The sequence below is a fragment of the Notamacropus eugenii genome, chromosome 1 (genome assembly GCF_028372415.1).
Source record: "Notamacropus eugenii isolate mMacEug1 chromosome 1, mMacEug1.pri_v2, whole genome shotgun sequence".
Taxonomy (NCBI): Eukaryota; Metazoa; Chordata; class Mammalia; order Diprotodontia; family Macropodidae; genus Notamacropus; species Notamacropus eugenii.
This window is the reverse complement of record NC_092872.1, coordinates 217,426,098-217,679,209: the sequence shown is the minus strand read 5'-3', so window position 1 is coordinate 217,679,209 and position 253,112 is coordinate 217,426,098. Positions and strand designations below refer to the sequence as shown.

General features: G+C 38.3%; 5 protein-coding genes and 1 non-coding gene across 9 annotated transcripts; 2 read left to right on the top strand and 4 right to left on the bottom strand.

Annotated features, from left to right (window-relative positions):
• Positions 1 to 27,392: 27,392 nt before the first annotated feature.
• Positions 27,393 to 146,150, bottom strand: PARG (poly(ADP-ribose) glycohydrolase). Of its 2 annotated transcripts, XM_072627356.1 has the most exons (18): positions 145,593 to 146,150; positions 143,833 to 143,896; positions 140,503 to 141,483; positions 138,006 to 138,189; positions 136,480 to 136,602; positions 136,238 to 136,321; positions 126,101 to 126,175; positions 98,460 to 98,552; positions 91,914 to 92,071; positions 77,837 to 77,916; positions 71,659 to 71,719; positions 64,770 to 64,845; positions 58,492 to 58,639; positions 51,803 to 51,881; positions 50,037 to 50,145; positions 41,865 to 41,970; positions 32,323 to 32,451; positions 27,393 to 31,558 (listed from the first exon to the last, which is right to left on the bottom strand). In XM_072627356.1, exons 1-18 carry the CDS (start codon positions 145,831 to 145,833, stop codon positions 31,392 to 31,394), a joined length of 2,958 nt encoding a protein of 985 aa, XP_072483457.1. In that variant the 5' UTR covers positions 145,834 to 146,150; the 3' UTR covers positions 27,393 to 31,391. The 2 variants fall into 2 exon arrangements, with proteins under 2 accessions (XP_072483457.1, XP_072483465.1); XM_072627364.1 differs by lacking the exon at positions 126,101 to 126,175.
• Positions 146,151 to 146,179: 29 nt separating this feature from the next.
• TIMM23B (translocase of inner mitochondrial membrane 23 homolog B) lies at positions 146,180 to 169,479 on the top strand. The gene is made up of 7 exons (XM_072627389.1): positions 146,180 to 146,516; positions 149,620 to 149,678; positions 152,629 to 152,722; positions 153,001 to 153,085; positions 154,817 to 154,875; positions 156,154 to 156,264; positions 168,902 to 169,479. Exons 1-7 carry the CDS (start codon positions 146,405 to 146,407, stop codon positions 169,015 to 169,017), a joined length of 636 nt encoding a protein of 211 aa, XP_072483490.1. The 5' UTR covers positions 146,180 to 146,404; the 3' UTR covers positions 169,018 to 169,479.
• LOC140521832 (small nucleolar RNA SNORA74) lies at positions 154,159 to 154,369 on the top strand. The gene has a single exon (XR_011973114.1). It is a non-coding gene; the product is annotated as a small nucleolar RNA SNORA74 (small nucleolar RNA).
• Positions 169,480 to 169,713: 234 nt separating the features above from the next.
• On the bottom strand, positions 169,714 to 191,377 carry NCOA4 (nuclear receptor coactivator 4). Of its 2 annotated transcripts, none has more exons than XM_072627374.1 (11): positions 191,263 to 191,377; positions 184,320 to 184,373; positions 179,007 to 179,161; positions 177,727 to 177,867; positions 177,236 to 177,324; positions 176,811 to 176,919; positions 175,434 to 175,523; positions 174,240 to 174,383; positions 172,957 to 173,955; positions 172,271 to 172,411; positions 169,714 to 171,262 (listed from the first exon to the last, which is right to left on the bottom strand). In XM_072627374.1, the coding sequence occupies exons 3-11, from the start codon at positions 179,145 to 179,147 to the stop codon at positions 171,257 to 171,259; spliced, it is 1,860 nt and encodes a 619-aa protein (XP_072483475.1). In that variant the 5' UTR covers positions 179,148 to 179,161; positions 184,320 to 184,373; positions 191,263 to 191,377; the 3' UTR covers positions 169,714 to 171,256. The 2 variants fall into 2 exon arrangements, with proteins under 2 accessions (XP_072483475.1, XP_072483485.1); XM_072627384.1 differs by lacking the exon at positions 191,263 to 191,377 and adding an exon at positions 184,945 to 185,077.
• A 4,839-nt stretch (positions 191,378 to 196,216) lies between these two features.
• LOC140516401 (chymotrypsin-like elastase family member 2A) lies at positions 196,217 to 214,434 on the bottom strand. The gene is made up of 6 exons (XM_072627344.1): positions 207,500 to 214,434; positions 206,850 to 206,959; positions 205,779 to 205,954; positions 204,787 to 205,070; positions 203,324 to 203,487; positions 196,217 to 202,417 (listed from the first exon to the last, which is right to left on the bottom strand). The coding sequence occupies exons 1-6, from the start codon at positions 207,579 to 207,581 to the stop codon at positions 202,238 to 202,240; spliced, it is 996 nt and encodes a 331-aa protein (XP_072483445.1). The 5' UTR covers positions 207,582 to 214,434; the 3' UTR covers positions 196,217 to 202,237.
• Positions 214,435 to 214,546: 112 nt separating this feature from the next.
• GPRIN2 (G protein regulated inducer of neurite outgrowth 2) lies at positions 214,547 to 243,449 on the bottom strand. 2 transcript variants are annotated; one of them, XM_072627333.1, is made up of 4 exons: positions 243,154 to 243,377; positions 235,149 to 235,219; positions 223,937 to 224,044; positions 214,547 to 222,684 (listed from the first exon to the last, which is right to left on the bottom strand). In XM_072627333.1, the coding sequence occupies exon 4, from the start codon at positions 222,665 to 222,667 to the stop codon at positions 221,015 to 221,017; it is 1,653 nt and encodes a 550-aa protein (XP_072483434.1). In that variant the 5' UTR covers positions 222,668 to 222,684; positions 223,937 to 224,044; positions 235,149 to 235,219; positions 243,154 to 243,377; the 3' UTR covers positions 214,547 to 221,014. The 2 variants fall into 2 exon arrangements, with proteins under 2 accessions (XP_072483434.1, XP_072483430.1); XM_072627329.1 differs by lacking the exon at positions 235,149 to 235,219 and having other exon boundaries at positions 243,154 to 243,449.
• Positions 243,450 to 253,112: the final 9,663 nt, after the last annotated feature.

The window sequence follows — 253,112 nt, the reverse complement described above, 5'->3', positions numbered from 1 at the left end:
GAATGACATGAATGAATGACTGAATAACAAATAATGAAAAGCCTGAATGGATAGAGAGACAGATCAATTGATTGATCAATAGACAGATAGACAGATCTATAGATCAATCAATAGATAGACAAATTAATTGCTTGATCAATAGATAGAATATTAGGTCAACAGCCTATTAAACTGTAAACTCAAGGCTTTCAGGAAAGAATGAAATGTACAATACAATACATTCTTGACATAGATGTGTAAAAGGTCTTTTTTTTTAAAGCATGTCATTTAGTAGGTTTATCTTCCCTAGCACCCAATAAGGAGGCACAAAGTAGGTCAGAAACAAGCTTTGTTGTTGTTCAGTTGTGTTTCATTCACGTCTGACTCTTTGTAACTCCCTTTAGGGTTTTCTTGGCAAACATACTAGAGTGGTTTGCCATTTCCTTCTCCAGCTCATTCTACAGATGAGGTAACTAAGGCAAACAGGGATAAGTGACTTGCTAGTTACACAGCTAGTAAGTGTCTGAGGCCAGATTTGAACTTAAGAAAATCAATCAGCATGACTCCAGGCCCTACCTTCTATCCACTGTGCCACCCAGCTGCCCAGGAACAGCCTGAACAGCTCTAAAAAGTCAACCCAGGTTTAAAATTTTGACATGGGAACTTCAGAAAAGTAGAAAAACACATGGGAAGCGGAGAGTTGGCTGGTTCTATTCAGATGAAAGTGTTCAATGGTGGGGATTGGAGAGATAGGAGAGAAAAGTGAAATCAATGATTCTCTGAGATAGAGAAAAATCCTTTGTTATACTTGCTAGTGGCAAATGAAATTCATTCATAAATTCGCCATCGACTCTTCCTCTTTCTTTCACATGCTTGTTCCAGAATCAGTTTGCTCTGATTCATTTTTATTTATTTTCAGAAATTACATTGCAGCACCCACTCAGAGAACAGCACAGGGATTCTCCAGACATTTGGGAGAGTAGGAAATGTGGCAAGCTAAAGCTTCCATGTCATTCCTGGCGGTCTTCAGTGTCCCTAAAGAGCTTTGAATCCCATCTAGGACATTTCTTGGCTGTGTGACTCCAGGGCAAATCACTTAAGCTGTCTGAATCTGTTTCCTCACCTATATAAATGGATAGGGCCTGGAGCTAGAATTCCACTGATATAGGGAACTCCTGGATGGGGAGTCCCCATGAAGCTCCAGTGAAAGCATCTTTTCTGCAGCTTATCCTAGAAAGTTGTGGAGCACTGAGAAGTAGCTTGTCCAGGGTCACACAGCCAGTATGTCTCACAGCTGAGATTTAACTCAACTAGCTCCTAGGTCAGTACTCCATCCATTATGCCACACTGCATCTCTCATGAGTCCCTCATCTGTAGAATGGGAAGTATTCATGTATACTCTACCTATCAGTAATTTAAATATAAGCTGTTATCCATTCTTTTCATCCAAGAAACCTGAACATTAGGACTGTTCATTGCACACTGATAACTTGACTCCCACATTATTTATGAGGGTAAGCAACAGGAATCAGACACTGGTAAATTCCAGGGCTGAGACTAAGATTGCCCTCTCTCAGCCTGCAGGCTCCAGTAAGCAGATGGGTCTTGAAGGGATTTTCATCAAAGCCATCCCCCTCGAGAGAGCGTAGGAATCATTTAGATGACTCATAAGAGAGGATAAAGCAAGAATGAATCGGTAACAACTACAAACATTTTCAAGAATGGTTCCTGTCAGGGAGTTTGGGGAAATTATTGAATAAAGCCGAAGATTTAAGACAGATTCCCAGAAGTAGCTAACAAATCACAATTCCTCCAGCTCTTGTCCTTTTTACATTTGTTCAAGATCATCATTATGGGGAACGGTTGGTATGGAAACTCTCCACAGATACAGATCAGTAATTCATCTGTAACATACACACTTAGAAAATTAACTGGGGCACTCAGATATCATGACTTGCCCATGTTCACACACCTATTAGTGCCAGAATTGACCTTAGGTCTTCCTGACTGCTGAGTGTGTCCACTGTACCACACTGCCTCTCATTTCCAAACTTGATAGTGTTAAAGCAAAGATGGCTTCAAGTGTCAGTCCTGTGAAGGCTATGATAGTGTTGCAATTCAGATTTTTCAACACTTATTTAACAAAGAAAGGAAATCTAACCTTGTGGATAGAGGATCAACGTTGAAATAATAGAAGTCTTGGCTCAAGTCCTCCCTTGACAGTGTGGTTACTGCTAGCTGTGAGACCCTGGACAAGTCACTTAACCTCTCAGTGCCCCAGACAACTCTCTAAGACTATGTTATTATTGATTTGCTGTGTCCATCAGCAGAGGGATTTTGGACAGTCAGAGTTTCCTATGCAGATGAAAATCACAGATCCCAATTTTTTTCAAGAAGTTAACTAAAGCCTAATTTCATTTAGATCCTGCTTCATTTTTTCAGACAAAGCCATAACTAGGAAATGGTGACCACAGCTTTGTCCTCAGGGCATTCCATTTAGAAGGGATGATACCACTTCACAAGTAGAAACTACAGGGCTTAACTCTAGAAGCTTGTATGACCTAAATTAAGACATTTAACTAGCTCTGGACTCTAAGTGTAAATGAGGACCTGAAGAAATCTGATAGTGTTATCTCTGCATTGGACTACTATCTACCCATTGTCTTGGTAGTAAGGAGAAGGGTAGAGGACAAGAAGAGCAGAAGTCATCATTTGGACCATATGATTTAAAAAATTTAATAAAAATAAATTCTTATGTAAATAGGCCAGAAATTCTCCAGGAAACTGCCTGGCTAGGTTTCAATGTTTAAAAAAATAAAAGATTCCATTTTCCTGCAAATGTTATTACTAATAGAGGAGAGAGAAAAGCCCAGGAAACAGAATAAATGGATCAACTGCTGTTGGCTCCTGCAGGGAATGAGATGGTGCTTTCTAAATTTAATTGATGCATCAGGTTAATTTTGCTGATTAAAACAGAACATTTGGGACAATTAAAAGTTTAGATTATTTCATTTCTCTCATACAAATGTCATTATAGCTTTTAACCAACAGCTAAAGTGTGGCACAGTGAGAAGAACCCTACTCTTGAAATCAGAAAGCTTCACCAGGAGCCACAGCATCAGTTTGGGCATATCACTTGACCTTTGCAGGTCCTCAGTTTTCTCACTCATAAAATAGGCATAATAATATTTGAGCCATCTACCTCACAGGATTCTTGTGAGGAAAGTGCCTCATAACGTTTATTATATTTGTCCTGAGGAAGAAAAGGCTGCTTGGATCTAGGTGGTGCAGTAGATAGAATACTGGGTCTGGAGTCAGGAATCCAGCCTTAGACATTTCTTAGTTGTGTGACCCTGGCTAGTCATTTAACCTATCTCTTCCTCAGTTTCCTCAATTTTAAGGTGAGGATAATAATAGCACCTACCTCCCAGAGTTGTTGTGAGCTTCAAATGAGATATTTATAAAGAGTTTAGCACACTACCTGGCACGCAGTACACCTTCCTTGTGGAAGGTGTGATGTCTGTTTTCAAATATTCAAAGAGTTGTTATGTAGAAGAGAAATTGTATATGTTCTGATTAGTCCAAGATGGGGAGAAATGGGACAGATGACTGAAAATTCCTGGGAGAATGATTTTGACTTAATATAAGGAAATTTCCTAATGAGAGCTGTCCAGAAGCATAAAAGCCTACCTTGTTAGGTGGTAAATTCCCTCTAACTAGATGTATTTAAGCAAAAGCTGCATAAAAACTCATTTGTTGGGAATGGATTCATGCTTTGGGTCTAGAAATCAGACCTCTGAGGTCCTTTCCAATATGAAGATACTATGAACCTAATTTCTATCAATGACTTGAATGAAGGCAAAGAAGAAGAGACATATTTACAGAGCTTACTGATAACACAATGATGGGAGGGGGTGGTAAAACATTGGATGAAAGAGTCAGAACCCAAAAGATTTTGGATATGATAGAATGATGAGGTGAATCTAGTAGGATAAAATTGAATAGAGATAAACATAAAGTCCCACACGTGGGCTCAAAAATAGACCTCATCAATTCAAGAAATGAGTGTATATGGGACTGGGGGTGGGTTGGACAACAATCTGTGTGAAAAAGATATGAGTATTTTAGTAAACTAACAGATCAATTTAAGGCAATATTGTAACACATCAAACACAAAAACCTAATATGATCTTAGACTCTATTGAGAGGAAAAAGCTTCCTAATTGAGTTTTGCCACAGTAGAAAGTTGTTTCTTGTCCTTTGTTTTATGAAGAGCACCAATGACATCATGAGTGATATCTTGACTTGCATTTAAGTGAGGCAAGGTTGCACAAAGTTGTTGGTCTCACTCTCTCTTCCATAGTCATCAAAGTCCAGTGGGAGGTGATGGCCTAGAATGCAGTGAATGACCTTGGCATCTTCTATGTCTGACCAAGCTCTAAGGGTCCCACAGTACGTACTTCATCCACCTTCAAGGTCATGGGAACAAATTGTTCTCATCTACCCATTCCACCAGGGAAGTCTCCACATGCTTGGGGTAGATACAGCCCTAACCCACTGACAGGTTTGAGGCCTGTCAGTTATCCTTAACCTGGTTTAGTCCATCAGTTTTACTGGGCTGTGGCCATGCTTCTTGGAACCACAGGTGAGAGATGGGTGAAAGATGGACACCAAAGGTAGGTGAGTAGCCCTGAAAAGGGCTCAAAGCCCTCCCATCAGAGTGCTAGTCCTCCCTGAACACCTGATAGATCCCAAGAATAGGATGGACTCCCTAAGGAAATAGTAGATTATCCTTTAATAGAAAACTTCAAATGAAAGCTGGATGCCTACTTGTTGAGGAATCCTGGACAGATGTGAATTAGAATAGATGGCCTCAGGGTTCTTTCAACTCTGAAAATCTGTGAGTCTGCTACAGTTACTTGCTGTGGCCTCAGGGATGAATCCAACTCTCTCCAAATCCCAAAGCACTTCTTATATAAAGGCTTTCTTCTCTACTCCTTACCCTGAAAGCAAACCTTTTCTGTACTTTCTCTAGGCACCATGTCCTATTAACATTTGTCATAGTCTCTCTCAGACCCTTAGATGGTCCCAGTCTTTTCGATGTCAGTTTCAATGAAAGAAACCATCCATCTTTGAGGCATGCATCCACCCTAGAGCTAACACAATTACCGCCTACAAAATAGAATTAGGTCAGACAGTGGATGACAGCCACTTAGCTAGCTGTGTTCCTCAGTAGCTGACCCCTAGCTATGCCCCCTCCTGATTTCCCCTGGTGTGCCTGCCTTTTGCTTTCAACTCTATTAGGCCTCCCAGTGGCTGAAAGATACACATCATTCTTCTGCTACAAAAATAATGATAATATACAAGGTGGTGGGATTGTGTGGGTACTGACCAAAGCAACAGTCCCTTCTAAGCTGATACAATGGACCTAAGAAAAGAATGGACAAAGCTTGGGATCTAAAGCTAATTGGCCTTCTTGCTATTTTTGCTGGACTTCCAACTACAGAATTCTACTGTCTTCTTCCCTAGCTAAGCAGCAGGGTGGTCCAGTAGACAGAGCACTGGGCCTGAAGTCAGAAAAACCTAAGTTCAAATGCAGCCTCAGATGCCTACTGGTTCTGTGATCCTGCACAAGTCCCTTAACCTCTGTTTGCATCAGGTTTCACAACTGTAAAATGGGAATGATCATAGCACCAATCTTCCAGGGCTGTGAGGATCAAATGAAATAATATTTATAGTATTTAGCCTAGGGTCTGGCCCATAATAGGTACTTAATAAATGCTTGTTTCCTTCCCTGATGTTCCCACCAATCCTTGTGACCTCGTTTTGGGTCACCTTAAGGAGGCATAGTGGAAAAGTGGCCTTCACTGAAGAATCTGAAGATGACATTGGCTACTTACTAACTATGTGACTTTGGCCAAGTCACTCATCCTCTTAGAGCTTTGTAAAATGGGGATAATAATAACTGTGCTCTTGTTATCATGGAGCCAGGAACATCAAACAAGTCACTAAATGGGAGATGTTCTATAAATTATCAAGGGAGAAAGATTGGACCTGTGATTTCTTCAGTAATAGGGAGTTCCTGTGAGGAACATGCTCTACTTCTGCAGGTTAGTGCCTTCTCTGCAACTTCTGGTCTTGGAGGACTTCCTAAGGCACTGAAAACCCAAGTGACTTGCCAGGGGTCTCATAGCCAGCATATCCCAGAGGTGGGACTTGAATCCAGGTATTTCTGACTTCAAGGTGGGGTCTCTATCCACTATTCCAAGCTGATTTTGTCAAGAGCTATGGAAATTTGAGCTGTTGTCATGCATGATTCCATCCTTACCCTTTCTCCTCTAGGGATCCATCACCACATTTTCAAGATTTCTGTGCAGAAGGAACTAAAAACTTGCTTCTGGTTATTAGGATATCCTTCTCAGGAAGCTATACCTATGCTAGGAGATTTAGGATGGATACATTTTCAGCCCCTTATTATTTGAAAGCAAATAACTGCTTTCAAATAACTCCAAAGGAAAGAAGTGTTCTCAATCTGTCCAACTTCTTCCATGTCTATGTTTCCCGGCTCCCTTTGGAGGGTCCCTTTAATGAAGCTTTTGAAGCCCCAGAGGCAGTGTCTGATTATAATTACTGAAAGGGGACTGGCTTTGCACTAATCAACATCATGTTGTGTCTCAAAGCTAAAGAGCTTTCAGATGCCAGGCCCCCACTGGGTCCTCCGGCAATTACTAGACAGCTTCCACTGTCAACTTTTGTTCTGATGCTGGAGGAGGTTGGGTCTTTTGGTCATTTATTTATTTATTTGCTTGTTTGTTTTTTATGTAGGTATGTATTATGTATGTGTGTGTGTGTATACATAGGCATTCATTGTCTTGTTGGATGCCTTTGAAGTAGACTTTCTAGACCTCTTCTACCTACAAGGGATCATGATTTGGTTTTGGTTTTTTGTTTGTTAACACTTTCATATTGCATCAGGATTTCCCTTCACTTCCTTGATAACTTTTGCTTAGCCTTTTCACAAAGCAGATTAGGAATTGAGAGGCAGAATCTATAGATGCAACCAGGCAAGTTATGGGAGTCAGATGTAGTCAGATGTATCATCATGACTCATTGGTTTTATTGCCCAGTGCTGATGCTAAATAAAAACGACCCCTGACAATCTTAAAACTTGTTTGCTCTTTTTCTGAGTTGGAATCAGATTGGTGGTGGTGGAAAGGAAGCATCAATTCACTTCAATCCAATGGACGCCAGGCACTTTGCAAGGCATCAAGAAATAGAGACAAAAACAACACATTCCATGACCTCAAGAGCTTATAGTCTCCTGGAAAGAAATAACATGAACATATGTATTAAAAAATAAACATAAATACAAAGTAATTGGGGAAAGGGAAGCACTAACAATTGGAAGGTTGAGTAAATGTTTCTTCTTGGAGATGGTGCTTCAGCTAAGCTTCAAAGGGAGGGAGGCTGAGGAGAGACAGACAATGCAGACTTGGGGTATGACCTGTGAAAAAGTAAAGAGAGTTAAGAGATAGAATGTCACAAAGGCCACTTTGGCTGGAACATAGAGTGAAGAAAAGTAATCTGGAGGAGTCCTATTTCTGATTGTTTAGACTTCCTGAAAATTTTTTCTTTTCCACATTTCAGGAATATTCCCTTGTTAGTCACCCACTTCTTATACTAGTAGCAGTTCTAGTCACCCCCCACTTCCTACCCCAAAAATCACAATTTCTATCCTAGAAGTGGGATATGATTATCAAAGGAGCTTTTTAAAATGAGAGATCCTAGGATTTAGAGTTGGAAAGGATCCTATAGATTACTGAGTCCAGTGCTCCATTGTACATAAGAAGTGACCAGAGAGAGCGAGTTACTTGCCCCATTTCACACAGGTAGTAAGTAACTTGGGCAGAAATTGAACCCGGGTTCTTGGGTTCCCACCTAGTATTCTTTTCACTACATTAAGCTGCCTTTACCTATTAGTTTGAATAGTTGAAGTTGGGTCTTGACAACACTATATTTCTTGAGGCTGAGTGGTAACATGGAGAGTGATGGATATCTGAAAAATGAGGACATTGGGTTCAATGATTTCTAAAGTCCTCTCCAGCTCTAAATTCACAATTCTATGAATCTTTTCTGAACAAGAATTCCATGATTACAGAGCACAAAAATAGGAGAAGAATCAGGGAGCATAAGAAAAGAATGTTCTTTCACCTCTGCAGAGGGACAAGAATCCTAGTTCCCTCCTGTGTCCTTAGGAGTCAAGTTGGCATAGCCAACTTCATTTAACAAGGATTTCTCGGCCAGGATGGAATTTTCTATTCCCTTGAGGCTAAGATAGAAGCCCACAGCAAAGACAGTGTATAGCTTTCCTAGCAGACAGAACATCACTTCAAGGACAGAGATGAGATCATCAGCTAGACAGATCCCAGAGGACTCTGCTGCCATGAGGGTGAAGTTGCAGGGTTAAGAGAAACATAAAGAAATCTCAAGTGGAAACATACAGCTCTAGATTTGGAGGAGAGCAAAACAGAAGGTTATTGTTGGACAGTTTTCCAGACCTTCACTTCCTGGGAGGAAAACAGTTATTAAACATCCTGGCTCCCATTAGACCAGAGGGCATCCATCAGATCAGCCACAAGTCCAAACGCTCATTAACTTGCTTCAAACTTCTAATGTTAGGTCATCCCAGTTTCTTTTCCCTAACTCACCACTTTGGTGAGTTTAGCAATTATGAATGAAAGTGCTATTTGGTCTGCTTGCCTCCTCCATGATGACAGAGATGAAGCTATGAAACCTGGCTTCCTGGCATCTTATTAATCCTCATTCTTTCTTTAAAATATCTTCAGGCAACTGAAAGCACAGTAGCTTAGAAACTCCAACAATATAATTACCTCCCAGTACATAGAAGAGATAGGTGATTTCATGATAGGAACTGGGGAAGATGTTTGCCTCGTACAGAAGTATGTGGGCTGGAGAGAACTGTCTTACCGCAATAATCAATACCACTTTGGTTTGATATTGACCAATTTCATAAGGAAAGACTGGAGCATTAAAACATTGCTCAATGCAGGTTTTCAACAGAATTTCTAATTGTTCAATTTGGGGGAAGAAAAGTCTCCAACATATCCCCAGCTATTGAATCAGGAGAGGAAGAAATATATCTAGAATGTGCCATAACTCAAAATGCTTCTCTGAAAAGACATCTAACTCCAAGTTGGCATGTGGTGCTGTGCTGATCTTTCAGGTAAAGCCTACAGTGCACAGCATTTTTCTGATAAGCCCAGAGTCCCAGCAATTTCTGCTCTCCAATGTGGGCTTACAAAGGAATGATAAACTGCTTTTATCAACCCAATATCATTATTCTTCTGGTGACATAAAAACTCTTGTTGCACTCTGGAGGAGATTTCTATCCAAGCTAATACTGCCAACAAAAGGCATATTTAAAAGGAGCAGATTCAAGCTGTCTTCCACCATGATTAACTATGCAAAATGTCAGTCCACAAATAGCACAAATAATTTCATCTTGAATTTCTATGCTTTGAAGAATGACAAGAATTTTCACGTTTGTTATCTATATGTGAGTTAGACAAAGGGCTTGATTTGGAGTCAGAAGTATATGGGTTTGTGTTCCAGCTTTTACTCTTTCTAGCTTTGGAGATAGATAAGGGAGTGTGCTGAAGTAGAAAGTACACTAGATTTGGAATTAGAGGACTTAGTTAAAATCCCAGCTCTGCCACTTATTACCTCTGTGGCCTTGGAGAAGTCACTTCCTCTCTCTAGGCTTTAGTTTCTTCATTTGTAAACTGAGGAGGAGATTTGACTAGATGACCTCCATACTCACTTCTAACTCTAGAACTACACAATGCTTGGCATATAGGAAATACTTAATAAATGCTTATTGATTGATGTATCATCCTATGACCTCTCAGCTTCAGTTTTCTCATTTGAAAGGTAGGGATGACAATATTTTCATTCTCTACATTATAGGGCTAATGTGGGGAAAGCAGTTTGTCAGCCTTAAAGTCCTATATATGAATGAGTTATGATCTTACTTATCCACTGAAGAATGTATTTTTTCAAACTCATTCAAAGATGGAGCAAGATTAGCAGTTTCCATAAGAGGCATGAACTGGGGGTGACACAAGTGTATGTTTGTAATCGTTTGAGTGGATGATGCCATTGAATCCCAATCAGTTTTCAAGGTAAAATCTCACTTTTATTATTGATTCAAAAGTTTATCTCTATTCTTTCTCCTCCTCCTCCTTTTCTCCAAAGAATATATCGTTGGAATACACCTTATTCCAAAATATATTGCAGTGAGGTCGACAAGAAAGCAAGGTGCACATACAGCAATGGACCCAGAAATCTTTGCTACACCACATTTGGGGGCTTCTAGCAAGAATAAACGTTGGAATCAAAGTGGGATGGAAGCTGCTGTTGTTCTGGATGCACATCTCCCTTACCTATATGTGCAGCAAAGTACAATTTAACTGTCAGGACCATGGACAGTTCACCTGGTGCTTCAACCACTTGCTGCTGGTATTTAGAAAGCTCTATAAGGTTATAAAGCACTATTACATATATTATTTCATTTGATAATCAAAACAACTCTGTGAATTAAGTAGTGCATCATCATCATCATCATCATCATCATCATCACCAGTGTTGTTGTTATTTGTTGTTGTTGTTGCTACAAAGAAGCTAAAGCTCAAAGAAGTTGTGATGTGTCCAAGAACATACAACTAGTAAGTAGTAAAGCTTGATTTAGAACCCAGGTCTCTTGACTCCAATTCTGGAGCCATTTTTATGGCACATAATCTTTAGTTCTGCATAATTCCAACAGTGACATTTCATTTCTGGATTTGCAACAATTAATGACTCTGTCTCTCTGTCTCTCTCTGTGTATACACACACATACATATGTATACCTATGTGTGTGTCTCAAATGGTATCATTGAATTCTCAAAAAAAAAGAACTTTAATTCTCTTCAATTTAAATAATAAAATTCCATAAAGCATTGTTATAATGAGGTTGATATGTGCTACAAAAATCAATCAAATCACAGACTAAATACCCAGAAGATTGGGAATCACTAGGTTCCATGTGTGTGCATGTGCACATATGCACGTAGCAAGTTCTCTTGGAAAGCTCAACAGGTCTGGAAACAAATTATCTGAGTTTGAAGACTGGATCTGCTATTTATTACTTTTATGATCATAGGAAGACCATTTGACCTCTTTGAGCCTCAGTTTCCTTATCTATAAAGTGAAGATGTTAGAGTATATGGTCACCATGGTCCTTTCAGTTCTAAATTCCATCACTCTGCTGGATGTTTTATTTGTGTGAATCTGATGGATATTGGGAACATAGGATATACATACCAAAGGTGATGACTAAGTGGCATAGTCAGGACTGTCCCTGGGCAAAATTGTAAAATTGAGAACATTTATCTTTTGTTCCCTTCAATCTCCTATCTATGCACCCTTTTTCCTACCTAAACTATTGATTAATATTAAGGTATTGACTGATAACACACACACATACACATACCTTTAGAGTGTGGATAAATAAAGATTTGTCACTGTCTTTTGAAGTGTGTTACTTGCTACAGTGAGAGATATACTGAAGAATTCACAGGTCCTAGAGCTAGAAGGGATCTTAAGAAATAATTGAGTCCAGTCCCTTCATTTTAAATGACTTGTTCAAGGTCTCACTGGAAAAAAGTAGCACTAAATTTGCTACACAACCTAAGGATAGAAGTCAGTTTTCTTCATTGAAAATATTGTTTGTTTCCTATTGCTTTATCTATGGAGGTATATTTGAATAAAAAATTGAAATTACAGGATAGGGGAATGAAAACCTAAAATGAGTCTCACTTGTGCTACTGATTCTCTTTGAATACTTTCTTAAGAGCTCGTTTTCCCCAAATGTAAAATAGGGCATAAACACTTTTCATGTTTTGAGTAAGAAAAGGGTGCAATCTTCACATGTCAATATTTTCTATCACTGAGGAGTAATCACTTCTGATATGGATAGGTGGCTCTTTGCACTGATGAATTTTTGCCCTTTTTGCTGTGTTTTGAGAACACAAGGCTTGTGTGTGTGTGCATTCTAATTTACAAGATGTATGAGTCATCATGAAAGCAACCCAAGGAAGGAAAATAGCACCTTAAAAAATAATGAAGAATCATAGCCACCAGGGTAGAATCTGGTAGCATTACCTTTCTTTTGGAAATGATAAGCTGATATCAATAGTCAGATGAAAAGAAGTGCTCTAAATCACTACTGATTAGAGAAATACAAATTAAAACAACTCTAAAGTACCACCTCATACCTTTCATATTAGCTAATATGACAGAAAAGGAAAATGAGAAATGTTGGTGGGGATGTGGAAAAATTGGAACACTAATGCACTGTTGCTGGAGTTGTGAACTGGTTCAACTATTCTAGAGAACAATTTGGAACTATGCCCACAGAGCAATCAAACTGTGTGTATGTTTGATCCATAAACACCACCAGTAGGTCTGTATCTGAAAGAGATCAGAGAAAAGGGAAAAGAACCTATTTGTACAAAAATATTTGTATCAATTCTTTTTGTGTTGGCAAAGAACTGGAAATTGAAGAGATGCCCACCACATAGGAATGGCTGAACAAGTTGTGGTATATGATTATGATGGAATACTATTGTGCTATAAGAAATTATGAGCAGTATGGTTTCAGAAAAACCTGGGAAGATGTATATAAACTAATACAAATCAAGTAAGGAGAAGCAGGAGAACATTGTGCACAGTAATAGCAGAACTGTAATGATGATCAGTTGTGAAAGACTTAGCTACCCCGATCAAGGTAATGATCCAAGATAATTCCAAAATGACATAGGATGAAAAATGCTATCCACCTCCAGAGAGGGAACTGATAAACTCATACCTTTTTCACTTTATTTTTCTTGTTTTTTTCCCCAAACATGGCTAATATGGAAATGTTTTGCATAACTTCACATGTATAATTAATATAATACTGCTTGCTCTTTCGATGGGTGAGGAAGGGGCTGAAGAGAATTTGGAATTCAAAACTTCAAAAACTGAATGTGAAAAATAATAAAAGAAAATAAAAAGAAAGAGTAAATTTAATTATAGACTCCCATGAAGGGAAATATCATTTAATATCCACCATACAAAGACAGCTAAGTAGTGGAGTAGATAGAGTGTCTGAAGTCATCTTCCTGAGTTCAAATCTGGTCTCAGATATTTACTAGTTGTATGACCCTAGGCAAGTCACTTATCCCTGTTTGCCGTGGTTTCTGGAGAAGGAAATGGCAAACCATTTCAGTATATTTGCCAACTCCAAATGGGGCATGAAGAGTTAAATACAACTGAAACAATAGACAAGAATACAAAAAGTGTGGCTGGCATGTGCAGGTGGCAAAATTCTCCTTTCCCTAGGCTGAGAGACATAGGTACCTATGTTAAAGATGTCTTAAATGTTTTAAGTGTAAAGGTATATTGTGAATACTTTTCTGAGGATAGTTAATGACCAGGCTGGGGAGGAGAGGATATGTGGATGATACCTGGAGGCAGAATTGGAAGGGTGGGGGGATTGATTTTTTGGAGGAAATTGAGGTGGTGTGGGGCATGACAGGGGATAGGGAGAATTGGATATACTTTACCCAAGAGGTACTAATGAAAAGTGCAGGGGCTGAGGATATACCCATTTATTGAGAGAAGTTAAGATTCCTAGGATGGTATCGGACTAAGGAGACCAATAGTAGCTGGAGCCAGAAACGAAACTGGTGTGTTTAAACAGAAAAGGATCTAATTATTTAAAGATCAAAAAGACTGGTGTTGCTATGACTCTGTGTGTGTGTGTGTGTGTGTGTGTGTGTGTGTGTGTGTGTGTGTGTGTGTGTGTGTGTGTGTGTGTGTGTGTTAGGAGTAGGGCTGCTGAGGAGGCTTTAGATGGAAGCCCAACCCTGGAGCTAGGAGTAGAATAGAAGCAGTAGTGTCCTAGTCAGAGGATCTAGAATCTAGATTCTGAAGTCCCTAAACTTGGTTTTTTTATCTATGATTTTATCTAAATCTATGATATCATAATAGGATAGGTTTCTCATGAAGGCATTTTTGCCTTTTATTTTGCTAACTGTATTGCAGCATAATTGGTCTCCCTGGTAATCCTATGCATTTTATTTTATGCATTAAAAAACATTATTCTGAGGCAAGGTCTCTAGGCTTCACCAGACTGCCAGAGAAATCCAGGATACAAAAAAGATTAAGAACCATTGGCCTAGAAAAAGAACCTGTGGACTCAAGTGGAGTGTGATGATAGATACCACCTAGAACTGTTGATTCAAATAGTTTTGCTGTTCAGCTGTTTTCAGTCATCTCCAATTCTTTGTGATCCCATTTTGGGTTTTCTTGGCAGGGATACTGGAGTGGTTTGCCATTTCCTTTTCTAGTTCATTTTACAGAGGAGGAAACTGAGGCAAACAAGATTAAATGATTTGTCCAGGGTCATACAGTTGGTAAATGTCCGAGTCTGAATTTTAGTTCAGGTCTTCCTGATTCTAAGCCTAGCATCCTATCCACTGAGCCACCTAGCTGCCTCCAAAGCTGCTTTGTCCCTATAGTTTTACATAGGTTTAAAGCACTAAAGTGAAATTGTGCTTCTGAGATGCCTTGTTGACACCTAATTTTGCCCCCACATTCCCTCACACCATAATGAAATATGACTGAACCTGAACCAATTGCTTTTGTGCTTGGCTCCATGGGCCAGTATGAAAGAAACCAGAGAGAATACAGGGAAAACTGTAAAATAACTGAGGCATAGCCCTGCAAAGAAAAGTCCCACTCTTCCCTTTACCTGTGGTCAATAGCAGTACAATATAAATCCCAAGTTGTCCCCCCAATAAAGAGGGGTGCCCTTAGACTCCCTTCTACTTGCAATGCATCTTCTTTTAGCTGCATATCCCTGCAGAACCCCATCATATTATAAAACCATAAGACAGTTCAGCTAACCAGGAACTGATGGGGCTTCAGTAACAGAAATACCTCTTATATCACTCCCAAGTCACACTCACTTAGGCCATGACAATCCAACACAAGCTACTTGGAGCACAAAACAGAGTATAAAAATATAGGTTTGCTCCTCAAAGGCACCTGCTAGACATATAGGCAGCAGCTTCTAATGTCTTAATTAATGACATACATAGAATTGAGACAGAGTGGGGAGGGGAGAGGACTTTAAAATGGGCATACAAACAACATTTGTATTGTTTATTGAGATGCTTTCTTCCACAAAGCTGAAAGGCACAAGCATTTATTTAATGTTTGCTATGTGCCAGGCATTGTACTAAGTGCTGGAACACAAAGAAAGGCAAAACAAAAAAAGCATGGAAATTTAATGAAGTAAAAACCCTTTTCTAGAATGGGAATATATAGATATCCAGTGCTTTGGGGAAGAGAAACTGATGAATGGAAGAGAGGATCCAAGGATGACAACAATCAGTTCAACAAAGAACATTGATTAAGCATGTGCTAAAGTGGCGGTGTGGTGCAGGAGATGGAAAGTCAATGTTAGAGTCAGAAGATTCAAGCCCTTCCTGTGATGTATACTGCCTGTGTGACCCAGGGCAAGTCACAGCCTCCCAGAGCTCCCAGAAACTCTCTAAGACTCTTGCATTGGTAGAAGAAGTTCCTCGGGGAGAACACGTCACTCCTACATGGATGAAATCAGAGGTCTCATTTTTTAAAAATCTCTGTGCTAAGCACTGGGGTTACAAAGGCAAAAACAAAACAAAAACAGTCCCTTTTCTCATACATTCTAGTAGGATATATATAATATGTACACGATTCATTCGGTCAAGAAATGTGCCAAGAACATCATAGAGTCAGTGAGAACTGAAGAGATGGTTGACCTTGGGACCCTTCTTAAATGGAAGTATTAGGACCAAAACCTAGCCCATCTTGGGGAATGAGGAGGTTCCTGGGGGCACAATGGAGAAATCCAAAGGAGTGCCGCCAGGTGGGAAAAATTAAGACCGGCAAATAGAAAGTATACATAAAAGATACAAAATAATTTTAAAAGGGAACTAGTGCTCATATCTGGCAGGGGCACTCAGAGGAAATTGACATCAGCTTTCATGCAAAAAGTGACTCAGCAGTCAGAAATGAGAAGGGAATGTATTTCAGACATTGTCAACTACTTGTACAAAGGTGTGGTGGTGGAAAATGGAGTTTTATGTGTCATGTACTAGGAACAACTAGAAGGTTGGCTTGATTGCAATGGAGAAAGTAGATATGAAATAACACTGAAAATGGTGCAAGGAACCAAAGAACAGAGAATTCTAAATGCCAGACTAAAGAGTATATATTTTCTCCTAGAAGAAATAAAACCTATATAAGACAGAATTCTATCTAGATTTGGGAGACATAATTCTCGAGGGATAATGCAGATCTCCCTTCACTTACAGAGGTCACCATTTTAACATATTAGATAATGAGGCTTCTTGGACTATGTAGAAGCATTAACTATGCCCCTAGGAATAAAGACACACAGGCTAAAAGACTAGCCTCTGAGTTTGCTGGCAGCCCAGAGGGAGAGTCTAAGGCTTTGGTAGAAATTGTGGAGTTTGCCTTAGATGACAGCATCCTTCCTGAAGGTGAAAGATGCCAGTAAAAGAATCACTTCATTTTGTTTGAAGGCCCACAAGAGACTTCAAATTAATTACTCTCTGGTCAAATACATTAAGCAATTGGAAGTGACTGCTCTTTCCCTCTGCTTAATATTTAATTTTTTTTTGAAACATTATTTGGATACCTAAAGGATACTTCTGGGTATTGGGTTGTTTTTTCTTTAAGTCGGAGAATATGCAACCCACTGAAGTATTTTCCTTCCTTTGATTACTAACTACTTTAAAAATCAATCATGGAGGGGGATAAAAAGCAACCAGAAGCCTCATTGTTCTGTTAAAGCTTTTTAATTAATGATTGTCAAGATTGCTTGAATTTGCAGCAGCCAATAGCTCCTGACTCTGATCCCAGACCAGGGTTTGATTTACTCATCGCTATGGCTGACACACTCCCAAATGAATATTGAACCCACCCCTCATCTTTCATCTAGCAGGCAGGCACTAATGCTGGAGAGTCATATAAACAGAAAGTTGGAAAAATCCCCAGTGCTTTAAAGAAGGATGAGTGCAGACATCTCCTAGTCCTTTATGGCTATTATTGATTTTTTAAAAAGTGGGCTTATGTATATGGAATACAAGGGTCTAGATGGCTATCACATAAGACTCAACTTGCTGACATAAGTGGTTCCCACTTTTAGAAGCAACATGTTCCAGGAAATCACATCTTACAATGATATTCCAGTTATGTGTATAAGCTGCTGCTCATGGCAACTAGGTAACCATTCAGTGAGAAGGAGGCAGGGGGGAAGAAGTAAAATACAATGTTTATTATCCAGTATTCAATGAGTAGGACTTCCAAATGTGGAGTGAGGACCATCCATATACTTTTTATTTAGAAACTCCCTCCAATATAGGTCTACATATAGACTTGCCTTAACTTCAGAAAACTTCTGTGGACCTAGGATCTCATCCATGTGAGTGCTCTTTTCAACAATACTCCATCTACACCCTCTCATCCCGATCCCATAAATTTTCCCTCGGAGAACAAGTGTAGATGTGCATTTTGAATACCTGTATGAGGATAAATCAAGAGGTAGTTGAGAACCAAGCTGGGGAAGAGAAGGCAGTCTCATCTAACATGTTGGATTTCTCATCATTGTGTGGACAGCAAGGAAGTACATTCTTTATTCTTCACTCTCAACCGGTCATCTTCAGGATAAACATGCCCAGTGGACTCAAGGCCTTTCCCATCCTAGTTGCCATCCTCTGGACCTTCACCAGCTTCATAGCGTCCTTCTTGAAGCATGGCACCCAGAGCTGAACACAATATTCCAAATGAGGTCTGATGAGGGCAGAGTCCAAGGGGATGGATCACTTTCTTGTTCCTGGAAGGCAGGCTCCTCCTGGGCAACCCAAGATCTCATTAGCTTTTTCAGCCACCATATTATACTATGAATTCTACTAGAACTTTCAGCTCCTTTTCAGAAGAATCACTATCTCACCATGCCTCTTTCATCTTATACATGTGAAGTGGATTTTCTGGACTCAAGTGTAAAACAACATTTATCACTATTAAAATTCATCTTATCAGATTCAGCCTGATGCTCTAGCTTGTTAAGATTGTCCACTATGTCAGCCATCCTTCCCAGGTTGGTGTCACCTGTAAATTTGATGAGATTGCCTTCATTAAAGTCATTGATAAAAGTGTTAAACTTATCTGTAGTCATATGAAAAAATACTCTAAATAACTATTGATTAGAAAAATGCAAATTAAAACAACTCTGAAGTACCACTTCACACTACCAGCATGGTTAATATGGCAGAAAAGGAAAATAACAAATGTTGAAGGGGATATGGAAAAATTGGGACACTAATGCACTGTTAGTGAAGTTGTGAACTGATCCAATCATTCTGGAGAACAATTTGGAACAATGACCCAAAGGCCTACCTACCCTTTGACCCAACTGGAGGTAGCTAGGTGGTGCAGTGGATAGAGCACCAGTGCAGGAGTCAGGAGGACCTGAGTTCAAATCTTACCTCAGACATTTGACACCCACTAGCTATGTGACCTTGGGCAAGTCACTTAACTCCAATTGCCTCATCCTGGGTCATCTCCAGTCATCCTGATGAATATCTGGTCACTGGATTCAGATGACTCTGGAGGAGAAGTGAGGCTGGTGACCTGCACAGCCCTCCCTCACTCCAAAAAAGTCAAACGCAAGTCATGTCATCATTTCTCTGATGGCATGGTTTTCTTCGGCAATAAAGGATGAACACACACACACACACACACACACACACACACACACACACACACCCTTTGACCCAACAATACTACCAGAAGGTTTCTATCCCAAATAGACAAAAGGAAAAGGACCTATAAGTGCAAAAATATTTGTAAGCAACTCTTTTGGAGGTAGAAAAGAACTGGAAATTGAGGAGATGCCCATCAATTGGGGAATGACTGAGCAAGTTATGGTATATGATTATGATGGAATGCTATTGTATTATAAAAAATGACAGGCAAGATATTTCAGAAAAATCTGGGAAGACTAATAGGTACTAAGGCAAAGTGAAGTGAGCAGAACCAGGAGAACATTGTACACAGTAACAGCAATATTGTACAGTGATCAACTGCAAATGACTTAGCTATTCTGATTACGGCAATGATCCAAGATAATTCCAAAGGATTTATGATGAAAAATGATAACCATATCCAGAGAAAGAACTGATAGAGTCTGAATGAAGATTAAATCACAATTTTTTTACTTTATTTTTCTTGGGTGGTTTTTTTTAATCTGTGTTTTCTTTTGCAACAAGACTAATATGGAAATCTTTTGCACATCTTCACATGTATAATTCATATCAATTAGCTTGCCTTCTCAAGGAGGGGGAGGAGCAGGAGGGAGAGAAAATTTTGAACTCAAAATTTTTTTAAATTAATATTAAAAAAATTTACAGATAATTGAGAAAAAATAAATTAAGATAAGAAAGAAGAAAGTGTTAAACAGCCCAACACGAAGCACAGCTCCCTGGAGTTTTCAGAAGGAAGCAGTTTGCTAGAGCTGGCTAGTACTAGCTTGTGAGAGTCTTTTGTGAGATTTTCTGTGTTAACATTTACACTTCAAAAAATCAGCAAATGTTACAGATCTAGGTTTGATTTAGGGTTTTGTTGATTGTCTAGACTTAAGAAGCTGACAAAAAACAGAAAACAATCTTTTAAAAAGTATTATGCATCCTTTTGTTTCTCAGAGAGCTGATTGTTAGATACCTACCAGCATGCTCCTAACTGGAATCCTCCCGACATGTTGACATTGAATTATTAACAAACACTCTTTGAATCTGATCATCAAATCAGTTCTAAATCCACCTATTTACTTTATCAAGTAGTTTACATCTCTCTTCCACTAGGACAATATGAAACACTTTGTCAAAAATTTTCCTAAATTTTGGTAGCCCTTATTCACAGCATTCCATCCTCATTAAACTAGTTTAGTAATCCTGTCAAGAAAGGAAATGACGTGGTCTGGTATGAACTGTTGTTGATGAAACCATGCTGAGGTCATCTCTATCCTTCATAAATATTCATTATCTAGATCTTTAATAATCCATTCTAGAATTTTTCCAGGAATCAAAAAGACAAACTTCTTGCTTGACAGTTTACAGACTGTACTTTCCTTTCTTGAAAATTGGGACATTTGCCCCTCTCTGGTTATACAGCATCTCTCCTGTTTTTCACGATCTTTGAGACATCACTGACAGTGACTCAGCCATAGCACCTAAGGATGTGATTTATCTGCGTCAGGTAGTCATTAAAGACAGCCAGGTGCTCTCTTACTTACCTTGGGAATCAACTCAATGTTAGAAATTTCTGCAAAAGTCTTCTCTTTGGCAAAGAGAAGAGAAGCAAAATAAAAACTGAGCAGCACTATTTGCTTTTATTGTCTATCTTAGTCCCTAACTATCCCAATCAAAAATACCATCCTTTCTTCAATCTTCCTTTTTCTTCTGATAGAGCTTTAAACTCCTTCCTTTTTTTATCCTTAATTCCCTCCAACATGGTCAGATCATTCTAAGCTTTAGCACTGCTGAAACTATTTTTACAGGAACATTCTATGCTTTTATATTCATTCTATTACCTGTATAGGCTTCCATCTTCTTTATATTTCTTCTTAAAATAAGTTTGCTGGTGAATTAACAATAATAGCAGCAATGGCGATAATAAAAGCTAATGTTTATATAGTGCTTATAGTGTGAAAAGTGATTTTTGAATGTTAGCTCATTTGATTCTTATTTATCCTTACAGATGTAAGATAGATCCTATTATCTCACTTTTACAAATGAGGAAACTGAGGGTGAGTAAGGTTAAGTGGCTTTCCTAGGGTCACAAAATTAGTATGTGGATGAAGCCAGATCTCAACTTGGGTCTTCCTGTGACTCCAAATCCAGCACTCAATTCCCAATTTCCCCCTCATAAGAATTGTATCCTTTTGTGTCTTCAGAATTCATTCTTGAGCATTTTCTATGCTTCCTAGGTATTTTTCTTTTCCGGGACTTTAGTCCATTGTATCCAAACCAATCTTTCCTGTGAACCCTTTGAAATCTGCTTTCTCAAAATTTAGATGGTTGCTAAGGTTCCATGGGGTCCTAAGCAAGGCATATATTAAATAGGTGCTTTAAAATTCTTGTTAATTAATTGATCAATCCTATACTTCATAGAACTACAAATGGTACTATTTTGTAGAAATCAAATAATATAGAATATTTAAGTTTTTATAACATCAGTATTATCAAATCAAATATTTACTGAGTTATGTGCAAAGAGACAATGGTGAGGTCTTGTAAAGGGATAAGAAGAAATATAGGACTTGGTGCTCTTCCTCAAGGACCTTAGGGTCTAGTTGTGGTTACAAGGCAAACTTGAAAGGTTAAAATAGAATATTTTAATTTACAGCCACAGACAAGATGTCCAAATAGCATACTGACTAAATTGTCACTTGAATTTACTAAAGAAAAAAAAAACTAGTGAACTGCACATTCTCATTTCTTCTCTGGGGACCAATTGATCATCAGGAGTACAAAGTGTTTGGTTTTGGTTTTATTTCAGGGACCTTTTCATATATGTTATAGACGTTGTTTATATTGACTTTCCAGATCTGTTTACTTCGTTGCATTAATTCCATTAATTTTTCCTTGTTTCTCTGATTTCTGCATGTTTGTAGTTTCTTAATGATGCAATGCTATCCCCTTGTATTTGTATACCACAATTTATTCATCCACTCCGTAATCAATATCCACTTTGTTCCAGTTCTCTGTTGCTGCAATGAGTACGCTTATTGAATAAATATTTTGGAAATATGGGATGTTTTGGTCATCTTTGCATATGTGTCCAGTAGTGGCATCAGTGGGTTATGGTTCTTATGAGCCTGAACAAGAGGCTCAGAAACGAGAGTATCACCTTGGAGAAACTTAACTCTCGAAAGAGATGACCTCATCTCACTGCTTCTGTGTAGTTTTCCACCCATAATCAAACCCTGATCTAATTTGCTACTTATTTCCCTACACAAGATCAAAGATTTAGAGCTGAAAGAGACCTCAGAGGTCATCTAGATCAAAACTCTCATTTGGAAACTGAGATACAGTCAGCTTAGCCCAAGGTCACATAGAGATGAAATTAGAGGAGTTAGGTCCTAATATGTGTATTCATGCTGCTTTTGGTCAGACTGATCTTCTGACCACTCCCAAATAAGCCACATTTATTTTGCCTCCTGGTATTATTTTTGTGTTCCTACTCGTCCCAAAGGTCTGTCCCTCAGTCTATTCAACCATTCCCCTCCATTTTCTTTTTTTTTTGATGGGGGAGGTTGGTGGTGGTGGAGGCAATTGAGATTGTGACTTGCCCAGAGTCACACAGCTAGTGTCTAAGTCCAGATTTTCCAGGTTTTCCTAACTCCAGAGCTGGTTCTCTATCCACTGCACCACTGAACTACTCCTTCTCCATTTTCAAGACTCATTTTGAGTTGCATCTTCTCCGTACAGTTTTTCCTGACCACTCTGGCATTTGTTGACCCCTCTCCCCTCTGAATGCTTCCAGAATATCATCTATATCACATTATTCAGCACAGTTTCATGTGTCAGTGCAAGTTTATGATACAAGTTTCTTAAGGGCAGGAGCCATGTCTTATATTGCCATGTTTTCGACAACACCTAATAATAATGCTAGGCACACAGTTGCTTTGGGTTTTTGTTTTTTTGGACAGGACTATGATTTCATTGTTTTGTGGAACTGAGATAGGGGGAGGAAAGTGCTTTTGCAATTCAGACTGACAATGGCTCAGCGATTTATGATGAGTTGCCTGGGGACTCTGAGACTTATTGAGGTCACACAGTCAGTTGGTGGCAGAGGTTGGGGCTTGAAACCAAATCTATGCCTCCAAGTTGGGCTAAAAGGCTCACTCTCATCTGTGTACTATGAGGCTAGTATGCAGCAGGTATTCCAGAAATTCTTACTGATTTTCCACCGTCTTATCTTCAGACAAGTACCAACTGAAAGCTTGTGTCCCCAAATTTATAAAGAATCTCAAAATTACCTGTTTCTCCAAAAGGCCCTTACCTATGATAAATCATTATGCGTTCTGCCCTCCCCAGAGACTTTTCCTTCTTTACCAGTCTCTACTGACTCAGGATAGCAGCTGGAGCAAGCATGTGTCATTTGCCAATTTTAGCTTTCAGTGGAAGAACTGGTCCCAGGCAGTACTCTTAATGAAAAATGAATGAAAGGGTGAGCTCTTATTATTTTGGCTACTGTTATCTGAGCCACAACATTTCATTCTTCAACAAAGGTCACTCAGATGCAAGGAGGCCACCAGTCTGCCTTCCACTGATCTCATCCAGCTGCCCCCAGGTAGCAGCTGTTCAAGACCCTTTTGATGTGAGTTGAGCTGGGGAATAAGAGGAGGGCTTCTTAGGAGTTACACAAACATTGAATATGAAAAGCAGGAAGCTAAGTCAGTAAAGTTCACTAAGATAAATTCTGCACAATTATTCTATCAATCAAAAATTGGGGAGGGAAAGTGAAAGGTTTTTGGGGGTTTTTTTTTGCATTACAAATCCATAACCAAGGATTTGCTGAATTAATAATGAAAGGGAGCCAGAGAACCTGGGCAAGTGGAAAGATGAAAAGGTCAAGAGCTCCATCAAATTCAATAAATGTTTATTAAGCACCTGCTACTTGCTAGTCACTGTGCTAGCTCTATGAAGCATATAAGGACAAAAAATGAAAGTGCCTACCTTCATGGAGCTTCCATTCTGCTGGAGAGTAACCACTTACATATAAACATATACATATGTATGTATGTATGTATAATATACTCAAAATAAATGCAAAGTGATAAAAGGTAGTAGCAAATGGGGGAACCATGAAAAGTCTCTTATAAAAGGTGATACTTTAAGAAAGGGATTCCAAAAGATGATGAGAGGAGAAGGAAAGCATCCTAGACACTGGTCACTGCCCGTGCAAAAGCATATGGGTAGGATATGGAATACTGCGTACAGGAAACAAAATCAAGTGGATAACTTGGCTACAGGTACAATGCATGTGAAATCATTTTGAAAATACTGGTTAGAATCTCATTATAAAAGGTTTTAGATAACAGAGGAGTTTTTTTTTTTTTCCTGAGGCAAAAGTCAGACATTGAATGTCTGGAGAATAGAAGTGACGAGGTGCTTTAGAAAATCCTCCTGTTAGTTGTATGAAGGATGGGTTCAAGTAGGGACAGATCAGATACAGAAAGACCACTGATGGAGCTATTGTACTAGTCCAGATAAGAAATGATGAGGGCTAAGATGGTAGACAGAAACAGAGGGAAGGGATGCAAGAGATGTGTAAATATAAAATCAACCAATGGGAAGCAACATGGTAGAAAGAGCACTTTGGTTCAAATCCCACCCCCTAACACTTATTACCTCTATGACCTTGGACAAGTCATTTAATTTTCCTAGGTCTCAGTTTCCTCATTGGTAAAATATGGGAGTCAGAGTAAATGGTTTCTAAGGGCCCTTCCAATTCTACTTCTAGGATCCTATGAATCCCTGACAAATGATTGGACATGGAAAATGAGAGAGAAGGGGAAGAGTTGAAAATGACTTCTACTTGTGAACCTGGATGACTTAGAAGGATGATGGCGCTATGGATGGAGACAGGAGAGACGGGAGGAGGGGTGTTTTAGTGTGAGAAGACAGAATTCAATTTTGGGCGTGTGAGTTTGATGCCTACAGGACAACCAAGTGACACTGATGTGGAACTTGAGTCACCAAGTGAGTCAGCTGGATGTGTCCATTTGGATGTAACCTTCATAGAGATAACTGAACCTTTTGGAGATGAGAAATGAAAAAGTGTCCAGGCAAGAGTGGAAGAGTCATATAGGTAGAAAGATGACCAGAAGAGAACATTGTCACAAAAGCCTGAAGAGATTAACCAGGAGAAAGTCGTTGTCAATATTGTCAGATGCTCCAGATTGGACAAGAATGATGACTCAGAAAAGGCCATTGGATTTAACAATTGGGAAATCACTGGCAAACTGGGAAGAGAGCAATTTTAATTGAATGGTTTGATGAGAAGCTCAATTGCAGGGGTTGAGGGATGAGTGAGGTGAGGAAGTAGAGCCCAGCTTTTTCTAGGAGTTTGGCTGTGAAGGAAATGTGTGTTCATCCTTCATTGCCAAAGAAGACCATGCCATCAGAGAAATAATGACATGACTTGCACTTGACTTTGTTTTGAGTGAGGGAGGGCTGTGCAGGTCACCAACCTCGCTTCTCCTCCAGAGTCATATGAATTCAGTGACCAGATATTCATCAGGATGACTGGAGATGACCCAGGATGAGGCAATTGGGGTTAAGTGACTTGCCCAAGGTCACACAGCTAAGTGAGTGTCAAGTGTCTGACGTGAAATTTCAACTCAGGTCCTCCTGACTCCTGCACTGGTGCTCTATCCACTGCACCACTTAGCTACTCGGCTGTGAAGGAAATAAAGTAAAACAAAAATGGCAGTTTAAAAGGAACATCCAAATGTGTTTGTAGGTGGCAGGGAAGTAGCCAGTAGAGAATGAAGATTAGAGGAGGGGCGGGGAGTGAGGGGAGAGGTGAATGTGGCAAACCTTGAGAAATGGAATTAAGCGCGCAAGCAGGAGACAAGACCCTATGTTGAGAGGAAGGAGTGCTTTATGGGTATGGGGAGTAGTCAGTGGAAAGCCATGGAGATGGGAAATGGAGTACTATGCACAAGGAACATTAAGGTCCATTTAAGAAGTCAGAAGAAGTGGTAAGAGGACTAATGTACTGTAGTAAGGCCAGAATGGTTGGCTGGGCCCCAGATTGCAGGGATAAATTCAAAAGAGGATTATTTTAGTCTTTTAGTTAGTGTTTAGTCCTGGAGGCAAAAAGTGCCAGTGGAGTTTATTGAGTGACATGTTCAGCCCTGCACTTGAAGGAAATTATTTTGTTTGGAGGATGGATTAGAGGAAATGAGGTAGGGGGGCCAAAAAAGAGATTATTTCAGTACAGTAGTTGTTCAGGTGAGTTGAGATGAAGGCTTGAACTAGAATGGCAGCCATGGGCAGAAAAGGTAGAGATTCAAGAACGGTTGTGGAGGTGGTGGAACAACTGATTATATAAGGAGGGTTTGAAGTTAAACCATAGGATAATAAATTATGACACTCTTCTCAGGATTAGTAGCTGTATTCTGTGCTTCAGTTTGATTATCATCTCCAAAGCAGAAAAAGTGGAAGGAGGTTGGGAAATTGTCTTTGGTCCTGTGCTTGGCCTGGCTCTCTGGCAAAGGGGCAGGAATAAGGGAAAGCAAAAGGCATAGTTCTTAAGGTGGAAAATTGGACAGACTGAGCATATACAATGACTCATTACCAAAATGCTGGGAAATGGCTCCCACAGAATATTTCAGCACATCAGCTGACTGCTCTGAAGATAAGGCAAAAATCACCATAAATATATCTTCTCACAAATTCAAGGACAGAACAAAAATAATTTTCTGAATATCAGAAGCAAACCTACAATTCATTTTACACAAATTTCTCAATACATGCCGGAACATGAGACATCTGAATCTTATAAGCTCTTGCCTAAGGAGCCCAGGAAGAGACAATGAGAATTCCTGCCCTATGTGTCTCTTCCAGTTGCAAACTGAGAGTTGTATCTCAACTATTAGTATTAGTTTCAACTATATCTCAACTATAGAATTAGTTGTTACCAGATTGAAGCCTTCTATGATCTATTTCTTATGCTGGCGGTTGTTTAGTATCCAAAATCAGCAAGTGATGCTTTCAGATGTAAGACCAAACACAAACACACACAGCCTTCAAGAAGCCTACACTGAAAGTCAAGGTTATTCCTAAGCTATTTTATCCATAAGATATTTCTGCTCAGGTCCTTGACAGACATCTATAGGCAGCTTGACTGAATCTTTTTTTAATGCCTCTTCTCTCAAGTCCTCTCCTAGGACTACTGAATGAAGCTCAGGAAGGTCAGTTAGTGAAGGAATCCCTCAGATAAATGATGGGAAGCAGACCCAGCACAGGGGGGTTTCAATTCAAACTCCCTTCTTAGTTCTTCTATTTGACAGGTAATTCTTTTTCCTTTTAACATTTCTTCAGTGATGAAGCAGAGCATTCTTACACAACACCTGAGGTGACAAGCCCATATAAACCTATATACCAAGGTTCTGCCTCCCCGCCCCCTCCTTATATTTTAATCAAGAAATAAAGCAGCAGTAACAATGTGATCAGAATGTCTTTATTGTCTTCCTATAAAAATCATGTAAACATTAGCATACAGACACCTCCTCCCATTCTCAAAATAAAAATGATGATGATGCATTAAGCAGGAATTTAGAAGAAATTATTAGGAAAAAAACTGTCAGATGGACACAAATTGTTACTACTTGGCAAACTGTTAGTCTTTATGGCTTGACAGATGCAGAAGTGTAGTGTGGGAGAGCCAAGAAAACTCTTGCACTAGAGAAGATGACATCAAAAATTTTTTTGTAACTTTTTGCCTGTGACAAGAGTATAACACAAAATAATTCATCTTGTTAGCACAGTGCCTGGCACATAGTAGACGCTTAACATTTGTTAGTGTTTACATTTCCACCTTTCATCCTCAACCTTTTTCCTTCCCTTAGCTGAAAGACAGAAAGTATAATCAGTTCTGACATGAGATTCTGATCCCCTAAATTGCAGGACTGCCTTAGGACATCACTGATTTACCACCAAGACTAGAGATGACTGGTGGTATGCATGCTGGTAAATGTTAACAACCAGCTCTGGGAAGGGGGGTGAAGGCAATGTACACACAACATACTTTGAAATTTAATCTGCGTTATTTTCTCTACTGGCTTTCTTAAGTCTAAACAATCAACAAAGCTCTGATCTGTAACATTTGCCAATTTCCAAAGTGTAAAATGATCACACTGAGAATCTTGACTGCTGGCTCTCTGGATCAGTTAGAGCAGCTCCAGCATATCCCTACATGAGGCTACAGAGACTGCTAGAGAGGAGAGGAAAAAAGTAGATGGGAATTAAGTAATATTGGTGAGAAGTGTATAGGTCCTAGAGAGAATTCCTGTTAAAGTTCTTTTCCAAACCACTAATTTGGAACAGCTGTACTGCTCACATCATCTCAATGAAGAAGGGTTAGACTCACCCACTTTAAGATGTCTGAACCAATCCTACACATGCTCATTCATGAGTAATGAGCAATGCCAGGCACTTAGGAAAAAATGTGAATATCATTTACTTTTCTGCTTTTTACTTTCAAGGAAGGTTAGGGTAGGAATTATATGATAGTCAAGTTTTGATTCAAATTTAACTTTCCTTCTCCCTCTGCCAACCCCCGAGAACTTCCTCAGAACTATGCTGGAAAAAATTCTAAATGATTATAAAGTAAGACACCTCTTTATTCTCATTTATACAGAAAAAAACTGTAGATACCATTAAATGACAATTAAAACCATTAGCTTTAGTTCAAGTAGATAAAAGGATAATAAATATCCTTTAGATATTTATTAGACATAGCAATTTTTCCTCCTCTGATTATTGAATACTCCAGTGAAAAGATAAAAACATTATTAGCTCAGGTACTTTCTGGATGAAGAATAACAAAGGTCTCAGTAGTCTCAATCTGGTCTGAATAGGCCATAGGCCATTAAGAAAGAAACTGATCATCTAATGATTGCTCCTTCTACCTCTTTCCCATACAAAAATTATTATTTTAAATTTCATGCCATCTGAATGTACTATTCTTACTACATCTGAAAAAAAGGAACTAGCTTGGAAAGAAGAGATGAAACTACTTATTTCCCTAGTTCAGCACCAAGAAATGAGTATGAGGGCTACAGGTTTGGAAGACGATTACCTCTGGGTTTGTTAATATCTACAGTACATTATGTACTGAAGCCTGTTTTATTTGAAGAACAACAGTCTACTCAACATTGGAGTGGAAGTTAAGAAAATAAAACTTAACTATGATTACTTGGCCAAAGTTGTCAGTGGGACAGAAGGTGAAAGATGCTAACAGTAGAAAAAAAAGTGAATTTCAAGCCCTTGGCTAAATCAGGGTGAAAATGAATAGTATCTTTGGCTGTCGTGGTAAAAGCTATTGTCAATCATATGTGTATCAACAAATGTAAAATGTCATCATACTGACAGTTAATATTAATTGGCTCCATGAAAATACTCCTCCAGGTGAAAAGATCCAAGGAGCAGAGTTCAGGAAAATAGCCACAGAACTGCCTGGCCAGCAAACAGGATGCAGAGCTGTGTCAGCAAGGACTCTGATGACATTACAGCAAGGATCTGAAACCCTGTGAAGAGAACCGGTTAAACTGTGGTAACTATGTTACTGCTCAAAAAAACAATGAGTTGAGCTATTATGTGGGGTATTTCTATGTCAACGAAAATAAATCAGATTTCAGCTAATGGTTCAACTATTTGTAATATTTTTGGTCCACATTTGTGATTTCATCAGAATGTGAAACTCCTGGTATGAGAATACCCTGCACTGATGCAGATTAAGAATGCATCTGTAAATCTTACAGTCTTAGAGAACTGCCTGTGGGGGCCTAACAGAGGAAAGTTTGTACAAAATTCCAGTAGGGCAGGGTCCAGGCAGCCTAAAGAAGCAGTCAAAGAAGGGAGAGCCCCAGACTGTGGTTAGTACATCCAGGATCTGATCTGAGCTCTGCCACTAATTCGCTAAGTGATTTTTCAGCAAAGCATATAACCTCAATGGGCCTTGTTTCTCCATCTCTGAAGTGAGCGTTTAACTAAACCACAGCTGAGGTCCTCACCAGTTCTAACATTTGGGGTCCATAAATGCTTCCAAATAGAACTCAACCTGGACAACACTTCTACTAACTAACCACAAACCAGAGTTGACAGTCCGGTTATGTTCCAGCACTGTCTTGAAAACCTGGTCACATATTTTTTTGCTTAAATTGTGCATGTTAGTACAAGTTACTAATATAATCCTTTTCTCCAATTTCCTGAAGAATATGTAGCCTTTCACACTTTCACAGGTGGTTCCAGTTGTCTGTCCTTATGAGCTAAGACAACAGAAGACAGAGCCCCTGATCAAGCCCAAATCTAATAATTTTCTGTCACTCCAGTTTCATTTACCTTTTTTGGGCTGGTCTAACAAAGAGAATAAAGCAATGAGAGGACAGCTTTTAAATGATATGCCATTGAAAATCTGTTAAGTATACATCCCTAAAATACCAGAGTGATTTCAATAAAGACAAATTAGCTTCAAGTACCAGATCTCAACTTCTTGCTATATTCACTTCCTCATCCACCACTGACTGCATATATTGATCCTAGTTTAAAATAAAACTTCAACACTTTCAAACCTCTTCCCTCCTTTTGAATTTTCCTCTATCTTTGTAGGATTTCAAAAATAATATAAAGTGAAATGTGTTTTAAGAAAAAAGGACAAGTTGATCTAGGTGGTGCTTCAACAGCAAAATCTGTGAAGACCATAGCAATCGTTATATTGAAGACATTTAAACCCAGGACATTTTTTACTGCGCTATATGTGTGGGAATGTATGTGTATGTGTGCATCTATATCTGTATATATAAATGTGTGTGTATGTGTGCATCTATATCTGTGTATATAAATGTGTGTGTATGTGTGCATCTATATCTGTGTATATAAATGTGTATGTATGTGTGCATCTATATCTGTATATATAAATGTGTGTGTGTGTACATACCCTTCATTTTCAAAAACTCAAAATAATGCAGTCACATTAATCCTTGAGTTTGAGGAGAAAGTATTATTTTTGAGCACTGTCAATAAAAAACAACTACAAGGTTTTTAAATAGAACACCCAGGAATCACTGGTACTCAGCTACAGAGGCAATCTGTGTGATGTATAGACATCAAAAAAGAAAACTGAAGGATTAAGAATAACCTTTTGCAGGTTTTCATAAGAAATCTGATGGACTATGGAACCTATAGAATATGGACTGAAATATGCTGATGAATAAAAAAACAAAAATAAAATTATACCTAACAATACCAACTAAATAAGGATGGACAACCTGAAAAATCCCATCTCTCCAAAATGAGACAGCATACTGGATTATAAATGCAAGATTATGTACACAATTATGTTAAGTTAAGCCAGTTCATATATTACACCCAGCAATTCAAAGAGCATATTGGAGGGACGGCACGTGGCGGAAGAAATGATCCACACTGACTGAGGAGTCTCATTCATTCCAATCCACGGAATCCTGTCCTTTTCCCACTGTGGTCAGTGGTGTCTGCATAGGAGTCAAGGATACTGTAAATGAAAGGGTAAAGCTTAACATCTGGTCCTGAGCTTGAACAGCTTTTGCATTCTTCATTGTAATACCGGAGCAGCAGCTTATAAACTTGCCCTAGAAAATAAAGTCACATTATTTAACATAAAATAAAGGTAATAATGTATAGATAAAAACCTACAAAAGTACCCCCCCCAGTCTTATGAAAATCTAAAGATCATATCCTACTTAGTTCTGAGAAATATATCTATTTCCCATGCCAGAAGAACAATTTTACATAAAACACAATGTTTTAAAAACTCATTTGCCTTTATCTCACACCTTCAAGTGTACAGGCACACAAGCATGCATACATAGCCTTTCCCGTGTGTGATACAGTTAGATGCTAAGAGCATCTAACACAGGCTGCCTGACTGACTGACTGTTCCCTAGTCATTCAACTTCTAAAGAATGTTAGAAAGCTTTTGGAGTTAACCTGGAAAAAAAAAACCCAACCAACCCAGCCATAAACAATGAGCCTTCTTCTACACTTAATAAGCCTGACTCAGTTGATACCTACCTATCTCCATCTGCCCAATCTGCTCCTTTTTTCTATTAGTTTTGACAAATGTGAAAGGGGGAATGAATAGTCCCATCACGTTCAGGGCCTTTTACCAAGAATTAGTCATACTATGCTCATTCAATATATCATGGATACAGAAACAAATAATCATACTGGTAAACCAAAACACTGCAAATAAAACCTCCTAAGCAGAAATTTCACACCTCCTCTTGATTTGTCTCCATTCCCAAATAAATTCTTTCCCTTAGTGCCTGTGATGTCCATCCAAGTTTAGTAAACAACTCTTCTAAACAGAGAGACAAGATTCCCATGTACTTACCAACTGTCTGTCCTCTTTCAGTAAGGAAGGTGTGCATGCTATAAATGTCTCTCATCAATTCTGAATCCCCAAATGTAAAATAAGCCACATCTCGTTCTGCTGCCGCCGCTGCCAGGATCTGTATTAAGGCTGAAGCAGAGAAGAAATAATGCTGATCACAAATCCACAGAGTAACAACAAAAAGTACTTCTAACTTTTTAAACCAGCTATGTTACAGTTAGTAAGTAACAACACTGGCTTAGATCAAAGACATACTATGCAAATCACTTGAGACAATGAATTGTGCTGAATGGAAAAAAAAATCTCTCAGTGTTGTGACTCTTCACATATATTCTTTAAGAACACAAAAGCAGTGTAGTATAGTAATCGCTGGACTCAGAATCAGGCAAGACCTGAGTCTGAAGCCTGTTTCCTATACTTTTTAGCTGTGTGATCATGGGCAAGTGATTTAAACTGAGTCTCAGTTTTCTTATCTGTAAAATGGGAGTAGTTACTTCACTACAAAAATGTACTTACCTCGTAGAGTTGTTCGGAAGATCAATTAAGATAACATGTAAATTGTCTTGCAAATATTCAATGCTATGAAAATGCCTGTTATTCATTATTAAGAGTATTTCATGGTACAAGGCAACAAATAAAAGGGTGCATTTCAGTTATACAGTCAAGAGAATAAAACAACTGTCCTATTTTCTAAACTAAGTTATTCTCAAACATTTACTTTAAACTTAGCCACTCTCCTTTACTAACAAGAAAACTGGGTTTTCAATGGATTTAGTGAAGAGGTACTGGCATACTTATTAGAGAAATAAATCACTAGACTTATAATGTATTCCCTTTAAAAAAAACAACAAACTTTTACTAATGACTTGATTTCATATTGCAAGCATTTTCCACTCTCTCAAGATTAAACTCTCTCTTGTGCCAAAGAAACCAATTAATCAAAAAATATTCAACAAAGGATAATGTCTGAGAACATCTTTCTGCTGTGAAGGAGATTAACCTGTAAGCACCGCAGACATTGTTTTCTTGGTCCTTCTTAATTTATTCTGCATCATGTTAAGTTTTTCTAGACCCAAGATCTTTTACAAAGTTAAACTCAAAGAAGCCTAATTAAAAACTCTTCACTAAAGTTCTCCTCTGACACCTTATTGTGGCATGGAGGTCCACTACTTGAGGTTCCTGAAGACTGTGCCAGAAGAACACAAGTCCTGGCTGCTGAAAAACTGTGAGTCTCAGCCAGCCAAGTGTTTGCTTAGATAATTGCAAATAAGTTTCATTATCAACAAACTGACAAGAAAGGGAAAAGCTTTTTCAGTTATAGCAGTTCACTAAGAGAAGATCAGCTAACATCAACTATGTCAAAAGAGGAAGCATCTACTCCAATAAAACCACTGATTACTGATGTAATGAAGGAATTTAAAACATTCAATATGTTTACATGTTGTCATGCCAGACATATGCCTTTCTCCTCAGGAAAAGAAATTTATACTTCAACTATGATAAATGGGTAATAGTTAAAAAGATCTTTTAAAACACAAACTTAGAAACAGAATATACTTCAATACACACCAGGTCAAGAAAGGAACTTTTGACATTTCATTTATGACTGCAATTCTAAATTCTATCAAAGGATATGGTAAATTTCATCAATTAACATTTCTCAAGTATCTGCAATGTGCTGGGTACTATAACTGGAATTCATTAATCTCATAAGTGTTGGAGTAATTTATCTCAAGAAAGATGATGTTTTAATTAAAACTACTTAACCAACTTATCTATTAAAGCTTCAGTAAACCCATTTTTAAAGCTGCCAAATTAAGCTAATCTGCATACCAGAACTGAAGCTAACGAATCTCCATTGCCTGAAAACATGGCATATTATTTATTACCTTTTAGTTGGAGTGTGAAAATCTGACTAAATATATGTCATTAATAAACAAAAGACCTTTTTAGATCCAGCTCCCCAAGTCAGGGACAATTTTGAATTTTCAATTTTATAGGATCATAGATTTAGAGCTGGGAGGGAATTTGGCAATCATCATCCCTTCCTCCCCAATTTTTTAAATATATGAGTAAATTAAGTCATAGAGAGAAGTGACTTGCCCAAGGTCACTCAGATGGGTCTGAACCCAGATACTCTCCCTTCAAAATTATGATCTTTTCCATTGTGTATATCATGTGGATTTTCAATGTGCCACTCAGGAAAATAAGGAACTATCAAGAATGATCTAAATAAGTAAAACTAACTGCAGTTCATTTCTATCCTGGTATAGCTCTAACAGTGGTAAGAACTTACATTTATACAGCACCCACACCTATAACAGCATCTCATTTGACCCTTACAACCCTGAGGCAGTTTAATGAACTAAAATTCATTTGGAGGCAGAAACACTCGAGTTCAAATCTTAACTTAGCCACTTACTATTTGACGCTGGAAAGTTAACATCTTTCTGCCTCAGGTCCCTCATCTGTAAAATGGGGATAATATTAGTATATACTTCATGGAGTCGTGAGGATCAAATGAGATGTGTAGAACACTCTGTCAGTCTTAAAACTGTTATATAAATGTCAGCTAAAGTTAATCCAAGTATCATTCTTATTTTACAGAGGAATAAAATAAGGTTTATACTAGCAACTTATATTTCTACGTTACTTCAACGTTTACAAAGAGTTTGCCTCATAGTGTCTGAGATATCAGATGCAGGTATTGTTATCTGTATTTTACTTTACAGATGAGGAAAGTGAGGCTCAAAGACATTATGTGATTTGCTCACACAGCAATGAGGTGCCAGAGCCAAAGCACAGAGAGGGAGAGAGAGAAAGAGTTAATCTACTGACATAGGTATACTCCAAACATATTTAAACTCTCCCATCAGCCATTTTCCAGCTTTAAACAATAATTTTACTCCCCTGAATATATAAAAAATGTAAATATATAAAAATGATATGAGATTTTCAGAGAGAAAAAGGACTATTCCAAAAATTTAATAAGAATAATGGCTAAATGAGTGTTTTAAAATACAATAATGTCCCTCAGATTTTCAATACCTAAAAACCCCAAAATCCACATAGCTCTAGAGAACTGTGCCTGGACATTTAAATGAACTCTTCTGCCACTCTAGTTGGGAATGAGAATAGATCTGCAATATAACAAGGTGCTTGTGCTGCGTGGACTGGGTCCAAGAAATGATACAAAAGCATCAAATTCTGACTTCAAACATGTCTAAATGCCAAAGGAATTATTAATTTAAATTGTAGGGAGCTGAATTTTAATTTTCTTCTTGGCAGAAATTTCGAGCTATAAAAACAAAACAAAAACAAGCATATATGATTAATTAAAAACAACTTGATCTCTTTTTGCAATGAATGCAAAGAAGAATGAAACAATACAGGGAGGAAGATCAAAGCAAGACTGTGCTTTAGAAATATCAGCATGGAGTAACTAATACAAATAGTAAACTCTACCATACACTACAGTAGTTTTATAATGTATGACTACTTAAATGATGCATACGTGTGCTGCCAGGGTTGGAGTGTAAGTAAAAAAAAAAAAAAAGCTGACTCTTGAAAGCTCTCGAAGACTGACTTCTAGTTTAGTCTCTTCTCAGCTCTCGCCTTCAGTGACCTCTCTAACCCCTCCAGGACTGATGTGGATGCATTACTTAAAGATGAGATCTGTAGATAGATGTATACATAGAAATATACATAAACACATGCACATATATATACACATATATGGATATGTACATATGTGTATTTGTATACGTGTATATATGTGTGTATGTATATGTGTGTATACATATATATATGTAAAAACATAAAATCTTTCTTTGTTCCATGATCCTACACTATCTTTGATCTACCTTTTTGACTATTCCTTCTTTTTAACTCCACTTCTATTTCTCCCAATCAATTATTTTCAGGTGTCTCTCAAGGCTCGGGTAATTCTTAATTTTCCACACTTCTTTTCTTTGTACATTCATTTTCCTGGACAAATTATTCTCTCTTATAACTTCAACTCCAAGTCCTATCTCTATGATGGTGACTCCCAAACCTAAACCCTCAGATCCCATCTAAGAACTAGCTTACATACTGCCAACCATCTAGGATATTGCAACATGGATGTCTCATCATTACTATAAACTTAAAATGTTTAAAATTAAACTCAATTTCTCTGATCAGACAAATGTCACTGTCCCATGAACTTGTGATGCTTATTTCCCTCAACTGTGCTTTGGCTCACAATGGTACTCTGCCCCATCTAGAACATTCCTGCTCCTTTCAGTCTATCCTCAGTGCCCAGCTCGAATATTACCTTCTCCACAAAGCCTTCCTTGATGTCAATAACCTATGATATTATGTCAGTTCTAGTCTATTCTACAGTTAGAATTTTGTCACAGAAGATCTCCAATTGTTATTACCATACATAAAACATACATACACACCCATATACCATAGAGTATCTATTAGAGTCTACCACTACTAGAGTATCTATTAGAGTATTTTTCATGTATATATCTGTCTTCACCAGTTCGAGTAAGCTCCTTGTAAATAGGGCTCATGTCTTTCCACTACTTTTGTCTCCCACTTGCACCCCCTGCCCCCATCCTCAGATGTTTTGTATGATAGACCAAAAATACCTAATGTGTGCTTGCTGTTTGAATAAAATAGACAAAAGATGTGACAATACTTGGAAGGGCTATACAAATATGGGTTTTCTACCAAGGAAGAGTGGAAAGAGGCTGCACTTACAATCAGGGCCCCACATTCTAATCTGGTCTCTGCTATTTTTGACTGGTAGGAAGCTGACAAAGTCATTTTCTCACTCAGGTTCTCAGTTTACTCATCTATGATTTGAGAGAGTTGGACTAGATGATCTCCAACGTCCTTTCCAGCTCTAAAGCCTATAATAAGGAATTTGTCAGTTATTTCAGAATCCCCCAAATCCTTTTTTAATCAGTCCTCTTCAACAACTTCTAGCCATGTGCTTCTCCTTCCAATTCTAAAGGTCTATAATAAAATATATGAAGACATGACTTCCCAAATACACCAAAATCTTTTGATGAGATAACTATGTTGTGGCAGTGCTACTCGTAAGGGGAATCAGCACTGCCTTGGGTCATTCTCATGAGACAGTACCTCTTCTTGTTAAGGCACCATAACTCTCAAGGAAAATCCAGGATACAGGAGCACCCTATAGAAAACATCCTCCTCTACTTTCTCAAAGTCCTTCTGGTTTCACTTGCCATGTAATGGTTATAAGACAGTAATCTGTATTTAGATTTGGGGAATGGGATATAAGGCAGGGGGATAAAACAAACATTTAAAGTATTCATTTCTGTAAGCCATTCATGGTTTTCCAACAAACAGGTGAAAGATATTTTTGAACTCAAATAATTTGTATTCTCTCTCTTTCCCTGCCTACTTATATTGAATTTGCTTACTACAAAGGAATTCTGTAACTCTTGACTCTACTATTTCCTATGTTGAAAGAACACTCAATGTGACTGAATCAAACCCAGGTTATGCATTCACTTCTTCAGTATGTAATTCACAATTAGGTTGCGTGTGATCAAGTCTGCAAGAACAGCATACCACCTTTCTCAATAATCAAACTCTCCTACATCTTGACACATTATTTGAGAAGAATGACTGAAATTGGAGGAGCTACTTTTGGTCACATTATGTTTCTTCTTAAAAAAAAATTTTGTGGCCTTCCATAAAAAATTATTTTTTAATAAACTTCCAACTTTCTTCCTGCTCCTCTAATTTAGAACTAAATTTTTAAAAAAGACTCAAAAACCTAGTTTTTAATTAATTTTCACCAGTACCACAGGTAAAATCAATATCTGCTTCTCTAAATGAATGCTTTGCACAAAAAGATACATACATGTTTTGAGCTATATTAACATGCGAAACACCAAACTGCCACCAAGCGGCACTAAATAAAATAGCTCAGTTCTGGGAAATCCCTTGATGCTGAAGAATCTGATATCTTTAATTGAAACACTTAAAGGCCAGTAGGTTCCTTTGGTCAGAAAAATACTGAACATAAAGAATATGGTTTAAAGGTAGTATATGAATAATTTTTACAAATATCAAGGGACTCAGAATCCCTAGGGAATAAAAGTAATCCATTAGCTAAATAGTCAGCCTGCTGACTACTAAAAGTTTTACATAACAAATTAACAGTAAGCAATACACATTTATAAGAATATTCAAACTTATCAAACTGTGATTCTAAATAAATTGTCAAGCAAATGGATAATTGTCCTAATCAGCATTCTTCTTAGGGCTTAAAAAAAAATTTAAGAAAGTAATTCTTCAGTAGATTTCAAAATACACTCTCCTAAAATGAGTATAACTGCCCAGAATAATAAACTGCAGCCACTTACATGTCCTGAGTTAAAGTCACCTGAATGCTTTTGAATAGACTATGGGTACCTAATCTTTTCAGTGTGAATGTGTCAAAATCTGCTTAAAGGAAGGTTCAGGCACATATATTCTAACTGTGAAATGGGTGAGAGGGCCATTCCATCTATCAGTGAACTTCTTTTACATATCTAAATCTACTGATTTCATGAGTATGAGCACTCTTCTTCACCACCACGAATTGCAGCTGCTTGATGCCTTAATTTCCAGAAAGTTTCGTGAGTTGCTATGTACTAAAAATATTATCCACTGGTGGCTAGCTTTCTGGTGAAGAGTTTCTCAAAACACATATAGGCCTATCCTCAGATGCCAGGCATACAGGTATCAGTTCATGAGCCTATGTTCAAAGCCTATCCTGAACCTGCCACTGCTTGTGTTCCATGAGTTTACCTTTCAAGAGTCCACCAGGGCAACACCCACAGTAGGACAAGTAGGAATTCAGTGAAGGCTTTTGTGGGATAATATGACTAATGATAGGAATGAGAGAAATTGCAAAAGCAAAATATGCCAATTAATGAATAAATATAATATTCACTGTGGCAAATAAAAAAAGAAATACAAAACATAATTCCTACTGATGGGGAGAGAAGATTAACAGCCACAACAATAAACAACACAAAAGTCTCAATATTTTTAATCATGCAGTACAGACTATAAATTCATCAAGAATTCATTGATAGGGAAATCCAACAAGGACTGAAAATTAGGCTGCTTCATGAAGGAGGCTGAACCTCAGGTGTACCTTGGAGGATAGATAGAATTCAGGTAGGTGCAACAAAGAGATCAAGAGCATACCAGGCAAAGGGAACACAAAGGAGACACAGAGTCAGGAATAAGCATGGAGCATTCATGGGACCGTGAGGAGCACATACTAGAGCAGAAGGCATGTGCTAGAGTTGCAGGGGGAGAGAGAGATGAATAACATAAGGGTAAGGGCTGGGAAGTAAAACAGAAGAGGTTAAATTTAAGAGTTGTAAATAACAGATAAACTAGATAGACAGACAGACAGTGAATAGCATTTTGTTTGCAAAGAAGCTTCCATAAAAAGTTTTTTTAGTAGTAACATGATGAAAGCAACGTCTAAGGGAAATCAGTCTGACTACATTACAAAGGATAGCTTAGAGGGGCAAAAGACAGCTAAGAGCTCATTTACCAAGTGATGAAAGCCTTGACTAGAGCATCTGTAGAGAGAGATGAGGAAAGGATGTATATAAGAGACGCTGAGAAGGTAATTAGCCATTGACAAGTGACTATCTATAAAAGACTAAGGAGATGACGTCCAAAGTTCCAATATGACTTAAAAAGTGGCTATGATAACAAAATTTAGTCCTGAATTGAGATATTAACTTACTCTTTTGAGGATTATGTACAGTAGAGAGCAGCAATTAAGAATGAGATCTGACACGGATATATAAAACTTCTTGAGCTGACAATCAAATATGGGCAGGACCACGGCAGATCTAGATTTGGGGATTGATGACATAAACCTAGTCATCCATTTTACTTTGTGCAAAACAGAAAAAGGTGGCTGTCATAAAATCAATAAGCTTAGTGTAGAAAATAGGCTCCCTAAAACAAACTCAGAAGATAAAGAATGAATCAGACTGAAAATGAGGGCTTACATTTTTTACTTTCAAAAGGTAAGCAAAATTACTGTATGTTTTTAAAATATTGCTAAACTTTTAAAGTGATCAGTTAATACAAAATACAATTGTACTTGCAAAGATCACAGGATTTGGAGATGATAGATCAAGTTAAGGACCAAAATGATTACAAGGATACATCATTCAACCAGTGTGTAGCCAAAATAGATACAGGTAAATCTCATTACAATTAATATAACAAATGACTAAATAATGACGCCAATTCCCCACTTCCTGGCAGACAGTCCACATTGCAATGATTTTTTTCTAACAGATAGCCCAGTTCAAAACATACTTTCACTGGTGCATATCCTATGAAAGATAACTTAAAAAGAAATCTGAGTTATTAAGAATCCTCTCTCCCTATGGTCTCCATCTATGGAATCAAACGCTTTGTCACAGAATCTCAGAACCTAACACAGAATAGGGGCCTGGCCTCAAAAGCTATCTGGCCAATCCTAGGCCTGAACAAAAAAAACCTTTCTACATTATACCTAGTAAAATGTCACCCAGCTTTGGACAAAAATCCTCTAGTCATAGGAAAACCCTTTCCTTTCGAGGCAGCCCAATCTACTCAGACTGTCAGGAAGCTGCTCCTCACATCAGGTCTAAATGCGCAACTCCCACGTGTGCTCCTAGTTCTGTAGTCTGAGGGACTCAGAACAAAGGTAATGCTGCCTCCATAAGATGTTATTCAGAAGCTCAGAGGTACTTTTCACATCCTCAGAAGAGCGAGCAGAAGGGAATGGAAATGTTTAGCCTGGAGAAGAGAAACTTCAGTGTGCCAAGGAAATGGAGGAATCTTCTAAGCAACAGCAGCCTTGAACACCATTGTGAGGAGACCACTGAGAGAAGGTTGGCTTGTTTTTAATATGGTCATGAGAGTCAGATGTACTAAAGGAGTAGACAAGATAGTTTTTCTGTATCTGGGGGTCAGAACTACCTTGGGTATCTCAGATGATGAAGTGGGAAAGCAATGAGGACCAGAATGACTGGAGGGAAAGATGACAGAAGCGAGGTACAGAATGAAATACACTTTTATGCACGGTCAGTGTATAGACTTGCTTTGCTTGACTATACTCATTTGTCATAAGAGAAGGCTTCTAGATTTGTTTTGGTTTTTTTTTTTTTGAGGGATGAATTAATGGGTAATGATGGACATAAAAAAAGGGGAGGAAGAGCATCATTAAAGCACTTAAAATAGAAGAAAAACAAAAAGAAATTCACAACAGGACATAAAAGGGAAATTTTATTATTAACGTATTAAAGTTAATACAGACTATCAAAAAACAAGCAACAGAACACAAGTTCACAGTTAGACATAAAATTTTTTTTCCTGTTTTTTAGTATTCACTGATAATGTCTAAATTCATAATAAAAAGAAAAAAAGGAAATATTGTAAGGATGAATTAATTTCTGGCTCAATCAACATGTACACAAACCTATCATTCTTTTCTCTTCACTCACCTTTTAATCTAGAATCACCCCCAAAGGCACCACATCCCCAGTTTCCTGTGGCCACTGCTGAAAGATTCGCAGAAGAAACTCCAGGTCGGAAGAAGCCACAGTAAGCCTATAGGAAAACAAGAAATATGTTAACATGTGAGTGAATACATTTCTGATATGATGCTTTTGTAGTACTAAATGCCATGCTTGTAGGTGTTTTTTTTTTAAACTATTCATTTTCTGAGGAAAGCTGAAAATGTAGTTTAGAATAGAAATTCACTGAAATATACCAAGAATAAAAACACAATCTTAAAAGTGAGAAGTTATTAGCTGTACTTCAGTTTCTGCCATTGACTTGCCTTCAGGAAAAGCAAAGCAAATCCTTGAACCATTACGTGCCTAAATTTCTTATGGTGAAACAAAAAAGAGTGGAAATGATCTGTAAATTCTACCAGTTATAACTCTGAAGTATCACCTCACACCCATCAGACTGGCTAATAAGGCAAAAATGGAAAATGATAAATGTTGAAGAGGATGTGTGCAAACTGGGACACTAATGCACTTAGTTGAGTTGTGAACTGATTCAACCATTCTGGAGGGCAATTTGAAACTCTGACCAAAGGGTTGTAAGATTGTGCATATATCCTTTGATCCTGAAATACCATACTGGGTCTACATCCCAAAGAGATCGTAAAAAAGGGGAAATGACTTACAGGTGCAAAAATATTTGTAGACACCCCTTTCATTGCGGTAAAATATTGAAAACTTAGGGGACACCCATCAACTGGGGAATGGCTAAACAAGCTGTGGAATATGAATGCAATAGAATACTATTGTGCAATAAGAAATGATAAACAGGCAGATTTCAAAAAACCTGGGAAGACTTGTATGAACTGATGCAAAGTGAAATGAACAAAACCAGGAAAGCATTCTTCTTAGCAACACAATAATCCAAGACAAGTACAAAGGACTCACGAAAGAAAAGGTTACCCACATTCAGAAAAAGAACTGATGGACTCTGAATGCAGATCGAAGCAGACTTGTTTCACTTTATTCTTTTTCATGGTTTTTTTCCTCTCGATACATTTCTTCTTTCACAACCATGACTAATATGGAAATATGTCTTACATGACAGTACATGTATAATCTATATCAAATTGCCTACCATTTTAGGAAGAGGGGAGAAGAAGGAGGGAGAAAAATTTGGAACTTAAAATCCTGTAGAAATGAATACTAAAAATTGTCCTGACGTAATTGGGAAAAAATACTATTAAAATGCAAATCTGAGTGGTTTATTAAGAATTCTGATTAACAACAACAACAGCTTCCACTTACATAGTACTTTTAGTTTTACAGAGAGCTTTCCTCACAAGACTCTTGTGAGTCAGATAGCATAATTATGATTATCACTTCCATTTTACAGGTGAAAAACTGAGATTCAGTGAGGTTAAATGCCTATTTCATCCTGGATTCAACTCCCAGTCCCTGGGGCTCCCTGAATCTGACAGTGTTCCCAGAGAAAGGGCTGATAATCAACTGTGCGGGATATTAATGTGGACAGTACTCCTTAACTGGAATTACCTGTAAGGTACCTTCTGATATTATATGTCAATGTAATAACAGTAGGAAAATATAATATACCTTATAAATACTTATTAAACGTTGACTGTGTTTTTACATATTAGCAGAGTACAGCAGAATTAAATGCTGGGCCTCAGAATTTTCAATTTCCACATCTTTATTCTCAGGATAGCTGGACTTTCTGCCTCCTGGCATAAGTACTAAGACCATCAGACAATATTAAAAGACTTAATGTTACAGTCAAGCAAATCTGCTCTGGGTTCTCTCCAGTGCCAAATAAAGCCTAAAATATAGGTTTCTGTACAACCGTAAATGAAGGAAGGAAAATGATCTGTGACAAATGTTCCCAGGGAAAAATCAAGGATAAAGAAAGATGCTTCTACAAAATCCACATATAGAAAAGTAGTAAATCACCCAGTGAAGTTTTTGCAAAGGTATAAAAATTTATTTAATACATTGTCTGGGGTGGATTAATAAACCTGTTCCTTCTACCCTCTTCTGGGCTGTAAATTCTGACAGATATTAATTATAATTTGGTACAATACCATTACTCAATACTTACAGTACAGAGTTTACACAAGAGTCCACAAATTACCTGCTCCATCAGATGTATGGGGCTTCAGAAAATCTCTTTCAGGTCACAAATACTGAAAAGCTCAATGCTGTAAATAGGTTGCTGAGAAATAACAGCCCTTGCCATTACACCATGAGGATGAATACCAAACTTTTCCCAGACTGGTAAGTGGTATTCTGTCAGGTCACAGCAATATATGACACTAAGTTTTCTGTAACTGTTTAGATAACTAAAGGAGGAGGAAGGGTTCATTCTTTTCAATTTCCTTTTAATACATATTTGAAAGAGTATTTTCAAGAATGTTTAGGCTGGCTTTCCCTGCCTTTAATGGATCTCTAAAGAGTCTGGATATATTACTTGACCTGTGTTCAAAAACAATTGTGTGAAATCAAGCATGAAAATGGAGAATGTAGAAAACTTTGATCATTTAGGCACAATTAAATATATGTTAAAGTTACAATACCAAGTATTCCTGAAAATATTTAAGCTGCAACAGGAAAGGCATGCCATGTACACAACAATCTACAAAGACTGAGTGTACATGAACAGAATTTAGAGTTATAACCAAGTAAAAGTTACAAAAATGAATCAGACATGATTCATACATACACACACACACACACACACACACACACACACACACACACATGGAATCCTTATTGCACATCACAGTAATTGTAAGTGGCAAGCAGTTCATGCAAACTGACTAGTTACACCAGTACTTTTATATAGCCCGCCAAACCTATCGCAAGGAAGGGAAGACCTCTAGACTCATAGCTCAGGGGGACCCATGCTTATTTTTTCCAGCACAGATGGCCCAAATGGTCTTTGGTATCACTGGCTGAAGGCTCTATCTACTTCCAGCTCAGATAACCCAAACCAGGACAAGACAGACATGGAGATCCCCAATCACACTAGCTTAGGAAAAGTCAGTATCTTTGTAACAATTATCATCTCTCTTCAGTGAAAAATGAATAGTCAAGGCATAGCCAAGGGTTTGGGCTCCACAAAAGAAACTGAAAACAGAGTAGTGCCTAACTTCTTCCTATAACAAAGGAGGAAGCTAGATGGGAAAGTTCTCCTAGGGCCAGGACCATATACTTTCCCTTCTCCCTTATCCACACAGGGGGATAAACTGAGTAGTAGACTTAAGGCAAGTTCCATTAAGATACCAATATTTATTTGGGCTAACAAGTCAATGCCTGAAGATGATTAAAAAGTCCCAGGTAAGATATAATTTTGGAACATAGGGTCCAAGTGGGAGGTCTGGATTAGAGAGGAGACTCAGGAATTTAGGTATCAACAGTCACAGCACTTCAAACCGGGGGCTGACCAAAAAGGCAGCCAGAAGCCCTAAGAGAAGCAAAAAATAAAGGTAGAAGGAAGGGGCAAAGGGAGGCAGGAAGGGAAAAAGAAAGCAAGATGTAAAGCCAATGAAGATTAAAAGACAGAAAAGATAAAAAGAGGTAGAAAGAAGAAATAAGGAGTTAGAAAAGCAAAGAAGAAAAGGAAGTGGGCATACGGTACAGAAAGTAAGATGTAAAAAAGTGAAAGAAATCGAGGCATCAAACTGTACAGGCTCCAGGATTATGCTCCATAAAAGACACATGTGGAAGAATGTATTTTATGTCAAATGTAGCCCCCAAAGTCCATAGTTCACCAAAATTTTCGATTTCTTCATCCAATTCAGCAGGCTTATGCAGGTATCTTTAGCTGAAGAAGTCTCAATGAAAATCCACTAAACTTCTAGTAACAATTACATCAATGCCACATTAAAATTAGCAATAGTACCATTTTAATTTTCAAAATTTAAGGCTTCCTTTCTAGTCTCACCTAATACAATTTCCTTGTTGAATTTAAATTAACAAATAATACTGACTATCCAATTACTACATACATTAGTACTGATTAACACCAGCTTCTTCAGGTTTTAATATCTTTTGATTTGTTGGCACAGGACTCTGAGATGAGGAAACTCCCTTTCCCAAGGCCAGTTAAGCATCTTTTCAATTTAGTGTCACAGAATTTCCTTGAGCAGTGGTGCCAAACACAAATAGAAAGAGGGACCACTGCAATGTACAGAAGGATCCCTGCAGCAGCACGACTCAGAAAACCACATATTATTATCACCTATGCTTCACTGTATTTTTATTCATTTTGTTAAATATTTCAGAATTTCATTTTCTTCTGGTATTACTCGAGAGCGTGATAGGTTGAAGGTAGCTTGTGGGCCATATATTTGATACCTCTGGCCTAGTCTCTTGAGAGGTTAAGTGATCGAACAAAAGTCATGTGGTCAAAATGTGTCAGGGGCAGGACTCTAACCCAGTCTCAGCTCTGAGACCAGCTCTCTGTATACTACGCCACCCTGCAAAGAAAAATGTCAAAGTTTTTTTTTTCAATTAAATATCTGGGAATAAAAAAAATTCCTATAAATATCTTGGACTAATACTCCTGAAAACCTAAGAGATAAAAATCAAGGAAAGATCACCAGGGATTAAACCCTAGGCTCTTTAGAAGAACCAGCAGCCAGTATTGAACTGTTTGTGTTAATACATTGGCTCTATATCTAATCCCTTCCAAGATGCATACTGGCTAAATCCACCAACACTACAAACATTACCTACAAGTTCACTCTTCATGGGGATAGTTTTGTTTACAGTTCTGCACGGTGTATTCATATATCTTCCCAATCACGATATTGCTTTAGATTTCTATACAGCTAATCAATGATAGTGCTAACTACTGTTTAATTGATTTTAGTTTGACAAAAAGAGATATTATTTCCCTTTTTAGAAAACAAGTTCTACTAGCAAATCAAAATGTGGCTCAACAGGACAAGTGAAGCTTGGAGAGAGATATGACTCTTTTAGGGAATAACAAAGCACTTCACTGAATTTACCTTTCAATTGACAGAGAATAGCAAAAAGGTACCCAGAGTTCCAAAATTAATATTAAATTGTGACTTCGTAAAAACTGACTTTAAACTGGTCTATCATAAATACAGTTCTCCCATTCATACTAAGTTAATTTTCTTCTGGTTTAAATAACTAAAATTGCACAAAAGCCCTCTCTGAAATGATCAAGTACAGATTTCTCCCTTACATGAACATAATTTAATGACATGTGAAATCTATTTAATTCAGAACTGTCTTCAAATGTGCTCAGTTACATCACATAAACCTCCTGGATGCCTATAATATCCATGAGCAAAAGAAAATTCATCCACCTATCTTAATTTTAAAGAAATGCAGCTTTTATAGATGACAGAATACTTTAGGCTAATCTAAGAGGCCCCAAAGTACATGGATCAGTTTTCTAGTTAACCTGTTTCACTGAAATTTAATAAATAAGTTCACTGCCTCTTTCTTTACCATCAGTGATAAAATGAGAAGAGCATTCCTGTGCTAAAAAATTTAAAGCTAATGTAGATAGATCTATAGCATTTGTACAAAAAAATTACCTTTAAAAATGGTACTTCTTTTCTCATGAGAACACAATTCCTCATATTAGAAAAATTGTGTAATTCCTTTTAAAGATTCCAAACTGCTCCCTGACACACACAAAAATGTCTTTTTAACATCAACACTCTCTTGGTGATGCTGTCTGGTTGCTAATCAAAGACTGTGATTCCAAATGGCAACTTACTAACAATGATGATTTGGGTCAAAGACATCAACAAGGAAACACATGATTAGAAAAGGAAGAAGGCTACAAGAGTAACAAGGGTGAAGAAGAGGGATAGCTTGCAGGCTTCACAGGTACCAACAAAATGTTAAAAGCTCAACAGGAGCATTCCAGTATGTTAACTAGATCCTTGATGGAGATTTTTGGGAAGGCCCGGAGAAGAACATAAGAGGATGAGAAGCTTGGAATCTGCGGCAGTGGAAGGAGACCACAGATTTACTGAAGTATATGAAAAAGGCCAAGAATATACTTGAATTTTCTTCAGCAAATGTATCACTTAAGTCTAGAATTCATAAGCCAGCATAGATAAATATATCTTACACCCATAGTCCAAGAAGTTTCTGGACTGTGTTAAAGATGTAGCTATAATGACACCAATTTTATATTTCTTTGCCCTTCTAAATACTTTCCCCTCCAAGACCCCCTACTCCACAAAACACTACAGTCTTAATGGTCATATGCCTTTCACACATGGCGCTTAATAAACAGTGCTTGGTTACAGTTTAAAACATGTCCCTTATCTCTACTTCTGAACTGCCTTCAAATTGTTACTCAGAAGCTGCTCGAGACAAAAACAAAGACAAAAAGAATTCTTCCCACCTTATAATTAAAATTACATTTATGGTCCATGGTTATTATGCTGATGTAAAGTGAATCCATGATTCCACTGATATTTCTGGCTGATCACTGCATTCTCATTGGTAACCAAATTCTAGACACATAAAAATCAAAGAATAGGATTCTCTTCATTTTTGTCTTATTTTAAAATAAATAAAATACAAAAAAAAATAAGATAAAACAGACCCATTGATAACTTTTTTGGTAATAAAAGGTCATACTGGTTTGCAGATATTTTATACTGTGCAAGGACAGAACTATTTGGACAATAAAAGCATGGAGAAGATTCACACATCCACCTCTCAAGGCTCTGTTACATGTTACGACCGACAGCCTCTCTTCCAGGTTCAAGTTCAAAGGGGAGAGAACCTAGAAATAGATGATACTATACGAAACTGTAGAATTTAATCTGTGTTGTACTATTTTTAATGTGGAATTTTTGAAAGGAATGAAGGTCATCTGTGACATATCATACACATTAGCCTTTTAACTTTGAAAACAAGTAAGCATATTCATTTTAAATATTTTTTGGATAGAAGGATGTTTTGGGAGGAAGTCATTTTGAAAATCTAAACATTAAAAAGAAAGCAATATACTTTTAAACAGGCATGAAGCTTTGTAGCAACAACAACAAAAAAAGAATCTCATGTATAGCATGTTCTCAGGACTAAGATATGGACCAATGTGCATAATTTAGCTAAATCCCAAGATCCCTTCAATACTGTAAATGGATTAAGAGCCTTGCCGAATTTTTTAAAAATCAATTTGGCAGTTAATGTTACTGGAGACAATGTCTACTGAGTATAACCTCAGATTAAATGTTCTTGTGGTAAAAGCCAGAGATGAGAAGATGAGGATATATCTTCTCTTAAACACATCCACCAAGATGAAATTGTGACATATTTGCAGTGAAATAGACCAGTCTGGTCATATTCACAAAAGTCAGTCTGGAGAGGCTAAACACGTCAGTAGTCAAGTTAAATAAAGCTTCATGCCTTGGTATTTTAATCAGGTTATCTAACTATATTCACCTACTAAGGAGAGAAAAAATAGATTGAAAAATCAGGTCAATTTTTGGAGACTGAACACACTTTTCTTCTGAGGAGCTGGGACAATACAGAGAAAAAGGGAACAGATGCTTAGTAATATCTACAACCAGGGGGTTGTACTTAGTATCTTACTTTACAATGAAAAGTATGAAAGTTTCTAACACATTTTAAGCTTCTGCCAACCAACAAAATGTGGTAAATGATTTCAGGGAGCAGAATAAGTTGTACCAAAATATCATATGTTTACTAAAATGCCAAGTTATAGAAACATTAAGTAACCTATCCAATCTGTCAAACAATAATGTTGCCTTTATTTTTCCTTCCAAAAATACTGAGTGCACACATTTTAGAGAAAATGTCAACATGGAAGGTTTGGAATAATTGTTCAGGGGCAGATTAGTTTATTTCTATGTGAATTAAAAACTGCCTAATTTTCTACAACTATACACACAGACATGGACATAATATCAAGCAATACCCTATCTGGCAAGCTCCAATTTTAATCACACAATTACAAAATGGAAAGTACATTCTGTACAAGCTGACACCACCATTAAATCAGGAGGCCTGTTGGCAGACTTGTTGACATTGCAAGAATTCCCGGAAAGCATTAACTCTAGCATTAATAAAATAGCAGTAAGTAGACGGCGCCTCCTGGGTGATTTAAGAAATAAGGTTACTGGCCTTGTTAAGCTCCCGCTTGATTTTCTCAGGCACAAACTGATCGAGGTAGCGTCTGAAGTGAAGTGCATCAATGGCAACAATCTCTGTGCAGCGCCTCTGCCAGTCATCCCTGGAGTCAGGAGGAAAAGAAAGAGACAACACCTCTGTGAGTGAGGCCGCACAGGATTGAGGCAATACTTTTCTTCCAATTTATAAGCAATGATTTTCTCTCCCTCTTAACTACTCCCCACTTCAAAAAAATTAAAACAATGGCAATAGATACACATAATTATTGGCCAGCAAGGACTTAGCTGGTATTAACAAGTACTCCTTTCTCCTATACCAAGTTAATTCTTACAGCATTGGGTTTGTAATATTACTACCTACTGCAAAGAATATCATTCTAAGAATACAAGTATTATGCAAAACCATATAAACGATTCAGTATAATACCTTACCTCATGTACTTATTTGTCATACTGACAACAAAAAATAATTCTCCAAACAGATAATGATAGCAACACAGAGAGCAATATTGTGCATGTCAAGATGACACGGAACTAGTTAGGAAATCATTTTGAGAATCTTCTAAAATACACATATTTATATAATTTAGTATATAGAATGTATAGTATATTAAACATATTTTATACGTTACATACACTTAAAATATATTTAGCCGTAACAAAAGGAATAAATTTGGAATCTGAAGACAAGGGTTTAAATCCCAGTTCAAGTCTGTTGCAAATGAATGACCATAGGCAAATCACTTAACTTCTTTGGATCTCAGTTACTTGCCGCGCAAAATGAAGGAGTTGGATTAGACAGCCTCTAAGGTCCCTTCTAGGTCTAAATCCTGATTGTACTTGTCATACTGGGTGCAAAGTTGCGTGGTTTGTTATTACAGCACAAATAACATTTAACATTTAAAAGAGGGAAAATGTAAATAATAACAATTTTATAAAAGTGCATCTAATAAAACAATTGGTGTAATTGCATATAGAGTAGACCCAACTGAAGACAGTATATCATGAAGGAGTCCCTGGCCCAGATGGGCAATATTGGATTTAATTATCAATGCTACGACAGTGATTACTACACACACACACACACACGCACGCACACACACACACACACACACACACACACACACACACACACACACACGCGCGCGCGAGAGCGCGCGCGCGCACTGGCAGTTCTGTCAATGCTACATAAAAACTTAACTCCAGTAAAATGGTATACAGCATCCAAGATTTTGACACTGATTTTGAAAGAGAAGGGGACAAAAACAAATCCACTGGGACTTGGTCATCAAATAGTATATGATTTGGGGGCAAATACCTCTCAGTATTCTCCACATGGAAATATGAAATAACTGAGAAATAGCCAGTTTCATAGGAGAGTTATGTTGATTAACAAGCTGGTAAAGCACTTTGATTTTTAAGAACATGTCTTCACCATTTTTTAGGAATCTGAGACTGACAGGTAGTTAACTATACTTAGATATTTATATTTCTTCTGTGCTAATAAGGATAGGTTCTTTCTTGCTAAAGGTCTTTGTTTAATTTATTATCTTCCCTGCTTTTCCTCCCTTTCACTGGGAGATGAGGCATTCTGTTTTTACATCTAAGTTGAAATATGAAAGATTAAAACACAAAGATAAGCAAATAAAGTAGCCTACAAGGCTGGGAATGCCATGGGAAAAGTTTCATATTTATTTCCTTCATTCTCTGTCAACTATGCGACCACCACACATGAAGTAAGAAATATATAACAAGACTTACATTTCACTCTTATCATCATGGCTTCGGGCCCAACGGTATGTTTCTGCATAGCCTATGTATTCACTGTACTGTTCAGTACCTGAAATAATTAATTTGTTGTTATACTTTCACATGATTTTCTAATACCAGCCCTTCCTATTTCTTAAGGGAGTTTGGTTAATAAATTTATTCTTTTTCCTGGATATTTTTCACTGGCAAAAGCAAATTTTAAAAGAAAACCAGATCCTTACAGATGATCCTCTTTATCCCTAAAGATAAATAGATATAAAGAAACGAAACAAACAAACCAAAACGCTTCTGTTTATACTACCTGTATAAAAGACACAAATGAAATACACTGCTTATTCAACAAAGATGAAAATTCACTGCCTTGTAACTCCTTCGTTTTGATAAGAAACAGTTAGCAAGACATTCTTTTGTAAGTATATTTCTCCGACTTTAATTGTAGAACCTTTAGATTTGAAAAATAAATTTTATACAAATACATTCTTTGGTAAGGAAAGCTAAATTATTACTAACTCTGCAAGTTGTCTATCAATAGGCAAAGTACTTCAAGAGGTTTTTGAAAAGCATTCATCACATGAGAGAAGACAGGGAAGGACTAACACAAACTAGCACAAATTAACATTTATTTAATTAGAACTAGCATCAGCCTGTCTACAATAACATATTGATAAATAATTAACTTGGATTGGGGTTAGAGGCACAGTTGTATTGCTATTTAACTAAAAAAAATTATATTGTTTGTTCTAGCTCCTATGGATAACTCAAAAATCACCAGACTTTTCAAGATAAAATTAGAATGTACCAGTGAAAAGCTGAAAACTCTAAACAAGAGAGTCATTTTGACAAAGTATTTTCCTATGCTATATATTTCTTTTTTAAAATAGAAGAAAATAAATAAAGGCAACAGTAAAAGTTACAGAGGAAATCTGAAGATATTTGGGCCAACTGGCTTGATCTTATACCCACACCCCATGTGGAAAAAGAGTGAATCTCCTAGGTGCCAAGAGCACCCTGAAAGCCTGAAAGAGGTCCTTTCTCCTCAAGAGAATCAAAGTGCAATAAGAAGAAACATTTATGGCAAAGATATTTTTGAAAGATACAGGAAACACTGTATCCAACAACAACAACAGGAAAATAAAAGAGAGGATTAAAAAGATAATTCCGACATATTAACCAATGGATCCAAGATAAAGATCAAACATTTTGTTTTTCTGAGATCCAGGTTAACTTAAGACTTGTTTCATTAGAATTCCTTGACATTCCTTTTAATACATGGGTTAACTGAGGTTAAGTAATAGAATGATTGCTGTGATAATCAAGGTCATCTTGGGAGTCTAGCAGAATGGAATCTGGACTTGATATTTCTATGAGTTTTCAGTCTGCAAAGTACCTCATAGAGGTGAATTTGTATTTTGTTTAGGTCACATAAAGAGTTTAAGAATTTCTAACAAGACCTCATACTCCTGATTAAGAAAAGAGTTATATTAGACAGACTTAACAGCCTAAAAGGGTTAGGAGGGAACTGTTCTATCCACTGAGCTAAAGAAAACAAGCTGCAAGATTTTATGATTTTTTTTTTAACTGAATTGACAGCATTTTTTAATTAACACAGAAAATTCACTTTGAACTCCTTAATACTTCCAATTTCTCTAAATTTATTAGCAAAAAGTTAAAGTTACAGAGGCTATTTGTCTCCCTTTATGTGTTTCTGAGATATAATTCCGCTGTCCAGATTGAGAATCAGGAACCAAAGGTAATAAAATTCTAGGGTACTGTTCCACATTTTTGTCTGGTGTTCAACAAGTCACTTAGCTGTTCTATAGTCCTTAGATTTTACCTTCAAGTGGAAAATGTTTTCTAGTCAGATTCAAACAGTGAAAATTAATACTTGTCAAATTCCTAAAAATTAAAAACATGGTCCAAAACACTACAAATGATCATTTCTGTGTCTCACGTTAGGATCCAATTTTGTTTTTTCATTACTGAGGGAAAATTAGTTTTATTTCTTAGTGATGTGAGAAATTAAACACACAAATGTTTCTGAGCTAAATAAATAAATTCTTTGACTCCCTATTTAAGTAACTTTCAAATTATGCAGATTGTCCATTGTATACTGGCTTCTCTCAAATTTCTTAAAATCCAAATTTACTGATGAAGTAAAGTAGGGTAAAAATGTCCAGGTAAGAGCTAAGAAAGGGCCTGAATGACCTTACTAGAAGCTTTTTTTTTAGGGCTTACATAATTAAGGAAGAAGTTTCACTGCTAACAAGACAAGCTTTTTCCTATAAAGAAGCACCTTAAAGACTCTCAGAAACCTAGAAATAAGGAATTATACTATGGATGATCTTTTTCCACGGAGTTCACAGGAATTGTTAAGTTTTTTGGAAGTAGTATTCTCACTTCCTATTATGACAGAAGATGGGGCTCATAGTAACCAGAATTTAAAAAAAAAATGTACTGAGAAATACAGAAAAAAATCCACACACACAGTTTTGTGTTTGATAACATGACTTAGATGGAAATTATTAATTTTTACTAGCAAAATTTATGTTGATAATGTTGATGAAAGCTTTCATGTCTTTGAGCCAAAATAAGGTTAGAAAACACTGCCCAAAAAAGGTGAGAAAAGTGAAGAATTTGGGGAAAGGAACCTGAAAGGCTGATCTCCTACCTTGTTTTGACTTAGATCATTTTTATGCTATTTGACATTGCCAAGATTTTGGAAGTAAGCTGACATGAAAGAAACATAATTCCAACGTTCATGGAACAATGAAGTGGGGTATTTTCAAAGAACAAAGTGCCACATGGATTATTCTTAAAATCATCATTTTTAGGTAAGTATGTGTATGGATCAGAGACAGACAAAGGGGAAGGGAAGGAGGGAAGACAGTAGAGAAAGAGAGAAAATCAGAAGGGGGGGGTGAAAGGAGAAAGGGGAAGAAAGAGTGAGGGAAGAGGAAGAAAGAGAAGAACGTTTCAGCTATTAATTATTATAATAAAAAAGAGTTAATGCCAAAGTAATAATATTGGTGACATTCAGGAGCAATAAGTGTTTGTATTCAAGCAGCTTCTCTGGCAGTTTTGCTGAAATACTGTGGAATTTTATGCTTTCTGGGACTATCTGTTGTATCAGCAGGCAGCTGGTCCATTAAGTGATCAATATTTTACTTGACTTAAAAAAGTCTTATGGTATTCAAGTACCTGATTTCTATGCTAACAAGGTAGAAACAAAAGACTACCCATTAGGGTACAACTCCAGACCTGGTGGCGCTGGAGCAGCTGGGCAGATACTGCAGAAGGGAACATGAGAGGAAGGAGAAGTTTTGTGGGTATAGTCACCTGAAAGAACTTACACATATATTCACTATGGTTCCCCTACTGTTCATCACACAAAAACGATGTGAAGCTTGAGCGCTTTCCACTAAATCAGTATTTTCTTAACTATTAATGCTCACAGTTATCCTGCAGAGAAACTAAGAGCAAATAAGATAATAGCAAATAAAAGAAAATCACACACAGAGACCATAAAAAAAAAATCCTTGGTATCTCTGAATATCCACCTCACCTCTTTGTAAAAGGATAACATTGTCTGGATGAAAGCACTTGCCTGTTTGCATGACCTGTTTCATATTCATTAAAAAGCCTGATGCCAACCAGATGCTCCACAATGATGTCAAATTTAATTTATTTCCAATTTCTCAGACTCTTCTACAAATTCAAGCAGCACAGTCACAGCCATTAGCTCACTGAGTCAAGATACATCATTGAAGGAATGTAATTGATCAGGCAGATAGATTGTGGCACACACGGTAAAGACTCTCCTAAGCAGTGAGATGGCTGAAAGCCAGGGATCAAATACAGATGATGAAATGGCCATTTCCATTAAGGGAACATCACATCACAGATATTAATTAGGCGGCTCTATAATAAAGTAAAGTGGATTTGAAAAAAATGTGCTGAGTAAAAAGTCACCCTGGCATGTCCTTAGCTAGCAGTACCAAGATCTCAGAAGGTTAAGCACCTTAGCAGTTCTGCAAACTTACTATTTGTTTAATAAAACTATAGGTAAAATAGAAACCTAATATAACTCCCCAGAGACCCCTTTCAGCATGTGTAACGGTGGTCAAGTTCAACTCATCTTCAAAATGTGGAAAAATTTTAAGCTATTTCTTATAACATTAATAGAAGAAATCACATCTGGCAAAATTTTACCAGAAGACACTCTCTGTTATTCTAGGACTTTTTGTTACATACCTATACCAAATGAAATGAGACAGAAAAAGTTATGTCTGCACCCAGTTACATTTTACCAACAAACTCATTAATACACAAACATACATTTATGTTCCCTTTATGGAAATCTTTCCTTCTAATGCCTCATTATAATACTATGTTGTTGGAGCATATTTTAACAGTTTGCAGGCTCTGCTAAGTCCTATTAAGCTAGAAAGAATTCACATATAGGCCTCAAGTTCTACTGTAAGCCTAAGCATTCAAGGCCAAGCATTGCTACTTTTGGAGAGACTCATCACCAAAAGGTTGGCTGCAAGGTAAGGAACTTTTCTGTCACAGCAATTCATGAAAACCACCTAAGGAGGGAAGGGCTTATATATGAGTGACACAAACAAAATCACAAATTCGTAAAGTATAAATTCACCTTCAACAGTAACTAAAACCTGAAAAACGCTGGTCTATAGATGAAATCCCTGGACAATGAAATGCTATAATAATGAAAATATCTAAGTAAACAAAAAGATTGACATGTCCCAGACATTAATTTTAAAAAGTATTTGGCACAACAAAGTTTGTACTCAGTTAAAGTTTTCGGATTGGCAGTTCTCTACATTCCTTGTAATAGGATTTGCTAGAAATTCAAAGTATTTAGTCATTCATTGAATAAACATCAACTTCTTGACTTTCTTACTCTCTTCCTTCACACTTTTCTGCCTTCTTACCTACATTATTCCAGTTTATAGACAAGCAGATCCCCATGTTACCATACAAAATGGGTCATGAAGCCTAGCAGAATGAGAGGCTGAAAAGGTCTGATTTAAGCCTAGGTAAACTTCCATTCTCCTCACCTAGACTATCTTTAATCCCAAACAAAGAACTTCAAGACTTTATCTGCTAAGAGGCAAGACCTTACCAAAACAGGAATACCACTGCAGAAGAAAGAGGTCCAATAAATACAATGCAAGTTCTAAGAGTAGACCACTGGCCACACTCTGACATTTCTTTCTAACCTCAGGCAAGTCACTTCATTTTTCTTGTTTCCCATGCTATATGACAGGGTGCAATAGAGTCCTGCAAAAGATTTCACAGGAGTGGAAGTAATAATTGAGAAACAATTTCATAGTGGTTACCAAAATGATAGGGGCACCTAAGGACAAAATCTTTGGGCAGCAGGTATAAATAATTTCTCTGAGGGCTAACTGCAGATGGATCTGTGGCATAATGTGATCTTGAGAGTGTGACCTGTCAATACAAAACATTCCAAAGCCAATCCGCTAAGAGTGTAGGACTGGTTTTGCTTCAGTCCTTCAGCTTTCTTCTTTGGAAACAGCTCCATTTATGCTCAGTGAAAATCTCCAGGGCATGGGCTGTCTCTTACTGTGCTTGGTGGAAGTAACAACAAACTAATTTTTTTCTAGGGCAACTGTTAAACCTCCTAAATCTAATCTGATAAAAGCGAATAGATTCCAGAAGAAATTGGAAAACTACTTTTGTAGAAAATAGAAATATCAACTAATGGTGACTGATCATGGCTTTTACTTGAAGACTGTTTTTTATGGTGTTCTTCAGTAAGAGGCTTAAAAAGCCAAGGTGGATAGCTAGGAGTCTCTTAGGAACTCTTGAGTAATAAATGATTTCTACTTGTCTTGTCAGCTACCAGTTACTCACTTTTTAGTAGACAATTCAGAACCACACACTCCCAAATTCTATGATACAGTGACCATCTCATTTGAAAAGAAGTTTAAATGGATAATAAAATATTACTTAAAATCACAGTGTTAGAACATTTTTAACCTTTGACCTAAAACATAAACTTGGCTAAATGTTTTTGGCTCCATAATTAAATACAAATGTATTATTATTCTTATAAATACATGCTTTGGTCTTTAACCAAGAAAAAATAAATATCTGAGGCTGGGGATGAGAAATGAAAAAAAAAAAACCCCTAACTGGCTTATTACCTGTGCCTCGTGAATCTGCCATATAAAATTGTTTGAATTTTTTCAAACACTGTAATTTTTATACATCTTTCAGTATCACCTTGGATTAGTTACAAAATTAACTACGCAATTAACATATTTCACAGACTGATGATCGAACCTTTAAATATGTTAGCCATTTCCTGTAAGTACAATTACAAGGCAATTTATAAACATCCTATTTACTAATTTTCAAACCCCCAAATATAGCTAAACTATGTTACACTCATTCTATGAATGGAAAAGTTCAGAAAATGGTTAATTGAAATGATTTATTCAAGGTGTGAAATAAAGATTATAACAATTTTCAAAGCTCAAAAGTCTAAGGCTATGAATAAAGGGTGAATAAACGTTATGCTAATGCCAGGGAGCAGTTACAAACTAGATTTTTATCTCTCTTCTTTGTAGCAGGTCTTCAGGAAAAAAGGGAAAAACATCACCTAAAGACTGCAGTCTGTGTCTAGCACTAACCTGTGATGATAAGACATTCATTGTGATCCAGCACCTCTGTGATGAGTCGTGATACAATCAATTCAGGGTTGATTAAAAATCTGATTTCTTCCTGTACCAGCCCTGCACTGGTTACACCCCCTCCAACAAAGCGATTAGCAAAATCCACCTATTGGAATAATGCAGTTAGCTTTATATGCATATAAATGGCCCAAAATTCACATTAACAAAATAAGCTGCCTCTAAGGACCAATTTCCTTTTCATCCCCTCCTAAAAAAAAAAAGAATTTCCAAATCATAAACTTGACCTGGGAGGAAATATCACAAAAAGCAACAAATGAGAGGAAGGTTTTTCCCCCCAGAATATTTAAATAAGCATATTCTCCTTCATTTTGATTAGTTAACTTACCTGTTCAGTTCTCAGATTTCAAACCATTATGGAGATGAAAGCTAAGTTAAAATTCCAATCTATAATACAGGCTCTATTATAAGCCTGAATTTGGGCACCAGGAACAATATATAGAGGGAGTACTTTAATTGGAAAGCCTTATTTCTGTAGGGGTTAAGTATAGGTATTTGTACTTTTCTATCTACCTTTTTTCTCAGTTACGCTATACATATTTTACACGACTTTCATAAATTATAGCTGTCTGTATCAAACACAGCAATCAAATGCCTCGTTGTCTTACTGCACTTTTAACTTAGTGACTGACCTTTCTTCATACTTCTTCTGTAAGAAAATCTTTTAAGAGGAATTTCTGCCTTTCTGAATATAGAAACCATGGTTTGAAGGGATGTTACAAACCCTTAACTACCTCCCCCTCCAAAGAACCAAGAAACCATTTACTGTCAAAACAAAAATCAAATGCATTATCTTTTAAGGCAGTTCATGACTCTTTTATGGGAATGATATTCAAAAAAACCATGAATAAACGTGAGTTATGTCCTTCTTCAAACTAAATCAGACCATTCTGGTGGTTGGTAGTATTCACAGATGATAATAATATCTGGCATTTACATAGTGCTTTACAAATATTATCTCATTTTATCCTCCCCACAACATTAAGAGGAAGGTATTGTTAGCATTATTGTCATCGTCACTGTCATCATCATCTCCATTTCAATGTATCTTCAGATAGAAGGGTTTTTTTTTTTGCTTTTTCTATTCTATTAAGCAATTTAAAATAAAATTAGAATTTTAAGTTGTTTTTTTAAAATAGTGGAACAAAATCTTGAATTTTTATTTTATTTTATTGTGAAGGAACAAACCAACTTAGTAACTGAGGGATAGCAAAAACATAGCCTTCTACTCTAAAGGGGGCATTAGAAGAGTACTGAAATATTACCATGTCCTAAATTCTTGAAATTATTCTAATTTTACACACACACACCATGTATATATATTAAAATTTTTCCTCTAGTGTTTTAAGTCATTGCTAAAAGGAAGATAAGTCGGTGGATTTATTGAACCTTCACTTAAACATAAATTTGTACCAATCAACAAGTATTTATAGCTCATTTACAAGATACCAGTTTTTCTTCTATATCACTAATATTCTATGACTATGACTACCTGGTGGGGACTAAATTTTGCTTTTATTAGAATACAGCTCAGGAACTTTCAGAAACAGAGATTTATAACCAAGTTGAGTGTACTTTGGTATAAAATGACAAAAAAAAATTTACGATATACACCATTCATTCCTTGAGTAAAACAAGAGCACGTCTAACTTTGCACGGAAACCACCACACTCAACACAATAGGTCCAATAGCTGTGATTTTTCTTGAAATGACCTTTTAGACACTTTCTGATACTTACAAAAACTATATTAACAGGAAGTTCTTCTAATTCAGGAATATGTACAGCACAAGAAAATTAAGCACTTCCATATGTTTAGTGAGCTATTTTCCAAGTCACTCTAAAGGAACATGTTCAGTTGTTAGCTTGTCAAATATTCCTTAAGAAAAAGACAGGAATGACAATACTGCTGAGAAGTTTTGTAGTTAATGTCATTCAGCTTAATGCAATTTATACAAAATACAAGGAGGTTTCTACCACTGATGTATAAAATTATCCTGCTCTCCTGGGGCATGGTGGGAGGGAGAGCAATTAGCCACAGTAGAAGCATTTGGGCCTTTCTTTTAATCTACCTTCATTTCAGCTTAGGGTCTCACATGAGCTCCAAAGACTCATTCATCTTTAATAAATTCCAAGGAAAAGAGAAAAATTCCAACCTTAAATGTTAAATAATTCCTCTTTGAATTGAATTACAATAAAAGGTCAGCATTCCTGGGGTGCTCATTTGCAGCTGCTTCACTTATCCCAAGTGGCACGTCTACCAAAGGAGCCTCGTACCCCTGAATCTAACCCAGCTCTCTTCTTTAATCTTTTTATTACCTCTCAGATCAAGACCTCTCCAGGCCATGCACCACATATTTATCTAACAAAATCTTGGCCCTTCAATTAACTAAACTTTTTACCATCTTTAACTTTTAAATCCTTTGCCCCACTGTCCTATGGCCACTAATTCCTTTCCAAACTCCAACCCTGGACTATCCATCAACCTTCTTTATTTGCATATGGTAGTCACTTCTCTCATGGAGTGTTAAACACAGAGGAAGTCACTGCAATTTGCTGCCCAAGTCCACTACAAATTAATGTTATCCAACCTCGCCTGGGCCTTTGCTGCTACCTATTAATCCTTCTACTGTTCCCTAACTACTCTCTCGTGCCCTTCGCAGCATCTACCCATCAGCCACCTCCCTTTTCAGCAGAAGACCTCATCTCAGCTTAACTGAAAGAAAACTGAAACTCCTCCTCCTTCCTGAAGTCACACTTCTAAGCACCCTGGCATTCTCTTCGTCTTCTTTGTTCCAGTTTCAGATGATGAGGGAGCCCTTCCCCTTGCCAATGATAATTCCTCTACTTACAACTTTGATCTCACCCCCTCCTGCCTCCCTGGGAGCGTATCCTTTTAATCATGCCCTCTTTAATTTTCATCCTCTCTATATCCATATCCCTGCTGCCTTTAAACATGTTCAGATCTCTATCGTTAAAATATCTCCCCTAGACCTTCAAAAGCTATTAGCCTGTATCTTTTCTCCCTTTTAGAGAAACAGCTATCTATGCTTATTGCCTTCACTTTCACCTCCCACTCACGCCCCAATTTCATGAAATCTAGTTTCCATCCCCAACACTTGACAGAAACTGCTCTAAAGTCAGCACTAATCTCTTTACTACTAAATTCTACAATCTGTCCTTTTCCTCATCCTTCTGGACTTCTCTGCAGCATTTAACACTACTGACTATTCCCTCCTTCTCTAAATTCTCCTCCATGGTATTTCAGGACTCTGTTCTGTTGTGGTTCTCTTCCTAGATGTCAGGACAATCCTTCTTAGTCTCTTTTACAGGCTCATCATCGATGACCCACACCCTGTGTACAATAGTTCTCCAGGGCTCCATTCTGGGTTCTCTTCTTTCTCTCTCTAGATGATTCTGGAAATCTTATCAGCTCCTGTGGATCCAATTATCATCTCTTTGCAGCACACTACAGTCCTCTTCCCTCTTCTAAATCCTACACTGCCAATTACCTATTGCACATTCTACCGGCATGTCCCCAAAGTAACTCAAACAAAAAAAAACAAAACAAAAACAAAAAAAAAGAAATTCACTATCTTCACCCTTAACCCAAGTTTTTTCTTCCTAATTTCTCTGTTTAGGGCACTACCATTCTCCTAATTACTTAAGGTTTGCAAATTCTAGGTTAATTGACAGGCAGCATTATGCAGATGATAGACATAGAGAACACTAGACCTGAAGTCAGCCAAGACTTGTGTTCAAATCCTACCTCAGACACTTATCACCTGCTCCCTATTCTGTAAAATGATGGTTCCTTCTAGCTCTATGTTCATCCTGTGACCCTCTACTCTTTTCTTGCTTACCCTGCTCCCGTTATCCAGCCCCGCTTTGGCATCTCTCGCATCATTCCCCTTCCTCTTTACTCCTGTCACCCCAGCTCAATTCCTCATCACTTCTCTCCTCAGGTTCCCTGAATCCAACTTTTCCCTTCTCTAATCCAATCTCCATATGGTTACCAAATGAATATTCCTAAAATACAGGTCTGACCTCTACTCTCCAACTAAAGAAGATTCAATGGCTCCCCACTGCCTTAGCATTAACTTTAAGTTCCTCTGCTTGACAATGGAAGTCCTTCATAATCTGGCTTCAGTTTATCTCTCCAAAGGTAATTACAGATTAATCACCCCCTCCCAATCTATACTCCAGTCACACTGGCCTCCTTGCTGTTCCCCAACAGAAGGTTCCATTTTCTAGCTCTACACCTTTGCATATGCTTTGCTCCCAAGCTTGGAACACTCTCTTCCTCAATTCCACTGTTTAGAATCCTTTGCTCCTATCAATTTGGCTTTCTTGACTGCCCCAGTTACTGGTGTCGTCCTTTCCCAATCACTTTGGATTTGATTTGTACATATCTTTTAGGTCTTATCTGGGAACATGCTGTAGCCTCTAATATCAGGCAAGCTCCTTTAAGGGACAGACTACCTCACATTTGTTTTTGTATCTCCCACACCCAGAACAGTGCCTTGCACATGGCAGTCACTTAATAAACACTTGTTGGTTGACTACAGCCTAAGAAAAGGGTGGTGTGCAGGGCAAGTAATAATGAGCATCAACCTAGAATCAATACTTAAAATGCTCTGTCAAGAAACGAGGATAAGATATGCGGGCAAATAAACATTTAGAAAAGGAATTCCTAAAAGATTCAATTATATCCCAAATATTAGCTCAGGCAACTAAATGGTACAGTGCATAGAGCACCAGGCATGGAATCAGGAAGATCTGAGTTCAAATCCAGACCAAATCACTTCCTAGTTTTGTGACAATGTATGACTGTTTGCTTCATTTTCTTCATCTATAAAATGGGATAATATAAGTACCTAACTCTGAGGGTTGATGTGAGAAGCAAATGAGATAATAATTGTAAAGTGTTTAACACAATGCCTGCCACACAGTAAAGCACTACATAGATGTTACCTATGATTATTATTACCTATTATTATTTTATGATTATTATAAATGCTAGTAGGGCAAAAGAAGAAAAAGTGACTAAAAACTAAACATGATTTCCCTCCTAGGAGCATATTAATTTAATTAATTCTAAAAGGTCATTCTAAAATAACCACAGTTTCATCATACCTTTTGAGAAAAAAATACATAATAACTAGAAAAAGAGCACAAAACAGTTAGGACCCTTAATAAAACCATTAAATAATCCTCAAATATCAACCTGTGCTAGTCAGTTAACTTAAGCCAATAGAAGACCATGTCCACTTTCCCACCCCTCAAAAAGTATGTCATAAAATGTCAGCCCTTTTCCTGTAAAACTTCACTATTTCACCAGTTTCTTTCATAACACTGAACACTTGCCAAGTATCTAAGAGAGTGGATTCTTGTTCTGGTAGAATTTGGAGTAGATAGCCTCTGAAGGCCCTTCTAACTCTGAGAATTTATGTTCGACTGGATGTGTGGAATAGAAGCCAAAACACATGCTCGTCTCTCAACTGTGAGACTGCAAAAAAGGTTACTACAAATGAAAAGTTCATTGATGATATCATAAAAAATGATAAAGTACATGGAGAGCTTTGATTTGCAATTTTTCTTTCCCAAAGAAAAGACAATAACGTAGTAGAAAGGAATAGGAATAATAACTACGAAATGAACTAAATTAATGTCTCTAAAAACAGAAAAAAGACATTGTGAAAAATACGTTCACTGCCTCAAAATAAAACTGCTAGATACGGGAGAGAGGTCCCCCTTATCAATCTGTTTTAGTTCACTGGCTCTCAGACCAAAACACAGCAGTCATCAGCAGAGGAGCTGCTCAATCTGGGCAACAGCTGGGGCAGAACAACTATGAAGAAAAAGGCAAAAGAAACTGCTTGCTGACAACTTGTCAAGATTATACCCTAGAAACTCCACTGCTGTCAGTCTACAATCAGCATCCGTCTGCATTGAGAGGCAGAGGCTACCCAGATCTGAGGGTTTTCTGTCAAAGGTTTTTTCTGAATAGGCACAGATGAGAAGCACAGAGCATGATCTGGCCAGTATCAACATTACAAAGGCTGTCAAAATGACTCATTTTGTTGTTTCTATTCAGTGATTATCCTTCACAAACTGAAAATCGACTCTGGGCATACAGAAAAGAGGGCAAAATTCCTTCTCTCTCTGAAGTCTGCCAAAGAGAAGGACTCAGACCCATTTCTGCTGTTATTCACGTACCTGTAGCATGCCTTGTCCATTTCCTTCTATGGTACCTTCATAAGTTACGTGTAACCGAGTTAATTTTTTTTCACACCTACAATTAAAAAGATTTTCCTTTAAGTCTGTGGAATAATTTTTCACTAAATGCAAAGGGCCTACTACCATGTTTTTGTCTCTTTTTAAAAAAAAACAAGCCAAAGGTATGGGTGGAGAGATTCAACAAATCCCACGTGATTTTCTCAATGGTTTTCTGTTCATTAGCTTGTTAATTATATTTTTGTTTTTGGTAAAAATGAAGGCCACAGAAATTCTGATCTACTGTATTCTTTTATTCATAAGGTTGTTAAATTGACTTACTGCCTTTAAGTCATCCAGAAAACACAATCATTCTCCCCTTTCATAAAGAACAGTCACTGACATGTTTACCTAGGCTGAATTTAAATTAAAACCAAAGATGTTTGAATTCAACCACATGTAAATATAATTTTTTCTGTTTTCCATTTCTTCAGGAAACTATAGGAGTTATGATAAAGAGAAATAGACTACCTTAGCACAGGATACTAAAAAAGCCAAACTACTCTGATGATTAAGGGAGGCATGGTATAGTAAAAAGTACTAGAATCACAGATCTAAAATGGCAAGGACCTTAGAGAGCATCTAGTCCACCCCACTTATTTTACAGATGAGGAAACCGAGGATAATGATTTGCCCAAGTAGTGAGCACCAGAGATGGGACTTGAGCTCATTTCTCCTTGTTCTCCAGCTGTGCCCTCCCCAGTATACCTTGTTGCCTCCCATGTTAGGAATCAGAAAGTCTGGAGTCATATCTCTGCTATGCTACTTACTACACATATAATCTTTACCTCTGAGATTCTATTTTCTCATCTGTAAAATGAGAAGAGATTAAATTATCACTGAGTTCCTTTCCAGATCTAAATCCTATCATTTTATCCGAAAGAACCAACTCCTACCTATCATTCAAAGTTCAATTGTAATGCAAACACCTCCACAAAGGTTTCCCGGATTGTCTCCTTCTGTGATCCAAGTCAGTAATGACTCTTACTCCCAACTTGGACCTCACCTTGGGGTATGATAGTTAATATTTAACTATCAGCTTTCCCCAACTTTTAAAAAAAATATGTACAAGACACATCTTTAAGTTTAATATGCATTATTAATATTTTTCCATTAACTTCCTTAATTTAGACAATCAACAAAACAATAAACCAAGTTGATTTGCAACATTTGTCAATTTCTATGTTGTAAATGTTCACACTGAAAATTTAACAATCAGCTCTTGGTATGAGCCGATTCTAGCACACCCCTGATTATCTAACACTTTTTTCTGGCCTCACTTAAGTACTTACAACATACTACTTTATAGTACAGCCATCTATGTATGTCATAGTCCCAGCTAGACTACAGGCTCCATGATGTCAGGGTCTATCTTAACTAAGTTTCAAATCTCTCTCAAAATCAAACATAATGTCTTGCATAGTGGGCACAAAAGTAATGCCTGATGACTTGATCCGCTGAATGAAAAAAGACATTTTCAAAGTCATGTAGAAGGCTACAGGATGGGGACATGATCAGAGCAGACAATCATTATTGAATATCATTGCTCAGTTTCTTTCCTCTTTGGTTTCAATGAGCATCAAATACATATACAAAATTACCTTCATCTAGTCAACTAAGCCCTTATAATATAAAACAGACACATAAGACCAACAGATATCATGAGGTCACTGGAATATTAATTCCAGTTGTGTCTCCAATTTTCAGTGGCTGGGGTTGGTAATCCCCAAAACTGTGATGTTGACAAATATAACACAGTATAGTAAGCAGAGAGATGGAACTGCAATTTGAGAGTCTGGGTTCAAATTCTCTCTCTTACATTTACTACCAATTCCCTTAAAATCTCAAGGCTTCAGTTTTCTCAACTGCAAAATAAGGGGGCTGGATCTCTAGGTTTCCTTATAGCTCCAAATCCATGATCCTATGTTTGTTTGAGTTGCCCCAACTATGTATCAGCACCTGTCTCCTCATTCCGCTCCCACCTACCACATATTTGATCATCTACTTCTTACGTTTAAAAGAGAAAAAATCTTACACTTGGTAAACAGCTACAAGCCCGTTCACCCCTCTGTTCTACTTCATTAACAGTCAACACTTGCTCCATGATACTTGCAAAGGAATACCAAGCTTGATTTCAGCATATTGAGAAGTCTTTTAATTTCTCTATGCCTTCTTATAAATTGGATACAGTGCCGAATAGGCCAGTTAACAAAAAAAAGTTTCCAAATTAAATTTTCTATTATGAAGTAAAGAGAGGTCTATTAGTTCAGAAGGAAATCTTACAAAATTTGCCCAGTGGCAAACTGAATAAACATGCTGTCAGAGGAAAGTTTTCTAGTACTGTTGCCACACTGATGCCAGCTATCCTGACCCATTTCTGGACTGTCTTTCCTCTCCTCCTCTGCCACCAGGTGCTAAGGGAGGAGACAGTGGACCATTCTCCCCTCTTTATGTGTCAGTATCATCTGGGTGACGGGGACAGCCAAGTTACTTAACAGCAGCAGGAGCTCCCCTGTGTCCCTGATTGGTCTGTGCTAGTTTGTTATTTCTTAGTAAGTCTCTATCTTAACTTTATGCTAAGACAGCAGAATTAAAGTAAAAATATTGGCTATTTAACAAACATTCTATTTTAAAAATGCCGTATTTTTCTTAAGCCACCCTCAGCTAAGTTCCTCTCTAGAAATAAGTACAATTTAGACAAATAAAAATTACATCTATATATGTATATATACACCCATGGAAATAAATATGAATGATGTACAGTATTCACAGAAAAACTGCTCTATGTAATCTTTACAATGGGCAGGGTTTAAAAATCACCACTACGAAGTGATTTCTTGGAATTAATATACAAACCAAAATGTCAAACATTTACTGAGAATATGGGACTTGGGAAGTCCTATATGATATATCCTAGATTTGAAAATAAAACACTTAGGCATGTTTCAAAATGCAGGCTGATTCTCACCTTATAGAACTTCTCCAATCATTTCAATGATAATAATTCTATATGTATGTGAAATACTTCACTACATCCATAGATTGTTATAACTTAGCACAATGCTTGGGACATAGTAGGCACTTAATAAATGTTTGCTGACAGGCTTATTGACTATTTTTCCCATCTTAGAGATGAAAAACCAGGTTCATATGATCAGACGAGAACAAGCAGACCGGAAGGAACCTCAGAATCACTTAGTTCAACCCCTTCATTTTTCAAATGAAAAAAGTAAAGTTCAGAGAAAGTTAGCTGGTATGTTCAACATCACAGTGACCTAGCACAAAGATTCAAATTCCGATCCTCAGAGTCAAGCCTTAGTGCTCTCTCTCCACCATACCACAACAACTCTCTAAGAAAATACTCCCACTATAACTTGCAAAAGTAAGACACACTTTGGAGTATTGGGCTCGTTTCTGGGAAAGATATTCTAGAAATGACACAGAGCAGTCACCAAACCTTTGAAAGACCGTTACACAGGTGAACAATTCATATTTGTACAGGACCCGGTGAGAAAGTTAGTACAAGTCTTATTATGCCCATTTTGTAGATGAAGAAACAATATCTTGGACAGGTTGAATTTATCTTGCCCAGAGATACAAAGCCATTATGCTGGACCTTGAACTGGAACCCAGGTCTCTCCTAATTCTAAGTGCCTCTGTCCATTATACCAGTAGCATCAGATTCAAACAGAAATGGGTCTGGCCTGCATAGTGACTTAGGAAACCATAAATTAACATCTATGTTGCATTATATTCTTTTTATTTTGCTAAACATTTCCCAGTTATGGGGGATGTTCTCTAGGGGTGTCTGACACCTCTGCACTACATTGGGCTGCCTACCAGTGGATTTGATTTATTTAGAGTTATTGCAGAGAACAAAATGAGGATGAGGCTTAAATATAGATGGACTTCAGGCAAAAACAGCCATTAGAGTTTTAATAGAGATCAGCTACACTAAGCCTTTTAGAACATTGCGTACAAAGAAGTTTCTAACAATTATATAGAGCTATCACAAAATGTCATGGCCTGTCTTATCAGGTGTGTATGCATGTGTGCATGCATGTGTGAGTGTACGTAATTGAAAGAAGGAGCAGTAACAAAGCATAATGGAGACACAATTGACCTTGAAGTCAGGAAGACCTGATTCCGAAACAGTGGTTTTGTGATTTTGAACACATCACTTAACTTCAGTGCCTAAGCAACTCTCTAAAATGATCCATGTTACACAGAAAGCACTGATCAGAGTAGCAGAGGTTTCCTCACTCAAGGGTCACTCTCTATTCCTACATATAAAGCGAGCTGCCTGCCTTACAAAGTGTGTACATAAACACCATCAGTTAATCAATAAGCATTTCTTAAGTGCATAATCAAACATTTATTAAGTGTCTACTATGTGCTAGGCTTATTAACTGCTAAGTGCTTACTAAGTACTAGGGATACAAAAGAACATTCCCTGACCTCAAGGACCACAATAACTAATAAGGCAGCTTCTGTGTCTGTCTGTCTCTCCCCATATATGTATGTATGTATGTACACACATACATAATGTATGTATATTTACGCATGTATACAAGCATGTGTCTGTACAACATACCTAGGTGGTACAGTAGATAGGGAGCTAGGCCTGGAATCAGGGAAGAGCTGAATTCAAATCCAACTCCTGATATTTAGTAACTATAACAAGTAGTAAGTCATTTAATCTGCCTCAATTTGCTTAATTGTAAAATGTACATAATAAAAAGGGTTGTTGTAAGGATCCAATGAGATATTTGTAAAGAACTTAGAATAGTGTCTGGCACATAGTAGGTATTTAATAAATGCCTGTTCCTTCCAATATACGTATATGTGTATATATGCATGCACATGCATAATGAGCTCTTTATCAGTGTAAGTATTCAAGAAGAGACTGGAAGCCATTTGTGAGATATGTAAGAGGGGATTTGGGATTCAGCAGAAGACTCCATTAGATGTTCTCTAACATCTTTTCAAACCCTATCATTCTAAAATGCCATACTTATTTTACCTAGCCTGCCTTTTCTTGTAAAAGAAATTGTTGTTCAATATTTCCTCCACTTTATTAATCACTTCAACTACTCAACCACAGCTAAGTTAGTGTTCTCTTTCAAACCAACCTCAGTGTCATTACCTGCTGGTAAGAAGATTCCTAGTCCTTCAGGTACCCCATCCTAATACAGCCACCCTTCTCAAGTGGGTGCAACTAGAAGCAAATCCTTTCATCATACAATTTCAAGCAGTATAAATGAAGGCAATTCCAGTGATGTAATGAAGAACTAATTTTTACAACGTAAACTTCAATTAATATCAACAGGTAATAGTGCACTACGTAAACCAACAGCATTGGCACAGGCATAATGGTGACAGCTATAGGACTAGGTAGAATAGTAAGCTTTTGGCCCAATAATACTTATAAATTTAATGCCTCTAGAGGTTTACACATTAAGATAGTAGTACCAGAGATACTCTTTATCATTAATGAAAGCTTTAAAATTTTGGTTATTCACATCTCCATATGTGTGTATGTATCACTATATTTTGCAATATTTTAAGTGATTCTACTCTCCAAATAAAATTGGATCTTAGAACTCATGTAGCACAGCCTCCTCATTACCCTTACCTCCATTTCATATTGGTAGCCTCAGAATTTTAAATAAAAATTTGTTCCAGAGATAGAACTAAAACCAATAGATGGGAGAAGTTACAGGGTGTTACTTGGAGGCTCAAAAGAAGAAAAAAGAATAATTAGAATTATCCAACAATGGAATGTGCTGCATAATGAGAAAATGAGCTCAGTGCTGTTTGGAGTATTCAAGGAAAAGGGAATCCTCTCTCTTCACCTCCATCCTCCCATCCCAAGAGTGTAAGCTCCTTGAGAAGAAGGATGGTTTTTAACTCTCTTTATGGTATGAATATCTGAAAGTGCTTAATAAATGTGTCTTAAATTGAAAAAAAAATAGCGGGTAAAAGAATAAAGTGAGAACCTTCCAAATTTAGGCAATGTGGAACAATCAAACATGAGTTAGACAGGTCCTTGTTTTTAAGGCTCTTACAGTCTAGTACAGGAGACATTTATATATTTGTAAATATATAAATCAAGTCAAATGACCTAAATGCAAGATAGCACCGAAGAGCTACATTAGAGGAGGGAGATAACACTTCTGATTAGAGAATTATGGAAAGTTTCATGGAGGAGAAGGCACCTAAGTCAGGCCTTAAAGAAGAAAGAGGTAGGAATTTGAAGAGTAGAAGAGAGAATTTATATTCCAATTGAAGATAATCACGTAAACAAAGGTAGAGAAATTAAATTATGAGACATTTTCAGAAATAGTGAGCAATCTAGCTTAGCTGTACGTGAAGAGGAATTTTGCTGGAAAGAAAGGTTAAGACCAGATAATGGAAGATTCTGAACACAAGACTGAACAATCAAACTTAAGGAAACAGGAAGTCAAGATATTTTAGCAAGGAAGTGGCATGGTCAAAGTTCTGCTTCAGAAAGAATGACTTGAGAACAATATGGGGGATACAGTAGTAGGTAGAAATAGTAATGGAAGCAATACTAATCAGGTCATTATTGCAATAGTCCAGGAAAGAGGCAATGAGGTCTAAATTTGGGCTGTGGCACTAGAAATTATTAGGAGGTGAAAGATACTATCACTGTCAGAAATTGAAACCCAAATGGATTAAGGGTTGAGTGTAGGTGGGTAGGAGGAGGCGTAAAGGGGCCCTTTCACTATAAAATTCTATGATTCTATGACAAGAATCTTTTAGTGCATGTGCTAAATGGTGATGCTATTATAGGCAATATTTTCTTTACCTTTCCCATTCTGGAAAATCTTGAAGACTCTGTCTTGTAAATGTCACCAAGCCAGTAGGTTCTATAAAAGCAACAGAAGAAAATGCACATATATAAACATACCACAAGTTTCAACTTTGAAGAAGTTTGTTCTTCAGATCATGAGTAGGCTTAACAGTGATTATGGATCTGACCAAGGAACCCAATAATAACAGAAATAACACATGTTCTTCCCTTTAAAACACTATCATTTTGAAACTCTTGCTTTCTAAAATACTCTTCCATAGTATAAATTATCTACAAAAACACTATACAAAATAAATAATCTATAAATAAAATCATGCAAAAAGAAGTCCTAAGAATGTGATTTGGTTACTAATAGTATTCAGATTTTTAAATTAAATTTTATACTGTTACAGTTTTTAAAGGATGCTTTGGGGTCAAGACAGATAAATCAAAGGTTAAAACATATGCAGTCCTAATAGCTGAATAGGAATGCTGATGCATATCAAGAGATTTGTGAGAAGAAAAAAAAAAAGGATCTACCCTAAAGGATCCAATAACTTCACAGGGAAGGAATAAAAGAAACCTTACTAATCCAGTAAATGCTACATTACAAGAGATGTCCCTTTTGGTTTTAAGAAGTCATTTCTGAAAAATCAAATGATAATCACAAATATATCATCTAGACTAAAGGTAATTAACTTGATTCAAAGAGTGGAATGAATAAGTCCAACCATTTTTAGTTATCTTCTGCTCAACTTTTTTAAAAAAGCTTTTATACAATGAGACATGTCAGAAGCTATTAACTATAATGGAGGTTATTATAGTTATATGCCCCAGTAAGGGCCTGCTAATTACTGCATTCCTAGTAAGCTCTCTCATTTTAAAAATTTTCAACCATAAGCAACAATAACTCAATAATCACACACTGAAGTTGCATTGGAAAATTCAATTTATGAACAGAGCTAAAAAATGTTTCTACAGAAACAAACACTGTCATTCCTTTTTTAAATGAATGGATAAGCTTTAAATATTTATATTTACAAAGAGAAAAGCAGCCAATCAAACTCTTCAATCCCTGGATATACAGTCTTTTTAGATACTAATAGTGTTCTATCATCTACCTTCCTTGTCACTTAATGGACAGATAAGAAATAATAAGTTGTATCTCCCTATATTAATACTAGAAGACAAAGAGAAATTCATAGCTGTATATAAACTGGCAGAGGGACAAGTAAGTCCAAAGAACGTCAGGAAGAATGGGCCTTTGGACAGGCACTGATTAAAATACCAATACAGACCACATAGATTAAGCTCAAACAAAACACACAATTTCCTCTCAGAAATATAGTATTTTATTTAATCAATTATTCCAGTTTTAAAAATTACTACATATATGATTAGATTATAAATTTTAAATAATTTGAACATAGTATACAACATTAAAATAACAATGAAAAAATAATCTTTGATATTTAGAAGGTATTTCTGGATCTTTTCATATCTCAGGTTCATCACTGAGACGTAACAAGCATTTAGTGTATAGGGTAGTGCATTTTAATTCTGGCATTAACAATTGCTCATTGTGAGACCTTGGAAAGTTAAGTCTTTCTGAACTCAGCTTTTTTATTTGTAAAATAGACAGTTCTGCCTACCTCATAAGCTAGCTTGTGTTGTTGCTATGTTTGTCCTTTGTTCTCGAAGAGGACCATGACATCAAGATGATGACATGACTTGCAGTTGACTTTGTTTTGAGTGAGGGAGGGCTGTGCAGGTCACCAGTCTCACTTCTCCTCCAGAGCCATTTGAATCCAGTGATCAGGACAACTGGAGACGGCCCAGGACACAACGTGGGACCTTGGCCATTTTAGACTAAGTAAGGTCTTATCAGACTCTCACTCGCAATGAATAGGCCTCTAAGTGTGGGTTCAACCTTCATTGCCGAAGAAGACCATGTCATCAGAGAAATAATGACATGAGCTGCAGTTGACTTTGTTTTGAGTAAGGGAGGGCTGTGCAGGTCACCAGCCTCACTTCTCCTCCAGAGCCATCGGAATCCAGGGACCAGATGTTCATCAGGATGACCAGAGATGACCCAGGATGAGGCAACTGGGGTTAAGTGACTTGCCCAAGGTCACACAGCGAGTGAGTATCAAGTGTCTGGGGTAAGATTTGAACTCAGATCCTCCTGGCTCCTGCACTGGTGCTCTATCCACTGCACCACCTAGCTGCCCAGGCCTCTAAGTAATTACTCAAGGGATGGCCCCTTTTAAGAAAACAAGAAACAAAAATCAAACTGGGAAGGGAAAACCCTCAGGTTTGCAGGGTAAAAGAGAAACCGTTACTATTTAGCAATTACATTACAATTATGTAATTACTAACTGCTAGCTTATGTGAGGATCAAATAAAATAATTTATGAAAAAATCCTTTAATTACAGTTTTTGTTGTACAGTCATTTTAGCTGTGTCCAATTCTTTGTGACTCTAGAATTTTCCAGACAAATATAATGGAGTGGTTTGCCATTTCCTTCTCCAGCTCTTTTTACAGATGAAGAAACTGGGGCAAATAGGATTAAGTGACTTGCTCAGGGTCACACAGCTAGAAAGTGTCTGAGGTCAGATTTGAACACAGAAAACTAAGTCTTCCTGACTCCAGGAATACAAAATTTTGATCTAATTGTTCATCCTGTTTTCTCCTTATATTTCCATGACATGAAGAACAAATGTTTTAGACTACAGTTTCTATACTAAGAGATAATGAACAGCCCTAAGAATTAAACATCTAATTCCAAAATCCACAAATTTCTATGGATGAGTTCTATCTAATTAAATTCTGAATAGTGAAAACAAGCTAGTTAGTAGGGTTCACTTTTGAACAATTTCACATTCTATGGTCCTAGAAAAAGAAATTTTAGCATTTTTCCAAATTACTTGAAATGTTAAAAACTTAACAGTTCCTTTAGGAAGGACCATAATTTGCTCCATTTCTCTAAATTTAGAACTGTTTAGTTAGAGGAATAGGACTTATTTTACTCAGATTTAGAAAAGCAGAAAAAGACCCATTTTTCTCTAAGAGATGATGGACAGGGATGGACCTGTGATTTCAGTGATATGGAGGATTCCCAGATGAAGAATGTCTCTCTATCAAGACAGGTCAGCACCTTCACTGCAATTTACAGTCTCAGATCCTAGAGCAATTAATTAGTTAACGAATTTGTCTGGGGTCAGGGATGTGATTTTTTTTTAATTCAATATGATTTTATTTTCAGGTGTGAATTCTCTCATCTTACCTGCCCCCCCAACGGAGAAGACAAGAAATACAAAACCTATTACAAATATATCTAGTCAAGCCAAACAAATGCCCACATTAGCCACGTACAAAAAACACAAATGAAACACAAGCCTCAATCTGAACTTAGTCTAGCACCTCTGTTTGGAGGTGGGCAGCATGTTTCATCACGAGTCCTCTGGAAATGTAGTTGGTCACTGTGATGATCAGAACTCCTGAGTCTTTCAGAGCTGATCATCCTAACAATGTTATTTGTTGTTATATAAATTGTTCTCCTGGTTTTGCTCACTTCCCTTCATATCAATTCACATGAGTCTTCCCAGGTTTTTCTAAAGCCATCCACTTCATCATTTATTACTGCACAAAAGTATTCCACCACATTCATAATACTATAACTTAGTTTCTAATTCTTTACCACTACAAAAAAAGCTGCTACAAGTATTTTTGTACGTAGAGATCCTTAATCTCATTCAATGAAAGGAAAAAGATTTTTGTAACAAAATGATAATTATTTTACTTAGTTGTGCCATCTCTGAATGTGCATATGGTTATGTGTCTCTTGCTACTTATTTCATTAGTAGAGGATACCACTGACAATGACAAATACAAAAACCTGTCAAAGTTGTGTAATCATATAGATTTCAGTGTAATCATATAGATCTTACCATTAGTTCTTTCAGAAACAAGTGAATAATTAGCCGTGGCAATATATGCAAGTTATTAAATATAAAGCACTCACAACAACAGGGGAAAAAACACTAAAAGGATAATTTAACACTAGAGATCCAAAATGACCCGATGAAAAGGTAAGTCTATGACACGTCCACAACCTAGCTTTCTCTACTCTTCTCTATAAGCCCAGCTTACCCTGGCACATCCTTAAGATAAACCTGACCACCAGCAGCTAAGCTTCCACCTCAAAATTTCTCATAATAGAAAGCACTACAACAGAAGCAACTAGGTGGCACAGTGAATAGAGCACCAGTCCTGGAGTCAGGAGGACCTGAGTTCAAATCTGGCCTCAGACAACTTGAACTTACTAGCTGTGTGACTCTGGGCAAATCACTTAACCCCAAATGCCTTGCCTTCCCCCCTCAAAAAAAAAATACCACAACAATTGACTTTTATTAACAACTGCTAATCACCATTATGAAAATCAACATTTACTACCACTTTAAGTGGTCTGAATATAGGTCATACTCCTTAAAAAGTGATCTTTTTTTGAAAGGAAAAGATATATCAGGCAAGTGTACACTGAAAAATTACACCAAATTACCATATTAAACACAAACCCAACAACAAAACTAATTGACCAATTTGGGGGAAATCTATTTTTTTCCTAAAAGTAAATAAATAATATCCTGCCATCCTAAAATGGCAATGTAGAATGTTCAGCAGAGAAGTCAGACTTGGAAACATAGAGTAAAGAGGGGAAATCTTTTAAAAATCTAAAACGTTTAAATTTATACACAGTATCTTTACATCAAGATTCTAAAAAGTCAATTAACTGTATGCATAAACATGAATTTCTCCAAATTCAGCAATTTTCCAGAGCACTCTCTCCACATCCGTCACTGCATTTTTGTGAGATAATCATACTTGTTAGTTATTACCCCACAGAAAATAGGACTCTATTTACTGGGCTTGCCCTCACATCCTCAGACACTTCCATCCCAGGAAGTCGCATCCGTATCAAGTATAAATTTTATGTTAAGATGCTACTAACATGCTTTAGGAAAAATCTTGCAACCTCTCCTCTCCCCTTGTCTGCCCCTAGAAGTGTCTGTGGTGAAATTGAAGATGTTTCCTCGCTTTCCACTGGACCCCTTGAAGTCCTAGATTGTTCTCACACTCACCCTCACCCTCTTCATCCAGCTTCCATCTATACCACGGAATTTGCAAACACCTTAGCCCCAGAAATAGGTACAAATGTTTACCTACCTACTATTCCCCTATTTGCTTTCCCTGCCTCCTCCAAGTCTGGGTTAAATCCAGGTTGTTTGAGGACCCTAAGCTAAGAGGGCTGACTTGTTCCCACACCCAGACCAATGAAAAGTTCCCCACCTTTTATCCCATTTGGGTGATAGACAATACCTGGACCCTGGAATTTTAGGACTTTTGCAGCCAAGGAGGAGATTTAACAAAGATACCTTTTTCACATCCATTAGCCTTCTCTTGCTCCAAGGACTACCTCATTACCAAGTCTGGAAAGCCCACTATAAAAGTAAGACCCCAAAGCCATGTGAACATCTCAATCTATGACAATGAGTTCTCAAGACCTACCCAGGCAGCTTCCAGTAGCATTCCCTGAAGCATCTCTCTACAAGTGAGAGACCCAAAGAGCAAGAGAAAGGCCACTGTCTGCGAGTAGGAGAATCCCAAGGACAACCTCCTAATATTCTCCAAAAAACTACTTTATTCTTCAGATTTGGGGATATGGGAGGGAGAATTTTTGAAATTTGCAGTGAAATCCTACTTCTAAGAATCTAGGTCTGGGACGTAGGCAGTTATTGGAAATTTGAAAGGAGAAAAGTTCTGTTCCTTCATCTTGCAGCATTAGGAAAAAGGATGCATGTACACGCAGGTTTCTCCAACTTGTGTGGGGGCCAATGAGGAAAACAAATGACAATCTATTTTGGGTCTATGACAATAAAAGTACCATTACAAACCACAGTATGGTCTCAGATAAATGAGAGATGGGGGAAAGTGTGGCCTAAATTCAGACAATAAGGTCTATGTACAAATTAAGACTCAAAGATAAAAATCAAATTACTATTTCAATTATTTTTGGCATTTTTGACTTTGTTTTTTTTCTTTTTACATTAAAGCATCCTCAAACATCATTCTCCATCATAATTCACTAGCCCCTTTCACTGAAAAGGCCATGCAAGAATAAAATGGATTTACTTTTCTCTGTGACTTTTCTAAAGTAGCAGAAAAGGGTTTTAAGCTTCTCAGGCTTCCTTGTTGATCTTCCTTCAAACAATCTGAAAGAGACAACAAAAAGAACCCTACATTAAAGACACTTGACTGGTGGAGGCAACATTAAATATCACCTAAAAAACTGGTTAAGAGGAAAACTTTCACATAGATCTCTTATAACACAAAACTGGAAAACTAGTTTATCCTAAGAAGCAACTGGTCACAAAGTAGTTTTTCCCAATCATATATCTCAAAGGCAAAAACTTCATATGTGAATTTCCCCAAAGTCAATTAAGGGCACTAAGTATCATCATGAATGACAATATTCCCCAACTAGTGACCTATAAAGAGCAAGCTGTGTTTACATTTCTTAATACCATGAGCCCTTCAAACTGACCAGAATAAATGTCCTCTCTACACTTTGCAATTAAATTGTCTTGGACCAAAATGTTCACATCTGGTTTTACGTGGCAAGTAACAGTGTCTTGAACTATATTGCTTTGGGTAATTAAGCAAATGTATTTTTTACATGGTAACCAAAACATATCGTGGCATCTAGCTTCCAGCAACCTGGACTTGTACTATTTAATTTGGTTTCCTTCAAAATGACATGGCATTGTTATTGCTAATACATAATGCAATTTGTCCAGAGGAAGTAGCAGTGGGAGCTTTGGAAGCAATATGCCCTGAATATATAGTTCACTAAGTGATGCTTAATACAAGAATAGCCTTTTGGGCTTAAGATCATGTTTTTGAAAAATATTTTTAAAATATACTGAGGATCACTGGGAATAAAACTGATGTGATAGCATCCATTTGCTTCCAAGTTGTGCATTCTGAATTTAAAATCAGAAATGCTCCAGGTAAAGTCTACTTTTTAGGGCTGAAATAAGTTATTTTTCAGTTAGAAAAGCAGGCTTACATAATTTCTAAAGAAATGAGATAATTCCATAAGGAAATCCTGCTTAGCCAATGAAATGAATTAGGGAAAGGGAGAGGAATAAGGAGGAGGGGAAGAAAGTAATAAAGCCTCTCCATATAATCGTTAAGGTTATGTCTGAGAAAATAGCTGATGTGAATATCTAAGCAGCAGTCAAGAAAATATACAAAATTAGTGAATAAAGCCTGATATTAAAAATTAATAGATTAAGCCATCCTGGATATCCTTTTTATTTAAATAATTTAACTTTTTCAAAAGGGATTTCTATAGTAATTTTACCAACCTAAAATAATTCTTCTAAAATTCTCTAATTCTTTATCTACTCTAAGAACTTGGTTGATAGCTAAAGAAGTTACTTCACTGCATAAGTTTGTATTTGACTTCTCAATCTGTAATATCAGAGTAGCTGACAAATATAAATTTTTAATAAATCCCATTAATGTTTTAAAAGTAAAGTAGCAGCACAGCAGTTTAATTAAACACCTACAAAATAAATAACAGTGTACTGAATGGATATAGCAGGGTCTAGTCTACAATCTTTTTTTCCATTTTTCCTACATAGTAGAATAAATCAGGTCAGATTTAAAAGTTGGCTACCCAATTTTTCCCACCAAAGAAATTGTGGTATATGATTAGAGAGAGAAAAGCAGTTGTTGCATTAAGCAGCATAAACTACTACTCTCTGAAAACTTTTAAAATCCTCTTTAAAACATTAAATTCATAATTATCAAAACTTTAAAGACTCATGTATTCTCCACACAGGGCTTGGTATTTTCTATGACCACACACATAAATTAATAATTTCAGGAGGCTCTGAGACAATAAATGTATTACTATGGTGATAAAGACTGTCCTGGCAGTTATTGCCATCCTTTACAAATTATAACCACTATTTACTTTGCAGGTCTACTCCTGACTGATATAAATTAGAGAGCTTTTCAATTTACTCTGCTTATTGCTTTTCATAAGCCTAATTTCAATCCTAGACATAACAATCTTCATTATCTTCTCTTCCTGATTAGCCAATAACATTCCATCCACCCTTTCCCCAATCCCCCAGAGAATTGCAGAATAATAATTTTAAAGGTAGAAGCAACCTGAAATACCATCAATTCCAGCTCTTTCATTTAAAAGATAAAGAAACTGAGGCAGGAAGGGGTTAAGGAACCTGTAGCTGGTAAGTACCCGAGGCAAAATTTAAATTCAAGTCTTCTTAACTCCAAGTCCAGTACTCATTGAAAATTTCAGTTTATTTATAGTCCATCCTCTTAAACAGCAAAATTAAGACTTTATTGCTGCAGGGTTTTTTAAAAGTATAGCCTGTTTATCTATTTAAATTTGCCTAATGAGCTTAACCATAAATCAAGATAAAAACAGTAAGTGAAAAAAAAAGAGTTTACTTCTCTTACAACAATGCAATATTGTTTTCAGTAGTTTCCTACTTAGAACCTCCACGTTTCGGTTCTTTCTTTGCCCTAGGTATAATATGTACTACTTGAAGTAACATTTTGCGGAGCAGACAGGCTCAGCACAGAGGCGCATATCCTCAACAAGCATAGTGCTTTGGCATCACGAGGTCAACTAGAAAGATGTGACTAACAGTTAAGGGTCACTATTCATTCCATAAAGAGTTATTAAGCACCACGTCAGTGCCAAACATTGTACTCAGCACTAAGGATACAAATACAATGAAATAATCTCTAAAATAGCTTAGTTTAGCATGTGAATAGGAAAGGTTAAACAACTTTTTCCTAACAGAAGCTTATTCTCAGCAAACCTACAGAGGAACAGGTGGAACAAGGGTCATGTCCCTATTAATTGGCACTATCCTTCTGACTCAGGAACACACTCACACCGAACAAAGCAATTCCCTCAGAGGAATATATAAAGTTAATGAAAAATGATTCTTGGCCTCAAATCATGCATTAAAAGTTAAGGATTCATTCCATTAAAGTGTATTGTAAATCAAGTACAAGCACAACCACCTCCCTTTTAAGTGGAAGTAATTGATAAAATTCAACTTTAAATTTTCAGCCAGGAAGTCACTCTTTCTCTTATAAGATGTTCTGTCAAATGGCCTGGCCAGGATTTCAATCTAAAACATAGGCTGCGAGATGTAAAAGCTGCCCAGGGCAGACCACTGCAGCAACCGACAATTTATCTTTGCCCTTCTGGGTTCCAAGCAATCTCAGCAGCATCAATGCTAATCAAATTGGAAGCCTTTCTATGGATGTTTAAGCATTCTGGGACACAGAAAGGCAGGCAGAGGAGAAGGTCAGAGGTATTTAACATAACTAAGCAGGACTGTAAGAGCACTATAATAAATAAAAGGAGGATTTATTCAATTTATTGACGTCAGTCCCTAACCACATACTCTTACTGTTTTATTTGATTCAGACAACTCACATCCCAGGTTACTCATCTCCCACATGGATAATGGAAGGAAAAATCTTTTACATGCCACAAACACATTACTACAAGTAGTAACCATGCCAAAAAATTGATGCTAAATATGTTATATCCAACAGGTACTGGGAAGGGGGTGTACTTCAATGGTATGCTACTAAAATTACTCAAGGTCACCAATCTGTTCTCACACTAAATGATCCAAAATAAAATAGGAGAAAAATTGATATTGAATGTCATGATATTAAATCTGTAATTTAAGTTTCATTAGTTAACTGAAAATGGGAAAGATCTACTGTTTTCAGAAGATGACAGAAGGAAGGAAACTTAGAGGCCACTGAGTCCAACCCTGTCATTTTACCATTGATGAAACTGAGGCCCAGAGCTTAAATGACTTGCCTAGTATTACACATCCAGTAAATGTCAAAGGCAGGATTTCAACACAGGTATTTCTTACTCCAAATGCAGCACTCTACCCACAACACACTGTCTCTGCTTTTCTTGGACTATGCTGGCACATTTTTGCTCCTGAGCAATCAGGCTTACCAAGAAAAAACAGAAAATAGAGATACTATTCTCTTTGAAGGATTATCTGTTTCCTTCTGAAATAATATCTCTTGGAAGCATGCAGTTTGAAAATAAGCCTACAGCATAATTCAGAACATAATTCATTTAAGATAATTTACTTTCTTCTTAAAAAAAAAAAAAGATCAAAGGAAGGGTCATACTCTTTTAAAACCCTATGTACACTTCAGTAAAAAACCTAGTTTTCATTTTAGTAAGTTTTAGCCAGTTTAGCTTAGCTACCTTCTCTTTCAGTATTTTTTAAACTCAGGTATTCATTTGACCTTTTATCATCTAATTACGCTCAAAATAAAATAAACCATACATCAAAGCCTTCCACATTTCTAAATCTTTAGCATGAAAATTTGAGGAAAATTGAGAACACCACCACTATGATTTCAGTGAACATCACAGAGGAAGAATGTCTTTTTAATAGTTAGTTACAAACTGGTCATACAATCAAAAGGATGGTAAACAGTGTTATCCTGGTTCCTTCTCCCAAAACATGCCATAAATGTCCTCAGTTAATATGGTGAGCAGATTGTTTATGCAAAAATCAGGCAACAGGCATGTCCCAGCAAACACACTCTTTTAAAGAAAGTACTTTCATTCTTCTAATTCATATTCCCATCATTAAGAAAATGTTACAATTCTTCCCCTTGAACCTACCCACTGAGTTTTCATTTAGATTTACCAAGCTTATGTCTTAGAACAAATTTCAAAGGCACAATTAGAATGCCCAATTAAAAAAATAAAGAGTACCTTACAAAAGGCAGATCCCACCTATCTTAAAAATCTAAAACACTTTAAAACAGAATTAGAAAAGTGGTGTCATTAATATAAGCACTGGTATACTGCAGCAGAGTTTTCTCCACAAGGGGCTGCCAAATGCTACAGTTCATTGGGAAGAAAAGGACCTTCTCCTTTTCTCTGCAGCAGTGATGCCAAGCAGAAAATTGCACTCATTGATGGGACCTCCATTCACCACAGGTCACTGCATGCTTTTTAGTTATCATGCATGCTTAATGCAAAATTCGTAGAAAGCAAAAGATAAGGGAAAAGAATGCACAATAATTGTGAGATGTGAAGACTTGGAACAAACTTGAAAAAAAATTGTAAGAGGAAAATATGAACCCAATTCTCAGAACTTTAAATGTGAATGAATCAAGTGATCAAACAAAACAAAAAAAGTGACACACTGGGTAAGAAACAAAATCCTACAATCTGCTGCTTACAAGAAACACATTTAAATAACAAAGACATACACAAAATAAAACTAAGGAGACAAAAAAATTTATTATGCATCAAATGAATCCCCAAAAAGCAGGAATTGCAATCATGCTATCTGACAAAGTAAAAGCAAACATTCAAATAATACAAAGGGATAAAAGAAGGAAATTATATTATGCTGAAAGGAAGCACAGACAACAAAATATATTAGCAATAATAGTAGTAATAAACTTAAATGTACCAAATGCCTTAACGTACAAATTCATAAAGGTAATATCAGAGCCACAAGATGACTTAAGACAGTTATACCACAGTGATAGGAGACTTCAATATCCCTCTTTCAATTTTGGATCAGTCTAACAGAAAGATAAACTAAATGGAACAAATTGCTGGGGAAAGTAGAGTTCAGATTTAAATCATTGTCTAGCTAGTATCAGATATATACATACATATATGTGTGTACGCATATACATATATGAATACACACACATGTGTGTATATGTATGTGTGTACCAGCACCTCAGAGAACTTTTATAAAAACTGACCATGTACAAGGGCACATAAATATTGCAAGTAAATATAAAAAGGCAGAAATAGTTACATCCTTATAGACCATAATGTAATAAAAAGAGTAATCAGTTCAGGGAGCACAAAAAATAAAAATGATGCAAAGCCAAGTGGAGATTTAACAATGAAACCCCAAAATAATGAGTGGGTCAAAGAACAAATCATAGAAATAATAACTATGTAAAAGAAAATTATAATGATGAAGCAAAACCTCAAAATTTCTGGGATGCAGTTAAAGCAGTCCTCAAGGGGCAAAATCACATCCTTACAAATACACATCAACAAGATTAAAAAAGGGAAAGTTAATGAACTGAATATATATTTTTAAAAGTTAAAAAGTCAACAAATAAACCCATAATAAGCACAAAAGAGGAAATATTTGAAATCAGGAAGGAAATCCTAGGGAGATTATAAAACCAAAAGCCAATCTTCTGAAAAGACGATTACAACTGATAAACTCTCAGGGCAGCTAGATGGTGTGCAGCTGATAGAGTGCCAACCCTGAAGTGAGGAAGACTCTCCTTCATAAGTTCAAATCTAGTCTCAGACATTTATTAGCTGTGTGATCCTAGACAAGTCACTTAACCCTATTCTCCTCAGGTCTTAATCTGTAAAATGAAAAAGGAAATGGAGAAGGAAATGGCAAACCACTCCAATATCTTTGCCAAGAAAACTCCAAATGGTTTTTCTGTATTTCTTTCACAAAATGACTTATATAGAAATGTGTTTTATGTCACTACACAAATATAACATACATCAAATTGCTTTCCTTCTCAATTGGGGGGGAAAGAGAATTTGGAACTCAAAATCTAAAGAGAAAAGAGTGTTAAAATTGTTTTTACATGTAACTGAGAAAAATATAAAATATTAAGTGAGTTAATGCCCATTCAGTGAATAGGCCTCTTTAAGAAGCAGTCAGGGGATGACCCCTTCAAATAGAAAAGAAAAAATAAATAAATAAAGATGGGAGGGGCCTCAGGACCCTCCTGGTTGTTGTTTCAAAAATAAACAATTACTACTGACATTCACTGTAAGCCAGGAGAGTCCCAAAAATAGCCATTGAGTGGAGCTTGGGCAGCAACCCATTGTTGTTCAATTTATGGTCTTCAGTTTGCCCTGGGTATGAGGGCAGGGCAGGGGAGGGGGAGGAAGGGCAGGGGAGGGGAGGGAGAATGGAGTGTGTGTGAGAGAAAGAGAGAGAAAGAAAGAAAGAAAGAAAAATATAAGGAAAGCAAGAAAGACAGGAAAGAAATCTAGCCAGTAAACCCCAAGTTAACTGGCAGCTTCTGGCCATCAAAATTTACTTTCTTTAGGGGAGAGAGAGAGGTTGAGAGGAGCTGAGTTACCCAGTTAGTTGGGTCTCCATTTAGGCAGCTCGGTTTACTCACAGGTTGTGTTTGTCCTTCGTTTTTGAAAAGGACCATGACATCAGAGAAATGATGACAAGACTTGCACATGACTTTGTTTTGAGTGAGGGAGGGGTGAAAAAGCCGAATAGAGTCACAAAGAGTTGGACACAGCTGAAAAAGCAACTCAAAAAAAACAACAAATTCTGATTAAAAAGAAGAGAGCAGAAAATGAAATTAATAAAATAGCAAGTAAGCAAGGTGAAATCACTGTAAAACAAGAAATAAAAAGAATAATCAGAATGCATTCTGCACCATTATAAATTTAAAAAAAGTAAAGGCACAAAGAAAATAGAGGATTATCTTCAAAAATATGAAATACTCAAACTATCAGAAGACTAGATAGATATCTTAAATAATCTGATATCAGAAAAGGAAACAGATCTAGTTATAAAGAAAGTACCAAAGGAAAAAAAAAAACTCCTGGTTCTGATAGTCCCAGGAAAACACCATCAAATTTTTAAAGAATAGTACAAATTATCCTCAAAAACTAAGAAAGTACCCTATCAGAATCCTTTTACAAGAGAAATATAATCCTAATATCTAAACCAGGGAAAGATAAAGCACAGAAAGAAAACTATGTGCCAACATAATTAGTGAACACTGACTAAAAAATATTAAACAAAACCCCACCATACTACAGCAATTTATCCAAGAAATCATTTATTTTAACCAAGTAGGATTTAAACCAGGGATGCCTCATAGTTCAACATTAGGAATATTGCCAATATAATCAACTAGATTAAAAACATTCAAAATCACATGATCATATCAATAGATATATATAAAAGGCCTCTGATAAAACAAAACTTCTATGCTTAAAAAAAGAAAAACCTTACAAAGTATAAAGGAACTATTTTTTAATGTCACAAAAATCATCTATCTAAAACCAAAAGCAAGTTATCAAATGCAGTGGACATACACAAAAACCTTTTCTAATAAATACAGGAGTAAAGCAAGGATGTCCACTTTTATTTGATATAGTTCTAGAAATGTTAGCAACAGCAGTAAGATAAGAAAAAGAAATTAAAGGCAAAAAGATAGACAAAGAGGAGATAAAACTATTCCTATTTGCTGATAATATGATGGTCTACTTGGGAAATCCTACAGAATCAACAGAGACTCATTGAGACAATAGCTTCAACAAAGTTGCAGACTACAAAGTAAATCCCCAAAAATCAACAATATTTTTACACAATAATAACAAAACACAAAAAGCAATAATATAAGAGTAAATTCCATTCCAAATTACTACAAAATGCAAAAAATATATGAGAATTAGCCTACCAAAACATATAAAAGACTTGTATGTATTAAATGACAAAGTATAAAGAACTTAAATGGTTGGGGATATATTTAGCACTCCTGGCTAGGTCAATATAATAAAAATGACAGTATTATGAAAATTTATTTTCACTTTTAATGCTAAATCAAGCAAACTACCAAGGTGATACATGGCAGAATTTGATGAAATAATAAAATTCATGTGGAAAAACAAAACTTCTAAAATATCATAAAAAGAAACAGGAATAAATGCGGAACAGAACTCCATACTTCAAACCATATTATAAAGCAGCAGTCATATTAAACCATCTGATATTTAAAATGGAAAGATATATCAATGGTACAAACTAGATATGAGAGAATCAGAAACATCAGAACTCAATAATCCAGTATTTCATAAAGTAGAAAATATAAATTACCTAGGCGGGGAAAAAAAACTTATTTGATAAAAACTGCTGGGTAAACTGGAAAGCAATCTGGCAGAAATGAAGTTCAGACCAAAACCTTATACCATATTGCACAATGCAGTCTAAATGGATACAAAATCTTAATATTATACTATAAAAAATGAGAAGTGAAAAATTTAATTCTAACAGTTACGGATAGGAGATGTATTCTTAACCAAACAAGAGACAGCAGCAACTACAACAAAAGATAAAACAGAAAACTTTGACTACTTGAAACTGAAAAGTTTCTGCACAAACAAAATTAATACACTAGGATAAGAAAAGTGGTAGAATGTGGGGGGAAAAAATCTCTGTATCAAATTTCTCTAAGAGTTTATAAAAAAATAAAAATGCATGTACATATGTCCATCTATAGATACATATAAAACACCATTCCCCAAAAGATAAGTGATCAAAGGATATGAAGAAAGACCTCAAAAGTATTGTAAAGAATTTATAACCACATAAAAGAATGCTCTAAGTCACTAAAAATAAGAGAAATGAAAATCAAAACAACCCCGAGGTTCTACCCTATATCCTAACAACTGGCAAAAATTTTAATAATAGTGACAATCAATGTCTGGACCCTGTTTGCCTCAGTTCCTCATCTGTAAAATGAGCTGGAGAAGGAAATGGCAAACCACTCCAGTATCTTTGCCAAGAAAACCACAAAAGGGGTCATAAAGACCTGGACATGACTAAAACAACCCAACAACAAAATACAAGAGATATGATTAAACAGGGGCAGCTGGGTGGTGTAGTGGATAGAGCTCCAGGTCTGCAGTCAGGAAGACCAGAGTTCAAATCTGGCCTTAGACACTCGCTAGCTGTGTGATACTGGACAAGCCACTTAGCCTTGCTTGCCTCAGTTTCTCATCTGAAAAATGAGTGGAGAAGGAAATGGCAAAGCACTCCAGTATCTTTGCCAAAAGAACCCCAAATGGGGTCACAAGGAGTCAGACAAAACTGAAATGATTCAACAACAAATGTGGGATGGGTTATGGAATGCCAAGAACAGTAATTATATTTTTAGTGGAGCTGTGAGATGATATAATTAGTTTGAAAAGCAATTTCGAATTCTGCTTTAGGGAAATATGTCGATATCCTTTAAATTAAGAGGGCATGGAGGCTCTATGACATAATAATTATCTTCAAGTACTCAAAGAGGACCTGACAAAAACAACTTTAATTGTATCTACTTGGACCAAAGCAGAATGAATCTTATCCATTGTTCATATGACTGCCCTTTGAGTACTCAAAGACAAGTATTATGTCACAGACTCAGAATTTTGGAGTTGGAATGGTCTTTCATTGTTAAATTTAATGGCCTTTTCTTAGGTCTCATCCTTTATTTTTCTGCAGCGGTTGATATCAATGACAAACTACTCCAGAGTATCCACTCCTCTGGACTTTGTTTATGTTGGACACTACTCTGTCGTGGTTTTCTTCTTATCTGTCAGAACAGTCATTCCCAATTTTTTCCCTCCAAAATCATCATTCATATCCCACCCCATGTACACTGGTCTATCCTAGGGCTATCACTTGGGCCCTCTTCTCCTTTCTTTGCACAAACTCTTGGAAAGCTCATAAGCTCAAATATCATCTACACTGATAAATCCCGAATCTACATATCAGCCCTCATCTCTCTCCATATTTCCAGTCCTACAACTCTGTTTGACAAATCAAATTCAACATGTGGATAATGGAATTCATTATTTTTCTTTTAAAACTACCTTTTCCAAAATTCCCTATTTCTATGGAGGATACCATCATCCTTTAAAGTCAAAGATGCTTTTAGCCTACACAATTCACTCCAGAATCATTCACCACCAGTCCCTTACACAAGGAGTTGCCCAAGTCTTGTCAAGTCTACCCCCTCAAAATTTCTCCAGAATCCCCTTCTCTCCACTCGCATCAAGAACATCTTAATCTATGCCATCCTTCATTACCTCTCATCTTGACTTTTAATTGTCTTCCTGCAACCAGTATCTTCTCTTTCCAAGTCAATCGCCACACAGTTGCCAAACTGTTCTTCTTAAAATGCCGGTCTGACTATGTCTCTTACCTACGCAACAAACTTTAGTGGCTTCCTATGGTCTTTACAAGAAAATACATACCCCTCTGATTGGCATTTAAAAGTGCTTTAAGATCCAATTAAAGCCCTTCCCCCCTCAGGCTGAATACATATTATTCCTACTCTATATTCTTGCCTAACTGGTCTATTTGCTATTCCCAATACACAATATTCCATCTCCCACCTTTGTGCCTTGTTCAGACTGTTCCCCCATGCCTAAAATGTTCTTCCTTCTCATCTCTACTTCTTGGAACCCCTAGTTCCTTTTAAAACTTTAAATGCCATCTCCTTTAAAAGGTCTTCTTTGACTCTCCCAGTTACTAGTGCCCTACCTCACACAAATCACTGTGTATTTATTTTGTATATAACCCATGTTTTGTGAACATGGTACATATCCCTTTGTGTAAGTCCCTTGAGGTAAGGGGCTATTTTGTTTTTAGTCTCTGAATTCCTAGTACCTAGTAGAGCACCTGTCACTTAATACTTAATGATTGACTAACTGGAAAGGATCTCAGAGAACACCTAGTCCAAGCTATATCTGAATAAGAATCCCCACTTACAGTCAATAAAGGATAATCACTGAACTTTTGCCTGAAACTTCCATTGATGGGAGGCCATTACCTCCCACAATAATTCATTCCACCTTGGGTCGCTCTACCTGCTACTCAAATAATAAATAGTGTAATTCTAGTTCTGCCACCTACAGCTAAAGTGAGTAAGTTTAATCCACTTTCCATACAACAGTATTTCAAATAGCTGAAGGCACCTAGCTGCCTCTAATTTATTTTTGTATTTTACAAACTGTCTTTACAAATATTGTCTCCTTTTAGTTGAATAGTCTCTTCATATACATTGTTGTTGATCAATTATTTGTTGGGTTTAGCTATTAAACCAGCTCTGAATCCAGGTCCTTCCACTTCAAATCCAGAACTCCTTCAACTGTGTCCTACTGCCTCTTAATAATAACTGATATTTATTTAGCACTTCAAAATTTACAAAGTGCTTTAAATGTTATTTCACTGATCCTTACAACCATGTGAAATTGAGTACTATGATAAAGATATCTTTATATCCATCTTCACTTTATAGATAATAAATCTGAGGGAAGAGAGGGAAAGTGATTTTTAAGATTATAACCAAGTTCTTCTTGACTCCAAGGGACTCCAGAAGGACAGGCTGCCATGACATGTATAAATTACTATTATCAATCAGTCAATAGGGATATATTAAGTGCTTACTTAATATCCAGTCCAGTGTAAGTACAAGGGGATACAAAGAAAACAAAAACATAGCCCCAGTTCTCAAAGAGCCCACATTCTAATCTTGTACATACAAACAACTACGTTCATACAAATACTGACACCACTGATAAAACCCTACACAAGAATTCAAGCAGTTCAATTCTAGAAAGGATGGTTACAAATACATTATTTTGTAACAACAGGTTTTCCTAATTATAGTAATGAAAACTCAGCAGGTCACCTGAAAGATTTCTGAATCTAAAAGCATTTATAAATCAAAATAGAGCTATTCTGAATTTATAGGTAAGCAAGGGATAGCAGCATTTAGGGTTACTACCAGACAGCCACTAACTGCTAATGCATTTAAAGTATCTGCGGTCATAAGGACACTAACTATGCCAAGCAATACATTTGGGAGACTAAAAAAAAAACATAAATCATATGTTCTTGACCTTTTGGATAAATTATCTTTGGTTAGATAAAGTAGATTGATGGCCTTGTCAAATCTTGGTAGGAAAACACAGGAAGACAATCTTTTATTAAGAATCTCATATGCAAAATATGTCATTATATTTCAGCACTTCAAGTTGTCCCTTTTCCCACTTGTTCTAACCCTTTCTGACAGCATATCTAAATACTCTGATTTTAGAGGTGTTTAAGTCTAAGCTTACAATTCATGTATTATAAAATTAAAGTAAATCACAGCATAATAGAAGAAAAAAATTTTGTTTTGCGTTGTTACAGAAGTCACTTTTATAATATTACTTAAATGACATCCACACCAGGCTAAGAACAAAATTTCTGATTTACTATTTTCTCTATGACCTTGAACAGATTTGTACATCAATTTCTCCTTAAGTGAGATCATAGAGAAAATATTGCCCATTAAATGGCTAAGAAAATTAATAAGTTACAATATCTAAGTTTAGAACTATGAATTCTGAAACACATTTATTTGATGAGAGAGTGGGGAGGATTGAGAAAGGGGTAATAATTGAAGAAGCACAGATGTAGTCTGGGAATTAATGTGTGTTCATCCTTCGCCAAAGGCCAAAGAAGACCATGCCATCAGAGAAATGATGACACAACTTGCACTTGACTTTTTTTTTTTTTTGAGTGAGGGAGGGCTGTGCAAGGTCACCAGCCTCACTTCTCCTCCAGAACCATCTGAATCCAGTGACCAGACAGATATTCATCAGGAATACTGGAGATGACCCAGGATGAGGCAATTGGGGTTAAGTGACTTGTCCAAGGTCACACAGCTAGTGAGTATCAAGTGTCTGAGGTAAGATTTGAACTCAGGTCCTCCTGACTCCTGCACTGATGCTCTATCCACTGCACCACCAAGCTGCCCAGCTGGGAATTAATAGTGATTTTCTTAATGAAGTTCCAATCTCTTTTTAAAGATACTCTACTGATTTAGGGCATTTCAGAGACACTATCTAAAACTCTGAAGATGCCTCCCTCTAAGGCACCATTTTCTGAGGAAGTTTTTTCTTAAACTATTTAAAATATTCCCATTTCTTCCAAAAACTAAACTTTTGAAGTGTCCAAAAGGAATAATTAACTACACAGTCAAATCTCCTTTCAGTATTTTGTTCTTAAAAATGACATACAAGGTATAAAGCCATCATGCACTCTCAAGGCCACTCAAAGAACTATCTTATTGTTTCATACTCAAGCTCTAAAAGCAATAACCAATCTTGTTCTCTTTTTCATATGTTTTCAGAACTTAATTTCTAATCCATTCTAATATACTCTAGGTTTACTCTATAATTTTAAAATCAAAAGAATTTGTGTTCAGTCACTAGGAGCACAAAGCTATAGACTTTGGGTTTTGAACAGCATGTACCTTCCACCCCGTTCCCATGTTTTCATTAAACAGACTTACTTAGGAAACATACCTGTTGAAGTTAATGTCTGGGTAACTAGAATATTCAGATTTCATCTTAGCATTTCGGCGTGGAAACGTGCAAAAGAAAGCATTAGCTAAAAGACTAGCAATCTGCTCTTGTGACATTGTGATGGAGTGATTCATCTTCTGTTTCAGTAGAGGTATTGGCTGGCACAGCAAATAAAAACACAAAAGAGAAGAGCAATAATTAGTTTAGCAATTTCAGAAACAGGAGTACAAAATTACATTTGCTAAATTAGGGTAGGACTAATTTTGGACCACTCCTGGGTTCTTAAATCAGCAGTATCGTTAAAATTTAGGACTATTTATCCTGGAAGACTGGAAAAATGTTCTCATTTAATGGATTGCAGATTTCTAATCAATAATAATAACAGTGAAGAGAACACAAAGCAGTGCTTATCAGTGAAAAACAAGACTGGGAAAGCAATAAAGATGAAACACAACATTACACGTCATTTAAAAAACAAAACTGAAGACTAAACAGAAAAAGGTAATACTGAGGTTAACAATTATAATTTTGATCTTGTTCTCACTTTGGTTAAAAAAATTGAGATACAGAAATTCCAATATTGAGATCTATAAAATAAAATTGCTATAATTTTGGAGAAAATATCTTAGCCATAACATCTTAATAGCTTTCTTCTTCCAATCTAAACTAGTATTTACTAAATACCTACTCTTTACTTCATGAAGGTAGTTTGTTACATTGCTAAAAATTAAGCAAATAATTGAAAAGAACAGAATAAATATCATTAAACAGAATCATTTGCAATTTATGATCAGATGGGATATCCCTAAAGAGCAGAGCGTCCCCAAAGGGAGGCTGACAGCACGGCGGCCTCAACGCTGAGGTGGAGTAGAGGCAAATTATTTAAGTTCCATGATTCAGTTCCCTTATCTGGAAAGTGTCCCTGCCCCACCTATCTTACAGGGTCAGTGTAAGAGTTAAGTGAGATAATGGTATTGTAATTATATCAATGAGAGATAAATGTCAGGAAATCAGCACTGAGCATTTTTCACAGAGAACTCTCAGATTTAAAATATTTTTCTGAGTCAAAATCTAATTATGTTGAACACGTTTTTTCAGTATGCTCTGGAAGAACCAAACACTCTACTCGGTACATTTTTACAGCATTTAAAATATTTTTAAAATAGTAAATGTTTTTTACAATGAAAATTTTTAAGTATCACAGAATATCTGAAAGCAAAATCTGAATTATCCAACACACACACACACACACACACACACACACACACACAAATTATCACGTGTACAGCAGAGGTGTCAAACACACAGCCCATAATACTAGTGTGTACAGGTCCCAGCAGATTAAAATGTAACTGGGAAATATTTAACAAAATAAACAAAAAAGAGCAATATTAATATGTGGTTTTAAGTCAATATGAGGCCTGCAGGGATGCTTACGTATGGCTCAGTGGCTGTAGCTTGCATTTGAATTTGATAACACTAGTGTAAAGGAGAGACAGCCAGCTTTGAAGTCAAGAAAGTCTAGGTTCTTCTCACCTCTGATAGTTACTGGGTGTGCGATGCTGGGCAAAGCATTTAACCTCTCAGGGTTTTAGGCAACTCTTTAGGACTAGAAGTTGCTGAGAAGGTGGCAATCTACACTGGTAGAGAGAGTTTCCTCACTTGGGAGTTCCTTATATGAAAGAAATCACAAGTCCTGTCCCCTATCTCTATCCCTACTAAAATTATATTCAATAAAAGTGTTTTCCCCTCTTCTTTCCACTAACTCCCAGCACTAAAAATACAGAATGTTGCTACACATCACACATAAAGGAAACACTGCAAATAACACGGAATAACTCTCCTGGAATATGGGTCCAAATCAATAACCAAAACTATATCTGAGGAAAGAGAAGAAATGTTATAATATACAGTTTTCTTTTTAAACCACAAGAAAAACATATTTGCATAATTAAAGCCTGCTAGAAGGAAAACTATTAAAACTAGCTGTTTAAATATTTCAAAAGAAAAATTAAAAGAAGTAACCCAAAACATTTTTATCACATTATCAATAACCTTCCCTCTTGGAAATCACCATTTCTAACAAGAGGGAAACAGATGCTTCTATTGATCTCGAATATTTTAACGCCATTTTATGGCTACTCAATCTGTTATAAAAGTCAAATCTTATTTTTGAAAATATGACCAATATTCTCTTCACTAGCTCAGAACACATCTAAATATTCATTAAAAAAAATTTTCTTAGCACCAAACCTGAGAGAAAAGGTGAAATTAGTACTCATATGTCAAGGGTTAAATTAGCTTAAAGACAGTTATTCCCTTCTCCTTCAAAAATTACCTTTACTTTATAGGAAATACTAATCTTTTCTAGATTCAAAGTAAAATACCTCCATTAACCTTAGCATGGATTTCACAGCTTATGTATTTAGTGAGATTTTTTAAAATGCCTATCCTATAAATAAAAATGAATTACAAAAATGTGATGACTATTGACCTGGATCATATAAGTCTCTCAAAAAATCTCTCTGCCTATCCCTTCACCTTCTTCCATTGCTTCCCTTCTGAATTTAGTTTAAAGCCACCATAATATAATAAATCTTTAACATTTAATGAAACTACATTATTTTTCTTGACAGGAGACATATTTTGGGAAAAGATACTTAGCTTTATAAAAAATACATTCTTCATTTTACACAGTAGGAATTAACTTGAGATATTTTTCCAATTAATAATACCTATGGAATAACAAAATAAATCTCAATTAGATTTAGATGCCAGGAAATCACTCATTTCACCTTAGTCTTTAACCAGGTCCCTTCCCTTAGGTTAGGATCTAAAATTAATTTGTTTTAGAGTCTATTTTAGAATTCTTACGTAAAACAAGGAAAATTTTCTACCTCGAGAGATTTGGAAGGATTAACAATTGATACTATAAGGCATAATGTGATGATACAATGTATACATTCAGCTTTGTGGTGTTTAACCCTGAATGACAATAATAGTCCCCTAAAACATAAAGTACCTGTTTTGCAAAATTTTTGCATGAAAAAAAAAAGTCTTCCATATTGGAAAATTTTAAATAGCTTAATAAATTCCTGGTTTGGCAAATTATATTCTAAATAAGCTATTACCTGGCATAAAAATGTGCACATTTCTCATTGTATTTTTCTTGTGACTTGATAGCAAATATGCTTACTGGGCTGGTAAGAGAACTAGAAGCAAACTCAATTCAAAATCCTCTTAACTGACATTCCATAAAGCTCAGACAGGAAGAGGAAACAGAGGGAAAAACAAAAGAAGAAAAAAATTAAACACATTGATCTGTAAGACAGGAAGAAGAACTCACATCAATCATCTTTCAATGTAGTAAAGCATTAGAACGAAGCCAGAAAATCTGTTAAGAGGCATTAGGAGTCAGGATGTTATCCAGTACACTGGTTTATGTTGTTTGTTTACGCTATTTTAAAAGTCAAATGGCTGGGGGGGCGGAGCCAAGATGGCGGAGTAGAAAGACGCACATACACATAGCTCTGAACCCACAACCCACAGAATGGCTAGAGGGGACCAACTCACGGTGAATTCTGCACCCAGAGGCCACGGAATATTGGAGCGAGGGAGATTTCTGTTCCGGAGAGACCTGCAAACCTCTCGTGGGGGGTCCTTCGTGCTGCGGACTGGGAGCTGAGGGCAGCCCTGCCGTAGTCGCGACACCGTGAGGAAAAGATCCGAGCGGGCTTCAGGGACGGGATCTCCAGCGGTGGCACAAGCCCCTCCACCCACAGGTGACGGGGGTCGGTGAGAGAGTCTCTTTGGCGGGTCGAGAGGGGAGTGGGGTGCCCCCATGGCTCGGGCCCCCCTGGGAGATAGAAGCTGACAGGCGGCTGCAGACAGGGGCTCCCCAAGGGCTGCAGACAGGGGCTCCCCAAGCGGGCGGGAGCCTGAATCCATTGTGGAAGGTCTGTACATAAACCCCCTGAGGGAACTGAGCCTGAGAGGCGGCCCTGCCCCACCTGACCACCTGAACTTAATTCTCACACTGAATAGCAGCCCCGCCCCTGCCAAAAGCCCTAAGGCAGGAAGCAGCATTTGAATCCCAGTCCCCAAACGCTGGCTGGGAGGACCAGGAGGCGAGGTGGGTGTGAGGAAAATATTCAGAGGTCAAATCACTGGCTGGGGAGAATGCCCAGAAAAGGGAAAAGAAATAAAACTATTGATGGCTACTTTCTGGGAGAACAGACATTTCCTCCCTTCCTTTCTGATGAGGAAGAACAATGCTTACCATCAGACAAAGACACAGAAATCAAGGATTCTGTGTCCCAGCCCACCCAATGGGCTCAGGCCATGGAAGAGCTCAAAAAGAATTTTGAAAATCAAGTTAGAGAGGTGGAGGAAAAACTGGGAAGAGAAATGAGAGGGATGAAAGAGAAGCATGAAAAGCAGATCAGCTCCCTGCTAAAGGAGAACCAAAAAAATGGTGAAGAAATTAACACCTTGAAAACTAGCCTAACTCAATTGGCAAAAGAGGTTCAAAAAGCCAATGAGGAGAAGAATGCTTTCAAAAGCAGAATTAGCCAAATGGAAAAGGAGATTCAAAAGCTCACTGAAGAAAATAGTTCTTTCAAAACTAGAATGGCACAGATGGACGCTAAGGACTTTATGAGAAAGACAGATATCACAGAACATAGTGAGAAGATTGGAAAAATGGAAGATAATGTGAAATATCTTATTGGAAAAACAATTGACCTGGAAAATAGATTTAGGAGAGACAATGTAAAAATTCTGGGACTACCTGAAAACCATGATCAAAAGAAGAGCCTAGACATCATCTTCCATGAAATTATCAAGGAAAACTGCCCTGAGATTCTAGAACCAGAGGGCAAAATAAATATTCAAGGAATCCACAGAACACAGCCTGAAAGAGATCCAAAAAGAGAAACTCCTAGGAACATTGTGGCCAAATTCCAGAGTTCCCAGGTCAAGGAGAAAATATTGCAAGCAGCTAGAAAGAAACAATTCAAGTATTGTGGAAATACAATCAGGATAACACAAGATCTAGCAGCTTCTACATTAAGGGATCAAAGGGCATGGAATAGGATATTCCAGAAGTCAAAGGAACTAAAACCAAGAATCACCTACCCAGCAAAACTGAGTATAACACTTCAGGGGAAAAATTGGTGTTTCAATGAAATAGAGGTCTTTCAAGCATTCTTGATGAAAAGACCAGAGCTGAAAAGAAAATTTGACTTTCAAACACAAGAATGAAGAGAACCATGAAAAGGTGAACAGCAAAGAGAAGTCATAAGGGACTTACTAAAGTTGAACTGTTTACATTCCTACATGGAAAGACAATATTTATAACTCTTGAAACATTTCAGTATCTGGGTACTGGGTGGGAGTACACACACACACATGCACACATGCACACATACACAGAGACAGAGTGCACAGAGTGAATTGTAGAGGATGGGATCATATCTTAAAAAAAAAAAATGAAATCAAGCAGTGAGAGAAATATTGGGAGGAGAAAGGGAGAAACTGAATGGGGCAAATTATCTCTCATAAAAGAGGCAAGCAAAAGACTTATTAGTGGAGGGATAAAGAGGGGAGGCAAGAGAAAAACATGAGGTCTACTCTCATCACATTCCACTAAAGGAAAGAATATAATGCACACTCATTTTGATAGGAAAACCTATCTCACAATACAGGAGAGTGGGGGACAAGGGCACAAGCAGGGTGGGGGGGAGGATAGAGGGGAGGGCATGGGGAGGAGATTGCAATCCGAGGTCCACACTCATGGGGAGGGAAAGGATCATAAGAGAATAGAAGTAATGGGGGACAGGATAGGATGGAGGGAAATATAGTTAGTCCTATACAACACAACTAGTATGGAAATCATTTGCAAAACTACACAGATTTGGCCTATATTGAAATGCTTGTCCTCCAAAGGGAAGGGGTGGAGAGGGAGGGAGCTAAAGAAGTTGGAACTCAAAGTGTTAGGATCAACTGTATTGTTCTTACCACTAGGAAATAAGAAATACAGGTAAAGGGGTATAGAAAGCTATCTGCCCCTACAGGACAAAAGAGAAGATGGAGACAAGGGCAGAGAGGGAGGATAGAAGAGAGAGCAGATTGGTCACAGGAGCAATTAGAATGCTTGGGTTTGGGGGGGGAGGGGAGAAAAGGGGAGAAAATTTGTAACCCAAAATTTTGTGAAAATAAATGTTAAAAGTTAAATTAAAAAAAAAAAGTCAAATGCTTTAAATCCTTTAATATGTTTTGGAAAAAAGTCAAGTCATTTGGAAACTGTGTTAAAAAAAAAAATTAGAGATTGATCCTCTGAATAAACAGGCTTCTGATAGCTTTAAATTGAAGTTCAAAAATTGAACATTGCATGTGTACCATTACAGATGCATTTTCTCATCTATCACCAATTATGAAAGAACAATTTTTCAAGAAACATTTCCTCTACTAACCTTTTGACCGTAGTTATAGGAAATGAATTTGTTTGTAAGGAATTCCAAGCCACTCAAGCCTAGATTAACTTACCTGAGTGCAAATATCTGGCAGACAAAGGGCTAATTTCACCATATCGGGCAGGATGGACTGACATAAATGCTGTGCCTCTGCTTCTTCCAGGACCTACAAACCAACAAGAAACTTTACTAGGTCAGGATCAACCAATGTGTTTTTATTACACAATGTGTAATTATTACACAAAACCATAAAGATGACCTTTTCCTTTTCACAGACGTTATCAAGTATTCTAATACTGTTTTAGCTTTGTCTTTGCATGCCCAGCACCTGGGAGGAGAGGGAAAGGAATATATATTTATGTAGTAACTACAGCTATATACATGCCAAGCACTGTGCTAAGTACTTTACAAGTATTTCATTTGATCCTCACAACAACCCTGCAAAATAGGGGCTATTAGGATCCCCAACTTACCGTTGAGAAAAATAAGGCAAACAGAAGTTAAGTGACATGGCCAGGGTCACAAAGTGTCTTGAGGCTAGACATGAACTCAGGTCATCCTGATTCCAGGCCCAGCGTACTAGGCCCATCCAGTACAGTGCCCCAGAAGCAATATGTAAAACATATGCTCAACATCTCCATCACTGACACTGAAAACCTTTCTTTGGCTCTCTTTCAGAGTCACTTGGGTACCAAGTTTTGACTGTTCTAGATCTACACATCTTTTCCATGTATCCTTTCTGTCTCCTCAATACCCTTAGTCCAGTCCGAGTCCATTTTCTTTGACTATTGCAATAAACTCCTGGAAAAAATATACCTAATGACAATCATAGCATATACTCCCAGAGGTTATCCAGCCTCTGCCTCTTCTGAAAAGCTCAAGGAAGGGGAGCCCCACAACCTCCCAAGAGAACCCACACCCACTTTGGGAAGCTCTGCTTTACTCATTTTTCTTTGTTTAGATCTGTCAATTCCCAGCTGTTTACAAATATAGTCCAAGGTAAGGGACAAAATGTCAGTTATCTAAAGATCAGTAATGAAATAGAGGATAGCACAGATGAGTTGTTCATACACAGGCCCTCTGCAAAGGCCTCGTTTCCTTTGCTCTTAGTAACAGGGTCAAGAGAAAATTCAGCAACATCAACTTAGTGAATTATCTCCACTTACTCAAGTTGGCTGAATTAGGTGGAGGTGGAGAGAGACAGAGAGAGAGAGAGAGAGAGAGAGAGAGCATCTGTGTGTGTGTCTGTGTGGAGTAGAAAAGGAGGTAAAATGAGTGTAAATAAAATAATCATAAAAAACCAAACAGAATTTCAGCAGAACTTTGGTTCAGGATTTGATTTTAAGTCATAAGCTGCTCCAACAACAAAATGATAGGAACATTTAAGATGCCTGAAAGGAGGGATGGGTTTGATTTTTTTCATTATGCCATTAGTGCCTATTACAGTGCCTTTCACAGAGTAGGCTCTTAATAAATGTAGGTGAATTACTGGTTTAATGTGAAGAATTAAAAATGGTCCTTGCTATAAAGAAAGAGTATGTAAGACACACACTTTTAAAAGTTTTGTCTTTATGCACTTAAATATATGGGAAAGAAGTCTCTTCATCAAATTTTTCTGATAAGCATTTGGTAACCAAGACATAAAAACAATTAACAGATATATATATATGGGTATATTATGTATATATATGCATTTGTTTCTATACACACAGACACACACACACACACACACACACACACACACACACACACACACACACACACACACACACACACCCCAAAAGCCATTCCCCAAAAGATAAGTGATCTAAGGATATAAAAACACAATTCTCAAAAGAACGACAAACTATTAACAACCACATGAAAAAACAGATCCAAGAGAGTAATGATAAAAGAAATACAAATCAAAACAAGCCTAGGTTTCACACCTTGCACCCTCTATATTGGCAAACATGACAAAGTAACAGAACAATGAATGAAAGAAGAGTCATGGAAAGACAGGCCCACTGGTCCACTGTTGGTAGAACTGTGAATGAGAAGAACCATTCTGGGAAGCAATTTGGATTTATACAAATAAACTGACTGACCAGGGATTCTACTACAAGGCTTATTCCCTAAAGAGGTCATTGATAGGAAGAAATTTCCCATATACACCAAAATATTTACAGCAGCACTTTTTATGACAGCAAAACAAATACTCACTGATTAGAAAATAGCTAAACAAATTGTGGTACATGAATGTAATGGAATTTTAACGTAATAAGAAATGATGAATATAATGGAATACAGAGAAGCATGGAAAGATTTACATGAATTGAAGCAAAGTGAAGAGAAACAGTAAGACAACATACATAATGACAATACTACTATAATAATATTATTATAATACTGTAAACACAAAGAACCACAAAGAAAAATCAAAAGTTAATGTGAAATTATGAAGAACAAGAATGGTTCAAAACAAGAGATATGAGAAAGTACTCCCCATCCCACTTCTTTGCAGAGGTGGGAGGTCCACAAGGGTAGTATACTGCACACACTTACAGGCTTTTTCAATGTAGTCATCAGTTACACTGATATTTTTCCTTTTTGTCTTAAAAAAATATCTGTTATAAGAGATAACTTAGGAAGAAGAGGGATCTGGAGGGAAATTATGATAAGGTAAAGACAACAAAACATCAACTAAAAACTTATGTCTTAAATATGGGAAATACATTGATACTTTTATTAAATATATTCAAACATTTTCAACCTCAAGACATTTCACCTTAGGTGTCAAACAAGCTGTCAGTTTCTTTCACTCTTCTCATTTGGGTATCTTTCCTTGGTTTTTCCAGGTGACACATGAGTAGCCGTGGCCTTGCTTTGCAGGCTGTCACAGGCTACACAATATCACTTATCTAGTGACACATTACAGCACTGGACTTTTTCAGAACCGTCAGTATTTCAACTATTTGTTAAATGCAATATTTAAAAACTAAATGATAACCACAAAGCAGCCCTCTCTGGAAACAGAATGACAGACGGTAAATAAATACTCAACTCATATTTAAGGTGGAATGAATTACTTTTAAAATGCCAATCAAACCTTCTGTTTTCTGACCTAACAGGAGCATCTACCTTCAACTCCTAAATATTCAAAAAATTATCTTTAAATCAGTGTGTGGCTATATAAGATACTAAAAGCAAAGTATTTCAAAACTGCATTATGTAAGCTGCTTTGGGAGCAAAGATCCAGTTAGTGTTATAAGACAATGAGAATTTATTTACAAAGAGAGGCTTCAGTAAGTACTTCCAAAAGTGATGATCTAAAATACTGTCATTACAAACTAGCATTCTTCATGTAGTAAGGAGAGGATAATTTGAATATCAAGTTAAATGACATATGTACAGGATGATAATATTAGGAAGCTAAGATGAAACATGATAAAAATTCAAGTAAAGGAACCAAAAAAAGAAAAAACATACTAAAACATTAGAGAGTATATTATAAGCAGGTATTTACAGTATAACTCCTTGTTTTCTATTTTCAACTTACCCTACACCAGTTCTAGGCCACCAAATGATTGCCTGCCTCACATTTGAAGGTTAAAGGAGAGGAGACATAAAAGGAATGTTTCTTTTGGACCTGGTACAGTGTAATTTACATTTCCTAATGATATTATATTGGGGCCATTTGGGCTATTTTTCTTCCTAAACCTAGTTTACTTAGAAGGAATGTAACATTAAAAAAAAAACACAAAACTATTCATTCTTTCTATTTCTCTCAACACAGTTATGACTAACCTCACATGAAGATGAGCTAGCAGTTCTAGCCACTTGACATACAGAGGTAGAGATTCAACCTTCCTACAGCAAATGGAAGACATGACCAATTTAATGAAAAACCCCTTTTTTTGTATTTGTCTAAAACATTAATAATGGTTTGTACATCAAACGAGAAAAGCTAAATATTCATTTCCTAGAATATTTAATGAACTTAGTTAACTGAAATAATTCTGTAAATTATGTCTCAAGTATTGAAATCATAATTGTAAGTCAAATTCATTGCTGGCAAACCCAGGAAACCAATATCATCTCAGCTTTAACCAGAAAAATCCAGAATTTTCTCCAAACTGAAGGAGGCTCATATTTAAGTTAATTCAGATATTTATAAAATAACTATCCTTCAAATTTAAATAACTTTAACCTAAAAAAATCTAATCTAAAAAATTCCTATCAGGTATTTCTGTTCAAAAGTAAAATGAAAAGAAAAATTAAATTTTAAAGAGAGGAAAAAATGGTAGCATTGTATTTTGCAGGGAAAAATACTTGGAAAATATTTCTGACATTTATCAAACGAGGGCTGACACTTTGAAGAACAGAAGACAGCAGCTTACAAGAAAACAAATTCATTCTGTTTAGTTTTTTGAAAGCTCATGCAGGTTTTTGACAATCCAACTCCAGAATGATCTCTCAGGTATATCACCCATAAGGATTACGACTTCATTTGAAAATGTTGTTTTTATTGTCTAGTGAGTTTTCAACAAATAGCTGGGGGAAAAATGTTGGTTTTCATATTTTTTAAGGGGAAATGTCAGAAATGAAGAACTAGCAATTATTCATAGATCTAAAAGAAGGTTCTCTGGTTTTCATATTACATCTCCCTTAAAGAAAGAAGGTAAGGAATGAAGATGTAATGGGAAGATGAAGGAAAAAGACTCAGTATCTAGAAAGGACAACAGTGGTGATACACTGGGTAAATATTGTACTAATAAATTATGCCAGTTCTCTTTCTTTTCTTCTTCAAATAACTCTTGAGAACTTTCCCATGAATTTTCAGAGCATCACAAGGATGAGAAAAACTGATCAAAATGGTAATGGATTATTATAAACAGAGGTAAAAAAGACACACATAAGCTTTTGAATACATGCCCTTGCTATTAAGTAAAGAAGACTTTGATTTTAAACATTGTTAATCTAAATAGTGGCATGCAAATATAGTGGAACAAAATAACATAGGTAAATTTATTGACTTAAACACATAGCTTTTTTTATATCTTTAAAAAACTTTTCATATACAATGTCCTCCTTTGGCTGCAACCACTGCTTTTATACATTTCAGTACTGCTTCTGTTAAGATTCCTTACCCCCACACTGTGAAAGGTAGAGGCAAGAAGCATCGCACAAGAGACACCTCTCTTATAGCAAAAGGTTAAATGACTTGCCCAGGGTCACACAACCAATATGTGTCAGAGGCAGGGCTTGAACCCATCTTTCTAACACTGAAACTAGTTTTCTATCCACTATACCATTCTGCCTGTCATCATTTCTTAGACAGGCTTTTTTGTTTATAGTTTTATTTATTTATTTTTAGATTTCCAAATTCATTTCCACAAAATTCTGAGTTCCAATTTTTCTCCCTATCTCTCCCCTCCTCCCCACTCCATAACACCTTGCATTCTGATTATCCCTTTCCCTCAATGTGCCCTCTCTTCTCTCACACCCCACCCTTCCCTTATCTCCATCTTCTCTCTTTTCCTGTAGGGCAAGACAAATTTCTGTACCCCGGAGGGCAAGACAAATTTCTGTACCCCATTACCTGTATTTCTTATTTCCCAGTTATATGCAATAACAATTCTCAACATTTGTTTCTAATACTTTGAATTTCAACTTCTCTCCTTCCCTCTCCACCCATCCCCACTGAGAAAGCAAGCAATTCAATACAGGCTATACATGTATTGTTTTGCAAAAGACTTCCATAATAGTCATGTTGTGTAAGACTAACTATGTTGCCCTCCACCCTACCCTGTCCTCCCCTTTTTTTCCTATTCTCTCATTTGACCATGTCCCTTCCCAAAAGTGTTTACTTCTAGTTACTCCCTTCTCCCATTTGCCCTCCCTTCTATCATCCCCCCTCACCCCACTTGTCCCGTCCTCTACCCTACTTTCCTGTTGTGTAAGGTAGATTTTCATACCAAATTTAGCAAGCATGTTATTCCCTCCTTAAGCCATATGTGAAGAGAGTAAGCTTCACTTGTCCCCTCTCACCTCCTCCCTTTTCTCCTCCACTGAAAAAGATTTTTCTTTTCTCTTTTATGAGTGATAATCTGCCCCATTCCATTTCTCCCTTTCTCATCCCAATATTTTCCTCTCTCACCCCTTAATTTTATTTTTTTATGGATATCATCTCTTCTGATTCAACTCAACCTGTCTGTGTGTGTTGTGTGTGTGTGTGTGTGTGTGTGTGTGTGTGTGTATAATCCCTCCACCTACCCAAATACTGAGAAAAGTCTCAAGAGTTGCAAATATGATCTTTCCATGTAGGAATGTAAACAGTTCAAATTTAGAAAGTCCCTTATGATTTCTCTTTGCTGTTTACCTTTTCATGCTTCTCTTCATTCTTGTGTTTGAAAGTCAGATTTTCTATTCAGTTCTGGTCTTTTCATCATGAATGCTTGAAAGTCCTCTATTTCATTCAATGACCATTGAAGTAGTATACTCAGTTTCACTGGCTAGGGGATTCTTGGTTTTAATCCCAGTTCCTTTGACTTCTGGAATATCATATTCCAAGCCCTTGAATCCCTTAATGTAGAAGCTGCTAGATCTTGTGTTATCCTGACTGTATTTCCACAATACTTGAATTGTTTCTTTCTAGCTGCTTGCAATATTTTCTCCATCACCAGGGAACTCTGGAATTTGGCCACAATGTTCCTAGGAGTTTCTCTTTTTGGACCTCTTTCAGGAGGTGATCGATGGATTCTTTCAATATTTATTTTGCCCTCTGGTTCTAGAATACCAGGGCAGATTTCCTTGATAATTTCATGAAAGATAATGTCTAGGTTCTTTTTTTGATCAGGGCTTTCAGGTAGGCCCATAATTTTTAAATTGTCTTTCCTGGATCTATTCTCCAGGTTAGCTGTTTTTCCAATGAGATGTTTCACATTATGTTCTATTTTTTCAATCTTTTTGTTTTGTTTTGTAACTTCTTGATTTATCATATAGTCATTAGCTTCCCTGAACTCCACTCTCATTTTTAAAGAACTATTTTGTTCAGTGAGCTTTTGAACCTCCTTTTCCATTTGTCTAATTCTGCTTTTTAAAGCCTTCTTCTCCTCATTGCCTTTTTGGACCTCTTTTTCTAATTGAGTTAGCCTATTTTTAAAGGTGTTATTTTCCTCAGCATTTTTTTGGTTCTCCTTTAGCAAGCTGCTGGCTTCCTCTTCAAGCTTTTCTGTGGACTGAGCCCATTTCATATTCATTTTGGAGGTACTAGAGGCAGAAGCCTTGACTTCCTCTGACAGTATGCATTGTTCTTCCTGATCCAAAAAGATCGAAGGAAATACTTGTTCACCGAGAAAGTAACCTTCTATGGTCTTATTTTTTTCCCCTTTTTTGGGCATTTTCCCAGCCAGTTACTTGACTTCTGAATTCTTTGTCAAGAGGAGGGTCCTAGTGCTCCTCCTCCCCCAGGACTGTGCTCAGGGCTGAGATTCAGATCAGCTGTTCAACTCCCCCAGAGGCTTTAAGCTGAGCCACTTGGACAATGGATCCAGGCTGCTGCTGCCTGGGGCCAGTGCTGAGAGGATCCTACTCCCCTCTCACCCAGCTGGGAAAGCCCTCCCACACTGACCTTTGAAGCTTTCTTTGTGGCTAGTGGGTTGGGGGATCTGGGGCCCTCCCTGCCAAGGATTCTGCCCCAGAGGCCTGTTTGGGTCCTGCTCCTCCCCTTGCGGAGTAGCTGGGGCTGGGCTCTGCTCTGCTCAGCGTCCCATGGGAAAGACCTTTCCTGTCAGCCTTCCAGGTTACCTTTGGCTGGAAATCTCTTTCACTTTGTCATTCTGTGACTTCTGCTGCTCTAGAATTTGTTGAGAGTCATTTTTTATAGGTATTTTGTGGGCTGTGGGGAAAGTGCTAGAGTATATGCGTCTTTCAGGTCCACCATCTTGGCTCTGCCCCGAGACATGTTTAACAATGCAAAATGGTCATCATAAAAAAGAGATCTGAAGATTCCAGAAACTGCCTTAGACAAATGACAGCACCAGTTTAAAGTACAAAGTAATTAACAAAACATGGTAAAGGATGAATTGAAAACTAAGAAAATATTATTTCACAGAGCAAGAACAATTGAGAAGAAAACAAGCCTTTAGAAAACCTGTCACAAGAGCCAGAATCACAGACCTAGAGGTGAAAGAAACTTTAGAAGTCACAGAGTACACTCCCTGCATTTTATAAATGAGACAGCTGAAGTCCAGGACAGTTATCTGCTGAAAGTCACAAGTAATAAGTATCGAAAATTGAATTTGAACCTAAGTCCTTTGACCACAGAGGGAGTGCTTTTGAAATGAAACAATATACTGATATTTTTATAGCGATTTATTTTAGGCTATGTTGATTCTGGAGCTACCACATTTAAATTCTATCATCTGATGTACTATCTGAGAAAATATCAATATCACTTATGAAGATTAAGTCAGGACAAATAATTAGACCTCACCAAACACATATCAAAGGATACACAATTTTAAGTGGTCAGGTTCTATTTTCAAGATGTCTCAAAAGAAAAGGATCACTGATCATGCTTCAAAGATAAATAAATGGTATCATAACTACCAACACACATTAATATACATATGGCTGCTTTCATACATCTCTGCGAATATTTGAGAATTGTCAATTCACCTACCTAGATGGAAACATACAGAAATAGGACACGAAATCCCATTTTTACAGCACCATAACTGACAGAGGGCAATAAAAAAATTTTACATATACTGATCTGATTGTTTAAAGTGTTTAATCTTAGAAGAAAAAAAAAGAATCTCAAAGGCTCTATACTGACAAAGTTCCTTCAACTATGCTTTAAAATTATAAGACATGATGAATAGAACTATAGAGATAATTTTGATATCAAGCTAAGTATAAAACAAGAAACTGTTTGCATTTATTTGTTAAGTACCTATCATGTGTAAAGGAGGATACAATAAGCACATTTAAAAATACACACATCATATAGTTAATAAATTCAAATACATGCAAAGTAGTTAAAAGGTAGTATGGGAGAGAGGACTACTAAGGTTTCTCAGCTAAGGTATTCTCTAATGTCATAGAAGATGCCTCTCATAAAGCAATAGAATTGCTTATTCACGCTAAGGTCCTCCAAATGCTCCCATTCATACATGACAGAATATTAATTACACTGAGCCCTGGATATAGCAAAGCCTCCACATTGTGAAATACACAAAAAAGGTTAAAAAGACAATCCTTACTAACTATCCACAATGAAAAAATAAACTAAGTCAGATTATCTACAAGCATTTATTATGAAAAATGTTCACTGTCCCACCTTTGTACGGCAAAATATCCAACAACTTAATCCATTAGTAAGTATTTTGGAAGAAATATCACAGGAGGGCAGAAATGTTTCCCTGAAACTGAATGGAATCTACAAACTACTATCCAGTGGGCTTGATTTAAATTCTTAGCAAGATCTCAGAACATATAAAATGATGGCTAGTAAACATCTAGAAGTGATCACAAAGATCTTCAAGAATAGATCATGCCAGGCTAAATTTGTGTTGTTTTGTGGTAGCATGATAGCACTACAAAGTCAGAGGATGGGGACAGGGGCAGGGACTGGATCTGTGGATTCCCTGATAGAGGGTAATTCCTGGGAGAAGAAACTGCTTCAATCAATACATGTTGATATCTTCTCTACAACTGACAGTTCCAGGCAGCAGCAGAAAGCACTACAGAGTTGTAACTTGCCCAGAGGCACGCAGTCAAGTATCACTACGTGTCAAAGGTGATACTTTTCCTATATGTATCCTTTATAGGCAAATGGCTAATTTAGCCAGACTAAAGGAACTCTTCTTCCTTTGGATTTTCCTTCCTCTACCAATGGCTAATAGCAAAAGCAAGGAAAATGGTAGGAAAGTAAGCTTCCACCTTACCCAGCTCCCACTGTCAAGGACAGTGAAGGAAAATGAAAAGAAGGGAAGTATTAAAAAACAGCCACCATACATCCAGAAGTAGGAGGAATGAGGAATTAACAGTGCTCTTCCACACCTCCCCATTCCATCTTTGCACATCCCCTTGTCTCAGTCTTTTGTAACTCCTTATTCTACAACTAGATTCATGTGTTTAAAATTTACAGCCGTAAATCCCCCATTCCTGCTGCCAAGGTTATATTGAGAGACAGGTTACAAACTGTCATATGTCTTTGTGCATGTGTCACATACTTTCAGATTTTGATACAGTATAGCATAGTACAGCATACATTATATACTGTGTGATACGGCAGCCAAAAAAAAAAAAAGCTATTGCAATCTTGGGCTACATAAAGAGACAACTTCTGGAATAAGGATATCAAAGATCCTTTGTATTCTGTCCTGGACAAATGATATCTGAAGAAATGTGTCCAGTCCTGGAAAACATAACTTAAGAAGGACATGGATAAGCTGTAAAGCATCTAGAGGAGCGTAACCAGATGATCAAACACTTCAAACTGAAGAATCTAGAGTACTTATCCTAGAGAAGACTTAGGAGAGACATGAAACTATCATCAAGTATCTGAAGAGTTATCATGTGGAAAGAGCATTAAATTTGTTCTATTTTTAACCCTAGAAGGTAGAGTGAGGAACAATAAGCAGAAGTTTCAAAGATAAAACTTCAGGCTTGATATCAGAAAAAAAAAACACCTTCCTAACAATCATGGTACTGTGATGGTATGGAATGAATTAAATGGCCGTTGAGGTCTCTTCCAACTCTGAAACGTAATTTTTCTTTTAATTTAAATAGTTTTTTTCTTTGTTTCTGTAAGATGGTCTGGTAATGACCACCATTTGTAACATTTTATGTATATATTTATATGAAAATTGTTCAAAATTCCAAAAAGGGAGCTTAAAAGTGAACTCTGAGATCTTAGTTTGTGAATCAGAAACTAATGGCTTATGTTCTGTGTAAAGCTACATGTATTAAAAGAGGTATTTCCAAAGCTTTCTACCAAGTCAATCTGAAACTAATAACATGGTTTTCCATCAAACAGTCTGCTTTATTTACTTGTCTACATTTACCTCCCACTATATCCAAATACAAACTCTATTCCTGTTAAGACAGTTCTCTTTCTAGTTCCCTAAGTATCCCATATATGATTGACACTTATGCACCTTGGCCTGCTTTGCTCCTCCCACTTGGGATAATTTTTTCACTCCTCTTTACCAAAGCATATCTTATATATCTCTTTAGTTTTTCTCCTTGAAGACTTCCCTAGTCATCCCCAAGCCAAAAATACCTTTCCCTTCTTTCAGCTGCCAATGATACTTATACTCTGTTCCACATAACTCACCAGCATTTGGTTACATATGGTTCTGATTATTCTCTGATGTTTTATGTGTTCCAGTTGTCCAATTACAATGTAAGCTATCTGAATGCTATAGGCTCTCATATCTATATCCCTTTTGTCACAGTATCAAGCACAAAGTAAATTGCATACAGATACCTACTGCTTTGACATGACTAGCTTTATATTTAATACTCTGAGATAAGCATTGATTTCTTCAGGCCACCAGGATATTATTTATTAAATATGCCAAAATTTTTGATACACATAGAACTGTGCTAAGTTCCAGACCAAGTTGTCCTGATATATTTGCCCCAATTGTTTACATTCCAACAAAGGACAACATGGTCTAGATACACATGTAAGAGGCACATCAGGATAGACATAGATATTTAGGCATCATGCTGCTGCTTAAAAAAGAGAAACTTCCCCGAAAACAATCATGATCTCTAAATTGCTCCTTTCTGAGATGGAGGAAAAGATCAAGTTCCCAGTCTACATCCAATGGGTGGGAGCTCACAAATTTAGTAGTACCTAGGTGATAACAACTGAAGATATCACAAAATGTTAGGTGAGAATCAAAACACCTAAAAGAGAGTAGGATAAAATCAAAATAATTCTGAAACAAATGAAATATAACAAATTGTAAGGCAAATAACCTGGCCTACCAAACATAATTCTGTAAGTTTGATTAAGGCATAGTACTTAACCTGCCAACAGCCAACTAATCAACATGAATGATGATTCATGCTATATGGCCTTAACTACTTATTCTGATACCTATGTGACTTTTTGAGAGATAGGCAAGTTTGTAAAATAATTTGCAAGCTGAGTAGTTATTTTCAAAGCTAATTTCCCATGGACTATCTATTTAAGTTTTAATTTTATGATTACAAAGGTTTTTTGTTTTTAAAGAATCATCCAATCAATTAGTCAGCTTAAAAAATTACTGATATTTTTATTAAAATTCATCAAATTTCATCCCATCTTGATTTAACAGAACTTTTGTATACATGCCAAAAGTTTCACTCTTAAATAATAAAATAAATACAATATTCTTATTCCAAAATAGGAAATGCTACAGCCATACCATTTCACCCCACCTCCACATCCACTCTCAAAAGAGATTTTTCAATATTATTCATCTGAATTAGTACTGACTAGTGATCTGAATAGTAATCTGAATTAGAATTTTAAATAATAATGCTACACTGGCACTGGTTATTGAAATGATCTAAGACATGTTCTTATATCTTGATCCTCATTGGTAATCTTTTGAAGCCTATGGGAACCTTACTCAAAATGTTTTAACTGCATAAAATAAAATACAGAGGATTACAAAGGAAACAAAAGGTAAATAAAAATAAAGGCATATGTTTTTCCCATCCAAGTTCCTGGATCCTTTGAAATCTACCATGAACCCTAGGTCAAGAGCTGATCATTTAATGGGTCTTTTCCATTTGTGAATTATGTGTTATTTTATAAACCTATAATCCTATACATCAATCACTCTTGTAAATCAACATCAAAGCAAAACGTCATTATACACAAATCAAAAGATATTTTCCAGTCCTTAAAGACATACTATCATCCATCCTGACTTCTGCAGACAGGCAAAACACAACATGAGATTACAGAGTAAATGATAACCATAATACAACTTTTCCTGTCTTAGAAGCAACATGGATTTAACCTGTTTTGACAGGAATCACCCTAATCTTTTACTAGCTTACATTTTTTTAATGATATTTGACATTCTTCTTTCTCTATGTGAATACAACTTATAAATCCATTCAAAGAGTGTTTTTCAGGTAAAATAATGTAGAGGCTTACCTTAGAGATATTGCAGGTTCAGTTTCAGACTATTATAATCAAGCAAACATAAAAATAATATGGACCACATTAATCTTTTTGTTTCCAAGTACATGTAAAAGTTATGTTTACACTATACTGTAGCCTATTAAGTGTGCAATAGTATTATCTAAAAAGATAATGTACATGTCTTACTTTAAAAAATACTCTATTGCTAAAAAATGCTAACTATCATCTGAGCCATCATCAGGTCATAACCTTTATGCTGGTGGAGGGTCTTGCCTCATTGTGGATGGCTGTTGACCATTCAGAGTGGTGGTTGCTAAAGACTGAGATGGCTGTAGCAATTTCTTAAAATAAGACAATGAAACTCCTAGGAACATTGTGGCCAAATTCCAGAGTTCCCAGGTCAAGGAGAAAATATTGCAAGCAGCTAGAAAGAAACAATTCAAGTATTGTGGAAATACAATCAGGATAACACAAGATCTAGCAGCCTCTACATTAAGGAATCGAAGGGCATGGAATAGGATATTCCAGAAGTCAAAGGAACTAGGACTAAAACCAAGAATCACCTACCCAGCAAAACTGAGTATAATACTTCAGGGGAACAAATGGTCTTTCAATGAAATAGAGGACTTTCAAGCATTCTTCATGAAAAGACCAGAGCTGAAAAGAAAATCTGACTTTCAAACACAAGAATGAAGAGAAGCATGAAAAGGTAAACAGCAAAGAGAAGTCATAAGGGACTTACTAAAGTTGAACTGTTTACATTCCTACATGGAAAGACAATATTTGTAACTCTTGAAACTTTTCAGTATCTGGGTAGTTGGTGGGATTACACACACACACACACACATGCACACACACACACAGCACAGAGTGAATTGAATAGGATGGGATCATATCTTAAAAAAATTAAATTAAGGGGTGAGAAATACATTGGGAGAAGAAAGGGAGAAATGGAATGGGGCAAATCATCTCTCATAAAATAGGCAAGTAAAAAGACTTTTCAGTGGAGGGAAAAAGCAGGGAGGTGAGCGAAAAAACATGAAGCTTACTCTCATCACATTCAACTAAAGGAAGGAATAAAATGCACACTCATTTTGGTATGAAAACCTATCTTACAATATGGTAAAGTGGGGGAGAAGGGGATAAGCAGGATGGGGAGGATGATGGAAGGGAGGGCAATGGAAGGGAGTAATTAGAAGTACACACTCTTGGGAGGAACAGGGTCAAAAGAGAGAGCAGAAGAAATGGGGGGCAGGATAGGATGGAGGGAAATATAGTTAGTCTTACACAACATGACTATTACGGAAGTCATTTGTAAAACTACACAGATATGGCCTATATTGAATTGCTTGCCTTCTCAAAGGGGATGGGTGGGGAGGGAGGGAGGAAGAGAAGTTGGAACTCAAAGTTTTAGGAACAACTGTTGAGTACTGTTCTTGCATACAACTAGGAAATGAGAAATACAGGTAATGGGGTATAGAAAGTTATCTTGCCCTACAGGACAAAAGAGAAGATGGGGATAAGGGAAGGGAGGAATGTTAGAAGGGAGGGCAGATTGGTGATAGGGGTAATTAGAACGCTCAGCGTGTGTTTTGAGGTGTGGAGAGGGGAGAAATGGGGAGAAAATTTGGAACGCAAAATTTTGTGGAAATGATGTTGAAAACTTAAATAAATTAAAAAAAAAATAAGAGAATGAAATTTGCCACAATAATTGACTTCTCATTTCAACTGAACACTTAGAGGACACTGTTGGATTATTAACTGGCCTAATTTCAATATTGTTGTCTCAGGGAAAAGGGATGCCCAAAGAGAGGGAGAAAGGCAGGGGAATGGCCTATCTGTGGAGCAGTCAGAACACACACAATATTTATTAAGTTCATGGTCTTATATGGGCATTGTTTGTGGCACCTCAAAACAATTGCAAAAGTAACATCAAAGATCACTGATCACAGATCCTCATAACAAATATAATAATAATGAAAAAGCTTAAAATACTAGAAGAATTGCCAAAATGTGACAAAGGTATGATGTGAGCACATGCTGTCAAAAAAAATTGGCACCAATAGACTTGCTCAATTCAGGGTTGCCACAAACCTTCAATTTGTAAAAAACAAAACAAAACAAAAAAAACAACATATCTACAAAATGCAATAAAGCAAAGTACAATAAAACAAGCTATGCTTATATTTTAGACAATATCATACAGATTTCAGTATGTACAAAAATGTTTGTCAACTAATATGTATACACCACTATGTGCTAATATATTGATTATCCCATAAATTACACATTAAGTAAATTTCTACTTCAGTCTGAAAAATCACTCTTTTAATGAGAAAGAAAGATGTCATGAGCCTTGGATGTAATTGTAGTGCTAATGTGAATGCATGTGTAAGCACAGGAAAGTCACTAGACATCTCTGGACCCACGGTCATTCAGTTGTAAAATGTGGTGATCAGTCTATATTAGGGGTTCTTAACCTTTTGTGCATCATGAACTCTTGTGGCAGGCTGGTGAAATCTAGCGATCGCTACAAATTGTTGCTTACTTTCAAAACTGAAAGAGATGTTAAATTTCAGTGGGAGGTTAGTTGCAAATAAAGATATAATTTTTTTCCCCTCATACGAGTTTGCAGACCCTCTGAAATTTAAACACAGATACACTAGAGCCCCCAGGTTAAGAAACCCTAGAACAGACAATTCTAGGGTTCACTGAAGTGCAAAAATTCTATACTAGAGATTAAGGGTGAATTTGAAAACCATTTTCCCAGATGGTTTCATGGCACCCCCTTGTGGCAAACTCCTGGGGAAAAAATGATACAAAAAAATTCTAATACTACAAGTATTACTAAATGAAAGTCATTGCTCAGAGAATATGGAGTTAAAGGACCCTTAATAAACTCATCCAACTCCCCCCGTATAAAGAAACTGAAGCCCAAAGTAATTTAATGGTATACCATATGGTTACAAGGCTGGTAAAAAGCAAAGTCAAAAGATTCAAAATGTTGTCTCCTGGCTCTCAGGCTAGAACTACACCATACTGCCTTTTAAATTACAGACAGACAGACAGACAGACAGACACACACACACACTCTCATATTTCAAGCTATATTAATAAAAAATCTAGTAAAACAAGAAAATTTGAATAATCTCCTGGAATTAAATAAAAAAGGATTTTGACCTTTTGCTTCTATTGAAAGACACGGTTGCTTTCTGTAAATTACAATCAAGTATAAAATGAATGATAGTTGGAAAAATGTTCAGAAGTTCCCCACTGAAATTCTTTTGGGATCTGTAATCTATATGGAAGTAGGTGGTACAGTAGAGTGCCAGGCCTGGAGTCAAGAAGACTCATCTTTCTGAGTCAAAATCTGGTGTCAGACACTAACTGTGTGACCCTGAGCAAGTCACTTGCCTCAGTTTCCTCATCTATAAAATGAGGTAGAGAAGGAAATGACAAATCACTCCAGTATGCTTGCCAAGAAAACCCCAAATGGGGTCATGAAGATCTGTACATGACTGAAACAAACAACAGTAACGGTAGCCTGAGAGATGCCTAAAGCATAAAACTCCACAATGTTCCACCAATAATGACAGTTACAAAGCTCAAACTTCTAACTAATCTCTGCAGGTGTGATGCTGAGCCCTAGATCATAAGGTGAACAGTTGAGAGTTCAGGGATTTAGTCAAATGTAATAGGAAAAGTAGATTCAGCCTCTACATCACATCTAATTAAAATCATAGAGTAAACTCTCTGCTCTTTGCTTTGGAATTACAAGTGATTTTGAAATCAAAAAATGTTTCTTAGGGCAGAAAACACTTTATTATAACATTAGCAAAAACAGCATTAATTGCTAGCACCAAGGGAACATAGTATACAGTAATAGCAATGTTGTTCAAAGAACAACTGTGAATGACTGAGTTATTCTGAGTATTCAAAATACTCAAGTCAACTACAAAGGAACTATGAAGGAAGATGCCATCCACCTCCAGAGAAGAACTGATAAATAGAAGCATGAATAGTAAGGTCTTATAGACATCTATATTTCTATATGTTTATCTGTGTCAAACAGTGGCTTTCTCTAGTGAGGAGTGGGAAGGGAGGCAGTGAGGGAAACAGTTTAGAACTTAAAATGTAACAAAAAATATATTAAAAAAACCCAATAACAGCTAGCACTTATATAGACCTTTTTGGTTTGTGAAGCACTTCACAAATATTATCTCATTTGATTCTTACAACCATCCTGGCAGGTGAGTGCTATCATTATTTCCATTTTACAGATGAGAAAACTGAGGCAGGAAGCAGTTAAATGACTTGCCCAGGGTCACACAGCTACTAGTGTCTGAGGCAAGACTTGAACTCAGGTCTTCCTTACTCTAAGCCCTGTGTTCTAACAACTGCACCACTCACAGCCTTTAAGTGAGTAACTATTTTACAGGTGAGGAAACAACCCTGTGAGGTATTTATTTTACAGATGAAGAAACTGAAGCTCAGAGAAATTAGGAACTTGCCTATGTCTATTCTGCTACTAAGTTCCAGATGTAGGATCTGAACTTAGATCTTCTTGACTCCATGCCCAGCACTCTACTCAGTACGCCCATTACCTCTCAAGAAAACTAATGAAACAAAAAAACGACATAGGTTCATTATCACCTTGAAACAGAAATTTATGTGAACAGTTCCCATGAACAGTGTTACAACTGTATCTCTAGATCTTCAGAAATGAATGGGAAAAAGAGAAATCAAGTTTTTATTGTTGGTAACTAAGTGACAAATACCGTTTGAATTATTTTTCAGTATGACAGACTCAAAGATTAAGACACACAAATGAAAAGATTAATTAATCGTATCACAGGCAACCAGACTTGAAGCTAATACCCATTTCTTCTTTTAAAGAAATTTGGATAAGTCATAGTAGGATTTTATATTCTCTTAAATGTTTATTTGAAAGACAATTCTTTAAAAGACATTCTTTTCTCCCCCACTTTATCTTTCAGGTCCCTAGGTGGCACAGTGATCAAGGTTGTGGTGAGGATCAAATGAGACAATATTTGTAAAGCACTTAGTATGGTGCTTGGCACACAATAGACATTTAATAAATGCTTGTGTCCTTTCCTTATGAAACTCTAATGAGATACTGCAAATAAAGCACTATGCAATTCTAAAATGCTACATAAAAATGTTTGTTAAAGTTATTATTTTCGTGGAGTGTACATGTGCTCATCATTTAGAGAAAGTCATGGTTGTGAAAACCAGTCTTGAAGCCAGGAAGGCCTGGGCAAACCACTGAAGCTCTCCATGCTCTAGGCAACTTTCTAAAGCTCTAGGTGTCAGAGAAGGGGCTGACCTGCTTTAGGTGAGGGAATTCTACAAGTCAACAAAGACACTTTCAGTTTCTTACCTATTATAAATAAGCACATACATACACACAAACACTATAGAAAATAACAAAGACATTTAACATCTGTAAAATTTCAAATAACCAAAATCAGAAATAAAGCAATTTTAACCTAAGGTGCTGGATTTTTAGTTTCAAAAAACTCACCTCAATACTGTTTCAAAACTACTCTAAATTTCATAAAAGTTAAACAAAAGTATTTGTTTTAAATAAGGGTAAGCAGCATGGGTATAGTGAAGTAAATGAATTTTTAAAACCTAGGCTTAAATTATCTCAGACAAGAAACTTAACCTCTAAGAGACCAACTTCCTCACCTATAAAATAACATGACTACCTATCTTATGGGGTTATTGAGATGAAAACGCTGAAATTATTGGGATAAATACCCTTAAACTGATATAAAAATGTGAATTGTTAATGTTCTTTTGTAGGAACTGTATACCAGTGCAAATACAAAATCATTCAGCAAGGTTGGGCTTTAAAATATGGTACCATGTCAAAAACTGTGTATCAATGATTTTTAAAATGGGATAAAATGCTAAAAGAAGCTTCATCCTTAGATTCCAAAGTAGACTTGTTATCATTCATTTTTCACAACAGATTTTTAGATAATAAAATAAATACTGCAAAAGGCTACATGAAAGGATGGCTACTTTTTTGTTCGAATGAACACAAGAAACGACTGATATATAAAACCTCTATGTGCCAACATCAATTTTATTAGAAGTCAGGGGGTACCACTTTAAAAACACTTGTTTACATTCAACAACCTCATTTGAGAGGAAGATGAAAACAGCAAGATAGGAAGTTTTCAGATAACCTTTGCCAGATAAGTCACTGCAATGATACAAGCTATTCAATGTTTCAGTGACAGGATCTCGTTATTTCAATAATACAATCAGAGATAAATGCATAGAGAATTTCTGAGAACAATAAATACATGCTGTTCCATGTTTCCACATGTAGAATTATATGCTATGCTTAGTAAATATTTTGGTTTCCAAAAAAAATTTTAAAGGTTAATAATACATCACTGCCATATATTTTTTTCTAGTTCTTCATTTTATAGAGTTTTAGAATATTCAAGTAGGAAAGGACCTAAGAAATCCCTGCATTCAACCCTGATGGAGACAGTCCAGGACTATGAACCTCAAATCTTGGGAATAGTAATGCTTCCAGTCCAATGCTCTCAGTCATCATTCTAGGAAGTGACCTGTGTGGAGATGCAGTCTAGCAACTGTTCCTGCAGGTGCCTCAGCACCAACTACTGAAGACCCAGAAAAAAGTTCTTGCCACCAAAGTCCTAGATATTGTCAAAGAGTTCAATAAATCAGAGACTGATACAGAATTTTCATCAGTGCAAATGATGTTTAAGAAGATGCACTGCCATCTACTCTTGCTTCTTCACCCAAAGTCCCATGGGACCTTTTCATCTGACTTAGAACCACAACCTTACTAAGAGAGCTCCTTGAGAACTGGGACTGCCTTACTTTTCTAACTGATTCCCCAATGTTTAGTACAATGTTTTGCACAGAATAAGCATTTAATTAAAGCTTCATTCATTCATTCATTACATTTCCTTAGTAGCAAAATGAAGAAACTGAAGCTAACAATGGTAGAATCACGTGGCCGAGATCAAACAGGTGAGCCAGCAGCAGAGACTGATCATGCAGAACCCTGGGCACACATTTAAGTACTCTTTCACCTACATCTTCCTGGATCTTTTTATCTCCCTAGCTTGGAAACATCACCAGACCTAAGTCTCCATCTCATCATTAGGTAAAACGCAAGAATGAAAATCCTTTGTATGTGCTTAGTATACTCTATTTTTCTTGTCAACCATCAATGCTTAAAAAAATTTGTCGTAAAAATCACCTTTATTCTTAAAAGCATTCATGGTGTAAATTTACTTGGAGAGTTTAAATAGTTCATTCCATGGAATAACTTTCCATTTTAATTCAATAACCTTCTGCTAATATATAAATTTAACAAGTTACATATAAAAAACAACAAAGTTGCATCAACTCTGAAGTATCAACAACATGCATATTAAGAAAACACTATTCAAAATACTTCAAATGCACTTAAAATGACATTCTTCTTTCTCTAATGTTTTGTCTTCCTGTGGAAAAGTGCAGTATTAAAAGCATTGATTCATTTAGAGTATAAATTATAGCAAGTGTTTTAGATTTAATTTAATGGAACACTACACAGGAGGGCCATAAAACAGCATATTCATTCCTGGTGCTTCCAACAGCTGGCAGGGAGGAAGGCTAACATTAGCACTTAAGATACAAAGAGCACTAAATAAGAGCCACTTCAACTTAGCAACACTTTTGCAATTTAATTTCCAAATAAAAAACTTTCAAATTACATTTTGGCATATTTGGTGGTTTTAACTTCTGAAAAAATAATTAAATCAATGTTTATATTCCTGACCTCCATCCAAATGAGTACATTAATATGAAAACTCTGCTGAGCTTAACCTTGGAAATATTATGGGTAAATGTGATCAGTATTTATAAATTCAAAATAAATGATAGGTAATCTTAAATAGCTGAGTGTTTTAAAAGGTGGCATAAGTTACAGAATCCATCATTCAAATCAAAGGAAAACAAAAGTAAAGCCTTTCAGAACACTAATCAATACCAAAACAAACTTCATTCCAAAATCAGATGAACAGTACACACTAGATTTGATATTTATCTGAAATACTCTTTATTCTATTTACTGGGATGTTGAAGTAATAAACTGCCATGCTATTGGCAAAATTTAAAAGGAATTAAAAGAGAAGTAAGCACTTCCACTCTAGCAGGTGGACACACACAACACTAAACAGTCACCAGAAGAGACTTACAAAGGGACTTAGAAAAACCTAACCTAACACTGCCCTCCTCAAACCACATCTGTTTCTTTCTTCAAGTCCCACTTAGATGAAATTTTTTAAAAAGACTTTAATCACCATTTGATGTTAAGACATATACAACTGAAAAGGAGGGCCTCTTTTCACTAATCTACCTAGCAATAATGTTCTCTTGTGCCATAAATTGTCAGCATTCGGATCTAATCATTTAGAAATCAAATGCAAGATGTAAACAAATGAAGGTAAATCAAATATTCCCAGTCTTTTCTGACTCTATCTCCTTTCTTTGATATAAAAAAAATTCTAACAATCTCTTCATTTTTAGGCAGGACAACCCATCATTATCGGAGAAAAGGTAAAAAATAGTCACTATGCAATGACCAGGAAGTATGTAGGTCAATCTCTACAGAAACAATGACTTCCATCTCCAAAGTTATAAGATAGCATAAGCATCACAATAATTCACTCACATCTGCTCTTTACACTAAACTTGTCAAAACTTCTTGTATCTTTACTCATGGAGGAAGGCATCAATCGTTTCTGGACAAGGTCACCATACTAAGGGAAAAGGCAACCACGTTCCAAGTATTCTTGATTAAGGAGAGAAAATATGATTGCTTTAACTCACAGGAAGGTTCCAGTAATATCTTAATCAGTGGCATGTTTTACTGCCACTTTCAGAGCATCAGATTTAATATGATCTTCCCAGAAAAGTAAATCACAATATTCAATTTTGGCCTCGAAAATAACAAAATGCAAATAGACCATTTGCATTTTTCTTATGTTCTGATGACTTTAGTATGAACAGAAAAAAAATTATTTTTAAAAAACTATAAATAGAAAATCTCAAGCCCAAACCTTGAAACTTTCTGTAGCATCAAAAATAAAACCTTTGGAAACATAAGGTTTGGGGCTTTACTTCTCTAATATTTCCTTCTCTAATATTCCAACAGACTGAAAACCTGAATTATGTATTTTATGCCCACCTTTCAGCATCACACATGCCAAAAGTTCAATAAACCAGACTCAAAATTACTGATACTACAAAGATGACAGATTAGTTTGGATTTTACAAGTACTACTATAAAAATGGACCTTGACTTTTGATGGTTAAAGGTCAATTAAGACAATCAAAACAAGCAGGAGAGATATTAAAATGCATTAATCTGCCAACATCAGGATGAAAGACAACCAGTGGAAAACCTAGTTATTGCACCCTTGACACAGTCTGACATCTGCCAGGATGCAGCAAGTGATTACAGTACCAACACACAATATAAGAGAAAATATTTACTTCAAATGCTTTGAATTATATAATGCTTCTGTGAAACTTTCATTCTTCAGTTTAGTATCATAAAAGTTCAAATTTATATTTAATATTTATATACTGCTCAATGATCTTTTCTATAAAATGGTTCACATATTTTATATTAAATTTTAAAATATGATAGTCAAAATATATTGGTCTAACTTTCCACTCTAAAAAAACAAAATGAAGAAATATAATTGCATAGATTAAAACATGAAGATAGACAAGAAGTCCATTGAATTAGTCCATCTGATGGGGTACAAGCCCAAGCCAAGATCCTTTCCCATTAAATCAGGAGGGTTTTTATCCCATTGGTCTGAAGGGCCCCTGGAAAGTCTGGCCTTGGGGGGTGCTCCTTGGATTCCCCTTCCATTTCTCTCAGGCCTGGTACTCCCTATCTTCTATTTAGCATTCTTTTGATATTCCTCCTTTTGATCCTATTACCAGCCACTCCCATCAGGATCCTCCCTGGGCTTGATCTATGGAGACCATCCTTGGGACCCCAGACTACCTGGCGATACCTGCTGCTAGCCCAGGCCCTCCATAGTCTGATATCTCCCAATTGCCTCCAGCTGTTTCCAACCCTTGACCAGTCACCCTAATCCCACTGAGATCCTCCTTGGACTTCTCCTCAAGATCCTCCCTAAACCCATCCTCCTATCACCCTAGACTACCAGCCCACCCCCAGGTCCCTCCTACAGTCATTTTTTGTATTTAAGTTCCATCTTGCCTCCATGAAGGTGCTGAGATTCAATCCGGCTCAGACTCTGTCTAGCTGAGATTCCATCTGGCCAGCTTGTGAATACAAGCGTTACAAATGCTTAGGTTCATTAACAGTCAACCCAATTTGGCGAATCTTTAATAAACTTTGCCTTCTTCGGCTTTTAAGAAGGCTTGAGTCAAATTCATTTGAGCAGGACCTGGCGTGTTGGTATTTTGGGGTCCCCAGCACCCCTCAACCTCATCATATGGTTCCCTGAGAGGAAGGAACTGCTAATCTCAAGTTCTTCTGCCAAGACTGGAAAGTATGTAAGCCTCCCCCAAAGGCCAGACTTTCTGGGGGCCCTTCAGGATAATGGGACAAATGCCCTCCCGATTCAATGGGAAAAGATCTTGTCTTGAGCTTGTACCCCATCGCATCCAGTGTATATAATAATAGCAGCTTATTTACACAGCACTTTAAGGTTTACAAAACACTCAGCACACATTATCAATATGTTACACACCAGCATGTATAACTCTTAGACAGGACATACAGATAGACAACAATCTAGGACAAGAATTAAATGGAAAAAGGTTTAGGAAATCAAAGGTTTGGGAAAGTATGTACCATTTTTATGATCTCAAACTGCTTGCTGCCATAAAAAGCTATCTTTTTATGTCACTGATTCTCCCAATGATGCTATAACATTACAAATCATAGACCACCATCTCAGAATTAATATTACAAACCCTATTTCTATATATTATTAAGAAAGCCCAACAGCAAGACAGAAAGAAAAATTCCATTTAAAGTTACTATCAAAAATATTAAATATTTGGGTGTGTATCTGCCAAGACAAACCCAGGAACTATATGAACACAATTACAAAACACTTTTCACACAAATAAAAGTTCTATCTAAATAGCTAGAAAAATATCAATTGCTAATGGGTAGGCTGAGATAATATAAAAAAAATAACAATTCTGCCTAAATTAATTTATTCAGTGCCATAGCAATCAAACTACCAAAAAAATTTATTTTATAGAGCTAGGAAAAAAATAATACCAAAATGTCCAGAATAGCAAGGGAATTAATGAAAAGAAATGCCAGGGAAGATGGCCTAGTCATACCAGATCTTAAGTTGTATTAAATACAGCAATCATCAAAACTCCTTGGTACTGGCTAAGAAATAAACTGGTAAATCAGTGGAATAGGTTAGGTACATAAGACACAGTAGTCAATGACTACAGTAATCTACTGTTTGATATACTCAAAGACTCTAGCTTCTGGGATAAGAATTCAACAAGAATTTAACAAAAACTGCTGGGAGAACTGGAAAATAGTATGGCAGAAACTAGACACAGACCAACAACATCTTATACCGTATACTAAGATAAAGTCAAAATGAATACATGATTTAGAGATAAAGGCTGATACTATAAGCAAATCAGAAGAGTAAAGAATAGTTTACCTGTTAGATTTATGAAGAACAGAAGAATTTATGACCAAACAAGAGATAGAGAACATTATGAAATGCAAAATGGATAATTTTGATTACATTACATTGAAAAGTTTTTGCACAAAGCCAATGTAACCAAGATTAGAAGGGAAGCAGAAAGCTGGGAACCAATTTTTACAACCAGTATCTCTGATAAAGGCCTCATTTCTCAAATATATAGAGAACTGAGTCAAATCTATAAGAATACAAGTCATTCCCCAATTGATAAATGGTCAAAGGATATGAACAGTTTTCAGATAAAGAAATTAAATTCATATCTATAATCATATGAAAAAAGATGCTCTAAATCACTATGATTAGAGAAATGCAAATCAAAGCAACTCTGAGGTAACACATTATACCTATCAAATTGGCTAACATAACAAAACAGGAAAATGATAAATGCTGGAGATGTGGGAAAATTGAAAAACTAATGGATTGTTGATGGAGCTGTGAAATGGTCCAACCATTCTGGACGGCAAATTAGAACTATGCTCAAAGGGCTATAAGACTGTGCATACCCTTTGACCCAGCAACAGCACTTTGTATCCCAAAGACATCACAAAAATGGGAAAAGGACCAACATGCACAAAAATATTTATAGCACCTCTTTTTGTGGTGGCCAAGAATTGGAAATTGAGGGGATGCCCATCAACTGGGGAATAGCTGAATAAGTTGTGCTACATGAATGTTATGGAATACCATTGTTCCATAAGAAATGATGAGCAGGGGGACTTCAAAAAGAACCTGGGAAGACTTACATGAACTGATGCTGAGTGAAGTGAGCAGAACCAGAACACTGCACACAGTAACAGCAACAATGTGCAGTGACTAACTTAACTTTTAATGCAAGGATCTAAGACAACTCCAAAAATCTCACAATGGAAAATGCTATCCACATCCAGAAAAAGAACTAGGGAGTCTGAATGAAGACTGAAGCATGCTATTTGTTTCACTTTTTGTTTGTTTGTTTTTTCTTTTTCCTGGTTTTTTCTATTGGTTCTAATTCTTCTTTACAACATGACTAATGTGAAAATATGCTTAATATGAACGTATATGTATAGTCTAAATCAGATTGTACACCACCCTGGGGAGGTGAGAGAAGAAGGAGGAGAAAATTTATAACTCACAATCTTATGGAAGTAACGCTGAAAACTAAAAAAAAAATAGATTTTTTTTTTTTAAATTACAAATGCCCTGAAGAGAAATGTAAAAAAATAAAAAGAGGGGGTTAAAAAGAGGCTGAAGTATGTAATCAGCATGACTTGCATAAAAGGTGGTACAAAAGACCTCAATCCTAGCAAAGCCAGATAGGTTGCTAGAGTAAAGGATAGTAGGTGGTCAATCTGAGTGCTATACTATACTCACAAAATATCAAAAGGGCCATAGAAAGGTCCTCAGGACATTGGGAAGATCCTGTATGAAGGATTTCTAGAGAAATGTAAAAAAGAACCACAAAGGGTACTACAACCTCCACCAGGAGAATGAGATCATGAATCCACTGATGTACCAAAGACTGACACAGAAAGAATAAAGTAATATAAATATCTTCAATTAAGAGAACCTGACTCATTTAAAGTTAAGACCTCATGATTCCAGTAGTCTCCATTCTGAACCTCTAAGCTTTGCCACTGATAAAAGTATATTTGTTCCTAGTAATAACATAAATGCCACTAAAGTTGGAAAGACTGATGATGACATACAGATATGTCAAAAATCTTGCCACAGTAGTCACCAGGATACTTATAACCTACAATGCAATCCTCCTCAACAGCCACCTTACCAATATAATTTGAAGGGAAGACCTTATATGTGCACGGTGAAAGAAAGGATATAGAATATTGTTTCAAAGGTTAAAAAAGAAATTTATATTTTGCAAATGTTTTCTTAGCTAACAAAAACAATCATGAAAGAAACCCACAGGCAAAAACTTTAAGTTGCTTTAAAATATATTTCAATATTTTTTGCTTTTTATAATACGTACACTATTAAGTACAAAATATTAAACTAATCCAATTTGTGCCACTTTAAACTGCCTTCTTTGCTTCACTTTAGAATACTTGTACTCCCTCTCTCTATATTCCTATTGGCTCCAGGAGCCTTAGAAGACAAACAGGTAATCCACATAGAGATATCACCGAAAAAAATCTTAGTGAATAAAATGTTTAAAACTCTAGTAATACATGCCAAGAGAATGAATAGAGTGCTCAATATAAATGACCTAAACTCTTAACATAAGGAAATATCATTCTCCCAACCACAGTGTGGCATAATAAAAACATAATGGATTTGGAGTCAAAGAATCTGGATTCAAATCCTAGCTATGGGATGACCTGTGTTGACTATGGGCAAAGCAAAACCTCTCTGGGTTTCATGCGTAAAATGAGGGGGCTGGGCTAGGTAATATGTTAAAGCCCCTTTCAGTTAAAAACCTACAATTTTAGGATGCCAACATCTTCCAAAAGTTCAGAATGCATTAGCTGTAAACATAGTGGATATTTAATAAATGTTTACTGGATAAACAAATGCACGATGGAATTAATATAACTATCTGGATTCATGAATGCTTAATATTTTTAGTAGGAACTCAAATTATATAAGATTTGTCTTAATTTACAGTTACACACAGAAACGAAGAAAAATACTAATTTGCAGTAGTGTGCCAAAGTAGATGTTGTTACTAAATGAGCAAGCTGGTGATTTTATCAAATAGGAGAGCTGAAAATGATGGAACACAGAAGAAGCAAATTTTGACTATTTTCAACTGCTTAAAATGATTACTATACTACAAATATACTCTACCTTATCCCAGAAGTCAATCAAAGCTGTAAAGTCCCACTTCTTGGAATATGCAACATTATATTTCAGTATAGCATCCTATGGAAAAAGCATGAAGAAAATCTAAGTCACTGATGGGGGTTGAGAATACTTGTACAATTAATATATCTACTAAGAGATTATCTACTTCCTGGATTATCACCTAGTTCTACACAAGTTTCCCCCACCACCTACCTATTGGACATCATACATCAATAGATATACACGGAAAAAAATACATATTCATTTTAAAATGAGCCTGTGACAAATGGAATAAAGAAAGTTAGTCATCTGTGGGTTGGTAGAGAGAGGTGAATGGGACAAGAAAACATATAATGTATTCAATCTCAATAAATAATTTCTCAGTTGCATAATATTTGTATATTTCCTGTTCAATTTCTGCCATGTCAAAGAGTCTAACTGAGGAATTATTTATATCTGAGATTTTACCCTATATCCAGCAAATTGATAAAGATGGTAAGGAAGATAAGAATAGCCAAAGTTGGAAAGATTATGGAAAAAACAGAATACCAACGCCTTGTTGGTAGAGCTGTGAATTAATATAATTCTAGTTAGCAATTTGGATTTATGCAAATAAAGTAACTAAACTGTCTATATACTTTGTTTGACTTAGAGATTCCATGGGTAAGCATATACCACAAGGATATCGCTGATAAAAGGGCTCAAGATATGTAAGGTGGTTTTTATGGCAGCAAAGAACTGGAAAAGTAGACGCCCATAAACTGGGTTATGGCTAAACAAACTGTGGCACAGGAATGTAATAGCTTAAGAAACAACGAATTTAATTAATACAGAGAAACACAGAAGACTAACATGAATTGATACAAACTAAAGTAAAAGGAAGCATGAAAACAATATGCATAATGATTACAACAATGTAAATGGAAACAACAATCACCACAGAACAATCAAAAACGAATGTTGCAAAATAATAAAAAATAAAACTTTGCCCTGAAGAAGAGCTATGGGAAGACACTTCTCCCTATTTCTTTGCAGAGATGGAGAGACATTGCTTATGGTGTCAAAAATTTTCAATTTCTTGATTGGTTTTATTCATTTTTCTTTAAAATTTGTTTTAAAAAATAAAATATATCTGTGACAAATGGAAACAGGAAAATTAATCAGTTGGGGAGAGGAGCATGGAATAAGGAAATATATAATATATTCAATATCAATAAATAATTTTCATTTACCTAGCATCTGGTCCTTTCTATTCAACAATTGCCCTCTGTCAGAGTCCATTCAAGGAATTTGTGACATCTAAGCTTTCACCTCACATCCATCAAATTTGCAAAGACAAAAGATGGGTAGGAAGAGCTCCTGGTAGTCAGGCATGGCATTAAACTACTGGTGGACATGTGAACTGGTGCAACCATTCAGGAAAGCAATTTGGAATTATGTTAACAAAGGGCCAAAAAAGTTTATAACCTAGGGGCTGTAGATTCCACTACTAGAAAGCTACACTAAAAGGAAGAAAGATCCCAAATACATCAAAATAACTGTAGCTGTGCTCTCTGTGGCAGTAAAGACTAGAAAGCAAGGTAAATGCCCATAAATTGTGGAATGGATAAATGAAGGTTAAATAATATAATAGAATAATATTCATAGAAACATGTGAGACTCACATGAATTTCACATGATGTGAAATAAAAGGACCAGAAAACCAACATACACAATGATAATGATGAAAATGGAATGAAGAACAATAAAAAGAAACTAAGAGCTATTTAATGGTAAGGAACAAGACTGTCCCTGAAAGAGATGAGAAAATGAACTTCCTTCCCTTCTTTGCAAAGACAGGGAGTTATAGGTATCATACAATGTACTATCAATTCATGTTGGTTAGCTTTGCTGAACTGCGTTCTGCCTCCTCCTCTCTTTTTTTTATTCTTTGTTACAAGGGATGGGCTTAGTTGGTAGAGAACAAATAGACTCAGAAATGGTGATCTAAAATGTTATTTTTTTTAAATTTAGGAGTTATTTATAGTTTTGTTTTTGGATAAACTATTTTTCAGGTCAAAATAAATTTATATAAAGGAGCATTTAATTTACTTTAAGGTTCCCTGGCATACTGGGTGAATTCCCAGTGGTAAATATGGACAGATATGGACAACAAGTTTCAGAGGATAAACAAAAACAGCTAAGTTACAATATGCATGATCTGAAAATACAACTGAATCAATGAGATCAAAGTTCTATTTGGAACAGATGACTACGCCATCTACTGGTGTACTTGTTTAAAAATTCAAAGAGAAAAAAATAAAAATAAAATAAAAATTCAGAGACAACTGGCTGAGTCTGTTCTAGTCTATATAATCTTTGCATATAGCCTCCAATTTCCTCCTCATTAAGTATCTTCTTATTTTCTACCATACTGCTATACAATTTTCCCAGCAATTTTTGTCAGTGAGTCCTCTTGACAAGTGGGCTCTTTGTGTTTAGTGAACACTAATGTATTAGATGCATTTTCTGCTGTGTATTGTATTCCTAATCTGTTCTGCTGATCATCTGTTTCTTAATCAGTACAAAACTGTAGTTTTAGTAACTGATTTGTAGTATAGTTTAAAATCTAGCACTGTTAGACCCCCTTTGCTCCATTTCTTTTCGCTACAGTTATCTCTTCCACCTACCAACTTTCTCCATTGTAGTTTTTATATGCCACGGGTTAGCATAAGAAACTAAATAGGAATTTGGAGGAAGTTTTGCAGAAGCCACAGACGACACCCAAAGGCCAGCAGACAACACAGCAAAAGTTTAGAAATTTGGAAATGCGTAAAATCTACGTATAGTTTTGTACAATAGCAAAATATTTTGTCTTTTAAGTATACACAATTTCTTCTTCTGTGGTATGAAGGAAGGACAAAAAAATTTATGCAGATTTTTCCAGATTGCAGATACTGCACCACTAACCCCTTCAACGTAGAAAGGATAATAACATTTTTTCCCCTCTACATGAATTTCATTATATTTCAAGTTCTATAATCTTTTGGTATTTTGGCTAGCATGATACTGAATAAGTAAATTAATTTAGGTAATGCTGTCATTTTTATTATACTGATTCATACTACCCATGACTAAAAAATCTTCCCAATTACTTAGGTCTATTTCCACAAACAGTTCTTTGAAGTTGTATTTCTATAGTTCTTGTGTATATTTTAAAAAAGAGATTCCCAAGTACTTTATACATTCTATAATTTTAAGTGGAATTTCTTTTTTATCTCTGCTTGCTGTATTTTATTGGTATCATATAGAAATCCCAATTTTTTTCTTTTATAAACTAGGCATCTGCTATAAAGTTATTGTTAGGTTTCTTTTGAAAACACCACCATTATCATAAAAAAGGGAAAAGGACCCACGTGTACAAAAATATTTATAGCAGCTTTCTTTGTGGTGGCCAAGAATTGGAAATCAGGGGATGCCTATCAATTGGGGAATGGCCAAACAAGTTGTGGTATATGAATGTAATGGAATTATGCTATAAGAAACAATGAACAGGCGGACTTCAGGAAAATCTGGAAATACCTATATGAACTGATGCTGAGTGAAATGAGCAAAATCAGGAGAATATTATACACAGTAACAGCCACAGGGCGCGAGGACTGTTTCTGATAGACTTAGCCCTTTACGGCAATGCAAGAACCTAAAACATTCCCAAAGGATTCTTGATGCAAAATGCTATCCACATTCAGACAGTACTATAGAATCAGAACACAGAATGAAGCAGACTATTTTCTCTTTTGTTATGTTTTGGTTTTTCCCATTCATTTTAATTCTTCTACACAATATGACTAATGTGAAAATGTGTTTAATAGGAATGTATGTATAGTATTCATGTGGGATTGCATGTCATCTCAAGGAGGGAGGGGAGAAAATTTAAAACTTATTATGGAAGTGATTGTTGAAAACTGAAAAAAAGCCATCATAACATCTATAAAATGTGATAATTGTTTCTTTATATATGGTAATTCCCTCAATTTCTTTCTCTTGTCTTATTGCTACAGAAAGCATTTCCACTACCATGTTAAATAGAAATACTGATTACGTACATCCTTGCTGCTCCTCTGAATCTACTGGAAAGAATTCTAATCTATCTCCATAAGTTTTTGGTTTTAGATTTATGCTATTTATCATTTTAATGAAAGGTCCATTTATTCCTATTTTTTTCTAATATTTTAATAGAAATGAGTGTTATACTTTGACAAAAGCTTTTTTCTGCATCTACTTCTATAAACGTGACTTTTATTCATTTTGCTTTATTATCATAGTTAAGTTTACAATTTCCCTGGTATAAATCCAATCTGATTCTTTTGTTAAATCTTTGTAATTTGTTTAATCTTTTTGCAAACATTTTATTTAAAATTTTTACATCAAAGTTCATTAGGGATATTGGCCTATACTTTTCTTTTTCTATTTTGATTCACCCTGGTTTATGTATCAAGACCACATCTGTTCCATAAAAGGAATTTGGTAGGATCCCTTCTTCAGCTATTTTTGAAAACAATTTATATAACATTAGAAGTAACTGTTCTTCAAATATTTGACAGAATTCACTCATGAATCCATGTGGTCTTGGTTTTTTTTTTTCCTTTGGAAGTTTATTTATGGCTTGTTAAATTATTTGGTTATGAATTGTTTTCCTACCCACAGATGTGATAGATAATTTTTTCCATATTTTTCTAATATGGTTTATGATGTGAGTGACCTTTCTTATCTCAAATGTCCATTTGGAACTTTTCTTTGTATAAGTGTAAGATGTTGGTCTAAATTTAATTTTTTTAATATTGTCATGGCATTTTTCTCAGCAGTTTCTAGCCAAATAGTGAATGTTTATCAAATACCATGGTATTGTTTCTGTATGCTGTATATCTACTTCATTTCACTGATCAACTGATTCCTAAAGCAGTACCAAACTGGATGGGTTTGATTACCTAAAATTTAAAAGTTTTGCACAAAGCAAATAAAAATAAGATTAAAAAGGAAGCAACTGGGAAAACAAATTTTTGCAGCAGGTTTCTCTGATAATAATCTCATTTTCAAGATAGATAAGGAATTTACTCAAATTTATATTTTAAAAAAGAGTCACTCTCCAGTTAATAAATAGTCTAAGAATATAGACAATCTCAAGGGAAAAAATGAAGACTATAGTTATATAAAAATGCTCAAAAAATAAAATTAAAGCAAATCTAAGATTCTATCACCATTAGTAGCAAGGATGACAAAAATGAAAATGATAAATGTTGAAGCTATGGGAAAACAGGCACACTGATGTTGGTAGACCTATGAATGGGTACAATCATTCTGGAAAAAAATTTTGAATTATCCACAAAAAGTTACTAAACAATGCATGTCCTTTGATTCCACTATGCTACTAGCTAGGCATATAGCCAAAAGAGATCAAAGAAACTGGAAAAGGTCTTATACGTATAAAAATATTTATGGCAGATCTTTTTGCAGGGGAAAAACACTGAAAACTAAAAGGTAGACTAACAATTAAAGAATGGCTGAATAAGATGTTGTATATGAATCTAATCTGAGTACACACTGTAAGGATGCTGTGAGAAAGGAGAAAAAATAAACAATTGCAAAAAGCACATGGAAAGACTTATATAAACTGAAATAAGGTAAAAGGAAAAAACAAACTACTATGAAAGCAGGTGACCACTCATGATTCCAGAGGACCAATACAATAATGAAACACACAAGGTGCAGAATACACACACAAAGTCTTGGAGGCAATTTGTTTTACTTAATATGCATACTTATTACAAGAATTGTGCTTTTTCTTTTAATGGTGTGGGGTGAGAGAAGAAAAAATAGATTTCATTCTTTAAAACTAAGGTGAGGGGGGAATCCTACAGATGCGAAAAGCTGCAGCAACTTTCAATGGGTCATTGGATTATTAGTTTTACTTTCTTCCTCTAATTGTTACAAGAGACATCCCATATACAGATAGAGGGCACAGGGATGAGTTAAATATGATGGGATGATATCTAAAAAAAGTAAAATGTGAGAAAGAAGAATGCACTGGGAGAAAGGGAAAGAGGTAGAATGGTATAAATTATCTGACATGAGGTGCACAAGAGCTTTTACAGTGCAAGGAAAAAATGGGTGAGGTAGGAGAGAGTGCTTGAACCTTACTCTGATCAGAATTGGCTCAAAGAGAAAATAACATACACACTCAGTGGGTACAGACATTTATCTTATCCCTACAGGAAAGCAAGAAGGGAAAGGGATAAAAGAAGGAAGCCAGGAATGACAGAAGAGAAGGCAAATGGGTGAGGCACTATTCAGAAGCAAAACACTTTTGAGGATGGACAGAGTGAAAGGAAAGAGACAATGGAAAAGAAAGGGGGGAAAATAGGATGGAGGAAAATATGCAGGAAATAATCATTTATGAAAAAAACTTTATGGTAAGTTTCTTTGATAAAGACCACATTTCTCAAAGATATAGGAAACTGAAACAAATTTATAAAAATAAGACCCATTCCCCAACTGATAAATGGTCAAAGGATATGAATAGGCAGTTTTCAGAGGAAACAATCAAAGCTATCTATAGTCACATTAAAAAAAAAAATGCTCTAAATCACTACCGATTAGAAAAATGCATATTAAAACAATTCTGAGGTACTATCCCACACCTATCAGATTGGCTAATATGACAGAAAAGGAAAATGACAAATGGTGGAGGGGATGTGGGAAAACTGAGACATTAATTCAGAGGTAAGAACTGATTCAACCATTCCGTGGAATAATGTGGACCATGTCCAAAGGGCTATAAAACTACGTATTATCCTTTGACCCACCAATACCATTACTAGGTCTATATCCCAAAAAGATTTTTAAAAAAAGGAAAGGAAAGGGACTTTTTGCACACAAAAAAATTATAGCAGTTTTTTTTGTGGTGGCAAAGGATTAGAAATTATGGGGATGCCCATCAACTGGGGAATGGATGAACAAGTTGTGGTATATGATTGTGATGGAATGTTATACTACAAGAAATGAAGAGCGGAATACTATCAGAAAAACTTGGGAAGACTTACAGGTACTGATGCAAAGTGAAATGAGCAGAACCAGGAGAACATTACATACAGTTAACAGCAATATTGTATGATGATCAACTATAAAAGACTTAGTTTTTCTCATCAATAAAATGACTGAAAACAATTCCAAAAGGCATGATAAAAAATGCTACTCATCTCAAGAAAAATGGATGATGGAGTCTGAATGCAGATCAAAGCATACTTATTTATTTTTTCTTGGGATTTTTTTGGGGGGCTGTGTTTTTCTTTCACATGATTAATATGTAAATATATTTTTGCATGACTGCATATGTATAATCTATGTCAAATTATTTGCCTTCTCAATGAAGGGCAAGGTGAGGGAGATAATTTGGAACTCAAAATTTTAAAAAATGAATGGTAAAAATTGTTTTTATATTTAACTGGGAGAAAAAATAAAATATTAAATACATATTTTTAAAAAACAAAGACAACTAGAGACAGCAGTAATGGTAAGTACTAAGACAGTGTCTTTATGCTGTCATTTTTCTCATCACATTTAAATGGAAGATCTACAATAAATAAATGCTTTTAAGTTTTGTCTTCATTTTTTTATCTCTAGACTGATCTCTGGACCTGATTTATACTACTGACAAGCTCTCATACTATAATTTCATTTAAAGGAAGAGTGATCAAGGACAAAAATCACTGAAAATGGTTTGTGATTCCTTAAAAGCTCTTCTAAGAATTAGCAAAATTCAAAGTAACAACAATAACAATAGCCTGCATGGGCATAAGTGCCTTCTTCGTGCCAGGCACTATGCTAAGCACTTTATATTATGTCATTTGATCCACACAACCACCCTGGGAAGTAGGTGCTGTTATCTGTCCTCATTTTATAGTTAAGGAAACTGAGTTTGAGGAAACAGAATTACTAATCTATATTCAATCTCACTCTCTTGGGCTATGGGATTACTCACAAAGGTACACACAAAATCTTTTTTAAATTATGACTTAGTATTCAAGGAGCACTTTCTGCTCATAATCCATAATACTCTAGATTCAAAGAAGAAAGACTCCCAGTCTATGTAATTATTGGTCATATGATTTCTAAAAGCAAAATGCTTTATTCAACCAGAGGTCACTATCCTTCACGTGCACACACAGTTTTGAGTTTTCCACGAGTCTGATAATCTCAACCTAATACTGAATGTTACATAATGATTATTTGTCATCATGCTTAATCGTTAACAGAGGTTTAGTTTTTTTCCCATAGTTCCTTTAGTATACAGAAGAAAATGATTGGATTTTTTTGTTATACTGAATCTAAATGAAAAAGGAAGGAGGAAGGAAAGGAAGGAGAAAGGAAGGGAGGAAGGAAGAAGGGATTTATTAAGCACCTACTGTTTCGGGTGAATCATACTAAATATTTAACTTTACAAATATTTCATCTAATCCTCACAATGACCCTGTGAGATAGATGCTGTTATTTATCCCCATCTTATAGTATAGGAAACTGAGACTGACAGAGGTTAAGTGATTTGCCCAGAGTCACACAACTAGTAAGGGTCTAAGTCTACATTCAAACACAGCCCTTTCTTGACTCCAACCCAATGCTCTATCCATTGTGCTATCTAAACAATTAACATCTTCCTAATTTAGCACAATAAGTCAAAATATTATTGAGGGGGCAAGCCAGCTAAATATGTCTTAAAACGCAAACATAACAATTGTTACTATGTTCTGGAACTATAATACAAGACTTTAAATGTATTTGTGATATAAATATAATTTTAATATAATGTCCAATGCCTCAAAATTATAATGGCATAAGAATCCTGAGTAACAAAATTTCAAAACTATACTATGATGAAACATTATTTTTTTACTTCAAGGATGTATAACTTCATTAGCATAGTCACTTAATTTTACTAACAGAGTCTGCTCTGTTAAAAAGTTGTATTGAGTGTCTGTGGCTAAAAAAATTCATCAACCTGATTACATAACATTTTGACTCTCTCTGAATTCATCTTGTTTGGCCGTCTGACAACAGCATCATTGGTCCCATATTCGAAGTGCTCCCATCTTGAAAGGATATACCATAGCTTACACTCTGTTTGCATACCTTTCAAAACAGTCTAGCATCAAAACCATGCCACACTGATGACCTAAAGTAAGACCAGTAGAGGTTCATTACTTCAGCATAAAATCATTTTTATGATAGAAAAACAATATATAAAATAATATACCAAGATGTAAACTGCTTAAAAAGATATTAAAGGATATCTGGTAAGTTTGTTAACATATATAAGCTGAGAATATAAGCTAAGTTTGAAGAAGCATGTCAAGATCAAGTTTGTGACCAGATAATTCATTTGAAAAAATGTGACTGAAAAGCCACAGAGACTCTTAAAGAATATCCACTAAGAAGTACAGAGGATATGACATTCACCCACTCTGACAAAATCACAGGCCCCCAAGTACCTTATCAAAAAACTGATGGCCAACTGTCTTCATCACTACTGTAAGATGATTAGAGATGAGAGTTTCCTTTAGTTGATTTAAGTTAGTAGCTTAAAGAAACACCCTTCATTGCTTCCTGAAATTAATCTAAAATACTATTTAATAAATTATTCTTCTATTTTGAGTTCACTGATAATTATCTCCATTATTCATGGAACTTGTTCTTTTAGAGGTAGACTTTTAGATTCACTCCACATCCCTGCTCATTTTTATAATAAAACCATAAAGCACAAAATGTGAAGGATCTGAAATCTGGAAGTTAAAAGTCTGAGACGTGACCTGAAGCAAATACTTTAACTACCATTTCATTTCTCTCTCCCTATGCTTTTTCTCTCAAGGTAATGAACAGAGAGAGAGAGAGAGAGAGAGAGAGAGACAGACAGACAGACAGACAGACAGACAGAGAACATCTAGAAAGAACACGCAGGCATTTCAGAGAAACAACTCTGGAAGTAAATGACACTATTACCTACATCACATACAATAAGGTGTCAGGGAGAAGTGTAGAATGTGTGAGGATAAAAGGTAGAGAGTAGTCACCAACAAATTCATTAAAGAAAAGAATATACACTGGACATACCTTCAAGTTTTGTGGACGGCTGAACTTGTTGAGTAGTGCTGTCTGAATGAGTTCCCACCGACTGCCTGGTGTTCGTTCACCATTCTTTTAGGAGAAAAGGGAGATTAATTAAAAAGAATACCCAAGTTCCTTTACATTCTAGTTCAGACAGACAGACACACACACACACACACACACATACACACACACACACACAATTTTTATTCATAAGTATACCTAAAAATTCCATTTCCTTTTCTTACCTCATCTTCTACAGGGTACAAATTTTGTTCTGAGCAAGGCATTTTAACATGTTTATTATCCCATAAATCCCTATAATGTGTTGGAAAAGGTTTAGGGACTTCTCCAGCTTTCAAAAGATCTACCTGCAACAAAGAGAATATTCATGGTGCAATGTATACAAACACTTATCTACACTTTACAAAATGATCTAAAGAAGATACTCAAAAGTCAGTATCAAACAGTACAGACTACGATCTAAGTTTACTTAACCAAAAAAAAAGTCAAAAAACAATTTAGTATTTTTACATAAAACACACTTAATAGAGGAAGTTACTTTTAAATACAAACCATTGTTAAGTACAATGAAGAAATGAATCACAGAATTCTGGAGCTAACGGGGTTCTCAGCAGTAATTTAATCCTCAACTTAATGCATGAATTTTCTCTACAACAGTGATATCAAACTCAAATAGAAAAGTACATAAGGAGCCCTTGTAGACCACATATAGGCTCAGAAAAACACAAATTAACATTATCCATGTACTGGTACTTTTATTTACTTTGTAAAATATTTCCCAATCACATTTTAATCTGATTCAGTGCACCACGTGTTTGACATCTCTGCTCTACAACATAACTAAAATGTACTTATACACCCTAAAAGTGACAGGAAACTCACTACCTGACAAGACATATAGTTCTGGAGATTTCAAAGAACTTTCTGAAAAGTCATCAACTAAACTAAAAGCTTATCAACTACGAAAGAGAGCTAAAAAAAGTTTAAAGAACATGTTTTATATAATTTGAAAGCAAAGAACAGGAATTATCTGGGTTTCTAATATATTAGGTATCATGTTTCATACATTACATAATTTTTCAGATTCTTTCATTTCCAAATCTACAAATATTTTATGACTTAAAAAATGTACACATATGTATAAGTTTGGTCATCACACAAGAAATAAAGTAACAGATGGGTATTATGTTAACAAAGTATTATTTTGCTTAGAGAAATGAACATGTCAATAAAAACTAGTTGGATTGTACAAGCAAGTGCCTCATTAAGAATACCCTAATTTTACAGGTAACCTATTTAATGACGTTGATGCTCCAACTGAGAACTAAAAGTAATCATACTAGATTTTACAAATACTTTCTGAATAAATTTTTGGGGTTTTTTTATTTAAGGAAAAAAATGAATGTAATTGTATTATATCACACATTATATCATACATGCCAAAAGGAATCTAAGTGAGGACATTCAGTTCAGCTTTACTAAAAACATAATTAAATTAAGGGTTTCTACTTTCTCTTCTCTAAATCCAAAAGTTTAAGTTGAGGTGATAATCATCTTGCTTTTTTTTTTTTAAACTAAGCTACCATTTTAATCACCACATGCTATACTTAACCAGTGACTTCTATGGCCTTACACAGTTACAACAAGAAAGATTACTTATGCATTGGCGTAATTTAACAATGACGATATGGCTTAAACTATTTTAATATGCTCTTTGGAGTTTTCTCCCATTACAGGAAAGGTGACACACCCGAACAGTTACTGTATGATTGACAGAGTGTCTCAGGTGAGGAAGACGAACTCCACACAAAGGCATTCTTCTCAATTCCTCGATAGGAGTTCCAAGCCATTTCTTATCTGGGGAAACCTGAGGTGGAATGTACTTGGGGATCTTCCTCTCTGGTCTTTGGTGTTTAAATTCACATTGTTCTTTTCTAAAATCAAGAAAAACAAATTGTTATGAATTACTTCTAAAAATTCTACAGATGAACAAATACAATCTATGGGTCTAGAAACAAGGTCCAAAACTTAGGAGTGAGATGAAATTAATCTCTATCAAATAATTACCTGGAATGATTCAAAAAGGTACTTGATGGCTTATCATCTCAAGGAGGGCAAAAACAAATGTTAAAAATCCTTTTTTACATGTAATTGGGGAAAAAATAAATTATCCCCCCTCCCACAAAATAAAAAGGGTAGTTGAGAATATCTGAACAAGGTTACTTCCTACTTCACATATAGGACCAAAAGAAGAAAAGAAGCCCTAAAGACCATCTGCCCTTCCAGCAGCTACCACCTCCCTTTCTTCATGAATAATCCTTTTTCTCTCCCCACGAAAGTGCAACAAAAGCCAAGTTGAAGCCTGTGCTAGAATGAATGTAGTGATAGGTGTAATTGATGAATCTCTAGCTGTGTGACTCTGAGCAAGTCATTTAACCCTGTTTGCCTCAGTTTCCTCATCTGCAAAATAGACTAGAGAAGGAAATGGCAAATCACTCTAATATCTTTGCAAAGAAAACCCCAAATGGGATCATAAAGGGTTGTGCACGACTGAAATGACTCAACAACAAAGGCCACAAATTGTTGAAATATGTCCCAACTTAATGAGTAATACTTTACAATTTATACTTATGTCCAGAAGAAAAACATGTCTCATAACAAAAATACAAGTTTTACACAAGGAGTTGATAAATAGAAGTAACCCCCTCCTGGGAAAGGCAGAATCTGAATATTTTGTCAAATCATATTACATATTTAAAACTAGAAGGGATCTTAGAGGTCACTGAGTCCAATCACATCTTTTTGCAAATAAGTTAACTGAGGCTGAGAGTAGTTAAGTGATTTGTTCAGGGTCATACAGCTACTTAGTGCCTAAGGCCAGATTTCAATTTAGGTCTTCCTGACCCTAGGTCCAGGATTCTATCCACTATGATACCAATCGTGTCAAACTCAAATAGAAACACCCAACTGCCACAAACCACAATTGTGTCAAACTCAAATAGAAACACCCAACTGCCACTTTACTACAGCACTGGCTCCAGATGCTATCTAATGAGGATGACACACATTGCCAGAGCTAGCTCAGGGTATGAAAGGTTTCGAAAGAAAGTGTGAGAGAGAAGAGGTATTAGACTGCCTACTAAACTGAGTTCTACAGAGCCATCGTGCTGACCTCATTGTTGTAGGCCTATGAAATCTTGGCAGTATACCAGTACCTTGCCAAGAAATGGAACTGCTTTCTTTTGAATTGTCTTAGGAAGATTCTGAAGATCACCTTTCAAGATCACCTGACACAGTGAGATCCTTTCTTGAGCTGAAATGCCAACCATTCAACTCAACTGCACAGAATGCAACTCTGACAGGCTAGTCACATTGATCAAATGCCAAACGTACATTTGCCTAAAAGACTGTTTTATGGAGAATTCCCACAAGCTAAGCACTCACATGGAGGTTAGAAGAAGGGAAACAAGGACAGTCTCATGGGCTCTCTGAAGAACTTTGGAAGCACTTGTGAGCACGGGAGATACTGGCCCAGGACTACCCAGCATGGCATGCCCATATCAAAGAAGGTGTTGTACATTATGAGCAAAGTAGACTTTACAGTAGCTCACACAAAATATGAGATGTACTAGTTGAAAGACATCTCCAAATGTTCATATGGACTATTTGTGCCTGAGCAGTGGTATAGCCTTCCAATCTCATACTGGTCTCATTATCCCCAGCTGGACATTCTGTACAATGTCATTTTGGTCCTCTTTGAAAAAGAAAGACAACAACAAACCAGCTTCCCAGGTCTCCTTCAGGATCTCTGAGTTATATGAATTTTAGAGCACAGGTTTAAAACTACAACACATAAAGTTGAAAAATGCATAATTTAGTGAGTAGAGTTAATTTTTTCAAACAACAAATCAGTATTTAAGTCTACGTAGGATGTTATTTAATTTCTAAGTCTCTTAATTTATATTAAAAATAGAAGGAAATAAATAATATTGAGAAAAATCTAACTTCCAAGATGAATTCATTTACTATTTTGTTTCTTGATTTAAGAATTTAAATTTGGTACTTTATATTTAAAAGAGCTAGCCTAGAAGATGGCATTTTCTCTGCTTCAACAAAATAATTCTGTTTAGGTCACTTATAAAATTACAAAATACCCTGCATGTAATTCAGTTCAGCACTTACTAAGTGCTTACAATATTCTAGACATTGAGCTAAACTCTGAGGTTACAAAGAGTGGGGAAGATTACCTTTTGTCCTCTCCTCTAGGCATTCTCATGAAGTGATCTGTTATTTTAGAATCCTTCTTCCCAAACTGCTTGGGACCTTTACATTCCACATTCAGACCAGAGATGGTAGGGGATTTGGTATGTAAATGATCCTCTTCAGTGGAACTCTCTACTCCTTCAAACTGAAGGCTCAATCCACTATCTTCACATATTCTAGTAGACTGTTTTTTACATTCAATTTTAGTCTCTCCTGCTTGAATTTTGGATGGTTTATCTGTTGCTTTGGAGGAATTACCATCGTCTTGTTCATCAAAACATGGGCTTGTTTCTTCATCTGCTTCTGAATCCTGACAACTATTCTTAGAATTATCAACATCCATTGGGGAGTCTGGTTCACTTTCTTTCTCAAAAGGAGGAGACTCTGCAGGACTTTCTTGTCTGTTCATCTTCTCAACACTTTTCTGATCAGGTAAAATGTCACCACAACCAACATCTGACAGTGGACTCTCAGGAACAACATCTACCCCTTCCTGTTGACTATCTGCATTAGCATCATGGACAGGCTGGCAACACTTCGTGAGCTGCAGGTTGCTTGAGGCCTCTCTTGATTGTATATCTTTCATGGACTGCTTAGAACTTGCCATCTTTACAGGTGTCAATAACAGCTGCCTATTATCTCTATTTTCTTCACAATGTATGTGAATTTGATCATCACTCTGAGGCGACTGATCCACATTAGCATTTCTGAACTGATCTGCCACAAGAGTTACTTCCTGGGGTTCAGTTTCCAAAAGCTCCATGTGTTTTCCTTCACTTTGTGACTTACAGGTACTGGATGTCAGAGGATGGTTGAAATGCTTTGTACTTTTATCTAGAGAGGATTTAGCATGGCTCAGCTGAGAAACATTTTCTAACTTCTCCATGTTATGCTGGAAAAAGTTATCTTTCTGTATAGAACTCATCTTAGATCCTGCTGCTACGATGATATCTTTACTCTGCAAACTGCAGAGGAGAAAGAAAACATAAACAAAGTAAATAAAACTTCTCACATGAAAATAATCAGTAGCCTACAATTGGGTCAAAAAGAAACCCAACTTTTTACAATTTGAATTTTCACTCAGAAATTTAAACTAAGCAATTTCTAAATATTCAGCTATATGAAAATGCTTAGTCGCTTGGTGATTTAACAATAATTACTACTACTACATCTACTAGAAAAACCTTCAGAAATTCAGCACTTTGAATGTTAATGGTACTTCCACTGTTCTGGTCATCTGCGTTTGATGCTTCAGTCACATTTAACTCCCCCTCAGTTAATTATCAAGTCCTACTCATTCTGCCTCTAAATTCTCAAGTCCTAACTTTCCACACTAATATTACCTTGATTCAAGCCCTACACTGAACTTCTATAAAAGAGTCTTCCAACTAAGCTCTTCACCTCCAGTCTGTCCAAGTTACCCTTCCTGATGGATAACTTAGATCTTATCAATTTACTGCTTAAAAATTGTCAAGGGCTTCCCATTACACAATGACTAAAGTATCTAAACTCCTAACACTCAAGGCTTTTCACAGCAGCCAGAACCAATTTACATTTCTAACCTAATCTTATATGCTCTCCCTGTAGTTTAAGCAATTTGCTATTCCCCCAAACAAGTTACACTTTCTCACCTCCATACCTTTTCCATGCCAGGACAACCCTTCCACTTCCTCCCCCAATTTCCTTTTGAAGTCCTATCTAACCTTCAAGATCCAGTTCAGATGTTCCCGATCTAAGCCTTTTCTCAAACATAAACCACCATCTAGAAGGTTTCTCTCCCTCTTCTATTCTCACAACCTTTTGTTTTCGCCAGTTTTGTGCAGTTGTCTTAGTCTAGATTACATAATAATTTTTCATAAACATGATTCATTTCCTCTATACTCTTTAAGAGTAAGGTCCGTGTCTTACTGACACTTAATAACTGTTTGTTGAATGATGAGTATTACATTAAACAAATATTTATTGAGCACCTCCTATGTTCCCAGCCATTCAATAAAGACAATATCAGACTTGAGGCATAAAGCCTGACCACAAGGAACTTACAATCTAATTGAGGAAAAACTTGAACAAAATTAGTAAGTAAGTTTATAATTCAGTGCTAATTTACATGGTACAATTTAAGAGATCTCTAAGCTGCTTGAGGCAGGGACTATGTTTTATAGGAGGACAAATAGAAGGTCAAAAATAAGTATGTATTAAGGGCCTACTATATGCAAAGCTTTGTGCTAAATGCTTTACAAATATGATCTCATTTGAACCTATACAACAACCCTGGGAGGTAGGTGCTATTAGTATTTCCCTTCTTACAGTTGAGGAAAGTGGAAGTGAAGTGACTTGCCCAGTTACACAGGTGTCAGGGTCATATTTGAACTCAGATCTTCCTGCCTCCAGGCCCAGGGTTCTATCCACTGCCCCAGTTAGCTGCTTCAAGGAAAATGAAAGACCAATGTGTGACATAGCTGTCAAAAAAGTGTTTGTGGAGAAAGTAGTTTTAAAGTAGTTGTAAGGTATTCTTTGAACTAGGATAGTATGATTTCCAGTAGAATTATTAGTACTTAAATGGTAGAGAAGAATAGAAAGGGCACTCCAGGGAGGAACCACAGCATCAACAATAACGAAGAGGTCTTGTTTTATGACAGACATGCTCAGTATACGTTTATTCAGTAGTATAGAAGTCTATAAAACTCATTTATTTCACCTCTTCAGTGAAACTGTTGGATATAATACACTATATAATACAGATAATAACCAAATAACAACAGGGAGGATGCAGGGTTTTTTCTTTTCTATTTCTTCATTCAAAATCCAGTCTCTTACATAGATTTCTGACTTTGCCTCAAAATTTATCTTCTCTAGGTGGAACGCTTATCCCACCCTACTAGAAAACCTTACAAAGACAATCTAATCTAAGTGAATTCTAGCCCATTTTGTTCCACTCAGATAGCCTTGAATGGGGGTAGATCCCTTTGTCTAGACTGCCTCAGGAAGGCCTGGGTAGACAGGAGTAAAGAAGACATAACCAAAGTCAAGTCCCCTAGCCCTTCATTAGAATAGGTCCACCTCTCACTATAATATTCATTCTCTCATTAATTGTTAACCAATCAGAATTTCCTGTAGGGAACACCCACTCTTCCAAGGGTATACAAACCTGAGCAGCCTTCATGATTCCTCTTTGGTTTACAAGAAAAAGCTAAATGACCGTTTGATTATCTGCTAGCCAGAAACTATGTCTCTTGAAATTTTCATGTCACATTAAGTAAAGATCTATTTCTTTAATCTATAGTTTACAATAAAAAGCACATTATAATTCATACCTTTTTGACCCTGTCTTGAACTGTTTAGTGTCCACCCAACTGGTAATTGTCTTTTGTTTGAAAACTAGGAAAAAAAAGTTAAAAGACATTAATTTATATATTTCATAATTGGTCTAAGTCATAGTTCATATTAGTAGTAGACATAAATTTGCTTCCAAAATCATGATATAATATCAAGTGAGCTGAACCTGGAATCAGGAGAGAGACCTCAGTTCAAATCCTGACAATAGCAACAGCTGTTTGACCATGTGCACATCTTAATCTTTCTGAACTTCAGTTTTGCCATGTGCAAAATGGATATAGTCATAACTGAGTACTTAACAGAATTGCTGTAGAGATCAAATGAGATACCATCAGGAGAGAAAAGTTCTATTCATGGAAACTGGATGATGGATGCTATACAGACATTCAATATCTTCACACTGGTAGTATAACTTATTAAACATTCATCATTTGGCAAGCTACCAAAAAAAAGGTAGTTTAAGATTTAATTCAATTCAACAAACATTAATAAAGCAACTGCTATGAACAAGGTGCTGTGCTAAAGTACTGGAGATTAGTCTTGGTTCAGATCTATAACTGTATCAGTACAGGAAATGCCTAGTGTAGAAACTCCTTTCCACAATCACAGTTCTACCCCAACCCTGCAACTTAAGTCTTTGAGAATGGCCTGGGACACAGAGAGATTAAATGACTTGCCCATGGTCATACAGCTAATATGTGATGGAGATAGAACTTGAAGCCAGGTCTTCTTGAATAAATGGACGCCCTCTTACCCACTATACTTCACTATTACCTTGTAGACTCTGGGAGTATAAAGACAAAAATGAAAAAGCTGCTGGACTCATGATGCTTACATTCTACTAGAGTGAAGGAAAATAGCTTAAACTTTGTGGTTTTCAGTAAGAGGGATCCACTATGTCTTTTTTTACTACACCAAAAATAGCTAATTCAATTGCCAAACGTCATACCCTGGAAGACTGACATCTATATACACAATGCAACATTAAAAAAATAAATGTTTTTCCTTACCTCATCTACATATACAAAATAAGTTCTCCTTAAAAAAAAGTACCGTTTATCTAAAGGTAATTTCAAGCCCTGAATAAACTTCATGCTCTTCTCCACATAAAGGTTTGAGCATCGTTTCGTGTAGTTTCTCATTTCCAACTACAATGAAAAGCTCCCAACCCTGTGGTAATTAATACTCGTTTCGCTGTCTCCCTGCCGGCAGGTGAGTTCTCAGAGGCTGACCAATTTATAAAGAACAAGGTACAGCCAGATTAAAATAACAGCCTTGGTGCCCTTCTTTCCTCGGAGATTCACATGACAGAAGGTGAATGCCAACCACCCAAAAGCTGCAAGGGCCTTCCCGGGGCTACACGCCAAGGCCAACCATCAGCTAGGGGTTTCGCCCCGAGCTAAAGGCAGGAGCGGACCGACAGAGTCGGATTCCTCCCCTCTCAAAGAGAGCAGGAAGAGTCTTTCCTCCTCCCGCTATCTAGGGAAATCACAGAAACCTCGTCCTTCCCCTGGAGACAGCCTTTCATCACTGAGTAACGGCATGGCCCGAAAAGAAAAAGGACGCTGAGCACAGGCCGGGAGAGCGCCCCTCACCCGCCCGGAAAGGCCACAAGCAGCCGGCCCTCGGGGCCCGTGAAAAGCGTCAGGTGGACCCCGAGCCGCTGAGGGGTCGGGCTGCGGAGGGAGGGAGGCCCGGAGAGCGGGGAAGTGGGATAGGAAGGGGCCGGGGCGCCCACCTTTGCTCCCCGACGTGCCGCCCGAGCCGACGCTGGGCGCGGACGCTGCTGGTCCCGGGCAGCCGGTGGCCGGGGACGACGGCGTCCTCTGCCACAGACGAGACAGGGCGGCCTGCCCCGGGACGACCTGTCTCTTTCCTCCGGGCTGGCTCAGGGGATCGGAGGCTGCGGGCGGCGGCGACTTCGGGGCGCCGCTGTGGGCTCGCTTCCTGCAGGGGTTGCAGCCGGGGCCCGCACTCATGCTGGGGTCCCGCGGCGCGCAGCCCCCGGGCCAGCCCGGGCGGAGAGCCTCATTCACCGGCCCGGAGAGGGGCGACGGCGGGTGGGGGCGGGCGGCCGGCTCTCCCACACCGCACCATGCCCTCCCCTGTGCCTGCGGCCTCGCACCCTCTTCTCCTCTCCGAAAAGACTCTCTCGGCCCGCCCGGGCCCACCGAGGGCTCGCCGCTTCTCCTTCCCTCCTCCCCACCCCGAGGTGCGTCCCCTGCCCCCCAAAACGAGCAGCCGCGGCGACTTCGGGAGCCTTCACTTTTGCGCCTCCGGAAGTGCTGCCGCCAAGTATTTCCGGATTTCGCGCCGTGCGCCGTCGCAAAGCGGATGTCCGCCGCTTGACGGGCACTGGGCGCCCCGGAAGGTCACCGCGTGAAGGAGGCAGCGGCACCAGCGGCACCGGCGTTATCTTGGGCAGCGGCCGGCCTGGAGGGAGAGCATCGGGGTCCGGATCCGCGCGGGGACGCGGACTAACGGCCGCCGGAGGCGCCCAGGCCTGAAGCGGGGACCTCGGGCAGTGGACGGAAAGGAAGGAGCGGAGCCATGGAGGGCGGCGGAGGCAACACCAACAGGAGCACGGGAGGCCTGGCGGGGTTTTTCGGCGGGAGCGGCGCCGGGATGAGCTACTCGAACGCCGATCTGGCCGGAGTGCCCCGTGAGTGTCAGCCCGAGGGCCCACCCCGAGCCTCCCCCCACCTCCCAGCTGCTCACGTCCCGCCCCCTCTCCTCGCAGCAGGGGTCCGGCGGCTTTCTCCCGCTGCAGTTGGGGGCGGGGGGCGGGGCCGGGTGTGTGGCCCCTCTTCTTTATTTGCCCCTCCCCCCGGTAAGGGATTTAGGGGATCCTTGGGGGCACTCGCCAAGCCGAGCTGGCCACCCATCCCCTGCGAATGAATGAAAGGTGTGCGAATGTAAACACGTGAAAGGCTGGTGTGGGGGCCCCGGTGTCAGGTTCTCACGAAGCAAGGAGCCACAGGCCCCCGCCGGACCCCGGGGAATTTGGAACCTTGGGCGGTGTGTGTGTAGTGCCTGCCCTCCGGGAGCTTAGGTTCGGATGCACTTACACCAGAGCCAGGAGCTCCGTCCAAGGGAGTGATCCGGCCACACTCCCGGGAGGAGGGTGCAAGGAAACGTCATGGCAGTCAGAGTTAGGGAGGGTCCGAAAGGGGGGCTTGGTGGGAGAAGAGGGACCTGCGCCTGTCCTTCCAGTCGTGGGAGCCTGGGCATGTTTTCAGAGGGTTAGTCAGCTTTGGGTCTTGGAGCTGAAAAAAGGTGCAGGGGACGGGAGAGGGTCTTGACGAGACTGTAACTCCATAACTTGCCTTTCCCAAGAACTCAAACTCTTCCATGTAACCCTAGACACTTGTATTTTCAGCAAACTCCCGTAGGGGCCTTCGGAACCCAGTGTTGTTTTAGAGATGGAGAAACTGGGGTAAAAGGAAATTCTGACTTTACCACAGTATCTCTGACAGGGCTTGGTTTAGAGCCCAGCTCCTCGGGAGAGTTAAAAATCGTGAATAAATAACACTGTCCTGTCTCAAATTGTTGACTTGATTGGATGATGGGTAAAAAAAATGAGTTGAGGCTTACTTATTAATATTGGGATCCTATGTACCAAGAGCCAAGTTCCTCCGAGGAAGAATTTTGGTTTGGTGCCCTTTTGCGATCCTAAGAATTTACTATAATATTTTATATGTAGTTAATAATTCCTCATTCAATTTGCCTTTCCTCCACTTTTGTCCTAGAATTATTTGCTTTCCTAGAAATTCCTCTACATAGAAATTACATATTACTAAAATTAATTTACACATTTAGTATTATATTACCTATGGGATACTTTATTGAATCTAGAATATGAAGGAAAATCATGAGGGAAAAGTACAAATGAAGAAAGTATATAGCATTATCAAACCTTAAACTATATTTCAAAACAGTAGTCATTATAACTTAGGATATTCATTTTAAAAAATAAAAATTGACCAGTGGAACAGTCTATATAAAGAAAAAAAAACTATCCCAGTGTTTGATAAACCCAAGAACATAAATAAGATTCCCTTTTTCGGCAAGAACTGTTGGAAAAACTGTAAGGTAGTTCAATAGCAATTAAGTTTAGACTAATGATTTATTCCATATGTCACAATAAGCTGAAGGTAGATATATGACCTGAAGATAAAAAGTCACACCATTTAAAAATTAAAGTACCAGATTAAGTACATTTCACAACTGTGTCTGGGGGAGAATTCTTGACCAAACAAGGAAGAAAGCATATCATTAAAGACAAGACAGATCATTTTGACCTTGTAAAAGCATGAGTAGAATAAGAGAAATTAGAGTAGGGAAAAATATTAGCATCAAATATTACCCATAAGCCTAGATTTGTTTTTAGACAAATTTTTGTGTGACCCTGAGAAAGTCACTTAAGCTTTCATAGCCACTGCAATTCTGTAAGATAGGGGTTCCTAGTGTTTTTTGAGTCCTGGACTTCTTAAGCAGTTTGATGAAACCTATGAACCCTTTCTTAGAATGTTTTTAAATGTATAAGATTACAAAGAAAATAAATTCTATTGAAATAGAGTGATCAAAATATCGTTTTAAAAAAGTTCAGAGGCCCCAGATTAAGAACAACTATGCTCTAATTATAAGTTATAGAGTGAATGCCAACCTACATCAATAAAATCTCAAGCCCAGTCTCTATCTCAAACACTAATGAAAGTCTGATATCCAAGATTTATATGGAATTGATACAGATATATAACACAAAGATGTTTCCTCTTAGGTAAGTAGTCAATGGATATGTACTGTTTTCAAAGGAAAAATTATGTGTTATAAATGGTCAAATGGAAATATGCTCTAAATCACTAATGGTAAAAGAATGCAAATTGTAATAATTGTGAGATTTTAACTCACATTCTGCAAGCTATCAAAAGATGGATAAAAATAGGGACCATCAGCGTTGGTAGCACTTTGAGGAAATAGACACACTACTATGCTATTGGTACAGCTATGAAAAGTTACTATTACTAATCTTCTCCTTCAACCCAGCATTCCCAGTACTGAATTTATACCAAGGAAATCAAAAACAGAAAACAAGGGTCTAATGTATATACCAATATATCCTTAACAGCACTCTTTGTAGTAGCAAAGACCTGGAATCAAAATGGGTTCCCATCAGTGTGTAAGATGAATTTGAAGAATTGAGAGAAACACAAAGATTGGCATGAACTGATCTTGAATGGAAAGAACAAAATGAAAGGGACAGTATACACAATGATTACTAACATATAAATGAAAAGATAGCTACAAGGAATTTTAATTTTGAGTAATTGAAAACCCTATAATGGTTCCAGAGAACAAATGTACCACCCAACTCATAGCATACAGGAGACTTCAAAGACAGAATGTTCTATGCATTATCAAGTTTTATTACTATCAAATATTTTTGCTTAGTAGTTACTTTTGGATGCATTAGGGGGAGCACAGCTTGGGCTAGTAGATTACTCCCAAGAAATAACTGAAATAAAGACAGAATGTGTCAAAATACTTTTTAAAAGAAAAAATAAACCCCTCTATGCAGCTAAAACCAAACCTAGTTAAAATTCTACCTTTTGAATATGAAAAAGATCTAGCTCATTTACTCAAAGCCACTTTTTCCCCCAAGAATTGCCTGATTTTATATGTTTCATTTTGCTGCTTCTGTATAATATAAAATAAGGTACAGTAAAAAGACTTTGGTTGTGATAAAATATCTGTTTTCTCTCCAGTTACTGGTATGAGTCCTCTCTCTCCGTATTTAAATGTGGATCCCAGATATCTTATACAGGTAGGATTGAGTTTAAACATTTTGTGATTATCCTACAATTCTCCCTGATATTATTATATTCTAATTAACCTTTTAAAAATCTAGTATGTTGCATTGGGAAGAAAGATCTGGAGTTGAAGCATCTGGGTGTGAAATTGGCTGCTCTATTTACTACTTTTCTGTCCTTTGTCAAGTTTCTTAACATCTGTGGGCCTCATTTTGTTTATCTGGTAGAGTAAGGGGTCATGCTATTTTGGGATATTTATAATATTTTATATAATCATATAAAAATAATATAAATATAAACAAATACATTTATAATATTTTGGGATATTTACTCCACAGTGGTTTATGACATTCATAAACTGTTCATAAAACAACTGGACTGGTAGAACTGTCAGATTTCATTATCTGACAGCTGTCTTTAAATGAGTTAAAAATTTTAACCAAGAATTATTGGGGATTTTACAAAAAAATTCTGAATTTATTGAACAAAAGAACATTTCTATATATGAAGTAGAATAGGAAATGAATGATTACATGTAAAACCACAGTTCTTTATTTTAAGTGTATAATAAATTTATCATGTCACTATCAACGCTATTCTGCTCATCTGTGTTTCTTTCTTAACTTTCTGCTCTCTTGGGCACTTTTTTTAAAATGCTCCAGTGACCCTTTTTGGGGAAGAGGTGGCAACATCATTACTAGCTTCCTTTTTCTCCCCCCACCCCCTTCCAAATTAAGAAACAAAAACACAGTCCTTCTAACAAGCATAGTCAAGCAAAAGAAATCCATATTTGCCATGTCCAAAACTATGACTCCCATTTCGTATCTTGTCCATCACCCCTCCATTAGGAATTGGAATTGGAGTACGGGGCTGATGATTGCATTGATCAGACTAGTTAAGTCTTCTAAAATTATTTTGCTTTATAACATGATTACTGTATAAACTTTTCTCTTGGTTCTGCCATCTTTCCTCCATCAGTTCATACAAGTCTAGTCTTCCTAGTTAATTCACTGCTTAGACTCTTTAGCTTCTTGTTACATAGTTGTTTAAATGATGAATTTTAACATTTTTTTCTTTCTACTTTTTTGACTTCTACCTGCCACTGTTTCTAGAAGTTGGGCTATGTAATAGAAACTAGCATAGTTATCTAGGATTCACCCTAAATTTTTTTGACTTGGGATATTTATTTAGTAGATGAGATAACCTTTTAAAGCTTCCATTCCATTCTAAGATAATGTGATTTTAATATGTAAAGATAAGAAAATATCTACGTATTTTGTTTTTTCTTTCTGGTTTTATGGGGGGAAATGCCAAAGATTCTGATTATTTTGACTCATTTATCTAGCTGCTATGAAAAGCCAGCTGCATACATCTACTTTTACTTGCAAAACTTTTTTTTTTTTTAGGTTTTTAAGCATTTTGTATAGAACTCTTGTTAAAAAATATAACATTTTCTGCAAAATTGTTTCACACTATTGAAGGACACTGATAAACTTGGGAGCCTCCAGAGGAAAACAGTCAAGTTGTTAAAGCATCTCTTGAGTGCAAATGATAGGAAGATAAGCTGGAGGAAGTGGGGGTGTTTGACCTGGAGAAGAGGGATCACAGCTACTTTCATTCAAGTGCCTTGCAAGGCTGTCATGTAGAAGCAGCATTCTATTTTGTTCTGTTTGGCCCCAGAGGCCAGAACTGAGAGGAGAAGTTTCAGAGAAACAGCTTTAGGGTTTTAGGCTTGATATCAGAAAAACTTGCTAAGAATTAGAGTGCTCCATACGTGGATGGTGCTGCCTTGGGAGTGAGTCAAGCAGAGGCTCCATGACCTCCTGCATATGTTATAGTGAGGATCCCTTGTTCTTACAGGTTGGACTAAATAGCTGTTGAGGTCCCTTCTAATTCTAAAACTTCATAATTCGGTGAACACAGTTTATCTTGGTAACTTAAGGCCATCCTGAATGTCAGTGATAGTATTATGTTATAATATCGTGATATCTTCAAGGCTTTTGAAGTAGGTAGGGCTCTTTGCCCCTATGCTTAAATGACTTTGGATTAAAGGTTTTTCATACTCTTGGCTCTTTTTTCAATTTTAAAGCATTCTGTATAATATGTGCATAGGGATCTCTCAATAAGTATTTGTTGGATAAATAAATAAGCAGCTTTAAGTATGGTGCTCTGCATATAGTAACTGTTTCTGTTGTCTTTTTCCTCATTGTCAGTTTTTCCTAGCAGTTGCTTCTCAATACTATTAGTCTTCTTGCCTCTAATAACACTTATTAATAACAATAATAAATGACATCTTTATAGTGATTATAAGTTTATAGGTCACTTTAAGTAGATTATCTCATTTCATCTTTATAAAAACCATGTAAACTAGGTACTAAAAAGTATTATAATCCTCATTTTAGAGGTAAGAAAACTGAGTGTCAGACAAGTTAAATGACTGACTTAGACTAGTAGGGGTTCAGAGACAGAATTTGAATCCAGATTTCCCCTGACCCTTATGTTCTTTCCCCACTTCCATGGCCCCATTCTGATTTGCTCTTCGTATTCCAAGGGCTGATCAGATTACACACAATTTTAACAAGCCAGGTTAAGTAAGATTGACTCCAGAGTGAGGAACTTCTCTAAATTCATCTGAATGTATTGATGAAGTTTGTTACATTGCTTTCATTTATTTGACATTCCATATCAGAATAGACCCCTCTTTGTAACAAGTATCGTTAAGCAAAACAAACCAATAAATAGGATGTGTCTCTCCTGTCTTAAGTTTTGTGACAAGTATTTTGCTTCTCTTCATTCATGATTCCATGCAGTTGAAGTCATCAGAAATCTGACCTCTATACAAGCGGGATATTTCTGTAGTAGGATTTAGTTTAATTAAAATTTCATAAAATTTCATTTCATCAATTTGATAATTGATATATCTCCAGAGGCAGAATAAAATTTGTTTTCATTTTTACCTTTTAGGACACAGATGAGTTTATTTTACCCACTGGAGCCAATAAAACACGGGGCAGGTTTGAATTGGCATTTTTTACCATTGGAGGATGCTGTATAACAGGTAAATATACATCTCCTTACTTGATTGTTTTATATTCTAGGGCAGAAAGGTGTGCAGTACATGGTGATTAGTTTGGAAAGGTATTCATAAAGAAAATTTGGTGAATGTTTCTTCTTCTGGCAGTGTAACGTAGTATTTAAAAGTGATTATATTTTCTCTAAAAGACATCTGTTCAGGGTCGTTTGGGGTTTGTTTTTTTTTTTAATGTTTCAAGTTTTGAAGTGGTAGCATTGATTCTGAATACTTTGTATAATAATTGTTCATGTGGTTCTTTTAAGGAGCTGCATTTGGAGCAGTGAATGGTTTTAGGCTGGGACTGAAAGAAACGCAAAAGATGGCCTGGTCCAAACCAAGAAATGTACAGTAAGTCTTGTTTGATGTTATAATACCTAAATATCTCAGCTTTGTTCAGATTTTTCTCTGTGTTTATTCAAAACTGGTAGGGTTGGTTTTAAAAAAATCTTTTATACTTGGCATAAGTTCAACCAGCAGGGGGCAGTAATTGTCTTAAATTTTGTTAGTACTTGTATTAAAACCCTGAAACTTTCTGAAGGTCATTTCCTTGAAAGACATCCTTGCTTTCACAACATATAACAAGTATGACTCTTTCCTTTTTATTTAGATAGTAATTTCAAGAACTGTGCTTTGTTGGGGGTGAGGAGGACATCTTTATAGCAATTGCATTCAGAATGAAGGTGGTCTTAAGTGGTCTTAAAACAAATTAGGGCAACTTGGAATTACTTGATAATCTTTTCCATCATCATACCAGAATTTTTACTTAGGTGGTTTTTACAAACAAAAAAATGAAATGAAAGCAATACCAAAAATGAAATTAAAGATGTGAAAGTACCTTTAAAAATTTAAAGTGAAATGTGTTATATTAGAAATAAAATAGTATATTGTGGTGGATTTGAAACCTAACATTTGCGTCCTTACATTTCAACTTTACCACAGGTAACTTTGATTGTGTTTGTTAATGCTTTGTCTAAATTTCAAAGACTCATGATGGAAAATGCTGTCCACATCCAGAGAATGAACTGTGGAGTCAGAATGTAGCTCGAGGCACATTATTTTCCCTTTTTTTTTTCTTGTGGCTTTCCCCTTTTGTTCTGTTTCTTCTTTCACAACATGACTAATGTGGAAATATGTTTCCATGATTGCAAACACACAACCTATACAGACTGCTTGCCATCCTGAGGAGGGAAGGGAGAGAGGGAAAAAAAAGTGGAACTCAAAAATCTTATAAAAATAAATGTTAAAAATTATCTTTACATGTAACTGGAAAGAATAAAATGCTATTTACCCGCCAAAAAAAATTTTGTCCACTACTTTTAAAAACTTTACAGTTTACAAATTAATGAAAACAAACTGGTTTTAAATGAACATGTGATAATCATAAATGTATTGTTTTGCTATCACATGGTAGTCTTGTGAGGTCCAGTGGTAGTCAGCTGTCCAGGACATTGCTGTTCCTGTGATAGTGTTACACTACTGGTAGATTAATAGACTATCCTCTTGACCTGGTTGCCACCTTCACTGTTCTAGTGATTCCTGGTATCAGAACAGGCAAAAGGGGACCATGCTTCCTTGAGAGAGTGTGCTGAGCAGCCATTTTGACTCTTCAGTGTTAGTGTGGAAGCAGACATAAATTATAAAAAATGTATCTCTTCTAGTGGCTTTTTCTTCTTCAAGTTGACTGCTCATCTCTTGATCATCCTACATTATAATATAGAAAAGTAATTCAGGCTAGGTTCTAATAATAGTAATGGGTGATAATTTGCTGAGCCACTTATAAAAATATATTCCGTTCTTGCTTTAGTGACCATGTAGTCAAGGACTAAAAGTCTACAGTTCTTCCAGGGATTTTCCTCAATTTCTGGGTAGGCTGATATTTTGATGTCTGAAATAGTTACTTTGAATGTCAACATGAGACCTTCTTTAAAAGCTATGATTGAATTTAAACATTAATTTTCAAAAAGAAAATTGTCAGAATCGGATCCATGTATTTCAAAGCTCTAATGGATCTGATATTTGAGTTCTGTAAAATAAATGCTGAACATAAACAGTGATGCTTCTTCTCTTTTTTCCTAATAGGATTTTGAATGTGGTAACCAGGCAAGGGGCACTATGGGCTAACACTCTAGGCTCTCTGGGTAAGTAGAAGTGGTCTTTGGTAACAACAAATTAGATAAGGTAAGCCTCATTTCAGGTTTAAGAATGACCACGTTTTTAGTCCAATAGTACAACTAGAGATTTTTGAGATAAAGTTACAAATGCTGTGTTCCCCCCATTTATGCATTTTCTGAGGGAAAAGTCAGTAATTGCAAAATGAAAATCATTTTAATATCACTTTCAGCTCTGCCTTATTTATCCATTTACGTTTGTTGATAGTTTTAATAGACAATAGTTCTGGCATTTTCCTTGTGAAGCAGAAAATCAATTAATCAATCAGTAAACATTTATTAAATGCCTACTATGTTCCAGGCACTCTGCTAAGCACTGGGGATACAAAAGAAAGGCAAAAAACAGTTCTTACCCTCAAAGAGCATACAGTCCAATAGAAGAGACAGTATATAAAAAAATATATATAGCAAGCAAGCTATATACAGGATAAATAGGAAATTACTAAGAGAAAGAAGGCACTATAATTAAGAGAGGTTGGGAAAGGCTTGTAGAAGATAGAATTTTAGTTGGGACTTAAGGAAGTCAGGGAAATCAGCAGGCAACGTCTAGGAGAGAGAATCCGTCCCAGGCATGAAGGACAGCCAATGAAAATGGCCAAAAACTAAAGAAGGAAACTGAAGTCATAACCTACATTAATAAACGAAAGTCAGTTCAAACCAAAAAGGCTCTTTATGTTAAGAACAGTTCAAGGTCCTATTGTGAGATGTGATACATTAATCAAGCCTTCCCTCTGTTTTCCTAATTTACTGGATTAGATTGCACTGGCATGTCACCTACTGACAAGGGCTAAATATTATAAGAAGATAGTTCCTTATAGATTACCAAGAACTATTAAATTTTTTAGGTAGGTTGGAGTGAATGATAATGGTGATTAATCAGTGGTACTTCTGTGCCTATGTGAAAGACTCAAAATCCTTTGTTTTTGGTATGGTCTAGTGAGCTTTTCAGAAATCTAGGAATAAAGGGGTATGTATATACAGTTAATATTAATGAGTTAGTAAGAATACTTAAGGATACACTGGTCAGATAAGCTTATACTGAAAGGTTAAGAAAGAGATATGTAATTCTTTTACAATAGATAAGAATATTTTAGAAACATGTTTCATGCCCAGAGAGATAGTATATTTCCAGAATCATCCTTTGGAAAGTGTTAAGAAAAGCAAATGAAGTCATTATTAGAGCTTTGAAAGTTGTTAAGAAGTGCAATTGCTTTAATATTTCATTGTTCACTTCCTTTCCATTCCCAGCTTTGCTCTATAGCGCATTTGGTGTTGTCATAGAAAAAACCCGAGGTGCAGAAGATGACATCAATACAGTAGCAGCTGGAACCATGACAGGAATGTTGTATAAATGTACAGGTAGGTGCTGATTTCAGTTTCAAGGTTTGAGTATTTGATGTAAAGCTGTCTAGTGTTTTTAGGAAGCAAATTGTATGATCATTACAGTAAACTTCAGACTTTAGCCTATTTGTGGAGCAAAAGAGGATGTGAGATTCTCATTCTTTTCATAGTCCTGTGTGGTTGGCACAGCTGATTGTTCATCTAACCCTGTTTCTTCAGTCCTTTGCTGGATCTGCATTCCCATCCATGTAGTTACTGCTCCCTCTAAATTCATTCAAAAGCTTACTTTTGTACCAAGTGCTGTGGCAAAGCTGTCCCAATAAGCCACAACAGTTCTTGCCCTCAGGGAGTTTCCATTCTGTTTGTGAAAGCTGAATAACACATAAAAGAAAATGTATAGGGGAGAGGAAGGAGGCGGGCAAAGAAGGAGGGTATTTCCATAGTGTGAAATCCAGGAATGGAGTAAGTTTCTAGAGTAAAGAGGTTTCTGGGACATAGTGTGGAAAGTCTGAAAGAGTCAACAGGAGAGCCTAGAGAGGAATATAGTGATCTCCAGTGATGCTGATACATTCCCTCTGTGGCATACCAGTCCATCCCATGTAGTAGTTTTCCTCTACATTTCTTCATGTAAAGCACTTAGTCCAGGGTGTGGCACATAGTGCTCTATAAAAGCTAGCATGTGTTATTGTTACAGATCATGAATCAGAATAGAATATGTGTTCTCTCCATCAATTATCCTTTATTCTCGTTGTACTAGGGCTTTGATGTTAGAGTACAAATATTTTGACTAAAATATTCTTATCTATCGTAAAAGAATCACATATCTCCTTCTTAACCTTTGACTGACCTTGACATTGAAAAGAGTATATTTTTTAAAAATTTCCAGATCTCCCCCACTTTTCATCTTTGTCGTCCCAGTTTTATTCTTTGCCTTAGCTTTTTTGAGTCTGAGTCTGTCGTGACACTGGCTGCCATAGCTCTCCACTTGGCAAAGATACCAAATGCTTTCTCACTGAGGTGTTTTCTATGTGTTTGTTCCTTCAGCCATTTCCCATCTCCAGCTTGTTTATGTTAGATTGGAGTTATTTTAATTACACATTTTTCTCATTTTTATTCTTCTAGTCTTGTATTGTTGGCTCTTTGGTCTAACTATACAAAGAACTTAATTTAGAATGGCTCCATACCATTAAGGAATCATTTCCTGTCAAAACATGATTAGTTAAAAAAAGAAAAATAAATGGTAAATTTATACTTTAAAAAAAAAAAAAACATGATTAGTTAAGTTAAAGAACATTTGTTATCTGTGTTCACTGTGTCAAACACTTCCAGTTCTTTTCTTGAAGAAAATAGTCATGCTATATGGATGGTATGACATTTTTACATATTCTTCTGTCTTGTTTTTCTTTCGCCTGAATCATATTTTTCAGCTTATTTTATCTTTCTTCCCAATGCCTACCACTCTTCCTTTGAAATCACCAGATTACAAAGTATATGTTGATTTAATTTGGTGTTTTATTAAATTTTTCATAAAAATTCTCTACTTCCTCATCCTCTGTTTCAAGTGTTTTTACATGGGCTGATATGTTCTGCTGCAGGTGTTTATCCTGAGCATTGAGGCATGAGATGATCCAGTGTCCCACAAAATGATATTTAGTGTTTGCCTCTGGACTCAGAATAATGCCAGCTCTATGAGCAATTTTTTTATTTACCTGTAAAGCTAGAGTAATAGAAAATACAAAACTACAGCCATGGACAATTCAGAATTGCTAAGCTTTTCAGCTGTCCACACACATGAAAAATTTTAGGTTTCATTTTTCTTGGTAATAGTTATAGATCATTCTTTAGGATTGTTTTCAAGAAGGGGGTTTATATTTTTTGGGAACACCTATGATTAACAAAAGTGTACCTTCTCACAAATCACATTTTTAAAAGTAATATTTTTGACTTAGAGTTTGGCTCAGTTCTTTGACACAAAACTGGGTAGCTGCTAGTAGTCCATCTAAGACTTATACCTATAAAAGTGTTATGGCACAAGGATGAACTTTTTCTATTTCATCTACTGATCATTGTCAGCATTATGGTAACCGCTAGCATTGGTGTTGGGAAATGCTCCTAAATAAATGAAAAGCTTTTGCTTTGGTTGAATAATAGTAGTGTGGGAACATCCATGCATTAACTGTTGTCACTTGTTATGTCACCATTTAGTGCATTATGTTTAGTGATCCAATAAAGTAATGTCTGCATTTTGATTGATCTCATAAGAAAATACAAAGCTGTGGTATGCTAATTAAAAGGTAACACAACCACAAGTTGTGGTTTTCCTGTACTGTTCAAGTACAAATTAAAATAATGGCCTGGGAAGTTCAGAAATTCCACAGTGGCTCTAATAGCTGCTGCTGCTGTTGCTGCTATCACTAGTGTGACTGCTAATCATTCTGTTACTGCTATGAAATATTTGCTCTTTTCCAAGTCAAGTATAAAGCTGAGAGAGGTCTTGGTACAGGACAGAATAAAACCAAAGTATTTTCAGACCTCACTTAGGGATGGTAGAATTATGGGTAAACTGCTTCACAGGGAGTGTGTGGATCCAGTTAACTTTTACAGATAAGTCAGGTCAAGAATTATCGTGTGGGATACTCTGCAAATTTTGCATATTTAAGCAGTAGCCTGTTAACCTTGAAAAGTGCATAATAGATTAGCATGATGGGACTTTGTCCAGCATACTTTTTGTCTAATAAGAGAGAACTGCCTGCCAAATCAGATGGGTTAGCAGTGAGCTCAGAGCAACAATTCCATGGATACACCCAAGAAGTCCTATGTAGGAATAAGGCAAGAAACCTATAAGAAGTCTAGAAAGGAGGGAAGGACCTCCTTAGTGCTTTAATGGTTGAGTGTGTAGATGGATATTGGATATAACAGATATTTGGATGCCAGTTCAAAATTTCACATCTGATCAGAGATACAAATTGTTGTGATGTGCTTTTTTTGAAAAGTTTCCAGTGTTTGGTTTTCCCTTTTTCTGTCATTTCCTTTAACTGTAGTTAAGCTGTAATCTCTAACCCGGTCCATGAGGCCAAAACATAATTTAAAAAACAGCAAGATTTATCTTGACATAGGAATTTTAACTAAAAGCCTAATGAAGATTAATTGTCGTCATTGCCCTTTTTGTTTAACTTATCTTCTTTCCTTGAAAGCCTGGAATCATTTGGGATTAGTGTTATTAAGTGAGGGGTAATAAAATAAAGGTTGTTTAGATTAAGAAGGAACTTTAATGATACACATTCAAGGTAATTATTTTAAAATTACTCCATGTAATGCATAGAGCTAGAAGAGATATAAAGATAAGGTTTCTGTCCTCAAAAACCCATCAGGGATAGTTATAACATGTAGACTAACCAGTATAATACAACTAGTGATAAATGCAAATGCTTTCAGATCACATGAGTAACCACATCAGCTGGGAAAATCTGGGAAAGCTATATTGAAGTCAGTTGTATTTGAGCTGAATCTGAGTTGTGCGTGAGATGACTTGGGTCAGTCAGTCAACAAGCATTTATTAAGCTCCTCCTTTGTACCAAGTACTGGGCTAGACTCAGGAATGAAACAGTCCTTCCTCCTAAGAAACTTAAATTGTAATGAAGACAAGAAGTAGATAAAGAAAAGTATAATGAGACCAGATACAGAGTTGTGAAATGTCAAGGTGCAGGCATATGGGGGATCAGGAAATGCTTTATGTATAAGGTGATTATTGAGCATCACCCAGAACGAAGAAGGGAATTCTGTGAAGCAGAGGTAAGAAGAGAGGACATGAGAGATGACCAGAACAAATGAAAAATGAAGTGTGATGTGTGCAAAACGGAAAAAAGGCCAGTTTGTCTGGGTCCAGTTGTGGGAGGAAGAAAAATGTCCAGTGAGACTAGAAAGGTAGGATGGGCCAGGTTGTAAAGGATGTTAAAAACTCAACAAGAGGAATTTATATTTTATACCACAGGCAGCCTGCGTAGAAGCATTCATTAACCCTTACCAAGTGCCAAACACCATGACAGGTATACAGAGAAAGGTAAAAACAGTCCCTGTCCTCAAGGAGCTCACATTCTAATGGGGAAAACCACTTGTAAATGGCCACATAGACACAAGAAATATACCAGACAGAGTCAAGGGAGTAACTTAAGAAACACTGAGAAAGGATTGGTACAGAAGGTGGGATTTGAGCTGAAACTTGGAAAGGAGCTAAGAGACAAAGACACGAAAGTTATAGAGGATAGCCAATGAAAATGACAGAATCAGAAGATGGGTGCCTTATTTGAAAAACAGCAAGGAAGCCACAGTGTTACTGCATCGCACAGTACATAGGGGAAAGTATAGGAAGATCCAAGGTTATGAAGGCTTTAAGAGCTAAGCAGGATTTTGTATTAGATCTTGAAGGAAATAGGGAGCCTCTGGAATTTATTGGGAGAGATGGGGCACAGAACTCAGGTAACATGGTCAGACCTGTATCTGGACTGGAGGGTAGAGACATGAGGCAGGGAGACCAACCAGAAGTCTTATTTAATATAGTTTTCAGGCGTGTTGTGTTCTGCACCAAGGTTTTCCCTTTCTTCCTCAGTTCAGGGCCTGGTTCACAGTCCTAACCTCGTTCCCAGGAGTATGCACTCATACTGGGGACTTCAGCTGACATATTGATTCTTCCTCAAAGACCTTAACATTCTAATTCCTAAACTTATCTCCAGTTACCTACTCCTCACCCCAGGCTCTTGAGTTCTGAAATTCCCTCATCTGGTTACAATCTGTTGTCATTCTGCTTCTCCCTCCATGTTGCAACTCCAAACCTTGTACTTCATGTTCATAGTGACCTCCACTCTCCACACCCCCTCAGTTTGAGGTTTGAGGAGGAGTGAAAAAGTTTAGAAGAGCCACTGTGATGAATAGGATGTTGAGTTAATTAGGGGAGGATAGATGGATTGCCTTGCCACAGTGGGGCCCAGGTGAGATTACTTAAGCAGTAGGGGGCCATTGGAGTGTATTAAGTGCAGAATGCATTTAAGGAAAAGCACTTTGGCAGTAGTAAGTATGGACTACGGGTGAGGGAAGAGACTTGAAGCCAGGAGAGGAATAGGAAGCTGTGATGATAATCTAGGAAAGAGGGACTCAAAATAAAGTGGTAGCTAAATGGTAGAGAGAGTGGTCAGAGGTGAGAGATGTAGAAGTAGACGTGTTGGTATTGGCAAATGATTGGCTGTGTAGATTGAGAAGGATTGAGTAACCAGTGAGACTGTCAAAAATCATCGAAGTGCCTACACTGTGCCAGGCACTATAAATGCTGTCAATACAAAGAAAAGCAAAAATGGTCCTATCCATGAGAGCCTGCAGTTTGGTGGGAGAAAATATCCAGGATAATGCTGAGGTTGTTAGCCTAGAAGACTGAACAGACTGACGGAAAGACCAGTTCTTTAAAAGGAAGAACCAGAAAAGGAGCAGGCAGATGTAGTAGGAACATGAGATTGTGGGATTAAAAACACTAAGTAAGAACTGTAAAAGAGCAGAGTAGTCAGTCATATCAGATGCTGCAGGAAAGCTACAAGAGAAGGAGGACAGAAGCTTGATCACTTGAACACTTCCACAACAAAAATGCAGTAGACTTGATTCCTTTCTGATGTGAAGAATGGAAGTTTGAGTCATTTTGCCAACTCCCTTTGTAATTACTTAGTAATTACACTTTCCTTTGAGGGCTGTGATTTCATCTTTCAGAGAAATAGCACTTTGTTTTATGAGGCTTTGTTTTCCATACTTGTGCATCTTAAGTTTCTTGGGTCTCCTGTCTTATTAGATAAAGGGAAAACTAAAACTATTGTACTTATTTTTCCTAGGGTTGGTTTTTAATATAATAGCATTCAGATATAACATTAAATTCAGATCATCAACATTTATTTAATGCCTAGTAAACCTTATCCTGAAGAAGCTGTGTTCTACTCGGAGAGGAGATGAAGTTTTATAAAATGTACATGGCTAAGCATGGAAAAGAAAATTGAGGAGGGGGAGAAAAACAGCACCTGAAAGGATCAGGGAAGGTTTCATGGAGGAGACAGCAACATAGCAGAACCTGGAAGGGATTCTTGTCCAAGAGCCAGTCTAGTTACATTTAGAAAAACTTATCACAGAAAGATTGACCAGTTGTTGGTGGTGAGTTGGCCTCATCAGTTCATGAAATCTTCTATAAAAGCATGGAAGGGTTCCAGCAACCATAGGGTGGAGAAGGAAGATCCAGCTGCACTGAAACGAGACAGAAGAGCCGTCTGGAGCATGGTTAGCTTATGAGGACTTTTCTTCTCCAAATTGGCCTTTTCCGATATTATTGGCTCCTTTTCTGCCTAGGAGTTGGTATGCCTTTACTGGTTGCTTTATTTTCCTGTTGGAAATTTCATAACCACAAAGCTGAATAATATGGCTTTTTTTCTAATGTCCCACATTTTAACTGTCTTTAAAGGGGATTTTAGTGAGGGGTGGGACAGTGAGTAGAATCAACTGTTCCTAGAACAGTGAAAGCCTTATTCCTTAAATAACAAAGTATGACTAAACCCTTGTTTCCTTAAGAGCATTGTTAATACACCCTTTGATGCAGCTATGATCACAAGGACATGATGTGATTTGAAATCCAAGTTAAGTAGCCTATTTGAGTTCCTGCCACACCTAATACCCAAGTTCCTGTTTATCATTGGCTTGGATTTGTTATGGCACATGTAAGATCATTTGCAAAGCCAAAAATGCAGTGTTTGTGTGTTGAAAATACTGTAAGGCAAAGTAAGCCAGGATCAAATTATTATTTGAGTGTCTATATCCACACTAAAAATCACTTCCATTTCATACTTCCTGCTATCTGGACATCATTTGGTGTAAGAAATGCGAATTTTTAACCTAACCTATATCTCTGAAGCAGGTCATTTCTCCTCTTGTGGGAGAATGTCTCAGATAAGATATATTTTTATAAATCTAACATGGCATCTTAACTTAAAATATTGGGTTATTACTTTTGAGAATAGCAGTTATTACACTTTCTCACCTTGTGAATATATGTAACACATCTTATATAAATGTCTGTCATATTCCCAATTGTAAAGTATGACAATTATATTATAGAATTATAATGCCATAAAGCGTGATTTAAAGTTGGAAGTTCAGTGTGCCAATTAAAGGGTACAAACTAAGGTTTTAATTATTCTTTATATTTCCTGTGTTCCAGTTGTGTGAACCTGGGCAGGTCATTTAACTTCTGTTTGCCTCAGTTTCCCCACCTGTAAAATCAGGATAATAATGACCTCCAGGATTGTTATAAGGATCAAATAAGATAATGCTTGTAAAGAGCTTAGCACAGTGCCTGGCACTATGTATATTTTAGCTAGAAATACTGTCATTGTTATTATTAAAATTAAGGTTACGGGTGTTGATGGGCAGGCTTGGGACTCAGACACACATTTCCTTACTAACCCAATCTTATTTCAGTTGTACTACTGGCATCTACCTAATGGGGGGATATATTAGTCAGTAATTTAACCAGCCAATTATTGGTTGGCTCTGAAGTAGAAGCATTTTGTTAAGGTGAAGTCCTTAGGCAGCATATAAGTTTTGAAAGGTTTTGCTGTTATATAATGAATAATTGAGTGAATATACATTCTCTGGATCCATGATTTTTTGAGTATGTGTACCCTGTCCTCCAACACAAATCACAGTCCCAGTATATCTTAGTAGACGGAGGGATATGACCAAAGGATTCACTGCCCTGCAGACGGTGTGGCAATGAGTCTTTTAGTAGGCATTTTTGGGAGATAGATATGTTCTAGCCATTAATCGGAGATTTCCCAGTCTGGTCATCCTGGCCAGCTTTTACTCCCCTAAGTCACCCTCACACCCCGATGAGGTGTCAGAGTAGGATGTTAATGGAAGGAATGAATATACAGACTCCTGGAATTGTGTAAGGGCCTGTGACATCTCCAACAAGCAGTTATCATTCCCCATATCAAGTATGACTATAAATAGTGAAGTGGTTTAACAAACATGACCTTGTTCATTTGCATCTTTCAGAGTGCTGCTTGTGCCTTGTGAGTGTTGGTGGCAATCTATTTATATTACAATATCCCAAATACCAAGTTGGGTTTCATTTTGTGGTTTTGAAAGGAGCTCCTGCTGTCGCTATGGATGTAATTTGGCTTCAAGCAGAATTATAACCCACTTAACAGTTCTGAGCAACCTGCCCTGAAACCTCTGGTTGAAATCCTGATGGTTTAACAGATGTGGCTTCATGTAGGAGAGAAAGAATTCTTTACATTGCCAATAGGCGCTATAACTTCAAGATGTTCTGTACATTTTTGTGGAAAATAACCTTGCCTACATTAAAACACACACTTTCTTAAAAGGGCAAGAATTAGAGTGGTTCCATAAATGAAAATGTGTATGAAATGGTTTGTTTAAATAGATTACCCTGTGCGTAGGATTGACTGCTGTGTGAAGAGACAGGAGGAAACCTTCCTGAGACTTGGGTTTCTAAAATATCCAAATTCTGAGAAATAGATAATTTTTGAAAACACATTTACTGTTATCTTCAGAGCTACCCCTGAGGATACGTAATGTCCAGATTGTTTTTGCTCAGAGGAGATTGACCTTTGGACACCTGCCATGTGCAGGTGGTTGTTCCATGTATGAGGCAACTGTACTTGTAGATAGATCTAAATGTAGCTCATTAAACAGTTGTCATTTGAACTAGGCTGCATCATGAGACATTGAGACAACATGAAAGAACAAGAGAGCAAGCTGCTGTTGATTTCCCACAAATCTTGAGAGTACAAAACAAAAATGCCAACATTTTTAAGCCAGGTTGTTGAAGGGCTCATTCCCCACTTTAAATGTCTGTGGGTTGTGACACAGAGGAGAGGGACACAGCAACAGTGTCTGCCTTGTGACTTGTCAAGTTTTCAAGTGGATGAGTTCGGTATTGAGAGTGATGGGCTCTAGGAAATGAAATCAGAAGAGCTTGGGCCTTTAAAGCACAAGCCAGGTGCTTGCCTGCTTCCAAGAGTTTTCCACCACATGTATCCAGGACCATAGTTTACATTGCCTGTGACTTGTGGAATCTCTCACTGCACAATCCATTATTACAGCCACTTAAGATAAACTTTTTCTTTTTCTTTTCTGCTTCCAAAGAAGTAGTTTTCCTGATTTGAGCTTAGCTGTATTCACTTACCACAAAGTAGCAAGCTTTCCAGAGGATAACTTATGCTTAAAGGGGAAACTTACTCCTTTAATAAGAGACAAGCTTCAGTGTTTTACAAACATCTTGGTTCCTATCTCGTATAAGAAAGCACTGAAATATATTTTTCCTCATTGCTCTACTACATGGCTGCCCTTTTATACAGGCTCCCTGATACATTTGCTGTTTTTTAGCTAGGTTTTTTTTTGTTGTTGTTTCCATCAATTTAAAAAAACTTTTCCACAAGGACCAAGGAGAATAACATCCTTTGGTAATAATCAACATCCAACCCTCATGCAAACTATAATTACTTTATTTTTTGTGCAGATTCTGTTCAGGCCTGGGGCCAGACTTAAAGACTAATCCAGTTTAGCCATAATGGTTAAGGTTCAGGGACTTCAATCTTATTAGGAGTGTTTTATTTACAAGCTAAAGGATCTACAGCACTGCCCTTTTTGATTTTTCTTAGCTCCAAGTAGTTTTCACTGCAGAGTTCCATACAAATGACTTAGAACTGGGGTCTAATGACTAAACTACTTTTTATTAATCACATTTCATATGTCTGAATGGTTTTACTCCCATGTTCTCCAGCTTATTGCCTCTTTACAAAGTAATTTAAATTTACACACATTTCCAGTGATCATAGCCTTTCTTTATTGGTTTTCAGGTTAAAGGTACACCCAGTAAAAACCTTATTAAATTAATAAAACCATTTTAGGGTAGCAGGTGGAATATGCATATATGATTCTTCAGTGTTTGTCATTTTTCAGTGGCATTGAGAGGATCATAGCAAATGTACTCACCAAGCTTATACTCTATAACATAAAGAAAGGGTACAGGTTTGGGGAAGTGTCTTTATATTTTAATAGACTTGATTAGCTTTTCACTTGCCACTTTCTCTGCCTCTTACTGGTTAGTTTTCTGTCCTACCCACAAATTTGAAAGCTATTGAAAATTGGATTCTGTAGCTTCTGCAGAGAGAGAGATAATAAAGACATGTAGATTGTGTAAGAAGAGCTCAGGCAGATTTGTTATCAGAAGCTGGCAGAACCAGGGTGAATGCTAGAGGGAGTGGTCCTTTCCTCTATCTAATAAATCCAGCTGTGAGGGCAACCCCTCTAGATAGTCGACTGTATCCGTTTTGAAATATTTCTGCTCAACAACTTAGCTAGATTCACAAACTGTTAGTGGTTATTATTTGTCATATGTGTTTCTTATTAAGTAGGGCCTTAACTAAATCTCAATCTAAACTCCATTTTGCCTTTAAATTATCATGTGTTTGTTGCCTAACTCAGATACTTCACAGTTACATAGAGCTAACTGGAACAAGTAGTCCTTATTTATTTAGAGATATGTAAAAGTACATAGAGAATTTAAACAAAGCTTCTTTTGACTTCTTGTTCCTGTGGGCTTTCTTGTTTTAGCATCCCTTCAGGTAATAATTAAAGATAAAATTGATAATTTTTACTTTACAAGTTAATATCCAGGCTATCAATAGTCATGTGAAAAAAGTGCTCCGAATCACTACTAGAGAAATGAAAATTAAAGCAACTCTGAGATTCCACCTCACACCTATCAGATTGGTGAAATTGGTGAAACAAAAAAAGGAAAATGACAGATGATAGAGAGGTGATGGATAAACAGGTATATTAAAATGTACTGTTAACAGAGCTGCAAACAGGTCCAGCCATTCTGGAAAACACTGGGAACTATGCCCCCAGTTACGAAACTGTACCAACTCTATGACCCAGCAATACCACTATTAGGTATACCCAAACAGATCAAAGAAAAAGGACCTGATTGTATAAAAATATTTATAGCAGCTCTTTTTTGTGTTGGCAAAGAACTGGAATAAAAGCAACATTGTAAAGATAATTTTGAAAGACCTAAGAACTCTGATCAACACAATGACTAGCCAGTGTTCCAACAGACTCATGATGAAACATGCTGTTCACCTCTGGACAGAAAGGTGGACTCAGGGTTCAACTGAGATATTATTTGGACATGACTGATAATAGGGATTTTTTTTGCTTGTTAGAAGGGTTTTAGTTTTTTTTCCTTTTCCATGATGGGTAAGTGTGGGTGAGGAGAGATGGTTGACTTTTGTTAATTGGGGGTAGGGATGTTTGGGTTTTGTTTTGTAAAGAAAACATTGTCAGTAGTCTATGAAAATTCCAGAAACTCCTGGATGGAAAATACTTTTGTACCACATCCATGTTCTTTAAGCCATATACATAAATGTGTTGCAGATGTTCTAAAGTACATTGCTCTGAAAAAATTAAGCTACAACTTGAACCAGTTTCAAGAATCTGTAATTTTGTCCACGTAAGTGTGTGTAGTCCCTCTTATAACACAAACTGCAACCCTTCTGTAACTTTAGTAAATGGCCTTTAAGAACTCTCCTGTCCCCCAAAATCATTAAAATGTAACAAACCTATTGAATCTCCCTAAATGTAGCAAGGCTCATCCTCTATTCAGCCTATGCCTGAAACCTTTTAAGCTTTTCAGGACCTGCCCAAGCTTGAGCTCCACAGACATAGCCTTTGAGAACTCAGGATCAGTTCCACCTTATAAAACAGAATAAGATTTCATTGCAGGGACTCTGACCAAACCAGCAAAGTTTTAACTGTAACCATATTCTTGACTTTGGAATATTTTATATCAGAAAGTCACTTAGTAAGATTTCTCTGCTGGGACTTATTTCATTTAAAAAACAATACAATAAGATTTTATAACTTCATAACTTGTCTTCCCCATTTCCTTCTTATTAGTTTTACTTTATGAGATTGGCATTCAAAGGTGCCTTTTCTTTATGCATTTTGAAGTCTTGTCCTTTGAGTGTTTTGCAAGTAGCATAATATCAGGCCTCTGAAAATACTAATTGGGTTGTAATTGTTAGACTCATGTTAGCAGAGCGATGGAAAAAAATGACTTGCAAACCCAATACTTGCACTGTTCTGTGTAACCAGATTATCCCCCACCTATTAGCCCTCGTTTATGCAGCAGATAACAAGAGTATGCTCTCATCCAGTACTATTGCTGACACTCAAGAAGTAAATAAGATTGGATTGCTCAAAATGAGGGTTAATGGAAAAATATCACAGAAATGGTTACCCTTTAAACAGCTGTGTATGTATCTGTTTTAAATTTTTGTTGTCTTCTTAGATTTAACATCAACTTTAATTTTAGCTTTTTAGTTTAGTTTTGACCCTAAACTTTCTCCTTGTATAATGACCAAGCTTAGCTCACAAGAAAAGATGAGGGACTGTGGTTATGGGATGTTGTCCATGGTTTCAAATGTGATTGATGCTGCTTGGTTTTGCCTAACTGTGGTCATCTTTTCAAGGGTCCGTGATGTGGGGGATATAACTGTTATTCTATGATACGAATCTTTCTTTTACTGTTTTTTTTTTCCAGGTGGTCTTCGTGGAGTAGCAAAAGGTGGTTTGACCGGACTAGCCCTTACTAGCCTGTATGCCTTGTATAACAACTGGGAGCACATGAAAGGCTTCTTGACACAACAGTCACTTTAGAGCTTATACTGAGAACTCAATGGATAGAGGACACATCAAAAGTTCTCCAGGTTGATTTGTCAAATCAATTTGGGGTAATGTTCTGATCTACCTACATTTAGTATGAAAAAAATAACAGGATCTTTTGTACTGTCATGAAGATCACTGGTACGGTTTACCAGGACTGGCACTTCTTCCAGCCAGTAGTGTTGGAGCCAAAAGCATCTGATGCCTCATTGAGTAGCACAGTCATCATTTTCTCCTTTGAGAACTTTCTGCTGCATGTCCACTCTCCACTACCCCTGAACTTTTGAAATAACACTTGTTCCCAGATACAGGTTATATAATTGTCAACATCAAACCCACCAGGTTAATTCATTTAATGATTTATTGTGAACTATAATACACTGCTTTATTCCCAATAAAGAGTGTTCCTAGAATCAAAAGTCATATTATCGGAATAAAGATGCATACCATTTTAAAGTGTCTGTCTATCACAACCAAGGCTTAGTAAGTAGGATTTTGTAGCTGATGTTTATTGGTTCATGTGGGAATACTGAAATAAAGAACTTAAGAATTTAGGAGACATATAATCTTCCCTCCTGGGAGCTTCTGTTGAAGAGTTGCTCTTTTCTTGACTTAATTTGTTTAATTTTTGTAAGTTCTAATCGGTATGTGCAAGGTGCAGAGATAAACTTTACAAATACACAAGACAAGTGTGGTGATTATGCTTTTAATGAGGATCATCAGCAATTGTATAAAATGCATTACTGCAAACAATGTTTTACAGACTCGATAGTATCTTGTCGAGAGGAATAAATGAGTAACACAGTAAAGTCTACAAAGTTTCTAAGAGCCTAAGATATTAAGTTAATTTAAAGGATCTAGAATAGGCTGCACCAAACAGCTATCATTAAATTTGTTCTAAAGAAAGTTGAGTCTGGGTAGGACTATGTAACATTTGTAGAGATACTGATACAAATTTAGACACAGAATAAAATTATTAGTAGTTGAGTGGTCCAGAGCACTCTCAGGAAGCTTGTGACCTCCTAGAGGTCCCTAACCCAATTTGAGGCTAAGGATTTCCAAAAATTCAGATTCAAAGAGGGAAGAAAGAGACTTTAAAAGTTCTCTATTGAGAGAATGTAAAAATAGCACAAATCTTTGTTATCAGGACAGATCTTGACTTGAGGACATCTGAGGGAATGTTTCACAAATTTTTCCATAAATAAACGCCCCAAGGCACAAGTAAGTCAAGACAATCTACTAAAATGTTTTATGAACTTAAATCAAAATTATTCTTGTATCCTATATGTTATGATGGCCAGCATTTTATTTGCTTATAGTTGAAATGTTTATAGTGCTGCAGTACAAGATCTTCCAATTACACAGGATGCACCAACAATCCCTACAGATAGTTCAAGTATAACGGAGTCAATAGTATTTCATGGCAAGCCACATACTGACAGGCACACTGTCTTTTCATTCTACTAATCAACTAATTTTGACAGTTTGGCTATTAAAATACTTTCAACTCCAATAAAAATCACAGAGAGGCAATTAATTGCATTACATACTGTCCACAGTACACGTTGTGCTCTGTCTTGACAAATGAATAAAATACAGGGCGTTAAGCAGACAGCCCAATAACCTATAGAAAAGGTTTTCAATTTTTCACAACAGGAAAAAAACTGAAGCAGAGCTAACAATGAGGCTAAAAGCCATTCTACTGTTTAGTTTCTGGATTAATGAGTATACCCTTTAAAAAGCTAGACACTTCAATACACTGACAAAATTAGTTTATACCTGGGATGTAATAGTAAAACTACATACCAGGAAAAAAATCATTAATGGCCACTAAAACAGGATTCGTGAAAAATAGACAAAATCTGCAGAAAGGGCAATACTTTTGGTTAAGACAGCTGCACTTGGATATTAAGAAAAATTACTTCATTTGGAAATTTCATTGTATGCTTTTCCAAGACAACCAAAATGGCAGATGCAGAAAGGTCTTTGTAAAGGGTAGGCACCCTGATGTAGCACTTGCTAGTTAAAAATGTGTGTACTCTTCACATGTGGGCTTTTCTTCTTAGATTAACTCAATAATATGTTGTATAATCTCACTAGTTCAAAATTTGAAACAACAGAAAAGAAACACAACACAATACTAGTAAGACCCAGAAACACAATGATTCAGCAAGCTGCAGTTCATGGATGTGTGGTGATCAGCAGGAAGATTCCTTGGTTTCTAAGTGTTTCCTCATATCTGGGAGAAGGGAAATAGTTCAAATTACTCAAACTTGAATTCTATGATTACTTTATCACATACTTTATCACATACTTTTTTTCTTACTACTGGAAGAGCACATAACTAATGTCTTCTTCTTAAATGTTGCTGTACGCATCCTTTGTATAATAGGTCTATCACCAAAGATAACCAAATTGCCCAAGATAACACAGCAAAGTCTAAAAACAAACCAAGTCCGAACACTGTGCAATAGGTCTCAGCTTTCATGACTCTTGTAGCAAAAGTTACAACCTGAAGGCATTCCCCACCAACACCAAAAAAATAATTATAATCTCTACCACATTTTTAAAAAAAACAGCTAGATTAGATGACCACTGAGGATTCCTTCCAGGTCTAAATCTAGAAGTCTATGAAACTAACCAGGTCCACATTACCAAATTATGTAATAGAACTGTCCAGAAACCCAGTGAGTTTAAATATAGCCTCAGACACTAGCTGTATGACCCTGGGCAAGTCATTTCAACCTATTTGCCTCAGTTTCCTCATCTGTCAAATGAACTTGGAGGGGGAAATGGCAAACTACTCCAGTATCTGCCAAGAAACCCCTAAATGGGGTCACAAAGAAATGGGCACAGCGGAACAACAAACCTAATCATAGGGACAGACTGAGACTGCTCTGGGTAGAGTTCAGTTTGTTTCTGTGTTTAAACAAATTTAAATCTTAAAAGAATTAACAGATTACATCTATCTGAGGATGTTTTCTACAAATAAAGGTGTCAGCAAATGGAATTATATCCAAATTAAAAGTTAAAACACTAGATGACATCTCCCTACCGGTAATTAAACCATCCCGAAAGATCATCTTGACAAATTTGTTAGCTATTTATGTGGCAAAAGCAAGTGACTGAACATAAAATCTAATAATCTTTGGTTCTTTGGAATAGCTGCAAATAAACACAGCAAGTTGATTGATCAGCTTGCAGTTTTCAGCCATTAATGACAACATTCACACTTGAGGAGACCTACCTGGACAGGGGTTCGGTACAACCACTTGTCTTTATCAACTTTAAGCTGCATACAGGCAAAAAGATCACAAACTGCTGGCAGGGCATAACGTTCCTGGGGAAAGGCATGTTCTTCATGTAGAGGTGAATTAAGGAATGCTTCCTGTATGAATGAGAAGTTAACATTAAACAACTGAGAAAGAGAAAGCTGAAATAAACTCGATTACTTGTCCTATTTACCTAGGTCAAACAGATTAATGGTTGTCCAACCAAACTTTTTTTTTAATCAGAAACAACAATTAACAAAATAAACTGGCTTTATTTTTCCCACCTATTTTAGAATGTGGAGAGTGCTCAAGGAAAGGGAAATAGCAGCCAAACGAAGAGAACCTATAGTAACCCAAATAGAATAATCTAAATCAAAGACAATACCAGTACAGTTAACTCTTCCATTAACAATACGCCACACTTGTTAGCTAGGTGTGTGACTGATAAGAAACAAGTCACATAATCCTGATGTAAAATGTAAATCAAAACATTTGCTGAACTGAAGGGCTTTAACAGCCCATAAAAGTGATAGGAAAATGTGAATTATTACTCAATGCCATTGATGTATTTGAAAAACTCACTGTAAAACTAGTAAAAAAACCAAAATTCTAAAAGCAGCATGTTAGACTATTCCACCAGTGTGAATCAAGCCATGCTCACCTGGGCCTTCTTTCGAAGTAACCACTTATCTTCCCCAGGGGATTGGCTAGAGCTTCCCGTATTCTTTGAAGGCAGTATCCAATCAGCTGCATTAATTGGGTGATGCCAAATGGTCATGGGATTAGGACACACTTTTTTGGCTGGTGACAACCCCTCCTGACTAGCTTTCTCATCTAGACTGGCTATTTCTTGTGCTCTTAATTCTTTGGGTTTTGTTTTGGCAAGCCAATCTGACAAGGGGCTGTCCAGCAAAATTTTGAGGGATTCAAGAACTGTATAAGGAGTTGGCTTTGGTGTCTTAGCCTGTTCCTCTGCCTCTTCCCTAGAGGGACAAAGCCACATATTCAAGGAGGGTTTCAGCTTTGCTGGCTCAGGTTTCAGAACTGGCAGCTGGTCCACCAGGACACCATTTTTATCCTTTCCTTCCTTCTTCAGAAGCCACTTACACAAGGCCTCTTTCTCACACTGGTCTTCACATACACATTCTGAAAAGCTGGTGCAGGGTTCATTAGCTTTGCACACATCCTCAACTTTAAAAGGAACCTGATGATGCTGCACAATCCAATTTTCAGTTGGTGTGGGGGAAGGGGGTGATGGCCTCTTCCCTTCCAGGTGCTCATTCAAGCACTTCAGATTTCCCAAATTTTCAATCTCGACACCTTTGGGCTGGTTGCCCTGACAATTAGTGCAGGAACCAGGCTTGAGAAGCCAATCATTTGCATTATAATCTTCCTTGAAAAGTTGGAAAAGCTTTGACTTCTCATCTCTTTCAAAGCTGCCATTCTCATGCACAGGAGAGGTAACCAGCCAATCAGAAAGATCCATTCCTTGCTCAGGGAGCTCTAGGTCAGCCCCTTTTTCTATTTCTGTACAGAAGGAGCTATTCCGCTTTTGAGGGCTTCTTTTCTCAGAAATATCTTGCTTGTGGAGCCAGTTTTCCAAGCCCTTGAAGTTGCCCCAGATGTTACTGATATTAAAGTTGCAGGTTTGGGAGGGATCCTATCCAAAAAGCACAATGTTAACATTTCTTGCTATAATTAGCACAATTCTTAGTTTTATGTACATTATAAATAGGATGTTGAACTGTTTACAATTAGCCATTATCTCCAAATTAACTGATAACCACTGTTAAAAATACAGCATTTGTTGTGATCTTCAATTAGTATTTAAAGCATATTCTAACCTTATCAACTTCTTACATAAACAGTTCACTACTAAATTATTCTATTCAGCACAATTAATCATAAAAATGTAATTACATATACATACATACACACAAGTACCTGGCTGCTTGTCAAAGTTTGCTTTATGTTAAGCCAGTCCTGTGGGTTGGTGCTGGGTACATAAGGAGACTGATGAGTTGAGGCTGGTTTGCTTCTAAGGAGCCAGTCACGAAGTGGGATAAATGAAGGGCGGGATGATGGTTTCTGCCAATCAGATGACACCACTGCTTAATTATATTCATTAAGCCATTCCCACTTCATGCAATAGACAGAGTTTGGCACAGTGGAAAATTAGAAGTAAAGACCTAGACCCTAATGATAAGGCCAGGGGGAACATGGACTTCCCTGAGGGGTTTGGTCCAAAGACTCTTCCAGCTCTATGGTAAACACAGCAGAAAAGTAAACTGAAGCCAGATAGCAGAAGGCTTTAAATACCAAGTTAAGCAATTTGTATTTTATACTAGAAACAACAGGAACCCCAGAAAAATTTTGAGCATGGGAATGACAGACCTAGACCTCACAATCATTCTGGCAGCTGTGTTTAAGATGAAGACTAATTAGAAAGTTATTAAAATAGTCCAGGTTACGTACCTGAACTGGGATAGTGGCTGAGCAGAAATAATAGGAAAGACCTACATAAAAAATGTGATGGGAAGAGGGATGATTTAAGAGTATGAGCCTAAGTGACTGGTGAGAGGAAAAAAGAAAATAATCATGTATAGTGCACCTCCTAGATAGGTGCCAGACACTGGGCTAAATGCTTTAAAAATATTATCTTATTTGGTCCTCACAACCCTGTGAGGTGGGTGCTGTTATATCCCCATTTTAGAGAGGAAGAAACTAAGGCAAATAGATGAAAATGACCTAACCAGGGTCATACTGCTAGTAAATGCCAGAGACTAAATTTGAATTTGGTTCTTCTTGACTCCCGTTCCAGTGGTCCTCTCCACTGTGCCACACAGGAGAGGCAAATGTGTTTATATTGGGAAGGGAGAGTGATGAATTTGAGGTGATGATGGCCTAAACTAACTAGGTGATGAGGCAGTATTTAGCCCCATTAACCAAAATATCAAACAGTACAACAGTCATTATTAAGCATGTGCCAGATCCTGTTTGGTGGGAAAAAACTTGGCTAGCTCTGGAAATATCCAAGAAAATTGGCATAACTGAAATCCCACAAGTGAGTTTGGACTCAAACTAAAATTTAAGCTTATGTAGCCAACTCAGATAAAAGAAGAACAGCTGCACACTTACCTGCTCCTGCTTAGGAACAGAAGCCTTTCTCTCTACAGGTGGCCCAGGGCTGAGTGAAGCAGCACAAGTCATCAAGTGCTCAGGGATTTGCTTAAAGGCAAACAGTCATCCTTTTTAATCACACCACAAAATTTCAAATTCTTAAACCCCCTCAAATCATATAGTGCACCCCTCAATTCTCTTCATTTTGTTTGCTAGATTTTTACTATTTGGATGTTTTTTGTTTTTTATTATGATTTTATTTGTCCTTTCTTTGGTTCTGCTTCTTGTTTAAATGCTTGTAATATATCCTGGTAGAAGTTTTAGATTCATTTATCAATTGAAAGAAAAATCCCAATCTTAAAAGTAAAGCAAACCCAAGGACAAGAAAATCAAATATTTCACTTGAAATGGAAATGAAATATAACATGGGTTCTGGTCCTGTAGTCCTGCTATAGAGGCCTTAGACTTTGGACAAGGTGCCTCCCCTTTCTAGCCCATTTGTTCATTCCTAAAATGAAGTCAGGGTAAGAGTTCTATTAGGGTTCCTTCCTGCTTTCATTTCCAAGATAGTGCAGATACAATTCTCAAAACTAATTAAGCTACACACAGCCTACTTCAGCAAGACATGCCCCACTGTCTACTGGTAGAAGCATTAAACTCTCACTCTTAGCAGTAAATGCCTCTGTGCCAAAATTTATGTCTGATTCTTAATAAAGTATCATTAATTCAGACCTTAAATAAAAAGAGAGTGTCATATGAAGAGCAAAAAAATCTAAAAGCTAAGTCACATGAATGATTCTAACAGCACTTTAAAATCTACTTCAATGAGATAAAATAAATTACCCCTAAACTTTTCTCTTATTTGAAATTTTGGTACAATATAACTAACGAGAATATGTGTTCATCCTTCATTGCCAAAAAAGACCATGCCATCAGAGAAATAATGACATAACTTGCACTTGACTTTGTTTTGAGTGAGGGAGGGCTGTGCAGGTCACCAGCCTCACTTCTCTTCCAGAGCCATCTGAATCCAGTGACCAGATATTCATCAGGATGACTAGAGATGACCCAGGATGAGGCAACTGTGGTTACACAGCTAGTGAGTATCAAGAGTTTGAGGTGACATTTGAACTCAGGTCCTCCGGACTCCTACACTAGTGTTCTATCCACTGCACCACCCAGCTGCCCCTTCAATCTGGGTAACAGAGTGCAGAAAGAGAATAACTAACCAGAATAGAATTTAAAAGGAGGGCCAACACCAAAGCTATAAACAAATTCTCATAAAAACTGTCCAATAGTAGCTTGAATAAAACCTATATACCATTAGGCACACCAACTAGGGAAGAATCCTATCGGAGCTCACATGCTATTACCGTAAACATAAAAGGTACTTACCATGGTTTTGAGAGAGCCAAATGTAGTGATGGTCTGACGCAGAGAAGTTGTATCAGCCTCAAAGAGCAGGACAGTTGAATCTTCAGGTTTGAGGGTCAAACTACCCAGCCTAGAAGCAAACTTTTCTTTTTTAATCATTAGGAACTAGAAAAATGTTCCCATGACTTCCAGACCATTCATTTCTGCTTAATAAAAAAAAATTTAAGCTACCTTTGAATTCATTATATAATCTTGTATTTAAAAAAGCAAAAGGTAAGAAGGAAGACATTAACTATTTAATATACTACCAGTAGTCATAGGAAATGTGCTGCACAGAAAAATCTCAATTACAGAAAATTAAGACAAAGCAACAGCTAAAATTTCTTTTTTCTAATATATACTTAAATAAAAAACAAAATAATCCAGGGCATTCAAAGGTTATTTACCTCTCCAGGCACACAGAAACTTGATTGGCTAGATCTTTGCTACGGGTACATTCCAATTGATGAATAAGACAATTGAATTGTCCCAGTAACTATAAAGAAAAATACATCATTTTTTTAATCCTACTGAAAATATATTATGTATCCAAGGTAAAAAGTCATTTTTAAATTTCAACTTGTACTTGAGGTCTACTGACCTACTGTTACATATGTATACATCATGTAAATATATATTCATATACGTATTTTACAATAGGGATAATTATAAGGCAGCATGTAAGTGGTACAAAGAATAACAGACTGGGAATAAGGAAATCTAGATTCTAGACCCAGACTTGCTTCTGTGTGTCCTTGGGCTCATTAATTCACTTCTATCAGCTTTGGTTTCCACATCAAAAAAAAATATATAAGAAAACTGGACTAGACAATTCCCCAGTTTCTTTTCAGCTCTAAAAGTCTATGATTACAAATAAAGAGTTATGAGTCCATCTTACCCAGTAGAGTTGCTGGGCTTGCTGTTGAAGTGTTTCTTCTTTAAGCTGATAGATGAGATCGACCTGCTCATACAGCCACACCTCACGGCTGCGCAGACATTCTAGGTGACGGCTTATACAGCTATGAATCTGAGCTTTAACCTAAAAGAGATACACGAGTTCCATTAGACCTCATACAGCAACAATTCTTGTTCAAACTGAATTTCATCTAAATACCGGAACAACACCTTTGTAATTTAAATTTCAAGGACATGATTAGCTCCTAAAACTTCACCAGGACGGCTCATAGAATTTTTTTATACCATTTGTACCATTATATTTACTTTTGCAATTTAAAAAACACCTTAGAGTCAATAGCAAATGAAAAGTCAATAAAAGGACTTTCTTACAACAGTAACCCAATCATAAATAATAATTATTATATCTAAGTAATTTTAGACATTATAATTACAATTATCCATGGAATGAGTCAGGGTCTAGCAGTTATCTCACTACCAATATCCACAGAAAAGAAAATCATTCATAGTAATACCTGTTTAATCAGACATGCTACTACATGTCAACATCTGAAAATGATTCATGACAGTTTAAACAAGATTAATGTCAAAATGCCTTAAGAAATTATGTGAACAGTGATTCAAAGAAGTCTATATTTGAAATTTCACAACAGACAAAAACTAAACACTTTGATATTATCTGTTAGTCTACATGGATGTCACCATTTTTCAAACACATTTTGCTAAACAACCAAGTTATACTTCAAAATCCTTAGCACTTTGCAATTAACTAAGTCTGTCACTAACTACATTGGATCTATAAGGGATGTATTTCAATAACCTAGATTTCTACAAGAGTCAGTGTAGGGGATTATAAAAACACAACACAAAGGTTTGTACAGGTAGGATGGTATATGAAAATGTGTTGTCCTTTATATATGAAGACAATACTTTTCTTCTTTCCTTCAGAAGTCCCATCTTCAGTAGGATACATTCTTTGACTTGTCTTTTGTTACGTTCCACAGTACAGAAACATTAGATCTACTGAATAAATATTTCTTAAAATGAACTAAATTACAGTAGGGGACTTGGATTCTAGTTCCCCCAGAACTAAATTTGTCAAGACAGCTAAACAAAATTAAGAATACAGAGCAGAGGTGAAACAGTGAAACTAAGTAATCCATACAGGGAACCCTACAAACTTGACTTCTCAGTCACTAGCATGATGCTCAAGTAATTGACTAATAGCTCAGAGTAGGAAGAATACATTCACAAGCTACATACTTCTCTCAAGTTGTCTTTAATGTGCTGTTCAGCCCTGAGAACACCCCCAATGGCATGCTCCAACTCCTTCCGGGCTTCACAGCACCTGGACAGGGGCTCTTTGTTGCTGGAACTGCCATTCTGGTCCTGTGATAGATTCATGATGAACCTTATTCCTTTAAAAAAAAAAATAAAAGTACAGTAGTAGTAAAGTGAAAATTAATGCTTCTCCCTAAAAGTACCATTTTAGACATCTCAACTATTAAAAATTTACTGATTTTCATCACTTTCACTAGTTCTCAAATTCCATAAATTTTTGTTGTACTTCATGTCAGTGGACATTCTTGAGAAAAGTCTAAGTTACAATTCCTTGAATCTACAGAGCAACTTCTCTCAAATTCAAACAATTTCACATATTAATTCTTGTACAATATATTGATGAATTATGTAGGACCATATGTATTGCAATTCTGCAAATTCAAACATTTATTAAGAATGTGTAGGGCACTGAGGACACAAAAATGAAAACTGACAATCCATATCCTTACAGAGCTTAAAATCTACTAGGAAAGATTCAACATGTACCAAAAGCAGCAAAAGACAAGGCAAAATATATTAAAGGCAAAGGAACAAGAAAGAAATACAAACAAAACAACACAAAAAGGCATTAACAAAAAAGATGACATTTCAAAATTCAGGTTTGAAAAAAATGAAAAGTAGACTTTATACAAATTGTGGAAGACTTTTTTTTTTTAAGTCAGCCTAAGGAATTAGTATTTTATCCTAGACACAAAAGCAGAAACATAACAACTAGAATAAAGCTTTGTGGATGGAGAAGAGAGCAAAGATATAATGGGAAGACGTTTCATATGCAATCTTTCTTTATTCTTTGTATATTGAAATAATTGCCTGCTGATGATTAAGTTCATAACAAAAAAATTAAAAATACTGTGAAGACAGAATCAACAAAACTTGGCAACTCTAGGCTCTGAGAAGGCTAGATTTGGAACAGCTCAAGATCCCTTCAAGTTTTAAAATTCTACCAACTAAAAATTCTATGATTCCAAAAAAGCTGTTAGGATGCTTTAAAGGGTCAGCCCAACTGCCATCTTACAAAGGGGCTATAAAAATGACTATGTGGTCTAGGAAGTCAACTTGTTACTAATAATATAAGAGCCCTTTGGGATCCCAGGAAGCTAGTTCTCTGTATATGAAGCTACAAGGAGTTATCTAAATTTAAGGAACTGCACATTACGAGCACTATAAAAGCAAATCACTCTAAATTAAACCAAGTAAATTGAGACTTTAAAACTACCACATCTAAAATATGCCAATGTAAATTATATCACATCACTACAGGTTGCTCACTTGGATTAACACCAAATTTTCCCTTGTGTGAATCTAGTTTAAGTAGGATTGAGATATCCATCCTGTTCTGGATATGGCAAAACAACAACTATTCAGTCTAACCTTCACTTTTTTTTTCATTTTTAAATATTTTATCATAAAGGTGATCAGTATTAATTTTTTTCTTCATCCTACATTGGAACCACATGATCTTGAAGCCAAAATGTGGACACTATGCAATCACAGGATAAAAAAATAAGAAATAATGCAGGCAAAACATTCTTTTATTTATGAAGATTTAAAAATTGGGGGCACGATTTTATTCAAAGAATAACAGAAATAAGGTCTTCAAAAAGGCCTTATCATCTCATTAACTCCCTGGGAGTAATTAGACTCAGTTCAGAGGAATATCCCAAAGTATGAAAACCACTTGGGTGCAATCTTGAAAAAAATTATACTTCAATAACTTATTTTTTTTAAACAAAAAGTGACATTTAAGTATCTTTTTCTAAAAAGACTTCCAAATGAAAACGTCCTTCTTTGTACATTCACTATTCCCAACAGGTACTGTCTCCCACATCACAATGCAAGCTCTTTGAGAATAAGGGCAGTATTTGCTTTTTTTTTTTCTATTTCCAGTGCTGAGCTCATGGCATTTTTAATTAATTCTAGCAAAGGCTCATATTCCTTAAAATATATGCTGGGAATATATGCTGGGAATACTTTCAATAGACGTGAATGCTCTGCAAGAAATCTGAGTGGTTCATCCAGAGGAAAAAAGTAACCCAGCTCTAGATTTGTTTTGAACAATTCCTTTTATCCCACAGAAAAAAGTTCTACTAAGATTGCAATTCTGGAAAAGGTATTATAAATTGTAATCTGATTTTCTCCACAGAAATCATAATAATAGGTTCTAGACCCAGAGCCTAGAGAAGGTAAAAAGATAGCATTCTCTTTACACTCCAGATTTAAAAATGTGCATCTCCACCACTATTTTAAAACAAATGTTTAAGTCAATTTCCAAATCCAAGGCTGTTATATTTCTGTCTGCATCATTGCAGGTTAACGAGCATGAAATACAATTCAACAAGCATTTACTAAGTATCTACTACATGCACGGCCCCAAAAGAAGTACTATAGGGAAGCAAAGATGAAAAAACAGAGCTCCTGTCCTCAAGGATTTACAAGGAGGAAATGTACTACTCAGACAATTAAGTATGATATAATGTAGAATAAAGTAGTAACGAGCAAAGAAGTTGTGATGAAAATAAAAATGCTCCAGGAAAATTTTATGAAGGAAAGATCACAACAGACTATAACATTAGGAAAGACTTTATCAAGTATGGCTTTATCAAGACTATAGAAGATTTCAACAGGTAAATGAGAAGAAAACCATTCTGTGGAAGCACAGTGAAGTGTATGCCATGAGGAAAAGCTTGTTAAGGAACACAGAGTGCATTTAATGGGAACAGACTGTAAGGTCAATGCCAGGCTAAGGAGTTAAACTCTTTAGCAACAAGGAATGTGGGAAGGTTTGTAGGAAAGTGAATGAATGACAAGATCAATCCAGAAAGCACAAAGAAGCATGTTTTGTTAATATGAAATGATGTACTGGAGAGAGGAGAGGCAGGGAGATTTGTTAAGTTCATCACAATGGTACATGTTAAATTAACATGTCTAATGTTAGTCCAAGTATAAATGGCTATTACGGACATAGGATCAAAAGGATTTGCTAAGTAAATAGAATCAAAATAAGAAAATTAATTGATACTGTTCACCTTTACAGTATTTCAAAGAACTCTAAAACCAATTATGGTAAACTTAAAGAAAAGAACATTTTGCACAACTTTACTTATAGTTAGAAGTTAGCGAAAGGAAACACAATTGTACCGCTAATCAAAGAGTTTAAAACTCTGATCTTTCCTTTGCATATAAAGGTTCTGAAAATCACTCTATGCCCTGTGCTTTCCCAGCCAGAAGTGAGAAATACATGAAAAACACTTGGATAAATTCAATGAAACATGTTCAAATCTACTTTAAGAAGGAAAAATAACAGATTTACTCTCAGTGACATAGAGAAGCTTTTTCTCCCCACAGAGAAGCTTCCCCTTGCAATTCAGTGGTAGGATTTATTTTTTTTAAACACATCTGAAAGGAAATGAAACTCAGCTGAAAGAGTGCAAAGATCATAAAAGCTTTTTATTTGTGATGTGTTGGGAAGAGCAAGAGACCTGTCTAGTTCCAGCTTGATGATTAACTGGGTGACAATGAACAAGTCATTTAAGACCCTACCACCTCAGTTTTCTCACATATAAAATGATGATAATACCTGTCTGTATCAGAGAGTGATATAACACTGTTCAAAGAAGCATTTTACTGAATATAAGGTCTTTTAAGATTAGTGATTGTTTCATTCTTTATGCTGGTATCAACAGCACCTAGTACAGTGCCTGGCACATAGTAGGCACCACTGATTGAGGTCACATTAGGGAATGGGACAGTGCAAATAGGAAAAGCTTAAGCATAAAAGACCAGGAACTATTCAAATGAGATCCTAAATGTAAAGCGTTTTGTAAACCTTAAAAGGCTGTAAAAACTTGAGTGACTATTATTATTCAAGCTTCAAGTTTTTTCTCAAAGCAGTGAATAAAGAGCTGTTGAAGAGAAAGCAGATTTCCAAGGACTAGTTTGCTGCTTCTTTGCTGATCCCTAGTGGGCTAATTATTGGCAGGGAGAGATGAAATCAAAAGCAGATCTCACCCATCAGAGATTCATTTGGGCTAAAATGCTCAGGTTAAAATAAAAATGACTCCAGAAAGGATTAAGCCTGTTGTTCACTCATTCCTTAGTAAAAATTAACTTTACTACTAAAGATTTTCAGTCTAATCCTCACTGTAACTCAGTTTTTTAAATCCTGGTGACATCAGGTCAGAATTATAAACTGGATCAGAAAATCATTATTGAATACTTATCACTCCTTTCCAAAAGAAAAAATAATCCAAACCACTTTTAAAATTATCTATTTAATGACCAATAACCATAATTTTTCAGGTGTTTCATTCCTTCCATATAATCTTATCAAAAATGCTTTAAAAAATAGTCTTGCTAACTAACAATGATACGTTCAGACTGATAAGAATGTAGTTAGGGACAAGATTACCAAACAGGAAACTTAAGGGGACTTATTACCTCAACTCTGCCCCTAATTAGCCAAAAGATATTGTGCAAGTTATTTACCTGGGAGTAGGGAGAGTTCTATTTCTTCACATCTGAAATGAGAAGACTGGACTAGAACAAAAGTTCTTAATCTATAAACTCCAATTTGAGTAGACCCCTGAATGTGTGGGTTTTCCTTTTTTTTTTTTTTTAACTATTTTGATGACTGTTAGTAAATATAATTGGTTTCTTTATTTTGGTAAAAATAGAATCAAAATTGGTGTTTTATACACTTAAACAGATTATTCTAAGAAAGAGTCCGTAAGGCTTCAACAGACTGACAAAAAGGTCTGTAACAGAAAAATGTTAAGAATCCCTGAGAGTCTCTCACACTCTTTAAAAATGCCCAGATCTCAAATTATCTGATTTCAAATTTAAAAAAAAATAAAACTATGAGTTTTACTCCTTTTCTTAGTATCAATCTACTTTTGCAAGCATTTGAAAACTTTCTAATATATAAATATATACTTGAGATTTAGGAAAACTTAATCCCAATTGTTAATATAAATCTGACTTTCTTAATTTATTAAATATTTGGCTAGCAGTACAAATACTTCAGCTGAACAAAGACAAATGGTTCAGTATTTGGAACTATTGTTGAATTTAGTATGTGCTTTTTAAAAAACAAGACTAGATTTTTGGATTCATGTGCAAATGTTCATATTTCTTGGTGTTTATCAAGTGCAAAATAACAAAAAAATTTAAACAAATATTTCAGTTGCAAAACTGGAAAATAATAATCAATACATTTCTTAAAGTGCTTAAACTTACCTTGAAAAGGTTCTTTTCTACTTGAGGTTTTCTTCCTTCCAAGTGTTTGACTTTCTGAAAAGAAAAAGTACCACAATCCATTAAATCACTATTACGCTTTTTCACTGTTCAAAAAACTGTTTCCTTAGATCACCATAAGCAATCAATATGGATTATATGTATACAGCACAAACAAATATGCACATATCAGCGCTAGATTTACATGTGTAAGTCAGACACTTCAAACTCTCAAACCTAAAGACTGAGTGACCGCAGTTTTGTTGCCTAGTGCCACGAAATGCTTTTCTATTTCAAGTCACAAACTGATTCATTCAACTTTCTAGGTTTCCAAGGGCACTTTCTAGTAGTATTGCAGACTTGAGAAGGATTCCCTTCTGCCCCGTATTTTGTGACAGGTCAGTTCACTGCCCCTTCCTAAATAAAATGCTCCTCTTTCAATCTGAAAACCTATAGCTACCAGGCGCGATGTTTGGCTCTCTGTAGCCCGTACAGAAAACCAGTATGCACCATTTGAAGTCCTAGCTTCGCTGTCATCTGGACTCACAGACCCGAATAACACAAACTCATGCCACTCCTCCTCTCCTTCCTGCCCACTGGAGGATCCCAGTGCAGACCGCCTGCTTACTGCTAGTGGTTGATGCTGCCGCCCAGGTAGGGTCCGCTCCTAGCCAGAGGAACACAGGGAAACAACAAAGCCTGCAGCAGCCAATTTAGCAGTTGCGGCTTGGGCAAAATTTATCCAGCAGCTAAGCCAGCATTCTGCCCCGCCCCTCCCTGTCACCTGACTCCTGCGTCAGCAAGCCGCCACTGCCGGGGCTGCAGCTCGCACGTCCGCAGTGGCGCAGGGGACTGGGGGGCGGGGAGAAGCCTCTGCAGGGCGAGGCTGCCTCGCAAGCTCCGCTGGGTAAAAGACTGGGCACAAGCCTGAACCGTGGGCCAGGCATGCGGGGGAAGGGTAGGGGAAGGGTACGCCAGCCATCAGGCTCCGCTGCTTTTAGAAGCAGCCTCGGCAGCCTCCCCCACTCCACCATCCTGCCCCTCTCCGATGCCCCAGGGCCCCCAGCTCAGACACTGCCCTCGGCTGCATCAGCATTGTGTACCTGAAGGCCTGCGAAGCCCACCTGGGAGGGCACCAAGGGCACAGGACAGGCTCGCTCTCTACGTGTGGCTCTACATAGCCACATTCACATGCATGCATGTGTGCATGCTATACATACATGGATTTATGTGTATAGATACACAGATAGACATCTCTAGATAACTGGGTGTCCGTACAGGAATTCTTGAGATCAGGAACAGTTTTTTTTCCTTCCTCTATCTCCAGTGCTTGTTAGCACAGTGGTTGGCACAAGGTTAAGGGCTTAGTAAATGCGAGTTGGCTGTCACATGGACTACAGGTTTATTCTATTCCCAAATGTCAGAATGACGACTAGGAGCCATAGCTGATAAAAAGTACTGGACTGACACGTAGGAAAAGTGAATTCTAGTGCCATCTCTGCCACTATCTCCTCCTATCAAAAATAATGTAAAAATAGTTTCTACTGTTTACAAGGCATACAACTGAAATTATTTTATTTACTATTTAATTAGGAATCTGATCAGCTAAATGCAAATAATTCAAAATTCACATCAAATGTCTAAATTAAATGGCTCAAAACAAAGCCAGAAAATATTTAGTCCTGGCTCTTTCCACGGAAAATTCTCTCATATGAGGGCTATGGGAATAATGCTTTTTTCTTGAAAGATGTTTATGTTAAACAATAAAGCTCTAAGACATAACTTAAAATGTGAAAAATGCATCCACTGTAAAAATCCTCTAAAGTCACATAAACCTATCTAAAAAGGAGAGCAAAGAACCTGGAAATCACTTTGCCTCTAATCATCAAGCAGTACCTTTTCTGAGTTTTCTGAGCACTTATTAAGACAACAGATCAAATACCAGTTAAGTAACAGAGTCTAATGTCACATTTACTAGAATGTCAGGCATTCAAATTTCAATAATTTTAAGATCAGATAAAAAATTGACCCTGTACACAGAAGGGGGTGATGAGGTATCTTTGCTACTACTTTTAAAATAAGGTGAATTATACTGACTAAAACTGAGTTAAATGCTTATTTAATCCAAAAAAGTATGCTAAAATTCATTTAAATTATACAAGTGACTAAGCTGTTTCTACCTCGTCTCAGTGATCCCAATACTGGGTATATACATCTAAAGATAGAATTAAGTAGCTCCTGCCTTCAAGAAGCTTACATTTTATATGGCAAATAACATACACATATAAAAGTATCTATAAAGTAGACACAGGCAATGGGGGTGGGAGGGGTGACTACCAGCTGATGGGATCAAGACTTGAGCTGAATTCTGAAAAGACCTAGGACTCTTAACAGGTAGAGGTGAAAAGGCAGGACAGTCCTAAGCAGGGACAGTCTGTGCAAAGGCCCAGAGATGGTAGGTGGAACTTAAGAATATGTGAAAAGGTCTAACATGCAAGAGGCCTGGAAAAGGAAGTTGGAACCAAATTACAAAAGGCTCTAAATGCCAAAGAAAGTTTTCATTTGATCCTGCAAGTTAACAGGGAAGCCACTGGAGCTTCTTGAGCAGGGAAGTGATACATGGTGCTTTGAGAAAATCACTTTGGCAAGTATGAGGAGGACAGACTAGAAGGGAAAAAGACTTGAGACAAGGAAACCAATTAGAGGCTATTAAAATTACCAAGATTTGAGATAATGAGGACCAAAACTAAAATAATGACCCTCTCTCTGGAGGAGACAAATTCCAGATCTAATGAGGGGATGAGCAATTAAGGATGACTCCATGTTTTCAAACTTAGGTGACTAGAAGGATAGTGGTACACTTGACACAAAGAGAAAAGTCTAGGCGAGGTGTGAGTTTGGGAAGGAAAATAAGTTGTTTTGCACAAACTGAGTTATATACCATAGCAGAAAAAGAATACACAGAACATGCAGACTGACAAAATACATGCGGTTCTTATTTTTTGGTGACAAAAAGGAATTAGCTAAAAAAGAAAAAAAACCCCAAGTATGAAAAATAGCTTTTCTTTAAGTTTATAATGCCCTAACGAGACCCATTAGGTAAGACAAGCTTGTTCATTATTCCAGAATCTCTTAACTGTACTATGCTGTCTACAAGTTAACACTGAATATCTACTTAAGTAAAAATCATTAAATCATAGAATGTCAGAAGTGGGAGGCACTTTACACATCATCTAGCTTAACCTCCTCAATTTGGCAAATACAGATACTGTGTCTCAGAGAAGTAAAATAACTTGCTTAGTGTCATACTGAGAGTGAATTACACAGTTGAATCTAGAACCTACATCTTCTGGTCCATGGGGACCACTACTCTTTCCAATACATCATGCTATATCATAAAGCAAAAATCATTTCAACAAAAACTACTGCACATGTATTAAAGAAAATAGTGTTTCCCTGGGTCTTTATGACTTTTGAATTCTATAATGCACAATTCAAATATTCTTAATAATACAGTCTATGAAGGTAATACAAATATCATGAGTTCTTGACCAGAAGATTTGATGGTTCTTCACAAATTACTTCAAATGGCTAAGAAGAAATCTTCAGTGACTGATTTCTTTGCTTCCTAGAACCCTTCAGGTCCATTAATCTACTCTGTTCCTATGTAATGAAATAAAGATAAGAATTCATTTCAGGAAGTCCAATAAAGCCCTTCTTTCTGCTTTAAAAATGTGTAAGACTGTGGGTGGTGTTTTTATTTCTCTTACATTTACATGGTCATGTGTTTCATGTTAATCTTATTTCCCCTATTCTACTGTAAACAATACAAAGGCAATATAATATGTTCTTCACTTCCTTCACTCTTACACTCAGCAAATTATGAAGATATATATTTTTCCAACTTAAGAAATCTGTCAAGAAATAGAACCTAGCAGTTCTCAAGTCCCACCCAATACTGAAGTTGAAACCATCTTCAAGAAATATAGCATAGGTTTCACACAGACCTGCTTAATTCAGACCTGCTTAAATCAGGACTTAATTCAAGTGCTGATAAAATTAGCTTTCTAGTCCTTTAGCAAGAACTATTGGCTTGAAATTTCTCCTTTACAAATATGGAAAAATTGGCAAGCATATTCCACCAAGAACATGGTCTTAGGAAGATTGAAAACAAAACCATAGGAAGATTATGTTACTGGTCTCAAAAAGCTCAGTTCCAGAGATTAACAAAGTTTCTGTGAGTTAAAAGAAAAACACTGAGCATATTTACAACCAACAATCTTAAAATTTTAAGTTGTATAGAAACTTCAAACTGTCAATAAAAGTCCTGTAAGCATAAAAACAAAAACACAGGCCTGCCTTCAAAGTTAAACACAACAGCCTTAATATATTTAATTTTTTAAAAATGGCAATATTAATAGAGCACTCATTTTAAAAATCTATTCCCCCCTTCCCAATTTTAAAATGGCAAAACTTTTACAGATTTCTTTTCCCCATAACAATAAGCAACTGTTAAATTGTAACTTCAAAAGACCAGGTGCCTAGTTATGATGTTAAAATGAAATTTAAAATGTATCCAAGATGAAATCATTAACTGAGTGACTTAGTCTCTTACTGTTAACTAGACAGTTATGCAAAAAGCCCTTTATTTCATCAACCATTCATCAGCTTTAACTGACACTTAATGCAACAAAATAACTAGTGAAATCAGGGATCTACAAATTTTAAAACTCAAAAGGGGGGAGGGCTAAAAATGAGCTATGAACATGAACAACCCAGTCAATTCATTTTTAACAAAATGCCATTTGCTTAATATTTGACAACTCAGAACAGGCCAGGTTTTAAGGGACTTTAGGTGGGCAGACAAATGAAATATAAAGAACTCTTCCAAAATTAATTCCATTGTTTACTAGTCTATAACAGATCTGACTGACTGGACAATTCAAAGACTAACCATGACACCGAAAGATAATCTCCAGAAATAAAAAGCAAGTTAGTTTTAACATTCCATTAATGCTATAATTACTAGATATAAATATAATTCCATTCAACAAACATTAAGTATTTACTAGGTTCACAGTGCTGTTATAAGAACTTAAGAAGATACAAAAATAAATAGAACATCCCTTAGAGACCTTTTTGTGTTGGGGTGGGGAGTAGGGGCATCAGGACAGAATATGATATACTGTACACTCAAATAACTAGAATAGAAAATAAATCATCAACGCATAAGAGATCAAAGCTCTATATGAAATTTAAAGAAGCAGACATCACTTCTAATTAGAGAAGGAGGTAGAATTTGGGGAGATTAGGCTATTCCAGGCATACAAAAAACTATGTAAACAAAAAAGCATTCAGAGGAAAGTTTTAATTTGAATAGTAGAGGAATGTCATGGGATTCATCCAGTTTAACTGGTGTGCAGTATGTACAACAACAGTATGTACAAAAGTCTTCTCAGATAAAGCTGGAAGGGTGGAACAGATGTTGGCAGACCTTGAATGTCGGACTAAACATGGAATTTTATTCATTAAGTTGTGAAAAAGTTTAGACCAGAAGCCTAACAAGATCAGACCTGTATAAAGACAATTAATATGATCAAAAAATCACAATGTTTTCCCTATTAACTTTCTTCATTATCTAAACTGGCCTAGCAGCCCTCCAAGTTCAAAACAGAAGCTGTTAATCCTGCTAAACTAGGTTTCTAATTTTAAGTTTATGAAAGAAAGACTATTAGGCAACCTCTGGTTAACTTTCAAAGAAAATGTTTTGAAAATGTATCCTCCCTCAAACATATTTAATTATGGGAATGAGGACTGCACATGTCATTTTACTGTTAGAGGGAACCCTCAAGGAAGGAAACAAACAATCGGAGGAGGCTGGCACTATATCTTTAACTTAGTCTCAGAGAGTTGTCTAGGGCACTGAGAGGTTTAAGTGACTTCCCAAGAATCACAGAACTAGCATATGACAGAAGCAGGAGTTGAACCCAGGTCTTCCCGGCTTTAAGGTCAACCCTCTAGCCACTAAGCCACAGCAGCTTGTCAATCTGGAAAGATAAGACAGTCTCATATTGTGCTAATTTGGACAAACAAAACAAGCGTAGTTAGCCTTGACGTGAAGGGGCAGACGTTAAGCAGGAAGACCCATCAGTAAGCTATTCCAATCACCCAGGTAGGAGATGGTGGGCACCTGAATCAACGGTGGCTACGTCAGTAAACAAATGAGGCCAGATGTAAAAGATGTTGTGAAGGCAGAAAGGGCAAGATGGGACAAGTAACTGGGCCGCAGAGAACGGTGGTGCCTTCCACGGAAAAGCAGAAGCAGAAGGGGTCCCCAAAGTCTGAGCGCAAGTCTAAGCTGGGGAATTGAAGGCTGCCCTGACTTGCAGGACATCCTGTATGAGGAAGGCCGTCACGGTCAGGGACTCCGAGCGGTCTCCAGGACGTCCACTAGGCTGCCGCTCGGGGCAGTGTGGGCTGGGGCCTGCGGACCCCCGCCCTCCCGCATCGAGCCCGGGCTCATCTTCCCCTCCTTCCCCACTGCCCACCTCTCTCCCGAACACTGCCATTACACTCCCTTGTGCGCAAACGCGGTGGGGGAGGCACGGGGTCGGGGTGAGCCCCGCCAGCCCGGCGCCCTCACGGCGCGCCTCGGCCCGGCCTCGGGGTCAGCACCCCCCAGGCCTCCGCAAAGGGCCTGCCGGCTCCCCGGATGCCCTCCTCGCGCCGGGGCCACGCCGCCTTCGAGAACGCAGCGGGGCCGGGCCTCGCGGGCCCGTCCGCAGTTTGCAACGGGAAGGTCAAGACGCGAGGCATGGCCGGCCGAGGCCCAGGCCTGTCAAGTGGGCCCACGTCCCTCCGACCCCGCCTCGCCGCCGCCCGAATGGCCCCGCACCACGGCGACACCTGGGCCGGGGATGCGCGAGTGAACCCCGACCGCCCTTACCAGCTCAGCAGCCGCTCTCTCGGCGCCCACGGCCACTCCCGCACCGTGCGCTGAATCCCCCGGCAGCCCGCAGCGGACGAGAAGCAGCGAGACTGACAGGAATCTCGGGGAGCGAATCTCGCGAGAACAGCGGGCTCGGCGTCCCCACCCCTGGGCTGGCTTTAACTACTCTCGCGAGATCTCCGTTCCAAGCCGGAGGAAAGGGCTCGGCTGCCCTCTACAGGCGCGGAATGGCAGGATGTGTCTGGGGCGGAGCTCCTCGCCCTTGACTCTTTGGCACGTGTCAAGTTCACCCGTGCAGCTGCAGCTCGCCCCATGCAGCATTGATGTATACACCACTGGAGTCCATGGGGTGCCAGGGAGGACTAGCACCTCCGGTGGGAGGGCTTGCTGAGCCCTTTCCAGGGCTGTTTATCCACCTTTGGTGCCCACCTGCCCCCAGCTCTCCCCTTTGGCTCCAAGAAGCTGTAGCCGGCTTGGCAGCCACACCCCAGGAAAATGGGCTAAACCAGGCTGTCCTAACAGACTAGTCAGATAGAGGCATATCTACCCCAGTATGCAAAGTCTTCCTCCAGAAGAATGGGCAGATGAGAACCACTTGTAGAACTTTGGAATTGATTGTGTGACATAGGAGACAACTGGCACAGCACCCCTCGGCATGGTATGCCCACATCAGAGAGGGTGCCACACTCTGGGAGCAAAGCAGAATTGAAGTAGCTCAAAAGAAACATGAGATGAGCAGAGTTAGAGAATCCACTCCAACCTGTGTTAGAGCATTCTCAGCTCTGATTGGTCTGATCAGCCACAGTCACACACACTGGAACTTGTCCTTCCTTCTCGAAGAGGACCAAAATGATCTCACTATGCTCAAGTCAAGTCACCAACAGCCATGAAGGTGGCTGGAGTGGATGCTGTAGAGCCCTTAGAGCTTGGTCAAACATAGAAGATGCCAAGGGCACCCAGTGCATCCCAGTGCATCCTGACTTTTGCCGCTGACCTTTAAGGACTGGAAGAGAAAGTGAAGGTGATGACTTTCTACAAGTGGCCCACTTAAACTGAATTCACAAAAGAGTTAAGACATCACCTTGTAACATCACTGGTCCTATTCAAAATGAAGGCCAAACAAGAGTATGCCATTAGTTGTTTTAGAGAGAAAGAGAGAAAGAGAAAGAGAGAGAGAGAGAGAGAGAAAGAGTGTGTGTGTGTGTGTGTGTGTGTGTGTGTGTGTGTGTGTGTGTGTGTGTGTGTGTGTGTGTGTGTACAAAGGCAGGGTTCAAATTCATTTCACATTTAGGGAAGCTGAGGCAGGGAGAAGAAAGCTCATGTAGGATGTAAACTAGAATCCTGGGAAAATTTGTTGAAATATTATTTTATGTTTGCCATCTACTCGTAGTGAGAAAAGTGCTACAGTTCTAGTATTAATCTTGCACTTGTTCCCTTGGACAAATGAGGAATTCCAGGCTGGTATTGCTTGTTGGAATGGTAATTATGAGAGATAAAGATCTTCCCCACCCATTAATGGGCCTGCCCATTAAGGGAAGCTTGATCGGGGGGGGCCTATACTTTGTGTAAATTTTCTAATGAGGCACTGGTTCTCAAGGGTTGTGATGCCCTCTGGCTCTGAAAAGTATATAAATACTCTGAGGTGAAGTTTTACTTTGGGGCTTACTCATTGCAAGTGTTTATTTAGCCAGAGTAGACTCTGGGCAGCTGCTAAGGAGCCCCCACTTTGAAAACCCAGATGTTGGTGCTTCTCTTTCTGGTAACTATGTATGTACGTATGGTCAGACAGTTGGATCTGTCTATTGATCTGTGATGTATGTATTGCTTATGGTTAGATCGTTGGAAGCCCTGTCTGTTGATATTTATTTCTGTTTGTATTTTCTCTGAAGTTCAGGTGCTAAGTGAATGATATATGTGCTTGATTAAAGTAGATTGTTGACCTCTCAAAAGTTGCTTTCCTTTTAGAAAAGCAGATCTAATAACCTGTACAACAGACCCTCCTGTGTATACTGGAATCCTTGCTATTACACCTGCATAGTAGAAGATGGGTTACTGTGGGTTCATTTGTGGCAGAGAGGTACAGTAGAAAAAAGTCTGGGTTACCCAGGACCTCTTCAAATTCAGGTTTTTACACACAACATCACCAGTGTAACATTGGGCTGATCATCTCTGGGCCTTAGTTTCATCTATCAAACTAGAGGGTTGAACTAGACTTGATGGCCTCTGTCAAGATATTAGGAGATACCCTGTTTTCCAGAACCAAGGCCCAGCAAGCAGGCTGTGTTCTGAGCTTGGCATAACAACAATCCTTTGGACTCACCTTCTGGAACTGGTGGTTCCTGAGCTCGGGCAAGCACCAACAGGGTGAGCAGACTTTTTGTCACTAGATAACAGTGCCTCATTATTGCTGTTGTGTGTCACTACTGTTGCTACACTACACTGTTTGACTCTTTGTCTAGCCCCAAGTATATAAATCAAGGTTTAGCAACACTAAAGCGGGTCTCCCCCACCAGAGGCAGGGCCCAGGCACATGTGTCCAGTCTGCCTCCTTGCTTGCAAGACATTTCCCTCACTTTGAAATTCAACTTCTGTTTGATTCTTGAATCTCTGTCTCTAGCCTGCTCTGTTTCTCTCCTGTCATCCACAGGTTAATGCTAGTTTGGTCTAATTGACACCTCTAAAAGCCCTTCTAATTCCAGAGGCTAGATATACCAAAAAACTCCCAAAGTTTCTTCCAGATATATAAGAAATGTTTTATTTCCCTAAAATAAGTATACCCCCTTTTCGTCCCTATTATCATTCCTGGAGATGAGTATCCTGATCAACTAGAATTAGTAGAGAAATGGGGATCAAAAGAAAAGAGGGCAGAGACTGAGGAGTGAGGAATGTGGGGAAAATAATGTGTTTAGCTAAATTCACCATTGCAACATTAGGAAAACCCCTACCCATAAAGAGTGAGGTAGTGTCAGTTGGCCTTAAAATAGAAGTTACTTCTATGGTTGTGATTCAGCCACATCTAATTCTTCCTGACACCATTTGGGATTTTCTTGGCAAAGATAGTAGAGTGGTTTGCCTGTCCTTCTCCAACTCATTTTATAGATGAGGAAACTGAGGCAAAGAGGGTAAAGTGACTTACCCAGGGTCACATATCTGGTAAGGGAGATATAAAAATCCAAGTCATCTCCAAGTGCTTTAACTCTAGTCACTAGGGAAGCTACAGCTCCTTCCTCTGCCACCAACTTTCTTTCTTCCAACAACTTTCCTTGATCCACAAAAAATATTAGAGACCAGGGCAGAGAGATTATCATTGTTATACAAGTTAAGAAGGCTGGAAGAAAGAAGACTTCCCATCGGGAACTTGGTGTAATAAGATGTTAGAGCTCAGAGGGACCTTCTTTTGTAGATGTGAGAACTGATGCCCAAAACCTGAAATTTAAAGTCATGCTACTAGTTAGTGGAAATGATGGAAGTGAAGATATTTGGGTTCTAGTGTCCTGAAAGAAATTCACTCTGAAAGTTCTCCAAGTTAAAGAAAGGAATTTACTGGGGTGATGCACCCAAGGAGACCCTGCCCTTGGGAGAGACGGGCTGCAGGCCCTGCTCCCCTATGGGAGGCAGAGCAATTGACCAGGTTAGTTGTCTGGTCTCAAATACAATTTTATAGAATGGGGAGAAGGGAAAGAAGAAAATGGTAGGAGGGGTAAACTTAGCTCTGGAATGCCTGGAATATCAGGTAGTCTGGAGGTGCCTTTGTCATACCGATAATCAAGGAGAACAGGAAAGGGGAGGGGAAGAGTTGTTCTGGAATGTCTGGTAATTGGGAGTTCTTTGTGAAAACACACAGGTAAGGCCCCAGTGGGGGCTTCAATGCATAGTCTTCTTTGATCACTTTTCTGACTGGTCACATCCTGCATCTTATCTCATATTTCACATCCTCCATCCTGCTTATTTCATCTACTTCCAGCATTCCTGGATGCCTCACCTCATCAGCAGAATCCAGACTGAAGAATCAGGGCTCCTGATTTCCCATCCACGGGTTATACTCCCAAGATATTCTTTTTTAAGAGACATCCTTGTTCAACATCCAAGCTTAAATGAAACTTGTGAAAAATTAGAACAGAAACAGATCATATACTTTTCACAGGTATGGATAGGACATGTAGTCCTAACCAAAAAATGGATAGAGGCATTGCAAAAATAAAAATAATTTTGATTACCTAACACCAAAAAGCTTTTCCACAAATAAAATTAACCTCTTGAATAAGAAGTGAAACTGTCAAATAGAAAAAAAAATCATCAAATAGTTCTGATAAGGGTATGGTCTTGTTAACCTGAATTCAAGAGAAAAAAGCCAATTAGGAAAATTAAGGTCTTCAATAGGGGTAGGTTAGTTACAGGTCAGGGACACCACATAGCAAGTGCTGGGGTACCCGAGGAAGGGGCAGGGAACAGGGTTATTATAAAGTACCAAGGCAGAGGAGGGAATACAATTGTTAGAATGGCCAAGCTGCAGGTGGGAGAGAGTAGGGACATCTCACAGTTTCTCAAGGTAAGTTGTTTTGCCTAACAAGCAAAAATCCATAGAGAAAGCTTGGGAATCCCTGGCAGGAAAAGTTTTGGACATTTACAAAGTAATTAGAGGCTGGAAGTGTGTATGTCTGGTCAGTCCCAGGCAATTCATTGGCCTGGAAATAGAGAGCAAGTCAGCTCATAGTCAACTGTATTTGTCAGTATCTAAGATACATAATTAACAAAACGGATAAGACTAAAAGCTATTCCTCAAAAGACAAATGATCAAAGGATAGGAACAAACAATTCTCAAAAAAAGTGAGCAAACTATTAAAAACTATATGAAGAACATTCATCAAAATAATCCTGAGGCTTCTCCTCACACCCAGCAAAATAAAAAAGATGAGGACAGATAGGAATAGTAAATGTAGGAGAGTCTGTGAAAGATTAGCACACTAATGCATTTTTGTTAGAGTTATGAATTAGTACAATCATTCCAATTGTTGACCTGAAAACTTTGTTAAGAAAAGGCAACATGGCTAAATGCATACATTTTATGATTTAATTAATTAATTGATCAATTCCCCGTAAGGAAAACAGTTACATAATGCATTATGGAGCCAGAAATGTTCTGGCTACCCAGTGCAGAAATCTTCTGGATTATATACATTTTGCCGTGAGAAAGGAACTCTCCTAATTGAGCAAATCATAAATTCAGTAAGACAAGACAATTAATAAAGTAATGTTGGTCAGGCCTTGGGATTCCAAGCTAGGTAAACATATGTCTCAGAAATCCCACTACTAGTAAGTGGCAGGCTTCCTGCCCTAAACAGATAACTGACATAGGAAAGGGTAAACAAAGTTCAATAGAAATTACGACCTAAGATGTTTGTGTTTTCTTTACCATTAACATGCCATAACATAGTATATGTCTGCAAATATTAAGATATGGAAAACGTCCCATTATTCAAGATAGTGTCTTAGGTTAAAGGTCACTTAAGGAATGTTAAGTCAGCCTTGGCAGGCTTTTGTTGACATAGGAAGAGGCATTCTCTGAGTTTGCTTCAGAGAGAACAAAGAGATTATTCCAAAATTTTATATTAAACATTATCACAATCTAGAATTATGCAAATAAAGTGACTAAAAAAGTCCATACCCTGAAATAAGCTATAGACCCTTGCTGTGTGTGAACACACACATAAATACATCCCCACTCCCTCTCTCTTTCTTGTCCAGTCACCATAGTTAGCACTTCTAGAACATCAAATAATAGTGCATGACAATGCATGTTTTTTGCTTTACCCTTAATCTCATTGGAAACTCTTTTAGCACTTCTCCATTATGAATAATATTAGCTCTAGTTTTCAGATAGTTACTATTTACAGTATTGTCAAATGTGATAGTATATAAAGATACTTTGTACCTGAAAGTTGCTACATAAATAAATGTATGTAATTAATGTTCTAGGGGCAGCTAGGTGGTGTAGTGTCCCACAGTCTGGAAGACCTGAGTTTAAATCGGGCCTCAGATACTTTCTAGTTATGTGACCCCAGGCAAGTCACTTAACTTCTGTTTATCTCAGTTTCCTCATCTATAAAATGAGAATAATAATAGCACCTACCTCCCAGGATGGTGGTGTAGCTCAGATGATACTACAAGGTGCTTAGCAGAGAACCTGGCATAAGATAGGCACTGATGGGGTTCAGACTCAGGGAGCCTACTTGAGCTCCCCTTGAATCTTCCCACTTAATCTGGCCTTTCTTACTCAAATCTAATCTTCCCTTTTGTTCCGGCTGTCTCAGGAAGCCCACGGGCTTTTCATTATCATTCTACTCAGGTGTCTGTTGCACACCCCCCCCCTTGATCCCATCAAAACCCCATTCCCCAGGCTGCTGACCACTCCCATCAAGATCATTATCCATTCCCATACTGCCCCTATCCAGATCTCTGGATTGCCCTACCTGCTTCCCACCCAAACCCTCCATTGTCTGATATCTCCTAACAGCCTCCAGCTGTTTCCAGCCTTTGTCCCTCCTTGGACTTCTCCTCAAGACCCTTCCTAAACCCCTCCTCCCATCACCCTGGACTACCAGACCACCCCCCCCAGATCCCTCCTATACTCTTTTCTGTATTTAAGTTCCATCCTGCCTCCATGCAGGTGCTCAGGTTAAATCCATCTCAGACTCTGTCTAGCTGAAATTCTCTCTGGCCCGCTTGTGAATACAAGCGTCACACATGCTTAGGCTCCTTAAGAGGCAACCCAATTTGTCGAATCTTTAATGAACTTTGTTTTCTTTGGCTTTAAGAAGGCTTGAGTCGAATTCATTTGAGCACAACTCAGACTGTCGGCATTTTGGGGTCCCCATCACCAACCTCTTCAGGCACTACATAAATGTAACTATTACTATTTTTATTAAATGTAATTACTCTGTACTAAATTTGAATGTGATTAAAATGTTTGAACACTGTTCAATATTCAATTGGGCATATTTTGCTTTAAAGTGGATAAAAACTTAGTGTTTGGGGGGGTAGTTAAGACCCCTTAAGTCGCCCTTATCTGTGAAATGTTTAGGACTTTATGTTCTGTCTGGGTCATGAGATCTCATCAGTTCTGTTGACTTCATGTTGTAAATGCTAAACTAATAAAGTCTGAGAGACTAACACCACTCCTAGTCAAAGCAGGGAAACATACAAGTTTGCTTACCGTAAATTGTGAGCTTTATTCGAGAAATTATTTGACTACTACTTAGCAAAATCATGAAATTTTACCTGTTAATAAATAATATATATTGAAGCTACATCCTGGAGGGAACTTAGTAACAATAGACTCTAGATTCAAAGATATAATTTTTGCTTAGGAGTTAATAGGCAATACAGAATTGAAGACTTACTGTAGTCAGAATTTTTCTGGGGTTTTGAGTCAGCTATCAGGTATTCACTATATGTGTGAAACTCCAGAATGTGGTTATTAATTTATAAATGAAGGATAAATAAGATGTTCTTATGAGTGCTTATTGCTGTTATTGTAATAATGTTGAGGTTTAGGGGTGCTGGGACCCTGAAATAGCAACATGCCTAGTCTTGCCTGAATGAATTTGACCCAAGCCTTCTTTCAGTCAGAGAAAAAGTTTATTAAAGATCTGCCATACTGAGTAGACTCTTAAGGAATCTGAGTATTTGTATTGCTAATTCCAGTGGACCAGATTGAACCTGAGCCTTTGTAATGTTAATATAAGTAGGCTAAAGAGAATCTGAGCATTTGTGACCCAAGTGGGCCAGAATGACTCTGAGCCCTTGCTTGTAATAAGTGCAAGATTGAATCTGAGTACCTTCATGGAGGAAAGCTGGATCTTATATACAGAAAGACTGAGAGAGGGATCTAGGGGTGGCCAAGTAGTCTAAGGAGGGTCTTGATGAGAGTGCCCAGTAGCCTAGAGTGACTAGAGGTCGAATCTAGGGAAGATCTTGATGGGAATGACCAGTATAGGTCAAATCTAGGGAGGATCTTGATGGGAATGGGGTAACTAGAGATCAGAAGCCAGGAACTAAGAGAATGGGATTTTGATAAGATGAAGGGTGGGAAGTAGCTGAAGGAAATTCAGAGGTGACAGAGATTTGGACCTAGCAATAATGAAAAGCTTATGGCCTCAAGCTAATGCCAAATCAAGTGGCAGAATCCAAGGAAATTTGAAGGGGGTTCCCAGAGCCTATATCCCATCAATAACATGAGAAAAATAACAATAACCTAGCCCTAAGCGATGATTAGTAAAATTTTGATATTTGAGGTAAAATCTATAATTTGATAGTGTTCTGAGTTTTTAATTTCAGGTATGATTATCTGAATTGTCATTAAGCCATTAGTACACCATTTAAGGGAATATCATGTGCTGCCCAAAAGGAGTTATGAGGAGTAAAAATTTTCAAGAGGCAGAGTTTCTAGGTAAATTATAATCAATTTTATCAACTGCTGCTTTAGCAATATTATCTAGAGAATCTCTACAAGTGACCTGCAACCTGGAAATGGTTAAGGACAAACCTCCACAAACCTGCCCTGATCCAGACATAACTGTTTGAGTGATGCACAGAAGATGCTTGCCAGACTCCTGAAGATCACGGATATTGCCAGAGGATGTAACACCCTTAAAGCTAAAGATAAATTGAGTTTCTTTATTCACCCTATTGTCATTTTGCTTATTTTATTAATTCCCTGCATGTTATGTATGGAGTTTTACCCATGTTGTAAGCTGTTTATCATTTCTGTTTGGACTGATACCAATTTGGAAACCAAGACCCCTTGCACTACAGGTTGTTGGTCATGGTTTGCCGATGGTGTGTATGCAGAGATCCATCATGTGTATTCTAGCTGCCTTTCTTGTTTAACTCCTCACTGTGACAAGGTGGGGGAGAGAAAGCAGGTGACCTTACTTTCTAAGTATCTGTAAATTGATTTCATTGACCCTATCATTTGAACACCTTCAGAGAGACTTTGTTGAACATCCAAAATCTGTGAGCTACAGACACTTTTTGGTGTATGGGTAGGAGATGTCCCAGATCTACCTAAATGCCACCAAGGTTGCTGAGAGAATGACCTGGGTACATCATTCCTAGGTGAATGACCTTAGCCCAGCAGAGGAAGCAACTCCCGATTGACTCCTCGACCAAGTTAAGCTAAGAAAGGACCCCAATACCAATCAATAGTCTTTGGCCACTTGTTTATTTGACTCTTATAATTAGGACCCAATCCCTCACATGTTATCTACCATGCATTTGCTGTTTGCACTTTATATGCCATTTTGCATCCTTGAGATTAAAGAAACAGAGGAGCACAATACTTAAATGCATCTGATCCAACATGCTAGCCATGTCTCTAACTGGACCAACTGCTAGATATGTGCTCATGGCACTTGTACTTGGGGGAAGAGATGCTCCTGGTGGGCCTGGGGTCAGACATCCAAGACTTGTGTGAATATTATTTTGCAATCCATAAGGCTAACCTATATACAAACCAAACCAAATTGTAGTGCCGTGGGCTTAATCCTCCCACTCATTCACTTTTAATTGGAAAAAGATCACTAACTTCACAATTCTTACCCACTCTGAGCTTGAGAGATATCATTAGACCATCAGTTTTTGTGCTATGAGTGAAATAGGACACAAGGTCAGGAAATGGGATGGCAAATGGGATGTAATTATACCCTATCCCTGAAATGAAACATGACTATTCAGAATGCAAAGGCCCTTCTGAGAATTTTTCTTGAGCCAGGAGGCCTGGCATACATGACCAGATTCTTTAGGATAACCCCATAGGGATTTTAATCCTGTGTAACATAACAGGGTTTTACTGGCTCTCCTCAAATTGGATGGGCAGGTATGGTTTTAGATGGGTGCTTCTGGCCTCTGACCCACAACGACCCTGCCTCTTAACACACACTTGTGAAACAAGCACGTGGCCATCCAAGTTTCCATTACACTTTTCCTTTTAGTGAGACTGAATGCACCTTTTCCATTCTATTAGCTACGTATTGGACTAAATGCAGTCTGGTGCTCCTGAATAAAATGAACAAATTTTTGCAAGTATTTGTTAATGAAAGCATAAGTGCAGTGGAGGACTTTAATACTAAGGTCCACACGCTTGAAGCTGTGGCCTTACAAAATAGGCTAGCTCTAGATTTCCTCCTAGCAGTAAGGGGAAGGGTGAGCACCCTCATAGGTCAGGATTGCTATACCTGGGTTCCTGACAACTTCAATGACATCCATACTCATATAGTCTCAGTTCAGAATGCCTGAGAGAGGCACAAGTTCTACGTGGAGGAGGGGAAGGAACAGTGGTCCTCATGGGAATAATGAACCTTTGGGCTCCCAAATCTCTCATGGCAGAAATACATTTGTGGGTTTTCTCTTGTATATCCTCATAGGGATTATGTGTTGCTTGTGTTTACAATGCCTCACTTGCTACAAAGAACTGACTCCCAAATCAGTTCCCAAATTACAAGCAACAAAGATTAGGATGGTGCAGTTAAGCAAAGAGGAGACATATGGGACTGATTGTGGTACTGTTCCATGAGTATGATTAGCACCGAAGAGGGGATCATTGTGCAAAATCAATCACTGGTGCAGCCAGTCTGAGTTAGACTCTGAGTACAAGGCAGCCAACCTGCTTGAAATGGTGAGCACATGAGCACTAATTTCATCTCCTTATGAAGCTGTACTAAGGCAACACTAACCCCATCTTATTGTTGAAATGCGTGCTAACTGGGATTGTCTTGCCCTTACTTGGAAGCTGTGTACTCTTCTCTATAAAACCAGAGTGCAGGTTGAATTTAAGCAGGCCTTACTCCAACTGTAAGCTCCCTTGCAGTGCTAATAAACTTATTTCTCTTCTTTCCTGAATTTACTTTATTTGACCTGAGGCCTGAACCAAGATTTCTCTTTAACAACCCACCCATATACCATCCCTTTGGATTCAAGAGAAGAAAAAATCACGAATTCTGGTGGCCTCAATCCATGTTCGATAGGAAGCAGTCCTGGTGAAGACACTGGGCTTGTTCTCAGCTTGGCATCCAACAGGCCCAAAGCTAGCTATACCATGGACTTCCCACTCATTCCTTCCCATCTGGCAAAGCAAGGGGCCCCCTGAGTCTCCCTGGAAAACACCAATGAGAGAGTTCAATTAGGGGAGTATCGACTGATCCATTAAGAGACTAGCTATGTAAGACACTGTTCAAGCTCATCTCTTTTGGGTACTAGGGATAAAAGCTATCTCTAAGGGGTGTAGGACTTAGGGATATAGCACAGTACAGTTGGCAAATCAACTAGCATATTCACCACCCTTATACCTCACCCTACAGATGAAAAGAGTTTACGTTGAATCCCAATCGAACAAATGAGACTATTAGGGGTGGGAAACCTGAAGCCTTGAGGCCACATGTGGCCCTCTAGGTCCTCAAGTATGGCCCTTGGACTGAATCAAAGGTTGGACTGGGTGATAGTAAGAAAATTTATAAACTCATTTATGAAAATTAACCTTTAAAAAAAAAGAATTGGCAAGGAGCTTCCTTTCCCAGCTCTTGGAGTTACTGTTTAATCCCTGAGTTCCACTAATATGTGGCAGAGAGAGCTGGGAAGTGGTCAGAGAACCCAAAGAACCAAGGCTCAGGATATCATCCTGTTTACCATAACCCCTGGAAAAACTGGAATCATAGGGCTTAATAATAATATATGTCAACCTGCATGTTCCAAAAAAGTTGTACGTAGGTTGGATTATGATATACTGAATCCTATTTTAAAAGGAGAATATGCGATGAAGTAAGCAGAACCAAGTGAACAGTTTACATAATGGCCACAATAAGTTAAATAATATTGGAAGATGTCAGAACTCTGATTAATGCAGTGACTACTCATGACCTCAGAGGACTACCAAGGGAAGAATGTCTCCTCCTCTTGATACTGAGGTGCAGAAGGAAACACATCTTTCAGGCATTTCCCTAGGCTGAGATTTGGAGGAAGTGAGATCTGAAAAGATGTCTCTGTTTCTCTGCTACCTCCTTACCTGGCATGCAGCAGGAGCCTCCTGGAGGTCTCTGAAGCCCACACATAACATAGTTGGGCTTACTTTATTTCCCCAGACCTTTTCCTGTTGGCAGGTGGTGAAATCCATAATAGGCAGCTGGACTTGGTTCAGAACGTTAGACAAAGTCAAGTTCTCCTCCCCACCTGACAGAAACAGACAGATATTCATGGCAGCTCCACTTGCCCCATAGATTTGTCTAGCTTTAGAAAGCCCTTTTGAATGTGATTAAATTCTAACAGATTTCTACCACAGCCAGATTAGGGAGGGGTGTGGGCAGGGATGAGTTGAGGCAGGAAAAACCACTCCCATGGATTTAATTACCATCTGTACACTGATGATTCTCTAGTCTACTTGTCCTTTCTCAATCTCTTTCCTCACCTCCAATTCTCTCATCTTCAACTGCACTCCCATTTTGAGCCCAGAGAAAATGAAGAGATCCTCTTTTTAGGTTTTATGGATGTAGTAAGCAACTTCTTAGTGGTGAGGGGTGCAGAAGTCCAGTACATACCTTAAACTCAGTATGTCCAAAATAGAACTCATTATCTTTCCCCTAAACCTTCCCTAATACTGTAGAGGGCAACACCATCTCCCAGTCACCAAGGCTCACAACCTAGGAGTCATCCTGGATTCCTCACTATCTCTCACTCCTCCTGCATCTGTTACCTTCCATATCACATAAGCTATTGCCAAGGCCTGTAGATTTCACTTCTGCAACATCTATTCTCTCTTCTGACACTCCCACCACCTTGGGGGAGGCTCTCATCATCATCTCAGCCTTGGACTGGTGGGTCCACCTGTCTCAAGTCTTTCCTCACTCCAATTAATTCTCCATTTAGCCACCAAAGAAATTTTTCCTAAAATTCAGGTCTGATCATATCATTCCCTGCTTCTCTCGGGCTCTCTCTCCACTCAATAAACTCCAATAGCCTCTAGGAACAAATAGAAAATGCTCAGTTCAACACTCAAAACCCCTTATAAACTAGCCTTCTACCTTTCCAATCTTTCAATACAGTGACATTGGCCTCCTGGCTATTCCAGGAACAAGATGCTCCATCTCCTGGTTCTGGGCATTTTCTCTGGCTATCCCCCTTGCCTGAAATGCTTTCCTTTCTCTGTTCCCAACTACTGACCCCTCTAGCTTCCTTTAAGTTCCATCTAAAACCTCACTTTCTATAGGAAGCTTTCCCCAATCCCTCTTAATCCCAGTGCATTCCCTCTGTAAATTATTTCCTATTTATCTTGTATATAGCTTGCTTTGTATATATCTGTTTGCACTTTGTCTCCCACATTAAATTGGAAGTTCCTTGAAGTCTTTTGCCTGTTCCTGTATTCCCAGTTCTTAGCACAGTGCCTGGAACAATATAGTAAGCATTTAATAAGTGTTTTTGATTGGTTGTAATAGATCAGGAAAGATATGTCAGTTCTCTTCCCAGTATAATTACCTTGGGTCCCTCCCCAGCCAGTGACCCAGCAGAGCTGGCCAGGCCTGAGGCCAGGGTCTCCAGAGGTAGGTAGACAGGCATAGTGCACGTAAGGACTGCTGGGGATGTCATGAACAGGCCGGACCAGGGCAATGTCGTTGTTCAGCTGATCAAGGTCTGGGTAATGGAAGTGTTCATGCCGGTATATCCGTTTCACTCGGTGGACTCTCTGTGTTTCCTCTGTTTGGTTGAGTTGGTGTTTGCCCAACACAATGCGCCAGTTGGCAACATCATCCATCTTCCCCCTGGGATGGGGTTATGGGATGAACCCTGGCTCTGACGATCAATGGGATTGGATGAGGACCCAGGGTCACACAGAGGGGGAGCTTCAGTGACAATGTTGTGGGGAGTAATGTTGAGGACAAGGAGGGGCTGTCTCAGGGTAATATAGAAGAAATTCCCAGTAGATCCACCCATTTCACCCTCCGATCCAAGAAGATTTGGATATGCAACCATTTTGAGCCCAGAGATAATGAGGAGGTCCTATTTTTAGGTTTCATAGATGTTTAAGGTTTAGGTAGCTGCCTAGTTGTGAGGGGTGCTGGTAAGGACCATCCTTGCTCCCAAATATCTCCTCAACCTAAGGACTCAGGGATTTAGGAAAGCAGTCATTGAAGACATTCTTTCAGTTAAGTATTATCTTTTCCCATATTCCCCTTTTAAAATGCAAAACACCCCTGGAAGGGTGGGTAACTTCACAGAATTGACCACATCAGAGGCATTCTAGAGACATTTTACGAAGGGGGCACTGAGACAAATGGAAGGGAAGTTACCCACCCTTCCAGGATCTGATTAGATAATTATTAAGACCCCTCATAAATCCTATGATGCCTAAGCTTCTGACTTGATTTTATGACCCCCAGTCTAACCTCCCCAGTTTAGGGAAGTAGGGAACTCCCCACCTTTTCTTCTTCCCCCACCCATCCCCCTGCCCACATGAAAAACCCACTTACCCAGAAAAGCAGTGAGCTGCAGTAAGGACCCAGCTGGGATGGATCAGGGTTCCCCCACAGACATGGACAAACCTGTGGCTCCCTTGGACCCGAGCCTGAGAGTGAGGAGAGGAGAGGAGAGAGGATGCTCCCAACATGTTTGGGGCAGCATAGTACACTATTTTCCTAGAGTGTTGATACATTTTGCATGTCAAGAGTCCATGGTGAGTCTCCCTCACCTTGGCCAATAATGTCTCACAGGAACATGAAGGTATAAGGGTGGAGGAGCAAAGATAACTAACTAATGTCAGGGGAAGCAGGGAGAAGGGAGGAAAATGAAAGAGTGGAAAAGGAGAAGTTAAAAATGCTCCAGGAAAAACTGAAGAGGCTGTATGTGCCTAAAAGTCAGTTCCTGTAAACAAAATTAAATCAAATATTTGTGTATCAAATTTGATTTTAAATGCACTGTTTCACTTTTGAGGACCTCTCACATTACCCAAAGATATGCTTTCAAAAAAAAACAAATCCTGGTGCTACTTATGAAATCTCCATTTTTATTTTTAATTTTATTTGATACATGAAGAAACCCTAGTGAGTTCATTTGCGATGAGAAGTATCCCTCCTTAGACCTATCTTGTAGGCTAATTTGGATTTTCCTCCTCAGTCTGCTTAATGTGATAGTGTCTACAAGTATCCTCATAAAAGGTGGGTCAACATGGGGTTTCAGCAGATAGCCAATAGTTAGTTGATTCATACTTCCTTTCTCCAAAGACTAAAATTTTATGCTTCTCCCATGAGTCTAGAGTTCAAGTTCATATGTGTGTCAGGGACAGAAAAGGCACCAAATACCCATATAGCCACTGTGAGGTCAGGGAGGCAACCTGGTCACACCTTCAGGTGACCAACTCAAGACATTACTTACTAATGGGGGAATAGCCCTCTGTCCTTCCTTCCTTGAGAGTGGTACTGACCAGGGTTGAGAAGGTGGGAGTTGGGAGACTAGAACAAAGCTCTTCTTGTGAGTAGCCCCTGAAAGAAAGCACCCATAACCCTTCCCTGGAGCTAGAGTATCCCAGGGAACAGTCGTACCTGCATGGATACCTGCCAAGGCCATGAGTGAGGTTTGGCCTCACTTCCCTGGATGATTCTCTCAGCAGAGCTGGAGTGGTAGAATGGGGCCACACCACAGTCCTGGGGCCAGTCTGGAAGAAGGAGGAACAGGACACTGCAGTGGCCTCAGCATCCCAGGTGGAAGGAACCCCTTCCCCAATGCTTATCTCATCTTGGCTCCAAGGAGTGAAGAAACACTTGAGATTACTGCTTAAGGAATAGCGATGACGTTCAGGATGAAATGGCAAGAGGCAAACTTTCTGTTGCTCTTGGGAACCCATTGTCCCAGATTCCTAACTCTCTCACCTCTCTCTCCCTCACCCACTGGACTCTGGACCGGTTCCTGGCCAGAACCTGAAGTACCTGCTCCTCACCCCCCACCTCTCACCCTTACTTCACCCCTCCTCTTCCATTCCCTGTAGGCTGTTATGGAAGTTAAGGCCTTGCCTGGTGGTCAGGGACAGCTTCCAATTGCCCTTTCTGGAAAGCTTTCTATCCTGGACTTAGGACAACTCCACTGTGCTGTGATGACCCTGGCCAGGCCCCTAGGCTCCTCTCTTCAGTCACCACCTGTGGGACTCTGAGGTTCAATACCAGCCCATAGACACAGGGAGACCAAGGACTTCACTCACCCAAGGTCCGGTGTCCAGTGAATGGCACTGCACTAGCTGGTGATAGCAAGGCAAGAAGGAACAGTGGAGCCAGGAAATTCATGACCAGGAATGGCCTTGTTCTATGAAAAATGTGGGCTGGAGAATTTATATCCTGCCTCCCTGGGGTTGAGGCCTCTGGTTCTGATGAAATGGCTGGAACAATGTGTGATGGATGCCAGCTCGGGCCTGGATGCTTCTGCCTGGGGCCAGCAGTTCTGCTGCAGCAACAAGGCACACAAGCAGACAGGCTTGGCCATCAGCAGTTTTGCCCAGAGAAAGGACCAATAGAATAGAAAGTAACAGCCCAGCCACCCCCCACCCCACTGGTCCCTACTCATGTATCCCTACCCCTCACTCTTAGGGAGCTTTGGAAATCTGGCTCCTGCTTCCTTCTGGGGTGAAGAACTCCAGAACCGAGACGTACAATGCAGGAATCACTGAATCCGGAGTTGTCTACACCTTGGGCAAAGCTGCCTCCAGTAGGAGGCAACTGGTGGTACAAAGAAGGGGGCATGGGACCTGTCAGTTAGACCCGAGTTCAAATCCAACCTCAAACACTTGATGTAATCCTAGGTGAGTCACTTCCCTTCCATTTGTCTCAGTGCCCCCTTCGTAAAATGGGGATAATAATAGCACCTACCTACCAGGATTGTGGTGAAGATGAAATGACATTTATAAAACATTTAGCACGGTGCCTGGCACACAGTAAGCACCATAGAAATGTTAGCTATTCTTACGGCTACCACAGATGCTGCTTACGACAATCTATCTTGTCCCATGTTGCGCTCTTGTCTTGGCCAGCCCTACTAGGGCCTCAGGGACCTATTGCAATCTATCACCAGGTCTTACATTTTCATAGGACTCTCTCATCACCATGTTTTCACTAAATATTTATTGTGTTGGGAACTTAAAAAAAAATTGTATTGCTATCCTTTGTTTTTATATCATGTCTATTTTCCTCATGTATGCACTTCCTTCCCTCTCCCAGAGAGCCATTCCTTGTGCAGACTATTTTTAAAGTATTTTCACATAAATTATGTCATTTACTTCTCAGCAGGTATTACCACTTAAATCAGAGATGCCCAACATGCTTCCTCTCCTGCCCTCCTCACCCCAGCTACCTGTGCCCCACAATACTCCAGAATGTCCAGCTTAAAATGTAATTGGAAAATATTTAACAAAATGAATCAAAATACAATGTAACACAGATCGTGTTAATTTGTAGTTCTCTAAGTCAATATGTAGTCTAGCAGAGGTACGTTTCTATTTGACTTTGACATCATTGATTTAAATGATTAGCAGGCAGGAGGTTGGAGAAGGGGTTCCATAGGATAATGGAAAGAACATTGAACAGAGAGCCAGAAAACCTGGGTTCTAATCTTAGATCTGCAACTAACTTGCCAAATGGCCTTAAGCTCATTTCTTTCCTCTGGGGTCTCCATTTCCTCTAAAGGGTTTGGATTCGACCATGAGATTTAGCACTGGGAGCCTAAAGGTAAGTAAGAAGCAGACTGGAGATTCAAACACAGGGCATCTGGAAAGAGCTTTGCCTGTGGAGTCAAAAGACCTGGGTTCATGCTTACTACTTATATGATCTTGGGGTGGACTGGATGGCTTCACTCTCTACTGGTTTTAAATCTATAATTCGTCAACTACAAATTCAGTTTTCTGGAAGACAGTATGGAATGTGATCTTGGGCCAGTCACTAAGGCTCTCCCTGAGGCTTAGTATTCTCATCTCCAAAGCGGGGGATAATACTATGTACCCTCAGATGGTTGTTGTGAGGAAAATTCTCCATAAATTTCAAAATGCTACATATTCTACATAAATTTTAAAATGCTATATGTTCTATAGTGATAGAGGTCACTATGGTCTTCTTTTCTAACTCTATGATTCTAAGACTTGCCTAAGGTCACTCAGCTATTCAGCAAGACATTTTGAGGTAAAATCCATGTTCCCAGATTCTAAGTCCTGTGAGTTTTTTTTCCCATCAACCCATAAGACCCGCTTGAATCAAACTGAGCATCTCACCTACCTCAGTGTGAATCAGTTGAGGGAGGGAGGGAGGGTGTGTGTGTGTGTGTGTGTGTGTGTGTGTGTGTGATAGTATGTCATTTTACAGATAGAGAAACTGAGGCCCAGAGAATTTATGATTCAGCTGCTCCCACCTTAACACAGGAAGCTATGTAAGCTGAATCTTGAGTTACCTCGGCTTAGTGACAGGAGACTGGGAGGAGCTTATCCTGGGACTATATATATACCTTAGATCATTCTTTCCCATCAAAACCTGGTAAGCAGTTACCTACTGCACTGTGCTGTAGGTGGTTACGTACCAGGTAGGATTTAAAGAGTCCAGAAAAGCCAGGCCATTAATCAATGTCTCCTCCTCTTATGCCTGAAATGCTACCATTTAGTAAATCATTCATTTGAGGTAAGCCTGGAGAAGACAAAGATTATTCCCAAAGGACCAGAGGCAGGAACATTAGAAAAGAGGACATAGAAAGTGAGCAGCCAGCTAAAAAGATGGTGTTTGTTAGAGAATGAGATCTGGCATTCTGTGCCTCAGTATAGAAAAAGGAATAATGAATTCCTGGCAATAGACATGCCTCTGCTGCATTCTCTGCTTCTGAGAGCCAGGAAGAAGTATTTTCTTAGAGGCTTGCAAACAAGAGGGATTGCTCTTTAAAGAAAGATAAGAGAGAAAAATATCCAGATACAACTAAGAAGCCAGGTACCATTAAAAAGCAGATCCAGCTTGGGGAAAATGGAGCAGCTAAGTGGCACAGTGGATAGAGTGCTGGACCTGGAGTAAGAAAGACTTATCTTCCTGAGTTCAAATCTGGTCTCAGACACTTACTAGCTAGGTGACCCTGGGCAAGTCACTTCAGCCGGCTTGCCTCAGTTTCCTCATCTGCAAAATGAGCTGGAGAAGGAAATGGCAAACCTCTCCACTATCTTTGCTAAGATTCCAAATGGGGTCATGAACAGCTGGACACATCTAAAAACGACTTAACAACAATTCTGAATAAGATCGGGCTAGACTATTGGAAGAATATATTTCAGGCAAAGTCTGATGTACGCCCTAGGCTTTAGGAAATCAAACTTCACAGGTCTCCATAGGTTCCTATGGCTAGAGACTCTATAAGGGAAGTGAGCTCAAGAGGAAAGGCTCTCAAGAACAAAACTCTGCTGATACAATCATTCTGATGAGGAAGCAATGGAGAAGGAAGGCCATGTAAATCTCAGGGTGATGTATATGGAACCAACCCACAAGCTCAAAATTTTCAAATACATATATACATACACACAAAAATTAGAAGTGAGAGTGGGGAAGATGGGGAAGGTGGAAGGGACCATGCTAAGAGATGTACAAATACTATCCCATTTGATCCTCACCACACCCCTGCAAGGTAGGTGCTGTTATTATCCCAATTTTATAATTGAGGAAACTGAAATAAGTAGAGATTAAGGGACTTGTCCAGGTATGGCAGCTAGCAAGTGTCTGAGGATAGATTTGAACTCACGTCTTCCTGTTTCTAGGGCCTGTGCTATATGCTGGTGCCACCCAGCTCCCTTAAGTAGGGTGACTAAAGATGAATACAAAAAGGTCCTTTCTTTTAATAACAATGGTTAGTACAAAGTCTAGAATAAGCTAATTTCTGAAAAAGACCAATAACAAAAAGATCTTATTAAATTATCTTAGGGGGAAAATCAGAATCTATTTTGCTTCTCCCTTCTTTTTCAAGGATAATCATCTTTTTTTCTTGGCTTGAAGGCTAGAGAAATAGTCCTCAGGGAATGGAAACTTAAGATAAGGGAGGCCATGATAAGACCTTGCTGACCTCATTGAGTTCAAGTCACCAGACCTAGCAAAACATTGTATGTGGTTGTTGAACTGTTCTTTGTCAGCAAGATATAAGGAACTTGGAGACTGGAACAAAGGGCATAGGGCTAGAGAGGAGAAAATATTGCCCCATTTTCCAAGAAAAGGAAAGAAAGTTGATAGCCTATGCTCTACACCATCAAGTATGACAGACCTTCACATCAAGTCCTGACAATATTCAAGGATGGCTTGTTAAAGGGATGGTGGAGGAAGAGCATGCCAGGGAAGAATCTTAAACCCCCAAGCTGGGGGAGAGGGCAGCCAAAAATCCTTTATGCATTGGAAGTTGGAATATGTGATAAAAGCAGCTGTCAGGTGGTAGCTTTGCTAAACATCTCAATAAACTATACACCCATTTCTTGCTGTCTATCACTCTATATGGGAAATGGGGGAAAGGAAGCATGGGGCAAATGCTTTCAACAAGGAATAGTCCACATTTCAGTGGAAAGAACCTCTGATTTAGAATAAAAATTTCAAATTTCAGCTGTGCTAAGAAGCTGTTCTGTATTTTGCCACACAGTCAAAAGTGCTTTGTTGAATCTGACCTCCACTCAGAAACTACAAACACTTTTGTTGGGTTGGAAGACTGTGGAACTAGCCTCAGGGATGGGGCTGCCTTATCTTTCCAAAGTAGGAAGAGGGTTGTTAAAATAAAAGCCCCTTGAATATTTTACATTGTATAAACTATATTGGATTGCTTACCATCTCAGGGAAGGGGAAGAGAAAGAGGGAGGGATAGGATTTGGAACTCAAAACTATAAAAAAAAAAGTTTTTTAACATGTAATTAGGGGGAAAATATTATTTTTTAAAAAAGATAAAGGCCCCTCTAAGACCCACTGGGTCATACCTGCATCTCAAGAGAGATGGAGAGATTGTCCAGACATAAACCCTATTGAGCTGTCCCTTCCCAAGAGGAGCCCCTGAAAAGCCTACCATGTTTCCAGGTAAGGTTATTTTTCCATTCACAAAGGATGATGGCAGTTTCTGAGGTTTCAATTATAGGATACTAGAATTTACTCTTGTCATTGCTAAAGAAATCATCTGATGCTTGTGAAATTTTTGTGAATGAGATAACATGTAAGATTTGCAAATCTTAAAGCTTTTATAAGTGATCACTATTACTATTGTTGTTACCTGAGTCCTAGGACTTGTAGTCTATACAGATGTGAAAAACAAGTAACCCATGCTTGCTGAAGAGGAAGGCAAAAAATCACAGAAAGGTCAAGATGTATGCAGAGACAAAGGGGAAAAAATGAACAGATGGAGTCAGAGGGACAGATCTAGAGAGATACAGAGTGGCCACAGTCACAGAAAACTTTATCTGAGACTCTGCCTTTTAGGCAAAGGTTCTTGAATTTTTTGTGTGTGTCACAGATCTTATCTCATAATATTTTTAAATATATAAAATACTTTGGATCATAAGAAAACCAATTATACTGAAAAATAGTTTTAAAATATCTTTTAAACATAATTCTGCAGACCCCAGGTTAACAATCCTCTGCAGTTGTCCCTGCCCAATGCTCACAGAGGAATGAATCTCAAATGGTACACCTTGGTCCAGCATCTTTTTCATGAAGCAGAGCTCCATTTAAAATTCACCAACAGAAAAAGGGATTGAAATCATTCTGGGCAAAAGGCAAGACGAGAAGGCAGATAGTTGAAGTCCTATTCCTCCTCAGCACTTTGGGCCACAAGCAGAGAGAGTCCTATCCTCTGGCAGGGTTCCAGTAAAGTGGTACTTGGTTTTGATGGGAAAACCCAGTCAAGGCATGAAGCTAGTTCACCAAGGACCAGTCATGAGGATGATGTTCAGATGGGGAGTTTCCAAGTGACCAAAGAAGAAACAAGTAACATTACACCCATAGAACAGATACAGGTAAAACATGCCAATTGACTCAGTGAATTTCTTAACTTGTCCCTCATCTTAAGTATTCTGTCTAGAGGGTCTGTCTAGGCTGTTCTTCCTGCCTGACATGGGTCTCTGAAGCCTACACAAAAATTTCCATGCCTGTAATATTCCTCTGGGCCTTGAGAACTTGAGTTTCAGGAATGCTAGGTATGGGCAAAGGTAAAACAGGTAGATTATTATCTATTCATTCAAAAGCCACTGAGTTTTTTCCCTGGAGAAAAGTATCTCCCCAGTGATAAGTGTCTGTCCCCCACAATGACCCAAATACAAGGGAATTTGAATTAAGAAGCAGCATGGTATCCCAGCACAAAGGTGTCAAACAAGTGGCACTCCTCAGGGTGACCTGGACCAGATTAAAATGTAGTTCCCATATGATTTTAATGTGTTGGTGTATTGATTTTTTAAAAAAAGAAATATAATCACATGTGATTTTCTAATATGTGGACTTCCAGATTCCTATGTACCATTTAGTGGAACCTATTCTATTTGAGTTGGACACCACTAGGGTAATGAGTCGGACAGTGGACTTAGAATCAGGAAGACTTTGTAAGAATCCTGCCTCAGACATTTACTAGGGGTGCGACTCTGTAAAAGTCAACTTCCCTATGCCTCAGCTTCCTTCTATGCAAAATGGGGCAGGAGAGGATATGTAGTAGACTTGATGGCTTCTAAAGATCCTTCTAGTTCTACACCTGCCATTGACAGCTGGTTCCCAGACTATGGAGAAAGGAAAAAAGAATAAAGTGAGGCTATCACTTATTACTAATAATATTATCACTATATACTATCACTTATTATGGCATTCTGCACATCAATTCAAATGTGACCTCTGACTGGAGCATATGCCCTAGGATGTACCTAGGTTGGGAAATCCTAGAGCCCATGGTAGAAGAAGAGATGTGGCAGGGGAAGGGGAGAGAGAGAGAAGAAATGAAGGAAATTTTTTTTCATTTACATCATTGTGGTCAATGTTACATGTTGTTTCCCTGGTTCTGCTTACTTCCATCTGCATCAGTTCTTACAAATCTTCCTATACTTCTCTAAATTCTTTATTAGGAATGAATGAACAAAGCATTTATTAAGTGCTTGCTCTATTATAAAGCACTATGCTAAGCCCTGGGGGATACAAACAGAAAAGTAAGACAGCTTCTGCTCTCAAGGAACTCATTGGATGGCTTCAGTTTCATGTCAGATGGAAATTGTCCTTAGCATGAAGCAGAAAAATAGGCGATGTAGAGTGTAGAGGTAATGCCTCTTTTTTAATACCATTTCCACTGAAATGGAGCAAAATAAAAACCATATTCATGATTTCTTATGAACAATAATGCAAGAGAGGTGTGTGTGTGTGTGTGTGTGTGTGTGTGTGTGTGTGTGTGTGTGTGTAAATGTTTCATATAAGGAAGAGATGGGATATTTGGCATTGTCAAAAATGTATCCCAAATACACGTGTGTGCGTACGTAAGACATCAACCAAAGCTTAATAGAAACGAGAAAGAAAAGGAGAAAAATGTATTGGGTAACTGCATAGCTATTTCCCCTATTTAGTTAAGACCTGGTTTCTCAGCATGAGTATTTTTAATGTGATTTTTGCTTTCCCTTCAGATAACTCCCAGAATTCCAAATGCTTAGATATTTAGATTCAGAAGGAAAAGAGATCTATTGTACCATCTAACTTAGTTCTTATTTCCCATGAATATTGCCTCATATATAGAAAGCACTGAAAGAAAATTAATTTTAATTGAAGTAGGTTCAGCTTCTTGCATCAATTATATCATTGGGAACCTTGAGAGAGAATGAATGTTTCAACTTAAATTTCATATAAGGAAAAGATGGGACATTTGGCACAGTCAGCATGTACCCCAGGCTTTAGGAAAGATTTTTAAAAGCTGAAGGAAAAGGTAAGGAATTACCTCTAGGCCAAAGCTTCCAAAAGAGCTTAGGGTGGATTAAATGTTCTAAAAAATTAAGCTCTTGCCATACAGTCATGAATAATCTCAATGATGAAGAAAGAGGCCAGCTATCTAAAGAAACTATGTGGCTTCATAGAGAGGTCACAGATATTTTTCTATTTTCAAAGGACATTTTTAAAAAATGTGCTAATGGGCACATGCTACGGAGGCACAGAAGCATGTAGCACATAGAACCAGGAAATCCAAAGCCCAGAAAGAGCTAAGACTTGCTTAAAAATAAAACGTCCAAAGTGCACAAAAGAGGTCTTTAGTTCAAAACAAAACTGAGTCTCCCAAAGAAGTATGAACTTTTTTACCTCAACAACCCCACAACCACCACCTTTCCCTAGGCCAGGCCAGCTACTTCAGTAAGTTCCAGGCCAAGCATTTAGAGCTTTCTCTACTATATGAACTATTCTTTCTCATCTTCTTTGTTCCTGTTCTTAAAAAAGAAGTATCTCTTCTATCCAAGGTAAATCTCTCTACCCATCCTCTTTTTTTAAAAAAATAAACTTGACAAAAATAAACACAACTATTTCCATATACAAAGAACAGAGTGAGGATTACATATGAAACTGTGAGTCTGTTATGCACAGCATGTTTTAAAAACATCCATTAAATTTAGCACATTGACCCATATTCTTGATCCCATCCTCCCTTAAGAACCAACTCTCTCAATCATCACCTCCTCATTTTCCATCTTCTATCTTCTGCCTTCCCAATGGCTCCTGCCCCTCAGCCTACAATCATGCTCAGGTCCACCTCTCCCTAGTGGGAACACTCCTTCCCCTCCTATCCTGTACCTGTCCTAGTACTTTTGTCTTTTTTCCACTTTCCTTTGCAACTGAGCTTCAGAAAAGAGTGGGGAGTATTCAGTGCCTCCACTTCCTGTCCATGCATAAGGAGTGACTTAAGAATCTGACTCCACTTCCCGTGAAGGTCTGTATCAACCACAAAATCAACAATTGTAATAGCCTCCTCTTCAGTCATTCTCCTGGGCCTGACACCAATGAACACCTTCCCCCTCTACTTCTGCCATGCTGTACTCTACTTCTCTGATTACTCTTTCTTGGATTGCTAGATCCTCTTACTGACTATAAGAAATTAATATGAGGAATTTAGAGAAACTTGTATGAGTGAAAGAAATAACAAGCACAGATAACTACAATAATGTCAATAAAAACACAAAAACATATTTACTCTGAATAAATGCAATGACCACTATTAAAGAGTTGGGAAAACTGTGGATGGCCAATGTGGCATGTGAACAGACATAGTTATGTACTGGTCAGTGTAGCTTGATGGCTTTCTTTGTTAAAACTGTTAAAGTGGGGTAGGAGTGGGGAAAGGAAGAGCAAATAGGTACATTTATTGTGATGTAAGCACATAAAGACAATCAAAGGTGGGCAGGATATTAAACTGCCCTACAGATAGCAGAAAACTAATTGGAGTGAAGATATAATGCCCAATGGGAAACAGTTGAGATGTGATGCCTGGTAGAAAGCAGGCTGAGCAGAGAACGCCACCATGACACACCACCAGAAGACACTGGTGGATGGGCATCATCAGAGGTATGTGTGGCTTCTTCACAGCTATGCTCTAACCACACAAATTCCTGGTTGTGTGCTTCAACTAGTGAGTGTTTTGGCAACATACATATCCCCAGTGGTATATTATTCATACTTACACTTTCCCCTGAGAATATGATTATTTGTGGGAGAATGAGGTCAAGGTTTACATTTGGAATGTTCTGCTATAATGGTCATTACTATGCTACTTCATTATATGTCTTTGCTTTGAACTAAATGCAACTTCTTTGTGACTAGTAAAAAACAAGACACTGTGGGGCAGCCTACAAGCTATGCCTTTGAAAGGATTCTGATCTACAAAGTATCTAAAATCTGGAGTAATTTTCTGGGGGTGGGGAGTCTCAGGGTAAAGGGTCCTTCATAACACATAGCTGTTTAACAATGGAATAAGTTGTCTTACAAAGCAGCAAGTTCCATCAATTTTTAAAATCCCTAACCATTTCTCAAAGATGCCATATCAAGAGGAGATTCAACTAGATGACCTCTAATGTCCTTTCTAAATCCAAGACTGGGTGATTCTGTACAACAAATGACTGGATTTGCTATAACCAAAATAAATTAATAAATAAAAAAATCTCCAGATTGCTTGTTTCCCAGCCCTAAGCTTTCTTACCCCATCTTTCTCCAAGTCCACAATTTCATTAGTGCGATTGAATTAGGAGGGGCAATGTGGAACCTATTTCCCATTTCCCACTGTCTTCCTGAATTTTGGTATTTAAAAAACCCTCATCTTCTAGTCTAACCTGGCTTCTGATTTATGCTTATGTTGACCCCTTTTTGGGCTATCCCTTCCCCCTTCAACAATGGGAGGTGTCTTTCCCTTGTCCCCTCACCCCCAAGTAACACATCTCCCACTCCTAGGTATGTGAATGAAATGAACCACCATCTTGGTGAAGTTTTGGAAGCTGCCTTCTTATTCAAAATGATTTTTAAAAACACACACAATCATAAGAGAACCCAAAAAGTCATGTTATAAAATAATGTCACAACCGATGAATTGAACTAGTGACACTGTAAACATTAAACTACAAGAGGTGTCAGACTTGTGACTGAATTGGACAAACGTATCTTCTTGCCCCAATTTAGTCATTAAGCCCCCATCTGATAACTGAGTTACTAGATTTTAAATAATTAACTCAGTTTGAGTTTAGAGACAACTAGGACAACACTTTGGGTTCAATCCCCATAGGGGCCAGTTAACTTTGCACAGAAAAAATAATAATAACCCTCGGTTCCCTGACTAGAGGCTGAGATATTAACACTGGTCAGAGACTGATACTGTACCTTAAACCCAGCCATAAATTTACAATACTCCAACCCTAACTATATATAAATTGATCCCTAATCCCAGCCTAATCCCTTAATACCAACAACAGACTGAGCTCCTAATTGTAGCCAATGATTGATCCCCTAACCTTAGCCACAGAATGACTCCTTAACTTTTAATACAAATTGATCTCCCCCCACCCCCCACCCCTGGAGTCAGTTTACAGCTTAAATCCAGTCACAGACTGACATTCCTCTGTCAAGTCTGGTCCTAGATTAAGCCCCAATCCCAGTCCAAAACCCTAAACACAGAATGATCTAGGAGTTAACTCCTATGATCAAGATGACTCTCTAATCCTGACCAGACTGACTCCCCAACCATGGCTTTAAACTGAGTCCTGGCTCTTACTCCCTTATTTCTGGTCATAGCTTTAGGAGAGGGAACATGGTGTAGTGAAGAGGGCTGGATTTGGAGCCAAGAGGACCTCAGTTCAAATCCTACCTCAGCCACTAATCAGCTGTTTAGCAAAAACGAGAACAGTTGGACTAATTGGCTTCTCAGGTCCCTTTCATCTCTAAATCTGTGCTCCTATAATTTAAAGTTAGCTACCAATTGAGCCCTGCCTAACCTGGCCATTACCCTCAGTAACCCTGGCGAGCCAGACTCCGAGCTTTAATCCGGGTCACAGACTGATCCCAACCACTCCCACCTCCAACCAAGCCATAGATTTAGCCCTAACCCTGATCCTTGGACACAAACTGACCTCCTTGCTCCAACTAAGACTGAGCCCCTCTCCATGGCCACAGATTGGGCTTGAGTTCCAGCCAGGACTGACCCCAAGCTCTGGCCATGGATTCCAGCTGACCCCTTGCAGCTGCTCCTGGGAGAGAACAAGAAGAAAATGAGGACAGCTCAGCACAAGCCTACATCTGGAGCTCTAAATAGTAATGTCACCTTTGTACACCAAGGGTGGCACATTTTTCATGTTGCCACAATATCACATGCACACCAATATACTAAAATAGCAGAAGGGACAACAAACTTACGAAGAAGAGAGGGAAAAGCAGTAGAGGAACAGTGTGAGCACATTTCATATCACTGGATGGTATTAGCCCTTTAGTTACATTTCGTTTTTAGGAAAAAAACAAACACAAGCACACACATGTGCGCGCACACACACATACACAAACACACACAAATCTCAAAACTAAGGCGCTAAGCAGCATGGGTCAGTGCAAAAAGAACACAGATTGGGTTCACTTTGGTACCAGAATACTATGGTGGTTTCTTCCTTTCTTTAAAAAAAAGTCAACAGCAACCAGGAGAACCCAAGGCTCAGGCTCAGATCTTTCCCCCAAAGGGGGGGATAGCATTAGTTTGTCCTCTACATCCAATTTTCCTGGTTTAAAAATGGCGAGCATGCAGGCAGATACTGGCATCCATCCATGTTCCACGATCTACAGGGAAGATCCAGAAAAGCCTTGTGGGCCACTTGAAAACATGACAATCCACCCATGTGTCAGGACCATTGGAGATGCTTTACAACACGTGTTGACCCTGAAGCTCCTCTTGTGAGCATGTTACATGGGTTACATTCATCCATGTGGGCCATGCTATGTTAAAAAAAACCCGAAACAACCTCACTGGCACTCACATATCATTCAAAAGGCAATACCTAGGTATCTTGCAGTTTGCTATGCAAAAGCCTGGGCTACTAGCTAAGTTTCTGTGGGGAACCGCAAATATGATAGGATGACACCCCAGGTCCTTAGACTTGGGAGGGTAAAGGGAAGGGTTGGCCCCGTGAATGTCAGCTACATTAATACATTATAATTTCTCAGAATCATGACAATGTGGTCATACTTATGGGACTTCCTATAAACCCCAGCACAGTTGTCTCTCCCTTCCTTTCCCATCAGAACCTCTTCTCAAAAAAGGACCTAACAAACTTAATAGTACTGAGGTATATGCAGTCACACAAGGCTTATTAATATGTGGCATCCCTTCTCCAGGGGGCATTTGCATTTTAACAGGTGCCAGAGAGCCTTAAGCTAAAGGGACAATGCTCTAATCATGGAATTTCAGGCAGCTTGACAAATACTGTGGGGGCAGAGGTCCTTTCCTGGTGTCCCTGAAATCAAACCACGTGATACACGGATGCCTCTGAAATCAGACAGCATGAATTGTCCTGCCTGTTCATAAAGCTAGCCCCAGACACAGGGCACATATATTGCAATTCAATGTTTTCTGAAGCAGGCCTCTCCTTTGGAAATAGTCCATTCTACCTGCAGTAAAGAAATAACTCAGACCTAACAGAAGTCCCCCAGCAACTTAGTCATTCATTAACTAAGTGATGACGGAAAGGCAATCGCTATCCAGTGGAGGGGATTATGGGGAGGGCTCACATTGGGTGCTGAGGTTTCGTAAGACTACAGCATTAGGTCTGAAATGAGGTTAACCAATGTAACACTGAAAAACAAAAGCGCTTTGAAGCTCAACTTTGAAAGCTAGTCCCCGGGAAGAAGAGACACAGTAAATGAATTCCTCCCTTTCAAAACCCAGAAAAACTCCTCAGTGCTTATGGCACCTTAATAGATGAGCTGGAGTCTGGCTCCAGCACAGGAAGGCAGAGATGGGTGATGAGTCAACAGGCAGAGATTTTTCAATGGCAGTCAACTAACAATTTCCACCTCTTTTCCCTTTCCTCCTACTTGGGTCTACTGGGAGTGTTGCTAATTAAGTGACTGCTTCAGACACTTCTTATCCATACAGGCTGGCATCCCAATCTCCAAGGGCTTTGCAATGGTTTTTTTTTTCCTGAATAATGCATCTTCTATAGCAGAGGGAACCAGCCATTCCCAGAAAGTCTCAGGGTAGAAAGGAAAGGGAATCTTCATTACTCCACAGCGGTGCTCGAATGGACACAGCAGCTAGGACGTCTCAGGGACTGGATCATGGTTCGAAAGGGCCTTCTTTTCCCCTCCTTAATCAGGGCCTCCTCACCACCAGGCTGGGTGCCCTCTTTCGAGGGAACTGTCTGGAACTGCTCAATCTGAATCTCCAGATGTTTCTGGATGGCCAGGCCCAGAACCTCTGGATCAACTGAAGCTCCATATACCTCCCAGGTCATCCCCTCTTCATCCCACCTGACCTCTCGCACTGGGGACTTAGACTCCTCTCGGCTGACCTCCAAATTCACCTCTGGGAATACATGAGGGGGCACCGGGTCTTTGAGCGGGGAGGGACTGGTGGCCACAGCCTTGCAGGCTGTTGATGGCGCTGTTTGTACTTCTGCATCCCTGCAATGCAGAGAGGCCAATGGCCCCAATGCCAAGTCGCCAGTGGAGGTCATGGTTGACACATCTTTGGTCTTGGTGATAGGGTCTGTAGCTGGTTGGCTTACTAGAAGCATCGAAGCTGCTGTAGATTCCTGCTGCGGGCACTTGTTTGGAGCACAGCAATGAATGCAAATGGGGGTGTCATCCGCCAGTCTGCGGTATCTAACCAAATGCTGGTTATGGAGGCCAGATTCACTCACAGATGACACCAGCTTGGGAAACGTCAGAATCTCTGAGGTGGACAGGACATGGCAGCATCCAGGGACACCCATTTCATTCAAGGGGCAAAGCATCCCAGGGCCAACCTGGAGAGCTGGGATGGGCAGGGGGTGGCAGTAGGCGGAGTGAGTGTCACTGGTCCTCACAGAGCTTTCTGCTTGTCTAGGGCAGTAGGGAGAGGAGGCGGTGAGTATGTGCCCAGGAACCACGGGCCCAGAACATGGGAGGATGCTACCTTGGGTCCTTCCACCTGGATCTTGTATTGAGTCACTCCCACAACTGTCTCCAGGTATCTGGACCTCTACTACAGAGGCAGATAAGGTAACTACTGCATCTCTACCAACCTCAGCATCCTGGGAGACCAGATTACCTCCTATATTGTCGGTTGAACCTGGATGGTCAAGGAAAGGAGGCTGGTTGCCTGGGTCCACATTGTCAAGAGGCCCTAGGCCAGGCCTCTGCATGAACACATTCCTGGGAATGAGGCTGCTTCTTTCATTTGATGAGGAGCCCAGGGCAGAACAGCTAACACTCGCTTCCATGGGAACATTGAGGTTGAGATGCCTGCAGCCAGAGGCTAAGTCAGAATGGCTTCGTTGCACTGCGACCCCTGGCACCCCCAAGCTCAAAGGTGACTGTTCACTCTCCCCCATAGAGTATACGTTTCCAACAGTGCTGCTCTTGGAGCGGAAGACTGAGCTCTTCCCTTGCCAGGGGCAGGGTGCCTGGTCTGGGCTCAAGACATGACTCCCTTCTCTCAATGTACTCTCCTCTTCTCTTTCCACTGTGGCCGCAATACTGCTCTCTCCAGTCAGCTGGCTTGGGTCACTCTCTCCAGCAGGACTCTGGCAAACTGTACTACTGACACTCTTCCGGAGCTCCTGCCCATTGCCTGGTCTATCACCCAGTAGGCTGGAGGAGCTCTTGGAGAGGGGCTGGCCATGGAGAGTCGAGGCTGGGCGGCACTCTGGTTGAGAGTCGCTGGTAGCCATGGCCAACAGAGGCTTTCCTACAGGAAGAAGAGAGCACTGTCAGGATCCTGGCAGAAAGTAAATAGCAAATGAGCATGATTCAGGTTCACCAATCCAGAAATTCAACTTAATTCAATTCATCAAGTCTATATTTGCCCAATAAGATAAGCTCTTCGGAGGACACAAAGAAGTTTAAGATATTTTCTGACCTTTAGGAGCCCACCATTTGGCCAGGGAAATTAATGAAGGGAGGTCATGAGGTGTAATGGAAAGATTACCAGGATTCAGAAAGTCTGGTCTTTAAACCTAGTTCTGCCTCTTACTTGTTATGTGACTTTTAAGTAATTCACATAACCTGAACCTCAGTTTCTGTATATGCAGAATAGAGATCATAATCAACGCCCTGACAATCTCACCAGTTTGCTGTGAAGAACAAACAAAATTATTTCACAGACCTGGAGGATGGTAGAGAGGGAGGGAATACAACAGCTTTTAAATCCTGGGTGTTCTTTGTTTACCAACCAGCCTTTGTAACGTGCATTTCAGTGACTCCTCACTGGAGGGAGTTAGGATGGAAACAGCACTGGACTGAATCAAGAGACCTGAATTTTAGTCTTAACTCAATCAATTTGAGGACTCACGCAAGTCACTGATCTTCAGTTTTCTTGTCTGTAAAATGGAGATAATGATGATTTCCCAATGGACCTTGAAAAGTTATGAGTTTGAAATGAAATGAATGTGTGAAAGTTCTTTCACAGAAGTAAGAATTATATACTGCCAATTCACATAATCCCTTAAACTTAATGAGTATGGAAGATATTTCTTAGTGTGCCATGGAAAGACCACTCTCTTGGATTCCATAGGTTCTTCCTGTTACCTGAACCTGTTCTCATTCTCTCTCAGAATTCTTCTGTTCCAGAAAAGAAGTGTGGGGGGCAGTGGTTGGGGGTGGAGAAGGTAATAGGGTATCCTTTTGAGACCTGCCCTAAAGGAGATTTCTTCTCTCTCCTCCTCAGAAACAAACAAACAAATAAACAAAACCCATGATACTTAACAAAGGATAGGCTGGTTAAAAGTGAGTGGGGCTTGTCAATTGTTGGGCTTTATCTATCAAAGTTTTAGAATTCTCTTCAAGCACCATTAGGTGGAAGAGTCTAATGATTTTCATTCCAGCTGAGCAAGGACAGGCTCTGAAAAATGAGACTCTACATGGACATGGTTCTTGCCTTCTAGAAACTAACCATCTCAATCCCATTTTTGAGCCATTGGTGAGAGGGTATACCTACTTACCTTATAGGAATTTTTGAAAAAATGTTCAGGTTGCCTAGGTTCTCCCTTTTGGTCTCATCTTCTCACTTACTGAAGCAGAAACAGCCCAAGGAAATTTCAGATTGTGCTCTGTAAACATGAGAGAAAGAGAGAGCAACTTAGCCTAGGAGGGGGAAAAATGAAGGAAAGCACGAGCTAAGAAACACAAAAATCACAAAGCAAGAAAGTCAAGATTAAGGAATTAAGATTCAGAGTTTAAAGAGAACAGAATTCACCCAGCAGCAAATTCCAGGCCCATAACCATAGTTCCCTTTAGTAAATCACAATCTATCAACCAACAAGCATTTACAAAGTAATTGCAAGTCATGTCATCATGTTGATGTCATGGTTCTCTTTGAGAACGAAGGACAAACACAAAAACAACCACAACAACCATAAGTCATGTCCTGTGCTGGGCTGTGGGGATACAAAAACAAAGAAACAGAAAGAAGGAGATAGAGAAAGGGAGGGAAGGGGAGAGAGACAGAGACAGAGACAGAGAGACAGACAGAGACAGACAGAGAGAGAGACAGAGAGACAGAGAAAGAGAGAGCGAGAGAGAAAGAAGGAAGGAGGGAGGGGGAGGGAAGGAAAGAAGAAAAGAAGGAAGGAAGGAAGGAGGGAAGGAAGGAAGAAAAAAAGCTGTCCTAATGCAGCTTATATTCTATCAGGGGAAACAATATATACACATATAAAATACAAAGTATTTTAAAAGTGAGTACAAGGGAATTGTAAGAGGAGGAAGATTCCATCAATCAATCAGCATTTATTAAGTGTGCTAGGAACAACTAAGTGCTAGAATCTGGGGACATCAGGAAGGCCTCATTGAGCAGGTTCCACTCGCTGAAGCTGAGCTCTGAAGGGAGCTGGGGTTTCTAAAAGGTGGAGGTAAGGAGGAGAGCTTTCTAGGGATGGGGAAAAGCTTGTTTAAAGAACAAGGCAGGAGCTGAAATGCTTTACAGTTGCCTGCAAAAAAAGTCTATATCTACCTTTAACATACAAGTTTGGCTCCTCATAGCTTCCCAGTTAAACTGTAAGGTTCCTCTTCTCCCTAGTCAGCACAATGCACTGGATCTGGTAGTGCCCAATGCATATCTGTAGGCTTCTCTGACCGCTTTCTAAAGTTAATATACTCACATCGACTGTACTCTTCAGACCAGATTGCTGTGGACAATCTGGGCAACAGAGAACTTCCTTTGTTACCTAAGTCAGGCTGAGAAATCAATAAAATTACTGCTTCTGATAGTTACCAAGATGTTCCCAAAGCAAACAAAACCAAACACATCCTGACACGTGGAGTATGAGCGTGCTCAGAATTGTTAGGCAAACAGAAAAGGGATTAGAAGAATGGATGTGGAATCCACTGTATGCAGGATGCTTTCCCCTCTGTCTCTAGCTTCCTTCAAGGGACAGCTGAGGGGCCACTTAGACCATGAGTTGTTAGTGATCTCTCTCCTCTCAGAAACTTTTTACTTGGTATACCTTAGAATACACTTTCTATTTTCTTATCACCAGTAGGAACACAAGCCCCTTGAGAGCAGGGACTGGTTTTTTTGTCTACATATCACCAGACGCAGCACCACTCCAGGGCACAGAATAGGTGTTTAACACGTTTGCTGATTTGAATTTTATTCATTCCATGGAACTTATTTAGCTGAAACTAATTTATCTCCAACAAAATGACTGACTTGTGATTAAAGATAGTAACCTATTTGATGTTCTATTTAATGGTGCAAGCAAATCCACACCCTTCATTCTAATTCTGCCTCCTCCCACTTTTTTTTTTTAAGCCAGACATCTGCTGGGTTTTCAGGAACTGGAGCTAGGGGTAGTCAATGATAAAAGACAGGGATTGCCAATGGACCTGTGGCTTACTTTGTTGTCTGACGCTATTGCCACTGGGTCACATCTGCTCCCAGAAATTGCTGCTTTCAAATCCACCTGGCTCCACTCTGCCCAATTACTGGTCAAACTCCTTGGGAGTGTTAAAAACTTGGAAGATGTCCATTATTCCTCTAATATCTTCACCCACCTACCTTTCACAGGTATTCAAATACATACAACTTATAAAGTCCTTATTTGCCAAAAAAAAAAAAAAAAAAGTTTTGCTGTTTACAAAGCCCTTTTAAAAAATTCAAAAAGCATTTATTAAGCATGAATTATGTGAAGCACAGTGAATTGGGATATAAAGATGAAATAATTTATAGCACATGCTCTCAGAGTATACAACCTAACAGAAGAGAATAGGACCTCTACATAAACAATAATATAAGGCAGACCATGACAAACAGAATGAGGAGATCCAGATAAAAATGCTATGAGACATTTGAGAATGAATAGATCACTTCCAGTTAGAGGACCAGGGTTCAGGGCCAGATGAAAGAGGTGGCACCTTGAAAGAAAAATGGGGTTTCTGGGGAGAGGGAAAACCATTCTAGGCATAAGCAGTAGCAGAGATTAGGGAGGGCAGACAAGGAACAAATGGTGAATAATCCTGTCTGGCAAGAATGTAGAATACATGAAGACAAGTAGCAGGAGTGAAGCCCATAGAATGTGTCAAATGCCAAGGTAAGTACTTTATGCTTTATTCAGTAAACAAGAGTAAGCCACTAAAGATTTCTGTGTTGAAGAATGTTTCAACCCAAGCAGATTATTGTACATATGGGCAAAGGATAGATAGGAAGATCACATGGGTAAAAGACGGTTGGAAGCTAATCACAACAGAGAAATAAAAAGGGTCTAAGGTAGTTCTAAGTAGGAAAGAAAGGAGGACACATAAGAAAGAAAGACGGGGCAGGTAAAGCCAAGATGGCAGGGACTCACCTGAGCTCTCCTAAATTCCCATGTAAACTACTCTAAATAACACCTCAAAGTGAATGCTGGAGCAGCAGAACCAACAAAAAGGTAGGGAGAAACAATTTTCTAGCCCAAGACAACTTAGAAGGCTGGCAAGAAAGATTTGTCTCACTGGGGTGAGAATGGAGCACAGTCCAGCATAGGTCCCCCCACAACAAGCCACCAGTAGGCCTTGGGGGCAACTGAGTTGACTGGGGCTCTCAGTTCATATACAGTAAGAGGGTTGGACAACTAGTCAGAAGGAGAATACAGGGGACCCTTTAATGGTGCTGGGTGAAGGACTCTGTTGCACTGCCCATACCCTGTTCTGTGCTGCAGTCCCAGAGCAAGGAAAAGCAATAGCACACCAGAGCTTGTGACCACAGCGGGAGTGGGGATCCTGCTCACAGTTCTAGGGCAGAAGAGAATGCTCACAGACCAGAGCACTGGCCAAGAGAGCAGTGACTGCACCTGTCCTTAGATCATACTGCCTTAGAAGTACTGAAAACTTACAGACCTCTAGAACTAGCTTTGAAAACAGCCACACAAAAAACCTGAAGCTTGGCAGAGTGACTCCTCCACCCTGGGCGCATAACTTTAGCATAAAACTAAGTCCAGAAATAGGCTGGGAAAATGAGCAAACGACAAAAAAGAAAAAGAACCTGACCATAGAAAACTACTATGGCAATGGGAAATTCAAAACACAAACTCAGAAGAAGAAAACAAGGTGAAAATAGTTATGTACAAAGTGTTGGGATTGGAAGCTCAATTCCGTGTGGACAGTCTCGGGCGGGTAAAGGTGGGAGCTTCTAAATCTTAGAGCTCTCACGAGACCCCCCCAGGAAACGGCAGGGAATCGAGGTGAACCGAGCTATCTCGAGTAATTCCGCCTCTTCCTGTGAGAAACGTGATGGGAGAGAGATCTCCCCGCCCTCGAGATTGTCCCGGATCTGGGCACACTATTGTTATCTAACAGCACGGTATTCAGATGCAAACTGTGCGGCTGAAGGTTAAGTAGGATTGAGGAAGCCTGAAAGCTCTCTTAGCACGTGAGGAGCCAAGAGGACAGTAGGCTCCGCTTCTCTTTTTTCCTCTCTCCCCTCCCCCTCTCTCCCCGCTTGTACTTCTACTTCCAATCCCTTAAGATCTTAGCCTCCTTAGGAAATCTCCCCCTCTTCCTCCTAAGGAAGATCCCCCTGCACTTGTAACCGAGACCCTGAAATAAAGCTCAACCCTTGTTCAATTCTGGAACGTCCTTTCTCTCATATGAGCATCCGGTTTTGGCCAACCGAAGACCTCGGAGGTGAGGTAAGAAGACTCGGGTAGCCCACACAGGCCTCTAGGCCTGGCAGTACAAAGCCTCAAAAAAAACTGAATCTATCTCAGACTCAAAGAAATAATTACTAAAAGAGCTCAAAAAGGATTTTAAAAATTAAACAAAAGAGGTAGAGGAAAAGTTGGGAAAATAAAAGAGAAAATAAAATAAAAGGGAAAATACAAGAAAATCATGAAAGAGAAATCATAAGGGCTTCAATAAGGTTAAACTGTTTTGATTCCTACATGGGAAGATGATACTTGTAACTCCTAAGAACTTTATCATCATTAGGGCCAGTAGAAGGATTAGATTTAGATAGAGGACATATCCAGCAGGGAGTAGGGAATGTGATTGGAAAGAAGATGTGAAGTACCATTGACAGAAACAGAAAAGTTAAAAGGAACAGATTAGGATTTGGTAGGGAATGGCAAAGGAAAGATGAATTCAGTTTTGTACACAGGGTCCAAGGCTTAGCTGGGAAGGACCTCTTCAATGTGCTGAATTTAAGGTGCTGGAAGGACATCAAGGTAGAGGTATCCATCAGAGAACTCAAAGTGTAGTACTAGAGCTCAGGGGAGCCCTGGGGTACAATATGGTATAATTTAAAGCTTTAAAATGCAAATTCAACATTTATTCCACCCTACATATAAGTAAGAGATGATAACTGAAACCACAGAAATGGATGAGATGGCCAGAGAAGGATTTAGAGATAGGAACTAAGAGGGTTAAGGATTGAGCCTTGGGAGATAATAACCCTTTTTTTAAGTGTCATACAAGAATGAGTAAATGAGTAAAAGGAGACATATTACATGGAATCGTAAAAGAACTGTGAGAACGCTGTAACATTGGAATGTCACAGATTGAATGTTCTGGAGGCATCTTGAACCTAACATGTTCAAAGCCAAACTCCCCTCCTCCCAATCCTCAATTTCCCAACTTTCCTATTACTCTCAGAGGGTGCCACCATCCCTCACAGTCACCCAGGCTGGTAACCTCAGTGTCACTCTCCACTTCTCATTCCCACCTACTCCATATACCCATTCTCTCACCAAATCTGATTTCTTCTTCACAGCATCTCTTTTATCCATCCCCTTCTTTCAGCTCACAGAGCCACCACTCTAGTGCAGGGCCACATTGTTTCTTGCATGGAATACTACAGTAGCCTTGTTTTCCTGCCTCAAATTTCTCGCAACTTTAGTCCATCCTCCACTAAGCTGAAAAAATGATTTTCCTAAAGTCTGACCATGTCACCCACTCTGTCACCCCCCCCCAACTCAATAAACTCTAGTGCCACCCCAGTTACCTCTGGGGTCAACTGTAAAATCATCTGTTGGCATTTAAAGCTCTTTACATCTTTACCCCTCCCTACCTTCCCAGTCTTCTCATGCCTTATTCTCTCCATGCGCTCTACAAATCACCTACACTATATCTGCCATTCCTCAAATATTTGAACTGGATGACTTACTCCTAGTTTCCCTGGCTTGCTATCAGACAGCTCAAGTTCCCACTTTCTATAGAAAGTCTTTCCTAGACTCCTTCCCTCCCCACCTCCCACTCCAGTGCCTTCCATTTACACTGTACATCTTACACGTACGTAGTTATTTGTATGCTGTATCTCCCATTAGAATGGGAGCTCTTGGAGGGCAGAGATCATGTTTTTCCTTTTCTTTGTGTCTCAAGAGCTTTAGTATGATTCCTGACACAGAGTAAGCACATGATAAATGCTTGTTGACTGAGTGGCACATATTTTCTCAAAACAATTCTATGAGTCAGGACCAATATTTTTATCCCCATTTTATAGAGGGAGAAATTGAGACTCAAGAGAGCTTAAATGACAAGGACTAAATCACACAGCTATGAGGGGCAGAGTTGGGACTCAAACCTAGCTAGACCTCTAATACCAAAGACCTTTTCCCACTATGTCATATTGCACGTTATTTTTATAGAACTCAACCCTTTCCATCAACATAAGGGAAATCCCCTCTCCCTCTAGACTTCATTGAAGAATTTTTAGCTGCTTAAAAAGTCCAGATCGAGTTTTCAAAATCTACTCTGGGACAAAGTCAAGAATAAACCACTAACACTCCAAACTTTAGAATATCCATTGAGGTCGAGTAGGGTATTTATTCCAGGTGAAAAACACTGACCTGTCCAACCATGCTCAGCTCCTTTGTTACCTTGTACAGAGTAAGTGCTTGTAGGGGTAGGGAACCTGGGGCCTGGAGGCCGTCTAGGTCCTTAAGTGTAGCCCTTTGCTGAATCCATACTTCACAGAACAAATCCACTTAATAAAGGGATTTGTTCTGAAAAATTTGAACTGAGGCAAAAGTCTGAACCCAAGGACCTAGAAGGCCACACGTAGGCTACTCTCCAGACATATTGGTTCAGCCTGTAGTTAGCAGAAAAACTGCCTAATACCAAGTCAGAAACCTTTCCCCACTTCTCACTCTAGCCCAGTACAAATCATAAAGGTAAAAGTAACAATATGCGTTTACAGTGGGACAACAATAATTAAGAAGAGCTCACATGTAAATAGCTTTAGAGTCCTAAAGCACTTTACATACAAGATCTCATTTGATTGTGAGGCAGGTAATACAAGTATTATAATTCCATCTACAGATGAGGAAATTGAGACCCAGATCCAGGTTAGTCACAAAGAAATTAAGTGACTTGCCACAGCTTATTACTGGTAAACACCAAAGACAAGAATCCAATAGAAGCTAATTTTCTTTAGGGAAAGGAATGTTTTGGTTTTGTCTTTGAGTGCCCAGCACACAGCCCTGTAGGCACTTAATATTTGATTCCTCCTTAACTAATTTCCTAGCTGACTTTCCAAATAAATTATTCCAAAACCATCTTTTCCGTTCTCAAACTTCCTTTACCTTCCCTGTTCTCAGCTGAGAATCTTCCCTTTTACTCTACTGATAAAACAGAAGCCTTTCAATTGGAACTCTTTCATTCTCACCTCAAAATCCCTTTTCCCCCAGCCTTTGACAAAGAGGTACACGTATACCTGGATCAATTCCCTCCTTTTTCTCCAGCAGATGGCATGCTCAATACTCCCTCAAATCTTCAGCATCTGCCTATGAACTAGGCCTTAAAACATGCTCAAGTCTCTCTCATCCTTAAAACAATCTCCCCAGAGAACAAAAGAAAACTTACAGTGAAGCAAAGATGGACAGCCCTGAACACAATGCGTTATTTATTATATAGTCTTTCTTGAAATGAAATTCATTGCTGTATATTTTGAATCCTTTCTTCCAGTCTGCTGTGCACATGGCAATGCTTTTTTCTTTTCTTATTTTGTATTTAAGTTTTAATATATAAGTTTATGTTTCTTTTTCTTTTCATATTATATACTTGTTTTAGAGTTTAAGTTTAAAATAAATTAATTTTAAAAAAAATCTTCACTAGATCCTACAACTGAAACTGCTTCCTCCAGTTATCAGTTATCTCAGAATTGCCAGCTCTGATTGCCTTTTCTCAGTCCTACTCCTTTTTGATCTATCTGCTACATTTGACAGTGGGGAAGACCCTCTCTGCTGAATATTCTCTACTATTTTTTCCCGATTCCCTTACCTGTCTGACCATTCTTTCTCAGTCTCTTTTGCTGGTTCATCATTCATATTACACTCCTTAACTACAGGTGTTCCCCAAGATCCTGTCCTAGATCCTCTTCAGTCTCTATACATTTGTTCTCAGTAATTTCCATCAGCTCCCATGATTTAACTATTATTCCCATACAGATCATTCACAGGCCCATACCCACATCACCAATGATCTACTAGATATTTCAAAGTGGATATCCTAGAGACATCTTAAACTCAACATGTTCAAAAGCATTATCTTTCCCTCCAAGCCCTCCCATTCCAAATTTCTTTTTTTGGTTGGTGAAAACACCATCCCCCAGTCCACCATGTTCACAATCTTAGCATTGTTCATGACTCCTCACTTTCTCTCACCTATGTATTTAATCAGTTGCCAGATCTTGACTGATTTTCCTTCCAAACGACTTTCACATCTGACCCATTTTCTTTACTCGTACAGCCGTCTTCTTAGTTTTGGTACTCATCACTCTCACCTACATTATTTCAACTGTCCCCTAATTAGTTCCCTTGCCTCAAGTCTCTCCCCATTACAGCTGATTCTTATATATTACTGCCAATATAATTTTCCTTAAGTGCAGATCTGACCATGTGACTCCATTCAACCAACTCCAGTGGTATCCTATTGCCTCTAGGATAAAATATATACTCCTCTGTTTAGATTTTAAAGCCATATATGATCTGACCCCAACCTATCTTTCCAGCAAAGGATACTTCTTCCCTTCCCTAGGTATTGTGTTAAGCATCAGAGGTACAAATCTGCAAGCCAATCAACTTGGTCTTCTCTGCTACAAAAACGAAACTCTCCCTCCTGTCTTTGTATGGTCCATCCCCCAAGCTTGGAACATACCCCTTCCTTGCCTCCACCTCATAATGTCCCTTTCTTCCTTTAAGACACAGCTTAAGCACCATTTTCTGAAGGAAGGCTTTCCTGATCCGCATAATTGCTTACTGCCTTCCCTCCCAAACTACCTTATGTTTTCTTTGTACACATTGGTATTTCTTCACTTTGTATTTATGCTACATTTTTTTTTGATCAAATAGGACAATATTTGTAAAGCACTTAGCACAGCATTTGGCACGTAGCAGGAACTATAAACGCTTCTTGCTCCCTCTCCCCCCATATGAGTACTTCTTGTCTCTGTTAGAATGTAAGCTCTTCAGCAAGTGGTAATACAGTCATTCTTTGTACTTATTTTTCTAGCACCCAGCACACTACCTTGGCATAAACCAGGAACTGAATACTTGTAGGCTGATATTTGTTAAACTCAATTGACACCAGGTCTCCAATAAGCCAGATCAAAGTTCTAGGAGTCATCCTGTCCCACAGGACAAGTTGCCATGACTCTTTTACCCAAAGAGATTCGCTAATAGCTGGGATTTACGCAAAGGTATCCAGCTGGCCCTACCTCTTGCCATATATCTGACCTCTGAGTTGGAGTTTCTGACCAACTGGCCAGGATGGCTTTTAATTTATTTATAAGCTTTATAGGGGTAGAAGTTTGCTAGAGCTGCTTTCTTAATTGTATTTAAGCCTATTAGTATAATGGAAACCTGAAAAAATCCAAGTCAAGGACTTTGCCCAAGAATTACACTATAAATGTCTTTTTTGCTCCAGTAAGAAAGGAAATTCATGCTTAAAAAGTAGATGTAATCAGTCAGCATAAGAAAGTAAGAAGAGGATTGGGGTAGAGAATCTGAGCTCAAGATTTGGTTCTCTCTCACTTGCTGTGTGACCCTGGATAAATCATATAACCTTCCTGAGTCTTACTTTTCTCCACGGTGAAATGAGAGGATTGGACGTTAGAGACCATCCGGCCAACTTAAGGGTGAATCTCCTTGACAAAAAGTTATTAATGAGTTGGTAGGATGGTCAGAATCAAACCTGATACATTTTTAAAACGTATTCATCTAAACTCTTATACCTGAGTTAAAAGACAGAATGCCCCAATACAAACTAAGAGAGACTTGGCTAGATAGTGGTTCAGGGATTCAGCCAACAAGCATTTACTAAATGGTCATTATTTGCCAGGCATTGTGCTAAGCACCAGGAATTCAAAGAAAGGAAAAAAAACCCCATAATCTTTTCCCTCAAAAATCTCACATTTTAATGGTCTAACAGAGGGGGAGGAGACAAACACAAAAATAACTTCATACAGAGAGCTGATGGAAGGCACTTGCTGCCTGGGGGGAACAGGAAAGATTTTCTGCAGAAGATGGAATTTGAGTTGAATTCTGAAGGAAGCTAAGAAAGGACACACTAGGTCAGCCGGATTTTAGAGTTTATGGAGGCGAATGTCTCCTTGCTTTGGCCCAGCCTGTACCCAAAGCCCAAAATGCATTTCCTTCTGCCTCTTAGAATCCCCTAGTTTCTTTCAACTTTCAGCTCATCTGTCACATATCTTTTGCTTGGCTATGCATGTTTTAATAGGGGTTTTGTTTTTCTTGCTTTCTCAGTGGTGGAATAGGAGGAGATGGAAAGGAAAGTATGCAGACTTGAGAATAAAATAAAATTGAATTAAAAAAATAGAAGGTAGGGATATTTAGTATTTCAAGGCTTGTCATGGAAATGGGAGTGGTTTTATTCCCCTTGGACCTTGAGGGTAAAACTAGAAGAGCTCCTTAGAATTGGAACAGGCAGCTTTTCAGTAGCAGTCTGATGACCATTTGATCAAGGTAGAAGGAACCTCAAAGTCCATCTACTCTAACCCCTTCAGGAGCAGAGAAGCCTAGGAAAATAAAGTGACTTGCCCAAGGTCACTCAGGTGGTGAGCATCCAAGGCAGGACTCAAACTCTGACTCCAGAGCTAAAGTTCTTTCCCCTGTACCAAATACCCAGTTGATGGTGAAAAGGAGATTCATGTTTGAGTTAAGGGCTGGGCAACCTGTTTTCCCTATTGCTAGTCCCTTTCCGTTCCCTCTGAGATAACCTTTTGTCTGCTCTCTTACATCTCCTAAGTGCAAAGCTCTTTGAATGTTTTCCTCGTGGGACTTTCTCCTTGAGGGAAGAAACGGTGCTTCTGCCTTTCATGATATCCTCAGCTTTTTGCTTAGTGCCTGAAGCATGCATAGTAAGCACTTGCTAAAATACTTGTGACCCTAAATGAACTGATTGTAGGAACTTACGATTTTTTTAAATTCAATTTTATTTTCAGTTCTGAATTCTCTCCCCACCCCCACTTCCTTCTCCCCCATCTACTGAGGAAAAAAAAACAAAACCCTTTAGAAATATGTAGAGTCAAGCAAACAAATGCTTAACCATAGGGTGTGTGTGTGTGTGTGTGTGTGTGTGTGTGTGTGTGTGTGTGTGTGTGTGTGTGTGTGTGTGTGTGTGTGTGTGTGTGTTCTCTATTATAATTAATCCTCTGGAATTAAGATTGGATGGTATGTTGATAAAATTAGGAACCTATGACTTTATGAATAACGATCAACTACTTACTGAGAGGCAAAGCTTTTTGAGGACAGGTCCTGTCAAAAGGTAAAGTAACTGGACAATATTCCCTGTTCTTCCTAAAACGAGAAGAAAAAGCCCTCCTCAGTAAGTAAGCTACTAGTTTCTGTTTCCCAGGGAATTTAATGGGCAAAGAGCCCATCTCCTTGGGGAATTTAAATGCATCAAGCCAAGTGAGTCCCATGGGCCCTGATATTTCTCTTTGTCCCAAGTACTAAGTATAGGACAGATCATTCAAGGCATTTGTAAAGTTAAAAGTGTTAGGGAGATTATCTGAATTAGCATGTTGTCAGCATTTGCTCCAATTCTCTCCAGAGAAAATGTGGTCCCTTGATTCTTAAGGAAGCAAAAAAAAGGTAAGATGGGCAGTATTATTATCTTGTCTTATTTAACTTTCTGTTCATTAATATTTTACTTGGTTGTGCCTTACCTCCTTAAATGGCGAGCCCCTTAAGAACAGGGACCACAACTTGTTCATCTTTGTATCCTCAAACAACAGCCACAATAGCAACTCAAACATTTTTACAAATTTTACAGAAATATGCTGTGGACCAAGTTCAGGAATAAGGGATATGACTATCTATTGGCTTGCCCTGGTCCCTCTTGGGCTTCCATATATCCAGTAAGGAAACCCAAAGCAATGAATCTTTGCCTTTTGTTGGGAAAAAGTCACTTGGATTTGTTGTCTTAACCCAGAGCATTTCCCTAGTTCTTCTGCCCATATGGCAAACATCATAAGGGCTCAATAAATACTTGTTGATTGATTACATCAAGCACAACACTTTACACATAGCAGGCATTAGTAAATCTTTGTTCAATTGATGATGGCCTAGCTGGGCAACATGGTGAGAAAGGTTGACCCCTTGCACAAATGTCTTTTCCCATAATCCTTTGGGGTGGAAATGTTTTGGGGGAAAAACTAGAATAGGGACCAGGATCACTTTAATTCTTCCTACCGTTTGTTTCCCAACTGAAACCATCCGATTCAGCTTCTTAGAATTGTGAGTTAAGCTTGTGGAGTAGAAGTGGAAGTTAGGCTGCAAAGTGCTCCTTTGTGGAAAAGGGCTTCCCTCTGCTGTGACCCTGTCTTATACTTCCCATAATAATAACAGCAGCTATATAAAGCTCTTTTTACCCTCCTGTTCTGAGGTAAGTGCTCTTATTAACCCTAACCCATTTTACAAAGGAGGAAACTGAGGCATTAAGAAGTTAAGTTACTTGTCTAGGGTCACATATCTAATAAGGACCTGATGTAGGAATTCCAACTTAGGTATTCTCGACTCCAAATCCTAGGCTCTATCCACTGGCCCACCTATGAAATCTAGTGTCAATGGGATTCTGGGCCAAGCTTCTTTGGCTCCCTGTCTCACTCAGCTAAGCCAGCTCTTCTTGGCAACGTGCTCCTCAATGGGCCAAGTCTTCCATTTTTACTTTGGCAATTAATTACACTTAGCCATTTCCTGGGAACAAATAACTCATTTCTCCTTATACTGCTGGTATCAAGACACACAAACTCACACATTCAGCTCAAACACAGATATCTCTTCCCCCTCAACCACCCCTCCCCCAAATTACCTTGTCACCTCTCTGCTGGTTTCTGCTGTGAGTGCAGGGCCAATTAACCCCTGAGTTTCAGCAATCAGGCAGGGCCTTCTGGCCACCTGAGAGCCAGAGTATTAAGTTAAGCTCAAAGTGGGTCACTGATAGGCAAAGGAGAATGAAGTGATCAGAAGTCTCATCTAGAAGTTGAAGAGATCCTTAAAACAAAGACATCATGGACAATTCAAAGGTAGCCATCCACACAGTGAAAAAGGGAACTAGGAGTGGAGGAGGGGAGGGACTGTCAAAATTTATTAGACTAGAGCAGGAACTGTTTCTTCTCAGCTGTTGCAGGTTGTGGCTCTCAGTGCTATCCATTTTTGTTTCCTGCTCTTACAATGAATGCAACCTCTCTCACTGGATTCACCCAGAGCATGAATACCAACAGTGCTATTTGTGTAACCTTAGGCAAATACTTCACCCCTCAGCCTCAGTTTCCTCATCTGCAAAATGAAGGAGTTTGCCTTGATGGTCCCTAAAGTTCTCTTCTAGCCCTAAAGGTCTCTTCAAGCTCTAAATCCTACAGTCTCATTATTATGGTAGAAATCTTATATCAGAAAATAAATGATCAACCTATTTATGAAATATGGTTACATTTTTATTCCCAAAGTCAAATGAATAATCTTCTGGCTTGATTCTGGACACTAGTAAATGAAAATATATTTACATTTTTCCTGTAAGTTCCCTGTGAGTTCCTGTATTTATACAGAGGAGCTAGAATCAATAAACATTTTTATGTATTAATCAACACCTACAGTCTAGTCAACAAGCACTTACTAAGGGTCTTAATATGCCAGGCACAGTGCTAAACAATGAGGATACAAAGAAGGCCTAAAGACAGTCCCTCTGGAAGAGTTCACAATCTAACGGAGGACACTACAGGCAAACAATCATATATAAACAAGAGGTCTACCAGATAAATGGGAGTGATTCAACGGAGAGAAGAGACTTGCATGAAGGGGAATCAGCAAAGGCTTCTTGAAGAAGTAGGATTTTAGTTGGGACTTGAAGGAAGCCAGGATTGGAGATGAGGAGAAAGAGCTTTCAGGCATGAGGTAGGAGTCAGTGAAAATAAAGCAACATACTAAACAATTAGCCTTGAAATAGAAACATAAAAAGAAGTACTATTTAGTAATTTATTTGTTAATCCCCTACTATAGATGCTGGTCATTGTGAGGACAAATCAATATGGCGACATCAAGAGTGTGAAGTTGTATAAAAATGGTGGGCTTGGGATTAGGATTGAATATGAATTCTAATACCGTGTCATAAGAAAGTCACTTATGTCTGAATCATTTATAAAATGGGGATGATGATATATTGACTACTTACCTTAAAAGATTTGTCATGAGGAAAGTGCCACATAGACCTTAAAAAAAGGTATATGTGTGAGTTATTACCATTACCCTGGAAACCATCTGCCCATCCAAATTCAGCTAGAAGACAAGAAGCCTGTCTGAAATGCAGTGAAAGCCATTTAAGAGTAACAACCTCATTCCATAATGCACAATTACTCTGTACTTGGCATTTTCTTATTTTAACAATTTTGTGTGTGTGCCAAGCCAGGCACACACACATGTATACACATATGTATGCGCATTATAGATTTATATGTGTATATGTATATGCATTATAGGTATATATGTACATATATGTACATATACACATTATACATATATCTATATACATGTATTATATAGATATATGTATATATATATTTTAAAGAATGGAATAGATTAATTTACGATTAACATGACTTTGTTTCCAAGGTCGATACCCACTAACTCAGATTTGGCTCTAGTGGCCTAACTGGCAAGGCAGATTATCACTTCAAGTCCACAAAGCAATCTGTCTGATGAATGTAAAAAGGCTCAAGGCATATTTATTTTTCAAAGGAAGCTGGGTTCTATCTATCTTGTTGGTAAAATTGCAAAAGGCAGAATAGCCCCTGCTCACTGCATCCTAGCCCATTCTCATTCAGTTTCCATCATCTGTCACCCAGCCATAAAAGTGACAAGGGAATAAAGTCTCAGCCAAGGGACAGGGCTGTCAGCTTTTTTTTTTCTTCTTTTTTTTAACGCTTCCTCACCCTTCCCCAAAATAACTTGGGCAGAGCTCTATTTATATCACCCAAGTGTAAAATGAAAACTGGGCCATTTGGGAGCACAAAGCTGAAAGCCTGTAAACCCCACAGGCCATCCTCTTCACCCTTGCATTCTAGAACTCCCCAAATGAAAAGAAAGATGAGATGTTGGAAGAATTCCAAGGCTTTTAACAACCCACTTAATGAAAACCCCTATTAGAATGCAAGACAAGGACCCACACCATTACAGAGGAGTTGTTTGCTGAATGTGCCAAAAAAAGGAGGGGGTGGGGTGGGGAATAAATTGATCAGTGCTGCCCCCCAGACCACAGCACTTACGTTTTAAAAATATATTTCCTAAGGTCCTCTGGGAAATTAAGATTACTCTTATCCCCTAGATAAGGGGATCTGAGCTCTAGATCTCAGTTCTGCCAACAAGGACTTCATCCTGTTTTCTTTGGTTTAACCCTCTGCTCCCTTTCTTTTAGCCACCCAGATGCTAGGGAGACAAAAGTGGAACTAGTCAGCACAGGATTTAGAATCAGAAGGTCCAGGGTTCAAGTCCTGATACTGACATTTCCTAGCTATACGTTCTTATACAACTCATTTCTCTGACACTGTGTTCCCTCAGCCTTAAAGAAGAGATTACATTTCTTGCCCTGTGTACTTGTTATGGAGCAAGCAAACCCCTTAGTGATATATAAAAGGGAGGAATTAGCACATGAGGTGACTAGGCTTAGTAGTCCTATGAACTCTAACACTAACTTGTTCTGATTGGCCCCCAAAAGCAGAATTGTAAAGTGCTTAGCACAGTGCCTGACACATAGTAAAACTATATAAATGTTGGCTATGTTGGCTATTATAATTATTATTATAAACTAGGAGCAATGGGTAGAAAAGGTACAGGGGAAGGATACCCCTCCCCCGCTTTCTTAGAGCCTTGTTTCAAATCCTACCACTTATGATGATGACCTGTGTGGCTGTGGGGAAATCAGTTAACCTCCCTAGGTCTCAATTTCCTCATCTACAATATGAGAGAGTAGGTCTAGATGCCTTCCAAGGCCTCTTCTTTTTGCTCCTATGGGGTGATGGTCCTATGATTTTACAGGGAAGCACATTTTTGCCAGATAGGAAGGGAGACAAAATTCTCCCTAATAATTGGAGCTACGTGGAAATAAAACTGAGGCTCCCATGAGAGGCAGAGGGTCTTCAGATCATATTAATAGCTAACACTTTAGGATTAATAGAGGAACTTACAGGAAAAATGTAAATATACTTTCATTTACTAATGTCCAGAATCAATCAGTGCTAAGTTTCATTCAATCTTCATATGACTAAAGTTTTGTACAAAGTAGGCGCTTAATACATGTTAGCCAGATTGGACTGGATTAGAATGAAGTAGTTTATCAGATCAATTTCCCCTAAGAAGAGGGGGAGGCACCCATGGGGAGTCATGGGAACTGGAAGAAGTAAAAGGAGGCGGGGTCAGGCAGAGAGTGCTGAAGACCGACAGGGTTCACAATTTTCCCAAGGCCTGCACTCTCGGGCTTTCCTGTCCCGTCCTCTGACCCGGTGTACAGACTGTGCCTTTCTTTAAAAATCAAAACAAACAAAAACCAATATTAAATCCCAGCTCCTAGGAGTGACAGAAAGAAAAAAAAAATCCCTGTACTGATCACCCAGGTGGGGAAGAATGAAATCTCTGCTGAGTTGCAGCCATTCGCATGCCAGCCAGGCAACACCTGATCTCATTACTCCAGCTGAGCCTTCACCCACCTGGTCATTTTAAATAGACATCTAATTGTATCAATTTACCTTACCCTAGATAGGGCCAAATTAACCTCTAAATTAAATAGCCTAATGACCATATTTCTCTTCCCTAAACTGCCACAAAACTAGTCTTTTGAAAATTAGATTTCAATTTTTATCTCAGAGGAGGGAAATCCTATTTATACACTGATGTGATACTGATACCTCTCTGACAATACATTGTCAAGCTGACAAAGTTCTTTCTCCATCCTTTTCACGCTGTGACGTGTACATCAGGATGTGCCAGGGGCAGTGTGTGAGTGTGTGTGTGTGTGTGTGTGTGTGTCCACAAAACCAACACATTCTGGAGTTCGTTTTTTATGTTGTTCCACCTGCCTCATCTCTTTAAGGGTTTTACGTAGAAAATGTCATACAGTGTTGGCGCTGGAAGGGATCTTAGAGGCAACCAACTTCTTTCTAGCCCTTGTTTCCTGTGTAGTAGAAATATCGCTGGATTGAACATCAGAAGGTCTGAATCTGAATCCTGGTTTTCCAATCTATGAGATGTTGGGCAAGTCAATATATCTCTCTAGGCCTCTGTTTCCTCATCTGAAAAATGAGAAAACTGGATTGGATGAGGTTTAAGATTTTTTGCAGATCTAAATCCCACAGTCCCACTTAATGGCTTCAGCACCTCAGTCACACAATGGCAGAGTGGGGGACTGGAACCCAGGCCTTCCAACTCCAAATCCAGCATTCTATTCTAGAAGCTGTAGAAGCTGGCCGAACCTTCTGGCCCATACATAGCTCAGGGGTTTGCTCAGTTGTTACATCTGAAAACTAAATGAAAACTAAATCTTCATTCAAGGTTTAGATATGAAGCTTCAAAGACCCAAAGGAGTGAATTGAGGCCTTACTGGGGAGAAAACTAGGGACAAGGGTGCTTTCTGGTCTCCACAAATTACTTCATAAGCAGAAGTTACTTACTCTGCCTTCAGTCTGATTCCCCTCCAGGACCAACTATCTACAAAATATAAATATATCTCGGATCCCCTCTAGACTGTAGCAATCATTATCTCTACCCTCTACCTACCAGGAACCAGTCTGCAAAAGGCAAGATAAGACCTAGGAGATCACAATGCACCCCAGGCACCTTCATAATACCTCAAAGTGTAATTCATAAAATTAAGAATGGGGTCCGTGACTTCACAGCAGATATGCTGAGATTCAAGATACTACAAAAATAAAAGTAACCTGAAGCTAAAAGTTTTGTGGGAAATCTTATACAAAAGGGCTGTTTTCATACATCACCCTTCCCCCAGTCACAGATGATAAGATAAAAACTGAGCTTCAGAGAAAACTGTGCCACAAACCAGCACAATGCAGGACAGAAGCACACATTTGAAGTACACACCAAAAAATACAACCAAATACCCTGCGATGGCACTTTCCTCTGAATTCTACAACAGGAAGGCAAGGAGCCATCTCCCTGGATCCTGAAAGGAAAGGCATCTGGGGGGATGAGGGGACTGCCATAAATCACAGCTCACAGGGAGAGCCTAGGAGACTCCAGAACTTGCTGATCTCTCCTGTCACTGACAGCTGTCCCCTCCATCTCCCTGCCTCTACCCCGCCCCCCCCCACCCCCCCAAGAAACCTCAGCGCCAGCAGAGCCCTGAGGGCCCAGCAGAGAAGTTCAGGGACCAGGCAGCAGCTGCTTTTCTTTATGGGGGATTATTATGCTCTGTTGCCACTTCCATATGGATGGCTGGAGAGGATTTGGGAGAGAAGAAAAGAAAGAGGAAAGAAAGAGAGGAGAGGATGGCTGTCCAACAATCCCACACCAAAGCTGCTCCCTGCCCATCCTCAGGAGGTCAGGAAGGCACGTGTGCACTCAGACCCACAGTAATCAGGACACACACTTTTACACATAGTGTGCAAACGCATGTAAACATATTGTACACAGCAGCACACGCGCGCACACACACACGCACACGCACACACTCCAGGCACAGCGAGGGTCTCCAGGGACTCGGTGATCTCAAGGCCTCACCAAACGCTGCCCGGGGCCAGGGGGTCACCCCTGGATGTTACTCCAGCACACGCGCTCCCCTCCCAGCCCGGGCACAGGGCACACACAGCTCATGCCTCCTTTCTTAGCCCGCAGGGGGAGGGGGGAAGGTGAAAGGAGGGAAGGCGAGGAGGAAACCTAGAACTTCTCCAATCATCCACCCTCTCGCGCTCCTAAACCTAAATCCTGACCCTAAGGGGTGGGGCAGGGCAGGGCGGGCAGCAGCGGCGGGCTGGGGGAGGGTTGGGTGGCGACCTCTTCTCCTCTAGATCTCGGGTCGTCCTCCCCTGCCCCGCCCCACCCGGGTCAGGAGCTGGTATCCGGGCCGGCCACAGCATCCCTTCCTCCCCCACGCGGGGCCGAGGGCGGGGGGAGCTGGGCACCGGGAACGCAGGACCCTCAGGTGTCCCACCTCAGCCCCAGGGCCCCCGATCCCCAAGGACTCTGCTCAGGGAAGCCGAGGCCGTCCCCTTCCTTCCCTCGCCTCTCACCTCGCAGCCAGCGGGGAGGCGGAGACCGTGGCTCCTCCACAGGTGCCCGGGAGGCTGCAGCCCTGGCAAGATGGAGCCGGGGGCAGGGGGATGGAGAGGATGTGGGGGTGTTGGAGCAGAGAGGCTGAAGCTAATCCTGGAGCCCCAGACAGGGCCGCCCGCCGCCGCGCCGCCACCGCAACTCAGCCCTCCCGGGACTGAGCTGGGAGGTGGGGCTGGGCCGGGCCGGGCTGGCGACAGCGGAGGGAGGAGGGGAAGGGAGGGGGCAGAGAAGAGGAGGAAGGCGAGGAGGGGGCGGGGAGTCGGGGCGGGGGCCGCCCACTGCCGCCTCACCTGGGGCCCGCCCCCTGCCTGCTCTTCTCGCCTGGGGCGGCGAGTCCTGCCCTGGCCTCTGCCCGCCGCTGCCCCCTGCCACCTTCGCCCCCTCTCCAGCAGCCCCGCCCGCCTCCTTTCCTCCTTCCCCTGATCTCGCTTTTCTCCGTCCATCTCTGTCCATCACTGTCCCCTTGTCCCCTCCCCTCTTCCTTCCCGGTCCCCCTCCCCCTCCCAGCTGCCAATGCTAGAGCCCCCCAGCTCCCGGAGAGGGTCGGTGCGGACCGGACTCAGTACAAACCCTGAACCCTGACTCTCGGCGCTTCCTGTAAAAGACCTGACACAGAGCCCGGTCCTCGTCCTCGTCTTCCCTGATGGCCCCCATCACCCAGTCTTGGGCCTTCCCAGGCGCTGGGACTCCAGCATCCCCAAAGGAGTTATACCCAATGATAAACCCGGAAAGCAGCGCTCCCTGACTGCCGGAGAAGCAGGGCGGGGTCTGTCACTCCCCAGGCTGCTTGCAGGGAACCTGCGGCGGGTGGAACTGCCCACCCGCTGGGACCTTCCTGGTCTCCGGGCGAGGAAACCCGGCTGTCTCGGAGCTGCCAGGGCTTCTCCTTTGCTGGAAGGATTAAGACGATCATCAATTAATCAAGCAATGTTTACCCAGTGGTGCCCTGCCATCCACCAAGTATACATAAGGGTGTGTGCAGCCCAGGCAAAAGGCTCCAGGCAGAAAACCTGAATTACTTATGGAAAAAGCCAAAGCAAGGCCTTGAACCCTTTGGGCACGCCCCTCTATTAAAAAAAATAAAAAGGTAGCAAAGTGGTAAAAGATGAAATATGTTCTGGTGGAGGGAAGTACCCAAGCTGATGGGATCGCCAAAGACATACTGAATGAAGTCTATTGATTGAGCGTCTGCTGTGTTAAAAGTCGGTGGCGGTGGGGGGTGGGGCTAGGGTTTGGTTGGGCACGAGGAGATATCATTAAGTATAAATCAACAAGTATTTATTAATCACCCATTATGTGGCAGGCACTGTGCTACGCACAAATGCTGTAACTACAAACAAAAACAAATACAATTCCCTGAATTAAAGGCTATTCCATTTAGATGGGTGAGGACAACACAAAAAAGACCTAAAAAGGGGGAGAGGGAGAAGGTACTTTCAAGGCAAAACAGCGAAGTTCAGAGAATAAAGGATGACTGGTCTAGACCCTTCCGTAAATGGAGGTTCCTGTAGGAACTCACCAGTCAGGCGAAAGGGTGCCAAAGGAATAGAGGGAGAAGGCAGCTGAAGCCTAGTGGCAAATGTACGAGAGGTTGCACTGGAAGAGCTAACATTCTGAAAGGAGGAAGAAGACAGGCACATGGGAAACATCAAATGAATTCAGAAAACAAGGGCCTTGGGAGTGTGAAGGAGGATTTGGTGTGAGGACGAATGGTGATCAGGAGGAATTTAGAGTGTGAGAGCTGAAGCTGAAAAGATGCCTAGAAATTAGAGAATAACTGACATTTATACAACGGTTTTCCTCACGGTTACTATGTAGATGCTGCAAAATCCCTAATTTTAAAAATTTGGTCGTGACCTGTGATTTGATTGGTATAAGGAACTCCCAGTGAGGAAACTTCCTGTACCAATGCTCATGTGCAGCTGTTTTGCAATTTATAGTGTTGTCTCTGGACGCTGATGTCACTGTGTCACACAGGATTCACTACAACCAGGTTTCCTAATCATCTGATAGATGCTGCCAGTCTCTATGTTACCAATGGAGAAACTGAGGTTCAGAGAGAGAAAGTGGTTTACAGACTTACACAGGCTTACCTGATTTAAAATCAGATCTTTTGGATCCAAACCTAGTGGTCTTTCCACTACATCAAGCTACATCAAAAGTCATAATTCCCGCCACCAAGAAGTTACAATTAATAGCATCAGTCAGGGATGTGTTGGTAAATGTTTAACAACAGACTTACAGGGGGTAAGGGGAAAATGTACCTATGCCACACACCTTTAAGTTTAACCTGCATTATTAGCATTTTCTCTATTGCATTATTAAGTCTGATCAATCAACAAAACTAAATCAAACCTTGATTTGTAGCATTTGTCAATTTCTAAGGTATAAATACACATGCTGAAAATTTAACAACCAGCTTTCTCCAGCCTGTATCAGCTGATTCCAGCATATCACTGGGCAGCGGTACAGGGACTTTCCTCTCTGGGCACTATTGTCACTGTTACACAGGAGTCAAGAATTCTCTAATTTCTAGTCATCTTTCCACTCTCAAAGAAGTCCTGATTCCTGTGGGTCTGGGCACCTGCGTGACCTCTGGCTTTGGTGTAGAATTTTTGGAAAGCTATCCTCTCCCCTCTTTCTTTCCTCTTTCCTTTCTTCTCTCCCAAATCCTCTCCAGCCATCCATATGGAAGTGGTAACAGAGCATAATAATCCCCCATAAAGAAAAGCAGCTGCTGGTCCCTGGACTTCCCTGCTGGGCCCTCAGGGCTCTGCTGGCGTTGAGGTTTCTTGGGGGGGGTGGGGGGGGCGGGGTAGAGGCAGGGAGATGGAGGGGACAGCTGTCAGTGACAGGAGAGATCAGCAAGTTCTGGAGTCTCCAGGGTTCTCTTTGTGAGCTGCGATTTATGGCAATCCCCTCATCCCCTCAAATGCCTTTCCTTTCAGGGTCCAGGGAGATGGCTGCTTGCCTTCCTGTTGTAGAACTCAGAGGAAAGTGCCATCGCAGGGTATTTGATTGTATTTTTTGATGTGCACTTCACATTTGTGCTTCTGTCCTGCATTTGTGCTAGTTTTCTCTGAAGTCCAGTTTTCATCTTATCATCTGTGACTGGGGGGAGGGTGATGTGTGAAATGTGTAAGATTTCCCACAAAACTTTCGACTTCATGTTATTTTTCTTTTTGTAGTATCAGGAGAGGCTTCTTGAAGGAGGGAACATTAGAGTAGCCCCTTGAAGGGAACTAGAGAGTCCATGATGCAGAGATGAAGCAGGAGAGGCATGGAGGGAATGAGTTTCAGGATTACTCTCACAGATAGTGGGGAGGACACAGAAGATGATTCAGCAAAGGAACATGAGAATAAATCATCAGGTCAGAGTTTAGGAACCAGGAGACAGCAATGTAAGAAAAACCAGGGAAGATTGAGAAGGCCTGGGTGGTCAACAGTATCAAACACTACTGTTATGAAAGAGGTTAAGGATTCTAAGCAATAGTTAAGGACAGAGTATGTTCTTGACACGGGGAAGCACTTTTGCAATGTCATGGATGGAGAGCAGAAAGTAGGTCACTTTGGTTAGAACACAGAGCATGAGATGAAGCGTCATATGAAATCAGTCTGGAAAGACAGGCTAGAGTCAGAACACGTTGAGCTTTAAATGGCAAAGGGTTTTTGTTTGTTTGTTTGTTTTGGATTTTGTCTTGAAGGCAATAGGGAGGTGTGAAAACTTCTTGAGCAATGAAGGGCTGAGCACACTGCTAGGTCAGGGTAGGTACTTAAGAAACGTTCATTGACTGAAGTAACCAAGCCAAGGCAGCGCTTTAAGAATATCAGTCTGACAATTGTATGGAGGATGATTGAGAGGTGGGAGATTAGTGACACAGAGACCGATTATAAAGCTATTGAGAGAAATGATGAGGGCTTGAACTAAATGGTGAGAAGGGGATGTGTAAGATGTTGTGAAGGTAGAATCAGTAAGATTTGTCAGCTGACTGGATATGGTAGGTAGGGAAAGGGAAGAGTTGAGAGGGACTCCAAGGTTTGCCAACACCAGTGCTCAGGAAAGATGGTGGTGCCCTGGATAGCAACAGAGAATTTAGGAAGAAGGCTAGATTTTGAGAGAAAAAGATAACAGATGTGTTGAGTTTGAGATGTCTAAAGACAACCCAGTGGATACACTCAGCAGGCAGCTGGTAATTTATACCTGTAGTTCAGGAAAGGGATGAGAGCTAGATGTGGAAATTTGGGGGTCATCTGCATAAAGATTAAATTTGAACCCATAGAGCTAATGGGGTCACCCAGAGAAATAGTATAGAGAAAGAAGAGAAGAAGGTCTAGGATAGGGTCTTCGAGGGAAGGAGGGGAACTGTGTGGATGAGAAAAAGGTGATGATACTGTAAGGGAAATTGAAAAGGAGAGGTCAGATGGCCAGGAGAAGCAAGAAAGAGCAGTGCCATGAAATCCAAGGGAGGAAAGACAGTACAGGAATAAAGAACAATTGACAATGTTAAGTATTGCTAAGGGTTCGAGCAGAATGAAGATGAAGAAAAGGCCATAGGCCTTGGCAGTTGAGAAAGTACCAGTACCCATAGCTGCTGGAGATAGCTGCTCCAGTGGAATGGTGGGTTTGGAAACCAGACTACAAGGTGTGGAGAAGGAAATGGAAGCAAATGTATAGATGACTCTGTGGTGCTGGCTAGGCTAGAGAGTAGAAGTGATATCTTTAAGGAGCATCTGGGTCAAGGGAAGTTTTTTTTAAGGAAAGGGGGCAGTAAGAGAAGTGGGCATGTTTGTAGGAACTGGGCAAGGAACAAATCAGTAAGAATTAAAATGTTAATACCCTCTTATCCCACAACTTCACCACTGGACACTAAAGAGATGAATGACAGTAGGAAAAGTCCTATGTGTATCAAAATATTCTTATCAGTCTCTTTTTAATTTTTTCCTGTAGAATTTTTAAAATTTATTTTTACTTTTCAACATTCACTTTTGTAAGGTTTTGATTCCCAAATTTTTCCCCTTTCCTCCCTATCCCCTCCTCAAGATAGCATGCAATCTGAGATAGGCTACACATGTTGATTGATTGTCGTCCTTCATCCTCGAAGAGGATCAAAATGACATCATCATGATAAAGTAAAGTTTCAGCGTGTCCGACTGTGGTTGATCAGATCAATACGAGCTCAGAATGTTCTACTACAGGTTGGGCACAGCCAGTGCACGTGAACATTTGGGGTGGATACTCCCAATGTGCGCATCCTATACATGTACAATCATATTTAACATATTTCTACATTAGTCATGCTGTTGAAGGATCAGAACAAAAGGGAAAAACCATGAGAAAGAAAAAAAAAGAGAGAAAATAGTATGCTTCAATTTGCATTCAGACTCCACTCTGCAAGTGGGAAGATAGCATTTCCATCACCGGTCCTTAGGAATTGTCTTAGATTATTGTATTGCTGAGAAGAGCTAAGTCTATCAAAGTTGGTCACTGCACAATGTGACTGTGACTATGTACAATGTTCTCCTGGTTCTGCTCACTTCACTCAGCATCAGTTCATGTAAGTCTTCCCAGGTTTTTCTGAAATCTGCCTCATAGCATCCCTTTTTGTGGTAGCAAGAAACTGAAAACAAAGTGTATGCTCACTGATTGTGCTTAGCATTATGCCTGGTACAATGCAGGCACTTAATAAATGTTTATTGATTGGAAAATGATTGAACAATTTGTGGTGTGTAATATAACACGCTCTAAGAAACTTTGAATATGAGTTTGAGAGACATGGAAAGACTTGTGTGAACTGACATCGAAGAAAGAAAACTGAATCAGAACAGTATACACAATGGCTACAATAATGTAAATGAAAACCACTCTAAAAGAACAGAGGACTCAGCTTAAATGCTGTGATCAGGCTTGGATCCAGGAGACAGAAAATGAAACTTTCCTCCTCTGAGTAAAGAGATGGTGTATATGGGATCAGAAGGTTACATCCACTGCATGCAGTATGTTTGCTGTGTCAGTTGATTTGGCTTACTGTTTTTCTTTGTTGCAAGGGAGGGTTTCATGGGGAGGAGAGAGGTATTGGGAAGATGTAAATATGGATGAGAGCTGCATTAGATTGGCAGTCCTGCCTCCACAGTAGTTAGATCACAAATCCATTGGATTCTTAGAGTACAAGGGGAAACCTCTTAACAATGTGAATTGTCCAAAAGTGAGCTGTTATAAAAACAAAGATGCCAATTTTATAAAATAAAGAAAATGAATCTATTGACTTCCATCCTCTTGCTGACATGGTGCTTCCTTTTCAGAATGAGAGACAAGTGAGCACCAGAAGGGACAAGTGTCCCTTCACTTCCCTGACTTATCTAAAGGAGCTTGTACCCCAAGTCCTCAAGCAGTTTTGTGTTAATTTCTTCACTGAATATCTCATTTGGCTGATTTCAACTCTGTACCCAATAGAATCCAGAGGTAGTCTCATTGGATATGGACTGTCTCTTGCCCACACCAGTAAATATCTTTTGAATGAATGAATAGGGAAATGGGCTCATGCTATCAAAGAATCTCAGAGATAGAAAATACTGTGGATGTCATCTGTCCCAGCCCATTTCTAAACATGAAACCCCTCCACAACATCCTTGATATATGGTCATTGAACCTTTGGTTGTCTTGGGAAGTCAAATTTTCTATACAGATCTGGTCTTTTCCTCAATATGAATGATTCAAAGTCCTCTATATCATTGAATGACCATTTATTCCTTTGAAGTATTATACTCAGATTTGCTGGGTAGGTGATTCTTGGTTTCAATCCCCGTTCCTTTGACCTCTGAAATATCCCATTCCAAGCCCTTCAGTCCCTCAATGTTGAAGCTGCCAGATCCTGTGTTAACCTGATTGTATTTCCACAGTACTCAAATTGTTTCTTTCTAGCTGCTCGCAGTATTTTCTCCTTGATCTGGGAACTCTAAAATTTGGCCACAATATTCCTACGAGTTTCTCTGTTCAGGTTTCTTTCAGGAGGTGATCAGTGGATTTTTTCAATACTTATTTTGCCTTCTGATTCTAGAACATCAGGGCAGTTTTCCTTGATAATTTTATGGAAGATAATGTCTAGGCTCTTTTTTTGATCATGGCTTTCAGGTAGTCCCATAATTTTTAAATTGTTTCTCCTGGATCTACTTTCCAGGGCAGTTGTTTTTCCAATGAGATGTTTCATATTATCGTCTATTTTTTCAAATTTTTGGTTTTGTTTACGAACTGCTTGGTTTAACTCATAGTCATTCATTTCCCTGAACTCAATTCTCTCTTTCAACAAATTATTTTGTTCAGTGAGCTTTTGAACCTTCTCCTCCATTTGGCTAATTTTGCTTTTTAAAACCTCCTTCTTCTCACTGACTTTTTGGACCTCTTTTTCCAATTGAGTTAGCCTCTTTTTAAAGCTGCTATTTTCCTCAGCATTTTTTTGGTTCTCCTTTAGTAAGCTGCTAACTTGTTTTTTAAGGTCTTCTATTGCCTGAGGCCAATTTAAGTTCCCTTTGGAGGCCCTGGAGGCAGAGGCCTTGACTTCCTCTGACAGTATACCTTGTTCTTCCTCATCCGAAAGGATGGGGGGAGACACCTGTTTCCCAAGAAAGTAACCTTCTATGGTCTTATTTTTTTCCCCTTTTTTGGGCATTTCCCAAGCCAGTTACTTGACTTCTGAGTTTCCTCTCCACAACCACCTTGCCTCTAGTTCCACCAAGCCAGCACTGGGGGCTGAGATTCAGATGAGCTGCTCCAAAGCCTCAGGGGCTTTAGGTGGGGCAGGGCTGCTGTTCACTGTGAGATTAAGATCAGCTGCTCAGGTGGGGGCAGGGCCCATCACACAGGGCTCAGTTCCCTTCAACAACGGATGCAGGCTACTGCCTGCTTTGGGAGCCCTGTCTGCTACTGCCTCTACTGCTGTCACCTGAGGAGACCCAAGTTATGGGGACACTATGCTCCCTTCTTGGCCAGCCGAAAAGACCCTCTCACTGACCACTGGTGCCTATGGGTTGAGGGATTTGTGCTGCTGCTGGAGATTCTGTCCCTGAAGCCTGCTCAGATGTGCTCCAGGTATTTTATGCGCTGTGGAGTAAGAGCTAGCATATGTGTGTCTTTCTACTCTGCTATCTTGGCCCCGCCCCCTTGAACCTTTGCTTAAAAACATCCAGTGAGGGGGAACTCACTGCTTCTTGCAGCAATCTATTGGTTGGTTGGTTGGTTGTTAAAATGATATCACCATGATAAAGAGAAGTTTCAATGTACATGACTGTGGCTGATCACACCAATACGAGCTCAGAATGCTCTACCACAGATTGGGCATAGATAGTCTGGGTGAACATTTGGGGTGGTTACTCCAAATTTGCACATCCTATGTTTCCTTTGTGCTGTTTCAATTCTGCTTTGCTCACACAGCACTTTTTCTGATCTGGGCATACCATGCTGAGTGGTCCTGTGCCAGTGTCTCCCATGTCCCACAATAAAACCCAAAGTTCTTGAGAGTGTCCTTGTATTGCTTCTTCTGACCACCATGTGATCTCCTGCCCCATGTGAGTTCTCCATAAAACTCTCTTCTTGGCAAGTGTACATTTTGCATTAGAACAACATGGCCAGCCCATTGGAGTTATGCTCTCTGAAGCATAGTTTTAATGCTTGGCAGTTTAGTTCAAGCAGTGTCTAGTACCTAATCCTGCCAGGTGATCTTCAGAATCTTCCTACAACAGTTCAAGTGGAGGTGAGTCAGTTTATTTGTTTTCAGTGTTCTATAATCAATTCCATATAACTTAGATTTCTTTCCCCTCCTTCCCCCTCATTCCCCCTTCTCTACCCCCTCCCTCCCCGAGTCGGCGTACAATTTTATATAGGTTCTACACATACATTTCTACTAAATTCATTTTCACCTTAGTCATGTTGCATAGAAGAATTAAAGTGAATGGGAGATATCATAAAACAAACCAAAGCATAATACAAAAGAAAATGATCTGCTACATTCTGTGATCAAATTCCATAGTTCTTTCTCTGGATGTGGAAGGCATTTTAGCTTAAGAGACCACTGGGAATATTTTAAGTCCTTGCATTGCAGTGAAGTTCTAAGTCTACCAGAAAAAATGCTCACACACTGTGGTTGTTGCTATGTATAAAGTTCTGCTGGTTCTGCTCCTTTTGCTCAGCATCAGTTCATATAAGTCTTTCCAGGCCTCTCTGAAGTCTTCCTGTTCATCATTTCTTATAGCACAATAGTATTCCATTACATTCATATACCACAACATCTTCAATCATTCTCCAATTGGTGGGCATTCCCTTGATTTCCAGTTTTTGGCCACTACAAAGAGAGCTGCTATAAATACTTTTGTACACACGGGACCCTTTCCCATTTTTATGATCTCTTGGGGATACAGTCCTAGAAGTGGTATTGCTTGGTTAAAGGGTATTATGGCTCTCTTAAAACCTAAATTTACATTAATTTTTTTTTTGGCAGCCACATCACATCACTGACTCATGTTGACTTTGCTGTCCATCAAAAACACCTAGATCGGGGCAGAGCCAAGATGGTGGAGTAGAAAGACACACATACACATAGCTCCGAACCCATAACCCATAGAACGGCTACAGGGAAGTAACTCACGGCGAATTCTGCACCCAGAGGCCACGGAACATTGAAGCGAGGGAGATTTCTATTCCGGAGAGACCTGCAAACCTCTCACGGGGGGGGGTCCTTCACGCTGCAGACTGGGCGCTGGGACTGGGAGCTGAGTGCAGCCCTGCCGCGGCCGCGGCACCAAGAGGAAAAGATCCGAGCGGGCTTCAGGGACGGGATCTTCAGCGGCCGCACAAGTCCCTCCACCCACAGGTGACGGGGGTTGGTGAGAGAGTCTCTTTGGAGGGTCGAGAGGGGAGTGGGGTGTC

Coding starts and splice junctions, on each gene's coding strand:
- PARG (XM_072627356.1), bottom strand. CDS start 145,833: ATGAGTGCGGGCCCCGGCTGCAACCCCTGCAGGAAGCGAGCCCACAGC. Junction 136,322..136,479: donor TGTACCCTGTAGAAGATGAG/GTAAGAAAAGGA, acceptor TTCTCCTAAAAG/AATGGTGAACGAACACCAGG. Junction 71,720..77,836: donor TAGAAAAGTCACAGAGAAAA/GTAAATCCATTT, acceptor TTGCTTTTATAG/AACCTACTGGCTTGGTGACA.
- TIMM23B (XM_072627389.1), top strand. CDS start 146,405: ATGGAGGGCGGCGGAGGCAACACCAACAGGAGCACGGGAGGCCTGGCG. Junction 153,086..154,816: donor TCCAAACCAAGAAATGTACA/GTAAGTCTTGTT, acceptor TTTTCCTAATAG/GATTTTGAATGTGGTAACCA. Junction 156,265..168,901: donor AATGTTGTATAAATGTACAG/GTAGGTGCTGAT, acceptor TTTTTTTTCCAG/GTGGTCTTCGTGGAGTAGCA.
- NCOA4 (XM_072627374.1), bottom strand. CDS start 179,147: ATGAATCTATCACAGGACCAGAATGGCAGTTCCAGCAACAAAGAGCCC. Junction 177,868..179,006: donor TTAAAGACAACTTGAGAGAA/GTATGTAGCTTG, acceptor TATCTCTTTTAG/GTTAAAGCTCAGATTCATAG. Junction 174,384..175,433: donor CTGTTCCTAAGCAGGAGCAG/GTAAGTGTGCAG, acceptor TCTGATTGGCAG/AAACCATCATCCCGCCCTTC.
- GPRIN2 (XM_072627329.1), bottom strand. CDS start 222,667: ATGGCTACCAGCGACTCTCAACCAGAGTGCCGCCCAGCCTCGACTCTC.
- LOC140516401 (XM_072627344.1), bottom strand. CDS start 207,581: ATGAATTTCCTGGCTCCACTGTTCCTTCTTGCCTTGCTATCACCAGCT. Junction 205,071..205,778: donor GCAGCTCACTGCTTTTCTGG/GTAAGTGGGTTT, acceptor ACCCCATCCCAG/GGGGAAGATGGATGATGTTG. Junction 202,418..203,323: donor AGGCTCCTGCTGCATGCCAG/GTAAGGAGGTAG, acceptor GGTGTTTTCCAG/GGAGACTCAGGGGGCCCCTT.